General features: G+C 45.9%; 1 protein-coding gene and 1 non-coding gene across 4 annotated transcripts; one reads left to right on the top strand and one right to left on the bottom strand.

Moving 5' to 3' along the window:
* Positions 1-109,215: 109,215 nt before the first annotated feature.
* On the bottom strand, positions 109,216-109,288 carry TRNAK-CUU (transfer RNA lysine (anticodon CUU)). The gene has a single exon. It is a non-coding gene; the product is annotated as a tRNA-Lys (tRNA).
* Positions 109,289-124,798: 15,510 nt separating this feature from the next.
* Positions 124,799-275,238, top strand: ZFAT (zinc finger and AT-hook domain containing). Of its 3 annotated transcripts, XM_065895071.1 has the most exons (15): positions 124,799-124,970; positions 134,648-134,899; positions 157,560-157,748; positions 159,493-159,643; positions 164,796-166,222; positions 167,031-167,263; positions 176,690-176,777; positions 178,761-178,910; positions 180,597-180,770; positions 198,397-198,485; positions 228,770-228,908; positions 236,889-237,007; positions 243,783-243,909; positions 246,698-246,828; positions 274,999-275,238. In XM_065895071.1, exons 1-15 carry the CDS (start codon positions 124,811-124,813, stop codon positions 275,236-275,238), a joined length of 3,669 nt encoding a protein of 1,222 aa, XP_065751143.1. In that variant the 5' UTR covers positions 124,799-124,810. The 3 variants fall into 3 exon arrangements, with proteins under 3 accessions (XP_065751143.1, XP_065751146.1, XP_065751144.1); XM_065895072.1 differs by lacking the exon at positions 157,560-157,748 and having other exon boundaries at positions 124,802-124,970; XM_065895074.1 differs by lacking the exons at positions 243,783-243,909; positions 246,698-246,828.
* The last annotated feature ends 13,120 nt before the right edge of the window (positions 275,239-288,358 follow it).

Raw genomic sequence — 288,358 nt, 5'->3', positions numbered from 1 at the left:
AGGGTTTTCTTTCACTGTTACGTATTTATATTTTGCAGACTCCAGTCACACTGGTTTTTAATGTCATATCATCTTATCTACAGCATCAAAGTTCTTTTATAAAACTGTCCTCTTTATTTTCTCCCAGCTGCTCCATCTGGGAGATTGTTTGAATCTCAGTTATTGAGGGTGGTTTAATCAGAAGTTATTCTTAATAGAAAGGTTATTGCAGTTTTCACAAACTAGGGAAAAATATAGATTTATCTTAAGATAATTTATGAACTTCTTTGTATTAAGGCAATGGCAATTTAACATTGTATATAATTTAATATTTCTAACTATTATTAGTATTTGTTCTAAGTTAACTTTACTTGAGGTATTGTTAAAATCAACATAGTGGTTGTACAGTCTATTTAAAAAATACCTATTTGTGGAATATTTTTCAAAAAAACTTGCCCTTAAGTGGAAAAGACATGGAAATTTTACTCTGAAACCTTCTACTTGAATATATATCAGTAGTTAAATGTGTATAGTTAAATGTTTGATATTGGGTATTGTTTTGATGGTTACATATGAGGACTCTTTGTACGTTTTTGTAGGATTACTTTCAAGTATATTTTTATTTATAAAAAGCTTTTGTTTATAAGTCAGTTTGTTCTTAATGATTATTTGAGAATCCTCAGACTTTTATATTTGAAAGAAATATAAATGAGTAACTTATTAAGCTGCTTCCCTAAACTGCATGTGATAAAATTTATTTTACTATAATGAAGAGAGTTATCTTCATCCCAAACAAATTTATAACAGAATAGTTGGCTATTTCTGCAAATTTAGGGAGTGTAGAGTGTGCCCCGAAATGATGCATTGAATACTAAGTTTTGGGCTGAGTTTGCTATATCATACGGAGAAGGTATTTTCCTTATAGTAATATTTACATTGTTTCTGTTTAAGGACCATTTCTTAAACGTGTCTGTAAGTGAATATATTGTACATGTTGGTCGAATGATATATTGAAGAATTTAATTTGTATCCTGTGCCTGTCTCCCCTCTTCCTCCTTTTTATAATTGTCACTGGTTGGCTTTGAACCACATGCTATGAGAGAACTTTTAACGCACGATAAGAGTGGCCCAGGGTGGTTGTTGGTATCTTATGTGGTAGAGAAAAGTGAGATTGTTCTTTAACTTTCTTTTAATATGTGTTAAACATTGTTTTGAACACTTTTTTTTTTTTGAACACTTGTTTTTAATCCGTCTATTTTTAAGCGGATGATACTTTAAAAATTCTTGAGACTGTGTAAGTGGTTATGTTCCGCACAGTGGGAAAGGAGAAGGGTAGAGGGAAGGATTATAGGGATTTGATTAAGTTGTATGAAGTGAATATAATCGTTTTGATATAAAACATGTTAAATTAGTCATTATATACCTTTTCCATAGAATGGTAATCTTGCTTTTTTTACTAGCACATCTCACTGTGAAGAATCAAGACTAGTGAATTGCAGGAGAGTCATATGCATATCTTTAATCAGTTTTACATGTTATTGCTGGGGACATATTAGATGGCTATGAGGAAGATAAGCAGTTTCACACTGAAGGTCATTTTCAGAGATCTTATTTAGAGCTCCAAATTCTGTAAGGTGGCAGAACAGATTCTCAAGGGATAGATGGGGAAGATCTTCAGGTACAAAGTCATTGTTAAGAAAACAAGTATACCAATCTTTAAAAAAATTACTTAATACCAATTACAATCATATATCCTATATTTTCCAGCACTGTACCAGTTTTGAATATTCTGTGGCCATAAATACACTAGTATTTGTCCACCCATAAATGCTAACTTTTAGGTTAGAAAATGTAGTCCCTTAAATTATAGCTTAACTCATAAGTGAAAAAGCTGATTATCTTCCTTTTTCTATATTATAACTTTTGTCATTGATTTTGAAGGCCTAGTACTATTTGCTTAGTTCTATGTATTCCTAGTTCTACGATTGAAGAGAAACTATGAGAATGAATCCTGGCACCTGAGAAGTTAGAATCACATTGGGAGAGGCATAAAGTAAATAAAACGCAACTGTGTGGCTATATTAATTCTTCCTTTGAAAAGCAGTGGTTTTGAAACTATTCTGTGAAGGGTTCATTCCAAGCATATTCATTCCAATTTCTACCAGTGCAGTTTTACGTTGATCAATTTTTTTTTTTTTTTTTTTTTGCGTTAAGCGGGCCTCTCACTGTTGTGGCCTCTCCCGTTGCGGAGCACAGGCTCCGGACACGCAGGCTCAGCGGCTGTGGCTCATGGGCCCAGCCGCTCCGCGGCATGTGGGATCTTCTCGGACCTGGCCACGAACCCGCGTCCCCTGCATCGGCAGGCAGACTCTCAACCACTGCGCCACCAGGGAAGCCCTACGTTGATCAATTTTAAGTGTGGATGTTTGCATAAGATTTCATGAAATCAGGGTACTGTTGTTTAAAATAAATAGTGTGTTAACCACTATTGTTAGCATATTTGATCTTATCAGTGTCCCGCTTAAATCCTTGAGATGCTTGAGTCTTTTTATATTATGACTTACAAGACTTCTTTATCTAGCTCCAGCTTCATCCTTCATCTCTTAACACTTTTCCCTTGCTTTCCTTCTAAACTTTGCATTGTAGTCCTACTTAAACAGCTTGACATTCCCCACGAGGAAAATGTTCTTTTACATTTCCATGCCTTTGCACATGGAACTGCCCTCATCCTTGTCATGCTGGGGGAGCTCTGTTCCCTTGGAACCTTGGTCATCACTCCATAAAAGCACTTGCTTCATTGTTTTGTAACTGTGGCCTCCCTTGAGAGCAGAAACCATCTCATTTATCTTTGTATCCATACTACTTGGTGTTCATTAAGTATTCAAATGTCTGTTGAATAATTGTATTCAGTACTTGAGAAGTAGAAGAATTAATGCACACTCATATGAATAAAACATCACAGATCTAGTCTATGCAAAGTACTTTTAGTGACATATTGTCGGGCACAATGCTAAGTGTATAAGAGGTACCCAGTTGCACTTATCAGGAAGTATAATAAAGCCAAAAGATAGATTATATGGAAAATTAGATTAGGTTAGGTACTGGTGGTTTAAATGAAGTAATGTATTGGATTCGGTCATCTAATCCTAAAAGTTGGTTGTGGAAGCATTTTAATAATAATTCTATGCAGTCTTGAAAAAATTTCTTTATATGTGATTAATGTTAATAGACTCAAAAAGACCTTCAAATGTCAAAGTATACCATAGTGATACCTACCCATAAAGGTTAAAGAATGAGCCCTGGAGCTGTCCTGCCTGAATTCCAGTCCCTTTCCTGCCTGTCAATAGCTGTGTGATTTGTGCAAGTTATCTGACTAGTCTGTGCCTCCTTTTTCTTTTTTTATTTATTTCTTTCTTTTTTTGAATTTTATCTTGTTTATTTTTTATACAGAAAATTCTTACTAGTTATCTGTTTTATACACATCAGTGTATACATGTCAATCCCAATCTCCCAGTTCATCACACCCCCACCCCCACCCCCACCCCTCACTTTCCCCACTTGGTGTCCATACGTTTGTTCTCTACGTCTGTGTCTCTATTTCTGCCCTGCAAACCAGTTCACCTGTACCATTTTTCTAGGTTCCACATATATGCGTTAATATTCTATATTTGTTTTTCTCTTTCTGACTTACTTCACTCAGTATGACAGTCTCTAGGTCCATCCACATCTCTACAAATGACCCAATTTTGTTCCTTTTTATGGCTGAGTAATATTCCATTGTATGTATGTACCACATCTTCTTATGCCTCCTTTTTCCAATCCATAAAATAAGGATACTACCTTATATGGCTGTGATGAAGGGTAAACATAAGTTAATGTATGTTGAGCACTTAGAAGAATGCCCAACACACAGAAAACATTCAATACATATTAGCTATAATTAATTTCCAGTGGCTTCCTATATAAACAGTATTTTAGTTGTACATCATTTCCATCATTTAAAAATAATTGCTTTAATACATAAGTATCTAATTTAAAAGAAAATTAACACTTTTAGTTAGTTACTGTATCTTTTAACTGGTAACTGGTTTATCTCCTTACTCACTCATTCTGCCATCTACCAGTGGAATGTGGACGTTTCTGTCCTTTGGATTGACATGGGAGATGCAAAACTGTGTTCTCCTGATTTCTGCAGCAGAGCATTGTGTCCCCATGACCTGTGCAATTCTCGATAGTGCCACAAAAGAGGAAGGAGAGAAGTAACAAGAACAGGAATCCAGTGACAAGTTCCTAAACAAGCCTTAACCTGTACCAAGTAAGTCCTAAACTTTCATATTTCTTGGTAGAGGATAGGTGTTGAACTTTTCTCCTTTACATTTTCCTTTACGTTTTTGGCTTGGAAGAATAGATTTTTTAAAATCTGAATTTACATACATTCTGGAAAGGCACATACAGATTTACTTTAATAAGTCAATGAACCCGGTTTTTGAACTCAATTTTTACACACGTACCTGTAGGAAGGGAAGTAAGTGGGGCATTAGCATCTTGTGTCAGTACTCTGAAAATCCTGTGTACGGCGAAATCGCGTTCAGTGTGCACTTTTAGGATGCAAAGAGGACTTTAAAGGAGAAAGAAATTTGTATTCCAAGATACTTTGTAAAGAGTGGTTATTCACTTCTTAGTATAACAAGAACATAATATCCAGTTTGTCCTTACAGACTACTATTACTTTCTCTCTCTTGTGTAACAATTAAAATATAATGAAAAGTTCATTAGGTTATTTTTTTAAATATTTCATTAAAGATAGGAATTTAACAAACAATTTTTAGTGTTTACTGTGCTGTGAGTGATGTGAAGCTGAGGGGCCAGGATACAAAGATAAGTCGGACATTTATCTTTACTACTTAGGACCGATTAGAGAGACCAGAGTATGCAGAGAATACTTGGGAATTGAAAGCTGGGAATGAGACTGGAAAAGTGCTGGATGTTGAATAGATTAAGGAAACAAAATAAGATATTAATGAGGGACCATTTTTAAATGACAGTGGTGTTCTGTGTAATAGTCTGCCGTGAGAAGTTTGAATGATTATACAAGGTGATCGATAACGCTAGTACTGTCTTGCAACAAGAGCACTAGTTTAATGTTAGCAAATTTTTGCTTAAGTGCCATTGTAGGAACTTCTAAAAAATCTTTTGCACCTCCGTGAAAATGATAGGAGTTATGTCATGCAAGGAAAACCAACTTCCAGAATAAATACAATTTTGACTAAGCCTATTTCCTCTGTACAGACCTAGACACTGTGTCTATGTTTAATGTTATCTAGGCTTGAAATTTCATTTCCTTTCAACAGCATGCCTTTCTGTGTTTGTCAGGCCAAACAACTTCTTGTGTTACTACTTAACCTCAGTTCTTGTTCTTTGTTGCGGTTATTAGTAGTATTAATAGTATTATTATTTAATCAGAAAAGAGAAATACTGTTTGGACGTTTTCAAATGCCTCAAAAATATTCGGTTCCATAGAGGAGTGAGTAAGGTTTGTACGACTCCCACCCGATTCAGTTTCCTCAGTAGCATCTGTAACCGTGTTATCATCCACCCTTCCTTGTTTTAGGTTTCTAAGTGTCAGAAATAACTTCTCATTGAGCTTGATCTGTTTCCTCTCTTAACTTTCACTTACTGGTCCTTGGCAGTCTAGCGCAATATATTTGAAACTTATTCTTCTTATACCCAGTTAACTCTTAAGGTGTTTGAAAATGACTGTTAAATCCTACTTGAGTCTTCTTTTTGCCACGCTAAGAGAAAAAAAGCCCTAATTCTTGAACCATACACACATGACATGGTTTACAGACCTTTTTCATGCACATTGCTAAACTCATGACGAAGTCTGTTTGTCAGTATACCTCTTAAAATACGGTGGCCAGAACTGACTGGCTGCTTCAGATGTGAGCTGCCCATTGCTGAATACAATGAAGCTATTATCTGGATACACTCCTTCTATTAATGCAGCCTGAAATTTGCATTACATTTTTTGGCAGCAACATTACCCTTTGATCATATTTAGCTTATGGTCAACTAAAACGTTGTCTCTTTTTCATGTGAACTGCTTTAAGTCTAATTTTTCTCATTCTTTACTTGCCAGTTGATGCTTTGAAAATAAATGCAGGATATTATGTAGTGCGTTACTTTACTATAGAAGTTTAAATGAGTTTATTTTTTATCAAATTTCATCCCATTTGACTATCTGGAGAAGTAACATCTGTGTAAAAGAGCACAGTTTTCGTGGTGCTTTTTCTCATGTATTTTTATTTAATCTTTACAACAACCATCCCAGAATCAGAAGAGAAAAATGGCTTTCCGCTAAGTCAGGAATTGGCAGACATAGTACTTGGTCGCAGGTTTTTTTTGATTCCAGATCCCATGCTCATCTTATCCCTGTTCACTTAGTAAGGATTTAGCGTGTCCTCTGCCATGTGGCGGGCACCGTGCGGTGCTGATGCGTCAGTGAGCGAGACAGATTACAGTCTCTGCCCAGTGGTATTTATGGCCTGGCATATAAATAATTACTGCCAGTTACTGAGCACCTTCTATTACGAAGGCACTGTGGTAGATTGTATGATTGTTCACAGTATTTGTTGCCTCTCTACCAGGGTCCTTTCTGTCGGAGTATTGTCTTTCCGACTCTGCTGACATCAGGTTTGGACACTTGGCTTTCCTAGACTGATAAAATGTTGGAGGAAGTGATGTGTCCCATGTTTGAGCAGATGTTTTAAATTCCATCTTGTGGTGCTGCCGGTAGCTCTTTTCCTTCTGTCATGGAACCAGCCTGCCTTAGCTGGGGCTGGTCCCAGAACGATGGAGCCTTCCGATTGGGTTCCAGAATGATGGAGCAGAGCTGAAGCCAATCCACGATTGACATTTAATGTAAGTGAGAAATAAACCCTTGTGTTGTAGGCACCATGACTTTGGAGCTATTTGTTAGCATAGCATAATATAGCCCAAGCAGACCGTGATACTGACATTATTCAAGGTGCTACATGAAGATAAATATATGAAGATAAATAAGACTTAGGCCTTGATCTCAAGGAGTGTGCCGTCTTGGTGGGTGCATTAAATTTCCATCAGTTATTGTATTTGAGGAAGAGGAGAGTATGTGTATGAAAAGGTCTTCGAGTTGAGGATCTTTCCTGACTCCACTTCACCCCTAGGCTGAATTTAGTCGATATGTTTTAAATCATGGGTCTAAGGTCCAGCTACTCACTGTCAGAACTTCTCATCCAAAATTTGATAAGCATGTTTTCTGTGTCCTCATTCAGATCATCTTTTTAAAATCGAATGTTTAAGAGGATGGGCTTCTGCCGAATAGTTGTTAGAAACTTCCTTCATAAATCTTACTAATTAGCATTCACTAGGTAACCAAGAATCTGCCTAGCTGAACTATTTCTCCAACATACCCAGAAAAATATCATGAGATCCTAGGTGCTATTTGAATTTTATTTGTTAGCATTCAGATTTTCCATTGCCACAGCTGTGTGCACCTCGCTTTGCATGGGTTTTTAGAGACGAAGCCCAGGATGGGATTCTGTGAGGAATTTCCTTGCCCTGAGAAGCTAAGGACTGCATGGCCAGGGTCCTGGGAGCTCTTGAAACCTTTGAAATAATTACACACAAAATTTTCTGTAAATATACATTGTTCTGAGCTATAGCTTTCATCAAATTATCAAAGAGAATTATGACTCCCATGGAAGGTTGCAAACCGTGTTGTGGAGTGACCATACAAGTCGAACGAGGATCGGGAGAGCGCTAATGTTTAAGGGACAGGTGGAACCGGAACCCAGAAAGAAGTCCCAGAAGGGTGAATTAGAAAGGGTTGAGGGCCAGGAGCAAATAAATGTTGTAGAAGTTCCTTATTAATCAGGTTTTTAAAACTCTGTTCTAGAATTTTTTTTTTTTTTAAGGAGATGTTGGGGGTAGGAGTTTATTAATTAATTTATTTACTTTTGGCTGTGTTGGGTCTCCTTTTCTGTGCGAGGGCTTTCTCTAGTTGCAGCGAGCGGGGGCCACTCTTCAACGCGGTGCGCGGGCCTCTCACTATCGCGGCCTCTCTTGTTCCGGAGCACAGGCTCCAAACGCGCAAGCTCAGTAGTTGTGGCGCACGGCCCCAATTGCTCCGCGGCATGTGGGATCCTCCCAGACCAGGGCTCGAACCTGTGTCCCCTGCATTAGCAGGCAGATTCTCAACCACTGTGCCACTAGGGAAGCCCCTGTTCTAGAATTTTGCATGGATTCTACATCCATTCTCATGGCACTTCTTTATGATTCCTTGGAAATTACCCAATTTTCAGATATATTTTAGGATGTGATTTTTCTTAATCTGTAAATATGAATTTAAAGCAATTCCTTCTTCTGTTCCTGTCTCCTTCCTGTCTTGGGCTTCAATTTTTTTTTTCTTTCTTTTTTCTTTTTTTCCCTTAATCCTTACTTACCCTTCTAGATTAAAGATCAGTCTTCTTATTTAAAAAGGCTGACTCAAGATAGGAGAGAAATAGTTCTTTAGGTTATCTTTTGACAGTTGATCCCAAGTAAGGAGATGGCCTTTGTTATTCTTTTTGTTGAGAAGGCTTTTTATTTAGTTAGTTAGTTTTTGGCCACCCCTCGGGGCTTGTGGGATCTTAGTTCCCTGACCAGGGACCAAACCCAGGCCCTTGGCAGTGAAAGCACTGAGTCCTAACTACTGGACAGCCAGGGATTTTGCCGAGAAGGCATTTTTAATCCTTAAAATTTTTTCCTTGGGCTTCCCTGGTGGCACAGTGGTTGAGAGTCTGCCTCCTAATGCAGGGGACACAGGTTCGAGCCCTGGTCTGGGAGGATCCCACATACCGCGGAGCAACTAGGCCCGTGCACCACAACTACTGAGCCTGTGTGTCTGGAGCCTGTGCTCCACAACGAGAGGCCACGATAGTGAGAGGCCTGCGCACCGTGATGAAGAGTGGCCCCCGCTTGCCACAACTAGAAGAAAGCCCTCGCACAGAAACGAAGACCCAACACAGCCAAAAATAAATAAATGAAACAAATGAAAATTTTCCTTAACACTTCTGACAGATATCTTTTTTTGAAGCAGCTATATTAAGATACAATTGTTATACAGTAAACTGTGCCTATCAAAAGTGTATAATTTGATAAGCTTTGACATATGTGTATACCCATAAAACCATCACTGTAGTCAAGATACTGAGCATATCTGTCACCCCCCAAATTTTTCTAGTCCCTCTTGGTAACCTCCCCCCTTTATTACCTAGGCAAGTACTATTTACTTTCTTTTACTTTACTTTCGTCAGCATGTCCTGGAATACAGTACGCACTCAGAAGAGTTTAGCTTCTTTCACTCAGCATGATTACTTTGAGATTTACCCATTTTGTAGCATTTGTTAATAGTTTATTCCTTTTTATTGCCAAGTAGTATTCCATTGCATGGATATACTGTAGCTTGTGTATCCATTCACCTCTTGATAGGGGTTGTTTCTAGTTTTTGGCCTTTACAAATAAAGCTGCTGTGAACGTCCATGTACACGTCTTTTATGTGGACATAGCACCCTTGTTTCTCTTGGGTAAATACCCAGGAGTGGAGTGGCTGAATCGTAAGGTAAGGGTGTCAGGGTAGGGGGCGGGGAGAAGGAGGGGCTGAGAGAGAAAGAGAGATTTATTTTAAGAAATTGGCTCACGGGACTACAGGGGCTGGCAAGTCCAAAAATCCGCGGCATGGGCCAGCAGGCTGCGTCCGGCAAGGGAGTTGCTGTTGCAGTCCCGAGTGCAGCATCTGTAGGATAGGCCAGGGGGCTGGGAACCCAGGCAGGATTTCTGTCCTGGTCTTGACCCAGCAGTGCTTCTTCCCCAGCAAACTTCTGTTTTTTGTTCTGAAGGCCTTCAACTGATTGGACGTGGCCTACCCACATTGTGGAAGGTGATCTCCTCTACATAACATCGGCTGATTGTAAATGTTAATCACATCGATGGAATACTTTCACAGCAACCTCTACACTAGTGTTCGTTTTGTTTTGTGTTGTTTTTTGGCCCCGGGCGGCATGTGGGATCTTAGTTCCCTGACCTGGGATCGAACCGCACCCCCTGCAGTGGAAGCATGGAGTCTTAACCACTGGACCGCCAGGGAAGTCCCTAGACTAGTGTTTAACCAAACAGCTGGGCACAAAGCCTAGCCAAGTTGACACACAAAATTTAACCACCATCCCTAAATACTTCATATTTTTAATGCTATTATAAATATGTATTTTTAAAGTTCAACTTCTGATTGTTGCTAGCTCACTAGTTTGTTATTTTTTAACTGTGGCCGCCTTTTCACAGCCCAAACAGATGAATGGCAGTCTTTTCATTCTAGTGTAGGATTACCTTCCATCTTTTTAGACATAGCCTTTAAAAATAGGAATTATTTAGGTGCTTCATAATGTCATACTTCTCACTTCTCTTGTTTATTGGAATCATCTGACAGAAATGGCAATTTCATTTTAAGAATATGGTCTTACCTCATTTGAGTCATCTTTTTTTAATTTATTTTTTATCATAGCATTATAACAGTTCTTAAATATTTTAGAGATTAAAAATGTAGGTGGATTTAGAGTCTAGAACCTAGAAAATTTCAGAGCGGTAGGCATCACCTTTATGCCATTCTCTTTCTGATTAACTTTTTGAGCCTCAGTTCTTCGTCTGTAATGTGGAATAATAACGTCCATTTCATGGAGCCACCGTGAAGTTACGTGAGCTGCTTTGTGTAAAGAGCCTGGAATAGTGCTTTTAAACATAATAGCTCCCATTACTACTTTATTTTATTCAACAAATGTTTAACACTTACATTTGCATTTTTTAAATGAATTTTAGAAGAAGTTTGTCAAATTCTCCACAAAAGCCTGCAGACACTGTTCCATGCTCTAGAATTACAGGAGGAAAACGGGTAAGCAAGGTTCCTGCTCATCAAGCTTCCAACCTGGCAGGTTATGACAGGAGAAGCAGACAGTAAACAAGTAAAGGAATAAGCAAAGTACATAATTTCAAGTCATGATAAGAACTGTGAGGAAGACCTAAGAGGGAGGTACGATAAAGTTGGGAGTGCCTTCACAGTGGGTAGGCAGGGATGGCCTCTCAGAGGAGGCGGTGTTAGAGCAGGATGTGAAGGAACCAGCCATGTGAGTATCTGCGTGAGCTTGTGTGGCAGGGAAGAGAAAGTGCAAAGCCTCTGAAGTGGGAAAGATTCGGCAAATTGGAGGAATTGAGAGGAGCCCCGAGTGCTGGTGGAGAGGAGTAGGGAAGTCCGAGAGGGCCACAGGAAGGAGATTGCATTTTCCTCCAAGCAGAGAGGGAAGCCTTGGGAGGGTTTTAAGAAAGGAAGTGACCTGATCATAGGTGGCATTGTTGCCGTGGGCCTTTGGAAACATGAGCCCAACTCTGAGACATCAGCAAGCTGCACATTTCAGTGTGACTTGGATTTCCAGTTGCCCAAGAAACTTTAAACGACTTATTTTCCCTGATATAAAAATCCCAGCCAGATGCTAAGCCAGCTATGCATTATCTAAAGCAAATACTATTTTATATCTTTTAAATTTTACTAAGACTTGTTATGCACTTGCATGTGTTTTCAAAAATAGTGTTTTGTGGATTTTTTTCCTTTTACAAGTTTATATGGCACTTGACTAGCATAGCAGTAAAGGCACAACTTTGGTTTCAGATATAAGCATAACTATTGACATGGAGGCATTCAGTAAATATTAACAAAACTTTATTACTAGAATATGATTCCATCATAGAATCATGGAACTAGTGAACTTAAGAATTCGTTGGTTTCAGTTCCTTCCTTTTATAGAAGAGGCAACTCAGATACAAAGAGGTTAAATGGTTCACATTACATAAACATAAAAAAGCAAAATAAGCCTGGTTTATATTATCCTCCCCAGGTGTAACATGAGAGATCCTTGAGGCAAAATATGGAACCAGGGAAAAGACGGGGACATCAGTTTTCTTTATATTTGCTGCCTTCTTCTCTGTTGCTCGTTTATTTTACACCTGTGCTATTTTACACTTATCCCTGGACTAAGGATATTGGAATGAATCAGACAGCCTTTCCCCTAGTGCGGAAACGGACAAGTAAACAAACAGTTGCCAGGTTAAATGCCATGATAAAGGCAAGCTTAGCCTGTTGTGGGAGCTTAGCCTGTTGTGATGGTTGTGTCTGTTAAGTGGCTCTGAGTTCAGAATCTGTTTATCTGCAGTCTGGGATGTGCTTAGCCCTGCCTTTTAGTGTAGTATGCATTATATTGCCTTAGCTGTTTGGACTTTCTTGTGCTTTTTTGCCTCCCAGCCATAGCCCTGGGCCAAATGTAAGTGAATTCAAAGGTCAGACTATATCTGACCAGTCCATATCTGACCTGTAAGACTTGTCTTGACAGCCCTGCTCTGCTCCTGCCTCTTGAGAGGCCTGAAGCCTCAGTATGGACCCACAGCTAGTGATACGCCACTGGTGACAGCTTGTCTTATTTTAAATAGAAACCCATTTAGAGACTAATTTAAGAATAATTGAACTTGATATAGTCCTCCTCTCAAATGATGCAGATTTTATTCTTAATTTTTGAAAAGATCTTAAAGGAAACTGAGAAACAATGACTTTTCTTGTTTATTTTGGCTTACTTGCCTTTTTACTGTGTTTTATTTTGGGGTTGGGGGGGTGTCCATTCCTAAGAAAACTAGCATATGAAGTTCATTGTGATCTTACAGCATGTTTTCAATCTTAAAATAAGGCACCAAAAATGCATTCAGAGAACAGGTAGATAAAGTAGCACTACTATAATTATGGAGAAACAGTAGTTTCCTTTTAAGCCTTCCTCTTTCAAGAGCTTATAATTTTCTATAAAAACCAAACATTATCTCTTGGTCAGGTATGTTTTATTCTTGCTCTGATTCTGTGTTAGAAAGTTTGATTTAAAAGGGAAGATATTAACATTTTGTCTCCCATACAAAGAATGTTCATATTTGTATTTTTTTTTTGTAAAACTCAATTTCATACCCCTGAGCCTTCCTTAGTTTGAAGAGTAATATCAATATCTTTTATCTACAAGGAGTATCTCTGCCATTATGTGTGTATTTGTGTGTGTGTGTGTGTGTGTGTGTGTGTGTGTATAAAATCAAAACCTGGAAATATGGCATACATTGTTGAGGGTATTAGATAATCAATTCCTGATGACTATATTTGCACAGAATTATCAGATGACAACCAGTTTTGACCGTCTAATGTAGTAGGGGATATGGCATTCTCTATCGTCTGGGTCGTATGGCGGTAAAATGATCTCCATTTTATGGTCTCCGTTATCCATCTCCTGGGCCTTATAAGAGAAGAGAACTAGAATTTTAGAAGTGTGCACTGAGAAAATTGGACTCAAGTTAGCAGACTAAAAAACATTAAAACCAAGCTGTGTGTGAATAACAGTTTTTCCCCCTTTATTTTGTGCAGATTGAGGAACTGAGCTATAGGGGTATTTTTAATGAAAGGTGAATAAGCTATCCGTAGCTTGTACAGAAAGCATCTCCAGCTATACTAAATATAAAACTGTCAACTCTCTGAAGGTCTCCGCAGTAATTACTCATCCTTCTCGGTTGACAGCGGCGGCATGTAGCACAGGTGAGAGCTGCCTCCGGAGCCAGGCTGTGCAAGGGGTTCAGAGCCCAGTCCACCAGCTCCTGTGTCGCTCTGGGCAGACTGTTTTGTGTCTCACACTCATTTACAAAAAGAGGATAATACTACCTACCTAACAGGGCCGCTAGGAGGATTAAATGAGTTAATATGTGTGAAGCGCTTAGAACACTAGATAAGTGTTAGCTATTCTGATTATTGATGCATATCTATCATACATTTTAAGTGGCCAGTTTTCATAGAGAGTTTGGCATTTGAACTGGGCCTTAAAGGATAAACAGGATTTGTAAAAATGAGATATAAAGAATTTAAAGTGGGGAAAGCTGTGTGAAAAGTTGCAAAGAGCAGGTGAATCTTTTCCCCTCCTTTTCTCCTTCCATTTATTGCTTACTAGCTTTACACCTGCCGCAGAGCTCAGCGTTGATGAGTGTTACATAATCGTGTTCAGCCCTCGCGATAACCCTACCAGATAGGTATTTTAAAATCTCATTTTACAGATGGGAAAGTAGCCATAGAAGAGTAAAGTCACTTTTTCAGAGTCACCAAGTTAAATGCTTGGCCTAGTTCTGACTGTAAAGCTCAGGTTCTTAATTATTATCCAGTACTTCCTTCCTAAGAGTAGACTATCAGAAGATGATTCCAAAAAATATTTTAAAAGAATGCTCTGGTGTTGGCGTTCTAGACACTCGTAGGATTATGATTATTGGGGATTAACAGGGATGCACGTGATCACTTTGTCACAGTGAAAGACTCGATACTGTGTATGCTAGTCATTTCAAAAGATTGAAGAGAAACACGCGTGCCAATGCTTGCTGACTATATCACTGTTCCCCGTCATTCTAACAGTGTGGAGGTGCTTTTTTTTTCTGAACTGAGAATGGCAGCACTGGGTTGTTGAAGTTTTTATTATTTTTCTCGTCAGAAATTATACAAATTTCCCTTGGACTTCAGTGCCTCAACTTTAGTTGCCTCAAACTGACTGCCATTTGAGTACCCTCTTCAGTTCCCTACATCTTAGGTGTGTCTACAATTCTGCTTCCCAGTCTTCAGCATTTTTGGTTTCATGTCCATGGGGTTTGTCTGGAATATAATGAGGATGATCGTAATTCTATTGCTGTTTATTCCTTCTGTCCTCTAACTAGTTTGCCATGCTGTCTTCCTTTTGAACCTATAATGGAGTTGATCATTTCATCCTCACACTTTTCGTCTCAAGGAGCTCACTGGCCTTGACTTGAATTTTAAATCGTTTTGTCCCCATGTACTACTTCCTTCCATTAATTAGCTGATGGCTGTTTTTTTCCCTCTGTAGTTTTAATGCCTTCTATACTATTTAAAACTACTCTTTCCAGAAGATACAGCCAGCAACTCAGGTGCTAGCCTTTATAAAACTAGAATCAGACTAAAATGAACTAGAATCTTGGTAACTAGTATCTTTCTCTAGAATTTATATCTTTCTCTCTGCTTTTAAGAGAAAAAAAAAATCAGAGATTTAGCCAAAAATTTCAAAAGAAAAAGCAGAAGCATGCAGGATTTATCAGTGAACCATTCACGTCAGCTGTGTAGGCTATAAGACCCTTCGAAGGTTTTTACTTTTACTGTACCTTTTACTTACTTATTTTTTTAAATCATCCCCAGCATCATGAAGCAGGCCTTCGTGACCTGTCTGGACCGTTGCAGCGGTCTTACAGCCAGTTATTCTTCCCACCTCCCCTCTTTTAGATCACATATATCAGCAGCAGTCTGATCTTTCTTAAACAGCCATCTAATCTTGTGTCTTAAAAGTCTTCTCTGGCTCCTTGTTGCCTGTAGTACTATCTAAATCCCTAACATGCTGCACTCAACCTTGGAGCCTCCTCTAGAGGTGGTAAGCTCCATGAGAACAGGTACTTTATCCACCACTTCCCACATAGCTAGACCAGTGTCTGAAACAGCTATTCACTCCATAAATATTCTCGGCCAGGGCTTCCCAAAAACAGGTCCTAGGTTTGCCTCTCATAGGTTACAGGTTTGTTGAGAAGCATTGGTGGGTGCCTTCCACCTTTGGGATGGCCAGATGGAGCCTGGCTCATCCAGGACTCCACTGAGAGTAATTGGAATCTAAGGTCTCTGCCTGATGACTGGTGGTGCTGAGCACAGGCAAGAAGATGCTCTGCGACCTGCATGTCTACTTTAGCTGCCCACTTCAGAGCGTCCCACTGCCCACGTAGGTGAGGGGCCATGGGGCTGCTGGAGAGTTTATGATGCAGGTGCCTGAGCAGCACAGCCAAAGGTGCTGCTACTCAGAAGTGAGGGTAGACTCACAGGTCAGCCCGGGGTTCCCAGCTTCTGGTAGAAGCCTCCTCTGTCTTCACTTACGTTGGATACGTTTGTTACTTCTGTGCTGATATTCCCATTTAGTAGCATTCCAGTTAGCCATGGGCTGACCAGTCCATGAACTATGTAATTAAAACCAAGTTTATCTTTTATAATTTTAGATTTTAAAACCTTTCTTCGCTTTAAAGTGAAAACGAAGAGTAGTGTTTATAGTATTGTCTTGGCCAAAAGGTTCGTTCGTTTTTTTCCGTAAGGTGGCTCTAGTAGCACTTAGTTGTCTTTAACTTCATTCAAAACCATTTTGTTAGATTGTATGTGACAGCCATCATATCAGCGTGCATTTCAAAAAAAAAAGGCTTATCAAAATTGGTGAATTTTTGTGTAACCATTTTTATATTGAAGATGGAAGAAAAAACATTTTTGGCACATTATGCTTTATTATTTCAGGAAAGGTAAAAATACAACCAAGACGCAAAAAAAGATTTGTGTAGTGTGTGGAGAAGGTGCTGTGACTGATCGAACGTGTCAAAGGTGGTTTGTGAAGTTTCATGCTGGAGATTTCTCACTGGACGATGCTCCATAGCCGGGTAGACCAGTTGAAGTTGATAGCGATCAAATTGAGACGTTAATTGAGAACAAGCAACGTTATACCAAGCCGGAGGTAGCCGACATACTCAAAATATCCAAATCAAGCGTTGGAAATCATTTGCACCAGCTTGGTTATGTTCCTCACTTTGAAGTTTGGGTTCCACATCAGTTAAGCCAATAAAACCTTCTTGACTGTATTTCCCCATGCGATTCTCTACTTAAAAGTAACAAAAACATTCCGTTTTTAAAACGAACTGCGACGGGGATGAAATGTGGATACTGTACAATAATGTGGAACAGGAAAGATCGTGGGCAAGCGAAATGAACCACCACCAACCACACCAAAGGCTGGTCTTCATCCAAAGAAGGTGATGTTGTGTATAAGGTGGAATTGGAAGGGAGTCCTCTATTTTGAGCTCCTCCTGGAAAACCAAACGATTAATTCCAATAAGTACCGTTCCCAATTAGACCAACTGAAAGCAGCACTCGATGAAAAGTGCTCAGAATTAGTCAACAGAAAATGCATACTTTTCCATCAGGATAACGCAAGACCGCATGTTCTTTGATGACCAGGCAAAAACTGTTACAGCTTGGCTGGGAAGGGAAGTTCTGATTCATCTGCCGTATTCACCAGACATTGCACCTTCAGATTTCCATTGATTTCGGTCTTTACAAAATTCTCTTAACGGAGAAATTTTCAGTTTCCTGGGAGACTGTATAAGGCACCTGGAACAGTTCTTTGCTCAAAAAGATAAAAAGTTTTGGGAACTTGGAATTATGAAATTGCCTGAAAAATGGCAGAAGGTAGTGGAACAAAAGGGTAAATACGTTGTTGAATAAAGTCTTGGTGAAAATGAAAAATGTGTCTTTTAGTTTTACCTAAAAACTGAGGGCACTTTTTGGCCAACCCAATATTACTGCCATTGTATCATTACTGATGGATGGGCCTAGTTAGCCTGTTTAGTGTGAAAGCGGCCAGAGTTGTTGATGTTCCTTTGTTTCTGTTTTTTGCCCAGGTCAGTTAATGCCACGTCAAAGAGAATTCTGTAGAACTCTGTTGTCTTCACACAAACCAGGACCCTCATGGTTGTCAGGTCTTTCAGATGCAGACTCATGCTTTCAGGGGGAAGGTTTTCAAGAAAGTGTAGGTACAAACCTGTAAACGCTATTAACATCTATATAGTGCTTTATTGTTTCAAATATGCTTTTATACTCACATAATTTTATTTAAACTTCACAGTCACTCTGTGAGGGTTATTTTTAATTTCACATTATAAGATTTTCTTATTTTACAGATTGGGACACACTGATTCTGAGTAGTTAAGTTACTTAAGTTACTTAAGTAGTTAAGTAACTTAAAAGTTACACAGCCAGAAACAGGTCCTCAGTGGAAGTGCAAGGATTTGATCGAATAGGTGTGACTTCAGGGAAACAATGTAAACAGACTTCATGGAAGATAAATAACTAGGAGAGTCATTTATACCTCTTGTCCTTAGAAAAGGATTCTTTATCTCATGTAAAGCATTAAGTTGATTTCTTACTAGAAAAGCCTGAAAAATTGAAAACAGTATGTAAAACTAAATAGATATAAATGGATAATTTCTGAAGATTAAAACAGCTTTGAAAAACTAAAATAAAATTCAAGAAAAAAACAGCTTTGAAATTAGGACATACATAGTGAAAAGCAGACATCCATTTAAGGTTTCACATGTAGAGCTATGTCTAATATACAAGTGTGTGGATGTATATTCTCTGTGTCACTAAGGTTCACAGTTAGGGTTTCTTAGATCCTTATTTGTTGAAATCTCCTTTTGCTTGTACATTGAGGCTGAAGTTGGCAGTTTTTCTTCCAGGTGTGGATTTTGAAAATGAAGTACACTTGTTGAAATGTGAATTGCATCATCGTGATGCATTTATATGGTGCTACCCTCCAGGTTTATGGGAAATTTTCAGGGTTGTAGTTTGGCTTATGGTATATATGAATCATGGAGAGCACTCTAGGTCTGTGAGTTATCGGTTTTGTTTTGGGTGCAGTTCATGGTGTTTCAGTCTCTAAAAAAGAGTTTGGAGCCTCTTGCATCCTGTTGGCTGAAGAGACTGTGCCTTGGGACTTCCCTGGTGGTCCAGTGGTTAAGAATCCGCCTTACAGTGCAGAGGACGTGGGTTCAGTCCCTGGTCAGGGAACTAAGATCCCACGTGCCGCGGGGCAGCTAAATCCGTGCGTTGCAACTACTGAGCCTGCGTGCCGCAACAGAGAACCTGCGTGCCGCAACAGAGAGCCTGCGTGCCACAGTGAAGGACCCCACATGCCACAACGAAGATCCCACATGCGGCAACTAAGACCCCGATGTAGGCAAATAAATAAATAATTTTTTTAAAAAAAGAGAATCTGCCTTTCAGTTACCTGAGTGCTGTGGGACCACAGACCTGCTCAGCTTACCTGATGTAAGTGGTCTTAACACTCACAGCCAGCTGTGTGTCACTGGTGACTAATTTTACCCTGTTTATAACCTAGGACTTTCAGTGGGCAGTATTTGAAGAATCTGAAAAGATTCTTAAATATCCAAAAATCTTGAGAATCTAAAAATCTGGCTGCCATTCAACTCACTATCAGTTTTGACTGTGGTCAGAGAATTTTATTTAAAACAATACAGGGAATTCCCTGGTGGTCCACTGATTAGGAGTCCAGGCTTCCAGTGCCGGGGGCACGGGTTCGATCCCTTGTCAGGGAACTAAGATCCCACATGCCATGCGGTGTGGCGAAAAACATTAAAAAACATTTTTTTAATTTAAAAATACAAATTTCTGATTGCCCTATAGTTTAATAAAAAGTGTTTGATCATTTTATCCAGAACACTGCCCTCCCCTACCTCCCTTCAGGTTTGAAGCATTCCTGGGCAAACTTTTTTTCAGTAAGTACATAACAAATCAGTGCTTATATGTAGCTATATGGCACCCCTATCGTGGAAAGCTACACTTTCTTTGTTCCGAGCATTAATGGAGAAAATGCATAATTACACTGAAATGGTAAACTAAATTATCCATTAACACTTCCTGGGGTTTTAATATAACCTTCTCTCTCTCCCCAAAAGGCAACGTGCATTTCGTCCATAATATCAATGCTCCATTTTAAGTGAATAGTTTTTTCATTTTTGATCTGTAATGGCGATTAGGGTGACCAGTTAGTCCTTGTTTGCCCAGGACTGTCCTGGTTTCAAAACTGATAGTCCCTTTCAGTCCCAGACAAACCCTAATGCAGGGCTAGTGGTCACCCTAACAGCTCTTCTGTCAGTGGGTTTTAGGCGTGTTACTGGAACTATGGTAAAAACCTAGATCAGTGGTTAAAGGAATTTATTGTGCATCAGAATTACCTGGAAGCCTTATAAAACAGTGATTTCTGGGTCTCGTTCCCTCTAATTCCTGATCCATTAGGTTTGGGGTAGAAGCCTGAGAACTGCTTTTCTAACAGCTTCATAGGTAGAGCCGAGGCTGCTGGTTTGGGGTCAAGCCACGTCCAGTGTGAGTGTGATGGTGTTTTATTCAGATTTGTGAGGAACAGGAACTGCTTCTCTGCTGACGAGCCTAAGCACTAACCATCCCAAAGGGTGTTTGTGTGTCTGAGCAGTGACCATGCAGCACAAAAAACAGCTGATCCCGTTAGAGATGACAGAAATGGGGGGAAAGTTAAAACAAAAAACAGTCGAATTAAAAACAAGTCATTTATACACATGCATATATATGTATACACACATGCACATACACACTCCATATACACACATATGTTATAGTAAGTTTTTTAGGTAAACTTTCATTTGATTATCAATTTGAATATCACATAAAGTATGTGATATGGGTCGTTACTTCCAGAGAACACATATTCATTATTATAGCAGAACTGATTTAAGCTGGGTGTAGTAGGGATAATAGTACCCACCTTGCCTGCTTCTCAGAATTATCACTATGAAAATCCACATGAAAGGTGTGAACATGCTCTGCGGGCATAAGATGTCATGGCGATGATTATTGTGTACTTTACAACTGAGCACTGCTTTTCAGCGCTTTCATCTTCATCACCTCATTGACTGTTTTCAGGTATTTCAGTTTGCCAGGCTTATTTGTCCTCAGAGGTAGTCACCATGTAGGTGGTTCCTGGATAGTGGTTCATAGTCAATGGCTGAGCTTTTGCTCAAATCACTTCTCCAATTTGTACCTTCTTCCTCATCTGTAGGGTAGAATTAATGCCTGTTCTACTACTAGCCTTAGAACTAGTTATAAAGCTAACTTGAGAAACTGTATGAAAACACGTTCAAGCCTCTGTTACATATGGCAATTGGTAATAATGAGTAAATTATAAATAAGCCTCAAAGAACAGGAAGCATGTTGTTTTCATCTGTCTATCCTAAGCACCTCATCACTTTATAAATTTTTCAAATGGATTGAGTTTATTAATTTAAATATCATTTTCTTTTCTTTTCCTTTTTTTTTAATCTCTGCTTTTTTTTTTTTAACATGAAGCATATAGAGGATGATAAGTATTATTGAATAGGTTGAAAAAGAGAATAGAATATCTTTTGGGGTATCTGGGTTTTTTTTTTTCTTTCAATGTGGGTGTTTTCTGCTCCATAACCTTTATTATTGGTCTGTGAATTCTTGCCTTTTGCCAGCTTTTTTTCCCAGTCCCACCCTGCTTCCCTTAAGACTTGGGGCATATAACCTCTCTGCTACTAGTCCAAGCAGCTTCCCTGCCTTAGATTTCTCTTAGAGGATGCAAAATCTAGGCCAACTGAGAAGTTATTTTTTTTCAGCATGTTTATCAAGTTACAAAATGGTATTTCTTAACTATTTTCTTACGTAGTCTAGTACAAGTTCCTGTACCCAGGAAATCTTCCTTATAATAATACAGTTGCCTCTCGGTATCTGCGGGGCATTTGTGCCAGGACCCACCACAGACTCCAAAATCTGCAGATGCTCAGGTCCCATAGCCAGTCCTCCACACCCATGCTTCCGTATGTGCAGACTCAGCCCACTGCGGATCTTGTAATACTGTATGTATGTATGTATTGGAAGAAATCTGCATATAAGTGCATCTGAGCAGTTCAAACTGTTGTTCAAATGTCGGCTGTACTTTTGAGGGATAATGTCTTCATTATGGGTTGTCACATTGAAGGGAATGTATTAGGTATCTAACTCGTTTTCAGCATTGTACTTGTGGGATCTATGGTATGACAGAATCTGTGGCAAAATGTGGCCTGGCATACATTATATGTGGGTACTCAAAACTATCATTGACAGATTGATTTGGCAAACATTTCCAGTTTCTGCACAGCAGCACTATGCCAGCCAACAGTTCATACCCATTTCTGTCTGAACAGCAGATTGTTTGTATGAATCTAATGTGTGTTTTGCCCGTTCTTATAAAAATTTGTAAAGGGAAAAGTAGAGTGCTAACACTAGTGGTAAGAATGGTAGCTCTCAAGTATGTAATACATTTGTAACAAATACGGAAATCATGAAGCACACCAAAAATTGTTCATCTTTAGCCTCAGCTATACCTTCATTAGATTTGACCTGCTTACTCTGTTTCTGATGATGAATAAAAGAACAAAAAGAACATTTATGAAATATAGATTATATATTATTATTATAGTTTGTGTCTAGAAGATACTTCTTAATTATAGAATGTATTTCATAATGGATTTTCTTATAATACATTAAATTATTCAACTTCTGTACATTTAATTTTCAGCCGTCTTCAAGAATACATCGTAAGTGGACTTCCCTGGTGGTGCAGTGGTTAAGAATCCGCCTGCCAATGCAGGGCACACGGGTTCGAGCCCTGGTCCAGGAAGATCCCACATACCGCAGAGCAACAAAGCCCGTGCACCACAACTACTAAGCCTGCGCTCTAAAGCCCGCGGGCCACAACTGCTGAAGCCCATGTGCCCTAGAGCCCACATGCCACAACTGCTGAGCCCATGCACCACAACTACTGAAGCCCGTGTGCTCTAGGGCCCAGGTGCCTCAACTACTGGGCCCATGTGCTGCAACTACTGAAGCCCGTGCGCCAAGAGCCCGTGCTCTGCAGCAAGAGAAGCCACCGCAGTGAAAAGCCCGCACACCTCAATGAAGAGTAGCCCCCGCTCGCCACAACTAGAGAAAGCCCGCATACAGCAACGAAGCCCCAACACAGCCAAAAATAAATTTAAATAATAAAATAAATAAAACCCAGCATTTTAAAATAATTAATTAATTAATTAATTTATGGCTGTGTTGGGTCTTCGTTTCTGTGCGAGGGCTTTCTCTAGCTGCGGCAAGCGGGGCCCCCTCTTCATCACGGTGTGCGGGCCTCTCACTATCGCAGTCTCTCTTCTTGCGGAGCACAGGCTCCAGACGCGCAGGCTCAGTAGTTGTGGCTCACAGGCCTAGCTGCTCCATGGCATGCGGGATCCTCCCAGACCAGGGCTGGAACCCGTTTCCCCTGCATTGGCAGGCAGATTCTCAACGACTGTGCCACCAGGGAAGCCCAAAACCAGCATTTTTTTAAAAAAAAGTAATATATCATAAGCAAATGTATAACATTTGACAAAATTCCCTAATAACCCTGAAAAAAAGATTCTATGTATTATAGAATTATGTGTGAGTTAAATATAGTAGCTCTGATAAACATTTCTGTCATTTGATCAACCTTTAAAAAATATTAAACTGAGAACAGAAGGGGGAAATTGTTTGAAGGAGAGAGTTGTAATCACTGGTTTATTGCAACATGATGTGCAGCATCCTAATTAGTCAAGTATCACGTGCCACCTAGGCATGAAATAGCTATTGTTTCCTAATTTAAATCTGGAAATTTTCAATTGTAGAACAGCTTGAATAACCTTCGTTGGAAGTAGCCACTGGGGGTTTTTTTTGGTTTTTTGTTTTTAAGGTATTTGTCTTCAGAAACAATGAAGGTCATCTTGTATCCATAGAGACCACATGCACTTTCCTCATTATTTCTGTAATGGGTAGAGTTATTTATGACACTTAAAACAAAAAAATTTTTTTTCAGAAAGCAACTTTAAATATTATCACACAGTAAATATCAGTGACTGAAATTACTTACTCCGTAGTTTCTCAAAGAAATTAATTAATATTAGAAACTTAGTAGCCTCTCAAAATTGTGTATATTGGCGTGTTCAGTAGTTATCCTGCAGGGGGTGTGTGTGTGTGTGTGTGTTCATTTCTTGGAAATCATTGAAAATTGTAGACTCTAATTGTTTTAATTGGTTTTTTTAAGAGACAGTAATTTCACATGCTTTAGATTAAAGCAAATCTTGGTTTCAGTGGAGTGCAGATTTTTTATATTTCATCTAGTCTTCCATCTCTTTCAGGAAAGTGGTGTGGGAAACAAAATGGTTTCAGTGTATTATTGTTCTATAAACAAAGCCAAGGTCATGAATTTGTTTGCTTATTATCTACTTTGCTTTGTTCATTTCCATGGACTGCACATCCCTAACCTAAATCAGCTGGGGACAGGGGAAGAAAATATTAGACATTTAACTTGGTTTAGATCTGCTACCAGTAAAACCCACTGTATTAGCAATCTAAATTAGGACACTTTTGTTAATGAAGAGAGTCGCTTTTAATGATAATATCAGGGCAACAGTCATAAATTGGAACTGTTTCAGGCAGATGTATGGTCAGTCTGATCGTTAGGGTTGTCATTCTAGTGTGTTGTTTATTATTAATTCTGAAACTCTGGGTTTAGGGAGAGAAAACCTCATTTTTGCATGTAGCAAAGGGAAAATGTATCTTGTAGGATAACTGGGTAAAATCTTTAATGTTACATATTTGCCAAGACAACTTTATAATGCATATTGTCTTTTGTAATTTATTTAGGAAAAAATTGCTGTTGATAAACTGCTTCTCTCTTGCCAATGAATAGCATTAACTTTATCATTTTTGTCCCAAGATGTCACAGATAGCGTTCAGGACTAAAAAGCCTATCAATCATCAGCTAAAGATGGTGACTGGCAACATTTGTGTTTATTCCTTCTGTTAATTTGTTGTCCAGAAAGTCTGTTGTTGTAAACATCCCCGACTGGAAGCTGTAAGACATAGCTAAGCTTTCAGTCAGATGTTTGCTGCTACCGGCTCTTCACAGACATCGTTTCAGGATGGTTATATCTAAGAAGTAGAACAGGGGAGGCTATAAAATGTGTGGAAAAACACCAGGAATCTTTAGGTTTCTTCATTTACTGCTCTCTGTGAGAATGCATGTTTTATGCGAGAGTTTAGTGTGGGATGCTGTCCTGAGAACAGGATGTCCTGTAGCAGATGCCATCTGAGCTTCCCAGACAAGATGCTGCTGCTGCTGGGCCTTAGAGAATTTAGTTAAAAAAATTTTTTTTTCCACTATGGGTTCTTATTTCTGTTTTTGCCCTGGCAGTGAACTTTCATTCTTTATTGCCTTTCCAAGTAGGCTAGAGTTTAACTTCCCAACAGTTCAGAAGACTGATTTCCTCCTTTAGAAATTCTGGAGACGTTATTGAGAGTACGTTTATCACCACCACCCCACCCTACCGCTCAGCAGTACACAACCAAGACATTTCAGTTTTCTCTGTAGTGAAGAAGTGTACAGACTTCGTCTCTGGCCTCTCAGCCCCCTGCCCCCCCCACCCCCCAGCTTCCTGTTCTCCACCCGGAATGATGTCACAGCTCCTAGTCAGAACTGTCCTCTAAAAACTTGCAGGACTTCAAACCACTGAGCCTGTTTACAACATTCACCATTGGTTATATTTGCCTTACTTTACTGAGTACATTTTCTTGAGTATTTTCAGGTTATCACTTGCCTTTTCTCTTCCTCATTAGGATGTTGCTGCCTTGTGAGCAGGTGCACTGTATCTTTTTTGTGTTCCCTCACGGTGCTGAGCAATACAGGGCTTTTCTCACAGGGGACATTCAGGGCAGACTATTGATAGCGCATAATTTCACAACAGCTCTTTTTCTGAGTTTTGAAAATTTGTTTTCTTATCTCTGTTTGTCTTTTAGACACTGGGAAACATTTCTGTTTTATTGAAATCTTTCTCTTCAATAAAGCTTTGGTATTTTTGTCATGTATTAATGTTAAACTACTAGACATCTTACTGTGTTAGGTTCGGTGCATAATTAAACCAAAAGGTAAAGTTCTTGCTAATTTTTTACATGCATATCTTCCTTGATTAGATCATAGGCTTTCTGAGGGTGAGGACATTATATCTTTATAATTACCGGTTTTCCTGCCGTCTGTGTCCAGTAGAGCACCTTGCCTGTATGGGGGCCCCACTAACAATTCTGTTTTGTTGCAGCAGTGTCTACTATTTGCTTATATCTTTTATACAGATATATAAAATGTAGCTGCCCAGATGTATTCGTGCTGCAGCACTGATTCTTAAATGCTCCTTTATGCTAGTTTACAAGACTCACGTGGCCAGAGTGGAGGGAGGTGGCGTAGGTAGTTGCTTCAGACACAGGTAGCTTTGCAAGTTGAAGTATAATTTTCAAGCTTGGTGATTAGCATGCAGCAAGTATCCCTTCATACTCAAATCTTAATAAACGTGCTTTATTAAGAGTTGACCCTCTGATTAGCACATTGGAGGCCTTGGGTTCCAGATAGCAGCAAACAGGGCCATTTGCTCTAAGAGCCCAGGGAGTGCTCCCTGGAAAGGCAGAAAGAGTCCTCTGGTAATAGGGTCATTTTGTTAGACAAGGTGACATTGTTTCCTACGAAAAACGTTGTTGCATAGCTTTGAAATTCAGTAAGGTAGATAGAAACTGCCTAGTTTAATAATTTGCCTAGCTGAATTTGAAAGACTTTTTAAAATGATAGCCCAGATCTATGCTAAAAGAAGGGTGGGTGTCCTGCACACAGCTGTGACACTCTGCACAGCCGTCCACTCATCCCTGGATACTCAGGATTAACATACAATCTATGTTACGTAACATTTGTTCCATGTTATTCTGCCCTAATGAGGTGAATCAGAGACCATGTCAGCTTTAATTCTGGATGCCCTTGCTTCAGTACAACCTTTTAGTCATTTGCAGATGACTTCTTGATGTTTTAATTTGGAAGAACCACAAACTTCCCAGTGGCCTGCAAATTTAGCAATCGACTCTACAGAACAAATGCTTTAAAATGTTAGAGAATTAGTATTTGCCAGTGAACCTGTAACAGCTTATTTCCCCATTCTTTAACTTAGTATTGAGGAAGACGTGTGTGGTCTTTATTACAGGTCTTAGAAACCTTAGGAATTCTTTACTAAGAAGATATTTTGATCTAGTTAATACTGAAAGTAAAACATTTTTAGTTACTGAATACTGTTTTCTGAAAATGACAGGTTTTTTCCTTAGCATTTGATTTGTGACTCCTTAGGGGTTACTTTTTTAAGCAGACAACTACAGAATTGTCTTCAAGTTCATTTCCAATTAGATATGCTCGTGTACAAATATTCTTGGTTAAAATTACATTGTTGGACGGATCTTCATTGGTCTTGATGCCTGAGTCCCTTTTACGCAGAGCCAGAGGTGGCGTGGGGTGGGTGACCTGGAAGTGGGCGGTGAGCTTCGGATCCCAGCGTGCAGTCCTCATTGCGTGCAGAGGGCTCCGACTGTGGCCCCTTCGGTTCCTCTGGTTAAAACTTTATTGACTGAGCGAATGTGCCTCTATTTGCTGTGTGTGTTCAGGGAAAGAAAAATTTCAAGTTTGAGTATCAGTCTGAACTTAATTACTTTTCAAAATTATGCTTTTTCAGGCTGTCTCTGCCACAGTTTCCCCAGCCTGGTTCATTATGGGTGGACATGTGATGGGTGTTTTGACGTTGCCTTCCCCTCTCCCCCCCCCCCCCCCCCCGCCCCCAATCTGTAGCATATGACAGACTTTCTAACAGTTTGATGTTCACTGCTATCTTTGCTCTGGCTTTCCAGCATATTTGGTGAAACAATTTAATCTTTAATCCACTGGTTTTCAAATATTAGCATGTATCAGAATTACTTGGAGGGATTATTAATTAAAATACAGATTGCTGGGCCTTGCCAGAGCTTATCATTCAGTAGGTCTGAGGTGATGCTTGAGAATGTGCATTGTTTTTCCTAAATTCCCAAGAGCTGCTGATGCTGCTGTCCTGGGTCCAGGCTTCCAGAAGCACGGAGCTCATCTTACATTCTTTTCCCTGTTCGGTATTATGCCCAGTTAGCGACTGAAGAAAAATACGCATAAAATCCCCAACTTAGAAACATGTAGTAATCCAAAAGTTTGTTTTGAAAAAGGTTTGTTGGAAACCTGAGACCCATTGTTCTCCCAGAGACAGCATCATATTAATTGTCTAGCCCACAAAACCTATTTGATTTGCAAAGAAAAGCAGAAGGAAAAAATAGTATTGCAGTGGAATACTTGAAACAAGAAAACTATACTTGTAGAGGAAAAAAAAAAATGTGTGTGTTTAATCTTGAGAACTGGTGCTTCAGGGGAAGTAGCCCAAAGAGGACAAGGGAGGCCAGGTAGAGACAGGAGGTTCCTGAAGGTCCTGGAATGCCTCTGAAATTCCAGAGATTTTTAGAATTTGCTGGCAATGGTTCTTAATATTTAATTTTACTTATAAATTTGAGGATTTCCTCTTCGTTGGTGCAGGAGCACTGATCGGGCCACATATGCTTCGTAGAGGTATGGGTGGTAATGTTTTCTTAATCAGAGGAGTGCAAAGAGACGAGGGATTTCTGAGAGGCAATTTAGCAACACTTCGGCCAGTAGAAGGTGTACTGAGATCAGAGTATGGGAGAGATGTTACTGAGGCGAACGTCACTGCATTATGAGTTGAGGGAGGAGATGGGGAGAGGCTCGAGGAGGGGGAAAGGAAATGAGGAAAAGGAAGGCTACAGCTAAGCTTTGAGCTCCTCAGAGGTGTATTGTTAACTTTGTCTTTTACCCAAAACAGGAATCTCCTTCCTGAGGAAGAATGGGTGATTGATGCCTCGTCAAGGCCATCAGCCAGGTTCCTCTAAATGCAAGTTCAGTTGTTTTGAAGAGAGGGATATAGGAAGATGAGAGGCTGTAAAATCAGCCACATTTAGATTGGGAACATTTACAAGATGTTTGCTTACATTGCCATAAATTATTTCAGTGAAAAGAATGTCACTTCCGCCTTTTCCCTTGGAGTTTAAACTTTGTCTCAAAATACTTTTTGATTTGACTTTTGCCTCATTTATGTCAATCTTTGTAAGTCCTGCTTTAAACCAAGTTTTCAGTTCATGTAAACATCCTACACTCAGCTGTAATACGTGGATCGGCTGGGAGGTGGATGTTTACTTCAGCTGACTTGGAATATCAGCCATTAACATTGATACAGGATTTGGCAAAAATAGTAGAGGCTTGATTTTTTTTTAATGTAATAACTATAAATTTTAATTACTGTCATATCTTTTCAGTTGTGTCATTGTATCTCTAACATGACATAAGACTCTGGGGTTTGGGGCAAAAGAATGTCTTGGTTGGTCGGTGACATCACATTTGTAGCCCTTTCGGTGTGCTCTGACAAGCAAGGGCTCTGATATTAGACATGTGTAGCCATCTGGGCTCTGCCAGTCAATTTGGTATGTGATTTGGAGGAGGGAATGGCGCTGTTTCACACCTTGGTGTTTTTCTCATCTGCAAAATAGGTATGGTATCCACTTCACAGGATTGTTGTAAGGATCGACCTCTGTGATGAATGCAAAGTGATTCGTTTGTCAGTTCCTGTCACGTTAAGTCCTGATAAATGCTAACATGCTAGCTGTTGTTAATACCAGCTATAATGCCTAATAATAGTACGTAGCATATTTTAGGTGTTGAGTAAATAATTGCTGTTATGTTTAAAGTAGATCTAACTCATTTTTATTTTAGCAATAAAGATGATACCAACTTTCTGATTTAATGGAAATGGTTTGAATCTTTGAAATCACTGTAATTTAGTGGTAGAGTTTTGAAGCCCAGCTTCTTGAACTCATATCCTGGTACTGCCACTTACTAGCTATGGTGTTTGGGGGAAGTTATTACTCTCTCTGTTTCTTCTGTCTGCTAAATTGGGATTATAAGAGTACCTACCTAATAGGATTGTTATGAGATTAAACGGATTAATATTATAAATGAGTTAATACCAGTAAAGTGTTAGAATAATTCCTGGTACATACTAAGCTCCTGAAAAACGGTAGCTATTATTATTGTTATTACTATTATTATTATTTTAAACATGTGTTTGTCATCCTTTTTTTTCAGAATATAGTTCTGCCATACATTTGTAAATAAAGACAAGCTAATACCTGATAACTAGTTCTAGGTATGAATTGTTTGATTTCAATTATACTTTCATATTTCATGCTTTTATTAAAAACACTCTACTTAAAATTAATTTTCTGTAACTTTGTTTTTCAACTCCATGAAATCAGCTCTACTTTTCTTCTTTTGGTGACACATCCACATTCTGTACAGGTAAAACACAAAGCAAACAACAACCACAAAATCAAAATGACTCAAGAAGTACATATTATTCTTTCTAGCAGCTTGGCAAGTATCCATAAACTCTTACCTGTGCCTAAATCCAGAATTAGAATTCATGTTTGCTGCTTCTCCTCTGGAAGATGTCTATGTGTTATGAAAAATTCACAATTAAATAAAAAATGTGAAGTCAGGGCAGGGAGACTTGTTCTTGAATAGGTGAGTGCTGTCTTTCTAATTGTATTCTATTTGTCCAATATACTAAAGTTTAAAATTTTTCTTTTTATTAAGTGGGAGCTGTTCTGTTATGTACTTGGATGTAAAATGTATATTTCGGTGAGTTCCACATGTTCATTTAAAACTTGTCAAGTGCTTAGGTTATTTTCTGATTTATAATACTTCAGGAGAAGTATTGCAGTGCATTATGGAAGCATCATATAATCTAAGGGTAGTTTTATGAAATATATTTTTTCAGATTAAGCATGTGTAAGAGTTCCCCATCAGTTTACCTTTGAACCTCAGTGAACAAAATATAAAATTTTTCTTTCATATTCTCCAATATGAAAAAATATTTACCATATCATGTGGTTTAGGCTCCCAAATGGCCTGTAGGTTAAATTCCTAATTTATAGTGTTTTTTAATGTATTGCTTTTTTCTTTTGTTTAATAGCCCTGTATCTATATCTTTATATTCCATACTTTGCTGATTATATTATGGGGTCTTTGATCATTTGGGCTATCAGCTTTGCCTCACCTGTTATCACTTAGAAAAAGCTCCACATGAAAGTTGAGTTATAGTTAAGTGAAAAAATTTTTTTCACTTTATCTTCTTTTAGTTAATACAGTAAATTATTCTGTTATACTGAGCTGTCTCCCACCCTTTAGAAAATACATGCCTTGATTTCTTTAAAAACCATACATTTATTAGAAATGTAAAAGAAATTTTTTTCTGATGAACATGTGCTTATCAGTTTTAAATGTTACAGAATCTGGTTAAATGTTAAAATATCCCCATTTCCCCCCCTTATTTTCCAATTGTCATTTTTTATTTAATTGATTGATAGAGCACATAATATAAAGTTGGATTTTTCAATAATATTTAAATATGTTCCGAAATTAAACTCCAACTATTTTCTATAAAGTTTGAAGATTTGATATCTCTCCTCATAATTATTTGTTATGCATTTGGCATAAATTATTTAACTTCTTCCTGTTTCATTATATCTTTTTCATTTCATCAGTTCCCAATAGTAGGATTTTATGGTTCCAAACAAATGTGTCCTTTGGCTTCAGTAATCGAAAAATGTCAGTTAAAATGGGGAATCTGATACACATGAGTTTACCTTTTAGTTCTGTTCATTTCAGTTTTTTAAAAAAGCAGTTCTACCATTAACATTAGCCTTAACTTCCTTTAATATTATGGAAAAGAACACATCCCAAGGGTGTTTGTATAATTTAATACACATTATTCCTGTGAGGCTGAGTAAAACTGTTCCGGGAATCAACGTCTTAGCAGTAGAACCTGTTCAGTCACTTAACTGTCTTGTCTTGGGACTAACCAGATACTATTATAACTGGTTTAAAAGTTCTGACCTTTTCCTTGCTTATTTCAACGTGATTCTTTAAAGACTGTTAAGCTCTGTGTTTAGTATTTGTCCTACTGTCTAAAAATATTTAAAAACAGGGTTTGGGCTATTTGTTTTGTTTTTTAAAAGTAGTTTGAGAAAGTTTCTTTGCTACTTGTTCTTCATGCAAGTTTTATAGGAGTTAAAATTCCCTGGGAAAATAAGGGTTTTTGCAGGGTTTCTTTGATTGAAAAAGTATAAAATGTCGCTAAAGGTATACAGTTGTCTTAATTTTGACATAAATTTTCCTTATACTATAGGTTATCTCTGAAAATTTTTGTTTTGGGTATCCTGTTTATATTAATTGTTGTTTAAAATTATGTAGTAATATAGTCAGTAGCACAAAAAGATTCCATGTTGACCAGAATACTGGGTTATTTTCAAGTAAAGGTATGAATATGAATGAGAAATAGAGTTTGGGAACTGGGTACTGGCAAATCCTTAATTTTCAGATAACTTTTTTTTTTTAAGTTAACAATAACTCCTTTATAAAAAATATTTATTTATTAATTCATTATTTATTTATTTTGGCCACACCGGGTCTTAGTTGTGGCGTGCGGACTTCTTAGTTGTGACGTGCAGACTCTTAGTTGCGGCCCGCATGTGGGGTCTAGTTCCCTGACCAGGGATCGAACTCGGGCCCCCTGCATTGGGAACGCAGAGTCTTACCCACTGGACAACCAGGGAAGTCCCTTCAGATAACTTTCTAAATGTGTGGTCATTCATTCTGTAATATTTAGAGTAAACGTGAAGAGTATATAAAAATATTCTCTTCACATTCACATACCACGGCCTGCCTTTTTCTTACACTCTGAATTATTAACAGTGGTGATCCTTCCAAGCTCTTGTTGTGTTTTTACACACATATACCTTTTTAAAATACTTACAGATACTGCAAAATTATTCTCCAAGGAGTCTGTGCCAGTTTATACTTTCGCTAGCCATGTAAGAGAGTGCCTGTTTCCTCACATCCTTGCCCCAAAGCATTACCATTCTTGTTCATTTTTGCTGATCTGATGGTTGCAAAGAAGTATCTGTTTTTATTTTCATTCCCTTGTCTAAGAGTGAAGCTAATATCTTCACATTTTCATTGGTTTTCTTTCTTTCATTTTTATTTTTTTGATTGTATGTTCATGTCCTTTGCCCATATTTCTTTTGGTTTGTTAATTTGTTCTTATTGTTTTTTAGGAACTGTATGTATTTTAGATTTTTTTTCTTTCTAAGTTATTAAATGTGTTGCAGATACTTCCTCCTATCTGTCATGTGTTTTTTAAAACTTTATTTTAAATCATTATGTAATTTTTGGTAACTTCTGGGTTTTGTTGTCTTAGGAAGGCCCATTCCACACTCAGTGTTATAAATACATTATGCTGGGGACTTGCCTGGTGGTGCAGTGGATAAGACTCTGTGCTCCCCATGCAGGGGCCCAGGTTTGATCCCTGGTCAGGGAACTAGATCCCACATGCATGCTGCAGCTAAGAAGCCCGTGTGCCAAACTAGGAAGCTGGCGAGCCACAACTAAGGAACCCTGGAACCGCAATTAAGGAGCCCTCATCATTTCAAATTTTATTTTTAGTTACCCAAAGATTTCTTTTAAGACATTGATTCTGATCAATTTTTTTAAATCATAAAACTCATATAAAAAGGAAAGTCTGTTCTATCAGTTCTTCATCTTCACATTAACAGTCCTTAGACCTTGGGTGTTCCCCTGAGTTTGTCACTCATTTTAATACATCTGTCATTATTACTGTCTGAGTATTCATAAATACCACCGTGTATATGGAACACCTGTTACGGTACAGGTACTTATTACTTTTGTAATGTTCTCATCTAACCCTTGCAGCAGCCCTTTAGGTTTAGGGTAAGTGTTATTAGTATACTTTACAGTTCAGGAAACTGGGGCTCAGGAAAGTTAAGTTGCTTATAATCACAGAGCAGTTAAAGTGATGGAGATCCCTGACCTCAGAGCAAGTGTCCTGAGTACCATAAGTGGTTCATATATGCAGGCTGTGGGTCTCAGGCATTTGTGGAGATTAAAGAAATAAATGCATGGGCGAGATCTACCCTCAAATATACAGTCAATCTAGAAAGGAACATCTATAATTTTTTAAAGGCCTGTGATTAAATGTGTGATTCTAATTTTCATACCTTTCAGAACCAGTGTATGCTGTGCTACCAAATAAATGCTCACTTTTGTCATTTTCTTATTAATAAGTTTGCTGATATTCTTTGACTCCTGTCAATTTTCATATTGTTATTATTGTAGAATCAATAGAATTTATAATTGGGTCTTCACTTTAAGGTGGGAAATAAACGCAGTAGTACCGAGAATGTTGCATATCCATTCTCTCCATCTGTATGTTAAACCTAAACCACAACAGGTTTACTGTGCTCATGGGCGCTAGCCATGAGCAGAGTCATCTACATTAGAATTCCAGTCAGTCTTTGTTTTTTTTCCGAAGTCTTAATAGTCGTCCACCTTGAACCTTTAAAGTATATTTTTAAAACTGCACATATAATAAGAATGATAGAGTTTTATTATGACCCTAAAGAAGTTATTTCAGCTTTTTGTTTCCACACAAGCATTTAAAGTTTTCGTTTCAAACTAAACAATGAAAAGTTTGTACTGTTTACTTATGTTTAAAAAAATGATTGAACAGATCCCAGGCAGCTCAGACAGGGCAGGTAGAAGGCTCCGAGGGCTGACATTAGGAAAACTAATCCAAGTGCTTAGAAAACTTGACGTAGCCATGCCATACAGGAATGTGTTCTGTACAGTTGTAGGTAGAGCTCTGGGTAGACCAGAGTACAAGTCTTTTCTGAAGTTTTCAGGATATCTGGGATTTGAATTCATGCCTTGTATTTATTTTCATATGTAATAGGTTGAGTATGTAAGAAGCAGTGTTCATAAAAGCAGGCAAACCTGTTTTACTTGTTTCTCAATCTTTTCAGATCATTGCTTATAAAACACTGACATTTACAGTAAATATTTTGTTTTAAATACAGGCTAACGCTATCAAACCCTGTGTCCTTGCGCTGCGCTCATTTAATGACCTCGCCCTTTGGTAAGTTGGCATGTGGTTTGAGGTGGCTTTCGGTGATGGAGAGTTTGAAGGAGTTAAAGGGAAAAGCAAGAAGAGAATAACATTTTCAGGGAAACGTGATCATACAATGGACAGGCCCTTGAGAGAATAAGAGATTATCTCTATCTTTATTATGTGACCTTTGGCTAATTCCTGAAGCACACTCACTTCATATGCCTTGTATGTAAATGAGAACATTACAGTTTTATAAGTCCCTTTATCTCTGTGACTCCAGTGATCTGTTTCATTGTGTGTTTGCGTATGTCAGTAGCTCGCAATATTTAGCAGATTGAGTTCTAGGTCAAACCACCTGGATTCATCTGTATTTACCTATCTCCTAAATTGCAGTGATAATTTAATTAGATAATCCAGATAATCACTTAGCACACTATCTGGCACACTATCTGGCACATACTAAGCCCTCAGGAAATAACTCACTCTTCAAAACTCAGTTCAAATGTCTTAATATTACCTGGATCTTGGACCTTCCAGGTAAAAGGGAGGGAGGGTTCTTATCTTTGTGTCATAAATATGTCTTTTACTATCTTCTAGGTTAGCACTATCACTGGTACTAAAATTATCACTAATTTATTTACATGTGTATTTCTCCTCTTAAATTATGAGCCCCTTGAAGACAGAAACAAGTTTATCTTCGTAAATTCAGTGTCTGACATGATAAATTTTGTTGAAAGAAGGAAATTTTATTCTTGTTTTTCTTTTATTTTTATTATTAATTTTTTTTTTTTTTTTAATTGCGGCATGCAGGATCTAGTTCCCGGACCAGGGATCGAACCCAGGCCCCCTCCATTGGGAGCGCAGACTCTTAACCACTGGGCCACCAGGTAAGTCCCTATTTTGTTTTTAAATACGGTCCCCTCCCTCTCTCAATGGAAGATAAGCTTGGAGCAAAGGTGTCCAGTAGAAATGTTCTCAGAAATCCTGGGCATGTTATCAAAACACTGTTTTTTTAACAGCTATTTAATTGCCACTGTACTGCCAAGGATTAAATCAGTTTTTTACTTTGCTTCTTCACAGTGTTTTCCTTATAAAAAATTAAAGTAAGAGAATGACTGCCAGGTGGAGAAAACTGTCCACTGAGGAATTGTATAAAGGCATCATAATGGCAGTATAAAGAGTTGATCTTGGAATCAAGGCCTTGGGTTCATGTTATAGCATCTGCTACTTTCTAGCCATATGACAGTGATCAATGATTTTTATCTCTCTGGCTCTACAAAGTGGGAGTACTTCATGTTACTTGTAATAGTAAGAAAAACAGACCATAGGGTGTGAAGGGTTACAGTTAGTCCTCTGGTAGTGCTCTGGTTTCACAAGTCTTTTCTAAAGTTCTTAGAATGATTAATAGGAGGTAATATTCATTCAGTACCAGCACTATGCCTGCTTAATAGAAGACACTCAATTATTTCTTGAGTGGAGTTAGTTTCAGTTGATACTATATATACCCTTTAAGTTTGAAAAAAGCCAACTTATTTTACCATGTACACAATTGTTTACTGTTAAAAGTGTTTAAATTAATTGTACCCTTGGTTACATGTTGAAAAACAGAACTGAAATGTTAAGTGGTGACCAAGTAATTATACTTCCATCATGCTAATGTTGTAGGGAGGAATAAACAAAAACAGCAAAGGCATACCCAAGAATTAAGTTGCACAATTAAAGGTTAATATTTTCTCAACACAAAAATGCAGGTCTCTACTTCATCCTACTCTCCTACAGTTAATTTTTGATAACTCGAGACACACACTGAAAACATTAAAGCCAACTAGGTCTTCACTGATTACATTTTCCTTAGAAAAGGTGGAAGTGTAGAGAGAATTATTCTTATTACTACTGATACAGATAAAATTGGCTGGTTATTAGATGCCTTTCAGTGTAGTGGTTATGGTATATGAAGCTCTGTTGCCTGTGAAAGTTTTGTCCAAATCACTTCCCAGTTGACTCAAAATCCCCCACTTGTAAGTTCTCCTTTCCCTGTTCTTACTGGTTTTCTACCTTCATACCTTTGTATGAAATAAACATTTTCTTCCAACTCTCAGTTTGTGTTTTCTTCATTTGTTCTGCTTTTCAAAGTGCATCAATTAGTGATTGAATTTTACTGCTGTGTAATAGAAAACTGCAAATCAGTGGCTTAAAATGGTGGTTTATTGTTTTACCTTCTCACATAGTTTGTTTCCAGGAATCTTGGTGGCATGACAGACTGAATTAACATAAACCTTGCTACCACCACCATCCCATAGCTCCAAACTCAGAAAGATGCCAAATAAAACATAACATATACACGCAGCTGACTGCAAAAGAAAAGAAAGGAAATACCAACTGCCAGAAGTGAAGAGAAAACAAAGCCAAAGTAGTAAACGGAGGCACTGAAAGCCGCTCTGACCTGCAGGGTTATCATCTTGGCTAAGAGCCTCACCAGTGAACTCTGGGACTTTTAACAGTGAGACATGACCTGACAATTCAGGGAAGGTGGGACTGAGACCTCTGCCGGAAGCCAAGACCCTAGAAGGCACTGCAGCCTCAGGAAGGGGGGCGCAGAGCTCTGCACAGCAGCCTGGGGGCTGCAAAGCAGCTTCTGAACCTAAGACTAGGTGGAGGGAAAGGAAGATTTCCGTGACAAAGAGCTGAAATGTCAGTTACCGTCTTGCTCTCACAGTATCCAGGCTTAGCTTAAAAATTATTGTGACCACCTCCTTAATGTGCAGGGCACAGTAAGGTTCTGGTGGTAAAGCAATGAATGAAACAAATTTCTGCCCTCTTGGGGCCTCTCTTCTAGTGTCACTGGGAAGAAATTTACTATTTCAGACACTTGATAATTTTTGAAACGACAGGAATAAGCTAGAATACAGCATAAAAGAGATGGAAAAAAATGAAAGATTCACACAAGTAAGATCCAGTGTACATATATATTTTAGGAGTTTTAAGCAGGAGGATATAATAGAACTGGGGGTGAGCAGTTGTGAACTGACCTAAGGCAATGTATTCGTGTACAACCCTTGCTAGATAATAGTACCCACTGAATGCCCACCCACCCCAAACACACTCCTGCCCCCAGATCGCCCTCTAACAGCCAGGTTATAATGAAGGCAGTTTCTCACCAACTTCTGTCACCAATACAGATATTAAGTAAGGCAAAAAAAAAAATCTTACTGCCTGTTCTGCAGGCTTAAGGAAGTCCTCTGCCCTTTGAGATGCTCTAACCACCTTGCCTGAAAGTTCCCTTCAAGAAGCAGAATTCTGTTACCCTTAACAAAACCTGTGTTCATGGCCGGACACTGAGGACCTTTCAGGGGATTATATTAGGACATCTTCCCAAATGGTAAGGGCTACAGACCAAGCTGGATTCTTTGTCCTTTTCTTGCAGGGTGGGCGTGCAACTCTACTTTTAGCCAATCCGCATAATCTTGAAAACCTTTAACCATCAGGAGCCAATTTTTGCAGTTCATCATTCTAGTTAACAGGCCACTAATTTCACCAATAAAAATTTCTGACCTTTACTATGTAAATTAGCAAAGCATTATATGTTGGTCAAGAGACAGACAACAGTACCTAGGGAAGTTGCCTCTGGATTATGGTTTCTCTAATTAGAGTGTGAGCTGATCATCCTGGACTGTACTTTCTTGGTCAGAATACTAGCAGGACCTACGTGACAACTTTACATGAGTAACTCGTGCCACAAATGCTGGATTATTTAAATTACAGATATCTTAACAGCTACATTGGAAGAGATAAGTGGCTAAGAAGCTTCCAGAATTGATCAAAGACATTGTATCAGGAATGATATTTGTCTTGTAACAGAACCAAAGTAAGAATGGTGCTTAAACTGTTAGGGTTTACTTTTCTTTCACATGTTGGCTGTCCAGGTGTCCAATACAGTAGCTCCACAAGATCAGTGGGGCTCCAGGCTTTTTCTGTTCTTTCCTTATGACCCACCATCTTTAGTGCGTGGCTTCCGTCCTCGTGAAGAGATGGCAGCTGCAGTGCTCACATTCCAGATAAGAAAGAAGAGGCAAGGGCAAGATACACTGCAAATATGGCAAAATAAAGACTTTCCAGGAAAAATAAGAATTTGTCACCAGTAGGCATACACTGGAAGAAATGTTAAAGGATATTCTTCAGGCGGATGCAAAATGACCCCAGATGAAATCTAGAAGTGAGGGAATAAATGAAAAGCAATGGAAATGGTAGATGTGTAAATGTAAATATAACTAAAACTGTGGGATTTAAAATATCTGTAGAATTAAAATACATCATATAATAACAAAAGACACAGGGAGAGTAAATGGAGTTAGTTCTCTCAGGTTCTAGCAATTGGTAAGTGATAAAATTAATACTGTTATTAGACTGTAAAGTCAAGGAGGCATGTTATAATCTTGAGCACTAAAAGTACAATAGAATGTGTATCTAACACTTTAATAGAGGATAAAATATAAGAAGGCAAGAATGGAAAAGGGAACATAAAACAGGTAGGTCAGATTTTTAAGTTGCAGAATATAAACCCAAATGCGTAAAGTGATTCATTACTTGAATTAAAGTTGAAAAATTATCAGCTGAATCAATATCCCACTACACACTTCTTACAAGAGACAAAACTCTAAGATCACATAAAACAACCAAATGGAAACAGTGTAACTATAGTTTTATCCCACACAGAGATTTAAGGCAAGAAGCATCTCTAGAGATAAAAAGGACATTTTAAAGTGGTAAAGGAATTAATGCACCCAAACCACACAATCCTAAATGTGTTTGTTCCTAGGACAAATGTAAAATATATAGAGCAAAAGTGATAGGAGAGGGGAAATAAGTAAATCCTGAATTATAGTTAGTAACTTTTACGCAGCTTCTGCGATAGCTGATAGAATAATCAGACCAAAAGAAAAAAGAAAAAAAATCGGGACACAGAAGATCTGAACAATACCATTACTAAACTTCAACTAATTTATGTATGCTGAACGCTTGATCAAAAAGGCATAATTCAGTTTCTTCAAGTAAACGTTGAACCATCTACCAAAGTTGACCCTTTGCTGAGTCTTAACACAAACCTCTACAAATTGTGAAAGATCAAAAGCCTTCATTCTGTATTCCCTAACATGGGAATTAAGCTAGAAACCAGTAACAAAAAGATGGCTAAAGAAACCCCAACTTGGGGTTGGAAATTAAGTAATACATTTGAAAACAGTATCTGGGTCAAAAAAATTTTTTTTAATATGTTGAAGTGAACAGTAACAAAGCTACCAAAACTTGTTTCAGCTAAAGCAGTGTTTGTAGGGAAATTTATAGCCTTAAGTGTGTATATTAGAAAAGAAAAAAGGTTGAAAATCAATGACCTAAACTATTTTCAGGAAGCTAGAAAAAGAAGAAGAATGAAAAGTAAAAGGTGTAAGGTCAATGAAATAAATAGCATACAACAGAGAAAGTCAACAAAGCCAAAAGTTTGGTTCATTGAAGTCTAATAGCAATAATAACCACTATTGTTTAACATTATATTTGAGATCCTAGCCAGTGAAATGAGACCTGAAATAACAGCATAGGTTTTGAAAGGAGGAAATAACACTATTTATAGACAACTGCTATTGTGCATAGAAAATTCAAAGGAATTTATGAACAGAATAGTTTAGCAAGGTCGCTGCGTACAGTCAGTATACAGAGACCAACTGTATTTATGTCAGAAACAAAGAAATAGAAGTTGTTAAAATGATGCAATTTACCCTAGCGTAAAATATCAAATACCGAAAAATAAAGTTTTGAAAGAAAATCATAATATTGAGAGAAATTTGAAAAGATATAAATGTTTGGCTTGTTATCTAACTTCACAGTTATCAAAATCCCACCCAGCAGGATGTTGAGAAATCAACCAACAGACAGAAATGCAAAGGACAAGACTATCCAAGGTAAACGAACAACAACAAAACTGAAAATATTTCACCAACAGATATTAAGACCTGTTATAAAGCTATAGTTATGGCTGTAAAGTTGGTTGGCATAAATAGGATAGATAAATAGACCAATGGAACGGAAAGCCTAGGCACAAATCCACAAATATAGATGATCTGATTTATGACCAGGGGACATCATTGTAATGGGTGAAAAGATGGTGTTTTCAATAAATAGTGCAGAGTCAGATATCCATATGAGAGAAAAAAAAATTTACCTAGACCCCTTCCAGACACAAGGCAGAAAAATCAGTTCCATATGGAATATAGTCTAAATGTGAAAGGAGAAATAAAGAAAACATAGGAGAATACCTTAATGATTTGGGGCAGGCAACAATTAAAGTACATAGAAGCATAAAGGGAAAAAGGTTTTAAACTAATCTATGGTGAGTTACCACTACCCTGGCAAAAAAAATTTTTTTTCAATAAAAAAGACAATATAGGCTTCCCTGGTGGCGCAGTGGTTGAGAGTCCGCCTGCCGATGCAGGGGACACGGGTTCGTGCCCCGGTCCGGGAAGATCCCACATGCCGCAGAGCGGCTGGGCCCGTGAGCCATCGCCGCTGAGCCTGTGCGTCCGGAGCCTGTGCTCCGCAACAGGAGAGGCCATAGCAGTGAGAGGCCCACGTACCGCAAAAAAAAAAAAAAAAAAAAAAAAAACAATATAAAAGAAATAAGATATGAATAAGGATATAGTTAAGATTTTTTTAATGACAAAACTTGTGAACTTATGTGGATAAATTTGAAATTTTAGTTATTTTTTAAATGAGGATCGTTGTGTGTATATAAAATAACACTAAATCTGAATCTTTTTAAAAATCTACTCCCAAGTAATCCACCAGATCTAAATGGCTTATGATGTGGTCTGTTAAACCTTCAAGAAACAATCTTTTTAAATATAGCAGTAGACAATGTTTTTAGAAAGGGGGAAGGATGGGGGAAGCTCAACTATGATACTAAAGTCAAATGGGATATGTGAGGGAAAAAATACTATACTTCAGTCTCTTATGAACATGGATGAACTAGCCTGAATATTAGCATTTCAAATTCACCAATTAAAATTCACTCATTGTGACAAAGTAAAATTTATTGCCAAAGTGGGAGAATGGTATGCATTGGAAAAGCTTTTCATATAATATGCACATTAATAGATTAAAAGAGAAGAATCATATTATCATCTCAATGAATGCAGGAGGAAACAACAAAGTGCAACACTCATTTTAAAAATCAACCAAATGGGGCTTCCCTGGTGGCGCAGTGGTTGAGAATCTGCCTGCCAGTGCAGGAGACACGGGTTCGAGCCCTGGTCTGGGAAGATCCCACATGCCGCGGAGCAACTAGAGTCCATGAGCCACAACTACTGAGCCTGCGCGTCTGGAACCTGTGCTTCTCAACAAGAGAGGCTGCGATAGTGAGAGGCCCGCGCGCCGCGATGAAGAGTGGCCCCCGCTCGCCGCAACTGGAGAAAGCCCTCGCACAGAAACGAAGACCCAACACAGCCAAAAATAAATAAATAAATTCATTAATTAAAAAAAAAAATCAACCAAATGAAACATCCTCTTGGTAGATTATGAATAGACAGAAGCTTCCTTAGTATGATAAACGATAACTAAAAACCCATGTTTAACATGATGAGTTAATGGTATAACTTCAGAGATGTTCCTTTAAAGTCAGCAATAGGACAGGGATGGCTGTTGTGCATCTGTTTCACATTGCCCTGAGATCCTGTCCAGTGCAGTAAGATTAAAAGAAGAAATAGGCATATGGATTGGAAAGTAAGAAACACTTACTGTTAGTGGGCAAGAAAATTATTTGAAAGTTCAAGGGAAATTACAAAGTATTATAACTAATATGAAAGTTGAGGGTTTGGGGATATAAGACCAACATGCAAGAATAAGTAGTGCTCGTTTCCACTCGAAACAGTCTATTTAGGGTCTTCCCTGGTGGCGCGGTGGTTAAGAATCCGCCTACCAATGCAGGGGACGGGTTCGAGCCAGGGTCTGGGAAGATCCCATATACCGCGGAGCAACTAAGCCCGCGCGCCATAACTACTGAGCCTGCGCTCTAGAGCCCGCGAGCCACAACTTTTTTTTCATTAGCAAAATTGAAATTACACATTGTTTATAACAACAGTTCCACATGTAAGTCTTTTTAGAACACTAAAGTTCTGCATCATACTTAGGTTTAGAAATTATTGAACATTTGAAGCTTGTTATAGACATTTGTAGCAGGGAAGTAGAAGATTGAAGTGCTTTTTCCAAAATCTGGGAAATCACACTGATGTTTTCATTGATTAAAAAAAAAATAGCTCTTGATAGAAAAAAAGTCTAATATTTTTTTGTTTTAAATCCAGCTACCTTTGAAGATATTAACAATAAATACAGTTTGTGAACTACCAGTGTCTCCTACATTGGTCATGCTTTGACTTTCCACAATTATGTAAGACATTGCATAACTTTGACATTCATTCAGACGAAGGTTACAGTTCAGATTAAGAGAAAATATTTGTACAAATTAATTTGACAAAAGAAGTTCCTTCACATGTAATAGCAGAATAACACAACAGAGCAACATGTTGCTTGTGATAAAGTATGTATACTCAAATTTAATATCTCTTTGAGACCTTTGCTTTAATCTGTTAGTATCTAACACAGATTTTATATTTAGTTCACTAGTTGTAAATTCACTTTCCTTATTAAGAAAGGCTGAGATTTTATAGTCCTACATCTAAATACATTATTTTATTTATTTATTTTTTATAAATTTATTTATTTCTATTTATTTTTTTTTGGCTGCACTGGGTCTCTGTTGCTGTGCACGGGCTTTCTCCAGTTGCGGCGAGCAGGGGCTGCTCTTCGTTGCTGTGCGCGGGCTTCTCATTGTGGTGTCTTCTCTTGTTGCGGAGCATGGGCTCTAGGCACGTGGGCTTCAGTAGTTGAGGCACGCAGGCTCAGTAGTTGTGGCTCACGGGCTCCAGAGTGCAGGCTCAGTAGTTGTGGCACATGGGCTTAGTTGCTCCACGGCATGTGGGATCTTCCCAGACCAGGGCTCGAACCTGTGTCCCCTGCATTGGCAGGCAGATTCTTAACCACTGTGCCACCAGGGAAGCCCTAAATACATAATTTGTAAGTCCAAGTGATAAGCATTATAGATTGATTTCCTTTTTAAAGAGTCACATATTTCTAATTTCATATTTTTATTTCTGAAAGAAGTTACCTATGTCATTATTCCCACAATATGTAGTGTATTTATACACTAAGACATCCTTAGGGATGTTTCTTACAGCAATGTTTGAAGTAACAAGGGAAAAAAAAAAGTAACTTACATGACCCTAGCACTAGAGTCTCCAGTCAAATCAAGTCTATGGCCCGTAAGCTAAGAATGGTTTTACAGGTGTGCAGTGAAGGACTTAGCAAGTCTGGCTTACTCAAACCCTGCACATTCCAAAGATAAGTCTGTCCGTTGACCAAGTCCCTGGGGGATAACCTTTAAGCTCTTGGAATATCCTGCCTTCTTTGAGTGCCTGTGTTTACCTGGGGCCTTGAGCCACATCAGATAGATTATGCTAACAGTGATTTCTGGTGGGCGCATTGCAGTACGCAGGATCAGTTTGATCTCTGGAGGAGCTGGAAACTGAATAACTAAGGTCAGCCACGTGGATGCTCCATGCCTGTGAGACCTGACCCTCAATGAAAGCCCCGGGCATGAAGTCTCAGGTGAGTTTCCCCAGTTGACAAGAGTCTATATGTGTTGTCCCACGTCATTTCTGGGAGAATTAACTGCTGTCTGTCCACGCACCGGCTCCAGAGAGGACACCTGGAAGCTTGTGCCTGGTCTCCTGGACTCTTCCCTATGTGCCTTTTACATTCACTGATTTTAACCTGTACCGTTTTGCTATAAATTGTATCTGTCAGCATAACCACTTTTCTGACTTCTGTGAGTCATTGAACTAGAGGGTGGTCTTGGAGACCTTGACACAACATTAATTAAAGGATTCCTTTTTACAAAACTAATATGTGGGGGCTTCCCTGGTGGTGCAGTGGTTAAGAATCCGCCTGCCAGTGCAGGGGACACAGGTTCGAGCCCTGGTCCGGGAAGATCTTAGGATCTTAAGTAATCATCAAATAAGAAAATGGTTTTTTAAATGCTTTGTAAACTGTAAATTAGGGTAAAGTGGTACTAATGTGAACCACACTGAATTCAGGTTTCTAGTATATAAAATTTAATGATACCTTCCCTACCAGCATTGAGGGAGTTACTGGGAGAATCAAATGAGATAATAAATGTTAAGAAACCTTTTATAAATGTCAAAATACTATGTAAATGAGTCTTATAAAAAGTATTACCATCACCCTGGCTGTGATGACACTCATGTGGGCTAATTATAATTGTGAAGGGAAAAAAAACCAAAACATGTTTTCTTGGTTTCCTGAGACCAGAGGTGAGCTGTCAGCTATGAATAAGGAAAAGTGATTAACATTCATCTAGCTCTGTCTTTGTAGTCCATACGAGGTTACATGAGAGATGTAAGAAGACTAAAACACAGCTCATGCCCTTCTTTTCAATTCAACATTTATTGAGCACCTACTATGTGTAGATGGGGGGGTTGCCAAGAACTTGGTATATTACTTGTCCTCATATTTGCCTGACGAGGTATTATCCTTGTTTCTCACTGAGGCCCAGAGAAATTAACTCAAAATCGAATAGATCCAGAGCTAGCATTTGAACCCATTGTTTCTGGCTTCAAAACACGTTTTGAAAAACAACCTACAAGGACTTCCCTGGTGGCGCAGTGGTTAAGAATCCACCTGCCAATGCAGGGGACACGGGTTCGAGCCCTGGTCCAGGAAGATCCCACATGCCGCTGAGCAACTAAGCCCATGCGCCGCAACTACTGAGCCTGTGCTCTAGAGCCCGCGAGCCACAACTACTGAGCCCACGTGCCGCAACTACTGAAGCCCGCGTGCATAGAGCCCATGCTCCATAACAAGAGAAGCCACCGCAATGAGAAGCCCATGCACTGCAACAAAGAGTAGCCCCTGCTTGCTACAACTAGAGAAATCCCGTGCATAGCAATGAAGACCCAATGCAGCTAAAAAATAAATTAATTAATTTAAAAAAGAGAAAAGAAAAAAAACAACCTACAAGAAAGCTAGGATCCAAAAGTTAAATGGTTTGGGGAAGGGAGACAATAGTAGAGGAGATAAGTGAAAGAAGACACTAGTGTGGGCAGGGGAGCAGTTAGGAGAGGCTTCTCGAAACAGGTAGGACTTTTAGGTAGCCCTGGAGGATAGCTGGAAACAGGAAGGTGAAGAAGAATGAACATTGTCAGCAAGGGAAAGTGGTAACTATGGTGACCACTTACTGGGTTCCCTACCTAGTTGTGCCCAACAGTGTGCGTCTTTGGGATGAGAACACGCACAAGGTGTGCTGACTCTGTGGTCAGTTGGTTCCAGGACAAGAAATAGGTGTGGGTAAATGGGGGAGTTACTGAGGCAGCAGGGAGGAATGACGGAAGATTCTTCTCATTTCCAGAAGTCAAGAACAAGGCCCAACCTCAAGGTCAGGACAAAGCCTATGCTGTAACTCTCATAATTTTGTAAACACACATCAGAGAACCATGTAAACATTTTGTGGATGGCAACCGACTTGAGTGTTTGCTTAAGTCTGTCATTTTATTTTTTAATTTATTTTTTCTTCCAGTTTTATTGAGGTATAATTGACGTCCAGCACTGTATGAGTTTAAGATGTACAGCATAATGACTTGACTTACATATGCTGTGAAATGATAACGACAATAAGTTTAGTTAACATCCCTCATATCCTATAAATACAAAAACAAAAAAAACAAGCTTCTTCCTTGAGAACTTTTAGGATCTACAGTCTTAGCAACTTTCAGTATACCATACAGCAGTGTTAGCTATACACTGTACATTGCATCCCCAGTACTTATTTATCTCATAAGGGAAAGTTTGTACCTTTTAAAAAATCCTATATAAAGTGGTTATTGATGTGGGGTGGACAGGGGTTGGGGTTTGGAAACACTGGGGTAGAATTCAGTAGACCTGGATACTATACCTTTTCCCTTAGCATGAGTCACTGATTATATGCATTTATTACATGAGTGTACTGAGCCTCAGTCACGTGTTCTACCTTTTGGGTCAAGAATATAAAATAACCAATATATGAATACTTGGAAATATATGAAGTTTGACGTAGATGTTGAGTTCCATGTTCCAGCAGCACTGACATCATTCCTATTGCAAAGATGATAAGAGGGCATTTATCATAATGTGCTCTAATATGGTTTTGAAGGCTTTCCCCCCTAACTTTAAAAGGCTTATGGGGGGCTTCCCTGGTGGCGCAGTGGTTAAGAACCCACCTGCCAATGCAGGGGACACGGGTTCGAGCCCTGGTCTGGGAAGATCTCACATGCCGCCGCAGAGCAACTAAACCCGTGCACCACAACTACTGAGCCTGCGCTCTAGAGCCCGCGAGCCACAACTGCTGAGCCCACGTGCCACAACTACTGAAGCCTGTGTGCCTAGAGCCTGTGCTCTGCAACAAGAGAAGCCACCGCAGTGAGAAGCCCACGCACCGCAACAAAGACCCAGCGCAGCCTAAAATAAATAAATTTATTTTTTAAAAAGGCTTATAAAATAGGTATCTATATTTTTCATTTTGTTTGGCAACGACTTTTAAAGAGAACTAAATCATGTTCTGGCAGCCCGACTTTCCAAGTAAAAGTGGTACCTGGAGCCAAGGAAAACCTCACTTTGGACATAAGGCACTGTGAGTGTTGTAACTGCTGAATTTTTAGATTGTTAATGACCATATTAATGAAAGTATAGACGGTGAATTCCCCTTCCCTGTGTGTTCTCTGCTGGTTACCAGAGTCAGGAGGTATGTGAGTTACCAAACGAGTAGATTCCTTCACCTACAGTGTATACTGCACTGTGTTTACCTGTCTAGCAGTGCTTTGTTACATTTTAACCCATATTCTACCAGCCAGCTTTCTTTATTTTTGTTGTTTTTGTTTGTTTGATTTTTCCACCAGCCAGTTTTGTCAGATTTCACTTCTTGTAGTTTGTATTGTTAAAAACAGCCCATAGGGTTTTCATGATCTAAACTTGTGTTGAGACTCATTCCTGCTGAGATTCACTGTCCTGTGGGGAATGAGAAGAAACGAGACCGTCTCTGTCACTCAAGCTTCTGCACATTGGAGGCGAAGGACCATACTTCTTGACTTAGCACAGACGCTTCATTATCTAGACCAGTGGTTTTCAAATATTTCTTATAACGGAACATATTCTTTAAAAAGAAATCTTTCACCAAAGCCCAGCGTACGGCACATGCCTGTGAGCCCACCTGCTAGGCTGCTTCCCCAGTCGTCCCTCGCAGCATGGGAAGGGCACGGCTTGACCGCCATTAGTGTAAGGCCACCTTCCTCACTCTCTGCTTTGGCCACTGGCCTCAACGAACTCTCCAATGCAGCCATTCTTAACCACGTCCACTTCTCCAGAGAGTCCTTCTGTTTTGCAGTCCTGTGCCTTTGCATATGCTGTTCTTCTACTGAGAGTGCTCCCACACCCTCCTGAATCTTTATTTTAATGGCATTTACTCATTCTTGATACGATCTTTTCCTAGAAGTCTTCCCTGATATCCTTGTCTGGGCATCCAGACCATTCACTTCATTCCTCTATCATAGAGGTTACTACACTGTAACAGTTCATTTATTTGTCCAACTCTCCCACATTTCAGGTGTGGTGTTTTTGATTTTTTGTTTTTTAATTTTTGGCCACATCCCATGGCATATGGGATCTTAGTTCCCCAACCGGGATCGAATCCGCACCCCAGTGGCCTCAGTGGAAGGCAGAGTCTTAACCACTGGACCACCTGGGAAGGCCCCCTGCAGGTGTGTTCTTTTTGAGGGCAGGAACACATTCTTATTTGATCTTCGGCCTCTTGTGTTAGCACGTGGTTGGTAAGGTAATGAATAATGTTTACTGGATGGATGGATGGATGGGTGGGTGGGTGGACGGACAGCCAGGAGTATGGACAGGTAGAAGAAGGAATTTACCAACAGACTAAGTGAATGAAGTGTCCCAATACCTTGAACCAAGCAGGGGGAGTAGAAGGAACTGACAAGAGAATTCTCTTCATATGGCCAGCTGCTTTGGAATTTGTGTGTAGATTAAGAGTGGACCTGACACCACTTCCCAGAATACAGTCATCACCGGGTTAGCCCTAGGGAACAGTCCAGCATGAGTCATATGCCTTCTTTCCATATCTGGTGCCGTGTATTTATAGCTAATGATGGTGGTTTGTCACTTGCTAAACAGCACAAGAAAAATGACTGCATGAAGGCCAAGCAAAAGACTAATGGAAATGGTTTTAATAATTAATTTTTAAGAGGCATGCAAATGACAGTTCAGCTGGGAAGCTATAGAAACATGTAAGCTGAAATTTCAGCTGAAGGATGCTGCTCTTTGGATAGTTCTGAGGTTAAATGGGGATAATTTGAAAGCTGGCAGGAAGAAGGCCAGTGATACATCGTTTTGCCTGCTTTTTATTTTTTTTCCTTTTACACAGCAAATCATATCCTTGAAAGGAAGAGTGTTCTACATTTGAGTTCTAGACGATGATGAGAGTCAATGAAACATGGAACGGCATGAATTGGAAGCTGTGTTACCTAATGTATATTATTATTTTATTGTATAACACAGTTTTCAAAATCACTCACATAATATTTAAGCTTCCCTCTTGTTTTAGTCTAATTGGCACATTACTTCCCCCAGATAATTATCACAGAGCAGAAAGTTCTATGGAGGTTTTCTACTGGTTTTGCCCTTCCGTATGTAATTCCATTGATGGGCCTCAGTGAACACTCAATAAAAGGTTAACACAATTAAATTTGTAAATGCAGCAATTCCCCTCTAGAAAAGAGAGAATGGAACTTGAATTTATTGAGCATCTACAATGTCCAAAACACTGTTAGGTACTTTTTCATAAGGTGTCTCAGGAAATCTTCACAATTACCCTAAAAGGCTATCCCCATTTTATAGATACAGAGACAGTCTCGGAGAAGTTAGGCAGCTTGGGCACTCACCCAACATGTGGCACAGATAGGGGTTGGACCAGGTCCATCTGGCTTAAATCTCCATTTTTTCCCCAATATTTTACAGCGTTCCAATGACCAGGCAGTCGGAAACCTGGTTATCAAATGTAAATATACTATAGGAAGCAAAAGAAGTGCCCTAAGATGTTCATTTCTTCTCTCTACCTCTTTCCTTTCCTTCCTTTGGAGAAGATGAGCAAACCTGCGTCCCTGGCTACCCCTCCCACCCCTCACCCCCATCACTAATCTATTCAGTGTCTAGATGGATGTTATAAAACGATGAGAATTTACATTTGAAGAGTAATTCAAGAGTTTACTAAGAATCTGCGACATCTCATTTCATCCGCATTTTTCAATGGAGAAAATTAAAATCCAAATAAGTCTGTGACTTAAAGTCACAAAGCTAATTAATAGCAGAGGACTAAATCCAGAATTCCTGATTCCAGATACTCCTTTCACTACATCCTCAAGTGAGAGCATGCGTGATTTTTCTTTAAGGATGAGGATTTCACTCTGCAGAGCTTCATTTGTTTCTTCTCTTAAGAAAAGCTTATCCTTCTAAGACATGAAACTTATTAGCCTCATCATATGCCTCACTCACAAGCCTCTCCATATGCTGCCGTAATTATCTGGATGTGTAGATACTATTCTCCGTCAAAAAATGTCAAAACATTCCACACATGGGCGTAGTGGAACACATGCAAATGGTTTAAACCATCATTATTCCAAAAGATATGAGGGTGGTCCTCCGCAGAGCAGAGAGAGGAGGTTTAGATTCGAATTCCAACCACCAAAAGCGAGTGTCCAGCCCACTTTTCTCCCTGAACTTCTTATGTAACTGCTACAAAAGTCCACCAGCTAAACAAGCCCAAGTCTTTTCCAGAAGGTATCAGAATAGGAGGGGGGACTGTAGTGGTTGCATTGTCTCCCCTTCACATTTTACTCTAAGAAAATGAGGAGGAGGGCTGGCCTTGAAATGCCTTGCCCAAAATGAACAGGTGAAATGACAGGGTGTGGAGAACACTGGATTTGGATCCAGGGGCTCGTGTTAGAGCAGTCTGCTTCTTTAAGCCTCATTTTCCATGTCTATCAAATGAGTACTCTAATGCCACACAACGGTGTCGAGCATGTTAAGTCAGATGATATATGGACAGAGGAGCTTGTGTTTGTACCCAAGAAGACTTAGGGGTAACAATTTGAAAAAGAGCTGGAAATAGCATTTATAGCAATAAGGTCAAGAAGTGTGACCTATCCATAGCAAAGAAGGGGGGTAGTGTTAATAAAGTCCAGGAGTTGGTTTAAAGATTACCATTTTTATTGGACAATATTTGTTAACCATAATGCTTTATTCAAGTCACAGCTTTTGCTATTTTATTATGATGATAAAGAAGGCAAAACAAGGTGAGTCTAAAAATCTCCTTTTGGACTTTCCCAGTGGTCCAGTGGTCCGGACTACGTGCTTCCACTGTAGGGAGCACCGGTTCGATCCCTGGTCGGGGAACTAAGATCCCGCATGCTGGGCAGCCAAAATAAATAAATGAAATAAAATCTCCTTTCATTTCTCTTTGTTACTCTCAACATCAAAGATGCATGTTTTGATGTATTATTAGAATAGAGAACAGTTCTTTATCCTTTCAAAGAATTTTAACCATTATGGGCTCTGGGAGGAGATAATAACAATAGAAGGATTTTCTCCTTCTGGTAAATGGAAAACTCAATGACTTATACCAATCTTCCCACAGAAGACAACCAAAAAACCTGGACCAAAATAATCCTTTAAGTCAAAAAAGAACTAATAATACAGTGAAGAATTTCCAGCTGAGATGAGAGCTAGGAAAAGGTACAAGCTTAGAATGGTAAACCCAGCATCCACAGCTGCGTTTTTTTTTGTTTTTTTTTTTTGTCGTGCTGGGCGGCATGTGGGATCTTAGTTCCCCCAACCAGGGATGGAACCGGCACCCGCTGCAGTGGAAGCACGGTTTCCTAACCACTGGACCACCAGGGAATTCCCCACAATCGCTTTTGTCTCCAATTTGCCAAACGAGGGAGGAAGCCAAGAGTCACAGCTGCATATTCATGGCACTTTGGGGCTATGGGTACAAAGTCCATGTTTAGGACTTGCCCAGGTGGGAACCTTCCTATAAATCCCCATTTTGGTCTGGAACTCAAAAGGTTAATATCCTAGGAACTAGAGGGAACCAGAATTAAGCCACTCATCAATCTATTTAACCAGGCTTCATGTCACATGGGTCGCTGAGAACACAAAAAATCTTGAAAGTTGTAAGTACCCCAGATGTCTACAAGAAGCAAACAAAAATCCTCTTATGCATCAAATTATTTCTACAAATGAATTTGCAATTACAATGTATTGCATACAATCAGAAACACAAAACAGACCCACAGAGACTTCATTATTAGCATTATCAGACTCCAAAAAACAAGTGAACTAGGTTCTAAATAGAATTCTAGAATTCATTGGAGGGGTTTAGCAGCAGATTAGATGTAGTTTAAGAGAGTTAGTGAATGAGAAGATAGATTAGAAGGAATCATACAGAATGAGGATCGGAAAGACAACCAGCTGGGAGGTGGGGAATAAACAGAAGAGAGTGAGTGTCTTAAGGAATACAGTGAGAAGACCTGCGGTGTGTTTAATTGGAGTCCCAGAGGAGAGGAGACAATAGGGAGGAGTCTAATTTGTATGATGTAATGCCTGAGAATTTTCCAGAAACGGAGAGAATCATTAGTCCACAGATTCAAGCAGACCATACACGTCAAGCAAGATAAATAAATGGAAGTCCACAATGTACTGAGATTGTAGAAAACTAAAGACAATGAGAAAAATCTTAAAAGCTGACCAAAAGAAAAAAGGGGGTGGGTGGCAGCACTTACCTTTAAAGAAGTGAGAAATAAACTTCTCAGTAGCAATAGGAGAAGCCAAAAGACAGTGATGAAATGGGCTAAAAGAATGCCAAAGTTGGAATTCCCTGGCGGTCCAGTGGTTAGGACTCTGGGCTGTCACTTCTGGGGCCTGGGTTCAATCCCTCGTAGGGGAACTGAAATCCTGCAAGCCGTGCGGGGCAGCCAAAAAAAAAAAAAGAATTCTACACTTAACAAAAATATTTATGAAGAAGGAATAAAGACATTTTCAGATGACAAAATCACAGTTTATCACCAATAAACCTGCACAAAAGAAATTCTAGTGATGATCTTCAAGTTGATCGAAGTTTAGTGATGCAGGACTGATTGAAGACCAAAGAAAGTGGTAAACGTCTTGTGGAGTTAAAAATATGTAGAACTAAAATCCACTGCAATGCTAGCATACAAACCACAAAGCAGGTAAATGAAGTTCAAGTGTACTAAAGTCCTCACATCATCTGAGAAGAGAGTAAAGGTATTACTTCACGCTAGACTCTGATATGTCAGCAATGCATGTTTTGCCTTATGGGACCACTAAAAAGATAAAAATGTATTACTTTCAACTAATAGTCCAAAATAGAATGATTGAAAAAGACAAAAATCCAGGGGGTGGTGGGACATAGGCAAGACAGACAGGAAACACATTTCATAAGAGTGGATTTAAATCAAAATATATCTTTAAGATCAAATGTAAATGGAATAAATGCTCCAATTAAAAGATAAGAATTGTGAAACTAAATTTTTAAAAGTCCAACATATGAATACCAATAGATTGAAATAATGGAATTAAGTTATTCCATGGTGGGTATTATCACACAAACTAGAATTTAAGGCAAAAAGCATTACTAAGAAGGTCACTTTATAATGATAAAAACACCAAATTACCAGCGAAATATTCTAATTCTAGATTCTACTTATAATATGACTTCAAAACACATGAAGCAAACATTGATACATCTACAAAGAGAAATACATAAATCCACAATCATAGTGAGAAATTTTAACACATAAACTCCCAGGGGCAACACTTACCTACTAGGGGATGAGAACCAGTAGAAAAATATTCACCACATCACCCTCAAATGGCTGATTCTACATGAATCCTCAGATGGTCCCCAGAAATATAAAGCTGATCAGCAGTGATCAGCTCAATAAAACACCCTTGAATTGGATTGTCCTCCTTCCTTGTTTTACTCTTCCCAGACCCCATTCTTTTTTCTTGGAATCATATTCCAAAATAAACTCATGCATGCAAGTGCTTCTCTGAACCTTGCTACTTTGGGAACCCAGGCTAAGACACTTGGTACCGCAAGCAGCTCTACAAACAGACATTCCAGATGGAGTCTAGTATCGGACCAATTGGATAGTGATAAGTATCCCATTAATGTTGGTAAGTGGGGTGATCTTAACCCCCGGCATGCAGCAGTATCACAGTTACTGAGATTTTCACCAGCAGTGAATTGGAATGATGAAGGAAGATGAAGCAGTGATTTATGTAGTCGCAGTTCATAAAAAAAAATATGGTCAATGTTAATTATAAGGAATGTAGAACTGGCTGACTTTGGTTGCTGGTCTTTAGAAGTCTTGTTAAGGGAAAAGAAAATGTCAGACTTGGTTAGCCAACCATCAACCTCAAGGAGTGCTGTAAAACTGGGAATGCTGGGAGTACAGCACGGTTACCAAGGAGAACAAACACAGCCTTAACAGTCTCTGATATCAGTGTCAGGGCCCAGAAAAGGAAACGGTAGACCTTAAGACATGGGATAGGGATATTTGAATGGACAAACCTGAGGACCTTGAGCCCCAGAAGCAGTGCCCTCCCTCTTCCTAAAGGACAGTGGGGTTTTCTGGGGGGCAGGGGGTTGTTTGTTTTCTGTTTTTTAATTTTTTGGCCTTGCCAAGTGGCATGCAGGATCTTAGTTCCACAACCAGGGATCGAACCCACACCCCCTGCAGTGGAAGTGTAGCGTCTTAACCGCTGGACGGCCAGGGAGGTCCTGACAGTGGTCTCTCTTGCCTGCAGACACTGCAGAGGCGCCACCAGCAACAGGAACCTCACAAGATGATGTTTGTCCTCAGATTTGTCTCTACCTCCCTTATTTCCTCCAGATCAGCCGTCAGGTCAAGCACAGCCCAAGCGGGGCAATCCAACTCCTTCTCTAGGAAGAAATACTGTATACACCCAGAGAATTGCAAGCTTTGAGTAATATGCACTAGTGTGAACCAGGAGACCTCATGAATCAAGAGACCTCATGTTGGAGGGGATCTTAACGAACTGCTGAGCAGTAGGACCTCTTTGTGGTTCAGTTTCTTCATCTGTCAAATCTGATTAATAGAGCCTGCCCAACCTACTTTATATGGTTATCAGAGTAAATGAAGAAATTAATATTTATAGTGAACTCCGCTAGCCACTGTATTAGGCACTTCACATAAATTATTTAATTAGGATAAGATTGGATAAGTGTAAACACTTTTAAAATTAGTAATCTTGTTTAGAACACTTGTAAATGTGTTATTTTAATAGCGTGCCCTAAGAGAAACTCAGTTCTAAGACTTGTGAAACCGTGATGGGTAATAGTTAAGAAGAAAAGGAAGCTAACATTTCAAAATTACAAATATATTAGAATATGGCTTTGAGTAAGTTGTTATTTTGTTTGGGGGAAGGTGGACCACCCAAAGAGTGTTTTAAGGACAGTTGTATTCATTGATCTTGGGAAAAGCAGGGCAGGAAGAATTTTAATGCAGAAGCTCTGGATAAACAGTTCAGGGTCCAGTGGAGCAATGTAAATTCCTGTGTGATACACTGTGGTGTCATGGCTAAAGGCACAGCCACCGAAACCAGACTGCCTGGGTTTGAATCTCAGCGCTGGTGCTTAACCCACTGGGGGATGTGCCTTAGTTCTTTCATCTGCAGAATGGTGGTATCTATTGAGTAGCATTATTGGAAGATTAAATGCCTTAACTTACAAAAGGAATGATGGCAATTACTATAGAAGCACCAGAAAGCCTGCTTGCTCTGGTGGAATCATATATGTAGTACACAGTGTCTAGAATAGAGGATACGCTTAAGATATAGATAAATGGGATAAATGAATGCCCAGGTATGGGGGTATACGTGAAACACAACTGGCTGTGCGTTGGAAACAGTTGAGGCTTAGTAGTAGGTACACAGAGATTTCTTATACTATATTCTGTATTTTGGTGTACCCTTGAAATTTTTCTTACTAAAAATAATTAAAAAAAAATATATCAGCCTAGGAAATCCAGTCGTTTCATATCTGTATGCCCTCACTTCAGTTCATCTTTGTACTTAACCATTTAGCGGTCTGGGAGGTTGAGAACTGATGAAATGATAAAAAAAAAGTGATGTTCACCTCATACTCATATTTCAGAGAATTTGATGCTTAAAAGTGTTGAGCTGAGTCATGTTAGAAATAGTTGCTCAACTTTCTGCTCTCAAGCTGTGGTTGACAGCTTGTTCTCCTCTCAAAGTCCTTTCTTTCCTTTTTCTTGGGCCTAGAGCACCCCAGGTCTCCCCTGTAGCCAGGTACGGCATATAATCAATGGAATGGAAGCAGAAAGGGTGTGTGCACATCCCTATGGCCTGAACACAGGCATGCCTGCAGCCCTTCTTCAACAAATAAGGCAACTCTCAGGAATGCCAGAACAGCAAGATGGAAGGAACCTATATCTCAGAATGACCTCACAGAGCAGTTATCCTGCCAACGGGGTTGGCCAGACTATTACTGGAGAGAGAAATTTCCATTTTCTCGAAGCTACTGTATCTTTTTTTATAACAATCTAGCCTTCACTCTGATCAATACACAAGATGAAGAGTTTGAGTCCCAGATAGGGGAAATTTCTTCTTGTTCAAGGTCACACAGTAAGGAAGCAGCAGAGTCAGAAATTTAACCAGTGCCTACGAATATTCATTGCGTTGTACGTCTTCCCTTGCTTAATTGATAAATACGTAGTCTAATCTCTGCCAGAGTAAACCTCACTCAAGCTAGATGTTTCTATACTCGTTTCTTTGGTACAGGGCCCAAGTTACCATTTCCTTGGCCAAAGAGACCCAATACTGTCCTGAGGTTCAGTTTATACTATGAAATTAGTTATTCTATGCTATGGTCTGAATATTTGTGCTCTCCTCCCCAAATTCTTATGTTGCAATTCTAACCCCCAAGGTAATGGTGGCAGGAAGTGGGGCTTTTGGGAGGTGATTAGGTTACGAGAGCAGAGCCCTCATAAATGGGATTGGTACCCTTATAAAAGAGACCAGGGAGCTTGCTTGTCCCTTCCACCACGTGAAGACACAGAGAGAAGTCGGCAATCTGCCACCAGGAAGAGGGCCTTCACCAGAACCCAACTATGCCGGTACTTTGATCTTGGATTTCGCAGCCTCCAGGACTGTGAGGAATAAATGTCTGTTACCTACAAGCAGTCTGTGGTATTTTGTTACGGCAGCCCGAAGGGACTAAGACATTCCCATAGCCTTTGTATTTGCCTTTATTGTGGGCCTTTAATTAGAGTTCCATGTTTAAAATGTATGTTTTTCTTGCTGGACTGTTAGCTTCTGAAGGTCAGGGACATATTTTATTGATCCTTGTTTCCCCTGTGTTTTGTACGTGACAGGGGCTTTACAAAGGTTCTTTGAGGGCTAACTGAATGACTAAATGAGGGAGGGAATAGATATTTGACAATGAGAACAAAATGTGGCTAAACTTCAAGTTGCTCTCCAAGGAAAATTTAGGAAGTAACTTTCACGTATGTAAACACACACCAACAGGCAGGGACAGGGTCAAGGCCTCCAGTGTGCAGATAGTATTACTTAACAAATACTCTAAGGTTAAACAGTAGCTAAAATAGCTTAGCTGTGGTGTCCGAATGATTAGTTTATGCAGCCTCACAACACAGACATGAAGAGCAGCTCGTTTACGTTTCATCCGTACTGTCAGCAACAGCACCTGTGTTTTGGGACAGAGCTGTCACGTGAGCAGTTAATGACACTCACTTGGTAAAAGCACATGTTTCTAGAAACTCTGCTTTTCTTGATTTCACGCTGTACCCAGATACTGGCAGCCAATAGTTTTTTTGTTTTGTTTTTAAACTAAAAATATAACTGCCCTGGTGGTGATAATGTAAGAATTGTATAGTCTAGGGCTTCCCTGGTGGCGCAGTGGTTGAGAGTCCACCTGCCGATGCAGGGGACACAGGTTCGTGCCCCGGTCCGGGAAGATCCCACATGCCACGGAGCAGCTGGGCCCGTGAGCCATGACCGCTGAGCCTGCGCATCCGGAGCCTGTGCTCCGCAACGGGAGAGGCCACAACAGTGAGAGGCCCGTGTACCGCAAAAAAAAAAAAGAAAAAAGAAAAGGTATAGTCTAAATGGTATAACTCACTTCTAATTTTCATCATAGTACAAAGTCTGAGACAGACCTGGGTCTGAATCCAGTCTCTCCTACTCAAAAGTTGTATGATTTGGGGCAAGTTTCATAACCTGTCTGAGCCTCATTTTCCTCATTTGGAAAGGAGAGATAATACCAGTCTGCAGTGAACTGGTAAATGTTTAACAAATGGCTCTCAGGGGGAAAAAAAAAAAAACCCTGGTTTTAGCGTTTGCTAATTTTCACGGTGTAATTATTACGACAGTGGCCTGTTTCATGCTGCCAATGGGATGTCCCTGAACACAGGGGAAGAGATGGACAGTTGAGTACAATATGATAAAGTATTTCCACCATACAGTAGATGTCATCACCGCTAGGGCCTAGATGACAGTCAAACAGTGACTGATAATAAAAAATTAGGAAGTGATGAATTTTAAGTACTTATTACCTTTGGTTTTAATATATATTTAGACATAACATATATAATATTTATATAATTTGATTTTTAATAATGGCTGAATATAGACACCAGCTCATCAAATTCCTAAAAATTTAACAATTGTCCCTTGTGAGCTGCATACCGGTTTCCAGCACACAACTGCCCAGCTCCAGCTCTTGGATTTCATAAACAACACTGCAACAAACAGATTTCTCTATGGTACCTACCCACATCACAGGATGTATGACTGGCATGTGACCCAGTACTCTGCCAGATTGTTCTCCAGAATGGCCATAGCAGCTTACCTTCCTTCCCCTCAGCAGTGCCCGAGGGCTTCCCCCTCCCAAGGTGCATCATTGCAGGATGAGTAAAATGAGAATGGACACTGCTGCAACTCCATGCAGCATTCCAAGAAACAGCCAAGCATCTGTCCTGGAACATGGACCCATCTTATAAGCATAGTGCTTAGTGATAAAAAGTAAAAGCAGAAGGAGATCTATAACACAATACTATTCATTTCAGTACATACAAGACAACAGACTTTCTTTTCAAGAACAGACAAATAAAAAATGCACATCAGATATGTTTGAACTGTTGCCGGTGGAGGGCAGGGATTCACTATGTCAGCAGTATTTATTGGGCATTATATGGGATTGTGTATCTACAAGCATCCAACATGGTACTTGCCACTTGGTCTCTTCCCTCACCCTGGCCAGCAAAAGCTATGCTGATTTTATGAGCCACGTCCTTTAATGAGCTGTGCAAGGTTGCACATTTAAAAAATTTTTCCAGAAAAATACGTGGATCCTGTGTTTACTATATTTCCACAGTTAAGCAATATTTTCAACATAGGACACATAGCAATCATCAAAGCGTAAGAGCATCATGGCCCATTTGTCTCTATGTGGCTGGCATTCATTTTAACAATTTCCGAGCAACAAGCAATTTCAACTCTGTCTTATGTATATTATCCCACTTAATCTTCCCAGAAAAGATTTGAAGCTCAGAGAAGCCACATTTTGCCCAAGATGAAAGAACTAGCAAGAATAAGGGCCACAGCTGTCTAGCTAATACAGGAGTGACCAGGTCCCCTGCCAGGGAGAACAAGAAGGCCCATGTGGACTTTGCTGGTAAGTGTGGGACCACTGGGCTACGCCCTACATATCGATTACACTCTCTATTCCAAGGCAGGAAGCAAATATAACAACAATGATTAACTTACAAGTGTGAATTATTTGATATTGAAGTAAAGGTAAAGCTGGTAAGGACCTTGGAGGTTAAAAAAAAACACCCCCACACAACAACCTTGCCTTTATTCACATGATTGGAATAACAAGGCTTAGAAAATTCAACTTTTCTAATTTGCCCAAGGTCATACAGAAAATTGTCCACATAGCCAGGAGAGGAAACCCAGTTTCCTAACTCTTAGACTAAGTGTGATTTAATAGAATCAGATAGATGGGAAACCCTAGAAATCTACAGGGTGATTGATTAGCTAGCTATAAAGCCTAGACAAGCTGCTGGATGTTCCCAAGCGACTGTTCCTCAGTCATAAAAGGGGTGACACCTCATATGCTCACGTGACTCATACAGCTGTTGGCAAAAATCATGCATCCATCCATTTATGTATTCCATCAACAAGAGGCACCTTCTCTGTGCCATGCACTGTTGTAGGCACAAGGATGCACTAGTGAGTATATCAAAATCCCTGCACTTGTCGAGCTTACATTCTAGTAAACGTATTAAAAAAAAGACTAAGAGTAAGGAGAGTGATGGAGAAGGTTAAGGAGGCCAGATATAAGATGAACAGAGACCTAAGTGAAATGAGGGAGCAAGCTGTTCCAAAGTCTGGAGGTAGGACATTCTAAGGAGACCAGCAAGAAAAAAGCTCCAAGAGAGTGATAAACTTGGCTTGTTCCCAGCCTCCCATGCAACTGAGGGTGACCATGCAACCTGATCCTGACCAATGAGACTGGAGAACACATTTGCTGAAGAATATCGAGAAAAGCTGCCTCCAAATTAAAGAAGGGCCCTCTTTCCCACTCAATCTCTTTCTTTTCTTCCTGTCTTGAACACAGTTATGTGAAGACACGATGGCCAGAGCCGCGAAAAGCCATTTTGCAAACATAAGGCAACAAGCAACTTCTCTACTCTCCTCCAAACAGAACCAAAGATTGGAGCCAGGAGTGTGAGACGCTTAAAGCTCTCTCCTAAACTGAGCACAGAGAGGTCAAGTAACTTGCCCAACATCACACAGCTAGTATGATGTAGAGCCAGGACTTGAACCCAAGTATTTTATCCCCAAATGGCTGCTTTTATTTTTTCCACTGCATCCTTTTCCTTGCCTACAGTCCTCCTCTCAGCCCTTTTCTCTGCCTACACTCTTCCTAGGCAATCATACCCAGGACCAAGCTGTCAACCATCACTTCTAGGAGAGAATTCAAAATCTACATTTTTAGTCCCGGGCTCTCTAATAAGAGCCAATCCCTCACCCTCAAATTTCTGCTAGATTGTCCCATCAGCTGTCTTATTTCAAGTTCCTTGTGCCTACAACTGAGCACATTTCCCCCTGTAGTGCCCTCCAACTACGTGTCCTCTCCTTGACTTAGTTCATTTTAGGTAATGAAAGCTCAGTCCTCCCAGTCACCACGAGGTGTTGAGGACAGAACATGGGTTTTGAAATCCAACAGGCTTGGGTTGGAATTGACCAGCCTTCAGTTGCAGAATCCTTGGGAGGGCTAAAGAAATAGATATGGCATGAGCTTCCAGGAGCAAAAACCAAAGCCACACTGTCAACCTGAGCTGCCAAGGGAGCTGGCAGCTCCAGAGCCTCAGTTGCCACTGTCCTGGTCGAGGGGAAAACCAGCATAATCAGGAAGCAGCCACTGCAGCTCCAGCCCCACAACTTGTCTGCCACAATTCACTCTGCAGAATAGGAGCCCTTCTCCTTATCTCATCCTGAAACTGTATCCTCTTTCCATCAAATCAGTGGTACTCTGTAGCAGCCAATTCCACTGTCTTTCTAGTTACCATTTTCCTCATGCCTCTGTAGTGCCAGAAATATTATACCAGGAGTATGTCCCCTGTCACCGGTATCCCATCCCAATTCACGGCCAGCGTCAGTTTTCCCAACTTCTCCCTCCACCCGTTCCTGCCGTCGTTCCTTCCTTCCTTACAAACTTTCAACAGGCAGCTCCCCATCTCAGAGTCTGTCTGCAGGGGTCTCAGTCTGAGGCAGTTGGTACTGGAAGTGGTCCTGGAAAGCCGACTCTGAAATGGGATTTCCCTTAGCCATAAAAAAAAAGAATGAAATAATGCCATTTGCAGAAACATAGATGGACCTAGAGATTATCATATTAAATGAAGTAAACCAGACAGAGAAAGACAAATATAGGATATCACCTATATGTGGAATCAAAAAAATGATACGAAGGAACTTATTTACAGAACAGAAACAGACTCACAGACATAGAAAACAAACTTATGGTTACCAAAGGGGAAAGGGGGGTGGGGTGGAGGGGAGGGATAAACTAGGAGTTTGGGATTAGCAGATACAAACTACTATATGTGAAATGAACAACAAGGACCTATTGTATAGCAGAGGGAACTATATTCAATATCTTGTAATAAACTATAATGGAAAAGAATCTGAAAAAATACATACATAACTGAATCACTTTGCTGTGCACCAGAAACTCACACAACATTTTAAATCAACTGGACATCAATTTAAAATAAAATAAAATGGGATTTTAGAGATGGACCACTTGCTGTCCAGCTGGCAGTGAGGACCCCTTCACTGGTGGTAGGGGGAGGATGACAGCCCTTGACATGTTGTGGTGGAGTTGTGGTTTGAGGGAGTGCATAATTGAAATAGCGAGAAAGCAGTGGTTCTGGAGTTTGAAACTCGGTCCCTGTGACTCTGAAGCCTGTGTTTCTTTTTTTATGACAAATTGTATTCCAAAGTGGCTCTAGTAGTACCAGAGACATTGATGTAGAGTGTAAATATTGTTTCAGGTAAAGTGAAAATGGATAAAAGCGATATGTCTAGTTAATATATTTTTAGATAATGTGATTTTAAATATGAGTTAAAATGTAATAAATATTAATGAACTTATTTACAAAACAAACAGACTCACAGACATAGAAAACAAACCTACGGTTACCAAAGGGGAAAGGAGAGGGGAATAAATTAGATAAACAACAAGGTCCTACTGTATAGCACAGAGCACTATATACTCAGTATCTTGTAGTAACTATAATGGAAAAGAAAAAATGTAATAAATATTAAAAATAGGTATCTTACTATTTTATCTATTTTGAAAGGTTTATATATTCGGAATTACAGGGGAGTTTTTTTGTTTTGTTTTTTAAGGAGAACTACTTTGAGTAGTAAACAAAACTCCATTTATAACATAATAAAAAAATCTTCCATCAATTTCTTCAGTTAGTCCAAAGAATAAAACCTCTGACTTAGAGTTTACATTTAACCTTAAATATTCTGAAATCCATCCATGTCAACTTTGGAATTTTAGTCTTGCCTGATACTATGAAATAGGGCAAACCTTGATCAATGGGCAAATTCCTAATTTTTGCCGTTCAGCCACTTTTCTGGATATTGCTCTCTGATTCCGTACATTCCAGAGTGTTCAATGGATTTGTAATGAACTTCCAAGATGAAGGGGAATTTCTTGTTCATTGTTTGCCTGAAACCTTGGCTTGTGTTCATCTTTTTAAAGAAAAAATATTCTCCAAAAATGCCCACAAGTTCAGCTAGTAAAACTCCTTTAAAGATCTTCTTCTTTTTTTTTTCTTACTTCTATGAAGTATTTTTTTAACATATTTATTGGAGTATAATTGCTCTACAGTGGTGCATTGGCTTCTGCTGTATAACAAAGTGAATCAGCTATATGTACACACATATCCCCATATCCCCTCCCTCTTGTGTCTCTCTCCCACCCTCCCTATCCCACCCCTCTAGGTGGTCACAAAGCACCGAGCTGATCTCCTGTGCTATGCGGCTGCTTCCCACTAGCTATCTATTTTACATTTGGTAGTGTATATATGTCCACACCACTCTCTCACTTCGTCCCAGCTTACCCTTCCCCCTCCCCGTGTCCTCAAGTCCATTCTCTATGTCTACGTCTTTATTCCTGTCCTGCCACTAGGTTCTTCAGAACCTTTTTTTTTTTTTAGATTCCATATATATGTGTTAGCGTAGGATATTTGTTTCTCTCTTTCTGACTTACTTCACTCAGTATGACAGACTCTAGGTCTGTCCACCTCACTACAAATAACTCAATTTTGTTCCTTTTTATGGCTGAGTAATATTCCATTGTATACATGTGCCACATCTTCTTTATCCAGTCCTCTGTCGATGGACACTTAGGTTGCTTCCATGTCCTGGCTATTGTAAATAGTGTCTTGGTGCTCTGGCCGGGTGTCAGGCCTGAGCCTCTGAGGTGGGAGAGCCGAGTTCAGGACATTGGTGCACCAGAGACCTCCCAGCCCCACATAATATCAATTGGCGAGAGCTCTCCCAGAGATCTCCATCTCAACGCTATGACCCAGTTCCACTCAACGAGACCAGCAAGCTCCAGTGCTGGACACCTTATGCCAAACAACTAGCAAGACATGAACACAACCCCACCCATTAGCAGAGAGGCTGTGTTTCTATTTCAGTGTTAAACATCAACGTGTGACCTTGGCTGAATCACCTAACCCCTTTTCTAGCTCTGAAATTCTACAACTCTACCTTGAGGGAACGTATTACCCGATGAGCTATAATGGCACAATCCAGTAATGTCTTAACTAGTGCCAAGTATCTGGTTCTCTTTCTTTCCAGTGTTTGTTTCCAGGGAGGATAAGCACAGTTCTGCTCAGCCATCATACTGTTTAGGTTCCCTGTTTCTCATCCTGCTAATGGGAGATAGTGGATGATTTGTCCTGAAGCATGTAGTTCATTTAACAGCTCAAATCCTCTTCCTCCTTTACCCTGCTTCCCCCAGTTACCACGTTGTTCTGTGCTACATTATAAAACACATCCTTATTTCCACTATATTGACCCCAAGTATTTCATCAATTCACTTGTGTCACTGAAAGCCAAGTGTTTATTCAGGCTGGCTACAAACAAAGGCTACTCTGTGAGGTTGTGACTGTAGTCAAGCTGACCAGATTACCTTTCACAAGATGGGTTGCTTTTTATTTGTAAAATGGCAGTATCTTTTGTAGACATGATACGTCGGTGGCACATAATTGCACCAACCTAACAAATAGTCTGTGGTCATCTTGATCTGTATTTACTCCTAGTTTTGTCCATCTTTTGTCACTGTATTTACAGAGTTGTACTATTGTGTAGTTATAATTTTATATTTTGTTTATTTGACCTACTTCAAAGGTTTTTCCATTCTGTTAACCTGGACTTCAGTGTTTTAATTGTCACTTTATATTAGCAAGAATTTATTGGTTCATTCAACAAACATTTACTTAATAACTACTTAAGTATTCTTTTGTGGATTTCTCCCAGTTTTTATTATTGTAAATAATGTGATAAATGTCTTTGTGTACATACCTCTCTTGATCTTCTGGTTTATTTTCTTAGGATAAATTCCCCAACGTGGGGTCATTAGAATGAACATTTTTGTAGCTCTTAAAGCTAACAGCCAACCACGTGTGACTACATCACTGACTATTTTTTCATGCTCCCAGTCATTCAGGAGATAAAATCCCCACTTTTTTGTAAATGCATGACGCCCAGCCCACCTCCAAACTGGCTTTTGCCTGTCTCTCTCCCTCATTTCTCAACACTCCTCAATTTCGCATTTCCCTCGCTTCCACCCATACACAATGTACATAGATTTTTATGTGCAGGATACCTTGTTTTGAACATATTCCTGCTACCATAGGTGCTTTACCGGAGCAGAAGGCTGGACAAATGGCCAAACAGTCATTATAAAACTTTATCCTCTTTGCTCAGAGCTATGGACTCAATTGTGTCTCCCAAAATTCATAGCCTGAAACCTTAACCCCCAGTGTGATTGTATTTGGAGATGGGGCCCTTGAGAGGTGATTACTTTAAAAAAAAAATTTTTTTATTGGAGTGTAATTGCTTTACAATGTTGTGTTAGTTTCTGCTGTACAGTGAAGTGAATCAGCTCTATGTATACATATATCCCCTCCCTCTTGCATCCCCCCCATTCCCACCCAGCTAAGTCATCGCAGAGCACTGAGCTGAGCTCCCTGTGCTATACAGCAAGTTCCCACTAACTATCTGTTTTACACATAGTAGTGTATTTATGTCAAACCTAATCTCCCAGTTCATCCCACCCTCCCCTTCCCCCTGTGTCCACATGTCCATTCTCTACGTCTGCGTTTCTATTCCTGCCCTGCGAATAGGTTCATCTGTACCATTTTTCTAGATTCCACATATATGCGTTAATATACGATACTTGTTTTTCTCTTTCTGACTTAGTTCACTCCTTATGAGCTCATGGAGCTCAATATCAAAAAAGCAAACAACCCCATTAAAAAATGGGCAGAAGACCTAAATAGACATTTCACCAAAGAAGACATACAGATGGCCAAGAGGCACATGAAAAGCTGCTCAACATCACTAATCGTTAGAGAAATGCAAATCAAAACTACAATGAGGTATCACCTCACACCAGTCAGAATGGCCATCATCAAAAAATCTACAAACAACAAATGCTGGAGAGGGTGTGGAGAAAAGGGAACCCTCTAGCACTGTTGGTGGGAATGTAAATTGATACAGCCTCTGTGGAGAACAGTATAGAAAAGCCTTAAAAAACTAAAAATAGAACTACCATATGATGGGGCCTTTGGGAGGTGATTACTTTTAGATGAGGTCATGAGGATGGGGTCCTCATAATGGGACAGTGTCCTTATAAGGAGAGAACAAAGATCTCTCCCTGTCTCTCTCTCTCTCTCTCTCTCTCTCTCTCTCTCTCTGTCGTGTGAGGACACAGCAAGAACACGGTCATCGGTAGAATGTAGAGGGCACTCCAGGGGTACAGAAGGGTCTGTTTCTTGGCCCAGGGGTGATTGCATGGGTGTTCACTTTACAATAATTTATTCAACTCTATATGTACATTTTATGCTTTGTGTACATAATGTATTTTAAACTTCAAAATGCTTTTAAAAAACTACCTCAAATCCCAGATATTTTTAAGATGCAATGAAATATGATATTATAGTAAAATGGACAAATTTAACTATCCAAACACACCAGGCATATCCATTATCAGAAATAAGCTTTGATCATTGTCATCCACCTTTCATTAATTCTGGACTTCATCCAGACTGAAGCCCAAGCGGCTTTCAACCAGCACCAGAGACCAGAAATGCTTCAGACTAATTTACATTTCCTTTGGTTTACTCAGAGCTTAATATAATGATGATGCCTCATTACGATAAAAAAGGAATTAAAAACACAAAATTCCAGGGCCCCAGAAAGAGTGCAGAAAAGATTATCTCAAAATAAGAAGTAAAACGAGTGGCCTAGATTCCATCTCTGCTGACCTGGAGGCTGTGATTTACCTGATTTGTTTCTTCACAGTTCTAAGTTCCATAACTGTATTTCACAAGCTTGGTATACTTAGCTTTCTTTTGGAGGTATGTGTGTTATAAATAATAGTAGTCGGAAACCTTGTTAGGACCTTGCCGATTTGGTGTTTTGGAGAAGTGTTGAATTTTTTAGAAAATCTATTAGGAAAAATATTCATATAAGCCAATTATTTACATGAATGAAATTTCAGAAAGAATGCTTAAACAAGGTTTCCAAACAGTCTAATTATCTTTAGAAAAGTGAAGAAGGTATACTCCAGGAACAAATTATAATAGCATCAATCCTCTAAAAGCAGTAGGCTATGAATGTTAGCAGATGGTTTGTGATCATTAGTAATGATTAAAAATCAGCATGGTTTTTCATGGAAATTTTTTCTCATTAGTCTTATTTCCATTTTTAAGAGAGTTACTAGGTTCATGGATAAAGAGAATGTCACAGACATACCACACCTCAGAGTTCACAAGGCATGGGTGCTGGTTCCATTAAGCAGTTAATGTTTTTTAAAAGCTGTCAGGTTACTAAAATTGTCTTGCCAACCTCAAAGAACTCAATGCTTCAGCCTGCCCATATAATACTTGATAAATATCTGGATTAAGAGGAAGAAAACATACTTATCAACTGTACATGTGACCCAAAACTGGACCAAGAGTTTATACCTTGCACTGCAGACTCACACGTAGAAGGATTTAAACATGTTCCAAAAGAGGACTGAAACTATTGAAAAACAGTAGGTTAGAAAAAGTTCAGCAACACAAGGTCAGCATTGAGACAATCTGACTTGACATCAGTGTAGTTGGAAAAGACCCAAAGTTTTAGCCAAGTGCAGTCTTCATTTGAGCCAACAATATGATGTGGCCACATGCAAAGCTAACGTGATTATAGGCTGTATTAATACAAGCATAGTGTCCACATCAAGTGGGTGATGTTCTCACAGTGTTCTAGACTCATTAGAGCAGAAATACTCTTCAATCTGGAGTGTCTCATTTTGATAGGGAAATGATAAACCAAGAAATGAGCAGAGGACAAGTGGGATTATGGATGATCTGGAAATCAAGCCATGTGAGAAGACTGAGAATATTTCACCTTAGAGGGAACCTGGGAGCCGTCTTTAAATATTTGGATGGCTATCAGAAGGAGGAAGTTCTTTTCATTGGTTGGTTGGTTGCTTTTCCCACGTGCTGCAAAGGGTAGAATTCAGAGAAATTTCATAGAATGGTAGATTTCAAATTAAGAAAGAATTTCTACAGTTTGGGCCAATGCAACATGGAAGGGGCATCCCTATGAAGTATTGGACACAAGGGATCCAGAAGAACACATGCACAGGGACTGAGGTAAGAACGAGGGATAATACCTCACGAATGGTAACTGGCAAGGGCTTTGGAACCATACAGACCTGCCATCAATCCTATCTTTCTATACTTAATAGCTCTGTGACTTTGAGCAAGTTACTTAACCTCTCTGAGCTTTGGTTTCCTTATTTATAAAATGGGAATAGTAACATACTCATCTCACAGGACTTTTTTTTTTTTTTGCGGTACGCGGGCCTCTCACTGTTGCGGCCTCTCCCGTTGCGGAGCACAGGCTCCGGACGCACAGGCTCAGTGGCCACGGCTCATGGGCCCAGCCGCTCCGAGGCATGTGGGATCTTCCCGGACTGGGGCACGAACCCGCATCCCCTGCATCGGCAGGCGGACTCTCAACCAATGTGCCACCAGGGAAGCTCCGGGACTTTTTTTTTAATTGAAATGTAGTTGATTTACAATGTTGTGTTAGTTTCTGTTGCACAGCAAAGTGATATATATATGTGTATATATATAAAATATATACATATATTATTTTTTAATATTCTTTTCCATTATGTTTCATCACCGAATATTGAATATAGGTCCCTGTGCTATACAGTAGGACCTTGTTGTATATCCATTTTCTATATAAATCAGAACTTTTTTGATGATTAAGTAAGACAATGCTCTTATTGATAGCCCTTGTGGAAATTACTTCAGTGGAATTACTTCAGATCCTCAAACCTGCAAGGCAGAAAGATTTTTATCCCCTGATAAAATCTCCTTTGCCTAGAAATCACGTTTGCCTATGGTGAATTTTTCTATAAAAATTGGGAGTACTTAGCACTTTTACTATCCAAATTAGGCAAAAAAAGTTGTGATTTCATGTTATCATCAGCCCCAATTTTTGCCATTTCTGTCCTGAGACAGTAATAGGTTCAAAGCCATCTTTCACACTTACCTCGACCCTCTCCATGCTGGAATATTTGCTCAGCTGTAGACTCAGGGCAGAATCTTTCTTCATCCATCTCCATAGCCAGGCAAGCTTGGCACATTGCACAACCCCTCGCAGCACAGTACAAGAGCAATGCAGGTGACACCGGACATGACTTGGTATTGCATGTCATGGAAGAATTAAAATAGGGAGATGTGCTAGGCAGAATCCCAAAGTGGCTCAAGACTCTTGACCCCTGGGGTATATCCTTGCAGAGTCCCCTTCCCTGGAGTGTGAATAGGATGGGTTTCATTTTGGTTATTAGGTAAAATGAGAAAGAGGTTTGGTGGATACAGTGAAGGTCCCAAACCAGCTGTCTTTGAGTTACTCCAAAGGAAGTTTATCCTGAGCGAGTCTGACCAAATCAGGTGAGCCCTTTAAAGGGACCTGGCACTTCATAAGGAAGAGATTTAAAGTACAAAAGATTCTCCTGCTGGCTTTGAAGAATTAGTCTGCCACATGAGCCGGCCTAGAGAGGGAGCAACATGACAAGGAGCTGAGAGTGGGCCCCAGCCAACAGCCAGCAAGAAAATGGGGGTCTCAACCACACAATCACAAGGGGATGAGTCCTGTCAACAACCAGTGAGCTTAGTGTAAGAACCCGAACCTCAGGTGGGACCCCAGCCCAGATGACACCTTGATTCTAGTCTGGTGAGACCCTGACCAGAGAACCCAGTTAACCCGTGTCCAGACTTCTGACCCACAGAAAGTATGAGATAATAGATGTGTACAGCTTTAAGTCTCTAAATATGCGGTAATATGTTTTGCAATAACTACATGCAATGCAAAGTGTGTGCAGGAGTGAGAAACCCATTTGGCCATCCCTGTCATTTTCTCTTGAGAGCCTGCATTTTCTGTCGCTTTGCAGTAAAAAAATCAGTGTCCTCCTTTGCTCAGAAGAGAAGGGAAGTGTAAATTTTGGCAGGGCCTCGTGGAGATATAGCTCCCCAGGTGCTTGGTAAGTAGAAAGAAGTAGATAAGTGGGTTCTGTTATCTTCACTACCCTGCAGAGGCCAAGGAGGAGAAGCAGGCGCTGAGGTCCAGACCCACGCACCTCCCTACCAGTCTAGATCTGGAAGCTTCTGGGTCCAGAGCTAAGAAGAGAGGTCCAGACTGAAGATGGCTTTAGGAGGCACCTGCATATGGATGGTAATGAATCTGCAGTGGATGTCTCCATTGCCAGAAAGATTGTGAATGGTGAGAACGGAAGATGTGGGAAAGAATCCTGGAAAACACCTACGCTTACATTTAAGAAACAGCCAGAAAAGAGCAGGCTGGCAAAGCCAACTGAAGTGGAGCCGTGCAGGGGCAGGAAGGCAGTGGGGAGGGCGTGATGTCACGAGAGCCAAGGAAGAGAGGAGAGAAAAAGGGAGGATCAGAAGAACTAAACACGGCGGAGAGGCAGGTACGGTGCAGACCTGAGAAGGGCTTTACTCAACCTAAGGTTGACGAGGTTGTCAGAGATCTTGGCCAGAGCACTTTCAGAGGAGTATTGGGGCAGGAGCCAGAGCGAGGTGATGTGACAGGTAAATACAGTACGGAGTAAGGATGGAGCATCATTCTTTCAAGAACTTTGGGGCTTCCCTGGTGGCGCAGTGGATAAGAATCTGCCTGCCAATGCAGGGGACATGGGTTCGAGCCCCGGTCCAGGAAGATCCCACATGCAGCAGAGCAACTAAGCCCGTGCTCCACAACAAGAGAAGCCACCGCAACGAGAAGCCCGTGCACCGCAACACAAAGAGTAGCCACTGCTCGCCGCAACTAGAGAAAGCCCGTGTGCGGCAACGAAGACCCAATGCAGCCAAAAATAAATAAAATTAAATCTTTTTTAAAAATTAAAAAAAAAAGAACTTTGTGCAGGGTGGGGAGAGACAGGAGGAGGAGGACAGTGAGGGACTGTGGGGGGAGCAAGAATTGGTTTGAATTCTGACGGGAAGGAGTCAATATAGATGGAGAAGCCTCCCACCAAGAAGGACTTTTGTTCCCTAAGCCCAGGTCTTTTACAATATCTGCAAGCCTTTTGAGACGATGGGGGAGAATTTGGGATTGGTAAAGGGATAGGTGGGCTCTAAATTGTTTCTAGAGCCACATTTCTGTTCTTGTGAAGACTTGATTTGTAAGACAGTACAGTTGTTTTTAATTCCTCAAAAAAAAAAACAACTGGGCTGCAACTTGAATGAAATAAGGTACTGACCCACTCATCCAACTACATATCTGAAATTTGCTTCTTTGTATCGGAGAGAAGGTCTTCAACTAAGATGGAAATCAAAAGAAAAAAAATAGAAGCATAACATATTTTTCTCTTATGTATTTATAAACTTTCCAGAGCACCTACTGTGTGTAAGGCCCCGGCTGCGTTGGATACTGTAGTTGGAGAGGGGTGGAGAAAGGTTGCAATTCGAGGTTAATAATTTTCCACCCTGTCCTTAGAGACATCTTCAAAGCCATGCTAACAGGTTGGCTCTGGTAGATAAGGTGCCATCAACCCTTGCCTCTGATGTTATTTGGTACTCAGTCTTCTAGACATTGTTCCACTAATTGGCTTCCCAGAGCTGCTTGCTTGGCTCTGCCAAGGGGTGATTAACAGGCTGTGCTGATTCGGCTCCCAGCCCTCCCGAGGGGTAGCACGTGAGCTGGAGCCCTTGGAAAGCTGGGGGCCAGAGAGGGTCCTTCCTAAGGCCAGAGCATCCCATGGTTCCGGAGGCCTGAGGCTAAATTCCATGCAAGGGGCCCTTGTGCTTTATTTTTTCTCTGCATTGACCTATCCTGGGAAAGACTTGGGACAAAGTACCGTTGTTTAGCTTGTGGACACAAGAAACAAACAAAGAGACATGGCTAAGAAGGGAACGGGGCATTCTAAGCTTGGGCTTCTCAAACTATCTGTATAAAGGTTTGTTTTGTTTAATTTCTTGGTGTAGACTCACTTCCTGTCATTGGACCCAAAACACGTTATTCATGGACGTGCCTTGGTTCAACGACCTGGCTTTGGTCAATTTCTTCTTTTAATAGTGATGCTAATTTGGATGCCTTACCCGTGCCCGGGGGTTAGGGATGGTCAACCGTGTTTACCTTCAGAGCCCAGCGAGCTCAGGTCAGAGCCTTCATTCCAGAGACTCTGTCTCACCCCCCTTCCAGTGGGTTTCCAGGGAAACAGGCCCCCAGACAAGGATTTGAGTGTAGGAGATTACTAGGTAATGACCCCAGAAAGAATTGTTAAAAGATTGGGAAAATGAAATGAGGAGGGAAGGAGTCACTAAGAGGGGGCACGAAAAGCAAGTCATCATGGGGGCAACTGGCCTTGGTCCTGCTCGGGGAAGTTCTGAGAAATCGGGGGACACTCACCTCGAAGTCAGTCCACTCAGGGCACAGGGTTTGGTGTTAATGCAGAGCTGCCATGCACAGGTTGAGAGCTGCTGGTGGTAATCCTTCCTCACTTCCTGCCCACAGGCTCTAGTGTGCAGAGAGCTTCCAGGCGAGAACAGGCAGGGAGCTCAGGCTGGAACAGCTGGACAAGGACGGAGTCAGCAGCCTGTGCTACGCGTGGAGCCTCCAGGTTCAGTGCCATCATGCCTGCGTTTTCCTTTTGCTCCGTGCCCATTGCATTGTTTGGAATTATCTATTTCCTTGTTTCTTTCATAGAGTCTAGGACCTAGACTGTGAGCTCCTCTAAGGCAGAGGCTGTTCCCTCGATCTCTGAACCTCATTGTAGGGTGTGGTCTTTAGTACCCAGAAGATGAGGAATGCATAACTCTGACCCCCACAACACCCCAGGGTGGGATTGCTCTTATCCTCATTTTATGGATGAAGAGGCCGAGGCTCTGACAGTGCTGTGACCTGCACAAGGTTATGTAGCTACCCAGTGGCAGACTCAGATCTCCCAATTCCAAATCCTGGTCCTTCTTTGTCTGATTACAGCTACCTAGGATTTTCATCTCCATTCCTTACCCCCATGCTACCCTAACATGCACACACCTACACACACTTTTGACTCCCAATCTGTACATACTTGATACCTTTTTTTTTTTTTTTTTGGAAGTAGGCATGGCTTTCTTGACAGAAGAGAAGCCATTTTTCACCTAAGCCATTTTGTGATCTAAGCCTGGCCACAGTGCTTGCCCTGGAACAGGTCTCAGTAATTCATGATCTTAAGGGAACAAAAGAATGCAGGAACAAACTGTTACCAGGCAAGAGAAGTAACAACAGCAAAGATAATGTATGGGGTCGGGGGGGAAGGGGCTTCCCTGGTGGCGCAGTGGTTGAGAGTCTGCCTGCCGATGCAGGGGACGCGGGTTCGTGCCCCAGTCCGGGAATATCCCACATGCCGCGGAGCGACTGGGCCTGTGAGCCATGGCCGCTGAGCCTGCGTGCGTCCGGAGTCTGTGCTCTCACAGCAGTGAGAGGCCTGCGTAATGCAAAAAAAAAAAAAAAAAGATAATGTATCAGTTGTGAAGACTCCCAATCTGTTTCAATGGTATGGTAAAGATTAGCCTAAAGCACCCAACCCCAGATCAACTGGAACCTAAGAGGTGATGATGTTGACCTTTTCTGACCCTCCTGAGTTTAGTAAACTAAAGCTCTGACTGTTGACAGCCCAAGCTCCTTCATGAACATGCATGAACATGCATGAAGCTTAAAGCTTCCCCAATACAGCTGTTTGGAGAGACAGTGCTTTGGGAAAGTTCCCCCGATATTGTCCTCACTTGCTGCAAGTAATAAATCCTTCCTTCTCCTACTCTTTGGCTTGGTTGTGTCTTTTGGCTCGACACCCACCAAGAGGCGAACCCAGTTTTCAGGTAACAAGAATATTCTTGATAGATATTTACAGGTTGCAAACCCGGCCAGGGTCTGTGGAGTTGTCCATCTTGAGGCTGTTCAGGATGGCCCCCAATGGACTTCACAATATAAAAGGAAGGGAAGGAGAGTGGCTTCAGCTCTATCTCCCTCAGGCTCACCGGGAACTGTCCCCTGGAGTCATACCCACCCCGTATCTCCTGAAGGTGTTTTTGATTTCGGTGACTCTTAGCAGGCTCAGCTGTGCCTGTTGACTTTTTTCCTGCAAGGACTTCTTTGTTTTGGTTTGGTTTTTTTTTGAATTTTATTTTGTTTATTTTTTTATACAGCAGGTTCTTATTAGTTATCTATTTTATACATATCAGTGCATACACGTCAATCCCAATCTCCCAATTCATCGCACCACCACCCCCCTGCTGCCACTTTCCCCCTTTGGTGTCCCTACATTTGTTCTCCACATCTGTGTCTCTATTTCTGCCCTGCAAACTGGTTCATCTGTACCATTTTTCTAGGTTCGACATCTATGCATTAATATACGATATTTGGTTTTCTCTTTCTGACCCTGGAAGGACTTGTGAAGCTTGCTTTTGAGTGCAGGCCCTGTGCCTGGCCCTACCACTCTCTCCATCGCTCTGCTCTCCTGCCACATTGGCTTCTGGGAATTCCTCAACCAATGTCTTGCTGTCCCCATCCTGGGGACTTTGCACATGCTGTTCCCTCTGCCTGGAAAGCAGTTCCCTTGCTTCTGCCTAATTACCTGTAACCCTTCCCATTGATCAGCTCTGGTGTCTTCCTGAGGGAAGACTTCTTTTTTTTTTTTTTTTTTGCGGTACGCGGGCCTCTCACAGTCGTGGCCTCTCCCGTTGAGGAGCACAGGCTCCGGACGCGCAGGCTCAGCGGCCATGGCTCACGGGCCCAGCCGCTCCGCGGCATGTAGGATCTTCCCAGACCGGGACACGAACCCGTGTCCCTTGCATCGGCAGGCGGACTCTCAACCACTGCGCCACCAGGGAAGCCCCCTGAGGGGAGACTTGTTGCTCTGCACCCTTGCCACCTTCACCCTCCACACCTGAGTGAGCCCTCTTACACTCCCTCACCTGGAAACTGTGCTACTTTCCTCTTGGCAATTATTCCAGCTTGAAAGTGGACACTATTTATTGGCATCATCTGTGGGCAGGACAGCTTCCCCTTTTAGAGTCTAAATTCCCTGAGAAGAAGGGACAATGTCTAGTTTTGCTCAGCACTTCATCTCCAGCTCAGAGCTGGTGTTCAAATATTTGGATTGCATGAATGGATTAATGATCAAATTAAAAGCTAATCCTCACCAGCTCCTCCCAAGATAACCATTATTAATCTCATTTTGTAGATAAGGAGACAGAAACTCAGAAGGTTTGGGCTTGCCTAAGGCCAAACGGCTTTTGAGGATGACAGCTCAGCATTTGGATTTAGAGCTGCCTGATTTCAACAGCGTGGGGACCTTGGGGGAGGAAGGCTGGATGGAGTCATTTAGGGAAATTTGAGTCCTACCTGTTTGTTTTCTTTGTTAATGCTCATGAAATTATTTAGTTCTCTGTGTGTTGATAGGAAACTGAGATGCAAGCAACACTAGACTGGAGGAATGAAGATCATGACAAGGTGAGGCTCGGCCTCGGTCTGTCATGGGAATCAATGAAGTGGGGCGCCAGGTGTTTACCATAACAGTTCTACCAAGAGACCTGAACAGCAACACAATGCAGAGCGATTTCCTTGCCCAAAAATGGTTGTGTGTGTGTGTTTTGTTTTGTTTTGTTTTGCTCTTTTATCTTGAGGGAACTGCATTCTTTGCTTGACTAATTGGTGGGCTACCAAGTAAGCAGGCTGAGGACTTCCCTGGCGGTCCGGTCCAGTGGTTAAGACTCGGCACTTCCAATGCAGCGGGTGCGGGTTCGATCCCTGGTTGGGGAACTAAGATTCCACATGCCACGTGGCATGACCAAAAAAATAATAATAATAAAATAAATACATACAAAGTAAGCAGGCAGGAAACTCACTGCTCTTGTAGGCAATTACTAGCCTAGGAGTTGAGAGATGGGGGCTCTGGGTGCAGCAGTGTCAGACCCCTCCTGTATCCACCACCCATCACCCTCGGTACGCGTGTCCGACCCCAGACCCATTCTGACTGGAAACTAAAATGAATTAATCAGCCTCAGCCCCTCACTATCCTGCTCAGATTTACCCCACCTCCACCCCTGCCGCAGCTGGGCAACCCCAACTTGCATGTGCATAAAGAACCTAGATGATGAGCACTAAAAACCACGTGTCAGAAAGAGAGCTATTCCTTAAGGACTCATTACTTTGTAGACACAGTCTTTGACACCTCCCGCGCCCCAGCATTTTGTATCTGTTTAACTTTGTTGATTCCCGAAGACTGAACACACAGAGCCCTGGCTTAAGTCTGAAGAGTTGTCCCTATTGGGCTTAACAAGCCGCTGCTTTTGACCGGCTTACTATGAGTGTCATTGATTTCAGTGCCCCATTCCACTGATCTTCACAGAATATTATGGAAAGATCAACAGAACTGTGTTTTTATTTTATTTACTTATTTATATATTTTTAAAAGGTGGTTTTTTTTTAAATTAATTAATCTATTTTTGGCTGCATTGGGTCTTCGTTGCTGAGCCTGGGTTTTCTCTAGTTGCGGCGAGCAGGGGCTACTCTTCGTCGCGGTGCACCGGCTTCTTCTCATTGCAGTGGCTTCTCCTGTTGCGGAGCACGGGCTCTAGGCGCGCAGGCTTCAGTAGTTGTGGCTCGTGGGCTCTAGAGTGCAGGCTCAGTAGTTGTGGCGCATGGGCTTAGTTGCTCCACGGCATGTGGGATCCTCCTGGACCAGGGCTCAAACCCATGTCCCCTGCATTGGCAGGCGGATTCTTAACCACTGTGCCACCAGGGAAGCCCTAGAACTATGTTTTCAAATTAAAAGAAAAAGTTGTTCTAACAGCAAAACCTTTTTTTTTTTTTTTTTTTTCCAAGTGATATCTTACAGGGAGCCTCAGTATAGAGGTCAATTTGGGCAGAACTGCTGGTGTTGGAGGGTTTCAGGGGACCTGGAGGCCAGCCCAGGCCAATCCAGCTCTATGGAGCAGTGGAAAAGCCATCACTCTCAAATAATCACTCGAGTCCACTTGCAGCAAAGTTTGTAAAACAAAGGTATCGACTGTTGAAACTGAACTCTCATACAGCCGGCAGGGCCCCCATGTCCTGCCCTGAAATGTTTGTTTGTGATCCCCAAACCTTCTGATGTGTGAATGTGTCTGCCTTTGCACATGGATAGTGGTCATGAGCGTCAGTGTATTATTCATGAAAATGGACCCAGTGCTGGAAAGAACATACCAGCAAGGCCACCTGCAGTAGGTGGCCGGGGTGTGATCATTTTAAATTCTCAACCCGCATCCGTTCTTCTCTCCCTAACTACCATGTTCCCATTCTCATAACTGGGGTTCTGTGGCCATGGTCTTCACTCTCACCCTCATGACGCTGTTAATGAATGTCAGTTCTAACATCTGGGGTCAGCTGAGCCCTGGTCCCTGCTTCTCAGTCTGCTTCTCAGCTGCCTGAGTCCCTCGGTTTCTGACTAAAACTGGAGGCTGGGCCTTATCTGTCTCTGCCCACCTCCTTGGATCCGATGCCTTGCCTCCTGAGATGGTTATAAAGTGCATAAATCAGGGATGGACTTACAGTCGGCATTCAATATCATTTGACATTTTTGTTGTTGTCGTTATTTTTACTTTTTAAAAATTCTGACTCCTATTTCGTGCAACCCTGGAACCAGTGAAAATCATGTCTCACCCTCTTGGGATCATGAGGTCAGCTTTACTTTACCAGTAATGGCATGACATGCACTTAATCTCTATCACAGCCCTCATGAGGGATTTATTGATCTTATTTTATAGCAAACGAACAAACAAAACCCCACGCCCTCAGGTTGCTCTGCTCCCTCAGTGTTTCATTTGCAGATTAGGTATGAGAGGAAATCCCTTAATAAGTAAAAAGGTAATAAAATATGAAAACACACACAAATACATACGAAAAGGCCAATTAGAACTGCTATTATAATGGTTACACTAGATAGTCCAGCATTGTCAAAGATCACGTTTTATTTTGAATTTTAGTAAGCAAAGTGGTTTTTGAAGTACGTATTTATTTGACTGGACTTAGGATCAGCTACGCCCACTGTCCAACTTCAGTGCTGATCTCAGCGCTGCTCCTGTACTTATGTTCTTGGGAAAAAGCATCCACGGCTCTTGGGAGGTTTTGTTTGCCTTTTCCTCCAATGAAAAGGGCCTCAGAAAAAAGGGTCTCGTTTAACGCTCTGATAAAAGCTTGGGAACCTTTCCCTGGGAAAAATGCCCATGCTAATACAATCTTGTACATAATTTCAGGATGTTGATACATTCCCCCAAAGCCATGGACCCAGATAAAAACTCCTGTTTTCCAGTCCGGACATTGGAAGATGACGATGAAGTTGATATATGAAGAAGCACAAATTGGACAGCTGACCCTAATAAATCATAGAGGAGGAACAGGTGACAAGCACACACTCGTACCCACGTGACTTTACTTCTACCAGCTCGCTCCAGCACAGGACAAGCGGCAGGTGTGGCTCACCGCCCCTGTGGCAAGCCGCTGACACGGTGAGAAGGACAGAGCAGAGGCAGGACCGGGCTGTGCTGATCTGATAAGGGGATTAAGTTTCGGCTTCCCTCCCACCATCCCTAATGCCCTCGGACTAAGCAGCTGCCCCAGCTCAGCTCTTCCTCGGATGCAAAACGTCTCTCTGCCCAGGCAGTCGCTGCATGCTGGCCCCCAGAGGCACCAGCCTTTCCTGAAACACATGGTGATGTTCTTTACACCTTTGCCCAGGCATGCCCTCTGTGGGCGATGCCCCGCCCCTCCGGTCAAGTACCCACTTGCTCTTTGAGACTGGCTCAGGTTTCACCTCTGAGCTGTTGCCCTAGTTCTGGGGGTGGGTTTAGCTGCTCCCTCCTGCGCTCTGCTCGCCCCACACCCACCCCTCTCTTTCCTGTGCTTACTACGCGGTAAGTGTGGGACTCCTACAGCAGTTATTTTTTCACATGATTGTCGTCTCCATCAAGAGGATGAGCTTCCTGAGGACAAAGACCAGCTTCTTCCAAGCGTCTGGCGCATAACAGTTACTTTATAAACATTTCTGGTCGGACTTCCCTGGCGGTCCAGCGGTTAGGACTCTGAGTTTCCACTGCTGGGGCCCAGGTTCGATCCCTGGTCGGGGAGATAAGATCCTGCAAACCCGGCAGCGTGGCCAAAAAAGAAAAAAGTTTTGGGGATGCTATGACTGAGTGATATATATATGGTCAACCTATGAAAAGAAAGTGAGCAGTATGATACAGGACACGTGTAGGAGACAGACGCACTGGAGAGGCGGCAAGTTCATGAAAACTTCTTTCCTAAAAGTAAAGACCAGTCACGAGGGTATATAAGAGCAGCCTGAAGTGGAGGGAGCAGTGTGATACGTGAGCAGCTCAAAGGGGCCACAGACGCTGCACCTGGCAGGCCAGAGGCTCTGAACCTGGAGCCTGGACCCCAAGAGCAGCTTACAGCAGAGCCCCCGAAGGGCCTCCTGGAGCAGGAAGGTGCTGTGGGACTCCATCTGCCTTCCCCACGCTCTGTAACAAGAGCAAGCGCTTGGTTTTGTTTTGTTTTATTTGGCTGCACTGTGGCTTGTGGGATCTTAGTTCCCTGACCAGGGAATCGAACCCGGACCCCCTGCAGTAAAAGTACCATGCGTAACCACTGGACCGCCAGGGACTTCCCAAGAGCGAGCACATTGAAAGTTCGTTTTCGTGCAGAGGTCTCATTTTCCTAGTGCATCTCACAGATCTAATGTTTATCAGGCCTACATGCTTTCGTTTACTTTTAATAAAATCTCTGGGCCTTAACCCTGAATTGAGAGGGTCTGGGAGGAGCGGTGTGGCAGGAGGACGAAGCTGGTGCAGGAAACGAGGCAGTCCTGCACAGACGGGAAGGGATGTTCCATCAGCAGGAAACAGCCCTCAAAACCAGTCACATCAGAAATGGGTGACACCACGATGAACTGTTAGTGACGAGACATAAATGGAAATTGAGGGGTCTGATAGAGGGAACTTAAGAGAGACAAGAGACGTAACACCACCTCCCCCCTGAGCAATCACCTTCAGCCGGACACTGCCATTTGGAGCCTCAAAACCCTAGGCATTGTATATTTAGCCACAGACCACTTTTTTGGAGTACATCCTATACAGTAAGTCCAACAGGTCCAGCAGATAAAGGAGAAGCAGCAGTGAGGGGGCCAGAGCCCGCACACTTCCCCCTCTCCTCCCCGAACCCAATACCCCCGGAGGCAGGAAGGTCTCTGAGGAAGCCAGTTTGAAACCTATCGCACTAAATTACTGGTCTCAGCCTTGGCATCCCAAACTCCAATGACCCCAAAGTCCAGATGGACAGCATAAAAGCGTGACACTGGCTTGTTTTGGCTTTGACAAAATTGGGGTGTCCTAATAGAGGGAACCCCAGAGGAAAAGCTGTGCTTCTTCCACGGGATTGATTGTTGCTAGACTCTGGCAGACTAAGGAATGCAGCCGGCTCTGTGTTCACAGACCACATTTTTCCATTGAAGCCAGAAATCCAGATTTTCCCATGAACTCACCTGACTTAAAAAAAAAAATTAATAGACTATTTTTTAGAGAAGTTTTAGGTTACAGAAAAAAATGCATGGAAAGTACAGGGAGTTCCCATATACTCCCTCCCCCAGCCCCATTCCAGTTTCTCCTATTATTAGCTTCTTGCCTTAGCGTGGTACATCGGTTACAATTGATGAACCAATATTGATACATCATTACTAACTAAAGGCCATAGTTTACATTCATTCTTTGCGTTGTACATTCTATGGATTTAGACAAATGTATAATGACATGTATCTGCCAACACAGTATCAACCAGAGTCATTTCGTTGCCCTAAAACTTTTCTGTGCTCCACCTATTCATCCCTCTTCACTTACCCTCCCAGCAACCCCTGGCCACCACTGATCTTTTCACTGTCTCTATTCTTTTCCAAAATGTTCATATCTTTGGAACTGTACAGTATGTAGCCTGTTCAGACAGGCCTCTTTTACTTTGGAAATATGCATTTAAGTTTCCTCCACGTAACTCCCGATTTTTAACTACTGAAAATAAATTGAAATAGTCACAAAATACTGAAAGGTAGACCTTCATCCTACACCTCTCTTGGTTGGATGAGGAGGTACGTTTCTCTCGCTTTTTACAACCGGTATTGGAGGTGGGGGATGGGTGAGAGGGAGAGGGTCATCTCAGAAATGGAGGCAAATGTGAGGGAGAAATGGTTCCTGAAGGAAGCATGGCTTCCAGCTTCCAGTTTTGCTTCTGCTTTCTGGTTCAAGCTCGCTCAGCTTGGGATGAGCCCCTCCACCTTCAGTGTGCCTGCCTCACCCAGAATCCCACCTGGTTCTCACTCCATCCTCTTTCTCCCCCACTCCCACCCACCCCACTTGATTCAGAGAGAGAAAGCACAGTGAAAATGCCCGTGGAGGCCCTATGTTCTCCCTCCCGGCTGTGCCCGTGGCCAGGGTTTGCCCAGAAGCATCCGGCAGAGCCATCCCCCAATAAGATTTAGCAGCTCTGGCTGCCGGCAGCCAAAGCCAGTGATACCTGGATAATATTTCTTAACATGAGGTTCACAGCTTGTTTTTATGCTCATGCAACATTCATATAAGAAGAACCATGTTTGCATTTAAAACTTGTGGAGCAGCTTAAGAACATGGGGCTGGAATCAGACAGTCCTGGGTTCAGATGACATTTCTGCTGCCGCTAACTAGCTAAATCCATACCCACTCTGGGCCCCAGTTTTCTCATCTGCAAAAATGAGCACATAATGCCTTCTCTGAGAGCTATTAAGAAGATTGAATGCTGCATGTGGCTTACACACAGAAATGTTCACTGAGCATCAGTTCCTTGTCTGCTCCTTACTGGGAGCTAGAGACCTGGGTTTTAGTTCCAGCTTTGTTATCATCCAACTTTGTGTCTAGGAATTAGTCACAAATCGGAGACCACAAGCCAACAGCTGTCCTGCTCCTATTTATTTTTTAACTTTTTAAAAATTGAAAACGCTTTTTAAAAATTGAAGTATAGTTGCTGTACAATATTATATGTTATAGGTGTACAATATAGTGATTCACAATTTTTAAAGGTTATCCTCCATTTATAATTATTGTAAAATATTGGCTATATCCCCCATGTTGTACAATATATCCTTGTAGCTTATTTTATGCCTAACATCAATAGTTTGTACCTCTTACTCCCCTACCCCTATATTGCCCCTGCCCCCTTCCCTCTCCCCATTGGTAACCACTAGTTCTCTATATCTGTGAGTCAGCTTCTTTTTTGTTATATTCACTAGTTTGTTGTATTTTTTAGATTCCACATGTAAGTGATATCATACAGTACTTGTCTTTCTCTGACTTATTTCACTTAGCATAATACCCAAGTCCATCTATGTTGCTGCAAATGGCAAAATTTCATTCTTTTTTATGGCTGAGTAGTATTCTGTTGTGTGTATGTATGTATATATATATATCTCACATCTTTTTTAACTTTTTATTTTCTATTGGAGTATAGTTGGTTAACAATGTTGTGATAGTTTCAGGTGTACAGCAAAGTGATTCAGTTATACATATACATGTATCTATCCTTTTTCAAATTCTTTTCCCATTTAGGTTGTTACATAATACTGAGCAGAGTTCCCTGTGCTCTACAGTAGGTCCTGGTTGGTTATCCATTTCAAATACAGCAGTGTGCACATGTCAATCCCACACTCCCAATCTATCCCTCCCCCCCACCCTTCCCCCCACCCCTGTAACTATAAGTTCATTCTTTAAGTCTATGAGTCTGTTTCCGTTTTGTAAATATGTTCATTTGTATCAATTTTATTTTTAGATTCTGCATATAAGTGATATTTGTCTTTCTCTGTCTGACTGACTTAACTCCGTATGACGATCTCTAGCTCTACCCATGTTGCTGAAACTGGCATTATTTCATTCTTTTTAATGGCTGAGTAATTCCATTGTATATATACACCACATCTTCTTTATTCATTCCTCTGTTTTTCTTTTTTTAGCTACATGCATCCATTTATTTTTTTTATTTTTATTTTTTTAATTTATTTTTGGCTGCGTTGGGTCTTCGTTGCTGCTTGCAGGCTTTCTCTAGTTGTGGCGAGCGGGGGCTACCCTTCGTTGTGGTGTGCGGGCTTCTCATTGCGGTGGCTTCTCTTGTTGCAGAGCACGGGCTCTAGGCACTTGGGCTTCAGTAGTTGTGGCGCGCAGGCTTAGTTGCTCCGCGGCATGTGGGATCTTCCCAGACCAGGCATTGAACCCATGTCCCCTGCATTGGCAGGTGGATTCTTATCCACTGTGCCACCAGGGAAGTACCCATTCATCTGTTGATGGACACTTAGGTTGCTTCCATATCTTGGCAATTGTAAATAATGCTTCTATGAACATTAGGGTGCATGTGTTTTTGTTTTTTTTTAACACGTATCTTTTCTAATTCGTGGAAAACCTTTTTTTAATGGAACATCTTTTTATATACACTCAGAAAGTACACATATCAGGGAGTTCTCTGGTGGTCTAGTGGTTGAGATTTGATGCCTTCACTGCCATGGCCCAGGTTCAATCCCTGGTCAGGGAACTGAGATCCCACAAGCTGTGCGGCGTCACAAAAAGAAAAAGAGAAAAGAAAGAAAGAAGGAAAATATACATATCATAACTCTGCACCTTGATGAATTTTCAAAAACTGAACACACTATATACTGAGGGCCCAGATGGGAAATAGCATCCCCAGAACCTTCTCGCTCCCCCTTCTAGTTGCTCACCCTGCAAGAGCATGACTACCATCCTGACCTCCGACAGCCTCAATTGTAGCTCTGCCTGTGTTTGTACCTTATATAGATGGAATCGTGCAGTACGTGCTCTTGGGTCTGCTTTCTTTTGCTCAACGCTGTGTTTGTGAGATTCATCCATATTGTTGGGTGTGGCTATAGATTGTCCATTTTTATTACTGTATTGTAGGGTTGGCATTCTACGGCTGGCAGGCCAAATTCAACCTTCCATCTGTTTTCATAAATAAAGTTGTGGAGTTTTTTGTTTTTGTGTTTTTAAACATAGCCATGCCAATTAAGTTCTGTACATGTCTATGGCTGCATTCTGCACTGCACTACAGAGACAAAAGCTGAGAAGACCATAAGGTCCACAAAGCTGGAGATACTATCTGGCCCTTTATAGAGAAAGCTCTGGGACTTCTATATAGTATTCCATTGTGTGAATATACTAACATTTATTTATTCATTTCACTGTTAATGAGCAGTTGTGTAGTTTCCGAGTTGGGGCTATGAAGAGTAACGTGCTAAGAACATCTCTTAAATGTCTTTTGGTGAAACATGCGTGCGCACTTGTGTTGCATCTGTTCCTGGGAGTGAATTTGTTAGATCATAGGGGAGAGGTGAGTTTAACCTTATCAGAAACCGTCCATCAGTTTTCCAAAGTGGTTGTGCCGTTACCTCTCCCGTGAGCAGTGTCCGGAGCTCCACTTGCCCCATACGCGCTCTGCACTGGTATTTCCTGCCCTTATCATTTTAGCCATTTTCCCTGCTCCCACTTTGATGCTTCTCCTCTTTCTATACGTTATTTCTCAGTTTGTGGTTGGGCACCTCCAGGGTTAGGGCACTCACTGCATCTAGGGGGCAACTGTTTCATCTTTGGACATTTTGTTTTCTTAAGAAGCTCTTCTTCATTGGATCACCTTTTGGGTATTTAAAGATCAACACGTGTGTCCCCACTGGATGCTGTCTTCTCCCAGGGAAAGAACACTAAACATTTCCAGCTTCTTTAAAGTCACTTGGAAAATATGGTTTGCGTGCCCTCACCATCCTGGACCTCAGTTTACCCATCTGTAAAATAAGGAGGTTTGATTCAAAGATCTTTAAAGTCATTTTAACTCCAACATTCTGTGCTAAACCTTAGCTTGGGAACCTTTGCAGAGATGCCCCTACGCATTTCTAAACAGGGGCCACCCTCCCCTAAATGTTCCTGTTAATGTTTGTCTGCTGACAGTAGCAAATGGAGACATTTATTCATTCCATTTCTCTTCCTTCTGACGTAGTTTCTGAGAGCCCAGGATGTTCCAGTTGTGGCAGAAGGAGCTCATGGCGGTAAGACTGATCTGGGTTTCTCCTGTCACACACACGGCTCCAGCAGGAAGCAGGAGGGGAAAGTGGATTGTGTGCCGGGGGGACCCCGTATCGTCCGTGGGAGGCTGTAAGTGTGCCAAGTGCACTTTAAGAAGGCGAGATCAGGGGAGATGTCGGCACTGATGAACTTCACCAGAGGCTGGAGGGTGACTGGGGGAGGGAGGAGTTGGTGCTTGCCTGAGCCTGGTCACTGGAGGACGGTAGACTGAGGCATCGGGGGAATGCAGGTTTCACCCTCAACCTTCTCAGGATTTATTCGTTTGCAGCAAATGACTCCCAGGCCAGACTGCTCTCTGCTTTCTTTTTGACATAAGTGTCAGTGGTGTGTAAGGATGGAAGAAGAGGTCAGCAAGTCTGGATGTCAGCCCCCTCTGAGATTTGAATTTTGCAGAGACCAGCCTAATTTTTAAAAAATCCATTTATTTATTTTTGGCTATGTTGGGTCTTCGTTGCTGCATGCAGGCTTTCTCTCGTTGTGGCGAGAGGAGGCTGCTCTTCGTTGCGGTGCGTGGGCTTCTCATTGCGGTGGCTTCTCTTGTTGCAGAGCATGGGCTCTAGGTGCATGGGCTTTATAGTTGTGGCCCTTGGGCTCAGTAGTTGTGGCGCATAGGCTTAGTTGCTCCACATCACGTGGGATCTTCCCGGACCAGGGCTCAAACCTGTGTCCCCTGCATTGGCAGGCGGATTCTTAAACACGGCGCCACCAGGGAAGTCCAAGACCAGCCTAATTTAACTGACCCAAACACTGTCAAAATGTGAAGGCAGGACAGAGAAAATGAAAATACTAATTAGGTTTGCAAGATATTAAATTCCACAGTATAATAGGAACACAGCTTTGAATTTTTAAAAAGAAAACCTAGCTGTCATGTGTTAATTCATTTAAGCCTCACAGTTTAAGCCCATGCAGTGAATAAGATCACCCTTGTTTTATGAATGGGGAAACTGAGACACTGAAAGCTTTAGAACTTGCCCAGTTTGTAAGGATGAAACCAGGATTACAAACTCGGGCTGTCTAGTCTTACAGGCATTGCTCATAATCACGATCTTTTTAAATACAAGTACAATCATAGCACTTCATGTTTGCAAGGAAACCTTCACTTGCAGGTCAGAATTGGAGGCCTGGCAGCTTGGCTAACTGGTGTTGGAATGGTGAGCTGATGAGATCCCAGCGCGGGGAGCTACCTAATCTGACTCTCCCCCAGTTTTACTGATGGGCTCAGGAATGGATGTCTCAGGGTCACAGAGCTCACTATTGTCAACTATACTGTCAATAATAATGACATAAAAAAAATTACTCCATGAGGGCAAGGAAGTTCCCAGAGGAAAGCTGGATGCTGTCACTGGGAGAAGGCAGGCCAGAAGAATGGACGTTCGCCATGGAGTGAGCATAACTTGTCCAAGGTCACACAGCCAACAAATGGCAGACTCAAACTTGAACTCAAATCCATCTTACATCGAGGCTTAAGGTAAAAATGATATCCCCCTTTTATACCAAACCTTGAATGACAGAATCTTCTCTTTTCTTTTCGGCCAAGCATGTGGTCAGCTGGTTGTTTAGAAAGTAAATTCTTGGGTACACTTTATGAGTATTTTCTTGTGGGCTCATTATGGAACGAATGGTAGATTTTATTAACGGTCCCAATTCTTCACTCTACCCTGTGGTAACACCCTTTGTCCTGGGAATTTATCTTCTCTTACCAAAAAGCTGAGTATATTTCCTTTATTGTTGATTCTGAATTTGGCCATGTAACTTGCTTTGGTCAATGGGATGGTAGAAGAGACTTGAAAAAGCACTTGACATTTCCACTTGCCCTTTTTGGCTTCTGCCATCACCATGAAAAGGACATACGTAGGCTAACTCGCTGTCCCAGGAGGAAGATGGAAGCCACATGGAGCAGAGCTGCCCCAGCTAAGGGGTCCCAGCCAAGCTCAGCAGAGTCCCAGTCCCCACTCAACCGGAACACACAGATTCACCCCAACGTTCATCCCTTGATCCATCCTCCATCCTTCCACACTCTCCCTTCCTTTAATAACTGTTTATTGGGTCTCCAGATGGGCCTGGCACCCTGCTAGGCTCTGGTAGTCCTCCTGGTTTTGTTTTTCTTTAAAATAAATTTATTTATTTTTGGCTGTGTTGGGTCTTTGCATGGGCTTTCTCTAGTTGTGATGAGTGGGGGCTACTCTTTGTTGTGGTACGTGGGCTTCTTACTGCGGTGGCTTCTCCTGTTGCAGAGCACGGGCTCTAGGCACGCAGGCTTCAATAGTTGCAGCACACGGCCTCAGTAGTTGTGGCTCGTGGGCTCTAGAGCGCAGGCTTAGTAGTTGTAGCGCACGGGGCTTAGTTGCTCTGCAGCATGTGGGATCTTCCAGGACCAGGGATCGAACTCATGTCCCCTGCACTGGCAGGCGGATTCTCAACCACTGCGCCACCAGGGAAGCCCAGTCCTCCTGTTTTATCCTCCTTGTTGCTGGGATCCAAGGCCACCCCTCCCCACCACTTTTTGTTTACATTGCCCAGTTACTATTGCTTGCGGTTGGTTTACAGAATATTTATTGTACTTATAAATCTATTCACTTTTTTTTGCAAACTATTTAAATGCAACTGATAAACTTAAAACCTTATGAATCAAATGTCCTTAAACATTTACACACTTAGTCAGATTATCCTGTTTCACTACAACTTTCAGTGTAATATAACTTCTCTTGAATGCTTCAAACACCTTAACACAAAAGTTTTTACTGTACCCATACTTAAGCTTATTTGTAAAAATCAGAACTATGGACTTGACCAATTTCTTTGTTAGCTATATAAAACATATTTTTGTACTTTTCCAGGATTGTAATATCAGACCCAAAAGAGAAAGATTATCTCCTTCCCAGGTGCATGGAAATCACAGCCTCTGGATCAATGATTGATGGATTCTTAGTGGGAACACTGAATCCTTCAAGGTGAATCAGATGGCAGCAGGCATTTGCTGGTTGGGATGCCCTCTCTCAGATCAGGTTCAACTGCTAAGGCAACAGGACTTAGCAAGTTCTTGCAATCTTCACTTCTATGTCTGTTGAATTTTGGGTACATGATGTTTGGCCTCAGTTTACAATTAACTTCATTATGCCTCATTAGCATTCATTATAATTAGCAGGGCCATAGAGCAGTTTAATCTATCAGCCATTCTCCTAGGACATCTGGCCAATCCATTAACTTGCAACACCAATTATGAACGCTCTTTCTGCTTGGTTATTTAGGAGACCACTGGTCTTGACTTGCCCTTCCTGGTTTGGGTACAGTTCCTACTCTTTCTGGAAATATTTGACTCACAGTAAACTTATCTGCTCTTCTCAACTTATATAGATATACCATTTCATAAACAGATATACCGAACTTCAAGTAAGGAACAGATTCCCATATTATGCCGAACTTACCTACTTACTAAAACACACTGCTTTTAGCCTTTCTGTGAGTTATAACTAGCTTTGTCATTACACATATTAACTTTTCCTTTTTTAAAAAAAAAAATCAATTTATTTATTTATTTTTGGCTGCGTTGGGTCTTTGTTGCTGCGCTCAGGCTTTCTCTGGTTGCAGTGCGGGGGGCTACTCTTCTTTGTGGTGTGCAGGCTTCTCATTGCGGTGGCTTCTCTTGTTATGGAGCACCGGCTCTAGGCTCATGGGCTTCAGTAGTTGTGGCACACGGGCTCAGTAGTTGTGGCCCGCAGGCTCTAGAGCACAGGCTCAGTAGTTGTGGTGCATGGGCTTAGTTACTCCGCAGCACGTGGGATCTTCCCGGACCAGGGCTCCAATCCATGTCCCCTGCACTGGCAGGCGGATTCTTAACCACTGCGCCACCAGGGAAGTCCCTAACTTTTCCTTTTTGATCGTTAAGGACTCATGGCTTTTCACAGATTCAACTTGTTCTGGTAAATAGACAACTGTAGACCCAGCTATTCTTTGTTATATCCAAGTTGTCACAACCTGACCAGAGGGACCCCGTTTCCTTTTCAGTCAACTCCTTTGTCCTTTCAGCAATAGCCCAGCACTTCTGACAGCAGCCTGCTTTTCTGGCGAGAGCAAGTTGTCTCAGGCCATTCTGACTTTCCCCTGCTTCCAGACGTGGACTCAGGTTCTTTGAAGGAGCCCTGGGTACCGCTAACGAAAAATGCTATTGAGATCAATGTGTGTGTGCTGAGGGTACAATATGTGCGTGCTGGTGATGAGATGGCACGCCATGGCCACTGAAAAGGAAGAAATAGAGAGGATGTTGCTTCCTAAGGTCATAATTATGTTCTCAAATTGCTCAAATCATTCTACTATTACCACCTCTTCTTTTATACAGTTTTAAACAGATTTTTCTCTATAACGTGCCTATTCAGATTTTAACACTTCACTCAGACTGTGATTATCCCAACCTCTGATTTTATCAACTTCTATGTGCCTCAAGGTCCATTATTTTGAGGTCACTCGTATGTATACTTTATCAGAACCTGCTTTCAAGAAAACATCTTATAAAATTTTATATCTAAATTTTTCTCTTTTCCTGTAAATGCTCATTTGTCATATACCTATTAGACATAACTATAAAATTATTGACACAAATATATTCAATTATGTTAATTTATTATTATATAACCAAATGCCATTTCATGGTGATACATTTCTCGCACAAATTCACTCCCGTGCTAGCCTTGAGAGGCTGATGGACACCAGAGGGCCAGCTGGGAAGCTCATCTCCTCTAGGAACTGTCGTTGAAGCAGGATGCCATTAATAATACAATTTTGAGGAATTTATATTTAATTCCACTAATGCGCCTTCATTAATTGAAGGCATTTGGGGATAGTATGCAAATGGAAAGAATAAAGGTTTTTGCTGACTGAAAATGTGCAAATCACTCAGCAAAGCCACGGGTGGACTCTTCTCTCCATTTGTAGATCTAGTCCCATAGAAAGGGACTGGCTCTTCGTCATTTCTGTATGCCCGTGGCCAGGCCAGTTTTCAGTTATGATAGGTGCTCAGTGATTCTTCTTTGAATAGAGAAGGAAGAAAATGCCATGAGAAATACAGAGAAAATCATAACTGGCCAAATCATTAACCCGGGACTGTCATTCATAATCCACAATTTCTTTTTTTTTTTAATTTGACTTTATTAATATTCTGAGGCAATTGGGTTTTGAGACAAACTTTAAATTGCTTCATTTCCAAAATTCATTTTGGTCACAACATCCGGGAGCAATCCGTCTGCTAATCAATAACTAACATTTAAATGGCTGTTGCCAGAAAGGCAACCCAGCACAAAACCAGTACTGTCAGCAACTCAGAACAGCTCTAATTCCCTGACAGAAATCGATTCACAGCAACATAGTGGTTATTGCAAATATTTATCGTTCTGAAGAGGAAAGTTCATCAGTGCAGCTTCTTGAGCAGTTCATTCGCAAATGAAGGACTGTGATGAGCTCCACCTCGACATCTGTCTTGAGATGTAGGATGTGGTGGGTGGCAATAACCCTATGATTGCCTTGAAATTGGCCCTTTTGGGGGTGTAGTGGGTACTGTGGGCCCATCCCAGATGGCCATGTGGGGAGAATATTGGGCATGGAAAGTCCAGTTCCACAGCTGGGATTTCACTGGCTTGCTGTGTGATCTCAGAAAGCCACCTAACCTCTCTGAACATTCCTTTTCTCTTCAAGGAAAGCACGATAATCAGATCTGTCCAATTTAGCCCTCCAGTTGTTGTGAGGATGAAACAAAGGGGTTGGGGGAGGAGATATCCCTGAACATATATTTAATGGACTGGGTAAATTTGGGGTCTTATAATGACTTTATTTCCCAAGAACAGGATTAAGGAGCAAGGCAGAATATTCATGAGAAATCAGAGCGTCATCCTAAAGCTCAGTGTTCATGGGAGTTTTACTAACTGGAAAACAAGTGACAATGGGAACAAATGTGCTCACCGAGTGACACTTACTTCTGTGCAGTAGGAGCTGGGAAACAAGGATAAAAAAATCTGTGCTCATGAAGTTCATGGTCTAGCTTATGGGGAGGGGGCTGAGCAAACAGATAAACGCAACGGGTGTGGGGAGGGTAAAGAGAGGTGTGAGTGGGAGTGTGGAACACACAGGCATGAACTGAAGGACAATTTCTCAAGTCGAGCAGCAATAGAGGGAAGGCTATTCTAGGAAAAGACAACAGGTGCAGATTAGCACTTCAAGAGAACCATAAAAATAAATCAGTATTTCCCAAATTTCTCACTTGAAGTTCACTTTTACATTTTGGGGGGCCTTGTCTCTGTACCACATGCACCATTTTTTTCTTTTTTTAATTTATTGGCCATGCTACGCAACATGTGGGATCTTAGCTCCCTGACCAGGGAGCGAACCCACACCCCCTGCATTGGAAGCATGAAGTCTTTTTTTTTTTTTTTAATACTTTTTTAAATAGTATTTTTTAATTTTTAAATTTATTTATTTTTGGTTGCACTGGGGCTTCGTTACTGCGTGTGGGCTTTCTCTAGTTGCATCAAGTGGAGGCTACTCTTTGTTGCAGTGTGTGGGCTTCTCATTGCGGTAGCTTCTCGTTGTGGAGCACGGGCTCTAGGCACAAGGGCTTCAGTAGTTGCGGCACGCGGGCTCAGTAGTTGTGGCTCACGGGCTTGGTTGCTCCGCGGCATGTGGGATCTTCCCGCTCCAGGGCTTGAACCCGTGTCCCCTGCATTGGCAGGCGGATTCTTAACCACTGCGCACCAAGGAAGTTCTGGGAGCACTGAGTCTTAACCACTGGAACACCAGGAAGGTCCTGCACCACTTTAAGTTGACCAATTTTTAAAAATATAAGTTGGGTTTAAAAAGAAAACTTTATACATTACTACCATAAATAAAAAACATTGTTAAAACAGAAGCTAACCTTAAAAATACAGGCAACAGGAACTCAATTTATTCAATAAATTACTGTCAGGCTGTTCTAGATTCTGGGACCAAAGGGGCAACAAAGACGAGATGGAGATAAATTAATGTCAGGCAGTAATTGATACTAGGGAGAAAACAGAAAGTGACTTAGGAGGGTTACTTTGGATGGGGTTGTCTGGGAGGGCCCACCAGGAGATATCATTTGAGCAGAGATCTGAAGGAAGTGGTAGACCAAAAGGAAGACGAGGTCATTACATCTCAACCAGATACTGTTGCCTGCAGAAAGAAGACTGTGAACCAGATTCAGGGAGACGAGCAAGGGTTAGGGAGGCGTGCTCACACCCAACTGAGACTTTCTGCAAGACCGGAGGACAGAGAGAAGGCAGTCATTCTGTCGAGGCGGTTCCAGTTGTTTAATTCAGTCTGGAAGACTAAATCAAGTCGGGTACTCCTAGCGGAAAGCATCCCACTTCAGGAAACACTGCAACCTTTGAGAGGGAGGCAGGCTGTTACCGCCCCGATTGACAAATTAGTAAACTAAAGCCAAGAAAAGTTAAATCGCTGGGAACTGAGACCGCAGCGCTGCCTTAACCTCGTACAGCCCGGTGGAGTGCAGGGGTGGGTCCAAGGATGGGCCGGCAGGTAGATGCTGGCTCTGGCAGCACTGTGAAGACTCCCAATCCTCCAATCTGCGTTCCACGCCTCTCGTTAGCCCCTTCCCAGGAGAGGGTCAAAACCCGGAGCTACGGAATCTGCGGAGCGGGACACAAAGCGCGACCGCCGGAGCCGAGCATGCGCAGTAGCCCGGCCCAGCCCGGCCGCTCTCGCCGCTGGGGGAGGGTCATCCAAGCCTGACGTCCGCGACGCCGTCGTCAGCGCCCCGGGAAGAGGAGGGCGAAGACTCCATCCGCCATGTTGGATGCCGCAGATTCGCCATAACCGCGCCGGCTCTTTTCTTAAAAAAATAAAAATAAAAAGCGAAGCATCAGCGGAGCGCCCCGCCTTCTCGGTCGGCGCGGGAGGGGGCCCAGAAGAGCCCGAGGCTTTTTTTTCCTCCGCGGTCGGGGCGTTGCCATGGAGACGCGGGCGGCAGGTGAGCCGGGCTGGGGGTTGGGGTGGGGATGAGGTGGGGGTGGGGCGCGGCGCGGCGCACGGGAAGCCGTTTCGAGCTTGGAGTCGGGTAGAAGCGCGCAGGCCGCTGGGCGGCGGAGGGATCCGCGGCCCAGGGCGGAGAGCGGACGTAGCGGCGTCCTTCGACGGCACGTTAAATCGCTGGCAGTATCCCGCCGCCTTGGGTTTTTATTAAAAAAAAAAAGTAACGAGGGTGCTAGCGGAAGAACGAGCAAGCGAAAGCAGTGCGCTCGCGCGTGCAGGGCCGTTTCCGGGGCAACGGGAGGGGTCGGGGCGCGCGCTAGCGACCCAGCGCAGGCGTCCTGGCGGGCGGGAGGTTCGAATCCGATGCTGCCGACTCGGTGGCCGCGTGGGCCTTGGCTCGGCCTCCTTGTTGCCTGGCCTCAGTTTCCTCCTCTGTGAAATGGATAGTTCCTTTAGACCCGTGTACTTGGCCAGGATGTTTTGAAGGGAAAGGGTTCCACCGAGCTGCTGAAGGAAAGTTTCTTTGTGTCCTGTAGAGGGAGCCATAAACACCAGGGATTAGCTGGTTACTGCCGGTAACCCAGTAATACCCTGTGATAAATTGTGATTTATTTATTTATAAATTTATTTATTTTGGCTGCGTTGGGTCTTCATTGCTGTGCGCGGGCTTTCTCTAGTTGCGGTGAGCGGGCTCCTCATTGCGGTGGCTTCTCTTGTTGCGGAGCACAGGCTCTAGGTGCACGGGCTTCAGTAGTTGTGGCTCGCAGGCTCCAGAGCGCAGGTCTAGTAGTTGTGGCATACGGGCTTAGTTGCTCCAGGGCATGTGAGATCTTCCCGGACCAGGGCTCGAACCCTTGTTCCCTGCATTGGCAGGCGGATTTTTAACCACTGCGCCACCAGGGAAGCCCGATAAATTGTAATTTAGCCTCTACCTGCCGCCTAGCTCTGTGGGCCCTTGTTCCTCACCCTTTAAAGTTAAGATGACATGGCACCTCCTCCAGGCAGCCGTCCCTGGCTTCTTGGGCGACGCGGCCTTTCTGCTGGCTGGATGCAGGACCGCGATGGATCTTCCACTGAACACCTGGTCAAAGCCCTTAAACGTTGACCTTGGGGCTCCTTCCTGTGTAATTAACAGTAAGCATCCACACTGGGGCACTGACCTCATGCTTTTTGCTACTCAGTTTTCCCGACACCTCTAATTTGTGTGTCATTTACTGACGAGGAACAAAAGTTCAGAGAGGTCAACTTCATACAGTTTAGAAATGGCAGAGCTGAGGCTTTAAAAATCAACTTCCTCTGACTTGGAATGAAATCCAAACTTCTGGGTGCCTGCCTGGCTTGTACTTCTAACCCCTGGATCAGTGCCTGGCCCCGAGTGGGTGCCCAGGGTGCCTTTATTGAATGGAAGAATGAATGAACTATCTGACCGCCTCCTGCCCCCTTCCAGCCTGGTTCCCTGGCAGAGCCCAGTGACTTCGGGAATATAAGCTTAGTGTCGCAGGGCTTACCCTCCACAACTGCCCCTCCATCTTCATCTTCTGAGCCTACGGGTTCATACCAAAGCAGCTATACTGAGTGTCCTGCATGCTGAGGGCTGCAGAAGACACCTAGAGCTTATGTTTGCTGGGTGTTCGGTGCCCAAACCCTGGGGGATGGTAAAGAGTCCTTTGACCCTTGGTCCTGCCCTCATCCCATTGTTGTGTCAGATTCCTGCAAGTGAGTGTGTGTGTGTGTGTGTATGTGTGTGTGTGTGTAGTGATGGAGAAGACCCAGAACCGGAGTGGTGGGTCAGAAGCCCTGAACTATGCCAGGCATTCTTTCTGACAGTGATGATGTTACGAGTCCAAGCTCATACTGTTTGCCGCACGACAGGTCAATAAATCGAGAGATGAGTTTTTTGGGCAAGGAATGGTGACTTTATTTGGAAAGCCAGCAGACTGAGAAGATGGTGGACTAGTGTCCCAAAGAACCATCTTACCTGAGTTAGAATTTAGCCTTCTTTTATACCAAAAGTGGAGGGCGTTTGGTTGGTTGCTGCGAAGTTCTTGGTGCCGGAATCTGCTGTTCTCGCAGCTGTGCACCTAGGTCTGGTCACAGTGTTCCTATAAACCTCCAAGACAAATGGTATCCTGTGTGTCGCGACTTTTTATCTTTGTGTGAATGGAGAAGTGTTGTACCTTTAAAAGTCAGAGCCTTGAGAATGGGCTGACCTGTATATTTTAGGCAACATTCTTGACTTGTAGCAAAAGCAATAGAATACAAAGTTTAAAGGAAAAAAAAACCAGATCCAGTATGGAGTCAGATTTGTTCTTCACTATTACACTCTCTGCTCTGTTTGGTGCCTTCCCTCTCCCAAGACATTGGACTACTGCTGATGATACACGACATGCACTGCCCACCTCTCCTCTTCTGGAGTTTACTTAACAGTTTTTTTTTTTCTTAAACCTGGCACTTGTTGTAGTTTCCTTCAATTTTCAGCTGTGTAATCAGTGACCAAAAATCATGTTTTAAAATACGTTGCTGTTAACTTGCGGTCAGCTAATTCCTGAAAAGAGTCTCCTGTTTTGCTTGGTTGTTGGGTTAACGTAGGAGAGCCGGTAAAATAAATGATAAGATGGAGTCGCATTTGGTCTCTAAGGTCCAGCTTTTTGATGGTAAGCCAGCCACGATGGTCATTGCTGTGAACTGGAGATCTGTTACCGCACTGCTCCCTTCTCAGCCAGTTTCCCATTTACCTTGTAAAATGGTTCCTGTGTCTTTTCTCCCCTTACTTTACAATTTACATAACAACTTTTCAATGACAGCTATCTTTCAGTAGAATTAAGTTTCTGCCTAGGGCAAGGGCAGTCAAGAATTGGGTATATTAAAAAGACTCTCCTTAATTGCATTTCCTTTGTAGATAGTTTCGTACATGCTGCTTCTGAAAACCTCCCCAGCAAGAGGGGCTGATTTAATTATGTAGAAGGGATTTAGCCTAGAGTTGTTTTCTCTTTGTTAGCAGCTGTTTATTCTGTTAAACTTTCACTGTCTTTGCCATTTCTCAAGGGCAGGCGTCAACTTTAAGGGCTGGAACCGTCTGGAGGGTGGAATGAACACGTGCTCTGGGGCCAGAGATCTGCTACTCGCCAGATTCCTGCCCTGAGGGAGTCACATAACTCGTGGAACCCACCGCTTCATCTGCAGGAGACATGGTCCTGCCCACTACCTGGGTTATGGGGCACTGCAGATGCTGTGGGCACTGCTGTTTACCCCTTTCACCGAGACCCCAGTCTCTCTGCAGTACAGCTTAGTGCATTGAGATCTACTTGCTCCTTGAAAACAGTCGTGGTTGGAAAATGTGATAGACTTTGATTGGTTAAAATCTTTTATTATTATTTATTTGTTTATTGCTGCACCATGCAGCTTGCAGGATCTTGGTTCCCTGACAAGGGACTGAACCTGGGCCCCCGCAGTGAAAGCACTGAGTCCTGACCACTGGACTGCCAGGGAATTCCCACGGATTGATTTCTTTTTAAAAGAAAGAAAAGTAATCTGGGGGTGAAACAAATTGTCATATTAAACAGCTATTGTAGGTTTGAAGTTACGTCTTTTTTTTCAAGGAACATAAAATATATCATTATATGCTTATAAACAGATTATGCTTGGCATGTTAATAGAAAAAGGATTTTAACTTGGGTAACAGATTTTTCTTCTTTTAAATCATGTAACAAATGGAGCCGCAAATTTTTGAACTCTGGAATCTGGCACGTTTGTGCCCCAGTTGGGTCTGGGCCGAGGCAGGATGGGAAGGGTGGGGACCGGACTTAAGAGGCAGCTGCTGGCCTTGCTGGTGTAGGGGGAGGAGGGGACCAAATCAGCCCCTGCGTCTGGAGCCAAGGAGCAGGGGGGCTTTGGGAGCCGCATTCTGGAAAAGGAGGGTCTTGGAGGTCCTGGCAACCTGGAGGACCTTGTAAGTCAGCCCCAAGCCTCCTTGTAGGGCCCTAGCTGGCTTTCTTCTTTCTGTTAGATATTTTTTTCCCATCTCTGCCAGCAGGCCTCTTCTTCTGGGGCCACCACCACTTCTCTGCCCCTTAGGATTCTCCCTTCCTCCCTCCCTTCCCCCTTCCCATCCTTCCTTCCTTTCTTCTTTCTTCCTTTTTTTTTTCTTCCAAGCAGATTCCTTGGTTCACCCAAATGTTTGTGCCAAAGTTTGTGCCGGGAAGTGAGAATGCAGTCAGTTATGATTCGCTGTTTCCTCCTGAGGATCTCACACAGTCCTAGCAGTGGAACTGATCCTTTAGGAGATGGTGCCAGAGACTATGATGGAAGTAAGCCCTGAGAGTCGAAGGCTTGAGGGGGTGCGGTGCACCTAGCCCAGCCACTTAGTTACTGTGATCCTTTGTTGAAAATTACATGGGGGTCCATTTCTGAGCTCTCTGGTCTATTCCATTGGTCTATTTGTTTATCCTTCATCAGCACTGCACTGTGAATTACTGTAGCTTTCTCATAATTTCTGAAGTTATGAAGAATAAATAGGAGGACATATTTTAGAGGGGCAGAGATGCAGGCAGGAGCAAGACCCAGCATCAGGTGCTATTACGGTGCATCCCAGGGATGATGACACTCACCCCACAGCAGTGCGTGTGGGAGTGGAGGTTTGGGGCAGATTTAGAGAAATGGACCAGAGTAAAAACCCATAGGACTGGTGATCGAGTGGATTTTAGCTTAGAGACCAGCCAGCATTCATCTGTGTTTGGTTTCAGGGAAAGAGCAGTGATGAACCAAACAGGCACAGGGATATGAAACTTTCCAGGCTCCATACACACAGCTGTGGTCCATTATTCTCTATTCCCTCCTGCAGTGGTAGAGAGAAGAGCTTTTGAATTCTGCTCCCTGTTTTTATTTCTGAGTTGGTGCAGGGCTTGCGGGGTTACTGGAAGCACCTCAGAGAGACCCTTCCTGGGGAGTGAGGCCCTTCCCTCCACTCTGAAGAGGCCCCTGGAGCCGAAGTTCTGTGCAGCCCTGCCCCAGGACGGCCATGGGGCAGCCCTAACCCGTCGCTGGGCAGGAGTCAGAGGACCGGAGAAGTTTTGGTTTTACCGGGATGTGGGTTGGCCGGTGGCTGACCCACTCTGAGCCACTCTTTCTTCCCCAGCCCTTAGTTTTGTCTGTTTCTCTGGGAAGTGTGAGTTGACTGCCTTGGTTAACCTTAGCCTCGGGGGTTCTTATGTGAACGTTCTGGAAATGCTTTAGTCCTCACGACAAAGGAAATGCAGCATTTGTTAACCTTAAACATTGATCTCTTTAAGCTTTTAACTGTATTTTGAATTAAATGATATTGATATTTTTGGAGTTTACAGTCTTTTAGGAGGAACATGTTAGACAAATAAATACATCGTTAAATACATGATTACAGATTGCGGTAATTGCTTCAAAGCGGAGGATGGGGGGGGATTGGGCAAGAGAAAATAATGGGGACCTAATTTATATTGAAGGGGATTTAAGAAAAGCCTCTCTGACAACCTGAGGTTGGAGCTGAAACTTGAAGCATGAGGTTCTGGATTTAAAAAAAAAAAAAAGTTTGATAAGCAGAAAGCACTCGCCAGCCCTCTCCACTTTGCAGAATTTCAGGCAGCTCTGGACTAGCTTCCCGAGGCCGGAGTTCTCCTTTGCGCTTTATCGCCCCCTAGGGGACATGCATGGGAAAGGCCCTGCGGAAGTGGAGATAGCCTAGGAGACAGCTGTGCCTGCAGAGGGGGCGGCTGCACGTGGGGACTGGCCCGGCCACCGTGTAGGCGCTGTCCCAGCAGCGGGACCCGTCAGGTATGGCAAGGCATGGCTGAGACCGGGATGCTGGACCTGCAGGGGAGGAGGTCCAGGGGCCGCCGCTGGCTTGGTCAGATGCAGTGGGAGGAGCTGGCCTCGCCAGGGTCACCTTAAGGCTGCACGAGCCGAGTCAGGGAGGAGGACAGGCTGCCTGACCTTCTAAAGGTCCCTGCCCTGTAAAAAGAGTGGTAGCTGTCCAAACCGGTGAGGGGCAGGTCGGGCACTGGCTGCAAGTCTGGACTCTCTGTCCTTTCCAAGGCAGCAGTCTATGAATTTGGGCCACGAATAAAACCACGGTCACTTTAAATTGTTTTCACGAGCAACATGGCATTATTTGTTTATGTTTCTGGAGTTTGTGTCTTACTCATTTCTAAATGTGCTTCGCATACATAGTATGTGGTATATATTAGGCATTCATTAAATGTTGAATTGTGAGACTAAGTAAAAAACCACTTTTTTCCCTAGTGAAAAACCGAATAGCCCAGGTATGTGGAGAACACACCTAATGTTTACTTCATATATTGGTTACCAGGAAGAATGGACCAGATCATTCTGGTAGGCTGGAGCTGGGTGGCTGGTGGGGTTTGGAAAATTCTTCTTTTCCCTGTGGCTCTTGCTTAAATTTAAAGCTCTGTTCTGGAATTTGAACAGACCTTAGACACGTCTGAATATTAGACGGCAGTTCTTTCTTCTTGAATTAATTTGCAAGTTCAAAATACTTTGTAACTGAGACAACTGGCAGGCTTTCATGATAAGTAAAGCAGGTATTTAAAATTTGATTGAAGTTGGGCTTCCCTGGTGGCGCAGTGGTTAACAATCCGCCTGCCAATGCAGGGGACACAGGTTCGAGCCCTGGTCGGGGAAGATCCCACATGCCGCGGAGCAACTAAGCCCGTGCACCACAACTACTGAGCCTGCGCTCTAGAGCCCGTGAGCCACAACTGCTGAGCCCGGGCGCCACAGCTACTGAAGCCCGCGCGCCTAGAGCCCGTGCTCTGCAACGAGAGAAGCCACTGCAGTGAGAAGCCCGCGCACTGCAACGAAGACCCAATGCAGCCAAAAATAAATAATAAATAAATAAACTTATTAAAAAAATAATAAAATTTGAAGTTGTGTTTGCATGTTTCCCACATTTTCCTTCAGTTCCTGCCCAGGCTGTTATTTTATCTCCTTTGATTATGACCTCAGGAGCCTGGAGCAGACAGCCAGCGTCTAAAGCCTGTGGTGGTAATAAATGTCCTCATCTTCTGCCTCTTTTTCAACAGTGTGGACAGTAACTCTGGTCGGCAAGGTCTAAGCTTCCTAATTCCTTGTCTCCATTTTCCTAACTCTGTGGGTCCCAAAGATTTCGGGGTGCTGGAGGCCCTCTCCTGTCTCGCTGGCTGTCAGGGAGTGGCACCTGCAAACCACATTTCTCTGATCCGCAGTGAAAAAGTTGCCAGGTGTCCTGGAAATAATGTGAATACTGGATCTGTGTCCTACTCCAGACTGCAGTGTGCTGGAAGTGGGAAATACACACCAGATTTTGAATACTTAGTACGACGGCAACATCAAAAGAATGTGAAATTTCTCATCTCTCTTTTAAAAATGGATTACAAGTGAAGTGATAATGTTTTGGACACACTGGGGTAACGCAACATTATTAAACTTAGTCTTACTTGTGTCTCTTTTCATTTTAACGTGGCTGCTTGAAAACTTGAAATTACACCAGTGGTTCTATTTCTTTAAAAAAATGTTTTTTAATTTAAATGTATTTATTTATTGTTATTTTTGGCTGCATTGGGTGTTTGTTGCTGCGCGCGGGCTTTCTCTAGTTGCGGCGAGTGGGGGCTGCTCTCCGTTGCGGTGCGCGGGCTTCTCATTGCGGTGGCTTCTCTTGTTGCGGAGCAGGGGCTCTAGGCACGTGGGCTTCAGTAGTTGTGGCACGCGGGCTCAGTAGTTGTGGCACGCAGGCTTAGTAGTTGTGGCTCGCAGGCTCTAGAGCACAGCCTCAGTAGTTGTGGCGCATGGGCTTAGTTGCTCCGTGGCGTGTGGGATCTTCCCATACCGGGGCTCGAACCTGTGTCCCCTGCATTGACAGGGGGATTCTTAGCCACCGCGCCACCAGGGAAGTCCCGGTGGTTCTATTTCTGTGGGACAGCACTGGCCTGGATGGGGCGCTGGGCCTCTTGAGCCATGGTGGCTGCCCTCCCAGAGCTTCTGCAGAGAGCCACACGTGTGTGCGTCTCCCCATGCGAGGCAGTGACCCGTGCACAGGGACCCGCCTGCCATCTGCAGGAACTTGCCCAGTATGTACAGCAATGGTGTGCGTGCTGAGCCGCGTCCACCTGCCTGGTGGGTTGTGTTCACAAGCCCCTTTCACCCATTCTTCCCAGTTCTGCTCTGCACCTGCGTCATGTGGAGCAGACTCCACAAAGCCCTTTTCCCAGGATCCCTCCACATGGTGACCCCTGTCTCCACCGTCCTCATGAGGTCAGCAGGGCGGCTGCAGTTGCCACTGCGGGTTTCCAGCCAAGGACCTACGGGCTTGGGAAGGGAGAGGTCCCTCCAGCCAGGCAGATGTGGCCACATGGGTGGGGTTTGACCCCGGAGCCTCTGTCCTGAGGCCCAGTGCTGAAGCCGGTTCAAGGCAGCCCTTTACCTTCTGAAGTTAGGACTAATGGTGCCTCCACCACAGAAAGGAACCAAAATAAACTAGAACAGCAAAAACCCCAAACCGGAAACTCAGAGGCCTGGTGATGTGGCAGCCCTGGGCATCGCAGTCCCCCTAAAATACATCGCAAAACGGGAGAGGATTTTGCACATTTTGTTTTTCCCATGGAAACGATCCCGGAGACTCGGTCGCTTTGGAGGCATGGCGTCAAGAGTTCTGGGGCCGCCTCGGTGATTTGCACAAGGGGAGCTGCGGTGTCAGAAGCGTTCACGGGGGCCCCCACATCCTCAGAGCTTCCCACACATCTGCTGGGGCGGGACGGTGCTGCCACTTAGACAACTGGGTGATGAGGGTGCAGTTTCTGTTTACATAAAATTATTTGTTGTGCTTTCCGAAGGAAAGGGCCCTGGGGCTGCTCTTCAGCTATGATTATGTTAAATGTGAGTAGTAGACTCTACTGCCTGGGGCTCTCACTTTGAGAGTGCTTAAAAATAACTTAGAAAAATTATGTCAAGTTTCAACATGGAAGAAATGCGTATGCATAAAATTATAATGCAACTGTTGGCCCAGCCTTAATTATAGCTGTTGCTGAGCCTTTCTCATTTTATTTTGCTAATCCTGTTTCAACAAAGGAACACCCATGGGCTTTCTCCTTTGCATTTAATAGGAACGTTAACTTTGCGAGCTGTAGAAGGCATGCTCATCAGCCATGAGCTGCATGGTAATAACACCACAAATTAGGCTGTGCATTTATTGGAACTTCAGCTCACTGAACCTCAGAGCTGGGAGGGCACCTTGGAGGTGATCCATGAGTGGGGTAGCAGGCGGGAGGGCAGGTGCATAACGGGCCCCTCCAGGCCATGGGGGGGAGGCTGGAGCCGTCTGCACACCCTGGCTTCTGTCCAGGCGGCTCTGTCTGTCTCCCTGTAAATTAGCCTCTGGGTGAGGCTCAGAGACCAGGTTCCGCTTTAAACCATGCGAAGGCCACTTCCCACTGGGGCCTGGAGAGGTTCAGAGACTTACGCAGACTCCAGCTCACTGGAGGTGGGGAGCTGGGGCTGGTTAGGGGCTGGGGACCCAGGTCCTGACCCAGACAGGTGCCCTTCTGTGGCTTTACGTGAGACGGTGCCTCAGAGGTGTCCGTCACCGGGCTGGGAGTGTCCTGCAGTCCTCCTGCAGCCCCAGCAGATGTAGAAGCGGAAGCTCAGGAGGGAGGCCAAGAACACATGGCCAAGGTGCGTTCACGGCCAGGTCTGGGCTTCTCACCTCACTTTGTCATTTTAAAGAAGAGATTCACTTGTGAATCAGAATCCCCTTTCCCCCCTATATCTTTCCCTTAAAAATTTGCTGTTTAAGTTTTTAAAAATTGATGTATAACCTACACATAGAAAGGTGTGTATCGAAGAGACGAACAGCTCCGTGAATGTTCACAGACTGAATTCACTGTGAGACCAAACGGCACTGGGGCAGAAGCCCCCGGCCCCAGCCCCGCCAGGGGAAACCCGGCCTGACTCAGTGCAGAGAAGTCGACCCCTTTTGTGCATCAAGAGGTGACTTGTCATTTAGGACAGGCATCAGGCAGGCTTGGGCTGTGCTTCTGCTGTGTGCTCACCTGCTCTGTGACCTTGCAGTCCCCTCCCTGGGCTCAGTTTACTCATTTGCAAATGGGGATAGCAGCTCCTCCCTCACTGGATTAATGTGAAGATTAAGTGGGTGGCGGGCAAAGCACCGCATCGCAGCGTTAGGCCTCGGGGAACCATAGCCGGATTTCGTTAGGGTCTGTCTGCTCAGTCTTGGGAATGGCTTCATCCTGGGAATGGAGGGTGTAGTGCTCAGACTGGCCACCAGGGGGTGCTGCTGGCACACGTATGGCGCCCACTCTTGCCCGAAGGCCCTGGGTTTACTGTGTGTGTTGGTACCCTTTTTTTTCTTTTTTTTGGCCGAGAAAAGCTGATGCCCTGTATGTGGCGGTTCTCTGTCCCTAGTTCTGGATCTCTTGCCAGGCCGTGCAGGGGCACGCATACTAACTATGTGTTCCGGGTGGGCTGGTGGCCCTGCACCTGGCACTCTCATTTTCCAGCTTACGGCTCCCTGAAGTGAGGGCCCGTTGTAAATTATAATACACACACAGAGGGTAGAGTCCCCTTTTTGGTGTAGCCACGCTTAGTTGTAACGAATCGTTCGGAATGTCTCTCTAGCCACGAGGCAGGGTGCAGAGTGGGGCCCAAGGCTCGTTGTGTCCCTCCCAGGGCCCCACTTCAGTACTCCCTCCTGGAGCAGCGCTGGACCCACGTGGGTAGGCAGATACGGAGGTCAACTTGGAAGGTCTTGGTCAGGTTTTGACTTTGTGTGTTGTCTGCCCGGGGGTCCTTGGCATCTCGCTAACTTCTCTGAGCCCTATAGCTCTCTCCATTGTAAATGGGGACGACGATGATAGCAATGCTAATGGTCATGGTGGTGGTGGTGGCGCTGGTGGTGGTGGTGCTGGTGGTGGTGATGATAGTGGTAGTGATGATGTTGGTGGTGGTGGTGCTGGTGGTGGTGATGATAGTGGTAGTGATGATGTTGGTGGTGGTGGTGCTGGTGGTGGTGATGACAGTGGTAGTGATGATGTTGGTGGTGGTGCTGGTGGTGCTGGTGGTCGTGGCACCATCTACTTGGTTACTCCACAGGATAGCGGGGAGGATCAAGTGCGGTCACTGACATGCAGATCTTTGTGAACAGAGCAGGCAGTCTAATGGTATTCTGCAGCTGGGGTGGGCAGGGAGGCCGGGGGTGCCGCTTCGGGCCATGCTGTCTTCATGCCCCCCCTCCCATGGCCGACACGTGGGAACTCTCTGAGGACACCCAGCTCTGGGAGCTCCCATACCTTTCCATGCCTGGCCTCCCCTAATCCTAGGCCTTCTGTGTACCTGGGCCCTCTGTGCACCTGGGCGCCGGCTCACCTGGCCCACGCGTTCAAGCTCTGGACTTGGGCACTTCGAGGCTTGGCCGTCCTCACCTACCAGGTATATTCTTATAGCAAGTATAACTCTTGTGTCAAGAATGCCTTTTCCGGGGCTTCCCTGGTGGCGCAGTGGTTGAGAGTCCGCCTGCCGATGTAGGGGACACGGGTTCGTGCCCCGGTCCGGGAAGATCCCACATGCCGCGGAGCGGCTGGGCCCGTGAGCCATGGCCGCTGAGTCTGCGCGTCCGGAGCCTGTGCTCCGCAATGGAAGAGGCCAGAACAGTGAGAGGCCCGCGTACCGCAAAAAAAAAAAAAAAAGAATGCCTTTTCCTCATCGATTCTAAATCTGTCAGCTTTTCTTTTTTCCTTCTTTTTTGTCACCTAAACACTATGCACTTTTGGTGTCACCCTAATATATCCTTACGAGAGAACGACAGGGACAGGCGTAAGGTTTGATGTCCCCCCCAGCTCACCCACACACACAAATGTCTAATCAGCCTCAGGGAGGAATATCAGAACACCATCAGCTGGGAGACACGTTTTGTCTGTGACCAGAGTTTGCATCTCTGCCGAGTGTCGGCAGCTGTGGCCCTGCTGTCTTTCCTCAGCTGGTGTTTGGCCCGGAGCCTGTCAGACTGTCTGGGGCCCAGGGTGTCTGGGGATCAGTGTCTTTCTCCCCCAAGAGGGAGACCTTATTTTGTCACTTACTGTGCCTCTATTTCTAATGTCAGTGCACATTTTTTTAATCTTAATTTTTTCTTGGATTACATGTCAGCATCATTGTGGAAGATCTGAAAAACTCAGAGACTATGAAATAGGAAATAAGTAGCATTCAGAATCCGCCGACCCAGAGCCCGGTGCTTTGCTGGGTGCTGGGGAGCCAGAGGGGTGGGGAAAGGGTCTGGGTCCTCAGCTCTCTCTGTGTCTGTCCATCTGTCTGTCTCTCTGTTTCTTCAGACCAGGTTCCTCCTGCCACTTAACAGTGGTCCTAGTCACCCAGGTGGAAAACCTTTTCTCAGAAGTTGCAAATTGGCAGCTCTCAGGATAGGTGTAACCTGAAGACTTGATTTGTTTGGCCTGCACAGGTTGTTTTTTTTTTTTTTTTCCAGGAAAATCTCATTTAGTTGCCAGCATTTAAAAATCCACAGATTTCAAATACAGATTCAGCTTCTCAGCCTGCATCCGCGGGACTGGGGACTTCCCGATGGGGCCAGCTTCCTGTGTGCCGTGCCCCGTCCCTGGCCCTCTCGATGGGCCTCCTGCTCTGGAGGCTGGGTGCCCTTGCCTTTCTCGGGCAGGCTCCCGTGGTGGGTGTTCCGAGGACCAGGCCTTGCTGCCCCCCGACCTTGACATTGTCCCCACCTCTACACACTCGAGGCTCCCCGGGGTTGAGGCTCTCCCCTGTTCTGCTTGTCGCTCTCCTCGCCTCCTGGATCCGTTCAGCTTCCCTCCCCTGAGAATCCTACCCCAGGTGCCTCAGCCACGGGGTTTCTGCGTCCTCCCCATGCCCTCTGGTGGCATGTGTTTAGTATGTTCCTGTATAGACATCCCCACCGCTGCACACATGCATGAATACAACCTGTGTTTCTACCTGATTTTTAAGTCCCCTGAGAGTTGACCAGGTGGCTTTGAAACCATATAGGCCTGAACTCGATCCTCTTAGGCAAGTTATAGCTTCTTCATCTGTAACATGGGATAATAGTATCTTCGTGGCTGACTCATTAGGGCCACTGTGTACAGCTGTGCAGGTCGCACACTGCACAAGGGTACCGCCTCTAAGGGGACCATTTCACATCATAGATTTGTATATTCAGTTGTATATGACAGTTTTCTGCAAATGGTAGTATCTTGTTCTGACAAAATCAGTGTATTTGACCACTTTCTGACAGGGGGAGCTAGTGTCTTAAGGAAAGGGTGCCTTTTTCCTTTTCTCACAGAGGTGCCTTGCTAGCAGCCACCCTGCCTCTCAGGGTTACACGTGATAAGGCGTGTGAAAGTGCCTGGTACTCAGGACACGTTTGTCTCCTTGTCTCTTGAAAGCAGGAGGTCATGGAGGTGAGCCCAGAGGCAGGGCCCCCCGGTGTGTCTGTTGTGGGTGCCGAGGGGGGAAATGGGGCCTTACGAGGAAAGAACGGGGGATAGGAGTCCAGTCTCCCGGGCACTTTGGCCATGCCGCATCTCCATCGGAATCTGGAAATATTCCTGAGTTTCACTGATTCAAAGACTGATTTTAACATCCCTAAAACCAGGTGGTGTCGTACAATTGGTGTGATAAGAACCCAGCGAGGTTTCGTTTATTTGGTAGCATTTTAGTCTTTTTTAGTGTATGTGAAGTATCAGTGCCTCTTAAAATAGATGTTGTCTTAGACTTGAGGAGATGCAATAAAGAAACCTATCTCATAGGATTGCTGTGAAGATTGAATGCTCTCGGCATGAGGCTTGCGTGGTGCCAGCTCATGGTGAGGGTTTAATTGATTTCAGCTTCCTTTTCTTCTCCCTCTTCCTCTTTGAATGCCCTTATTTTGGTTACAGCAAGTTCTCAGTAAGTGTGATGGTGATGATGACGTTATACGGCATACCCACAGCTCATGAAAAGTTCTGCAAAATAAGCTAAATGGAAGGAAGGTGTTTTGTCCAGGCCCAGGCTTCTTCTCCTGAAGATAAAGGAAAAGGAAAAGCGTATTTTCGACTGCAGTAACCTGCACAATGCGGAGAGCTTCTCCATCACCGCGGAGTGGCCGCGATCTGGCTGCGTGTTGCTGAAGTATTTCCACTCCTCTTGGGACGCTGCCAGCTCTTTTGAATTTAATAACTTAAGGGTGAGTGAACAACAAGAAAACAAAAACAGAACTCTGAAAGAAATTGCCATCCTGTTCTTCTCATAAGGTAGGCCGTTTAACAGGGCCTTAATTTTGGCTCCTGAACTCTCTTTCAAGTTAATCAATCCAAGTAAAAGATGGTTGAAAAGCAGCTGTCACTTTTAAATAGAGGAATTTAATCGTCTAGTAATGAGCATTTTGTCTTCTTACGGTTATCGATAAACGTTTAAGGCTATTTGTGATCGTCAGTTCCTCTAACACTGAGCGCCTACTGTGTCCCTAGCAGCAGCATCACTAAGAGGATGGATGACATTGGGCTGGGCGGGGCTGTGGCCGTAGGTAGTGAGTGCAGGTGGTATGGAAGGTGCTGGGGTGCAGAGCCCTGCTTCTCACGGAGGTGAGCACAGAGACCTGGACTGGGTCCTGGCTGCCCGCTGTGAGCTACCTCGCTCCACCCCTGTGGGACGTTTGGACCTCATAGGGTGGTTGGGATTCGACGGGGTCATGGGTATGTCAAACAGTATCCCCGCTTCTCAGATTTAGTGCCTTTTCCAGAGACTCCAGGCTGGCAGCAGCCATTGGTATGTTTTGTTGGCTGGAGTATTTTTTTTTTTAACTTTGTATTTTGAAATAATAGTAGATTCACAGGAAGTTTCAAAGATCGTGCAGAGAGGTCTTACATACCCTTTTCCAGGCTTACTCCAATGGTTATGTTTTTGGGAGGGGAGTATAAAAACATATATAACATAAAATTTGCCATTTTAACCATTTTTAGGTGTATCGTTTAGTGGCATAAGGACATTCACATTGTCGTGCAATCATCACCACCATGCATCTCCAGAACTCTTTTTTTTAAAAAAAATTAATTAATTAATTCATTTTTGGCCGCGTTGGGTCTTCCTTGCTGCGCGCAGGCTTTCTCTAGTTGCAGCGAGCGGGAGCTACTCTTCATTGCGGTGCGCGGGCTTCTCAGTGTGGTGGCTTCTCTTGTTGTGGAGCACAGGCTCTAGCACGCAGGCTACAGTAGTTGTGGCAGGTAGGCTCAGTAGTTGTGGCTCATGGGCTCTAGAGCACAGGCTCAGTAGTTGTGGCGTGTGGGCTTCGTTGCTCTGCAGCATGTGGGATCTTCCCAGACCAGGGCTTGAACCCTTGTCCCCTGCATTGGCAGGCGGATTCTTAACCACTGCACCACCAGGGAAGCCCTTTCCAGAATTCTTTCATCATCCCAACCCAGTGGTTACATCTTGTGAAACTGACGTGCAATATCAAAACCAAGAAATGAATGTAGGTGCAATGGGCATGTACGGTTCTAACCCATTTTTACCACATGTGTAGATCTGTGTAACCACCCCTGCAATCAAGATGCCGAGCTGTTTGTTGACATTTTATCAGTTTGAGTGAAGTGGAGAAACCTTGTGTCCCTTTATTTATTGATTTTTTGGCCTTGGGGTACAGCTTGCAGGATCTTAGTTCCCCGAGCAGGGGTCGACCCTGGGCCCTCAGCAGCAAGAGCGCTGAGTCCTAACCACTGGACCACCGGGGAAGTCCCAGCCTTGTGTCCCTTTCCCTCCCCTGTTTATAATTGTCATAAAAGTTTCTTCTGCAGACGTTGAGAACCACATCAGACAGAGTTATACTTTTTGTTTAACGGTCAAACGTAATTTAGGAAATCAACAGGAAAAAGGAAATCTGATGTATTTGCCCATATTTTTACACTTTGCTTTGTTCATTTTACTTTTCTTGATGTCGCAGGAGTCATTGTTTTAGCATTTTCCTTCTGTTTAGAGAACTTCCTTTGGTCATTCTTGTAGGTTCGGTCTGCTGGTGACAACTTCTCTTTCTTTTCCTTCATCTGGGAATGTCTTGGTTTCCCCTTCATTCCTGGAGGATGGTTTTGCTGGGTGTAGGATTATGGGTGGACAGTTCTCTCCTTTTTGCACTTGAAAAATGTGCCCCTTCCTTCTGGCCTCCACGTGTCTAAGGAGAAGTCTGCTGTCAATCATATGGTTTTTCCACACAGGAAACTGGGTTTTTTGCTAATTTCAGGTTTCCTCTCTGTTTTTAGTTTTCAGAAGCTTGATTATAATGTGTCTTGTCACAGATTTCTCTGGGTTTACCCTGTTTGGACTTTGCTCACCTTCTTGACTGTGTGGCTTTGTGTCTTTTGCCAACTTTGGGGAATTTTCAGCCATTATTTCTCTGAATACTTTCCCACCCCACCGTCCTTCTCCTTTCCTGGGACTCTACTGACACAAATGTTAGACCTTTCTTTGGTTCAAGTCCCACAGGTCCCTGAGGCTGTCTTTATTCTCTTTCAGTCTATTTTCTCTGTTATTCAGATTGTATGTTTTTTATTGTTCTATTTTCAAGGTCACTGATTCTTCTAGCAGGGGTGGGGATGGGCTGCAGTGTTGTCTGTGGGGTTTGAGTGTTGCAGGATGGCTATTGCCTAAAAGTTTTCTGTCCTGTGAGGCTGTCCCTTTCCTGGCCTGTTGGCCAGTGAGAGCAGGCTCTTGTTGGAGCTGTTTTTTCCTGTGCCTGTTGGTGCTTCTGCTTCTGAGTTCGAGCAGGTGAAAGGAAAGCCCTGGGCACTTACTGTCTCAGGTTGCAAGGTGGTTTGTTAGCTGCTCTGCCACCTTCTCTCCGACTTTCACAGTCTTACGTGTATTTTATCTGTGACATCCAGGGTTTTGGTTGCACTTAGTGGGAAGAATAGGGAAAAGTCCATCTGCTCCATCTTTGTGGAACTTTTTGCCACAATATATATTTTTAAAGACTTTATTTTTTTTAGGGAAGTTTTAAGTTTTCAACAAAACTGAGAGGAAGGTACAGATCTCCCATATCCCCCCTGCCTACACGTATGCACAGCCTCCCCCGTCATCCCTACCAGGGTGGTGCATTTGTTACAGTTGGAGAACCTACACTGCCACATCGTCATCACCCAAAGCCCATAGTTTACATTAGGGTTCACTCTTGCTGTTGTACATTCTATGGGTTTGGGCAGATATGTAGTGACGTGTATCCATTATTATGGTATCATGCAGAATATTTTCACTACCCTAAAAATCCTGTGTGCTCTGCCTGTTCATCCCCTCCACCCCAAGTGTGGCCACCTTTTTACTGTCCTTTTACTGGAGATCTTTTTACTGTCTCCATAGTTTTGCCTTTCCCAGAATGTCATATAGTTGGAATCATACAGTATGAAGCGTTTTCAGATTGGCTTCTTCTGCTTAGTAATATGCATTTCAGGCTCTTCCATGTCTTTTCATAGTTTGATAGCTCATTTTTTTCTTTTTTTATTGAAGTATAGTTGCTGTACAGTATTATATAAGTTTCAAGTGTACAATGTAGTGATTCACAACTTTTAAAGGTTATACTCCATTTATAGTTATTATAAAATATTGTCCATATTCCTGGTGTTGTACAATATATCCTTGGAGCTTATTTTATACTTAATAGTTTGTACCTCTTACTCCCGTACCCCTATATTGCCCCTTCCCCCTTCCCAATAGCTCATTTCTTTTTAGTGCTGAATATTCCATTGTCTGGGTGCACCAAATGGTTTATCCGTTTGCCTACCGAAGGACATCTTGGTTGCTTCCAAGCTTTGGCAGTTACGACAAAGCTGCTATAAATATTTGTTTGTAGTTTTTGGTGTGGACACACATTTTCAACTCCTTTGGGTAAATACCCAGGAGCACGACTGCAGGATTATATTGTGAAGTACGTTTAGTTTTATAAAAAACTATCAAACTGTCTTCCAAAGTGGCCGTGCCGTTTTGCATCCCCATGAGCAACGTAGGAGAGATGTGTAACCACATCCGTGTACGTTGGGAGCCTTTAGGCCACGCAGGCCGCCACATCCCTCCATGCCCCGTCATCTAACCCCTGACGGCTTCTGCCATTTCTGCCAGTTGCCTTCCCACGTGGAGGGCCTTGCCGTGTATGACCTGTCCCTGGGGCTAACTTCCCGCCACTTCCTTTTCTTACCCCCATAATGCCCTGTTGGGTTTTTGTCAGCTTTCATTTGGATGAAGCATGTTTCAGGGTGTGGCTGGGAGTCCGTGTCTCTGAGTGGGTCCCCGCAGCTCTCCTCCCTCCTCCTGGTCTCCGATGGTCTGGCCTGGCCTCGGGTAGATGCGTGGGCCCTCACGTGGGCCCTCGCTGTCTTGGTGCTTTGAAGGAGGAAGTTGGGATGTCGGGACCAGCTTACCTGTGCCATCTCCCTTCCGCAGAGCCCTCTGATGCCTGTGTGTTTCCAGTGAATCTGGCTGCTGTGTTTGTGTCACGCCTGTGTCATTAAACCCAGACTGAAAAGCACCACAGGGCGGACTTCTGTCCTGGGCTACCCCTCCAGCCCTTTATACTGTGAGTGAAGGAGTCAGTGCTGGGCCCATGGGTACGAAGCCAGTCAGGGGCTGGGGTCCCGGACCCTGCCCGCCCAATCCCGCTGTCCCCACGAGACCTCGCACGCTTTGAGGCCACTTCTAACGTTGCTTCTGTCAGAAAACGTATTTTGAGTTTCTGCTCGGGGTCCCTGAGACTCCCAGGTCAGCGACACCAGACACCCCGTCCCTTCCTTCTGTGTGGAGCTCAGCACTGGGGGGCGGAGGGAGGGAGGAGGGCCCGGGGCGTGGGGGGAGATGGGGCAGCGGGCAGCAGGGGCCTGTGCGTGGGGTGTCTCTGTCTCTTTCTGTCCCTGGACACGCAGCAGAAGCTCTGTGCTCAGTGGCGCTGTTCTTCTCAGGGGAGTGGGCAGATGGCTGTCTCTGCTCCGTGTGCTTCTGTGCTGCCTGTCACACAATGAGCGCGGATTTGCCCTGTGACTTCTGTAATAATTAATAATAATAACTTACAAGGTGGCTTAAGGGCCGAGAGGCCTGGAATGCCTGGATCGCATCCTGCTCTGGTCGTCCCACCCTTGAGTCCCCGCAGGAGATGCACTTACAAAGGACACCAGCAAGAAGGAAAGGACGCCCTTGATTGTGTGCTGGGCCGGATGTCCTGTGAGCGGCCGGAGCACACGACTTCAGCTCAAGGCTGGACTGAACTTCTCGCCTGTTTACTCGAGGGCCTGAGAATGGGGAGGGGCCCCTCAGGAGCAGGCCAGCTCCAGCCGACGTGTGGGCTGCCCGTTGCCAAAGGAGGAGGGGGGAGGGAGGCCTGGCCACGCCATGCCGTGACCTGTCAGCTCCCGGTGGCCGTTCCTAGGGTCAGAGGGGCCCAACCGCACTCCCGGGACCCACAGGCCCTCCAGTTCATGACCTTCTTCTGGGAGGAGTGGTCAGAGGCCCTCGTTCGTCTCTGGTTCCTAGGCAGGGGTAAGCAGGTAGGGGGTCAGAGGTTGCAGACAGGACCTGGCTGTTCCTGGCTGGGAGTGTTTGCAAATCAGAGTTCAGAAACGAGGACTTTATGCAGTTATTTTAAGATTTTTCCTTTTTAACAGTACAGAGTAGCTGATTAAAAACTGGCAAAAGTTCATGGAAATTGGATGCTCAGACCCCAAACCTCTGTGATTTTCCTTGTGCTGAACACGTCATCTTCCCTTTGAATCCTTTCGTTAAGGACGGGTACACAGTAATTGAACCTAAAGATGCATCCAAATTGTGGCAACTCCATCAGAATTTGCTGACAACATAATTATGATTATATTTCAGGGTATAAGATCCATTTTTTTCATATTAGTCTACTATAAAAAAATGAAAAGAGCTGCTTTGTTGTTATTTTGGTAGGTTAACAATTCTTAGTATCTGCGGGATGCGGCCTGACCTGACACTTTCCTCTCATGTTTTGGCATCTTGCGGTTACACCGCTGTATGAACATATCTAAAGAGTGCACAGTTTCCCTCCTTGTCAGAGGCCTGGGGGCGGTTCGCAGTGTTCCAGAGGGAACACTGCCGGGGCTCCTGAACAGGCTGCTCCTAGTACAAGACTGCACAGCTAGGAGCACAACTGGCCCCCACTGGCCCGGCGCGGGAGGCTCCTGTAGTCCCGCTGGCTGTTGTGGGGCCGTGTTCCCTCCCAGCGCTGACCCCGGAAGGACCGAGTGGCCCATCGGAGACGCTGAGCCTGGCTCAGGTAAAGCTGGGCTCTGCCTCGAGGTCAGCCTCTCTGAACCCAGTCCTGCCCCTGTCACGTGGGGACGAGAGTCCTGGCGGGCCGGGAGGTGGGGGAGTGCGTGAGGTCACGTTGTGGGGTGTGGCCTGGAGCCCGAGTCAGGGCCGCTTTCACAGTCCATTCAGTGCCTCCTCCTGGAAGCCTTCCAGGCACTTTAGCCGAGGATCCCTGCCTTCCCTCTTCCCACTGTGTCTGTTGTTTGCAGCTCCCGTCTCCGCTGGCTTGCACATTCCTTGAACGCCTTTCCTGGCCGGGCTGGGGGACGTGGCCTTGAACAAGAGGCCGCCCTGCCTGAGCTGCTCAGCGCTCCTCACTCGGAGCCATGTCCTGACCCCTCTGTTTACCTGTTACCTCACTTCTCAGGAGGTCTAGCAACCTTCCTGAGTTTTAAAGCTCATATAGGCTCATTGTGGAAAATCCATAAGTGCCTATAAAGAAGAGTCCGGCAGGCAGGATCTTGCTGTATTTCCTTTCAGCCTGGCCGTCTGTTCTGCCATCCATCTGCCCGTAAACCACGTCTCCCCATTGGGAACAAAGTCGTGTACTTACCGAGTTGTGGTGTGTCCCACTCTAGAGTTGAACGTTTATTCTGAGCATCTTCCGCGTCACTCAGGTTCTTCGAAAATATGATTTTCAGTGGCTGCGTGGAGTTTCTCTGGGGGATGTGCCCTGACGTGCCCGCTGCAGAGCACGTGCTGGCTTCTGGAGCTTGACGGGGACCTCCATGCTGAGCATCTCTGTGCACAATCCTTGTCCGCGTTGTGGATGCTCCTGAAGACTGGATCTCGAGAAGTGGAACCGCTGCTCAGAAGACACGAGCGGGCGTCTTCGAGGGCTCCCGGCCCCTTCGCCGGTGGCAGGGCGTGTTCCTGTCAGCCATTCCGGGTGCGGGCCCCGAGGCGGGGCTGCTGAGCCGGGCTCCCCGGGACCCGCTGGCTTCTGTGGTCTCAGTGCAGATGCCGGTCCCCCACGCTATCTCCCTCGCATGCTCCTCTGTGACAGTTGTCCTTGCTCATGTGTGCTTGTCTCTGCACCTCGGGGACCCCAGGCCCAGCGCTGGACGCACGGTGGGCATTCGGGAGACGTACTGATTGATGGCGATGGCCAAGGCCAGGCGGCACTCCGGGCTGCTCAGGCCTCCGGGCTCTGTGGGACACGGGGCAGTAGGTTAGTTACAGCTGATGCCAACACTTGGTCACATGCAGATGCAAAAGTAGTTGTATTTGTTTGGTCTCCAGACAATGCCTGGTGTGCCTGGGAACTAAGGGACCCCTCACAGTAACCCTGTGGTCCCCGGCAGCGCTGCTCTGTTACGTGTCGCAGAATTCCCTTTCTCCTGAAAGCATAACGGGAATCAAGAATACGTCCTGGTCTGTAGGGAAATTGTTTCAGTAAAAACCCTAAGATGCCATTGTTCTGGGCGTGTCTGTTTCCCCCGTGGGCTGGTGGCCTCCTCTGTGCAGGACTTCATGCCCGATTCATCTCTGCGTCCCTGGTGCCTGCACTGGGGCCCACCCTGTGGCCGCTGCTCTGTGGATGCCGAAATCACCAAGAAAGAACTTGATACGTGATTTGGGGATTATGCTCTGCTCTGTAATGATTTTCATTTCAGACTCAGTTGGCTACAGGGATAAGCGTTTTAGCTGTAACTTTGGAGGCACTCAGCTCATGGTCTGTAGCCAAACAGAGTTCATGTCCACAGCAGGTGGCAGAGAGTCTGGGTTTGACCTGGGCAGGTTGTGTCTCCTCCCCGTCTCAGTTTCCTCCGCTGTGGAACGGGGGTGACAGACCCCCTTTTGCCTAAATCATAGGGTCGTCATAGGATCAGCAGGGTGCACGTTGAAAACCACATGGCCTCTTATGAAGAAAAAAGCTATCACTTAATCTATTCCTGTTTTGGAAGCATTTTGGGTTCCTTAGGAATCAAACATTTCTTGGAAAAAAATAAAATACCGATTGACGGTATTCATGAGAGATTTTCATTGACGAAGCAATGTTCTGCTTTGTTAAATTTCTGTTTCATGTGCCATTTGGTGGGAAAGAACTCTCGTAGGTCATTATCTCGCCTGCTTGTTCATGGAGAAAACCCTTTCTCTGAAGGCAGAGAGGGCCTCATTTCTGTGACGGGGCCTCGCGGGCTCCATCCTCACTGTGGCGGCACCGTGTAGGTCCACTGCTTTGCCTCCTCATCTCCTTTCTGGTCTTGCTGTAAAGAGGAGGAAAATGGGGTCGGGGAGATTGGGGAGTGGCGATCAAGAGAGATTTTTGTTTGGTTTTGTGGTAAGATGAGAGCAGTCATGGCGTGCACAGGCCAGCAGAGTATAATTGCTTTACAATGGTGTGTTAGTTTCTGCTTTTTAACAAAGTGAATCAGTTATACATATACATATGTTCCCATATCTCTTCCCTCTTATGTCTCCCTCGCTCCCACCCTCCCTATCCCACCCCTCCAGGCGGTCACAAAGCACGAGCTGTTCTCCCTGTGCTATGTGGCTGCTTCCCACTAGCTATCTACCTTACGTTTGGTAGTGTATATATGTCCATGCCACTCTCTTGCTTTGTCACAGCTCACCCTTCCCCCTCCCCATATCCTCAAGTCCATTCTCTAGTAGGTCTGTGTCTTTATTCCGGTCTTACCCCTGGTTCTTCATGACATTTTTTTCCCTAAAATTCCATATATATGTGTTAGCATACGGTATTTGTCTTTCTCTTTCTGACTTCCTTCACTCTGTATGACAGACTCTAGGTCTATCCACCTCATTACAAATAGCTCAATTACGTTTCTTTTTATGGCTGAGTAATATTCTATTGTATATATGTGCCACATCTTCTTTATCCATTCATCCAATGATGGACACTTAGGTTGTTTCCGTCTCTGGGCTATTGTAAATAGAGCTGCAATGAACATTTTGGTACATGACTCTTTTTGAATTATGGTTTTCTCAGGGTATATGCCCAGTAGTGGGATTGCTGGGTCATATGGTAGTTCTATTTGTAGTTTTTTTAAGGAACCTCCATACTGTTCTCCACAGTGGCTGTATCAAGTTACATTCCCACCAACAGTGCAAAAGGGTTCCCTTTTCTCCACACCCTCTCCAGCATTTATTGTTTGTAGATTTTTTGATAATGGCCATTCTGACTGGTGTGAGATGATATCTCATTGTAGTTTTGATTTGTATTTCTCTAATGATTAATGAAGTTGAGCATTCTTTCATGTGTTTGTTGTCAGTCTGTATATCTTCTTTGGAGAAATGTCTATTTAGGTCTTCTGTCCATTTTTGGATTGGGTTGTTTGTTTTTTGTTATTGAGCTGCATGAGCTGCTTATAAATTTTGGAGATTAATCCTTTGTCAGTTGCTTCATTTGCAAATATTTTCTCCCATTCTGAGGGTTGTCTTTTGGTCTTGTTTATGGTTTCCTTTGCTATGCAAAAGCTTTGAAGTTTCATTAGGTCCCATTTGTTTATTTTTGTTTTTATTTCCATTTCTCTAGGAGGTGGGTCAAAGGATCTTGCTGTGATTTATGTCATAGAGTGTTCTTCCTATGTTTTCCTCTCAGAGTTTGATAGTGTCTGGCCTTACATTTAGGTCTTGAATCCATTTTGAGCTTATTTTTGTGTGTGGTGTTAGGGAGTGATCTAATCTCATACTTTTACATGTACCTGTCCAGTTTTCCCAGCACCACTTATTGAAGAGGCTGTCCTTTCTCCACTGTACATTCCTGTCTCCTTTATCAAAGATAAGGTGACCATATGTGCGTGGGTTTATCTCTGGGCTTTCTGTCCTGTTCCATGGATCTTTCTGTTTTTGTGCCAGTACCATACTGTCTTGATTACTGTAGCTTTGTAGTATAGTCTGAAGTCAGGGAGCCTGATTCCTCCAGCTCCGTTTTTCGTTCTCAAGATTGCTTTGGCTATTCGGGGTCTTTTGTGTTTCCATACAAATTGTGAAGTTTTTTGTTCTAGTTCTGTGAAAAATACCAGTGGTAGTTTGATAGGGATTGCATTGAATCTGTAGATTGCTTTGGGTAGTAGAGTCATTTTCACAATGTTGATTATTCCAATCCAAGAACATGGTATATCTCTCGATCTATTTGTATCATCTTTAATTTCTTTCATCAGTGTCCTGTAATTTTCTGCATACAGGTCTTTTGTCTCCTTAGGTAGGTTTATTCCTAGATATTTTATTCTTTTTGTTGCAATGGTAAATGGGAGTGTTTTCTTGATTTCATTTTCAGATTTTCATCATTAGTGTATAGGAATGCCAGAGATTTCTGTGCATTAATTTTGTATCCTGCTACTTTACCAAATTCATTGATTAGCTCTAGTAGTTTTCTGGTAGCATCTTTAGGATTCTCTATGTATAGTATCATGTCATCTGCAAACAGTGACAGCTTTACTTCTTCTTTTCGTATTTGGATTCCTTTTATTTCCTTTTCTTCTCTGATTGCTGTGGCTAAAACTTCCAAAACTATGTTGAATAAGAGTGGTGAGAGTGGGCAACCTTGTCTTGCTCCTGATCTTAGTGGAAGTGCTTTCAGTTTTTCACCATTGAGGATGATGTTGGCTGTGGGTTTGTCATATATGGCCTTTATTATGTTGAGGAAAGTTCCCTCTATGCCTACTTTCTGCAGGGTTTTTATCATAAATGGGTGTTGAATTTTGTCGAAAGCTTTCTCTGCATCTATTGAGATGATCATATGGTTTTTCTCCTTCAATTTGTTAATATGGTTTATCACATTGATAGTTTTGCGTATATTGAAGAATCCTTGCATTCCTGGAATAAACCCCACTTGATCATGATGTATGATCCTTTTAATGTGCTGCTGGATTCTGTTTGCTAGTATTTTGTTGAGGATCTTTGCATCTATGTTCATCAGTTATATTGACCTGTAGTTTTCTTTCTTTGTGACATCCTTGTCGGGTTTTGGTATCAAGGTGATGGTGACCTCATAGAATGAGTTTGGGAGTGTTCCTCCCTCTGCTATATTTTGGAAGAGTTTGAGAAGGATAGGTGCTAGCTCTTCTCTAAATGTTTGATAGAATTCGCCTGTGAAGCCATCTGGTCCTGGGCTTTTGTTTGTTGGAAGATTTTTAATCACAGTTTCAATTTCAGTGCTTGTGATTGGTCTGCTTATATGTTCTATTTCTTCCTGATTCAGTCTTGGCAGGTTGTGCATTTCTAAGAATTTGTCCGTTTCTTCCAGGTTGTCCATTTTATTGGCATAGAGTTGCTTGTAGTAATCTCTCATGATCTTTTGTATTTCTGCAGTGTCAGTTGTTACTTCTCCTTTTTCATTTCTAATTCCATTGATTTGAGTCTTCTCCCTTTTTTTCTTGATGAGTCTGGCTAATGGTTTATCAATTTTATCTTCTCAAAGAACCACTTTTAGTTTTATTGATCTTTGCTATCGTTTCCTTCATTTCTTTTTTATTTACTTCGGATCTGATTTTTATGATTTCTTTCCTTCTGCTAACTTTGGGGTTTTTTTGTTCTTCTTCCTCTAATTGCTTTAGGTGCAAGGTTAGGCTGTTTATTCGAGATGTTTCCTGTTTCTTAAGGTAGGATTGTATTGCTATAAACTTCCCTCTTAGAACTGCTTTTGCTGCATCCCATAGATTTTGGATCGTCGTGTCTCCATTGTCATTTGTTTCTAGGTATTTTTTTACTTCCTCTTTGATTTCTTCAGTGATCACTTCGTTATTAAGTAGTGTATTGTTTAGCCTCCATGTGTTTGTATTTTTTACAGATCTTTTCCTGTAATTGATATCTAGTCTCATAGCGTTGTGGTCAGAAAAGATACTTGAAACGATTTCAATTTTCTTAAATTTACCAAGGCTTGACTTGTGACCCAAGATATGATCTATCCTGGAGAATGTTCCATGAGTACTTGAGAAAAATGTGTATTCTGTTTCTTTTGGATGGAATGTCCTATAAATATCAATTAAGTCCATCTTTTTTAACGTATCATTTAAAGCTTGTGTTTCCTTATTTATTTTCATTTTGGATGATCTGTCCATTGGTCAAAGTGGGTGTTAAAGCCCCCTACTATGAATGTGTTACTGTCGATTTCCCCTTTTGTGGCTGTTAGTATTTGCCTTATGTATTGAGGTGCTCCTATGTTGGGTGCATAAATATTTACAATTGTTATATCTTCTTCTAGGATCGATCCCTTGATCATTATGTAGTGTCCTTCTTTGTCTCTTCTAAAGGTCTTTATTTTAAAGTCTATTTTGTCTGATATGAGAATTGCTACTCCAGCTTTCTTTTGGTTTCCATTTGCATGAAATATCTTTTTCCATCCCATTACTTTCAGTCTGTATGTGTCTCTAGGTCTAAAGTGGGTCTCTTGTAGACAGCAAATATATGGGTCTTGTTTTTGTATCCATTCAGCCAATCTGTGTCTTTTGGTGGGAGCATTTAGTCCATTTATATTTAAGGTAATTATTGATATGTATGTTTCTATTTCCATTTTCTTAATTGTTTTGGGTTCGTTATTGTAGGTCTTTTCCTTCTCTTGTGTTTCTTGCCTAGAGAAGTTCCTTTAGGATTTGTGGTAAAGCTGGTTTGGTGGTGCTGAACTCTCTCAGCTTTTGCTTGTCTGTAAAGGTTTTAATTTCTCCATCAAATCTGAATGAGATCCTTGCTGGGTAGAGTAATCTTGGTTGCAGGTTTTTCTCCTTCATCACTTTCAATATGTCCTGCCAGTCCCTTCTGGCTTGCAGAGTTTCTGCTGAAAGATCAGCTGTTAACCTTATGGGGATTCCCTTGTGTGTTATTTGTTGTTTTTCCCTTGCTGCTTTTAATATGTTTTCTTTGTATTTAATTTTTGACAGTTTGATTAATCTGTGTCTTGGAGTATTTCTCCTTGGATTTATCCTGTATGGGACTCTGTGCTTCCTGGACTTGATTAACTATTTCCTTTCCCATATTAGGGAAGTTTTCAACTATAATCTCTTCAAATATTTTCTCAGTCCTTTTCTTTTTCTCTTCTTCTTCTGGAACCCCTATAATTCGAATGTCGGTGCATTTAATGTTGTCCCAGAGGTCTCTGAGACTGTCCCCGGTTCTTTTCATTCTTTTTTCTTTATTCTGCTCTGCAGTAGTTATTTCCACTATTTTATCTTCCAGGTCGCTTATCCGTTCTTCTGCCTCAGTTATTCTGCTATTGACCCCATCTGGAGTATTTTTCATTTCATTTATTGCGTTGTTCATTGTTTTTTTTTCATCTTTAGTTCTTCTAGGTCCTTGTTAAAGTTTCTTGTATTTTCTCCATTCTATTTCCAAAATTTTGGATCATCTTTACTATCATTATTCTGAATTGTTTTTCAGGTAGACTGCCTATTTCCTCTTCATTTGTTAGGTCTGGTGGGTTTTTCTCTTGCTCCTTCATCTGCTGTTTTTGTGTCTTCTCATTTTGCTTATCTTACTGTATTTGTGGTCTCCTTTTTGCAGGCTGCAGGTTCGTAGTTCCCGTTGTTTTGGTGTCTGTCCCCAGTGGCTAAGGTTGGTTCAGTGGGTTGTGTAGGCTTCCTGGTGGAGGGGACTAGTGCCTGTGTTCTGGTGGATAAGGCTGGATCTTGTCTTTCTGGTGGGCAGGTCCACATCTGGTGCTGTGTTTTGGGGTGTCTGTGGACTTATTATGATTTTAGGCAGCCTCTCTGCTAATGGGTGGGGTTGTGTTCCTGTTTTGCTAGTTGTTTGGCATAGGATGTCCAGCGATGTAGCTTGCTGGTCATTGAGTGAAGCTGGGTGCTGGTGTTGAGATGGAGCTCTCTGGGAGATTTTGGCCGTTTGATATTATGTGGAGCTGGGAGGTCTCTTGTGGACAAGTGTCCTGAAGTTGGCTCTCCCACCTCAGAGGCACAGCACTGACTCCTGACTGTAGCACCACGCACCTTTCATCCACACAGCTCCTCAATTTGGAATGATTTGTTGCCTATTCAGGTATTCCACAGATGCAGGGTACATCAAGTTGATTGTGGTGCTTTAATCCGCTGCTTCTGAGGCTGCTGGGAGAGATTTCCCTTTCTTTCCTTTGTTCTCACAGATCCCGGGGCTCAGCTTTGGATTTGGCCCCACCTCTGCGTGTAGGTCACCAGAGGGCGTCTGTTCTTTGCTCAGACAGGATGGGGTTAAAGGAGCAGCTGACTTGGGGGCTCTGGGTCACTCAGGCCGGGGGGTGGGGGGAGGGACGGGCACGGAGTGCGGGTCGGGGTTGTGGCGGCAGAGGCCGGCGTGACGTTGTACCCGCCTGAGGGGCGCCGTGCCTTCTCCCAGGGAAGTTGTTCCTGGATCCCGGGACCCTGGCAGTGGCGGGCTGCACAGGCTCCCCAGAAGCGGGGTGTGGAGAGTGACCTGTGCTCGCACACAGGCTTCCTGATGGCGGCAGCAGCGGCCTCAGCGTCTTATACCTGTCTCAGGGGTCCGCGCTGTTAGCCGCGGCTCGCGCCCGTCTCTGGAGCTCCTTTAAGCAGCGCTCTGAATCCCCTCTCCTCGCGCACCAGGAAACGAAGAGGGAAGAAAAAGTCTCTTGCCTCTTCGGCAGGTCCAGACTTTTCCCTGGACTCCCGCCCGGCTAACCGTGGCGCACTCACCCCCTGCAGGCTGTGTTCACGCCGCCAACCCCAGTCCTCTCCCTTTGCTCCGACCGAAGCCCGAGCCTCAGCTCGCAGCCCCGCCCGCCCCGGCGGGGGAGCAGACAAGCCTCTCGGGCTGGTGAGTGCCGGTCGGCCCTGAGCCTCTTTGCGGGAATCTCTCCGCTTTGCCCTCCGCACCCTGTTGCTGTGCTCTTCTCCGCGGCTCCGAAGCTACACCCCCTCCGCCACCCCCAGTCTGCCCGCGAAGGGGCTCCTAGTGTGTGGAAACCTTCCCTCCTTCACAGCTCCCTCCCACTGGTGCAGGTCCCATCCCTCTCCTTTTGTCTCTGTTTTTTCTTTTTTCTTTTGCCCTCCCCAGGTACGTGGGGAGTTTCTTGCCTTTTGGGAGATCTGAGGTCTTCTGCCAGCGTTCAGTAGGTGTTCTGTAGGAGTTGTTCCACGTGTAGATGTATTTCTGGTGTATCTGTGGGGAGGAAGGTGATCTCCGCCTCTTACTCTTCCGCCATCTTCCTGGAAGCCCCCCTCTTCTGAATAACTAGGCTTTAAAATGCTTAGGCCCTGAATTGTACCTCTGCCACTTTCTGACTAAAACTGAAGAGAAGCAGAGTTTCGAGAACATGTCATTGAGGTGGTGGGAGAGGCTGGGGTTTGGAGCACATGGGACACAGTGTAGACCTTTTTTTTTTTTTTTTTTTTTTTTTTTTGCGGTACGCGGGCCTCTCACTGCTGTGGCCTCTCCCGTTGCGGGGCACAGGCTCCGGATGCGCAGGCTCAGCGGCCATGGCTCACGGGCCCAGCCGCTCCGCGGTATGTGGGATCCTCCCGGACCGGGGCACGAACCCGCGTCCCCTGCATTGGCAGGCGGACTCTCAACCACTTTGCCACCAGGGAAGCCCCGGCGTTGCCCTTTGTCCTGTGCCTTCCCGGGTGAGGGCCAGCCGAGCAGTCTTCCAGGTGTAGGCGCTCGGGGTGCGTTGTCTTTAGAAAGTGTGAAAGCATCAGCAGCGTTTCTGTGCTGGTCTGCTTTCTCTCACCTCCACGAGCTGCTGGAACGTGTTCGACATTCTGCCTGCCCCGGGGTGAACCACGCCGCATTCAGCCCCCTTCTGTGCCGCTGCTGGGCCCTCTCTCCTCCCGGCAGGAGCGGCAGGTGGGCGGCTGCTCCAGGAGGCTCTGGCACCGTCTTCTGGCCGCTTCAGTGAAATGGGAAGCCAGTCGGCAGCTGGCTGTGAGCACAGGGCCGAGGAGGGAGGAAGAGGCGCGATAGACTTGTTCGCCATTGGCAGAGTCGGTGGCCTCGACGCCTTGCACGAGGCCGTGTTAACAGTCCCCGTGAGACTGGCGGTGGTTTGTGTCGGGAGCCCGGCAGCGTGGGGTGGATTTTCAGCGGTTACTGCGGCCGGGCGAGAGCACTGAGTAGGTGGAGGCTTGCACTGAATCAGGGCGTGGCTTACTGAGCCTCCTGGGTTCCCGCTGCAGAGGAGACTTGTTACCTGCATGTCCTGTTCAGTGTTGCAACCAAGAGATCATTACTACCTCTCCGAGTTCATCCAGCTTTACAGCATTTAGGGTCTGGAGTTAGAAATTGAACCTTCAAAGCCATCATACCAATTCTTCCTTTCAGTGTAAATGTGGGAAAACAATCTAGCTTTTGTTATTGGATCCTAAATTTAATATTCCTATATGTGCCTGTAATTATTTTATTGGACTCAAAAATGAGTTGCTTTCCCCATATGTCTTCCTGCCTAGTATAATGGGATGAACCATAATGGACTGTTAATAAATATTTGTGAACGGTGGTAATGCTTCAGATAGGAATTAAAGGGCTTAAGCAAGCAACAGCTTCCCATTCTCCTTGTTCTTAGTTCCTGTGCCCGCCAGTGAAAGGTGCTTGGCTCTTAAGAAGTGTTTTGATCATTTTTTCCTTGCACCTAATTTGAGTGAGTCTCACTAGAATACTTCATTGTTGTCAGTGTGGTGCATTCATTTGAAGGTTGCATTAATTTTCAAGTTCCATATTCATTTCTTACTTTGCTATGTGAATCCCGAATCTAGGCTCTTGAGTGGATTAGGGCAACAGGGAGGTCCATATTAGACCCGGTCCAGAAGGACTGAGGTTTTGGAATACTGAAGAAAGAATTTTCTGGCAACCGGGGCCACCTGAAGTTAGACGTGAGCTGCCTGGCCGTGCGGCGTCCACCAGAGGGACACACCTGTTGGTGCCTGGCGATTGCTCAGAAGAGCAACCTTCAGTATTTTTCTTTGGCATTTGGATGTAGTCACTGTTTTGGTGAAGATGAAATAACATATTTTGCTTTTTTTTTCCTTACAGAAAACCCAGCCATCTTCATGTGTAAATGTTGTAACCTCTTCTCACCAAGTCAGTCGGAACTCCTCTCCCACGTTTCTGAGAAGCACGCAGAAGAGGGGGTTAATGTGGATGAGATCGTCATTCCCCTGAGGCCTCTGAGTACCCCTGAACCCACCAACCCAGGCAAAACCGGAGATGGTAAGGGGGCTGGGGTGCTGGGCGAGGGTGGCACGCCCACGGTGTGCCTGAGGGCGATGACGATGCTTATTTGCTGTCAAATACTTTGATTCTCAGTTTCTGTCTGGTGGGCATAGGGTCTCATAAAAATCCAAATCTCCAACCGGAAGTCACAATAATTTCCATTTGTAGATCTGCTCAAGTAAGATTGTGTGTTTGAATTCCCTGTACCCAGGCTCTGTAGGTGCTTCTCCAATGCCTGGTTGGTAGATGGAGGGATGAATGAGTGAACGAATGAATGAGTAAATGAAAGGAGTTGACACCATCAGCCAGGTAAAAAGCACGAGCTTATTGTCAGACAAGCGTGTTTAACCCAGCGCCAGCACCTGCTACTGCATTACCTGAAGCAAATGATGTTACTCCTCTGAGCCTCACTTTGCTCATCTGAAAAGTGAAGACCAATCTGCCTGTCGCAAGGGGGTCTGTGAGGCTGAAGTCAAAGATATGGTGACAGCACCAAGGGTGATGCCTGGAACAAAGAAGTGAAAGGGAAGCTGTCACGATAACATACGTCATGAATGAATAAGGATATATAATCTTCAGAACAGCATGGCTCATGTGTACCTGCGACAGGGATTCCCATCGCAGAGCTTTGATTCGCAGAATCCTTCAGGTTCACAGTCAGTGTCAGAAGTGAGACACATCTTGTTTGCAGTGTCCAGACACTTCCTACTGAATGGCATCAGATGCAGCAGGTGGATGGATTAGAGAAACCATCCAGGCACTGTAATTAGGTCCCTGCAGATGAAGAAAATATATAGTATAGGAGGAGCAGCAGACAACCAGAGTCAGAAAAAGTCCCCACAAAACGATTTTCATACGATGAGAGGTGATGGCCAGTCTCCTGTGCAGAAGCTCGGTCTGCGGCAGTAAACGTCCGGCCGCAGGATTCGTTAGTCACACTGATAGTCCAATTGCTCTTTCTTGGGGATATTTAGACTGGCATTTCTGAAGAGGCTGGCTTACTGATCACCTGCCTAACACCGTTAACAAGGAGAGACTCCAGACACAAAATGTTCTGTTTGAGTCCCTCTGGCCGTTCCCAGGGTACTCAGAGAAACATGCCTGCCAGAAGGTTGAGTTGTTGAGAAGTTAGGAGAAATTCTACTTGTTACTGTTAGTGGCATAAGGTGAAAACTCTCCGTTCCCGACATCTCGGCGCTCACGGGAGTTTCCTCCATCTCCTGGCTGCTCCTCCAGTTGTTGGGCTGTACCCTGCAGGCCTACAAGGCCTGTGCTTGGCCAGCTTCAAGGCCGAGGAAGAGCCCGGAGTCAGCAACAGAGGCATCAGGGGTTTAACGGGTGGGGGAGCTTACAGGTCTGAAGCAAAGTCCGGGAGGGACACCCCACCGTGTGCGGGGCGTGGAGGGCAGGACATGTTGGTAGCCCTCTTCCCCGGGGGGAAGGGGAGATTACCAGTTACAGGGAAATTGATGTCAGCTGGGCTCATTAGTTACCAGGGAAACCAGTCGAGAGGCATGCCCCTCACTGCCCCTTCGGTAAGCTGTCACTAGCTGGGGCCTGGGTCAAGTACACAGGAAGGTCAGTCGAGTGAGTAGGGTGGAGGTGAAGCAGCCCTGGTCAGGCAGGGGATGGACAGAGAGCAAGAGTACAGCCATCTTGAGTGGCCTGACCATGCGGTGCTCTTGTGGTGCTCTTGGTATGATCAGGTTCTTACCTTTGAACTTCTTTTAAAAGTTATTTTCCTTTATTAACTAATTTACTTTTCACTTAAATTCTTCCTGAATACATTTTCTTTGGGTGTGTGTGTGCGTGTATATACTGGAAGATTAGTTGCCTGTGTAATTTAATTTTAAACAGTATTTCTTAAGACTTTAATTAGACTTAGACTGTTAATATGAGAAAATTTCTTCGAAAGTCTTCCATTAAGAACCCCAAGTCCTTCCTTTCCTCTTTGTCCAAGTCTATAAAGTTTGAGACTTACAGAATCTTAGTTTCTCTCTAATGATTTCCATTCAGGTTTAACCTTCACAGTTCATTTCAAGTTGAGAGATGCTTGAAATGGTTTAATTAAACCTTTAACTGAGTAGTAATTGATTTATTATTTTGGCCTCCCTTTATAACATGAAGGTCCCTAAATCCTCTGGTTTATTTTATAGCCTTTTAATCTGTTTTGCTCGTGTTGGCAAAGGTCTGCAGAAGAGCCTTTTATTTTTCTCCCTTCTTGCTAATCAAATCTCTGGCTCTGGTCCAAGAAAAAAATTCCCTAATGGACCAAGTTCATTCTCCCTCTTGTATGTATGTATGAGTGTGTAAAAGAGAATGTGTGCATGTGTGTCTGTGAGTGTGTGATGGGTGAGTGTGTGCACACACTTGTTCATCCTGATGGAGGCGGGGACACTGGGCTTACCTGAGTAGGAATTTACGTGGGTCTGCTGAGAGCCGGGTTTTGGTTCTTCCGTCATATTCCCCTTTCATACCTTTAATAGGAACTCTTCGTTTCTCCTTTTTCTCTCTCCCTTCTCTCCCCTTCCCCTTCCCTCCTTCTTAATTTATTCCTTAAGTGCACCTGCTGTATGCCTGGGTGCTGTGCTAGGTGCTGGGAGTACAGAGCAGGCCCAGGCACTGTCCTGCTGGTGCTGCCTCCTGGCTGGTGGGTGGCATTTGGACAAAGAGGCGGTTTCAGTGCAGTGGGGAAGGTGCTCCTCTGGGATTAGGTTTGGGCTGCTAAAGAGGGGGGACACGTGGTCTAGTTGGAGGGTGAAAAGAGGCTTCCCAGGGGAGGTTGGCGTCTAAGTTTAAACCTCTGTGTTGTCTCTTCTGGGCACTTACCACGAATAAAGTCACTCTGAGTGTGGAGGCATCTTGGACTCGCTGTCCCAGGAGCCTGTGAGCCCTGAGCCCTCTCATCTGCTCTGGCAGGCAGCCTGGGGGCAGCGGGCTCCGATGGACTCAGGTTTCAGTGCTGGGGCTTTCATGGGATGCTGCGGCTGCGCTGGCGCACCTGCTGCTTTTGTGGGGATTACAAAAAGGTGCCTCCATCCTGGGCTGATGAGTTAGCAATGGGTGTTCTTTCTGGGTGAACGAGGATAGAGTGTGCTCAGGGCTGACGCAGGCAGTGCAGGGCGCTCCGCCTGCTGGTGGAGCCTGACCTGGGACAGGGACAGGGACGGGGACAGGCCCCCCCCGCCCTCTGTGGCCCTCACGCAGGGGTCAGCCTGCACCACAGCCATGGAGGGGCTGCTGGTGGCTTAGGCAAGTGGCTTTTGTTATCTGTTAAAGGGGGATAAGATATTAGCCTTTTTAAAAACGGATTCTGAGACAAATGCATGTTAGTACCTAACATCTTAGAACCTGGTGTGTGCACGGTGCCCTTCTAGCCCTCCCACCCCCTGTGTATCCATCGGCTGTTCAGGTCGGGAGTTGGGTCACACTGAAGCTTGTGACTGGGTGAACTATCATCGTTTTCCCGCAGAACTCAGAGTAGAGGTCAACATGTGCTATTTCTGTGCTCTGATATTAACCTAACTGGCGTGGATGTGAGGTTCACGGACTGAGGCAAACAGATCTGGGTTCAAATCCTAGCTTGGCTACTTCTGGGTCTTGGGGCAGACTGATTCATTTTCTTTTTTTTTTTTTTCTCTGTTTTTTTAGAATAATTAATTTATTTTTGGCTGCATTAGGTCTTCGTTGCTGCGCGCGGGCTTTCTCTAGTTGCGGCGAGCGGGGCTACTCTTTGTGGCGGTGCACGGGCTTCTCATTGCGGTGGCTTCTCTTGTTGCAGAGCATGGGCTCTAGGTGCGCGGGCTCAGTCGTTGTGGCACGTGGCTCAGTAGTCGTGGCTCACGGGCTCTAGAGCACAGGCTCAGTAGTTGTGGCACACGGGCTTAGTTGCTCCGCGGCATGTGGGATCTTCCTGGACCAGGGCTGGAACCCACGTCCCCTGCCTTGGCAGGCGGATTCTTAACCACTGCACCACCAGGGAAGCCCTGATTAATTTTCTTAAGCCTCAGTGTCCTCTGTAGAATGGGAAATCCTCAGGGATTTGCTGGGCAATGCACGTGAAGGGCTTAGCATGTGCCTGAGATGTATGTGCCTAGTGATTATTAATTGTTGCTGTTATTTATGTGGCATTTCCACACGATCACTGCTAAAACCACAGGGAGCAGTCTTGGGGTGCCCTCTGCCTCCCTGGAGCCTTGCATTGTAGGGCAGGCTGCAGCCTGTCCTGTAGAGGGGTGCTGTGTCCCTGAAAACCTAAATGCCCCTAAAAGCCCCACGGTCCCTTGTTTCTGACATCATTCACTGTCCCTCTGTTGCTGCCTGGGCTCCTGGGAGCTAAATGTCGGGGAAGCTGACTGTCGGGGCCTGGCAGCGTTAGTGGTTCAGGATATTCCTAACTTCTCGAGTTGGTGTGGCTGGAGGCTGAGCTGCAAAGCGGGAGTTGGAAGGCTGGCTTTATCCTTGGTCTTAGGCAGAGTGGAATTTATACACCTTTAATTCTATATTGGCTTTCTCGGTGTGTGAGATGTTTTAAAACGAAGAAATCGAGGAAAAAGTGCCTTAATGAACAAGCATGGGTGTACGTCGAGGAATCACACGATCTAACAGTGGACGGACTGGGAAGGTAATAGTGTCTTCAGAGAGACAGTCCAAGTCAGAATACTCACGCCTGTAGCCATAATAATAAGCAGTCGCCATGTATCGATCGTCTTCTAAGTGCCGTGGTCAGCATTTTAATGGACTGCTTTTTATTAACAGTGACTGTATAGAATAAAGGCAGTTTTGTGTTTATTTTTCATGTTAGAAACTGAGGCTGGCGGGGATTTGCACTTAGGCCCACCTGACTCCCAGCTGCTGTTCTCTGCAGTGTACCTCTTGGCTCCACTACCATGTCCAGAACTGACCCAAGGGCCACAAGACTCAGCAGAAAGATCTGGGCGGTGAAGAAGGAACCCAGATCCTGGGTCTGCCAGCTCAGTGGAAGGTCCTGGAAAATGTGCCAAGTCCCTTCAACCTTTGGGTCGGTCCTTCATTTCTTTTCCTATTGAGGAGTTAGATTTGCTGCATCCATCTCTGAAGGTTTTTATGAGGATAAAATGTGGTAATAGCTGCGAAAGTGCCTCACAAACTTGAGTGATGTACAAATAAAGGGCTTTTACGTTATTAGATTTTTGATAATGTTGAGGTTTCTTTCATAATGCTCATGTCATCTTTTGGGCTGATTCTTTCCGTCCCTTGCTAGGTCAGGTCTTGGATCTACAAGGATAATTTTCTGCCTGTGAGGAAGTTGTCCCCAGTAATGGATTTGGGACGGGGTCGAGATGCACTGTGGCTTGCCCCTTTCTTCCTGTTGGAAACTTGGGGCCTAGGAAATGCCTTGTTTTCGAAATGCATCTTTTCCTATTAAGCGGCTGATCAATGTGTATTTCTGTGTTAAGTATCTGCTACGTCTCCAGCTCTGCCCGAGATCCTGTGGGACCTCAGGGTGTATGATGGAAGGTGCGGGGAGAGCAACACAGTCAGGAAATGGTGTGGGTGAGCTTGCACACGTGTGTGCCTTACACGCAACTGCGGGGCCAGCCAGGGTCGGCCGAGCTGCCTCACAGAGGAGGTACTGAGATGTGAACTGGGCCTGGAGTTAGGGTTCTGATTGGGGTGCAGGAGGGCGCACAGCACAGGGAAGCAAAAAAGAGGCAGGTGTTCCCTCTGCATATTTAGGGAGGCCTAGAACACTGCCCTGAGTGGTTGAGAGCGAGCGGGCACGCATGCGCGCGTGTGTTTCTGTGTGTGCACGCGTGCGCACATGTGTAGGGTGAACTGTGCGATAAAGGGCCTGGAAAGCCAGGTCTCAGAGTCGTGGGGCAAAGTCCTCAAGAACGATGGGAAGTTCTAGAGCAAGAGAGTGGCAGTGAGACAGGGGGTGGAGGCTGAGAGAGAGCAGAGCAGAAAGCTGGACTCTGAGATGCCGTGCAGGGGTCTAGGTGAGCGGAGACGGGGTGTACGGGCAGGTGTCTTCAGGACAAAATCCACAGAGTTCAGTGATGCCTGAGTAGAGGAATTCAGGGAGCAGGAACAGGAAGTGAAATTTCCTCCATTCAGACGCCATTAAAATGTGTCGAGTTAGAGGCGACAGGATTTTCCTCGCCCAGTTTTGCCTTCTCCGCTCTTCTGTACCATGGGGGTAGTTGACAGCAGCGACTCGTTTTCGGTGCTTAAATGATTCCAAGTGCATTTATGAATGTTTCATTTTTAGCTAACTAATTGGTCTTGAGGATCTGGATTATGGATGCAGTAAGATGTAAGATTAGTTTTGTCACCGTCGTTCGTGTTAGAGGTTTTCCAGAGCTTTCAGGGCTGATTTTACGTTTCTTCCTTGACGGCAGATTGCACCCTGCTTGTTGGGGTGCAGTCACCACGATTTACGGGGTGCCCACTGGGTGGGACACCGGGTCACATGCTGGGGCATAAAAAGCCATCGGGACGGGACTCAGTCTTCAGGGGGGTCCTGCCTGTGGGGAGACACACGCATGACTCTTGGGTCCGGCTGGCCGTACTGCACTCCCGCTGTGCGGGAAGAGGGGTCGCACCCGTGGGCACCGTGGCTGCCGCCTGCTCTGGGCGTCCCCGGGGAGAGGGCGCTGGGTACCCTGCTGCCATGAGTGCCGAATCTGAACCTGAGGGGAAGGGCACGGTTTCTGCAAGACTTTGACGTCTGCCCAGGATTGCTGACGCCAGCCACAAATTTGAGGGTTCCCAGGGCCACCCACGCTTCTGCAGCTAGGTACGAGCTTGAGGCACCCAAAGGACTCCCTCAGGTTGGATAATTTTCTAGAACGACTCACAGAACTCAGGAAAGCACTGTACTTGTGATGACAGTTCTAAACAAAAAGGGTACAGGTCAGAACGAGCCAAAGGGGGAGATGCCTGGGTGAGGTTGGGACCGGGGTGGGTTCCAGACAAGGGGCTTTCGGTCCCCCTCCTCCACCCGTGGTGTCCTGGACGCCACTGCCTTCTTCTGGCTACATTACATGACAGGACTCGAGTATTTCCAACCAGGGACGCTCGCCCGAGCCTTTGGTGTCCAGAGATGTTTGGGGCTCGATGACACACTGCTCACGTGGCTGTCCCCCAGTCTCCAGCTTCTCCTGGGGGTCAGACTAAGACCTCTCTTCTCCAGTTCATCCAGAGGTCGGAACTGACCTGACCTGTTGCAGAGCCCCTGAAACAAGTCACAGCGTTAGTCCTGTGGCTGAAGCCCCTGTGCACATGGGCACTGCTGTCAGGCAGGGCCTTCCAGGGGCCTAGAGCTCACCCCAAGTGGCTGAGGGCAGAGGCCAGACCTCTCTACGGGTAAAGCCCCTTCTTCACTACACAGCTGCATCCTCAGGACATTTCAGAGGAGGACCTTAGTCTGCATGGCGGGGTGCGGAGTCTGGCATCAGGGTTGGGACCACGGTCTCCTACAAACTGTTAAGTGACCCGTTTCTGCAGCTCAGCGGATGGGACACAAGGTGGGCGTTTTGTAGCCTCTTCGCGAACTCTGCCCCTCTATTAACTGCTGCTTCAGTAAGTTGCTGTCGTCAAGAATAATAAGGAGGAGGGTTGTAATGACTTCGAGGTGAAGAGTTTGTCCTCACTGCACCTCCCTTTCCTCACCTCCCCCTCCAGCCTCCCTTCCGCATCGGCTGGGCCTCCTGTCCACACAGCTGACATTCTCCTTGGTAAAATCTCAGTGTGGCCAGAGGGATCCAAGGGGCTTGTGCCCTTGCTCATTTGTTCTGGTCTCTTCGTTTGCTTTCTTGTTGTTTAGTACTTTTATCTCCCCTGTTCCTGACCACCCCCATCCTCGTCTCCGACATGCCCGGTGAGATAGAGGGAAGGCAGTGACTGTGTGTTGGGCTGGGCTGCCCTGGCCACGGAAGGCCCCGGTTCGGAGCTCTAGGTCAAGGGGGAGCCACGCTTGGCACTGCAGCTCAGTGGAAACTCTGCTCTGCAGGGAGCTCCCCGTCTCAGCTCCTCCCCCATGCTGGTGCCTGATCCCTCTGAGCTCTTGGGGACCCCACGTCACAGCAGGCTTCTCTGTCCAGAGCCCTCATTGTCACGCTGCTCTTTCCCTGCAGACTTTGCTCAGGAACCTTCCTGCCCTCCTCGCCCGCCCCATGGCTTTCCTGTCTGATTTGGGAGCACAAGTGACCCACTTAAGGGGTCCTCACGGTGGTAGCAGTGGGCACTGTGGCTGACGTTTCCTGGGCAGAACTGTAGCCTTGGGAAGAGCAGGAGGGACCTTGAACGTGTCATAATTCCGCAGATGACATTCCCTCAAGATGGTGCTAGAAGCTAGGACCCTTCCTCTGCCCTGATGTTCAGATGCAAAGAGGGCTGCTGACATGCCGTGCCTTAGCCAGACAGGTGGCTCTCCAAAGATGGCACGGTGGCCAGGCTGTGCTGGCCCCCTGCTTGGCCTCCTCTGGGTACCCCTCAAGTCACATCACCTAAGACACACCACTCCACCTTCACACAATGGCACGATGCCCCCTGACCCCACTCACCCATCTTAATTCCCACCTTCCCTTGGAGACAAGTGCCTTAACAATGAATGCTAATTAAGAAGAAATACAAGATGAAAAATGATTTGAAACTTACTCTGAAGCAGCTCTGATCATGACATTTAAATCATTTGGTTTCTAGGAAACTTGAAAAATATTGTCTTTAGTCCTATAATTGGTGGCTTTAGATTGTAATTATTTTTTCTCTTTTTCATCAGAACAATTTGCATCTAATAATTACGATGCCTTGAAATAGTCTGAATAGTTGTGTAACTCATTAAGAGCATGCAAAGCCAAGCAGCCTTTGAGAACGCTTTGCGAAGTCCTTAGCAAGTTTCTGAGAACTGGGTTTCAGTGGAAATGGTGGGTCATAAGGAGCCTGGTTTGTGAACTGGGGGCTGATGGTCACAACTTAAAATCCTCCCCGGGACTTCCCTGGCGGTCCAGTGGTTAGGACTCCACACTTCCGCTGCAGGGGGCATAGGTCTGATCCCTGGTCGGGGAGCTAAGATCCCACAGGCTGCTCGGCCAAAACAAAAACAAAAACAGAAACGTCCTCCCTGCCTTACAGAAGAAGCACGTGCAAAGGTTCTGATAACGTGATATTCTTTTTTTTTTTTAAATTAATTTATTTTGGCTGTGTTGGGTCTTCGTTTCTGTGCGAGGGCCTTCTCCAGTTGTGGCGAGCGGAGGCCACTCTTCATCGCGGTGCGCAGGCCTCTCACTGTCGCGGCCTCTCTTGTTGCGGAGCACAGGCTCCAGACGCGCAGGCTCAGTAGTTGTGGCTCACGGGCCCAGTTGCTCCGCAGCATGTGGGATCTTCCCAGACCAGGGCTCGAACCCATGACCCCCGCGTTGGCAGGCAGATTCTCAACCACTGCGCCACCAGGGAAGCCCTAAAGTGATATTCTTAAGTCACGTTATTACAAAATTGATTATACAATAGCATAGAGGTGCAGAGATATTAGCACTAAAGATTGTTTGTAGCTGTTCATTTCTGGAACTGCTTCAGACTTTCCTCTTTTGATAAAACGTGGAACCAAACATATTTCCACACTTGGAAATTGAGTGCATGCCCTGCACTGTCGCCTCCTGTGACTACATGGTGCCCTCTTGCTTCCTTCATAGAGTTTTCGGTCATGAAGAGGAAGAGAGGCAGGCCAAAGGGGTCCACAAAGAAGGCCAGCCCCGAAGAGGAACTGGCGGAAAACAACGTTATTCCCAGCAGGGACGGCCCGCGGGCCCCCGAGGGAGGGGGCAGCCTGACTCCCAGCAGCCTGGAGTGCAGCAAGTGCTGCCGGAAGTTCTCCAACCCACGCCAGCTGCGGAAGCACATCTGCATCATCGTGCTGAACCTGGGCGAGGAGGAGGGAGGGGCCGGTAAGTGTTGCCCGAGGCGACCGCGTCGCTTTCTGACAGCCCACCTGGATGTCACTACTCACACCCATTTTTACGGGTTCACTTGTTACTTGGAAATCGCACATATTTATACATGTCCCACCTCTCTATTTTTGCAATGATTACTGACTGTTACTGTACATCATCTTGGAATCGAGTGTATCATCTGGTAGCTGATGCCCACAGAGCGCAGGTCATGGTGGGTACTTGAGTAGACGCTTGCGGGGGGTGGCAGAGAGGGTCAGACAGTCTCTGTGCTCTTGAGCTTATGTTCGGGGTAAGACAATGGGCTTTTAAAATGCAAAGTGTTACAGGATAATAAATCAGGAGTTGAGAAAGTGTTCTGATGGGAATTCCGGACTGAGCCTGGTGTCGCAGTTTGGGTGGCCTTTGGAGTAAAGGAGGGAGGGTGTCTCAGTGGATGAGTGGGACCATGTGAACAGAAGAGCAGGCACTGGGATGCTCGAGGCCCCTGTGAGTGAGCTTGATGGCCTAGATTGTGGCAGGTATTCTTGAAGAAAGTAAAGAATACCAGGTGCTTCCTCCAGGTAAGTACTTAGCAAGGCTTCAGCTCTGAAGTAACTTCTAAAAGAGGCCAAAGGACATGTGAGTGTGAGTAGGGAACGTCTCCTAGACGGCTTTCTAGGAGGACTGAAACGGCAAGATTGCACCAGAGAGCTGAGGGCCTCTGCTGTCGTGCTGTTGTTGTTCGATTCTTGCACCATTTTTGAAGTTTTCAAACCACGTCTGAGAATTTAGGAAGTTCTTACTGTGTTTTGTACCACGCTAAGCATGCAGTTCTGGTTACGGATTTGGGCTTTGGACTTTGGCTGCCTGGGTTTGAATCCTAGCTCTAGTACTTACTAACTTCATTCTGCTTTATTTTCCTCATCTGTAAAATGGGAATAAAAACAGCACTAGCTAATATGATTACTCTGAGGATTCAATGAGACGGGACTTCGTACAGTGCTTAGAACGGTACTTGCCGTTTCAAAAGCACCTCATAAGCCTGACACGTGCACGCTGCTATACTTAACATGGATAACCAGCAAGGACCTACTGTGTAGCACAGGGAGCGCTGCTCAATGTCACGTGGCAGGCTGGATGGGAGGGGAGTTCAGGGGAGAAAGGATACGTGTATATGTATGGTTGAGTCGCTTTGCTGTGAACATGAAACTGTTACAACATTGTTAATAGGCTGTACTCCAATATAAAATAAAAAGTTAAAAAAAAACACCCCATAAATGTTAGCTGTTACTGTTACTCATGGCCATATGGACACAGTGCTATCGTGGGCCTTCCTGTCTCATAGATAAGAGCATTCAGACACTAAGACATTAAGCAATTCGTCCGGGGTTCTTTAGCCAGAAAGGGATCTTGGCCTTTGAACCCAGACTGTCTGACTCTGAACCCCAGTCTTTAAGTCCTAGAAACACCTCCCAACGGTGGAGCAAGACCCTTGGTGTGTAAAATCCTAGCACAGATTGGGTGAATTATTGAGGTAAGACATCACCTCATATTTATCAAACATCTAGGTAGGTGGCCAAGGCTCATTGCCAACACCTGTTGCAAGTTGTAGACAACACAAAATGTTGTTCTTTCCTTTAAACTGCTCTCAAGGTGACCACGTGAACTGTTACTAGGCTGCAGGGCCTGATGCAAATACTGGACACGGATTCAAACAAGGTAAGGCAGCGGGCTGGCCGCCGTCCCAAGATAGAGCGTGAGTACTGACCGTGTGAGAGACGGGGCAGGAGCACGGTGGTTTCGGAGGAGGCAGCATCTCGCTTCAGAGCTAATGTCCTTTCGGCAAATACACAGAGTTTTAGCAATAAGGTGGCCGGTGGCGGAAGGGTTAGGAGGCCACGGCCCTGCACCTGAGGCGCTCATCTCCAGGAGATTCGTTCCCTCCGGCCCTGCTCACGCAGTTGCTCCCCTCCTCTCTCCACCCACGTCCCCTGCCCTCTGAGTGTGTCGCACGCGTACACACACGCACCCCGCCCCGGCCCCCACTCTCTTTTGCTCGCACAAATGCTCAGTGGTTGTCTCGTTTTAACCAGAGGGGCCAGATCTAGCCATCAGGGCAGCTCTCCGTGTACCGGCCCGAGTCCTTCTGAGAACCCAAGTCTCTCTGCTCACTCAGGGCTGCCTCGTTGAGAGTCTGTTTTGGTTTTGTGCCTTCACACGGCTGGCTTGTCCTGTCAGTCCCCCTCTGAGAGACTCCTGGGCTTTCTGCACAGTTGTGGTTAGAAATCAGGGATATCCCTCTTCGGCAGCACCGAACATTCTGGCTGTTGATTCCTCCGGGCCTTAGGCCTAGATCTAACTTGGAGGGCGTGTGAGAAGTTCAGCCCGGGCCGTGGATGTTCCCCCAGGCTGTGCTGCCCTCGGGGGTTTCTTCCCAAAATTCGCTTCTGCGGTGTCTCCCCTTCACAGGAAGGTGCAGACTCTTCACCTGGGTATTCACGGCCCTCGCTGAAAGGATCTTCCATGGAGCTCTGCGGCGTCACTTTTCCGCGCCATATAGTATTCCGTTGTTCATGCCAACCACGGTACATTTAGTGAAATTTAGGTTATTTCCATATTTTTTGCTGTTATAAATATTGCTCTAATAAACATTCCCTTATGTATATGTATGCGTTTGTGTATGTGTATATATGTGTATGTGTGGATTATTATTGTTATTTTTGTAGGATAAATTCCTAAAAGTAGAACTACTGGGCCAGAAAGTGTATTACATATAGCCAAATTGCCCCCTAGAAAGCTCACACCAATTGAGATTCCAAAAGTATCCAAGAGTACCAATTGGATATTATCATTATTATTTGTTTTCTTTTTCAATACCTGGAATGATATAAAAAATACTAAGAAGAAAGTAAAAATAATCCAAAATTTCACTGCCTAGGTATAAGGTCTATTACACTGTGTAAAAAAAGTGAAGAAAGATCTTTCTCACTTCTATGTATGTTCATATACATTTTTTAGAAATGAGGTCATATATAATGTTCTGTGATCTTTTTTCACTCAGTAATGGAGCAGATAAATTTTTCACGTCAGTATTTTTTCTTTAACAAGCTGTTTTGTAGCACAGTCTATGTTGCAGATACTGTTCTCAGTATTTTACAACTATTATCAATAGCTCATTTCATTATCATGGCAACATCATAGGCACTATTATCATTCCCGTTTTATAGACCAGGAAACTGAGGCACAGAGAAGTTCAGGAGTTTGCTAACATCACACAGCCCGTAAGGGATGGAGCTGGACTCTGAATGCACATATTCTGGCTGCAGGGTCTGTGCTTTTGATTGCGATGCTCTGCTTTCTGACTGAAAACAGTCAGTAAATGTAGATTTTTGTCATTTTTAAAGGCCACGCAGCATTTCATTGTGTGCATGGGCCATAAGTTTTCCTTCATTGGTCTCCAGTTGATTGACACTGAATATTGTTTTAAATTTTTCTCCCTGATTAAAAACAAACAAACAAACAAAAAACTACCGGGGTGTACAATTGAGCGTGCATTTTTATTTTATTATTACTATATTTGTACTTGTGTCTTTATTATCTTAGGTAAATACCTAGTAATGTAATTCTCGGGTTAATAGGACATCTTTTAGGTCACATATTTTATGATTCCATGTATATGTAATATTCAGAAGAGATAAATCCATAGAGACAGAAGACTGTTGGTGGTTACCAGGGGCTGGAGGAGAGGGGAGAATGGGGACAAACTGCTTAATGGGTACAGGTTTTATTTTGAATGATAGAAAAGTTCTGGAACTAGATGAAGGTGGGGGTTGCACAGCATTATGAATGTTCTAAATGTCCCTGGATTGTTCACTCTAAAATGGTTAATTTTATGTTATGTGAGTTTTAGCTGAATAAATCGTATGACAACTTTAGTTGATAAAATAACAATAAAACTATTTGAACAAAACAAACAAACAAAAAATAGGGCATCTTGGGCTTCCCTGGTGGCGCAGTGGTTGAGAGTCCGCCTGCCGATGCAGGAGACATGGGTTTGTGCCCCGGTCCGGGAAGATCCCACATGCCGTGGAGCGGCTGGGCCCGTGAGCCATGGCCGCTGAGCCTGCGCGTCCGGAGCCTGTGCTCCGCAACGGTAGAGGCCACAAAAGTGAGAGGCCTGCATACCGCCAAAAAAAAAAAAAAAAAAAAATAGGGCATCTTTTACATTTTGACACATACGCATGTTGTCAAGCTACCCGGTAGACTGTGTCTATCTGTTATTTTTCCGACATTGGCTGTGTCCTCATATCCGCCTTTACCCTCTTTATCCTGGGTTGTGTCAGTCTTATCCTGTTAATCTCTAGTGTGAACAATTTTCTTTAGTTATTTTAATTTGCCTCTATTTGGTCACTCGTGGACTCTCTCATTGCAGTTATTAGGGGTTTTTGTTTTGTGTGTAATTTAGGGCATTCCTCGCTCACGCCCTTTACTTGTTACACTTTTAGATCACCATATATTCTGAAAATATTTTCCAGTTTTATCATTTTTCTTTTAATTTCATTTGTAGAATTGCTTTGTCTTTTGCGTTTTACTGTAGTTTTAAATATCAGCATTGTCACTACTGTCAAATATTTCTTTTAAATTTCTTGCCCTTTTTATCATAGATTAGAACACTTACCTATACCCCAAAATAATAAACAACCTTCTATATATTCCTCTGTTATTTGTATGGTTTCATTTTTTAATCTATATTTTTGATCCTTCTGGAAATTGTATTTCTGTGAAAGTTGTGAAGTAAGACAGTTATATATATTTGATCAATAACTATGGGCAAAGGAATGATCTTCAAAAGTACAATTTGAGAAAGTAATAAGGGTCTGCTTCCAAGTCTAAGAAACGCTTTAAAAAATAAAGCTTCATATTTTGAAACAATTACTGGAATAATAGGAAGTTGCAAAGATGGTACAGAAAGGTCTCAGTACCCTTTACCCTCTTCCCCCCAGTGGTGACGTCTTACATAACTACAGCACAATGTCACGTTCAGGACCTTGACAGTGAGATACCGTGTGCGTCGTTCATCATTCCTCACACGTGTAGGTTTGTGTTGCCACCGCGGCAGTCGGGAGACAGGACTGTTCGTCACCACAGATGTCTCCCTTGTATTCCCACTTTATAGTCACCCCGCAACCACTGATCGCCAACCCTGTGATTTTGTTATTTCGAGAATGTTACACCAACTGAGTCACACAATATGTGACCTTCTAGGATTGGCTCAGAAAACCCCCTTTTCAAACCAATTTCATAATTTTATAGTTGAGGTCCAGAAGTGATGATTATCCAGAGTCACACAGCTCCTCGGACGTAGGGCTGGGTACCATCCCATGTGTCCCCACTCCTACCCTGTGGCTGGCCCAGCTCTACCACGTTTGTGTCTTAAAACCAGTCTCATTTCTACTTCATGGATGTTGATTTTGTTCATTTCAGTATACCTCTCTCAGCTTTTTCTCTAACCTCATGGGAAATGAAAGTTCCATCCTGTATGGTCCTGATGTTTATGTCCTATTCTGTAATTAATTAGGCAGTCTCTTTAGCAGTGGCAGACAGGCACAGTTCTTTCTAATACGATTATCAGCTTCCTCCAGTGCTAAGCTGTATAGAAAATGGCCTCGTAGTCCATTGATTTGAATGACCTAAGTGCACTTTAATTTAACAGATACCAAATGGAAAGGTAGAAGCTCTGGGTGTTCTTCCCTTTCTGGCCACTGCTGAAGCTTCTAAAATACGCAGAAATGACCTTACTCCCAGCTGCCTCGTGGCTGACATCGCTGTGATGATTGCTCCACGTTCCTTAGTTTGCCAAGCACAATATTACAATTTGGAAAATTCTTGCATAATTGTTTTAATTTATGCTCTGTAAAGAGCAGTTTAGTGACATTTTAAAGAATTGACCTTGACTCTTTTGCTTGTTAAAACAATTAGAAGAAAACAAAATAAGCTTTTTCCCTACACTGAACCATGGCAAGTTAAAATAATACTTTTTTTTTTTTTTTTTTTCCCCGCGGTACGCGGGCCGCTCACCGTTGTGGCCTCTCCCGTTGCGGAGCACAGGCTCCGGACGCGCAGTCTCAGCAGCCATGGCTCAGGGGCCCAGCTGCTCCGCGGCATGTGGGATCCTCCCGGACTGGGGCACGAACCCGTGTCCCCTGCATCGGCAGGCGGACTCCCAATCACTGCGCCACCAGGGAAGCCTCCTAAAATAATATTTTGATATATATTCAACATTTATTTATTTTATTCTGAATTTGAATAATAAAAGAAACCAGGAAAAGAGATTTTTTTTTTCCCAATGACATTATGTGGAACAGCTGGTGTTTTTGAAAAACACTTTGCAGCCTCTACAGAAATCAATACATCAAGTTTAGAAAAGTGACTTCTGAACCTTTCTAAGCTTGTTATTTCTGGGTCATTTTATGCTAGGAGAGTTGCAAAAATTTGCTCTTATTCTTGTTAAATCCTCCTTAAAGAAGACAAGGCATTTATTTTTTATTAAATTAAGTTTTAAAATAAATTTATTTATTTATTTTTGGCTGCGTTGGGTTGTTGTTGCTGCACGTGGGCTTTCTCTAGTTGCGGTGAGCGGGGGCTACTCTTTGTCGCGGTGCGCGGGCTTCTCATCGTGGTGGCTTCTCTTGTTGTGGAGCATGGGCTCTAGACGCGTGGGCTTCAGTGGTTGTGGCTTGCGGGCTCTAGAGCGCAGGCTCAGTAGTTGTGGCTCACGGGCTTAGTTGCTCCGCGGCATGTGGGATCTTCCTGGACCAGGGCTCGAACCCGTGTCCCCTGCGTTGGCAGGTGCATTCTTAACCACTGCGCCACCAGCAAAGTCCCCAAGGCATCTATTTTAAGATCTTCTTTAAGATGCATCTATAATCTTCATGAGGATTTTTTACAGCAATATTTCAAGTGTCTTCTACTATATTTGTGTTAGCAAAACAGCTGACTTGATAAGTAGCTTCTGTGATTGAAAACTGATTTGAGTGAGTCGGGTTTGAAAATTTGCAGGTGGAAAGGTGGAGCAGTGTCAGTCTCTGAGTAGAACACTTTTCTCTGTGGAAAGATATAGAATGGTAAATTCTGTTTCCTCTCGCTGCCTTGTGAACCTTTGTTTTATCTCTGTGCTAATGAGGGGAATGCAAAGTGCAGTGGCCTCCAGGCATACATGGTCCTCAGCATGCTTGGAAATGTGGGACTTTGGGACAGTTAGTGTCACCTTTCATGGACCCCCCCTTGTCCCACTTTCCTCCTGCCCCACCTGCCTCGTGAGCTTGGGCCCGTCTATTTAGCCCTTAACTGTCGCGTGTCCTGTCGGTGTGGGCCAGGGTACGCCCTTACAACCAGTCTCCCCCATCGCGGTGGCCACACAGAAACAAGCTTTCCTTCTTGTTCTGCTGCAGATTCTCAGGAGGCTCTGCTCACCCAGGGACCCAGGCAGAGAGAGCAGTCAGTATCCCGAACACAGCTGGTCACCGGGCAGGAGGGGAGGAGAGCCTGAGGGTTTCATGTCAGCGCAGAAGTGACCTCTGTCATTCCTGCCCCTGCAGTTCATTAGCCAGAATTGATCTCCCCCAATGTCAAGGGCCCAGGGTCGGGGAGGACTGGAAAGGTTTGGTGGCTGTCACTAGTGGCAACTGCATGGCTCCTACCATTTCCATGGATTTGCCCACAGCTGTGGTCTGGGGATCTGCAGATGTCCTCCTTGCCCGACCATGTCCTGAGCTCAAGGCCTGTGTCTCAGTCTGGGGTCCCACAGGCTCCTGATCTTCCATCCTGGTGACTGGCCACCCCGTCCACGTGTCTCATCCAGAAACCTCTCCTTCACCTGTCACATCCGGCCACTTGCCATAGTCAGCTGACTTTTCCTGCTAAATACTCCTCTGATTCTTCTCTGCATCTCTGCTGCCATTCTTGTGGGTCAGGCTCCATCATCTCCTACATGGACTCTTGTAACAAGTCTGGTCTGCCCTCCCTCTCTGATCCATGCTAGATGTGCATCAGTGATCTGCAAATATATCCCCAATAAATATTTACTAATAAGTTGCATTTAAAAAATTTAATAATCAGGACTTCCCTGGCGGTCCAGTGGTTGAGACTCCATGCTTCCACTGCAGGGGGTGCGGGTTCAATCCCTGGTCGGGCAGTTAAGATTCCACATGCCATGTGGTGTGGCCAAAACTTTAAAAATAATTTTAAAAAATTTAGTAAGTATCGATGGAGTTCTTAATGTGGGTCTATTCTGAGTGTCTTGCAAGTATTAATTTATTTTCTCTTCACAAAAATCCTACCAGATGGTTACTGTTTTTATCCTCATTTCACAAACTGGGAAACTGAGGCAAGCATGCTGTTCAGTGTGACACGGTAGGAAGCGGTGGACCTGGGATGGGAACTCAGGCGTGGTGGCTCAAATACAAACACTGCCGTGTGCGTGTGTTATAGGCATTATGAAACATACGTAAGATATACATTTCAAAAGGAAGAGGTAAGAAAAGTAAAGAGGAATTCTACTACTCTCTTCCCAGATTTCAGTGGATTGTCCTAGGCATCCCCTGGATATGTGCCTTCTGCTTTGGAAATCATGCCTCTCCTTGCCATTAGAGCCATCTTTCTGAAATGCAAACCGGTCACATCCCTTCCCTGAAGACAGCCCGCCCTGATGCCCACCGCTGCTCAGAGACAGTCCAAGCTCCTCAGGAACCTCCTAGGTTGTTTATGTATGACCTGGCAGCTGCCGCCCTGTACCCTGATTTCTTACCACGTCCCATGGTGCCCACCTACGACTCTGTAATGAACATCCAGAGGCCACAGTGCCCTGTGCTCTCTTGGTTTCTCGTGCATTGTCCATTTTGCTTGGCAGGCCCTGCTTCCCTTTGCCCTCTGAAAAACTACGCTTGTCTGCGGACAGTGCTCGGTAAATATCGTGTGAGTGAAAGCATGGATCTTCAGAGAGCAGAAACTAGGACTGCGCAGTGTCTAATGGGGGGAAACTCAGCATGTTTCATCACTTCCATTTGCGTTTCTGTGCGGAGTGGGCCACGTGACACGGGAGAGGTCCCAGGTTCGTGTTGCTGACTGGCCATTGTACTGGCTTCCACTCAGCTTTTGCCTCTGTAGTTGTTTTCCTTCTTTCCTCCTTCTCCCCTGCTCTTCACATTTCAGGTTTCCGCTGTCATTCTTTTCACCTGTATTTGAGGGTTGCCCTTGAAAGTTACCTCTCCTTTGCTGGTGCTGTGGAGTCATCTGAGCTAGAGTCTGGAGTCATCCTTGTGTCCTCCTCTGGCTCACTTCCAGCCTGCCGACTCCCCACGATTCTGGAGCCCTCGGTCGGTTTCCTCTCCGGGCGTCCTCCCTGCCCTGGGTCTGGCCTTCTCATCTCTCATATGGACTCTTTGCCTAGCAGACCGGCTGCTCCTCTTCTAGACCTGCTCCCCATAAGCTCGCCCTTCACAGAAGGATGTCACGTGCTAAGGTGACACGTCACGTTGTTGTTGAGAGTCCTCCCGTGGCCTCCCCCACTGCGTGGAGGGGCCTCACCTCTGCCTGCTTTCTGCCCCACGTGCCCCATGGGCTCTTCTGCGCAGGCAGCTTTTTCTTCTTGGAAAGCTGCCCCGAACCCTCTAAGCCAGCTCCCTAGCTGTTTCTCATTCTTGAGGCCGGCACGGTGCCCTGGTGCAGGCAGCCCTGCTAAACGTCCGCTGAAGGAAAACACCTGCACGTGGCCTTTCTCTCTCCAGTAGCTCCTGACACTTGGAATAAAATTCAGGTAAATGAGAATGGGATCCATTGCCAGAGTTGTTTATGGAAGGAAGAGAGTGTGAGATCTGCAGCCTTGAGCCCTGACGGGCCCCAGAGACGGGCCCTGGGTGAGCAAACTGGGTGCGGCTCAGGCTGCTAAGTTTGGCAGATGTTTGTTTACATGCTTCCATAATTCCAGAGGCGAGCTGGTCCAGAGCTTCCGGTAGGTCCACAGAAGCCTAGACCCAGGTCAGTGGGAGCGTGATGCTTGTGGGCCCCACTGGGCCCCGCAGCGGTGATGGTGCCTCCTCTTACCGTGTGCTGTCTGTGCCAGCTGCTGTCAGGGTGCTGAGCATCTGTTCTCATCCTCCTGCTGGGTGCCGAGGTAGGGCTGCCGGCTCATCGCTTAGATGAAGATACAGGCTCTGCTAGACAAAGGAGGCTGCCTGACGCCAGCTAGTGATTACGTGAATCCTGGTCCCTTTGACTTCCGAGCTCCAGCTTTTGTCACGTGGATCCAGCCGTCTTCGAGTGCTGGTCCTCTGCTTCTCCACCTTGCCCTGGCCCAGAGTCACCTGAAGTAAACCTCCAGTCCCTTTGGTGACTGCGTGTCCCAATGTGAGACACGTGACATAAGTCAGACGTGGAGCCGGCCCCGTGCTCTCTACTACAGACCTGCTGTGACTCTCAGGTAACCACAGGGCACTCAGTGCCGTTTTTCACGGCGGGGGGCAGGGGCCGGGGGAGAAGAGGAGCTAACTAAATCCCACCCAAGCAGGGCTTTATGTCAGGACTTTGGAAGGAGGACCGTCTAGTCCAGCATCTTGGAGGCCGGCCTCTCGTGCTGCAGCCCCTCTGCGTCGTGCTGTATGCAGCTCAGGGGGTTGCCTGTATCCCGCCTCGAGGGACGTGATGGGAGGGATGCAGCCCGCGACACAGGGGGCCTTTGCTCCAAGTGATGGCTCTTCAGACAAGTAGCAGCTACTTATTCCCCCACCTCCCATTTTGAAAAGGAGTCTCTCTCTCACCCTTAACAGCCCGAGTACTGAGAAATGCTGCAATGAGTGGCCCGTGGCCCAGCGGCCTTTAAAGCCGGACTTCCCGCTGTGCCTGGTGCTTCCCAGCTGCTGAGGAGCTGTCTGAAGCCAAGGGCTGAGTGAGATCCCTGCAGCGGCCATCCTCTTCTCTTTTTTCTCCTCCTTCCTGAGCTTGTCGCCGGGCACTAAGCCAGACTTTGGAGACCAAAGCGAGTAAAATGAGTCTCTTCCCTTGAGCAGCTGAGCCTGGGGAGGAGGACCAAGGGGTGAATGGATACAGTACGATGGAGAGGCCGGCCCAATGCAGAAGGGGCAGGGCAGGACCGCGCCCCCGCGGGTGTATCCTGGAGGGCTCCCTGGAGAGAGGGGCCGTGAACTCCATGTCTAAGGCTGACATAGGGGGCGGGGGAGGGGATGGGCTAGGCATTTCCATCAGGATGGCTGCCGCGAAAGCCTGCGGGTGCAGGGCTGGGGGCGTGTTTGAGGAACGCTGGCTAGTTCACTGTGGTGAGTGTGCAGCGAGGACAGAGTCACAAGGAGGCTGACGGCCTCATGCTCTGCATGTGCTTACGCTCGTGGTTTCCTGTCTGTGGGAATGCTGTGCTCGGAGCAGGTGCTCGCCTGTCCTTCCCTCGGAGCAAGAGAGACAGGGAGACCTGAGAAAGCCTGAGGGGAAGAGGGAAGGTGAGGGTGATACGTAGTCAGCAGGTTCGATAGGATTATCTTGGGTCAATAAGTTTCTTGAACTGCTGCATTAGCAGTGTGGCGTGGATCAGTGGCAGAGCCCCAGAATATGATCCCATATCAGGCCGCTGTTCTGGGCTTTTTATTAATGTGGCTGATAGCACTTGACTCTCTGGGGTGTTCTGAGATTTAATTAGTTCTTGGACTCTTCATCTGCCCTTTCCTAAATCAGCTTGCCTTGCTTGCATGTCATTCCATGTCGGGGACTCTGCGAAGTCCCTTGGGGAGTTAGAGGGTAAACACAGACACAGATCCCACTGCTAAGAGTGGGGAGTTGGAAAATGGAGCAGTATCCCTCCCAAAGGAACTCCTCTAGGACAGGAGGGCATGGTGAGCAAAGAGCAGGGAGACTTTGAGATAAAGGGAACTTAGTTGAGAGCTTTTGTATCAAGTGAGCTTCGTTTTTCTTAGTGAAGTCAGAGAAGCGCGTCAGAGTTAAAGGATTGTGTGCGTGTGCATGTGTGTATATGGTTAGGAGCTGAGAAAAGTGGGAGTATTTTTGAACCCCTGCTGTAGATCTTTCATTAATTCATCGGAAGCATTGATTGAGCACCTACTGTTTGTGTACCAGGCGTGCGGTGGTTGCTGGGCTATGTGATGTCAAATGAACGGAAGTTTGTATAGTAAAGTTGTTCAGAGTTTGGTGGGCGGGGCAAACAGATGACACTGACACTTTGGGGTAAGTGTGATGAGCACCTGCAGAGGCCACATGGGATCTTCAGGGAGCTCAGAGACGGGACTTCAGAGGCAGCCTGGGAGAGCAGGGCAGGTCAGGAAGGGCTTGGGCAGAGCTTTGACGTCCACATGGGCCTGGTGTTCTGAAGGGTGCATGGGGCTGGAGGTGAGAGGAGGCAGAAGACGGGAGAGGCATGTGGAATGCAGCCTGGCAGAGGGAGTAGCATCCCGTAAGGCCCGGAGGAGGCTGCTGGCTGCATGTGCTTGCGGGGGAGGCTGGTGCAGGGCCTGGTAGAGGGTCTGCAGTATCTGGTTTCAGCAGTGGCAGTGGGCGTCAAAGAAGGGGGTGTGTTTTAGAGCTGCTGAGGAAGTGTGATTCCCAGGCCCTGGGCGCAGGTTGATGTGGACAGGAAGCAGGAAGTTGTGGGAGGGAGGGGGCCCAGGTTTTGGCTCAGGTGTTGGGGTGGAGGGTGGCCCCTGCCAATCCGGAGAATCCAAGGGAGAAGCAGGTTTGGGGGAGAAAGGATGAGTTTGTTCTGGTCACACACTGAGTTTGGTGGACTCTGGGTGTCCATGGGGGCGTCATCCACCTGGGTGTGGGACCGGCAGGAGGCCCCTTCGTGGGTGAGGGCACAGGTGGGTGGTCAGCAGGGGTTGGGATGGAACCAAAGCAAACAGCAGCGTGGCTTCCTGAGGACCCTGGTGCCGAGCATCCAGAGGGAGAGAAAAGCAGGAAGCCCGCCTTAAAGGGGGAGAAGGACGGGATCGGCGATGGTCAGTGACGCAGGGAGAGTCAATGAGACGAAGCTGGGATGAGAGTCCTTTGGTCTTGGGAATGTGCCTTGTGCTGGCCTGAGCAGGAGCCGTGTCAGTCGGGGGTGCTTGACACGGCCGGGGTGAAGATGAGATTTGGCGGCTGGAAAGAGGGGTCACGTAGAGATGACTGAAAGCGTCGCCCCGTGGAGCTGGCAGCAAGCACGTGGCGACTTGAGAGTTTACTAAAGGGATTATTTGTAAAGTGTGGGCAGGTGTTGGTCCTGGGGGAGGCTGGGGACAGTGGGGAGTCGTTGTCACCCGAGGTGTAGAGGCAGGAGAGAGCTGCAGGGAGAGCTGCAGCCTTTGCAAGGAGGGGGCCTGGAGAATATCGCCCCCTACTCCCCTCCCCCCCTCCCGTCTTCTGCTGGTGACGGAAGCCAGAGGGCAATGGAGCCCCTCTTTTGTGTGACCCGTACAGGTGAGCCTCTGGGAGCTGGGTGGAGACAGATGAGGGTGGGCCTGGAGGGGCAAGTGGAGACTTTCTAGAACACTGGGGACACTGGATCTTTGCTCATTCCCCTTAGAATGGAGCACATGCTTGGTCTCTGCTCCTTAAGCAGGGCCGCATTCAGTTGAAGTCAGGACGCCTCCCCGCGTGAGGGCCCCGGGCGCTGTCGTAGGAGTCTCAGCATCGAGGGGCGCGTGCACCCACCTGGGAACTCCCGCTTCCATGTTGCAGTGTCGTCATTTCTTAAACGCCGTCTTTTCAAAAGGAAATGAAATGTAAAGAATTCTGTCAGTGTGCTGTGGTTGAAGAGCAGTGAGGCACAGATGTCACGAAGTTGAACAATACCGTTCCCAGGACGTCGGTGACTCCGCAGAACATTCCAGGCTAGGGGGCGGGGTGAGGCGGCCCTTCCGGCGCCTCTCCTGTTAGCAGAAACCAGCCAGAACGACCGCGATGCCATGACACCAGCCCAGCCCTGAGCGGCACATGTGCATCTTCAGGCATGACGTCACTGGCCCCAAACGCGTGCGGCCTGGGGGCGACTGCGTGATTCCCGCCGCCCCCCTGTGAGAGGGCTCTGCGACCTTCCCTCACTTGAACCTCACAATGACTCATTTTGCAGATTCGGACCCTAGGTTCAGAGAGTTCCAGACTGGTCCAGCTCGAAGGCAGAGCTGGAGTGTAGCTCACACACCCTGACTCTGCGCTGGCCACTCAGAAAAGCGACTGTGGTGAAAGTGGTATTGGACAGTCCCTCCTGCATCCTCATGTACTTGTTTTAAAGCTGAGGCACTTGCGGCTGAGATGGAGGGCTGGGAGGGCCGTGGAGGGGGTAGCTAGTGGGGGGCTGGCTTGGACCCTACCCACTTTAACCAGAGCAGTCATGCCCTTTTATTGATTGTTTATGTTGAAATCGCTTAAAGAATTCACTCAAAATGTCCTGCTGCTAAAAAAAAAAATAATGTTTGAAGACCACATCCCGATGCAGTGGCGAGATCACAACTGGATTCAGGTGGTGTGCAGCACCTGGTGACATTTGCTGGACAAGGGCACTTCAGCCAGCGCCTCGTATGCCGGAAAAGCACAGTTGATTAGCGCCTTGGAGGAAAAAGTGAAACGTAAGAAGCTTGATTAAAAAGGCACGGTGTGCACATGCAGTGGAGTTACAGGTGCTGGTTGGTGCTCATGAAGGCGCTCTGCAGACTGTAACTGCCTCTCAGGAGGTAACGCCGTGCTATTACAGTGGTACAGGCTACCTCCCTCTCGTGACCATTGACTAAAGGGAAAACACCAGACAGGCACAGACGCTGTCAGATATTTCAGTCTGAAACCCAGTGTTGCTGATGGGATTAACACTGACCTTCCTTCCTGTGCCCTTGCTGGTCTACCGGGGGCGGGTTGATGGTATCCCATCTCTTCTGCCTTTTAAGCATCTCAGACAGATTTCCGCTCTTGATCTCGCTTAAAATCACATCCTGCTTTCTTTTGGATAGTCTTTTGTAGAGCTCAGTGAAGATATTACAGACGTTTCATACAATTTGAAGATAAAATACTACCTTAACATTCATTGCGTAATGAACACATGCAACGTAGCAGCCTATCTGGAAGGCGGTTCATCTGGAAGCACCACCTAGAAGACGTGGAGTGGGACCCGGGTGCTCCCTCACGCCCAGCCCCCCTCACTGTCTTCATTTTCCATGCTGGGTGTATTTACTGAAAGAGATCCACTTGCTGCCCGTTCCTCACCAGGCACTGTGTCAGCCCAGGGAGTCAGCTGGGCATTCTCTGAACCAAGAGTGAGTAAATTACCCCAAATTACCCATTGGCATCAGCCCGGGAGTCTGGGGGTCAGCTGGGGTTCTCCGACTGCGTCAGAAGAGCCACCTTCAGTTAGCCTTGTTCATTGCCAGAGGGTTTAATCTGTCTCAGTGCAGGGAAGATAGACGTTTACCAGTTTGAACAGAACAGAAACTCTAGTTTTCTTCACTTTCCAAGAATTGCTTCTTTGTAGCAAGGAGCGTGGCTGCAGAGCAGAACTGGGCTGCCATCGCCAAGCATGACAGGACCTTAAATGCCTGGCCCTGGAAGCGGGGGCCGGAGCGGCCATGTGCCGCACCAGGGCTGCCGGCCATGCAGTCCCTGCACGGTGTGCGTTCACGAGGGCAGGCGGGCGCCCAGGTGGGCCATTCATCTGCACAGTGATCAGGAGCAAATGGCCTCTTGCTGCTTCTGGGGACTCAGCTGAGGACGGCCTTTATGTTCTCCCCAGCCTTCAGCACAGATGGACCAGGGCCCTGTCAGAGAGGGGAGGGGGGAGGAGAGGGGCTTCTTAGAAATAAGACCAGGCATCATGGAGCACGAAGAGCCTTTAAGCTGAGCACCATTCCCCACGGAGAGAGCAGAGCGCTGGTCGTGGACCTCACTTCTCGGCTGATCAGCCAGACCCACCTGTCTTCTTGGTCCCCGTAGGACAGTACTAGGCTTTGCCACTTGACCACTGCCTCCCACCACGGGGCCCGCTGTTTGTTGGTTCCTCTCTGGTCCTTTGTCTAAACTTCTCCTCCTGGCCCATCGGAGGCAGGAGAGGGCAGCAGGGAGCCCGCGCTTTGCAGTCAGAGGGACTCAGGCGTGATGCTGGGTGTTTGTAACAGGCTCAGGAACAGTTCAGCTTCTCTAGGGCCCAAGGACTAAAGGAGAAGATGGCGGGAAGGGCTTTCTGATGGGTGGGGCAGCCATCCGTGTTTGCTCATCTCCCCGAGGGCAGGGACAGGCCGGGTTCTTCTCTGGGCCCCCAGAGCCCAGCACAGGGCCAGGCATCTGAGAGGCCTTCACTTGTAATCTGTTTAATGAAGGGCTGACTCTCCCGCTTTGTGAAGGTGAGGTCCCACCCATCTCTTCCCACTTCACGGAGCCCTTCAGGGTAGTGGCCCGGTGGCAGGTATCCAGCAAAATGGGCTCAATCCTGCCCGGCTGCCTTGCACTTACACTGTCTATGGGGACAGACCAGAAGCAAAGTCAACAAGTAAATAAACAAGCCCTGTCATAATGACTTTCCCCATCAGTAGAAACTGGTCATGTGAGATGTGTTTGTTAGAACACTGGACCACACCGCTTAAAAATTCAGACTTGTTTTTTTCCTGTAAAAGGGGCAGATGATTTTATAAGATTCTTTTTATTTTGATTTTATGAGATTCTGATCTAAGATTGCTTTTCCTTTGTAGAATGGAGTAGGGCCCTCTAAAGAATGGTTCTCTTAAAAAAAGAAAAATTCAGACTTGTTCATCTTCCAAATGCCTGTGTTCTTTCACCAGGCTCCGGTAGAATGAGAAATTTTAAAATTACCTTCTGATATATTATGTAATCTACTTAATTATTATGTTTTAACTGTGTTGTCTGTCTTTCCCCACCAGCACGTAAACTCCAGAGGGCAAGGGTCTCTCTCTGTTTTGTACCCTGCAGTATCACAAATGCTTAGAACAGGTCCTGGCACTCCATAAGTATATGGTGAATGAACTGTGGCTGGTAAAGAACAAATACATTCTGTAGTGCTGGGATAATTTACAAGTAAATATTTCTTTCTTTTGTGTAGAAATGATGGTTTGTTTGAAGATGGACCCTGAGAAAATTTGGAAGTGGGAGAACAAGGAAAAAAAAAGCTCACAAAGAGAATGTCTTATTAAGTACGAGGGAATCATTGTTGAACTTGGTATTAGAAATAGAAATTCCGTTTTCAGAAGAACACTACTTGACATGAATCCTTAACCAGATTGAGGAGAGGGTCATAACTAGCAAACAGGCAGAGAAACGGAAGAGGCAGACCTGGAGTCAGACCCGTCGTTGACTTGGCCCTTCTGAGTCACAACCAGGACGAGTCCTACAAATAAAAGTGAGTGTGTCCACAGAGCCTGATGGGTTAATTTGTCTCGGGCTCCAGCAGTGTCAGGTCTGGAGTGAGAGGGTCTTTCCACCGTGAGCCTGGAGAGAGGGCCCATCCTGGGATAGTTTGGGTGGGAGATGTGGGCGGAGAATCAGGACTTGTCAGTGGAGGTTCTTATGAGGTCCTGGGACTTTCTCCTCTCCCGACTCCCAAAGGACTAGTGATGCTGGCAGTGGGACCCTTGCTGATTAAATCCAATTACCTCTAGAGGCTGGAAACCAGAGATACGACCCCCCTACCTAATTCTGCAGCAAATGCTACACATAGCATATCCCAAAACACCAGGGTAGGAGATCAGAGTGGAGGGAGAGACTTGGGAAGAGGACAGCCTGGTGGGTAGGAAGTGGGGAGAGACTCAGACGTGCCTGTTGCTGTGCTTCTCCTCTGTGCCGCCTTGGCACGTGGTGAAGAGTGGCTGGAGTAGGGGACTGTGTAGAAGCTCCGTGTGGGAGACTGTGGTGCAGGTGAGCCGAGGGAGGGATGCGGGCGCCGGCAGGACTCCTGGGCTGCATGCAGGAGCGGTTCAGTGGCAACTTGGAAAAGTACAAAGATGGGTCGAGTGAGGATGCAGGGAAATCTCCAAACAAGCAGGTCAAGTGGAAGTGAGGACTTCTTTGGTGTCCAAAGGGAGTGAGCACAAAGTTACCCGCAAGACGTTTATTCAGATGTCCTTCTCTTTCTCCCTCCACCCTCCTTGTTCTCTGCACACAAGCGTGTAGCACCTTCTACGTGCTTGACCTGGTGCTGGGAACGAGACTAGATAGTCGTGCGGGCTGCAGTGGGCTGGGCCCAGGGCTTGCGTGGAGCACGCGTGCAGGGATGGGGCAGAGAACCCTCATTTCTGTACAGGGGGCACTTGCCTTTGTCGTCCAGGGTCTTCACACCCTGCCCCTGCGTGCCCCTCTTCCACCTCTCGGCTCCCCTTTCTTATATGCGGTGTTTTACCCGGAATTACCTGCTGTTCCCTGCATGCACACGCTTCTGTTCTGTAGCGGCTGTGTTCTTTCCACTGTGCTCCAGTCGTCGAGGAATTGGGTTAAGATAACTCCAAGAATCATTTCCAAGGCTGCTTGTACAGTGTCTGCCACGTGGTGCCTGGATCAGTGGGAAAACTTACTGTGGAAACTTCTGGAAGCTCTCGAGAGTGGAATGTAGCTGAATGGGCTGTGGCTCCATGTCGCATGGGGCCACAGGGAATTGATGGAGGGCGTGGGGGCTTGGAGGTGCGCGTTTGGGACAGTTTTGAATGGGGTTGACTTCGCTTATGCTGCCTGCAAGCTGCCCCGGCTGCAGGCAGTTACTGGGGTGGGGATCCCAGGAAGCAAGAGTGAGGTGTGGGGAGGGTGAGACAGGGAAGGGGGAGAGACAAGGGTTTGCTGCTGGGTTCCAGCTGTGGTCACTGGGCGTTTGACTCTGCCAGGATCTCGAAGCTTCCAGAATGTGTCCCAGAAATGTGCACTCAGGCCGGGAGCCCAGAGTGGTTGTGCATTGCTTCCCATTCCTCCTTGGTTGAGGGTCGTCCCTACCACGTTGACCCGTCTCCACCTCTGGGCTGCAGGGGCCTAGCTTGAATGCTTCAAGACACCTGTGCAAGCTTGAGGTCGGACGCTGGGGTGCAGGGTGAGCCTGAGTGTCCACTGTAGCTGCTGCCAAGGTCGTGTGTGGCCCTCGGGGACATGGTGAGAGCCCCACTGGCATTTGCTATGGGGAGAATCAGAGCCCACACGGGCACGGAGGGTGCTGGTGGCTGCCCAGGAGGTAGAAGGTGCATCTTCTCCAGTTGCCCGCTGTCTTACTCCGCGTTTTCGTTTACTGTCTCGTACTGCCCACCCCTCCACCTCCTTTCTCCTGCCATCCTCCTTACATAGCAGCTCCATCTCCCTGTTGGGAGGGTCTCAGAATTCAGAGATGCAGAGCTTGTCTGATTTGACCCCCCATGTGGTTCAGTCTTTCTCACAGCATCACGATTGCTATGTGAAGCTCCTCGAAAACCCTCCTGAGAAACGCATCTCTAAAGCCACCCCTCCCTCGTTGGATGGCTCTGACTGCTGGAAATTTCTTCCTCTGGTGAAGTCTGTTGCTGACCTCTGCCCGTTGGTCCTAGCTTCACCTTTTTGAGCACAACAGAGCAGGTCTGCATTGTGTTCTAGGTTAGGTCCTCTGCTATCGGTCTGCGTCAGGCTCAATAAAATAACAAGAAGACACAGACCCAATTTCCTGGAGGTCACAGCACAGATGAGGCATCCAAACAGATAATTGCAAAGCAGTGTGGGAAATCCGACCATTGATAATGTTGATTTCTTGGTGTGTGTGGTGTGTTTGTGTGTAAATCTGAACTGCCTTTGTCATCTGGACGAGCAGGGGCCTGTGGATTGGGTGTTAGATGTTACGTGGACCTGCATGCAGTTCCAGGGGCTGTAGTTCAGTATAGTTGGAGCCTGAAGGGGTGAGCAGATGAGTACACGTGGGTGCGTACTTGGGGATCTTGGCCTTGAGGGTGCAGGGGTCGTGGGAGGGATGATTGATGGCGAATCTTGGAGGACTTTATCTAGCACTTTCTGCTCATGGAGATGGGAGGGAAGCCATTGAAGAGTTTTAAGCAGGGGAGTGACAGGGTCAGATTTGGGTTTTAAAAACGATTCACTCTCTGGTCAAGATGGAAAATGGTTTGGAGAGTGTGTTAGTCGAGATACTTTCAGTAGAGGCATCAATTAGAAATGAATTGGAAAGTGGGAATGTCCATTCTCCCATGTCACAGATGCATGGGGATCGGCGGTTCCAGGGTCGGGTCAGGTCGGGTCGGGGGTGTGTAGATGTACCATTGCCATCCCAGGGTCCATCCTTCATTCCGGACCCTCAAGGTGTCGACCTGGGCTTTCCCTTGATCTCTTGTAGGTTCTGGGTGGTTGCCTCAGTTTCAGGCAGTGGACATAGTGATGCCCAGTGAAGGAGAGGTTTTCTTAGGGAAGGAAACCGTTCCCAGAAGCCCTTGGCAGCCTTCACCCCAGACCCTGTTGGCCACGCTGGGGTCCTGGAGTTCCCACTGCCAGAATGGCTGGAGAGGCTTCCTCGTTGTCCTGGGGACCAGGCAGTGTGGCTGAAGCAAGGACACAAATAGGAGCTGTGGTAATAGTTGGGCTGAGAGACCAGAGTCCCATCCAGTCTCCTCATCTCCACCTGGGTCAACTCCCGTGTCTTTAGCGGGTTTCAGTCCTCCAGACTTTCTTCCACTCCTGTCCACCATCCTCGTGCACCCAGTTCTGCAGTGTATTCTTAACGTACGATGCATAAAGCTGAGTCCAGACATGGTCAATCCAGTGCAGAGTGTGGGGAGTGTAACCACGATCGCTTCAGCTACCTGGTGGTCATGCCGGCTGACATCATGTGTATGCTCTCGGCTTTTGTAGTTGATTCATGATGTAAACCCAGATTCAGCTTATGGCAAGCTCTAATTCTTGCTTTTTTTTTTTTTTAATGTAAACGTTATCTATTCCTGCTGTGTCATCCACGTGTTGAATTGTAATCTGTGGTGAATTCTTTTATAAAGTAAAGCGTCATTTTTAAAAGCAAGAAGTCCTATAGTATGTTTCTACCTCTTTATAGCATCCAGTATATTCTATAATTATTTATGCACACCTATCTCTTAAAACTGCCCGATGCAGATCAAAAAACAGAGAACATCAGGTAAGCATCGGCAGTGACTTTGGGGATACCGTATTTTGCCCCATTCTTCAGCTTTTTAGGAGTCATTGTGTTCTTCAAGGGGTGGATGTATGTAACCGTCTTGACTTTTCCCTTTGGCCTTGCAGAGTACACTCTGAATCATGGTCTCATTTACTAATATTTCTTTTCAGTTTGCTGTTACCATGTTTGGTGCTGACACTAATTATATGACTAAAGACCTTTTTCCAGCAGTTAAAAAAAACCCGTGACTGTTTCTACCAGATCTAAAAATGTTCAAGCACCTGGATGATTGGGACAAGCGCGAAAAGACCCTCATTTATAGAACACAGAAAATTGTTTGTTTCAATCCACCTGCCCCATTAGCCAGGTTTTTTCCTGGCCTCGTCTTGCGAGAGATTTCCTTCAGCCAGCATGCCGTCCTAGGAGCTTGCACTTCTCCATTTTCTGTCTTCCTTCAGGCGTCCATCGGTGGGTTTCTGTGTGGGTCTGGCTGTGGGCAACTTAAATCACGGGAAGCACAAGCTTCCTGAGTTGCCTCAGGCTGTCTCCCTCTGGTTTCTCCCTTTTCTCCGGCTTCTGCTTTATTACTTCCTGGTTCTGACTTCACCTCCCTGACAGCCCCTATTCCAGCGCTTTCCAAGCCTGCACCATGTGCCTGTCCCGTGACCATCCACCCACCCCGTGTTCATCTCTAACGCAGGGCCGTGCCGAGTGGGTCCTGTCTCTTTGTTAGAATGTTCTGAAGAAGTAGTTCTTGGGCAGGCTACTGCAGGTTTGTGGCTGTGATTCTTGGAAAGAGACAACTCCTGTCCTTTCCTTCCCCGTATTTCCTTCTCACTTAGGAATTGGGAATAGCACGCACTCCTTTATGCTTCACTTTGATATGAAGTGTTTCTTACCCCTCAGGCTGCAGGGCTTTCTAGAGCAGGGTCTGGGTCTGTGCCCTGTCAGTCTTCTTTAGGTTACTTTTAAAAATTTATTTATTTTGTAGCTAAGCTTGTTTTCTTTTTTTCTTTAAACATCTTTATTGGAGTATAATTGCTTTACAATGGTGTGTTAGTTTCTGCTGTATAACAAAACCCTGTCAGCCTTTATATCCACCATGCCTGGCACATGGAAGGCACCTACTAACTGGAAGATGAGTAACTGAACGACTTCTTCTTAGGCTGTAAATCTAAAGAAGACCATGTCTTCTCCGCAGTGTTGATTGATGATAGATGACTCTGTGGGCTGGTTGGCTTCATGACAACAAGATGAGTGGCTCTGCCTGCCCTGTCAGCTGTATCCTCCATGCCCATGTGGTGGCCTGTGGCAGGGCCTGTGGCAATAAATATCAATGATATTTATTGAATCACGTGAAAGACTGAAGAAGCAAAGATGCTGCCCGAAGTGGTAAAGGGGCCTGCATGGCACCGTGGACCAGTGTCTGTATCACATATGTATGTTTCCTTTACTGTCGTCCCGTAAAAGGGTTGGGGTTGTGTGCACTCCCTGACTCCATCACTGACATAGGAGGATATTCTATGCATCTTGCTATTTGCCCCTTAGGTAACGAATCTGACCTTGAACTGGAGAGGAAGTATAAGGAAGATGATCGAGAAAAGGCCCCGAAGAGACTGCGGACTCAGAGAGTGGAGAAAGTCCAGAAGGTCTGCTCGGGAAAAGAGGCCGCGCAGATCTCCGGAGCCAAGAAGCCCATCATAAGTGTGGTTTTAACGGCTCACGAAGTGATTCCAGGTGAGCAAAACAAGCGGGAGGGGACAGAATGCGACTCTCTGGGCGGGGCCGTGCCGCAGGCAGCCAGACAGCTGGGGCTGTGATCCTGAGCGGCTTCATCACTGTCGGGCTCTCCACTGAATTACCCAGTGCCTCGGGATGATGGCTGACCTGTCACTGCCCAGGGCTGTGGTGGACGAGCGTGTCCAGAGGAAAGGGAGTGAGGGCTGCCCCTGCTGCTGCCCCCGCCACCTCTGCAGCCACGACCTGTCCTTGTCGTTTGAGTGGCCGCTCACAGGAGCAGTGGCCAAGGAGAGTGTCTTTTTCTTTGCCCCCTCACCAGCCCCTCTCCTGGATGTCCTCCCCACCCTTACCGCCCCATCCTACGTGTAAGACCACTGGCACCACACGGAGGTTGGCAGCTTCTCCAAAACCCTCCACCTCACTTTTTTTTCCTTTTTTTGCATTTTTTAGTGGGTTCATCATATATTGTATGATACTAGAAATTCCTGTCTCCTCTTCCTTAAACATAAAGTAGCCAGTGGATTTCTTATGCTACCCTTTTTAAAAAAGGTCTCTTCTAGGAAAGGATACTTTAGACAAAAAGCAGTATGATAGTAGATTCCAAAGTATAATAATGGGTTTTTTCCTATCCATTTGAGGTGATAGCTGTTAAATAAAATTTTGAAAAATCAAGTTTAGGATTTTGAGGACAGCTAGAGCCTTTTTAAACATCTTTTTTTCAGTGCTAATAGTATTGATAACTGATTATTTAAAATGAAAACGCTGAATAAATGCCTCTTGATACTTCAGTGCAGGGTAAGGTAATCAGCAGAGAAAAAGCCGTATAAGATTATGTGACTAGAAGTTGTTTCTGGAAAGTCACTTTGTCTGCCCCACCCTACTTCAGAGAAGTGTTATTCTGGGAAATGGAAATGCCAGGAGAGAGCTTCCTGTGTTTAGCTGTCTCTAGAGAAAGTTTCTATAATGATTTCTTAAGAATTGATGGTAGTATTCTGAGATTTCTGTAAGGTGGGGGGTGAAAAGTGGTTAATTTCCTTTGCTGTTCCAGAAACGAGAGGTAGATTTTGGAGCCTTTCTTTAGTGCACTTGATATATAACATGCGTGTGCATGTACCCTCGTGCACACATGCTGCTGTAAACGGTCTTTGATCGTTTCACATCCTGAACTTGCACGAATAAAGGTAACCTTTGAGTTTTCCACTCCAGACCTTTCATTTCACAGGGTGGACACAGAGGTCTGGAGGCGGGAGGGTGATGTCATATTTGGGACCAGATCCCAGGCAGCTTAGATTCCTGTTCACAGTTGATTCCACTGCTCCATTCTGTCTTGACGCTGTTTTACATTTGCGTAAAGTTTAACACATGTGGATCTATGTGAAATCTTGCAGGAAGCATATATGTGTATATGGATCTATTTTTTTGTTTTTTAATAAGGAGATCAAGTGAAAATGTATCTCAGAAGGTTTTGATTATTGGAAAACTTGCCCTTTCCCCCCAAACATACACATGTACACACACACACACACACACACACACACACACACACACACACACACGTGCGTACACATATACAAACACACAAGTTAAAGGTGTGAACTGAAGGAAAACTAGTCCCTTGCATGGGTGCCACACAGTAAAGAAATACGCTTCCCAGGCTCCGTCCCCTGCTCTGGGGGCAGGGGGGTGGTCAGGGCCCTCACGGCGCCTCTTTAATACGTGGTGCGTTGTGCCTCCATCTCAGGTGCTACCAAGATTGTTCCGGTGGAGGCTGGGCCCCCGGAAGCAGGAGCCGCAGACCCCGAGGCCGCGGTGGCCGACCTGGCGCCCCGGAGAGGGTACCAGGAGTACGCCATCCAGCAGACACCCTATGAGCAGCCCATGAAGTCGAGCAGGTAAAGCGTTCTGTTCTGTGCGACTCCAGCCACCGCTGCAGAGGGCGAGAGATGGGCGTGTTAGCTTATCAGGACGCTGTGTGCAAACCCATCTGTGAAGGGTTTCCGTTTCTTGACTGAACCTGAGAACTAGCCCCTCCACTATGGCCCTAGAGTGCTGGCTGAGCCCAAGCAGCCTCTGTGTGATGCGTGGCAGATCAGCAAGCATGCTCGGGAAACGCAGCGCCTCGGCTTAAGGAAGGTGGAGCGTTCTGCTTAAGGCAGATGTATGCTTCATCTGAATAAAAAGAGGCGTGAACAAGGCCTTACTTAGTAAGTTAGTTGATTTTCATAGCTCCGCAATTTATAATGAAAAAGAAAATCTCTCTTTCCCCCCTACTTTCAAAAGTAGCATAAGCATCCTGTAGACGGTTCCAACATCCGTGTGATGTGCAGTTACAGTAACCCACAGCGCCTCTTCTGGTCGTGGTCACTACTACAGACATCGTGGTTCACAGGCCACCATAAGTTTTTCATGATATACTAAAATATAGCACTCTAATTTTGTTATTTTTTTTCCTAGCATAAAATACCAAAGGCACTGTTATCAACCTATTTTTTTAAACTTACCACCCACACCTTGACTTTTTCCTTTTCAGTACATATTTTTTTTAAGTGTGTTTGCTGTCACGTAGATGCACTAGTTTATATATAGCCAGTTTTTGCTTGACGGACAAGGTTTTGGTTCCTCCCTCTTTCAATACTTCTTCAAGATTTCCTGTGAGATAAATTGCTAGAATTGAAATTGCCCTATTAAAGGATACGAGTGCTTAAAACTTGAATCGACACTGAAAACTGTCCTCCAAATACATTGGGTGAGTCGATGTCCCAGAGGGGACTAGCCTGCATGTCCCCCCACCCTCCCCATGGTCACCAGCTCAGCTGTGATACGTACCTGCTGATGTAGATCAGCAAACTCTCATCACCTGAGTTCTGTACACATTTTCCCAGCTGAGGGGAAAGACAAAACGCCAGTGCAAGTGGGCTCCCTCTGTTTCTGGAAGAGGGGAAATGAGGTGTTCTTGATGAGGGCGTAAGCTCTAGCACCAGGCAGACCTGGGTTGGCTCTAGGCCCTTCTACTGGACTTCAGCCCAACAGATTAAACACCTTCTATGTGCCAGGCACTGGGGATGTGAGAGAGATTAGGACAGACACGGCCACTGCCTGGATGAGGCTCTGCTGTGAATGGACACAAATGCTTTTGCCTCTGAGCCTCTCTTACACCGGCCACAAGACTGTCCAGTAGAATCTGACTTAGTTTAGTGGTGGGAATAAATGATACCATATATGGAAAGTGCTCTTGTTGAATTATAACATCATGTCATCTGGGTGTTTCATTAATCTGTAGCCTCACTCCTCTCTTCTTGCAAATGGGGGCAACTGAATTAATCGATAAAGCTGTAAAAATATGCACTCCTTTGGCAACACTGAAATGGAATTAATTTTGAGGATCTTTCTTGTCTCAACGCAGGTTGATCTGTAGACCTTTGTTAATTATCTTCATAATATTTCAGGGTCTGTTGGGGAGCGTTTCAGTTCAATGCTAATCTAGTTACAGGTAAATATACTCTGTATTTAATCAGTAGATTGAGGCTGTATTCCTGTTGTCAAGCATTCTATTAATATTTTATAGTCTAAATTGTAAAACAGTTACAAAAGAGGCTTTTCGTGTGACGAAAGTCCAGAAATCTATAAGGAAAAAAATTATTTGTAATCTCACTACCCTAGGATAAGCACTGTTAATATTTTTAATGTTCCCTAAGATGAGCAGTTAATATTTTTAATGTTATTTCCTTCCAGCCTTTTTTCAGCCCATATATTTTATAAAATCGGGTTTATATATTTTTTTTTTTTTTGCGGTACACAGGCCTCTCACTATTGTGGCTTCTCCCGTTGTGGAGCACAGGCTCCAGACACGCAGGCTCAGGGGCCATGGCTCACGGGCCCAGCCACTCCGCGGCATGTGGGATCTTCCCAGACCGGGGCACAAACCCGTGTCCCCTGCATCGGCAGGTGGACTCTCAACCACTGCGCCACCAGGGAAGCCCTCGGGTTTATATTTTATGTGCAGTTTTGTATCCTGCTTTTAATACTTAATCCCATTATACTTACTTTCCTTTGTTACTCAAATTATTCACAAACACTGTTTTGTAGTGACATGTTGTAGCATCGTGATCCACGACTCAGCTTTCCACATTGCAGCCAGTGAGCTCTTTGTAAAATGCCCATTTGATTGTACCCTTTAAGGCTTCACATTGCTGTTAGGAGAACTTGGCCTACAGGGTCTTCCACGGCTGCCACCTCTCCAGCCTGGTCCCCCTCTTGTCCTCCCTCTGGTTCTCTGGGCTGCAGCATCTGCTCCAGCCATCCGGTTCCTTTTTATTTCCTTGATCTCTCCTGCACGTGCCTCTTCCTCATACTGGGTACCTCTCCTCCCCCTCACTTGGTTAACTCCTGTTCATATTTCAGCTGTCTGCTCAAATGTCCAGTCTTCAGGGCGGCCTTCCCTGTCCCCCAGACAGATCAGTCCGCCTTGACCTGGGGTCCTAGAGCATCCTGCCTTTTTCCATCACAGGGAGCTGGTGGTCCTTATCTGCTCATTTATATGGTTACCCGGCTGGCCCACCACTTACTATAGAAGGTGCACTACAAGGGAGCATGAGTTGTGTTTGTTTTTGTGCCCATTGTGTCCCCAGTGCCTGGAATACTTTTTTGAAAGAATGAATGAATGAATGAGTGAGTTAAAAAAAAAGAAATGTCCAAACTAGTTCCCTACGTTGGAACCTTCAAGCAGCTTCTACTCTTAAACTATTGTGAAAACTCATGCAATGAGCACCTTTGCTTGAATTTCGTATTCTTTCTTTCGCTAGATTCCCAGCAGTGGAATAACCGGATCAAGGGGTCTGATCTTTTAAAGCTCTGGCTGAATGCTTTCTAAGATGCAGTGGGAGAGAGTGCCTCTCTCAATGAATAGGGGACATTCGGAGTGAAATAATGTGGTAGGAATCACCCGACATCGCAGCTCTGTGCCTCAGCCCATGGGTGCAGGCTTGTGCTTGAGAGTCTGGTGCCGGCGGCTTGGCCACTTCTTCTGATTCATCACCCTTGGTGGGAGGCAGCACTGAGGGCTTGACCAGGTATTCGGGTAATAATATGAAAAAATCAGAGTCAGAGATGCTCCTAAGACCATTTAGACCTTGCATTAGAGAAGGAAATACTGTGACTTGTTTAATTAATGCTGTGAATCCAGAGTTTCTTCCTCCAGTAAAATGATCGCCTTCTGGGTATGTTTGTCATTTAAGAAAGGTCCAAATTAGTTTTCTTAAATTAGCCTTGGGTTTAGCGTGCAGGCATAGTACTGACTTTCAGATTTGAACGTTTTAATTACAGCATGGGACTTCTACCCTCTGGTGTTTATGGACCGCAGTCTGCTTAAATATTTTTCATTTAAAACATAAGGTAACCTGTGTTGGTCAAACACAGTTGTATGGATAGTTCCATAAATATAGACTTTACAGTTACAGTGGGTACAGCTTAATGGTGTCTGATTAATGGCACCAAATGATTGTCAGTGTTTCTGAGGACCTACCTGGATAACCTAGGCAGAATCCCGAGGGAGCAGTTATGGAGAGAGGAAGCCTCACCCGCCTCACAGGAGGTCTTCTCCGCGTGTATGGTCCCACCGGCGAGGGGGGTTGGTGTTCACAGTGTTTCCAGGCAGTAGGAGGATGTGGAAGAATGTGCAGGTTCTAGTCTGCTTGGGTTCAAATCCTGGCTTCACCACTTACTAACTGTATGACCTTGGGTTATACTCAGTTTTCTCACCTGTAAAATGGGCATAATGATAGGGTTGAAATTAAATACTTAGCAAAGAGTTTTGAGTATTGTAAGTACTCAGTAATTGTTAGCCGTGATTACTATTACCGTCTCATTCAGCATCCACGTCGCCTTATTGAGAGAGAAAGGACCCGTGAGGCAGACCAGGCTTTCATTCTCTATCGCATACACAAAATCTAACACAGTGCTCGAAACGCACAGGCGAGTGGTAATAAAATGGCAATCACTTATTAATTAATGATATCTGAGTTTAACAAATGGCAGTTGAACAACCTTATTTTCCCTGTCTGAGTTCTGAACCAGACATGCTGGAGGAGGAAGAAGACGGGGGCTCATACATCAGGCCCATGACTGGTGGAGCCATGGGAGAAGGGAGCCTGGGGCAGGTCACATTGAGCTCCCGCTGGCTGTCCTGCACGTCTGCCTCCCCCCACCTCGGTCCTTGACTGCCGCCGCCAGACTCTCCTGGCTAAGCGCCTACCGTGTCACGTGCTGTCCACAGGCAGACGCCTTCTCACCAGAAAGGCAGGAGTGAGCACGGCTGTGGAGGCTTGGTCCTGTTCTAAAGTCCCCGCTCAGATACGCCAGTTCCCTTTTCCTGGGGAGAAGTGAGGATGTGGAAAAAGGCCAGGGCTCTTTCACAAAAGAGTGGCCCTCACATGGAAACTTGCAGCAGAGAGAAAGAGTGTTACCCTGACAGTTGATGGAATGAATAGGCGAATCTGGATGATCAAAACTATTGAACAAACCCAAGCAGGTCGTATCTAGTTTCATGGAGCAGACTGAGTTCATTCCATTAAGACTGGTCCTGTTAGAATACCTCGGAATTCGTCCGGGTCAGCTTTGGAGCACCGCTGGCTGCTGTGTGCCTAGCAAATGACACATCCCTCTGCCTTTCTTGCCTCCCTCTTCCTTATTCTGCATCCCTCAACTCAGGCATCTCCTCTGCCCAACTACCTTCATCTGTGTTGGAGGGCGCCTTCTCTTTTGCCCGCACGTGCACCTGTCGCCACTCGCACACTGTCCTGCAGCCGTGTGCAGACCTGCCTCCTGTCTCCCAGCGCCAGGGCAGCAGGGGCCCGGTCTTCCTCTCCGTGTGCGCCTGGTCCGCTCTACGTCTTCCCGTCCTGTTTGTTGATGAATGAATGCATGCGTCCGTCCTCAGCCCCTTTTAGCTCACTTTTAAGCCTTCGGTGTTCGGCAGCCGGAAGGAAGTAGGGGTCATCAGGAAGGTGCCGGATCTCCACCCGTAATGGTGCTGTCTTCTGTTTCTAGGCTCGGGCCCACCCAGCTCAAGATCTTCACCTGTGAGTACTGCAACAAGGTCTTCAAGTTCAAGCACTCGCTGCAGGCCCACCTGCGGATCCACACCAACGAGAAGCCGTACAAGTGCCCCCAGTGCAGCTACGCCAGCGCCATCAAGGCCAACCTCAACGTGCACCTGCGCAAGCACACGGGCGAGAAGTTCGCCTGCGACTGCTGTTCCTTCACCTGCCTGAGCAAGGGCCACCTCAAGGTGCACGTGGAGCGCGTGCACAAGAAGATCAAGCAGCACTGCCGCTTCTGCAAGAAGAAGTACTCGGATGTCAAGAACCTCATCAAGCACATCCGCGACGCACACGACCCGCAGGACAAGAAGGTCCAGGAGGCCCTGGACGAGCTCTGCCTGATGACGAGGGAGGGCAAGCGGCAGCTGCTCTACGACTGCCACATCTGCGAGCGCAAGTTCAAGAACGAGCTGGACCGCGACCGTCACATGCTGGTGCACGGCGACAAGTGGCCCTTCGCCTGCGAGCTCTGCGGCCATGGGGCCACCAAGTACCAGGCGCTGGAGCTGCACGTCAGGAAGCACCCGTTCGTGTACGTCTGCGCCCTCTGCCTCAAGAAGTTCGTCAGCTCCATCCGCCTGCGCGCCCACATCAAGGAGGCGCACGGGGCCGCCCAGGAGACCCTGGTCTTCACCAGCTCCATCAACCAGAGCTTCTGCCTCCTGGGGCCTGGCGGGGACATCCAGCAGGAGGCCCTGGGCGGGCAGCTGCAGCTGGCGGAAGAGGAGTTTGTGTTCCAGGGGGTGAACGCACCCAAGGAGGCGGCCGGCGCTGGGGACGCTCGTCCCGAGGAGGGGTCCGAGGCCCCAACAGAGGTGCCCGCCGCGCCTGTGTGCTCGGCCGCCGCCCAGGCAGACAGCGCCGCCCCAGCACCCTGCGAGCTGGCGGCCTCCGCGGTGTCCTCCGACCTTCGTCGGTACGCGGTGGTTTCCGATGAGTTCCTGTTGAAGAGTGATCCCTCCTCTGCCGAGGCTCTGGCTGTTCCGGAGAAGACCTTGCACACCCAGCAGGGAGGCTCCAGTCCAGCTCAGGGCCAGGACGTCGCACCACTGCTGTCCAAGGCCAAAGGCGCCGCAGCAAACCCGGAAGCCCAGGGCGCCGAGAGCCCCCCGGCTGAAGGGCAGCAAGCGGCTGCCCCCGCATCCGATGGCCCAGATCCCGGCAGGGGTCTCAGGGCAAACCCAGCCGAGGCCTCAGACCCTCCTCCGGGAGCTGCTGGGAGGGACGCGGCCCAGTGCCGGCCCCTCCCCGAGCACCGGGCGGGCATCACTGCGTTCATGAAGATCCTGGACAGTTTACAGAAGAGGCGCATGAATACCGGCCTGTGCGAGAGGATCCGGAAGGTGTATGGCGACCTGGAGTGCGAATACTGTGGTAAGGGGGGCGCCGGGGCGCGAGGCTGGGGCCTGTCTTCCCAGCAGCCCCTCCCGTCCCCGCCTGGCTATGGGTCACCTGGTGTTTGAGTTGAGCTCGTGTCTCTTTGCACAGAACGCCTTCTAAGTGAGCTAGCCGTCATTCGTAGATAGTGATGTGCACAGTGGTGCGTGCAGTTTGGCTCGTGAAGCCTGTGAAGGCAGCCAGGACGGCGGGACAGCTAACCGTGCTGGCTCCGTCAGGCGTGCAGGCGGACGCTTAGCCCACGGCCTCTGCCAGAACTTTAGCCAAGAAGCACCTTTCTTCTGGCACGTGACAAGTTTAAAGTCGAGCTTTAAGCTGCGGCCATGTCCTAGATGAGCAGAGAGAGATCACAGAAGTGGCTGCAGCTCTTTGTAGGGAGACCCCGAATGCAACCTCCCAGCTTGCCGTGAAAGCGTGGCCTCTGGTCTCCTGGAGAGCTGGCAGGACAGGATGTAGATGGCCCAGGTGTCAGCAGAGTTTAGAGCCTCGTTGATTTCACGCGTGTGCATAAAGGTAGTTGGCACCGTAATTGGTCCTCGATAAACATCCGTTTCCTCCTCTCCCAGCTGTGACACCATGCAGAAGTAGTAGCACCCTTAATATTTGCCACCTGCCACCTTTGAAAAGTCATGTCCAGCCAGAGATGTGGTGCAAAGTGTGAAGGGTGACCCGGACAAGCATGAGAGGGAGAGAAATATAGTAGTTAAAAAATAATACTAATTAAAAGAAATCAACTTCAGGATAAAAGAAACTTCCTTGTTCTCATGTGAAAATATTTTTTTAGGCAAACTTTTTTGGTACCAAGTGCATTTTGACATGCATGTCCGCACCCACACCCGGGAACATCTGTATTATTGCTCCCAGTGTCATTATTCTTCCATCACCAAAAACTGCCTTAAACGCCATGTAATTCAGAAACACAGTAACATCTTGCTGAAGTGTCCCACTGACGGCTGTGACTACTCGACTCCAGATAAATATAAGCTGCAGGCACATCTTAAAGTTCACACAGAGCTGGTAAGTAGCGCGCCCGAGCGGCAGCCCCGTCTCCCCTGGGTGCTCCCTGCTTCCTCACAGTGATGCATACGGAGGCGCCCGTGCTCCCCGTGAGCCCAGTGTGTGGGCGTCTTCCCCGGAAAATGGGGAGGTCCTTCTCACGAAGCAGGCCCTCCACTTTACAAAGGCCTCCATCCCAGGGCTCCTGTCACAGGGACAGCCTCACATATGTTGGAAAAAAGGTTACATTGAATAAATTTGCTTTTCTGTGCAGATTTTTAAGCATCGGAGAAAGTCTGCAGAATAGGAGTAAAGCAGGGGTTTCTTAAATGATGTTTTAAATAACCCTTAATAACAGGGATGATAATAAGAATAGCCGCCACTAAAAGCTGTTGAGAGAGTGAGTTAGAGGATGCCTGTCAAGCGCTAAGTACGGTGTTCGGGTCACAGTGAGAGCGCAGTAAACGCTGATGATCACTGTTGTCGTATTACTGTGCTGTTTCTTGGAAAGTCTATGGAAGAATGTCTGTAAAGCACTTTAAAAAAAAGTGATATGTTAATTCAAGGTGCTGTTAATATTCACGGTGGCAAAATGTGTTTAATTCTCTGGTGGGTGTTGAACATGTGACACGAGTGAATGTTTATTTTAGCAAATGCTACTCTAACTTGAGAGGCTGACACCTGAGAGTGATTTGAGACTCTCCAAGTTATAAAGGAGGCGCACCTGGCCCCAGGTGTGGTTCTGCTTTAACTGCATTCCTTTCTAGGCCACAGACTGCGCACCGTGAGGCTTCAGAAACTTGATGCGCCGCCTCCGTTTTCTGGCCTAAAAATCACTAACGCTCCAGCAGTTTGTTACCAAGGGTGAAGTCAGGGTGTTTTGGGTTTCGTGGGTAGGTAAGAGCCTGCGCTTTGGGGTTGGATACCTGGATTCAGGTGTTGTCTCCAGTATCTGCACAGGCTGTGTGGTGCTGGACAAGTCACTTGTCCTTTCTGAGGCTTGGTAGCCTTCTATATAAAATGTATATTAAACAGTATATCAGCTTTGTACACACACACACGTATATATACACACATATGCACACACATCCACCCATGCAGTCTACACATGTGTACACACGTACCGCACACACCTCTGAACACATAACGCACATGTATGCACGTGTATGTCTTTGTGTATGTGTATGGGTCTCCTGGGTTATTGGGAGGTTAAAACGGAGTGCTCTAGGTAAAGAACCTGGCTCAGAGCTTGTATAGGTGACTGCGTGACAGCTGCTGTACGTCACTTGGTACCTCTTAGTTCCCGTTCTCCTCTCTCTCTCTCTCTCTCTCTCTCTCTCTCTGTGCGTGTGGGGCATGAGAGGTGTGCTATTCCTGTTTACTCACAGGCAGCACACGCATTTACCTGGGGCGTCGAATGACACGCGCTCTCCCTGAGGCAGGTGAACTGTGTTGCCGATGTGGGAAGAGAGCATTCTTTATGAAAACAGGTTCCAGTGTTTTGAGCTTAGACCGTATTTGTCTTTAGAGCCTGTCAGTTATGTCTGTGATGAAGCCACAGGCACCAAGGGGATGGTGACACGGTGGAAAGACCTCCCATTGTCTGTCATCACTTATTTCTCCTCCCTGAGTTCCTAGGCAACGACCCGTCTACTTTCTGTCTCCACGGATCTGCCCATTCTGGACGCTTCGTGTAAAAGGAGTCATAAAAAAAAATATATATATATATATATATATATGCAATAACGGTGTGCATACCGCACCCCATTTTCTCAGGGTGGTGGTGAGGCTCCAAGGAGAGAGCGCAAACGAACTTTGTTATGTGAAGGTGCCTAAGGACGCTGGCCAAGTGTGGGGAGGCGTCTCTCCGGCAGGGAGCCCGGTGCCGTTCTGACCTGGGTCCAGTCCCCACGTCCGTGGGGGCCTTGGTTTCCTTGCCTGTGACCCAGAGAGAGGGGGCCAGGTGTGCTGAAAGTCTGGTTGGGCTCTCACATTCCATCCAACACTTACCTCTTTGCAACACAGATTCCCATGTGGTGAAAAAACTAAGGAAATTTAAAGTAGAACGCATCCCCCTCTGTCCCTCTCCAAATGAGCCTATAGTCATGTCCATTCTGGTTGCACTAGGACGCCAGGATAATTTGGCTGCGTGCCCGTTTCTGTGACTCTCAACAACCGTTTCTTAGCTAAAGATACACCTAATGACTGGAAGGTGTGTGTACATTTAATGTAGCTTCTTCCCATCACCTCCGCCCTCCCATTAGTAGCCAGATGGCGTGACTTGGAGTCAAGGATGTGTTGGCATCAAGGAAACGTGGGGACCTGGTCAAAGGAGTTAGTCAATGACTGGAGCAAACCCATTTTATTTACAGCACTGTGCGAACTTTGTGAAAGGGAGACTTGAGAAAACATGGTTTCTGTACAATAAAAGGCAGGCTTTGGGTTCTAGCATGTTAGAGTTAAGACCCCATATCCACCTCTGTGATCCTGGGCAAATTGCTCAGCTTCCCTAAGCCTCAGTTTTGTCATCTGTAAAATGGAGATATGGTACTCTCTCCGACCTCTCAGGATTGTGAGGATTAAACTAGAAATTAAGTATAGAACAGCCAGGTCAGTGTTTTTTCAGCCCTCAGGTCATGATCCATTATAGGGTTGTGAAATTAGTGGATTACAACCAGTTTATCTTAAAAATGAAATGGAATAGAATGAAATAGAAATGATCAGCACTATTTACCCATGACAAGGTAATAGGTATTGTTTTCTGAGACCTTTTGTCCTGTGTTTCAGTGTGTTTATATGCCACTGTGTGTGTGAGTATGTTCTGGGTGGTGATGTCTAATGGGTGACCTCCTGTGTAGGTCCCATTAAATAACTTTGTAAGTCACTGACCCCGATGATGTAAGTTATGACATCCTGAATCAGAATTACCTGGGGGTACACGTTTTGAATGAGATTCCTGGCTCAGACCTCCACCATAATTTGGGGGGGCGGACCTGGGAACCTGTTGTTTAAATAAGTTCGCCCTGATACAGACATTTGACATAGCAGGAAGTCGAGCTTATGGTGTATGTTCAGGATATGGCAGTCTGTCCCCTTTGTCTCTGGCTCGTGTCCCTTCTCAGAAGATCTCTCAGGCACCCAGCGCTCAGGGCACTGTAGCAGTTACAAGTCCACACTTGGGAAGAGTGGGCACATTTTGGCATTCAGACTCCACCATCTGCAAGTGGTGTGGCTTCACGACCTAACCTCTCTGACCTCTCGTCTGGAAAGTGGGGTGGCAGTCCCCGCCTCTGGGGTTGCTGTGGGAAGTTAGTGAGATGACGATTGTGAGGGACCCAGCACAGGTCCAGGCGTGACGGGGAGGCCGGTCTACACCAGCTCCTCCTTTTTAGTAGTGGTGGCAGGAGGAGGGAGGAGGAATAGTAACAGCGGTGGTGGTGCTTCCATCCAGGGTGAGGTGGCCTTTCAACAAACGTTTAAAATTAATGCCTGTCTTCGAGAAGTGTGTAGACTGTATTTGGCTATGAAGGTAAATGTATTTATGAAATCTTACGTATCCTTGCTGGAAGTAAACTAAAATAATATATTGCCAACACAGAGAAGCAGATGGAGCGACCTCCAATATCTTTCTGGAAATAAATGGGTCTGTCTATAGTTTTTTTTTTAGAGTAGAGTAAAGTGGTATTCAGCTAAAGCAATCGGACAAAAGGTTTTTCCTTTGTAAGAGCTGCAGGAGTACGGTCTTTTCTTACGTGGTCGCAGACTGCCTGTTTCTGTGCTGCCCTGTTTGAGCATCTATCCGCAGTGCTGGGGACCTCTGGCAAGCGGAGTTTCCTGGGTCTGAAACAGCTGCCTGTTAGGAAGCCCGAGGCCGGAAGTGAGGGGCACGGCCTGCAAAGCAGAGCAGCGCTCAACTGCGCTCAGTGGACAGGAAGAGCCTGGAGTTGAAATCCCATGTGGAGCACGTTTCTGGCTCTTTTCTAACTTGTTAAATTAGCCACGATGGAAGTGTCAGTTTTCCTGTCTGTCACACTTGCTCTGTGTCCCACGATGATCAGTGGCCTCTGCGTGCTGGCGGTTCTCAGCACTTTATGAGCCCCTTGAGGGCAGGGCCAGAGTCTCCCACCTTTGTCCCCAGTGCTATGTCCGGCACAGCACAGGGGCCCCGGAAGTTTTGAGGAATAAATGAGTGAGTCCGTGGCCTTTTTATTCCTGAGAAATTGTTCAGAGTGGAATCTCCCACCTTATTTTTTTAACCTGATGTCAGATACTTTATAGGTGTACTTATGTGATCGTTAATACACTTGGTGGCAGGGTGGAGGTAGATTTGATATTTTCCACCCACCGCTGGTTTCAGGCTTGAGAATTGCCCTGTGGCTTCGGGGGCCGAGGAACCTGCCACAGAGGCGTAGGCCAAGGCGGGGTTCGTCCAGAGCTGCGAGCCGCGCTCGGAGCTTCAGCCCCGGAGCTGCTCCCGCCTCGCCTCCGCCCCACACCCCATGGCCACTGCCGTCTGCTGCCACCTGCCTTCTTTCAAAGAGTCCTGTGTGGCTTTGAAGGCCATTTCCATCAGAGCAAACAAACTGCGAGGGCTGGGCTCTTTTACCGCCATTACAGCGCGGGGCGCTCTCTCCTCCTCTGCCGAGAACTCTTTTCACCACTGTGCTTTTTAAGTTTGCTGTGTCAGTTTGGGTTTTCATCTCTGGTCGGGGACTGAGGTTTCTGCAAAAGAAATAAATGAGTCCTTAGAGTGCACCCTTCTCCAACACCCTGTCTCACTGCCTGCATCCTTCCGATGGTCTTCAAAGGCATCAAGAAGTGAGGGACCCTGATAAGCTCTAAGATAAATTGCTTTCAGACTATCAGAGATTAAAAGAAAAAAAATCAAATAGCAAGGGCTCAGGAGAGATCAGTGTAAACTCCTTCAAAGCCCTTCTGAATGCCTCCATCAGCTCTGATGATGAGGACACTGGGGCAGCCAGGGGTGGCGACAGGCCTCCTCCAGGGTGTGTGCTGCCCGGGACGTCTTTCAAAAGGGCGTGAGAGCACCAGTTCCTGCGTGCAGGTGCCAGGAGTGATGGGGTGACCTGGAAGGTCAAGGGCATAGGAGGTCACTGATGGGAGTACATTGACAAGCCTGGACCCTGTGATGTAGCCTGGGTGGAAGTCGGTGGCATCGGCCACTGCAAAACTGGGCAGAAAGCACGGAGATTTCCCTGTGTACCCACTATCGCCACACGTGCACAGCCTCCTGCACTCTTGACATCCCATACCTTAGCGCTACCTTTGTTACAGTCGATAAACCTACGTTGACACGTGAGTAACACCCAGAGTCCATAGTTTACATTGGGGTCCACTCTTGGTGCTGCACATATTTGGGATCTGGACAAATGTTTACTGATGCATACCCCTCATTATAGTACCCCACAGCGTAGTTTCACTGCCCTGAAAATCCTCCTTGCTCTTCCTGTCCACCCCTCTCTCCCCACTACTCCCTGGCTACCACGGATCCCTTTACTGTCGCCATCATTTTGCTGTTTTCAGAATGTCTTATAGTTGGAATCATATAATATGTAGCCTTTTCAGATTGGCTTTTTTTCTCCTAGTAATATGCATTTAAGTTTCTTTCACATCTTTTCATGGCTTGATAGCTCATTTCTTCTTAGCACCGAATAACAGTCCGTTGTTTGGTTGTACCACAATTTGTCCATTCATATACTGAAGGACATCTTGGTTGCTTTTAAGTTTTGGCAGTTATGAATAAAGCTGCTTCATCCGTGTGTAGGTTTTTGTGTGGACATAAGTTTTCAGTTCATTAGGATAGATACCAAGGAGTGCAATTGTTGGGTCATATGGTAAGAGTATTTCAGTTTTGAGAGAAACTGCCTTCCAAAGTGGCTGCACCATTTTGCATCCCCACCAGCAATGAATGAGAGTTTCCATTGCCCCACATCCTCACCGGCACTTGGTGTTGTCAGTGTTCTAGATTTGGATCATTCTGTAGGTATGTAATGGTACCTTGTCGTTTTGAGTTGCATTTCTCTGATGACATATGATGTGGAACATCTTTTCATATGCTTACTTGCCATTTGTATATCCACTTTGGTAGGGTGTCTGTTCAGGTCTTTGGCCTATTTCATCAGATGTAACTTTTGAAAATATTTTCTCTCAGTCTGTGGCTTGTTTTTTCATTCTCTTGACAGTGTCTTTCACGGAGCAGAAATTTTTAATTTTAATGGAGTCTAGTTTATCAATTCTTTTCTTTTTCAAGGGTAATGCCTTCGGGGTTATATCTAAAAAATCATTACCATACTCCAGGTCATCCAGGTTTTCTCCTGTGTGTTCTAGGAATTTTATAGTTTTGTATTTTGCATTTAGATCTGTGATCCATTATTAGTTAATATTTGTGGAAGGGTGTAAGGTTTTTGTCTAGGTTCGTTTTTTTTTTCTTTTGCATGTGCCTGTCCAGTTTCAGCATCATTTGTTGAGATAACTATCTTTTTTTTTTTTTAAATTAATTATTTATTTATTTTTGGCTGCGTTGGGTCTTCATTGTTCTGCGTGGGCTTTCTCTAGTTGCGGCGAGCGGGGGCTACTCTTCGTTGTGGTGTGCGGGTTTCTCATTGCAGTGTCTTCTGTTGTTGCGGAGCGTGGGCTCTAGGCATGCAGGCTCAGTAGTTGTGGTGCACGGGCTTAGTTGCTCTGTGGCATGTGGGATCTTCCCAGACCAGGACTCAAACCCGTGTCCCCTGCGTGGGCAGGTGGATTCTTAACCACTGTTCTGCCAGGGAAGCCTGAGAAAACTATCTTTGATCCATTGTGTAGCATTTGCTCGTGTGTCAAAGATCCATTGACTGTATTTAAGAGAGTCTGTTTCTGGACTCTGTTCTGTTCCATTTGATCTATTTGTCTGTTATTTTACCAGTATCACATACTCTTCATCACTGTAGCTTTATAGTAAGTCTAGAAGTTGAGTAATGTCAGTCCTCCAACTTTGTTCTTCTCCTCCAGTATTTTTTGTTGGTTTCTGGGTTTTTGCCTCTCCATATAAACTTTATAATCGGTTTGTCAGTACCCACAAAATAACTTGCTGAGGTTTTGATTGAGATTGCATTGAATCTGTAGATCAAATTGGGAAGAACTGACGTCTGACAACGATGAGTCTTCCTATCCTTGAACCTGGAATAGCTCTCCATTTATTTAGTTCTTTGATTCCCTTTATCAGTTTTGAAGTTTTCCTCATATAGATCTTGTACATATTTTGTTAGATTTATACCTAAGCACTGAATTTTTTGTGTGCTAATGTAAATAGTATTGTGTTTTTAATTTCAAATTCCACTTGTTCATTTCTAGTATATAGGAAAGCAATTGACTTTTGTATATTAACCTTGTGTCCTGTAACTTGCCATAATCGCTTGTTAGTTCCAGGAATGTTTTTGTCTGTTCTTTTAGAATTTCTACATAGGTGATTATGTCATCTGCAAACAAAGACAATTTTAATTTCTTCTTTCTCAATCTCTATATATTTTATTTCCTTTTCTTGTCTTATTGCATTAGCTAAGACTTCAGCTATGATGTTAAAACAGAGTGCTGGGAGGGGACATCCTTGCTTTGTTTCTAATCTTAGTGGGAAAGTCTCTGGTTTCTCACCATTAAGTATAATGTTAGCTATAGGTTGTTTGTAGATACTCTTTATCAAGTTGAGGAACTTCCCCTCTATTCCTGCTTTACTGAGATTGCTTATCATGAATAGGTATTGGATTTTGCCAAATTATTTTTCTGTCTCTATTGATATTATCATGTGGTTTTTATTTCTTCGCCTGTTGATGTGATGGATTACATTAATTGATTTTAGAATGTTGAATCAACCTTGTACCTGGGATAAATCCCACTTGGTTGTGGTGTATAGTTCTTTTTAAACATTTTGGGTTTTATGTGCTAATATTTTGTCGAGAATATTTGCATCTATGTTCTTGAGAGATACTGGCTTGTAATTTTCTTCTCTTGGGGTGGGTTTGGGTATTTTCTCTCTCCCATGAAGACATGGTGTTCTCCCTCTTGCAGGTCTCTGTCTACATTTCCTCTTTTTAAAAAATTTTTTATTTTTCAACATCTTTATTGTAGTATAATTGCTTCACAATGGTGTGTTAGTTTCTGCTTTATAACAAAGTGAATCAGCTGTACATATACATGTATCCCCATATCCCCTCCTTCTTGCGTCTCCCTCCCACCCTCCCTACCTCACCCTTCTAGGTGGTCACAAAGCACTGAGCTGATCTCCCTGTGCTATGCGGCTGCTTCCCACTAGCTATCTGTTTTACATTTGGTAGTATATATAAGTCCGTGCCACTCAAGGACACTAGTCATATTGAATTAGGGCCTGCAAACTCATCTTAACTAATTACATCTGTAACGACCATATTTCCAAATAAGGTCATATTCTGAGGTACTGGGGGTTAGGACTTCAACACATGAATCTGTGGGGGCAGAATTTAACCCATAACACCCACCCTCTGAAGAACTGTCTTGTGAAACGGCATTACTCTGAGAGGAAAGGCGGAACTGGGGGTTAGGACTTCAACACATGAATCTGTGGGGGCAGAATTTAACCCATAACACCCACCCTCTGAAGAACTGTCTTGTGAAACGGCATTACTCTGAGGGGAAAGGCGGAACTGGGGGTTAGGACTTCAACACATGAATCTGTGGGGGCAGAATTTAACCCATAACACCCACCCTCTGAAGAACTGTCTTGTGAAACGGCATTACTCTGAGGGGAAAGGTGGATGAGCAATGGCGTGACCCTTCACAAGAGCTTCTTCCTAGTTGAGAACGTGGCGCTGCAGGCAGGTGGGTTGATGAGCCAGCAGATGCACAGAGCGAGCCCCTTACCTGCAGCCTGGGTGGGACGTGGCCTTGGAGTGGTCGGAGCCTGGGGTGGGCGTCCGTACCCTCGGGTTCCGACGCTGCCTCCTTCTCGCAGACCTGGGGCTCTTTGCCCTTGGTCTTGGTTTCTTAATCTGTAAAAGCGTAATAATGCCTGTCCTTCAAGAGTGGTCACGAGTCTCAATAAGATAACTTATATGAACCCCTCACACACACCATGCCTTGAGCACTGGAGGGCAGAATACGCATCGGGCCGTGGAGCAGCCCTGGTCTGCATGGTAGACCTCGAGGCCGAGCCCCGCCCTCCCCTGGCCTGGCCACCTCCACAGGTCCGTTGTCTCTAAGGCCCGTCCCTCCCTCCTGAAATGCAGGTGAGGCCATTGCCCCACTGGCCTTGAGCTCCCCGGGCTGTGCGGGGCCAGCTGCGGGCTGCGTGCCAGGCGCTGGGAAAGGCGCGCTGTGCATCTAGCTGTGACGGTGATGGTGGTGGTGGTGGTATTTTTCCACAGAGCCTGAGTTTTAAACGAGACGGTCCATTGATTATGCTCTCTTTCTGTTAAGGACAAAAGGAGTTATTCTTGTCCTGTGTGTGAAAAGTCTTTTTCAGAAGACCGACTGATAAAGTCACATATCAAGACCAACCATCCCGGTAAGCTTATGCATCTTAGAGTGGGAGATTGATTTTAAGATGCTTATGTTTATTTTAAGACACAGCATTATATATCAACTGTATTAAATGGAAATATAAGAGGGAATAAAGATATGAGTAAATTCAAGGGCAAGAATTAACTTTTTTTTAAAGCTCAGGAGTTTATATAATTACGTGCTTCATTTTATCCTTTTATCTGGTCTTCAGATATGTCTGCCCCAGTCTCATGATTCCCCCCACCTTTTGTAAAAAATTTTTCTTAGAGTATAGTTGATTTACAATGTTCTGTTAGTTTCAGGTGTACAGCAAAGTGAGTCATTTATACATATACATATGTCCATCCTTTTTTTTTTTTTTAGATTCTTTTCCCATATAGGCCATTACAGAGTATTGAGTAGAGTTCCCTGTGCTCCCTTCCCCTTTTAATAGTAACTGTGACTGCCTTTAGACGGCTCACTTACCCAGTGCAGACCCGACACATATTCTACTTCCTTGGCCCCATTGGTAGGTTCCTGAACCAAGTGATGGTTTACAAGGGGTGTAGGCTCCCTCCCAGGCTGAGGAACCCAGTGAGTTGGAGTGACCATCACCTTTGGTGTCCTCAAGCCCCAAACTCCCTGGGCATCACATGCCTTGTCACTTTTGTTCTCACTGCCTGGGACCCTGCTCCTTGGTTCTGCCCAGTCAATTCCTGGGTATTCTCGACATCCTCCCTCAGAGCCACCTTGGGGAGCCTTTGGTGGCCCCCCCTCCATGCGGACCGTCACGGTGCACTCACCCCTGTACTCTAGGCACTGGTATTCTCCCGCTGCCCAAGAGCCTTGAGGCAGGGCCGCCATCCTTAGCGGCTTGTCCCCAGACCCCCGGTGCCACATCGCTCGGGGCCCATGAGTGCAGATGTATGCTGTGTGTGCATAAATGGGGAACAGAGAAGCTAGGTCCATGTCCCTTTTCTCTTTCTCTTACTTTGTGTCTGCTCCTCCTATTGGGGAACTGACCCACTGATTAAAGATGATACTGGAGAAAAATGAAGAAATAACGGAAGTGCGCTAACCCTCATGTTTCTTCTGGGATCGGGGAGCCTTGTGGCCTTCCTCCACGTGGGGACATGTGGGTTATGCGATTCTCTGACCGCCCAGTTCTGTCCTCCCCGTGTTAACCCACGTCCTGTGTAACCTGTGTCCAGTGTGGGCCAGGGATACCCATTTAACCCCTTCAACTTTTGCTTATTATTTTAAATTTTTTATTATGTAAAATTTCAAATGGGTACAAAATACACAGAATAACATAAAGAACAGGCAGGTACCCATAACTCGGCTTCCATAGTTGTCTACGTTTGGTCAAGCTGCTGGCAGAAACTGACCCCCACTTTTTTCCCTCAAATATTCTACAGTATATCCCAACATGATGTGATTTCCCCATAAAAAAGCTTCAGCCTGCATCTCCAACTAACAAGGACTTTTAAAATACAGAGCTAACACATCACCATTAAAACAGTATTAAAAGTAGTTTCTTATTATCAGTTAGTATTAGTCCATTTAAAGTTTCCTCAGTTGACAAAGACTTCCTTTTTACAGTTGGTTTGTTTGAATCGAGTTGTTATGTCACCTAAGTGTCTTGTGTTCTGCAGGACACCCCCAGCCCTGCTTTTTTCCCCATGACGTTAATTTGTTGGGGAAACTGAGTCTCTTTTCCTGAGTGGTTTCACATTCTGCCTTTGTCCTACTGTGGCCTCCTGATACTGCTTCTCCATCCCACACATTTTGTGTTAACAGAAATTTAGCTCTGAGACTCGCTTAGATTCTGGTTTGACTTTTTAGGCAGAAGTCCTATCACGTGACGCCACGAGGCACATGGTTAACTTGCCGCCTCAGAGCTGCTGGGGTTGCGCGGAGGTGCGGGTTCCGTCAGGAGGCTCACTGACGTCTGACTTGAACCACGGTTCTTTGGCTGCTTCTAGTTCTCATCCTGCTTTTCTTCTAGAGGTTTCCATGAGCACCATTTCCGAGGTTCTCGGGAGGAGGGTGCAGTTGAAGGGGCTCATTGGAAAGAGAGCCATGAAATGCCCGTACTGTGATTTCTATTTCATGAAGAATGGCTCAGACCTTCAGCGTCATATTTGGGCTCATGAAGGTGAGTATTCCTCCATCAAAATGGAGCCCCTTTGGGAATTCTTTAGGAGGAAGCTATATCTCCACATCCCCTGTGGTTAGAATTTCTTTAGTGTGCTGAGAAATGTGTCCGTCAGCCAGATTTAAAGCATTACTCAGCTGCAGTTGCGGTATGCAGCGGTGTGCATTCTTCACGGCTCCGGTTGGAGCTGTAGTTAAGCCAATCACCACAACTCCTGGGCGGAAAGCAAGCTTCAGGAGAGCAGCAACCGCGCTGGCCTGGTCACGGTGGTAACTCTGGTGGCCGCCCCCGGGGCGCTGGTGGTGGTAGGCGGGGGGGGGGGTGGGGGTGGGGCAGTTGCTGGTGTCTCGGGTGAAGGAAGGCCAGGAAGACGGCGGAGTCCTCTGATTCCGGCTGGGGAAGACTGGGTGGAGACGAAGCCGGGCGAGGAGGAAGATAGGCCATGCCTTGGGGTGCTTGCCTGTGAAGGGAGATGTGGGCCGCGCTCTAGGACACTGGGCAGTTGGAGGTCAGGGTGCTGTTAGGGACGGCGGGGCTGTGCCTCTGCCCCTGGAAGAGGACGCTACTCTCCTGGTGACGAGGCTGGGAGGCTTGGGGCCAGGGAGGGCCCTTCCTGTGAGTTAGGAACCTGTGGTGCTGGTGGCAGGCAAGCAGGACGGCTCCACAGGGAGAAGGAATAAGTATTTTCTACCATCTGGGATCAAGCGAACGGTTCAGTAAAGAGAACAGTATCTGTTGGAGTAGGAACCTGGACACGGCAGGAGGAGCTGGGCCGAAGCTGAGGCTGGGAGCTGCTTTTTCGTTGACCAGCACGCACACGCCTCCGCTCTGTGCCGCCGGGCACACCCCGCAGCCTCGTTAAAGCCTGGGCCTCCTCGACCACAAGGTCGCAGGTAGTACAGACGAGGGGTGGCCGTGCTGGGCTCACTGAAACGTGCCTGTCATACCCCGTGTTCAGGTGCAGGCACAGCTCCCCTCCCCCATCAGCGCGTCGCACCAGGTGGTAAGGGCTCTTTGCCGGTCCATTCCCTCTGGACAGGGAAGGCCGGGCCAGGGCTTCGCACCTTGAAATCAGCCCTCGGTGTTTACTACAGAGTAGGTGCATGTCCGTGGAACAAAGGAGGAGTAGCCAAAGGGTAAGACGCCCCTGCAGTCGAGCCGTTAGCCCAACAGCGGCGACTAGCGTGGTAAAGCTCTGCTTATTTTGTGAACTGAGATGCGCTCTCACGTGTGATCCTGCGCGCCTGGATCCTGGTGGCTTTTGCCAAGGCCCTTGGTTAATTTCTGTCACTTTAACTCAACTCAGGTGAGTAAACGTCTGCTGCTCCAAATGCTCGAGTCTGTGCCCTCAGAGGTTCCAGCCTGTGGGGCGAGGAGGTGTAAGCTACCCACTGTAAAGTGCTGTGAGCAGTGCAGCAGTAGTGACAGGTGGGATTTGGGTGCGCTGACGGGGAGGCAAGGAATTCTACTGCAGGCCCAGGAGGAAAGGGCACCCTAGTTGGAAGGCGTAGCACGGGTAGGAGTGTGGCCTGGGGAAGTGTGCGGCGTGTTTAGGGACCAGCATGCACTGCTTTATTCAAAATGGACGAGGAGACGTGTGTGTAGATATGTATACATATATGTTCCTTCTGATACACACACGTATACATGAATACACGTGTATATCTATTTTTTCTCCTCCGGTAGGTGTGAAGCCCTTCAAATGTTCTTTGTGTGAGTATGCAACTCGTAGCAAGAGTAACCTCAAGGCTCATATGAATCGTCATAGCACTGAGAAGACCCACCTATGTGACATGTGTGGCAAGAAATTCAAGTCAAAAGGGACATTGAAAAGTCACAAGCTCCTTCACACTGCTGACGGTGAGTGAGTGACCCCACAGGGAGCTTTTCCCCCTAAAAGTGTGGTTGGAATCTTACATCCCGAGTCCAGCGGAAACCGTGGCTGCACCTCGAGCAGGAAGGAGCCTCTGTCTTTGGAACTTCCGTTGCGAAGGAGAGCAGAGTGAGCTCGCCTGCTTCCGTGCTCAGTGCTGGAGCCGTGCTGACCCCACCAGTGCTTGCTAAACACTCGCTGTGTGTGTGTGTGTGTGTGTGTGTGTGTGTGTGCGCACTTGTTGGGGGTGGATGTGGAGGGGACGCTCCTTCAGGGAATAAGGCATCCTCAGGAGGCCTTGATCTGGAAGTTTCAGTCCTGTTCAGCCCTCCATCCCCACCCGAGCCTGACGGTCCTGAGGGGTGGCCGTGACCACACCTGACTTGGTGCTTCAAGGGCATGCTCTTTATCATCCAAGCTACCTCAGGGTTCCCGTATTCAGTCCAAAATGAGACTCAGTCTAAAATACAAACAGCATTTGGGCAGGTTTGACCTTGATAAAGTACACCTAAGTGGATTTCAGGTTTCATTCATTCACCAAGAACCGCTGACCCAGTTCTTCCTGTGTGCTGCCCTCCGCCTGGGGTACAGGGTCAATAAGGAACAGTTCCTGCCTTCAAGAAGTTTCTAGGCTATAGCAGGAGGAAGAGAAGCTTGTGGGCCATGGGGAAGGCGGGCGCTGTGACGCGAGGGGCCGGGAGCTCTGGGGAGGAGGGTGTGCGTCTCAGTGACCGGGAAGGTCGCCTTGAGAGGGGCCCGACAGAGAAAGAAAGGCTGAATCACAAAATTGTTTTAGGAAGACAGGCAGCCAAACCATAAAAGACCTAATATAACATTTAAAATGTTCCTTTAGACCCCAGTTCTGGGAGGGTCTTGGCAATATCACATGTGATGAGATTAATAAACTATACCAATGAGTTGTTATTTTAGCACAATGATATACAAAAATTGGAGTCCACTATGAAAACTGAAGTGATTTCAACAGAGAGTTTTGATTTCAGAGCGTAGAGGATGATCCAGCCATTAGGTTCTACCTTTATTTTAAGATTGTTCCCGGGGATCTCGTCCTGTGCGCCGTCAGGGAGCTCGAGGGGCTCAGCCGAATGCTCAGCCTGGGATTCATCAGAATTGAGGACCAGGGCTTGCCTCAGGCTGAACCAAAGCCAGACCCCTGCTGTTCAGACTTTAGCAGTGTGCTGAAAATTTTAAAATCCATAATCAAAGTAATTAAAGATACAATGACAGCAAAGCCGTCGTATCCTGAGTAATGAAAGCATTAAGTCCTGTAATCATTTGTGAATTCTTACACCTCTTCCAGCAATAAGCCTCACTGGTATCTCTTGACACGGTCGCACAATATTCGCTGAAATCCCTGATGATACAGCGCTAGTTATGAGAAGCGGCCGTCCCCAGAGCCAGGGAGGTACGGCGTGTCCACTGGGCTGTGAGGGCAGGTCTGGAGGGCTGGGAAGGGCACTGTGGCCTCGTGCCCGGCTCCGAGGTCTGGGCTCGGTGCCGAAAGGCTCTGAGAAGATGGGGCACGTGTCTGATCAGGGATCGTGGACAGGCTGTCCTGGGTCGTGCAGGGATGGGGTTGGTGTAAGTAGTGGTATCACAGCAGGCATCCCAGGGACACTCAGCCTGTCCCGCCTGTCACTTCACTTGCTTCTCTGAGCTCTTCAGCAGGAAGGGGAGTTCAGATGGACAAACGTGTGTGGAGTCAAAGCAGTAACACGACCTTCCCAAAAGGTTTTATGAAATATTTTCTTAACAAAGCAGGAAGTTTGCACTGTTACTCTTCATTTTCTTTCCTGACATTCTTGGGAGGATGAGGTATTTTGTAAAGTCATGTCTTATTTTCAAACGCTCGCCAGTCTGTGAAGAAGGGCATCAGTTCTTGGGTGTGACCACCAGGAGGACAGTGGGACAGGGGCATCCTCGTGGGCCAGCTTCTTCCCTACTTGGGCCTCGGTCTTGTTTTGCTGCAAAATAAGGACGTGAGACCTTAACATTTCTTGGGTCTCTTTAGCCTTGATGCTCTGTGATTCTAGGAGGCAAGTGTAATGGAGTGCTTCAGATGTGGAAATGTGCGGTACAGTGTCATTTTCTCCGGTCTCACTTTGGGGTGACCACTTCTTCCCCAGGCCTGCTGGGACTCCTTTGTGTGTCTGTTTTGACACTTGCTGTGGTGTCATGCCTTCTCAGAGGCCAGCCTGGTGAGTGGAGTCCTGGGTTGTAGACCAGCTGTTCATCTCCATTGGTGATCTGTTCTGTAACTATAGGCTCTTCTTTTCCTTTTCAGTTTTAAAAAAGCTTTAAACAACGTTAGTTACATCTCTCGCCCATGTTTTGCTGACTTCTGAAAGCTTTTTGTATCTCAGTGGTTTGTCACAGTGTGCAAATATTTCCCTCCAACTTACCGTGTGCTTCTGTGTTTTTAGTGTATCTTTTTATAGATGCAAAATAACTTAGCATATTTAAATTGGTCAGTCTCTTCCTTTATGTTTTTTCCTATTTCCATTTATTTCTCTATGTTAAAAGAAACCTTCCCCATCTTAGGGGAAAATTCTTTTGTATTTTCTTCAAGTTTTATTTTGTGGGTTTATAACATGTATGAAATTTAATATTCTTGACATTTATTCTGGTGCAAGGTCTGTCATAGGATTCTTTGTTTCTCAACAGTTATCAGTTGACTCATCATATTTATTGAGAAATCAGTCCTTTCCATTTTGTTTTGAAATGCCAGAATTTCTCAAGATGTTGGGTGTATTCTGGGATTTTGGTTTGTTTTGATGAACTTTGCTCTAGTACATTGTTCTGCAAGATACTCTTTTAAAAATTACAGTATTATGCATACACATATTATTCCTTTTTCTTCTTTTTTTTTGTGGACATCTAGTTTTTCTCATTTAATTATTATTTCTTTGGGTAAACTGGACGGCTTCATGAGCTGTTTGACAACAGCTGAAACATGCTTTGTATTCCTCGGGGAAATGTGCTCATACTAGGGGCCTGCCTACCTTGATGAGGCTCCCAGCCTGTAACCATAGAGTTAGCTCTTTATTTAGAAGCAGGCGTGGCTTTAAAGCCTGCCTGGAATTATTTGGTTTTCCGTGCAGTTGTATCAGTAATAGTTCAGCAGGTTGCTCCTCAGAGAAGCTACGTGAAGTAGGCAGAGCTGGGGAGGCTTGAGTCTCGCCTGCCACTGCCTGGTAGGGTGGCCTCAGCTCAGTGACTTCTCTGAGCCTCAGTCTCCTCCTCAGTGAAGTGGGGATAATTATACCCCCCTCGCCTAGTGGCTGCAAGGTTGGAAGGGCAGGCGCCGCGCCCCCCTCGTCTGGGCTTCTTCCCATGCTTCTGGCCGCCCCTCAGTCTCCTTTCCTGGTGCCCCCTCAGCTCTGACCTCTACATCTTGCCAGGCCGCAGGGCTCCATGCGAGGACCCTTCCCTCTGCACCCTCACCCTAGATGATCCTCTCTGCCTCATGGCTTTACACACCATTTACGTGAAGGCTTCCAAACTTCCATTTCCAGCCCCGTCCTCGCCCCCAGCCTTCAGCTCTGCATCTGCCGCTGCCCACTCAGCATCTGTGCCTGTGTCTGGAAGGCCCCTCAGACTTAGCACGTGCATCTCCTGTGGTCCAGGGGCCACCAAACTCTCTAAAGACACAGTACATTTTTTAGGTTTTGAGAGCCACCTAGGGCTTCCGCTGCATATTCTTTGTTTTAGTTAGTTTGTTTGTTTTCACAAACCTTGACACATGTCAAAGCCATTCTTAACCCCCAGCTGTTACGAAACAGGAAGCAGGCTGGATTCGGCCCGTGGGCCACAGTTTGCCGACCCCTGCTCTACGCCATCTCAGTAAATGCAGCTCCTTTTCAGGCGCTTGGGTCAGAAACTTCGAGTCACTCACTCCTGTCTTGCTCACACCCTGCAGATGGTCCTCTAGCAAATCCTGTGTGTTCTCGCCTCGACGTGATCCAGAATTCTGCCACTTCTGGGCGTCCTCACGGCTTGGCCGCCGTCCCCTCTTGCCTCTGTTCTTGCAGTAGCATCCCAGCTGCTTTTCCTGCTTCGGCCCTGTCCCCACAGTCAGTCCTGTTGCACGCGCCTCAGAGTAACTGCCAAAATCTTAACCGTGATCTCTCTGACCCCCTCACCCCGCCCCCATCTCTGGCCTCATCTGCGCTGCTCTCTCCAGACGGAGCCGTCTCCTCTCTGCTCTGCAGGTCTGCCAGGTTCATGCCCACCTCAGGGTACTTGCCCTCCCCCTGCCTGGTGTGTTCTCCCCGCCAGATGCCTGAATGGATACTTCGGTCATGGCCTTCAGGTCCCACTCGAGAGTCCTTCTCTCAGGAAGGCCTTCCCTTGGCTACACTGTGTGTTTATTTATTTTTTATTATTTTTTATTTTTTTACATCTTTATTGGAGTATAATTGCTTTACCATGGTGTGTTAGTTTCTGCTTTATAACAAAGTGAATCAGTTATACATATACATATGTTCTCATATCTCTTCCCTCTACACTGTGTGTTTAAAATCTCAACATTCCACCAGATCATCCCAAATCCCCTCGTGTTTATGTTTTTCTTTTGGCTTATCTTTCTCTAGTGTACTGTATAGTTTTCTTGTTTGTCTTTTTTTTGTCTCTACCACTGGAACTCTCCCACTAACTTCATACTTTCTTCCATGTTTCTTACTGTTTCTTCTTAGAGCTATCTTTCTCTAATGTGCTATATATATATATATATATACATATATTTTCATGATTTTCTGTGTCTTCCACTAGACTGTAAGCTCCTCAAGCAGGGAGTTTTGACTTATGCTATTGGTTTTGTTTTGTATCCCCAGCACCTAACAGTGCCTGACTTGTAGTAGGTGCTCCATGAAGTTTTGCTGATTGATGAGTGAAGGAAAATGTAAAGTGCCTTACGTAAAGTGGGTGGGATGTAGGAGCGCTCAGAAAGTGCCGGCTCTTTTCTGCGTCTCATCCCCCAGAGAGTTCTAGCAAATCAAATGCTTGTGAGTTAGAAATCTTAAAATACGGTAGAGGAACTCACTGTTAAATGAATCTTCCTGGATATCTTTTAATGAAGTAGAAAGGAATTGAGTAATTAGCCTCTCCTTTACCTGCTTGCGAATCTGATTTTTCACTTGTATTGGCTTCTTTAATGTGATCTATTCCTGTGTATTCATTCCTGTTTCCCAGAGGAGCTCATTACTGTGCCTTAGAAGAGATAGGCCAGAACGGGTGAAGGTTTCTGCTAGAAAGGTTTGCCAGTTGATAATGTACGAAGAGAGATACTGATCTATAAAGGGCCCGATTAAACCCTTTGCATGTATGCCAGTGGGTGTAAGAATGTAACGCAGAAATCATGCTGGTAACACATCTCCCCGCTTTTGACTTGAGAGGGTCTAGACACGTGGTGTGTGGTCTACAGTTTTATACATGATTCTGCCCACCCAGAGCAGATGAGGGAGGTTAAATGGTGCAGTGCCTTTAGGTTACCTAATCAAACAAGAATTCTCTAATCATGAAATAAAAAGCTCTTTGAAGTTCAGTGCTAATTCCTTTGGGTCCCCTCCTTCTCCCAATCCAACCTGCCCTCATACACTGGAAATAAGAAGTTTTCTGGTAAAATTTACAAAGAGGAATTATCCAAGCTTCAAGCACTCTTGTGTGTGTAATAACTGGACAAGTGGAGAGCTGGATGTGGAAATTAGGTCTGAGTGGAGGAAGTACCACTTTTTCCCTTGCTTCTTCGATTTATAATAAGAGATCCCATGGCTACACACTGAAATATTCTAGGAGATGTAAGTATGGAGTTTCCTCTGAAAAACACAGTCACTCTAGCATAGAGTAGCTGCACTCATCCATAGTCTTTTTACTTCTATAAACATACACTCTAGAACCAAGAAGTTAAAAGAAAATGGTACCTGAGCAGCCAGATGGTTGATCTTACCAGGTTCATTTACTAGGCTTCAGTGAGACTGGTCTCGTCCCTCTTAGCCTTCCTCCAACTTACTCCTGGAGAAAAGGTCGAGGGTCAGGGGTGGGAGAGGGGCAACAGTAGTGAACACAGTAGGTTTCTGTGGCTTATCTTCATGGGCTGGTGTCTGGCTGATGGGCAGGAGAGGGGAGGGCTGACTTTAGGACCCAGGAGTCCCAGTTTCTGTGTGCACCCTGTCTGGGGCCACCTGAAGCTCTTTTTCTGAGGTTTTTATAAGCCATAAGAATATATTAACGCATATATGTGGAATCTAGAAAAATGGTACAGATGAACCTATTTGCAGGGCAGGAATAAAGAGGCAGAAAACGGACATGTGGACACAGTGGGGGAAGAGGAGGGTGGGGCGAATTGGGAGATCAGGATTGACATAAATACACCACCATGTGTAAAACAGATAGCTAGTGGGAACCTGCTGTATAGCACAGGGAGCTCAGCTCGGTGCTCTGTGATGACCTAGGTGGGTGGGATGGGGGAGGGGTGGGAGGGAGGTCCAAGAGGGAGGGGATATATATATATATACACATAGAGCTGATTCACTTCGTTGTACAGCAGAAACTAACACAACATTGTAAAGCAAAAATACTCCAATTAAAAAAAAGAATAACTGAGCTCATACTAGAAAACGAAGTGTACAGCTTACTGAACAGTTAGCTGAGACTAATACACAGATTAACCGTTGAATAAGGCTTGGTTACCTACAACCTCACCTGGGTAGAGGGGTCTCGGCTGCATACTCCTGGCACAGAGACTCTAATTTAATCCTTTCTGGTGCCTTGCTCTTTCCTGGTCTTTTATCGAGCTCTGCCTTCTGGTTCTTTCTCTGTCTAATGCTGATCCATTCCTCCTTGTATCAAAACTGATGTACCAATTACAGAGAATCATCCGTCCCTAAGCTGCTTCAAGTTCAGCCGTTAAAGTACAGAGACTTCTTAAACTGCCTGTTTACTGCTGCAGCTATTTCTGTTCTGAGTTGCTGTCGCACAAATGACTGCAGGTGACAGAACTGCGAAGATGTACGTGTGCTTTGCTGCAAAACACCTGCTGCCAAATGCCTGTTATGCTTCCTGCAGGGTGCTCCGCTCACTTCAGGCGGCAGACCCGTGTGTACCAGGCTATGTAGAGGCAGTACGGCAGAGTGAGTAAAACCTTGTGCTCACGGGGGCAGTCCCAGGTCGGAACCACTTCCTGTCCGAATGACCTTGAACAGGTGCTCTATCATCCCTATTTGTAACAGGGGGGTGATGAAGTTTCCTGTGTATGGGGATGTATTAGTTTCCTGTGGCTGCTGTAACAAACTACCACAAGTTTAGTGGCTTAAAACAACACAGATGTATTATGTGACAGCTCTGGAGGTCAGAAGTCTAAAGTCAAGCTGTCAGCAGGGCTGCATTTCTTCTGGAGGCCCCAGGGGAGAATCTGTTTCTTTAACTTCTCTGGCTTCTAGAGGCTGCCTGTATCCTTTGGCTTATGAGCACCCCCTTCATCTCAAAGCCAGCACCATAGTTCTCACCCGCCCTCTCTCTCCCTCTGTTTTTTTCATCACATCTCTCGGAGTCTGAACCCCCTGCCTCTCTCTTATAAGGACCCTTGCGATTTCATTGGGCCCACCTGGATAATCCAGGCTCATCTCCTATCTCAAGATCTTTAACTTGAGCACATCTGCAAAATCCCTTTTACATATAACGTAATGTTTATAGGTCCTGGGGTTTAGGACCTGGGTATTTTGGGGGGAGGGCATTATCAGCTTACCGCAGTGGGGTTCTGGGGAGGTTTATTGGGTTCACATTGAGTGTGGGTTCATTCTAAGAGGTGTACGTATACCTGCTCCGTTAGGGATCGGTTTTCTCATGTTCCCAGCCACTCTCGACACAGTGTACAAATGAATATTTGTGGTGATTAATCTACATCATCTGTGTCATTTAGGAAAGATCAAATTACTCTTCTCTCAAATATTCCTTCTTTAGGAAGGCACAGTGCAAGAGTTAATATTTAAGGAGTATCAGTGTTGAAAAGGGTAAAGGCAGTTTTCTGAAAAATTTGCTTATGCAAAATACCACCTTTTTCAGTAAGACTGGATAAACAGTCGTAAGAAGGCATTTTCACTTTTATGCCTCCAGATATTACGAGTAATAGTTCATATTTATGCAGATTTCTTTCTTTAAATATTTTAGCGTTCCTTCAAGTTTGAGGTACACATGAAGTTTGATTTGGCAGGAGTTATTTAATTTAGCAGATATTCCAAACATGTTGCCTTAAAACAGAAGTTTTCCATCACTGTCTTTCTTTGGTTTCTGATGGAATCCAAATGCCAGAAGACAAGGGGACAGTTTTATTTTCTTCTGACGGTTTAAGATTTTTCTGCCATTCCATTGGGCCCTGGTTTTATATAGAGCTCTATTTAAAGAAACTAAGCAGCTGGAACCATCCTCGGGGAAACTCATCAAGCAGACGAGGGTGCAGTAGGAAACAAAGGAAGCCAGCAGGTGGTGTATGTTACCCTTTTTTTAAAGTTTTTTTCCAGTTTTATTGAAATACAGCTCATATATAACGTATTAGCTTAAGGTGTACAACATAATGATTTGATATATGTATATATTGTGAAGTGACTCTACCACAATAAGTTTAGTTAACATCCATCACCTAGTTAAAATTTCTTTCTTGTGATGATTAAGTATTTTTTAATTTTATTGAATATATTTGACATACAACATTAGGCAAATGTAAGGTGTATAACATGTTGCTTTGATGCATTTATATACTGTATCAATAACATGATTGCCAATGCAGTGATATTTATCTCATTACATAGCTGTAGTATAGTATTGTTGGCTCTATTCATTGTACTGTGTGTTAGATCACTATGGTGGTACTTCCCTGGTGGTCCAGCAGTTAAGACTCTGTGCTTCCACTGCAGGGGGCGTGGGTTCGATCCCTGGCCAGGGAACTAAGATCCCACATGCTGTGTAGTGCAGTCAAAAAGTAAAAAAAAAAAAAAAAAAAAGCATCACTATGGCATATGTACTACTTGTTGCAAGTTTGTACCCTTAAATAACATCAGTTTTTATCCCTCCCTCCTTCTCTCCCTCATCCCCATTAACCAGTATTTTACTCTTTGCTTTCGATGTTTTAGGTTCCACGTATAAGTGATGTCATACAGTACTTGTTTTTCTCTGTCTGACTTATCTCACTTAGCGTCATGTGCTCAAGGTCCGTCCATATTGTTGGAAATGGAGGATATTGTCCTCTCTCACGGCCAAATAATATTCCAGTGTGTGTGTGTGTGTGTGTGTGTGTGTGTGTGTGTGCGCGCACACCACATGTTTTTTATCCATTCATCTGTTGATGGGCATTTAAGTTGTTTCCATATCTTGCCTATTGTGAATAATGCTTCAGTAAATGTGGGAATGCATATATCTCATTGAAATCCCATTTTCATTTCCTTTGGGTATATACTAGTAGTGGAATTGCTGGATCACACGGTAGGTCAGTTTCTAATTTCCTGAGAAACCCCGTATTATTTTCCATTGTGGTTGGACCAGTTTAGATTCCCGACAACAGTGTATGTGTTCCCTTTTCACCACATCCTCGCCAAGGTGCTGTGCATTTTCTAAGCGCTGGTCACGAGGCTGGGGGCTTTGTACATCCTAGAGTGAGCACCCCACGCGGCTGCCGGCAGGTGAGGATATCTAGTTTTAGGAGCGGAGCGCATCTCCTCTACTCAGGAGGATCTCCTGCTTGAGCACAGGGGCCTCAGCCGGGCAGGGGCTCCACTGCGCCCTCCCCAGCCCCGTGCTCTTGCACAGTCACCTTTCCTTCCAGAGCAGAAGGAAATTTAGTAGGAAGGGCAGTCCTAACCCTCCCAGGGTTGGGGGCACCTCTCGATGTCTAACCCAAGGCAGTATAACAGGGACTTCTGTTCCTTTTCTCCCCCATCCCACCTCCAAATCCTGTCCCCTCTACCTGGCGGGACAAGCTGAGTAGATTTCTGCCTAAGACCTGAGTCAAGGGCTGAGCTCAGGATTGCCTGCCTCCAGACCCTGGGCTTTTTCTGGTGGTACCTGATTTAGCCAGCATCCCACTGCCAGGCGCAGCCAGTGTCCACAGGTCAGAGATCAGCTTTGTTCCGTCAGCCAGTTGGCCATGAAGCACTGGCTGAAGAGCTCAAGTTAGAGAAACAGAATCCTCCCAGAGGAAACTTGAAAACGGAGATTCTGCAAAGATGGTACCTCACCTATTGAGGGATGAACAGAAGTAGTGGAGGTGACATTTCTACCCCCCAATCTCCCATCTTTGAACGGGAGTTGCACCATCACACATTTTGAGGAAAATAGGAGCTGCTGGTGAAACATCGTGTTTCCAGAACGGGCAGCAATATCCACAGTGGAAATCTCCAGCAAGCCCAGCACTCAGCAAGATGCCTGACGGGAAAGCACAGGGGCAGAGATCGCCGATTGTGTCTTTTTTCTTACCACCTGCAACAGCAGCCAGGGTCATTCACACACTGCCATGCAGTCCTCAAACTTTATCCTTGAACTACCCGTCACATCTTTTCTTTCCTGAACTAATTTGGTGCCAGTTCCTGAGCCCCTTCTGGGGAAGGTAGCCTGACTGTTTCGTTCTTGTACTGTTGTTGTTTTCACGTTTTTAAAGTTAAAGTATCACACACATACAAAAAATGCATAATTGGTAAGTGTTCCACTCAGTGGATTATCACAAAGGAAGCACAGCGTGTAAGCACATCCTAGGATGAGACACGAACATTGCCAGACCCTCAGGAGCCCTCCTCACCCATCCCCCCAGCTGTTCCCCTTCACTACTCCTTAAGGTAGCTACCACCCGGACTCCTAACACCGGAAGGTGATCTGTCCTGTCTTTGAACTTCATATAAACTGATTCATATAAACGTGCTCTTCTGTGTCTGGCTTTTTCCTTTGCACGTTAAATTTGTAAGGTTCATCTGGGTTGTTGTGATTTTGACGTTTAACCTCTGGGCCTCTGGATCAAATAAGAATTTTATAAGTAACTGAGATTCTAAATTCTGTAGTTTGTAACGAGGAAGACTTTGTACCTTCAATTAGCTTTTCTCATTGTGCCAGTGTTTTTGCAGTAAGCTTGGAGTGCTTCCCTCAAAAGAGTGTTTCTCCAGAGAGTGGTGTGGCTCTGCTTTCTTTTTTTCTCCTTACTGACAAGGATTGGCTCAGAATGACTTCTGACTGTTTAGAAAGGTTCAATCCTGACTCAGAAGACAAGAAATGACCACCCTGAGATGATTCACAAAATTAGGCCGCTGTCTTTTCTGTGCAAAGAGGAGGGGGCAGAGATGCCTCAGTCAGTGTACAGCTAGTCAAGCTTGGCTGGTGTTTTAAAAGACAGTGAACTCTTTTGAGCTTCAAGTTTGGGAACCACTGATATCACTTTATTGTTCCATGTTGAAAGACCCGTCTTCTGGACTATGGGCAGTAGCAAATGGGATCCAACATCCCAGCCTTTCAGAGATGGGTGCTAATTTACCAGAAATGCTTTTCTGTTACACAGAAAACATTAAAACCACAGTCACAAAAATCTAACCCCTTCCTACAAGTATGCCCACAATTCTATCACACAACAAATAAATTATTCTTTAAAAATTTTTTTTCAACCTTTATTCCTGTTCAGATGGAATGATTACGTAGTTGTGATTAAAGGATAAGTATCATTCTTTTAGCTTTAAAGTTGCTATTAGTTTTTGTTGCTGTAGAGTCCATGAATAATACACTTAAGAGGTGTATAATGTTCCATTAAGATGGTGATCCATGAGTTACATAACCATTCTCTTATTTGGGGGCAATGTATTGTTTTCTTTTTTCCTCCCGTTATTACAGCTTATGTTGCAGGGAATGCTTTCTTGCATTAATTAATTAATGCAAGAATTAATTCCTTAGGACATATTTCCAGGAGCAGGGTGGCTCTTTCGTTTTGGTGGTTTGAATCACGCATTGCACGGCCAGCTTACTTTTCAAAAAAATTGTACCAGAAACATGACAGTGTTCTCACTGAACTCTTTCATTTTTGCATGATATTAAACATGTTCAGTTTCTTAGTTTAATGGGTATCAGACCTTACCATTTTATGATACTTTTTAGGGATTTGATAATCACGAAATCGATCAGGTGAATTAGAGGATAAGCTGGATTACATGAGTAACGTGCATGAGGAATTTGTAACAGTGACGGGTTCATGGCGCTGTGTGCAAGTGTTTGCTGTCATTGGACTTCTTTTGATTAATTAAGTCGGATTTAATCCTCTCTGAGTGCATTGTTTGTTCATGTCCTTTTCTGTGTCTTTGCCTTGAGGGGTCTTGGCGTTTTATATTCACGCACCCACGGATTCATTCAACAGCTGTATTTGCTGGGACTCTTGCTTGCCATTGTCAGAAACTCATTTGAGGCCACTGAAACAGAAAAGGGACGTTTATTATATCCTACAGAGACCGCGATCCTTGCGTTTTCCTTTGCTTCTTCACAGGACTGTCCTCACCTCCTGTAACTTTGGCTGGACCCCGTCGACCTCCCACCTTTGCTTGACCATCGATTGCTCACAGAGGCCTCCCCTGCTGCCTCAGCCCCATGGCCGCACCCTGTCCTGGCCTCCTCACCCTCCACGGCCCCGTCCGTTTCCCCCATAGCCCATTGTGATTTGTAGTGATTTATTTGCTTCTTGTCCTTATAGGCCGTGAGCTCCATGAGGGCAAGGGCTCCGCTGTCTGCCCGCTGCTGTGCTCAGGGGTCCGGCCTGGTCCCCACACACAGTGGCCCCTCAGGGAGTGCTTGCTGAGTGGGTGTCTTCGTCACTCACCTTTGCTCATCTCTGCCTCCTTGTTCTGACGTTCTGTCTCCGTCTCCCTTTGCAGACTGGTTTGTGTTCTTATTTCATCCACAGATTGAAAATATAATGACCAATAGCTTCTGAGTTACATGCTTCAGATCCCGACAGTTCAGATTCCTGGCTCAGCTTGGGTCACTGGTCCACAGAGGTCCCATCACCTGTGGCTGGGAGGGCAGGGATGGTGGGCAGGGCCGTATACAAGGCTCTGGTGGTGCCCTGTGTGATGGTGGTGGCTGTGGGAAGGGAGAGGGCGCGTGGCTGAGCAGACATCCTGCTGGGACGGCCCTGTGACGTGCTGCTAGCCTCATCGCCTGCATACTCTCGCTGCCGGGCACAAGGATGTGGAATGAGAAGTCTACTGTCCCTGACCCCGAAGTACCTGCAGCCCACCGAGGGTGCCAGGTGGACCAACCAGAGATGAATCGGTGAGCCACTTGGAATTAGGCACTTCGGATACAGCAGCGAGTGGTACGAACAACAACCAAAGCAGAAACGCAACACCCCACTGTCATGAAGCTGAACGAGAAACAAGATAAATCGATAAGATAGGGGGTACATTACAGTTGAGATATAAAGAAATATCTTAAATTTTGAGAAAATTGAGACATGAAAATATGAATGTGAAACGGTTCAATTTCAATATGAACATGTTACAAGATGAGGGATGTCACAAATGAATCAGTAAAGGAAGATGGGGATGGTTATGGAAGGGAAACCAGCCAGCAGAGCATGGAAGGAAGGGCACCCCAGGCCCCAGAGCAGCAAGTGCAAAGGCCCGGAGGCGGCGTGAGTGTGCTATGTCCCTGGGGTGGAGAGAGGGGGGCAAGGGTCATGGCTGAGCACAGGGGGTAACGGGGAGGGTCCCACCAGCCATTGCCAGGGGGTCACGGCTTGCTGTGGGTGGAGACAAGGCCAGAGCAGTTGCTGGGGGCAGGATGCGGAAAGCCTTCTGTGAACTCTTTGATATTATGTTACTTACACATTATCATTTTCCTTTCTCTGTTTGTATTCTTTCTATTTTAAGGAATATTATCTCAGGCTGGCTTAACTGGACCTATCCTTGGATTGTCCCCGAGAGTGTCCGGGAGGTCAAAACATTAGGATTTGAGGGGTGCTGCCCCAGTGGCCGTGGCAGAGCAGGGTCTGCTGCTGGGTCACCTGCACATACCCTCAGCCTCTTCTCTCAGGGGACCACTTTTCGGGTGCTTGCCGCCCAGAGTCTGAGCCCATCCTGGCAGTAGGCAGAGGTTGCCTCCCCATTTTTCTAGTGGGGACACACTGAGCAGCAGGGAGGAATGAACCCCGGGCCTCACAGGTGAGCTGGCCGGGGCTGCAGGAGAGCGCCCCTCCGCTGCCACACTGGTGCTTCCCGGGGCCGCCACCCTGCGGGACCAGGCTTTATGCGTGTGGTTCATATGTGCCCCTTTTGCTGTTGGAAATTCTTTGTTCCCTTTGGAGAAATCATGCCATGTCCTTATTAGCCAAGAGGATTCTTACGTGGCCGAGTCAGAGCTTTGGGGTCCAAATCCAGGCTCTGCCACCGACTGCTTCACAACCTGGCAAGTTGCTCAGCTTCGTGTTCCTAGTCCCTCATCCATAAGAGGGGTGCCCTGCCTTGCCTCCCCAGGTTCTGGGCAGCGCGAGGAGATCAGACACGCCATGTCCTGGCACAGCTGCTGACGGCCAGCAGCTCGCTATGGAGAGCTAGCCGGGCACGTTGTGTGCAAAATGAATTAAGTTTTTTAAAACGTCCACCTCATTTTTTCTTTGTCACCATTCCCTTCTTTTCCTGGGCTGCTCTATGACTCACCTCCGATACAGCCATTTGCTGTGCACCTACCAGCCCTTTGAGGTCACTCTAACCTCGAGTAAATACTGCATTTTCTAGACAATTCTCCCTGTGATTCTCAGGAGTATCTTGATAGAAAGCAATCTGATAGTCTCAAATCATTACATTTTTATGATTAGTCATGCATCTCTATTGCACTGTTTTAATTAGGCAGCAAAAGATTATGTCAAGCGCTCTCCCAGCCTGTTCGGTGGGGGGGCGTCACTGGTCGCTGAAAACATTTGTAATATTTATTGCCTGCGCTCTGACGCCTCATAAGGGATGGCTTTTAAGAGCTGCCTTCTTTCCTTGTCTCTGGCGAGCCTGGGAGTATATTCATAAAAGGTTGACTGTGGACCTCAAACGAGGTGATGCCATTTATTCATTTCAGGCACTAATCATTTTTAGCTTAATCCCCTACTGTTTGATCCAAGTGCATTGGTAGTGAGTGAAAATATTTATCACCGTGGATATCAGCTTTCCTCCCCGCATGGTGCCAGTGGGGAACCTAGACACCGTTCTGCTCAGGCCGCCTGGCACAGTCATGATGTATTTAGCCGAGTTACACACCAGTGGAGAAGTATGGGTGTCCGAGTTTATACAGGAGATGTGTAGCCATGCATAGCCCTTCTGTTTGAAAAAGATGGTACTGTGTTCAAGGTAAGGTGTTAACTGCGCTCTAATTATGACTTTTCTGCCTTACACATGAAAAGGTTTTCCTCATACTTTGGACTTGCAGAATTAGTAGAATCTAGAGTTTGGGGGTCCTTCGCCTGGAATGATAGGTACAATTGCAGTATTAACATGTTTATGTTATTGTTTCCCTTTTGCTGCCGCTATTGAGAGCATTAGGCAAGTAAGATGTACAAAGTTTCCTTTTTGCCTCTTGCCCAGCTCAGTTTAGTAGAATGCACAGAATATGTCAGTGTGTGCCAGGCGCTCAGGCACTAGGAGTGCCAAGATGACTAAGACATGGTTCCTGCCGATGGGAGGCCAATGGCAGGTCATGACCATGCTGCAGGACCAGGGCATGGACAGAGTGTGTGAGAGTGTGTGTGGGAGCTTCAGGGGGCTGGTTCTTAGCCCGCTTGTACCAGAGATGTTGTTCAACTGGAGTTTTGAGTTAAAGTGAAGAATGCCCACATGCCAAGAGACAGTGCATCTCAGGCATGGAAGATGTTAGCAGAGGCTCAGGGTTCTTGGACTGCAAAGGCAAAACAGGAAGTCAGAGAGAGGGATCAGGGGGGAGAGTTACTTTGATTTTGGGTGCCTCCCATGCCATGCTTTGGAACTTCAACTTTGATCTGTATTTGGAGCCATTGGTGGGCTGTGCAGCAAGGGCTGTGGACGAGTTTGTGTGTTAGATCAAGGATGGAGGATGGGGCATCAGGATGGATGGATGATGGATGGAGCAGGGGGCAGTGGGTGGGTGATAGATGGATGGGAGGGTTGCCTGAAAGAAAGGAAACCAATTCATTTGAGCAATGGCTTTTGCCATTGTCCAGGAAAGAAATGAGGAGGGCCTAAACCAGTGTGGAGGTTTTAGAAACAGAGAGAAATAGAAAAATACTGGGAGTTGAAATCAGGTGCTTAAAAAATAAGGTGAGTGAAGTTGGGGTCATGAAGATGTTGAGGAAGGCTACTGGGTCTCTGACTTGGGCGATCAGGTGGGTGATAAACTAGGCAGGCCGGAGGTGGACCCCATATGATGGGTGAGGCAGAGTCCAAATCAGGACATCTGGGACAGCTAAACAGTAGTCCAGTTGAATACTCAATCGCAAGTTTAGGGAAGGGTAGAAGGTGTAAAAGTATGCGTAGGAGGTGTAGATTTTGACCTCAAAGGTTTACATGCAAGGATGCCTGTAGAAGGAGAAGAGTGGGGGTGTGGGCTGGAGCAGTCTGGGACCTCAGTGTGTAAAAGCTGTAGATGGGAGAGAGTGTTTCCGGGATACACTGAACGAATAGAGAGGCACGGAGAGGCAGTAGTGGCGTGGCGTCAGAGGAGCAGAGGGTTTCCCAAGCGCGGCGTTAGCAGAGCCACGTGCGGTAGAGTCCTGTCAAATAAGGACTGAAGTCTGCCATTGGCTTGGCGTCATGGAGGTCCCTGGTTACCTTGGCGAGACAGGTTTTGGGGCGAGCTGGTGTCACCTGCCAGTTTTGGGGTGGGCTCAGGAGTGGATAGAAAAGGAGCATGGAGGCTGCAGAGGTGGACAGCTGTTTCACCCAGCTCGGCTGGGAAGGAAAGGTGTGAGAGGTTCCCAGAGGGAGCCAGTGTTTCTGTGGCACCATGTGCAGTGACTGTGGTCATTGCTGCCTCCGGAGGCTTAGAGCCATTAGAAGCTGCGTGGTAAGCATCGCTGCTGTGAGAAGAAGGCCGTATTTTTATTTGGTTGCACGTTTGTATTATTGCAAGTTGAGGTTTTTATTTTTGCTCCGCAGGGGTAAAAAATGTAGCCTGCCCCATATATCCATTGATTTAACATGTGGGTTTGTTTATCACATTACTGAATGTTTATAAATTGCTGAAACATGAATCCTCTCAAAAGACCCACGTTTCACACTTCTCTGTCATTTTCTCTCTAGCATCTCCTGAAATCTGCCTTTTACTCTCCTACGGGTTCCAAAACACAGATCTCTTCTCTTGCTGAAGGGCATTCTGCAGGTGCTGTTGGCTCTCGGGATGGCGTCCACACTCCGAGGGAGACACTGAGGCCCCTGGCGTCCGGCCCCCCGGCCTCCCCTGGGCTAGACGGAGCATGCTGCCTTGCGGCTGTGTACTTCCTTGCCAGTTCCCCCTGACGTTCTGGACACCCCCGACGGCACGGGGCCTCTTCGTGCCTTCGTACACGCTCCACTCCCACGCAGGGGCTGCGAGCCTGACGGCGCTCACCTTCTTCTCCCTTCTTTTCAGGGAAGCAGTTCAAGTGCACGGTGTGCGAGTACACAGCAGCGCAGAAGCCACAGCTGCTGCGGCACATGGAGCAGCACGCCTCCTTCAAGGTAAGTGGGCTCGGCGCCGGAGCGGGTGTTCAAGTCGGAAGCGCACCGCTCTTCAAAATAAAGACGGAGGGAGCCTCCCTTCGTTGTTTTGGAGCGTCCCCTTCCCTTCTGGGCCTGCTCAGCCAGTGCACGTGGAGTCTGGGGCGTGGCTCGGCTGACTGCATGCCCTCTCCTTCTGCAAGTGTAGCGCTTCTCTGTACTTTGGAGACCAAGTCCAGGAACAGAGTGTAAGAGGACGCAGACTGGAGAAAGGCACCCTCTCACCGTAAAAAAATGGAGTCATGTAGAGCAAAGAGTACGAGCTTTACGGACAAGTGTGTGCTGTCAGACCATGGATTGTCTCAGGTGAACCCCTGATACGGCAGCTGTGATGATGCCCGGTTGGCAGGCGCTTGTAAGAGCTGGAATGGCACTCATGTGCCCGCCACGGTGCCAGCGTGTAACAGGGGCTCGGGAGACCGTGGCTTTCCTTATTCTTTTAATACCTCCAGTTGATGTTTCTCTCATGTAGATGGTAATATCCCCTTGGCCACTGCTTATGGCACAGTTATGGACAGTAAGAACTCTGGTCCAGTGAATTTGTTTAATAAAAAATTCTGCTCCGCCCTCAGCAACTTGACCCTTAAAATCGGTGCTCTTGCCGCTGGCACGTGCATGTGAAGGTGGGGACACGATGCTCTGAGATGTTTGTTGAAATCATGTCCACTGCTAAGTCCCAGAGGGCGGTAGGCAGAACGTGGAAGGACCCTGGGCCACCACACTCAGAGGTGCATTTATATTTATTGAGCATCTACTGTGTCCCTGCACTGTGCCAGGAGCTTCACCCCCCTCAACTCTGATCTCCACACAGTAGATAGCGTTGCCCAGATTGGACAGCGGAACAACCTGCATCTCACATAAGTCAAGTGACCCCCACGAATCTCTCCTCGATGCCCATATCCACGGGCTTCAGTCGCCGTTATAATAGTGGCCAGCCTCTGCTGTCTGTCACCCCTTCTGAGGTACGAGGACCCTCCCTGATGACAAGCTTATCTGATGCTCAGAACAGCCTTGGGATGAAGTGACTTGAAGCCTCATGATCTCTCCTCTTGTAGTTAAGAAACCAGGTGGCTCGGGGGGGATGAGGGCTCATGTGCTCTGACTCTCCAGGAGGTGAGGGAGTGAGAACTGGGGCTTTGCCTCCGAGCCCTAGGCCTGAGCGTCTCTCACCAGATCTTCTCAGTCCCTTGTTGACGGCAGAAAGGGGGCAGTTGGGGAACCTGAGGCTGCCGTGCCTGTCGCTTCTGTAGCTGCTTTCAGGTCTGCACTGAACACGAGTTTCTCAGGTGAGACCCACGTGTCACCCAGCAGGAGTGCAAAGTGTCTGAACTGGGATGTTCCATGTTTGCATACTTTGCACGTAATTAAAATTAAGAGCTTAATGTAGCATCCCACCTCTCATAGATGTGTTTCTCTGGGGGACTCTGGATTTTCTTAGACTAGTGCAATTGTAGGACTAGAGGATGCAGAGTTAGGGCAACTCTCACTTTATAGATGAGAAATGTGGACCCAGGGAGCTTGATTTCTGTCCTCGCTGTTTCAGAATCGGAGCTAGACTTCTCATTCATTCCTCAGTTTCCGTGTGGAGCATCTTCCGTTCCTAACCAGACACAGCAGACAGTCTCTCTGCCCTGAAGTCCTCATTGACTTGTTCCTCAGATGTGTGGAATCTTTGGTTTGTGTGCAGAAGTGCATTTCGGGGTGATTTGATTGAAGGTGTCCCTCTCACGTGTGGTTCTCAGCTTTTTCCTGCCATCCCATGGCTGTACTCTGGGGCCTCGGGAGCCCGACTAAGCTGGGCCCTGGGTCATGGCCAGTTTCCCACGGCCTCTCCGTGGATGAAGGGGTCCCCCTGCTGAGCGGTGCCCCAGGTGCAGATGAGATTCAGCCTGAATGGGAACCACTAATTCAGCCCTGGGCTTCTCCCTTCCTCCAGGTCGGGATGCTCTTCTTGTACACATGCGTGTAAGTCGTGCTTCTTGGTTAACTGGGGCTGGTGAGGCAAAATGAAATTGATTCCTGCCAGCCACCCTCATCCTAACTGTAATTGCCCTTTCCCTTTCCTCTCTGTCCACCCCTGTAGTAGTTTTCCATTACTGTTGTGATAAATTACTCCAGGTTTGTAACTTGAAACAACACAAGTTTATTGTCTTATAGTTCTGTGGCTCAGAATTCCAGCACAGGTCGCACTGAGCTAACAGGCAGGTGACGTGTTCTTTCTGGAGAGGCTCTAAGAGAAAATCCATTTCCTTGCTCTTCTCTGGCTCCTACAGGCCGTCCGCACTCCTCGGCTCGTGGCCCCTTCGTCTTGTCTTCAAAGCCAGGTGAGCATCCCTCATCTCTCTCCTCCTCTGACTCTCCTCTTCTGCTTTCCTCTTCCAGTTTGAACGGACCCTGTGATTACAGCGCACCCACTTGGATAACCCAGGACGATGTCCTTATCTTAAAGTCAGAGGATCAATAACCTTAATTCTAGCCGTAGTCTGAATTCCTTTTTGCCACATAAGGTTCCAGGGATTAGGACATGGTCATCTTTGGGGAGGGCATTTTTCTGCCCACTGCATTCCCCCACTCTTTTTTCTTCCTTTCACATCTATCTGTGTGGTAGAAATTTTCATCCATATCAGAAAATATGCAGTATGCATCTCCTACATTCCCTTTTCCTACCCACAGCAAACATTATGAAGAAATCAAGCGTCACTATTTTACTGATCCGAGATGAGACTTCAACATCTTGGGCAAATACTGCTAATCCGTTGCAGTTGGCTTGCTAGAGGAAACCAGTTTGCCTTTCCAGATCTGGATGTGTAATTTTCAATATATAATTTGTGTCAGGAAACACTGTAATAAAGGCAAACTCCTGTATTACCTTTAAAAATTACATGGTGTCATTCATGTGTTTATTTTAAGAATGAAATTAAAATGTATTCACGAAATAAGATTTGGAAATGCTTTTTGGTTCTTTTCCTTGGGGGAATTTTTGCATATATTTTTAGACATGGTTGAGGTCGCACTGTAAATGAGCATTTTTTTGGATGGAGATTAAAATGTCGGCTTTATCAGTGATGAAGCTCTACTGGAGAATGTGGCTTAGATGAGTGGCCGGATGGTTCGCTGAGAATACTTCACTTCTGAGTTAGAATAACCTCCCAGTCAGAGGCCAGACGGGGGCACCTACCTACTTGAGGCATTATAAATATAGAATACTTCACTTCTGAGTTAGAATAACCTCCCAGTCAGAGGCCAGACGGGGGCACCTACCTACTTTAGGCATTATAAATATTGCCTTTTTTCTTTATCCTCATTTCATAGGCCTTTTTTCATTTTATGAAAATACATTTATTAACTACTTTTAATGGCTGCATAAGGATGAGTATCATAGTTTAACACTCCCCTCATAATTGGGCAGTTTGGTCGTTTCCAGTTTTTGCTGTTATAAAGAACCCTACAGTGGACATCATACCAAAAGCATTTCTATGTCACCCTAAAATCCAAAGACTATGAAACACTGGGCAAAGCCCACCAAACCACTGAGGGTTCACAAACAGTGAAGGTGTTATATGTGCTTCTTAAATAACATGCATTCCCTAGGGTGGGGTTGACGCAATCGACCTTAAAGATGTGCCAGAGAAGATGCTCAGACGAGAGGAACCAGTGCTGAGCCAGGAGTCTCTAAACAGGAGCAGTCTTGTTCCCTTGGCCCAGCTGTTCAGCTCTCTGCTTCTTGCACATAAGCAAGCCGCATGCCATTCTGTAAGCAATGTGATCACCAGGCAGACTCACATGTGGAGTTTTCTCCATTAGGCTCATATGAGCCCATAACTCTGCTGATAGAAATGTTCTCAGTCATAGGGCTGGTGGATTCTGTGCCAGTCTCCTTGTACATCAATAATAAAAAGTGGCTTTATTTAATTTAAAAACATTTTGAAATAATTTTAGACTCACAAAAAGTCTCGGAGTTCCTGTGTACCTAGCACCCACCTTCCCTTGGTGATAACATCTTTAGCTATAGTATATTGTCAAAAGTAGGAAGTGGACTTTGTTACACTACTATTAACTAAACTGTAGACCTTATTTGGATTTTACCAGTCTTATCTATTTTTTTAAATTTAGAAACTATTTTTAAAAGTAGTTTTAGGGGAATTCCATGGTGTCCAGTGGTTAGGACTTGGCGCTTTCACTGTCAGAGGTCCGGGTTCAATCACTGGTTGGGGAGCTAAGATCCCACAAGCCATGCGGCACAGCCAAAAAAAAAAAACCAACAAAAAAAACCCCCCAAACTAGTTTTAGGTTCATAGCAAAATCGGGAGGAAAATATAGAGACTTCCTATGTACCACCTGGCTCCACTCCCCCTCCACATACAGCCTCCCCCATTTTCAACATCCCCACCAGTGTGGTACATTTGTTATAACTGATGAACCTATATTGATATATCATAATCACCTGAAGCCCGTAGTTAATATTTGGGTTCACTCTTGGTGTTGTACATTCTATGGGTTTGGACAAATGTATAATGACATATATCCACAATTACAGTATCATACAGAATAGTTATACTGCCCCCAAGATCCTCTTTGCTCTGCCTATTAATCCCTCTCTTCCCTCTGCCTCCTGGCAACTTCTGATCTTTCTGCTGTCTCCATAGTTTTGCCTTTCCCAGAATGTCGTACAGTAGGAATTGTACAGTATGTAGCCCTTTTAGATTGGCTTCTTTCACTTAGTAATTGCGTTTAAGGTTCCTCCTTGTCTTTTCATGGCTTGATAGCTCATTTCTTTTTAACACTGAATAATATTCCATTGTCTGGATGGACCACAGTTTATGCATTTATGTACTAAAGGACATCTTAGTTGCTTCTAAGTTTTGGCAATTATGAATAAGGCTGCTGTAAACATCCATTTGCAGGTTTCTGTGTGGTCATACGTTCTCAGCTCCTTTGGGTAAATACCAAGGAGTGAGATGGCGAGATTGTATGGTAAGAGTATGTTTAGTTTTGTAAGAAACCCCCAAACTCTCTTCCAAAGTGACCATGCCTTTTGTACCACGGTAGCTGTGCCATTTGGAAGTTCATTGAGTTTCTGTTTGGCACTTGAAAATTTCTGAGAGCAATGAGATCTTGTAGAAAAACACAGGCTTTTAGAACAAGACAGACTCAGGTTTAGAACTAGACAGACTGTGCCACTTACAGGCTGTGTTATTTAACTTCTTTATACAATTTTATTGTTTGTAAAATGTTGATGGCAATATCTGTCTCCTGGTATGAAGATATTAAAGGCAATATCACTTTTATGAGAAGTGGATCTGGTACATGGTAGATGATCAAAAAATGTTGGCTCTTTTTTCCCTCCCCTGTCTCTTAAAAATGACTCCAATTCCTAAAAGAACCAAAGCAAGGATTACAAACCAGTCTAATCATGCTTTCAATTTATGTTTGTACATCACTCATTCTAAATATTTCCCAGGTGTTGTGTTTTCCTTATATATATTTTTAGATGTTGTTTTACTTTTGTTGTTGCTTATGGCTTTGGAGTGAGGCAGATGAGGATCAAAATCTTAATGCCACTACTTACTAACTAGCTGATCTTTGGGGATTTTGATCCTTCGCCTTTTTGGGCCACTGTCTCCTTATTTGAAAATTGGGAGCAATGATACCATTATTTCAAGGGCTACATTAAGAAGGAGAGGTTGATTTGAGGGAACAGATTAGAAGGAATGTGCCCCCATTGCTTTGGACAGATCTGGACCATCAGCCCTGTGCAGGCCGGCTCCAGGGAGGAGGTGCTGTGAGGGCCTCAGGCTTGCTCTCTTGGTAACAAGAGCTGGGGGGCTTTCTTTTTAATGGGAGCAGCTCTGGCCTCCTGACACCCTTCCCATCAGATTAATTCTTCTCTTTCCATAAACCTGGAGGCCAGACCAGCATCCTTGACTATACCACATTCCCATGTGGTTCTGAGGCAGAGGCTCCACAAATCATAATCTGCCAGCCACTGCACTGGGTTTTGAACTGTGTGAAGGAAAGGTGCTATCTGAGTTTTTATATAAAGTGTGTTCTTGTAAATAGCATATAGCTGGATCTTGTTGTTGCCTGTATGTGTGTGTGTGTGTGTGTGTGTGTCCACGTCCACGTGCCCGCACACAACCAGTCTGACAATCACTGCTCTTTAATTGGAGTGCTTAGTCCATTTACATTTAATGTAATTTTTGACATGTCTCACTTGAAAAGTATGGTCTTGGTGTTTATTTTCTCTGTCATGTCAGTTCTTTGATCCTGTCTCCTCCTCTTCTGGCTTCTTTTGGGTAAATCAGGTAGTTTTTAGTACTCCATTTGGCTTTTTCCCCTGAGAGTAGAGCTTTTCTTTTTCAGGTAAATTTTAAATTTTAGAACAGTTGTAGAATTACAGAAAAATTGTTATGGTAATATGGAGAGTTTCCATATTCCACATACCCAGTTTCTCCTGTTAGCATCTAACATTTACCATAGTACCTTTGCTACAACTCATGAACCAATATTAATACATCATTAACTAAAGTCCATATTTTATTAAGATTTCCTTAGATTTTACCTAATGTCCTTTTTCTGTTCTAGGATCCCATTAGGGTGCCATATTACATTTAGTCATGATGTCTTTTTAGGCTGCTTTTGGATCTGACAGTTTCTCAGACTTTCTCTGTTTTTGATGACCTTGGCAGTTTTGAAGAGTACTGATGAGGTATTTTATAGTATAGCCCTCAGTTAGGATTTGTTTGCTTTTTTATTTTTAAATAAATTTATTTATTTTATTTATTTATTTTTGGCTGCATTGGGTCTTCGTTGCTGCACACGGGTTTTCTCTAGTTGCAGCGAGTGGGGGCTACTCTTCGTTGTGGTGCATGGGCTTCTCATTGCAGTGGATGCTCTTATCGTCTCTTGTTGCGGAGCATGGGCTCTAGGTGTGTGGGCTTCAGTAGTTGTGGCACACGGGCTCAGTAGTTGTGGTGCATGGGCTTAGTTGCTCCATGGCATGTGGGATCTTCCCGGACCAGAGCTCAAACCCGTGTCCCTTGCATTGGCAGGTGGATTCTTTACCACTGTGCCACCAGGGAAGTCCCTGTTTGCTTTTTTTTTTTTTTTTCTCTTTGCTTTTAAACTATACTTTCTTTGTTTGTTGTTTTTCTTTTTTCTTTTTAGTTATTGCTGTGGACATCACACTATGCATCTGTATTTTAACACATTCTAGCCAGCTGCAAGTATACTGTTTTATGAACAATGGAAGAACCGTGAATCGTTATAGTTCACGTTACACCCCTCCTACCCTTTGGGTTCTTGTTGTCATGCATATCACTTCTCTTTGTGTTCTAAACTCCTCAATGTAGTGTTATTTTTTGGTTTAGTCAGTATTTAAAATATATGTAAGAAAATATAATCTTAAAAATGTCTTTTATGTTTACTTACATATTTAGTCTTTCTGGTGTTCTTTATTTTTTTCCTGCAGGCCTAGCTTCCATCTGATAAATTTTCCTTTAGTTTGGAGAACTTCTATTGGCATTTGTTATATATATCTGTTTTGCTGGAGTTGAATTATCTCAGCTTTTGTCTATTTGGAAATTCTTTGTCTTCATTTTTGAAGAACATTTTGATGACTATAGATTTCTAGGAGGACACCACTCTAAAGATGTTGTCCCATTATGTTTTGTCTTTCATTATTTCTAACCCTTATCATTTCCCCCTATATGTAATGGTTCTTTTTCCCCTCTGGTTTAGATTTTTCTTTTTCTTTGTTTTTTCATCATATTAACATCATTATGTTTAGGTGTGGTTTCCTAGTGTTTACCTTGCTGAGATTTTGGATCTGTGGGTTGGTATCTTTCAGGAGGTTTGGACCATTCTCAGCCATTATGTCTTTACGTATTACTTATGCTTCATTTGCTTCCATTTTTTCCTCTAGGACTATAATACCTCATATATTAAACTTTTTGATATCTCACAACATTCAGATGATCTGTCTCTTTTTCTGTCTCTAATTCTTTCTCTTTGTGTTTTGGTTTATATGATTTGTATTGATCTTCAAGCTTACTTATCCTTTCTCTCATATGTCAGTTCTGCTATTTAGATACTCAAATGAATTATTCATTTCTGAGTTTTTTTGATTTATAGCATTGACATTTAGTTATTTTTTATAATTTTTTTCTCTGCCAAAAATTATCAGTTGTTCACACATGTTTTCCATTAGAGCCTTTAACTTATTTATCATCATTATTTAAATGTTTCTGTCTAATAATTTCAATATCTGAGTGATCTGTGCATCAGTTTCTATTGACTTTTTTTCTTGAATTGGGTCACGTTTTCTTCTTTGCATATATCATAATGTTTACCTGGATGCTAGATAGTACGTGTGAAAGAACAGTAGAGGCTGTTGTCCATGGGAAAGTAAATGCCTCTTTGTATCAGGCCATTAGAGTGGGGACTGTACAGAGAATAGCAGGCCTGACTGCTGTCCTTTCAAAGCTGTAATTGCGAACTTGGCCCTTGGTTGGTATGTGGTTGTTGAGGCAGTCCTGTTTCTCTCTGGCTTTCTGCTCCTTGCAGAGCTTTCTCCCCTCTCTGCCCAGCCCAACCTCAGGAGAGCCTACAGTGTACTTGGTGAAGGCTTTGTACCTTTGATGAGGATGGTGGTGGACTTTCTCTTCCCCGACCTGCTCCAGCCCTGGAGTCCTTGCTGTGTTTTCTGTGCACCCACTGTGTGCCAGGGCAGAGGATGTTGGGATGAAGCCAGGCCTCTGTCTGCCTGGCTCACGGATCTGGGGAGAGCCACCTGTGCATAAAAAGCAACAGCAAGTATGTTAACTGCTGCAAGAAAGTTAGGTACTAAGCTCTGTAGGAACCCAGAAGACCAGCTAACTAATTATTACACTATCGTTTTATTTTTTTAATTTTTTTTATTGGAGTATAACTGCTTTACAGTGGTGTGTTAGTTTCTGCTTTATAACAAAGTGAATCAGTTATACATATACATATGTTCCCATATCTCTTCCCTCTTACGTCTCCCTCCCTCCCACCCTCCCTATCCCACCCCTCCAGGCAGTCACAAAGCACCGAGCTGATCTCCCTGTGCTATGCGGCTGCTTCCCACTAGCTATCTACCTTACGTTTGGTAGTGTATATATGTCCATGCCACTCTCTCGCTTTGTCACAGCTTACCCTTCCCCCTCCCCATATCCTCAAGTCCATTCTCTAGTAGGTCTGTGTCTTTATTCCTGTCTTACCCCTAGGTTCTTCATGACATGTTTTTTTTCTTAAATTCCATATATATGTGTTAGCATACGGTATTTGTCTTTCTCTTTCTGACTTACTTCACTCTGTATGACAGACTCTAGGTCTATCCACCTCACTACAAATAGCTCAATTTCATTTCCTTTTATGGCTGAGTAATATTCCATTGTATATATGTGCCACAACTTCTTTATCCATTCATCCGATGATGGACACTTAGGCTGTTTCCATCTCTGGGCTATTGTAAATAGAGCTGCAATGAACATTTTGGTACATGACTCTTTTTGAATAATGGTTTTCTCAGGGTATATGCCCAGTAGTGGGATTGCTGGGTCATACGGTAGTTCTATTTGTTGTTTTTTTAAGGAACTTCCATACTGTTCTCCACAGTGGCTGTATCAATTTACATTCCCACCAACAGTGCAAGAGGGTTCCCTTTTCTCCACACCCTCTCCAGCATTTATTGTTTCTAGATTTTTTGATGATGGCCATTCTGACTGGTGTGAGATGATATCTCATTGTAGTTTTGATTTGCATTTCTCTAATGATTAATGAAGTTGAGCATTCTTTCATGTGTTTGTTGGCAGTCTGTATATCTTCTTTGGGGAAATGTCTATTTAGGTCTTCTGCCCATTTTTGGATTGGGTTGTTTGTTTTTTTGTTATTGAGCTGCATGAGCTGCTTATAAATTTTGGAGATTAATCCTTTGTCAGTTGCTTCATTTGCAAATATTTTCTCCCATTCTGAGGGTTGTCTTTTGGTCTTGTTTATGGTTTCCTATGCTGTGCAAAAGCTTTGAAGTTTCATGAGGTCCCATTTTTTAATTTTTGTTTTTATTTCCATTTCTCTAGGAGGTGGGTCAGAAAGGATCTTGCTGTGATTTATGTCATAGAGTGTTCTGCCTATGTCTTCCTCTAAGAGTTTGATAGTTTCTGGCCTTACATTTATTTAGGTCTTTAATCCATTTTGAGCTTATTTTTGTGTATGGTGTTAGGGAGTGATCTAATCTCATACTTCTACATGTACCTGTCCAGTTTTCCCAGCACCACTTATTGAAGAGGCTGTCCTTTCTCCACTGTACATTCCTGCCTCCTTTATCAAAGATAAGGTGACCATATGTGTGTGGGTTTATCTCTGGGCTTTCTATCGTGTTCCACTGATCTTTCTGTTTTTGTGCCAGTACCATACTGTCTTGATTACTGTAGCTTTGTAGTATAGTCTGAAGTCAGGGAGCCTGATTCCTCCAGCTCCGTTTGTCATTCTCAAGATTGCTTTGGCTATTTGGGGTCTTTTGTGTTTTCATACAAATTGTGAAATTTTTTGTTCTATTTCTGTGAAAAATACCAGTGGTAGTTTGATAGGGATTGCATTGAATCTGTAGATTGCTTTGGTTAGTAGAGTCATTTTCCAATCCAAGAACATGGTATATCTCTCCATCTATTTGTATCATCTTTTATTTCTTTCATCAGTGTCATAATTTTCTGCATACAGGACTTTTGTCTCCTTAGGTAGGTTTATTCCTAGATATTCTATTCTTTTTGTTGCAGTGGTAAATGGGAGTGTTTTCTTGATTTCACTTTCGGATTTTTCATCATTAGTGTATAGGAATGCCAGAGATTTCTGTGCATTAATTTTGTATCCTGCTACTTTACCAAATTCATTGATTAGCTCTAGTAGTTTTCTGGTAGCATCTTTAGGATTCTCTATGTATAGTATCATGTCATCTGCAAACAGTGACAGCTTTACTTCTTCTTTTCCTATTTGTATTCCTTTTATTTCCTTTTCTTCTCTGATTGCTGTGGCTAAAACTTCCAAAACTATGTTGAATAAAAGTGGTGAGAGTGGGCAACCTTGTCTTGTTCCGGATCTTAGTGGAAATGCTTTCAGTTTTTCACCATTGAGGACGATGTTGGCTGTGGGTTTGTCATATATGGCCTTTATTATGTTGAGGAAAGTTCCCTCTGTGCCTACTTTCTGCAGGGTTTTTATCATAAATGGGTGTTGAATTTTGTCGAAAGCTTTCTCTGCATCTATTGAGATGATCATATGGTTTTTCTCCTTCAGTTTGTTAATATGGTTTATCACATTGATTGTTTTGCATATATGGAAGAACCCTTGCATTCCTAGAATAAACCCCACTTGAACATGGTGTATGATCCTATTAATGTGCTGTTTTATTCTGTTTGCTAGTATTTTGTTGAGGATCTTTGCATCTATGTTCATCAGTGATATTGGCCTGTCGTTTTCTTTCTTTGTGACATCCTTGTCTGGTTTTGGTATCAAGGTGATGGTGACCTCATAGAATGAGTTTGGGAGTGTTCCTCCCTCTGCTATATTTTGGAAGAGTTTGAGAAGGATAGGTGTTAGCTCTTCTCTAAATGTTTGAGAGAATTCGCCTGTGAAGTCATCTGGTCCTGGGCTTTTGTTTGTTGGAAGATTTTTAATCACAGTTTCTATTTCAGTGCTTGTGATTGGTCTGTTCATATTTTCTATTTCTTCCTGATTCAGTCTTGGCAGGTTGTGCATTTCTAAGAATTTGTCCATTTCTTCCAGGTTGTCCATTTTATTGGCATAGAGTTGCTTGTAGTAATCTCTCATGATCTTTTGTATTTCCGCAGTGTCAGTTTTTACTTCTCCTTTTTCATTTCTAATTCTATTGATTTGAGTCTTCTTCCTTTTTTTTCTTGATGAGTCTGGCTAATGGTTTATGAATTTTGTTTATCTTCTCAAAGAACCAGCTTTTAGTTTTATTGATCTTTGCTATTGTTTCCTTCATTTCTTTTTCATTTATTTCTGATCTGATTTTTATGATTTCTTTCTTTCTGTTGACTTTGGATTTTGTTCTTCTTTCTGTAATTGCTTTAGGTGCAAGGTTAGGTTGTTTATTCGAGATGTTTCCTGTTTCTTAAGGTAGGATTGTATTGCTATCAACTTCCCTCTTAGAACTGCTTTTGCTGCATCCCATGGATTTTGGGTCATCGTGTCTCCATTGTCATTTTTTCTAGGTATTTTTTTATTTCCTCTTTGATTTCTTCAGTGATCACTTCGTTATTAAGTAGTGTATTGTTTAGCCTCCATGTGTTTGTGTTTTTTACAGATCTTTTCCTGTAATTGATATCTAGTCTCATAGCGTTGTGGTCAGAACAGATACTTGAAACAATTTCAATTTTCTTAAATTTACCAAGGCTTGACTTGTGACCCAAGATATGATCTCTCCTGGAGAATGTTCCATGAGCACTTGAGAAAAATGTGTATTCTGTTGCTTTTGGATGGAATGTCCTATAAATATCAATTAAGTCCATCTTGTTTAACGTATCATTTAAAGCTTGTGTTTCCTTATTTATTTTCATTTTGGATGATCTGTCCATTGGTCAAAGTGGGGTGTTAAAGCCCCCTACTATCAATGTGTTACTGTCAATTTCCCCTTTTATGGCTGTTAATATTTGCCTTATGTATTGAGGTGCTCCTATGTTGGGTGCATATATATTTACAATTGTTATATCTTCTTCTAGGATCGATCCCTTGATCATTATGTAGTGTCCTTCTTTGTCTCTTCTAATAGTCTTTATTTTAAAGTCTATTTTGTCTGATATGAGAATTGCTACTCCAGCTTCCTTTTGGTTTCCATTTGCATGAAATATCTTTTTCCATCCCCTTACTTTCAGTCTGTATGTGTCTCTAGGTCTGAAGTTGGTCTCTTGTACATAGCAAATATATGGGTCTTGTTTTTGTATCCATTCAGCCAATCTGTGTCTTTTGGTGGGAGCATTTAGTCCATTTACATTTAAGGTAATTATCGATATGTATGTTCCTATTCCCATTTTTTTAATTGTTTTGGGTTCGTTATTGTAGGTCTTTTCCTTCTCTTGTGTTTCTTGCCTAGAGAACTTCCTTTAGCAGTTGTTGTAAAGCTGGTTTGGTGGTGCTGAACTCTCTCAGGTTTTGCTTGTCTGTAAAGGTTTTGACTTCTCCATCAAATCTGAATGAGATCCTTGCTGGGTAGAGTAATCTTGGTTGCAGGTTTTTCTCCTTCATCACTTTCAATATGTCCTGCCAGTCCCTTCTGGCTTGCAGCGTTTCTGCTGAAAGATCAGCTGTTAACCTTATGGGGATTCCCTTGTGTGTTATTTGTTGTTTTTCCTTTGCTGCTTTTAATATGTTTTCTTTGTATTTAATTTTTGACAGTCTGATTAATCTGTGTCTTGGTGTATTTCTCCTTGGATTTATCCTGTATGGGACTCTCTGTGCTTCCTGGACTTGATTAACTATTTCCTTTCCCATATTAGGGAAGTTTTCAACTATAATCTCTTCAAATATTTTCTCAGTCCCTTTCTTATTCTCTTCTTCTTCTGGAACCCCTATAATTTGAATGTTGGTGTGTTTGATGTTGTCCCAGAGGTCTCTGAGACTGTCCTCAGTTCTTTTCATTCTTTTTTCTTTATTCTGCTCTGCAGTAGTTATTTCCACTATTTTATCTTCCAGGTCACTTATCCGTTCTTCTGCCTCAGTTATTCTGCTATTGATCCCATCTGGAGTATTTTTCATTTCATTTATTGTGTTGTTCATCATCGTTTGTTTCATCTTTAGTTCTTCTAGGTCCTTGTTAAATGTTTCTTGCATTTTGTCTATTCTATTTCCAAGATTTTGGATCATCTTTACTAACATTATTCTGAATTCTTTTTCAGGTAGACTGCCTATTTCCTCTTCATTTGTTAGGTCTGGTGGGTTTTTATCTTGCTCCTTCATCTGCTGTGTGTTTTTCTGTCTTCTCATTTTGCTTATCTTACTGTATTTGTGGTCTCCTTTTTGCAGGCTGCAGGTTCGTAGTTCCCGTTGTATTTGGTGTCTGTCCCCAGTGGCTAAGGTTGGTTCAGTGGGTTGTGTAGGCTTCCTGGTGGAGGGGACTAGTGCCTGTGTTCTGGTGGATGAGGCTGGTTCTTGTGTTTCTGGTGGGCAGGTCCACATCTGGTGCTGTGTTTTGGGGTGTCTGTGGACTTATTATCATTTTAGGCAGCCTCTCTGCTAATGGGTGGGGTTGTGTTCCTGTCTTGCTAGTTGTTTGTCATAGGATGTCCAGCACTGTAGCTTGCTGGTCGTTGAGTGAAGCTGGGTGCTGGTGTTGAGATGGAGCTCTCTGGGAGATTTTTGCCATTTGATATTATGTGGAGCCTGGGAGGTCTCTTGTGGACTAGTGTCCTGAAGTTGGCTCTCCCACCTCAGAGGCACAGCACTGACTCCTGACTGCAGCACCAAGAGCCTTTCATCCACACGGCTCAGAATAAAAGGGAGAAAATGTAGAAAGAATTAGTAGAAGTAGAAAGAAAGCAAGAAAGAAAGGAGCGAGGGAGGGAGGAAGGAAGAAGGGAAGGAAGGAAAAAAAGAAAGAAGATAAAGTAAAATAAAATAAAATAAAAAATAATTATTAAGAAAAAATATAACGGATGGATAGAACCCTAGGACAAATGGTGGAAGCAAAGCTATACAGACAAAATCTCACACAGAAGCTACACATACACACTCACAAAAAGAGGAAAAGGGGAAAAAATCATAAATCTTGCTCTCGAAGTCCACCTTCTCAATTTGGGATGATTCGCTGTCTATTCAGGTATTCCACAGATGCAGGTACATCAAATTGATTGTGGAGCTTTAATCCGCTCCTTCTGAGGCTCCTGGGAGAGATTTCCCTTTCTCTTCTTTGTTCTCACAGCTCCCAGGGGCTCAGCTTTGGATTTGGCCCCGCCTCTGCGTGTAGGTCGCTGGAGGGCGTCTGTTCTTCGCTCAGACAGGACGGGGTTAAAGGAGCCGCTGATACGGGGGCTCTGGCTCACTCAGGCCGGGGGGGGGGGGAGGGAGGGGCGTGGAGGGCGGGGCGGGCCTGCGGCGGCAGAGGCCGGCGTGACGTTGCACCAGCCTGAGGCGCGCCGGTGCATTCTCCTGGGTAAGTTGTCCCTGGATCCCGGGACCCTGGCAGTGCCGGGCTGTACAGGCTCCCGGGAGGGGAGGTGTGGAGAATGACCTGTGCCCACACACAGCCTTCTTGGTGAAGGCAGCAGCGGCCTTAGCCTCTCATGCCCGTCTCAGGGGTCCGCGCTGTTAACCGCGGCTCGCGCCCGTCTCTGGAGCTCCTTTAAGCAGCGCTCCTAATCCCCTCTCCTCGCGCACCAGGAAACAAAGAGGCAAGAAAACGTCTCTTGCCTCTTCGGCAGGTCCAGACTTTTCCCCGGTCTCCCTCCCGGCCAGCCGTGGCGCACTAGCCCACTGCAGGCTGTGTTCACGCCGCCAACCCCAGGCCTCTCCCTGCGCTCCGACCGAAGCCCGAGCCTCAGCTCCCAGCCCCGCCCGCCCCGGCGGGGGAGCAGACAAGCCTCTCGGGCTGGTGAGTGCCGGTCGGCCCTGAGCCTCTGTGCGGGAATCTCCCCGCTTTGCCCTCCGCACCCTGTGGCTGTGCTCTCCTCCGCGGCTTCGAAGCTTCCCCACTCCGCCACCCGCAGTCTCCGCCCGCGAAGGGGCTTCTGGTGTGTGGAAACTTTTCCTCCCTCACGTCTCCCTCCCGCTGGTGCAGGTACCGTCCCTATCCTTTTGTCTCTGTTTTTTCTTTTGCCCTACCCAGGTACGTGGGGAGTTTCTTGCCTTTTGGGAGGTCTGAGGTCTTCTGCCAGCATTCAGTAGGTGTTCTGTAGGAGTTGTTCCACGTGTAGATGTATTTCTGGTGTATTTGTGGGGAGGAAGGTGAACTCCGCGTCTTACTCTTCCGCCATTTTCCCGGAAGCCCCCTATCATGTTTTAAAAGCTATGTTTTAATTGAGTTAATATAGTATTATCTTATCATGCAAAATCTATAGCTTTTGAAACCTGTAGCAACCAAAAATTTCTGATCGACTGATATCCACAAATTAAAGGGAATTAGTGTAATCCCTTGTTGTATTTCTGACAATGAAATGGGTCCCAAAGGCGTTCATAATGTGTCCATGTGATGCAGAATCAAGTTATATATATAGAAGATGCCAGGCAGCTGAGCTCATAGGCTGTGTAAGGGGCTTAGATACTAAATTGAATAGAGGTGGTGTTTGGATGAGTTCAGCCAGGAAGTGAACTAATTTACTCCTAGTTTCCACTCTAAACTTAATAAACAAGGAAGTGAAAGTACAGAAATATCTCAAAGAAGCAGAATGTTTAGAACCACACATTTATAAACAGTTCAAGTTAATCCTCAGTCTGAGATCCTCAGTATCCCCCAGAACGCTGAGTCACCCGGCATTGCTTATAGCAAGCATTTTGGCTTTATTTCTACTATAACTTCCTCTGTTACGCAGGAGATGGTCCCATCTTTCCATCAGAAACTTCTCCCACAGTGTTGGAATGTTTAAGTATCTTGTGTCAGAGTAAAAAAGACCGGTGGACCAATCCCTTTTATAATAGCCATCTGCTGGGCATTTCAACAGGTGTTTCATGTATGTTACCTTATTTTGCCCTCAAAACTACTATGATGTAGGTATTGATATTCCCATTTTACAGATGAGGAAACAGGCCCAGAGTCCAGTTAAGTAACATACTCGAGAGTAACACAATTTGTAAGTGGAGGAGCTGGGATTTTGAGCCTTGTCTCTTTGTAGACAAACCTACCCTCCATGCGTTACCCTCCACTTTCCTACTCTCAAGCCAAGCAGAGGGATGTTCTGGCTCCCTCGTCCCTTTTTTCCCCTCACTGCTTTGATTATATAAGCCTGCAGTTAGATGTTTAGCTATCAAGACTCAAGCAAAATCTTTAAGCAGAATGCTGAGTGAGTGTAAACTTAGCAGCTATAGCGTTTCCCAAGATGAGTGGAAATTACTGAACCATGGGGCAAAGAGAGTGAGAAGTCCATTGTAGGGTTGCTGTTGATGGTGTTTATTTTGCTTTTCAGCTCTTAATTTCCATGAAAGTGGAGAATCTGAGATTACATGTTTCCCTTTTTTCCTTTAAGCATGTGTATGCCTATGAGGAGGAAGAAGGGCCATGGCGGGGGGTGGGTGGTCAGAGGGGCCATTTATTAAGTTGTTTTGAACTGGGATGTCTCTGCTAAAAACCTGTTACACCATCTTCAGCTTCCTTGTATTTTAGATTTTTTAAGCACTTTGGGGGATAAAAAAAGGAAATTGGATTGTCTTATGTTAAATTAAAATCCTGTCTAATAGTACAGTATATTCTCTGGAAATACTGCATTTTGACAGCATAAGCGATTACAAGATAAATCAATAATTGGAGAACATTTGAAGAGTCATCTAAGCTCTTGCCCGAGAAGCAATTAGTATGGATTGATTTACTGTTATTTATTGTGATGAGATAATTGCCTCAACATAAGGCATTTTGGAACTTGTGGTACTCCATGGTTTTAAAACGTTTATTCTTTTAAATTGTTTAATTTGTCTCGGGCCTTATTTTACAACAGAGGTGACTTTGTGCTTGGTGAAATATATGAAGACCTGGCTTTTTTCTCTCTGGATCCTTGGCCCCAAGCTTGGATTTGTCCCTGTTGTGGCCAACCCAGGAATGAAGTTCCAACCTTGTGCTCTCAGGCTTATAATCCTGAAGAGACAGGGTCAAAAACAAACAAACAAAAACAAATTACAAAACTCTTCTCTTCTGCACAGATGGTGCAGGGCAGCTTTGACTGAAGGCTTGGGTTGTAGACCACAGGGTCACCAGTGGGACAAGGAGATGGAGTGCTCCTCTCATTCACACGGACAGCATTGCTTTGAAAGCTTTGACACAAACCTCTTTAAGGGCTGAGCCCGAGGAATGTGAGTCCGTGGACGTCCACTTGCCCCCGGCCCTCCTTGGGATGCAGGTCCTTTCCTTTCTGGTGTGTGTCTCTTTGCTTCTGCCCCTGTGTCCCTTTTCTCCTTGTCGGTCCCCTGTGACTGTGCATCTTTTGGCTCTTTGTGTGCATGTCAGGTTGGGGCTTAGTTTACCCGTCCCCCCACTTGGTTCTACGTGTGCGTCGTTCACATCTACCTCTGAGCCCAGGCTAGAGGAGGAGGTGAGGGAGCCAGGATTCCAGACGCAGATGCTCTTTAGGAATTTCCCGTATCGGCATCACTGTATGTCTTATAATTTACAATCTCTGTCCTTTTTCCTATGAATATGCATGTTTTTCTTTTTGAGTGGCTCACTTCCCAGCCCAGAGGTACAGATCCAGTCTCTTGGCGGTTGACCTGGCCCAGTGTGTTTTTCTCTTGCTGCAGGGTGAGGGGTCTGCATGTGGCTCTGCTGAAAGGGCTCTCGGAGCAGCTGTGGGGATGCACTCGGTAAATCTGCGAAACATGTCAGTCTCCCAGCCCATGTCATCATCCAGAACATTCTCAAAGGGCCACTAGCTTTGCTGGATGACCCTGTGCGGGTAATGGGACTTGGCAGTTCACAGATCCAATGCGATGACATTTCTCTGGGTGGAAAAGAAGTTTCTCATGGGCGCCTTTACCACTGAGTAGGGAGATTTTGAAGCCAGCGGCCAATCAGTCGGGGTTTTTGTTTTGCATGGTTTGTTCTGCGAGTCTCTGGTACCCACTGCTCTCTGTTGGCTACAGTGGGCGACTCAGCAGAAGTGTAAGGCATGTGGCTCAGGGGGACATGGTCTACCTGGGGGATGGAGGATGGCATAAGGTGGGATTTTCCAGAGTGTGTTCCTTAGACCACTGGTTCTGTGGGATGTTACAGGCATTGTGTGGAGGGGCGCAGTGTGCGGTGATTTGCAAACTTACCTCACCACAGAACCCCTTCCTCCCTTTTCTTCCCCCCAGTGTTCCCTCCCAGCACTTAGGTTTCGTGAAACAACTTGGGAAGTGCTGGTTATCGGAGAATCAAAGAGTAGAAAAAAATAGCATATCGAACCCCACATCTGTCTGCCGTGCAGCGGCCTCTGATCACCCCCCGAGTTAGAGCCCACACCCTGCAGACCACAGGTGGCTGCCTAGCCCGCTGCGCACCACGCGTCCTCGCGTGGCCTCACCCCTGCCCTCCCCTCTTCTTGTTGCCCTTCTCCCAGAAAGCCACGCGAGTCTCCCTCCTCTTTCTGGTCTTGGTTCAAATGCTTTATTTTTTCCGCACTGTCTGAAGACGTCTGGCAGATTGTGTAGTTCCTTGTTTATGATGCTGGAATGTGCATCCTGTGGGAGCACTTGTAGCTTTTGTTCTAGTCTCAGCAGGGAGGCAACACTTAATAAACGCCTGTTGCGTGAACAAATGAGTAAATGAATAGATTCTATAGAACTTTAGTGACTTAGGCTGATCCTGGAAGTCATCTAGGTGGAGGTGGGCCTCTGGGCTCCTTGGAAGGCTTGTAGCCACAAGGGCACAGGGTTCAGCGGCTCTTCATCACTGGGCCCTACTTGCCCTTCACTCTGCTCTCAGTTCACTGTGTTGTCTTGCGCTCTTGGCACTTCGTCCCTTAGTAGGGAGGGGCGGGGAGGTTAAAGTGAGAAAAGGCACATGTAATCAGGCGTGGTCCCAAGGTCATGGGGTTCTGTAGATTCACCCAGTGCTGTTGACCTCCTGCTGGGAGTCGGGCACTGCATGGGGTGGATGCTCGGTGCAGTCCACCAGGAGCTGTTCTCTTAGCACAGAGCAGATTTAATATCTGGAAGCGCGTTGTTTTCTTATGTCAGGCATAGTGAGCCTCGCTTCATTATTGTGTTATGTTCGACATACATCTCAGAGGAGATTCCTGTCAAAGGGAATGTGGGTAATCTTCTTCTGGTGTGTTCCTTAAAAATCTGTGGAAATGTAGACATGACGGACTTCAGTATGGCAGTGCTGTTAACTGTCTAACCTGCAGTTTTAGAGGTAGTGGTGGGTAGCAGGCAACCCCGTGGGCTGTCCAGATGGGGGGCTGTGCAGAGCCAGGTCCCCAAGGGGGGAATAGGGAGACAAGGGGAAGAAAAGTGACTAGTTTGTGTACCAGAACTTTATGTGCTGGAAATACTACTATGAAAACAGTACTATCTTGTTGATCCTGTTAATTGGAAACACAAAGTCATTTGCAAAGCTGAAAATATACCATAATAGGGAGAACTGCAGAAATCATCTGTCTGATCCTTCCATGGGGGAGATTGTTGCTGAAGCGGGGCTTGTTGACGGGGGGCCTTGCAGTCAGTACACCAGCGGCCAAGGGGAGTGGCACGTGGGCTTTGGGGCCCAGACAGACTTTGGCTCACACCCAGCTTTCCCGGTGACTGTACGACCTTCAGCAAGCCGCTTACCCTCCCAGGGCCTCCGCATCCTCACCTGGGAAGTGGGAATTGAGGTTTCTTCCCAAGGTGGTCGTGAGGCCTGCGGTAGGGACTCAGGTTTCACGGTCATTGTCACCAGTGCGCTCTGGCTCCCCTCCTTGATCTGGCCTTCTTCCTGTGCTCCACATGTAAACATGGACATCCTCAAATCCCACATGCAAGTACGCAGGCCAGAAGGAATGCCCCTCCCCTCCCCTCCCCTTTCTCTCTTTCTTTCTTTCTTTTTCTTTTTAATAAGGCAGTTTGCCCTGAGTTTCTGTGTCTAAACCGTCAGCGATAATAATCTGATAGCGTCTCCATACAGGCTGCTCTATTTACGTTACCGCTACTCCTTGTGCTAAAATGAGGAAACGTGCCTGGAGTTGCACAGCTATGAAGCTCTAGATCCCCGCCTGAGCCCAGGTCTCTTTGCCCCCCCAAAACCCCTGCCACTCAAATTTGTGCGAAATATTCTGGACCACAGAGCTCTCCATGCCCAACGGTGGGGAAGCATCTGTTCTGATTGTTTCTTTCCAGAAATAAAATCCAGGTAGGACAGTTTAGAAGAAGCTGTCACACTTCATCCTGTCCTTTCCAGGCTCTGATGAGATGAAACTGCCTCGTAAGTCTCAGACATAACTGAATTAAGTCTCTGAGGGAGGGGAGCCCTGAATTAACAGTGCTCGAGATCCCTGGGTCCTGCCCTGCCCCCAGCCCAGCTGCACGCTTCTCAGGGTGATTTGGTGCTAGCTTGCATTTGAGGGAATTGATGGCCACCTCAGACATTTATGAAAAAAGATTCCATCTTCCTGTCGGGTTTTCTCAGCTGCAGAAGCACGGCTGTAAATCTTATCGGTGTTCTACAGCCCAGGCCTCAGGGAAGCGCTTGCATAATCCAGGACCGTCTTTCTCCACCGTGTAACTTGATTTAAGTTTGGTGATGCCAGTGTCATAGTTAATATTTCCTCCAGGCCTGTGACCAGGTCTCTCTTTAGAGAGACACCCGGACTGCAGTCTTCTTCTTGGACATTTTGGGTTATGAAGGGCGGATATGCTAGAACCCAGTTCTAGTATCAACGTGATTTTTGTCACACCGATGAACGAAAATAAGGGTAAAGATAGCTTTACATGTCAGGGTATAAGTGCCTTTGCTATTGTTGTTATTAACATTACTGATGGCTACCACTTATTGGGTGCTATGTCATTCAAGGCATTTGATCTAAGTTACCTGTAATCCTCAAAACCCTTGTGAGGAGAGGTTTTTTTTTTTGGTCACATATTTACCTATTTAATCAACCATTTCTTTTTTTTACTTCTCTTGTTGTGAAATAGAATGTACCTCCAGAATATTGCATATGCACGAGTGTGTGGTGTGATGAATGATTGTGACATGAACACTCATGTCCCACTGCCCAGAAGTGGACCACTGCCAGTCCTCAGAGCCCTTTCATGGGGTCTTCCTGAGCCCACCCCCTTCCTCTATCCAGAGGTGACCTTTATCCTGGCTTCGCTGAGAATTACTCTTTGGTTTCCTTTGTAGGTCTACCATCCATGTATACATCCCTACACAAACTAATTTAGCATTGCGTGTTTTTGAACTCTATTATCTGTGTATCTATATATGGGCATATATCTATATATATGGAACTTATTATATTCTTTTTTCTCAACTTGGCTTCGTTCCTGAGCGTTACGTTGGTGAGACTGCATGCCTCCATCCTTCATCCATCCTCTGTGGCATCGTACTCCCCAGTGGGACACAGCACATGTTGTGCAACCCTGTGGGAGTGTTCATGCACTCAGCTCATCCGTTCAGTCGTAGGTGGACAGTGGGGCTGTTTCTGTTGTGTTGCCGTTACGAGCTCTGCTGCCGTGCACTGTCTGTGTGCATGTCCTGGTGTGCTCGTCTATGAGATGCTCTGGGGTGAACACAGCTGCAGAGGACTTGCAGGCCGTGGGCACCTCTTCAGCTTTACGAGGCGATACCCAGCCATTTGCCACAGTGGTTGCACCAGGTTATACCAGCAGTAGAGGTGCATGGCCTGGAGCCTCTGTTGCTCCATGTCCCAGGGTGAATGTTCAGGGTGGCCAACCTGCTGGGCCTGCACTGGCCTCTCTGTGTGGCTTTATTTTCATTCTCACGGTGGTTAACGGAATTGAGCCCCTTTTCATATGTTTTTTGGCCATTTGTATTTATTTCTTGTTCCTTTTTAAAAAAATATTGTTCAAATATTTTCTCATTTTTTCTGTTGAGTGGTTTTGCTTTTTTATTTGTTTTCAGGAATTCTTTATATATCGGGGGTGTGGGTCATTTTTTTGGTTACATGTTGTGAATGCAGTCTCCCGTGCTGTGGCTTTTCTTTCCCCACACCCTATGTAACGTCTTTTAGGGTTGTTAAATTTAATGTCGTTTGAAGAAACGTCCTATCCAGAGTTTTAGTTTTAGTTGTTGTTGGGAGGCTTACAGGAGTCAGTAACAGAAAGAGGAAGGTGGTTTGTCCTTTCTCCTTTAGCCACATGGGTGTAGTAGGGAGCCCACCTGTGCGGGGCTGGCCTGGCTGCCGAGGGAGCACAGGTGAGCCTCGCTGGGACAGACTCTGCTCTCCGGGTGCTGTAGCCTGGCGCGGGTCGGGGAGGGGGTGCTGGGCCTCCAGGGAACAGTTACACTGCAGCGGGATTCATGCCGCCGGGTTTTCCTAGGTGCTGGGGGGCACGTGGGAAGGAAAAGTCACATCTTCCCAGGAGTTAGGGAAGGTTTCAGAGGCACAGGTGCAGGGAGTAGCCTGTGAGCTAAGACTTCTGCAGAATGAATGGTAGCTTGTCTGGTGAACGTTTCCAGACAAAGCACAGACGTGTTTAGTGACTTGGGGATAAAGGAAAAGTTGAACTCATCCAGTTGGGCTGAAATCTGTGAAGCACAGTAGTGTTGTTTCCCTCCAAAGCCAAGAGGCGCATTGCTTTAAGTGGGGGGAGGGTGGGCATATCCGCTGGAATAATCCGGTGATTCATGCTTTGGGGATCCAGGACTGGAGGCTTTGCTTCAAATGAATGGATCAGTGCTGAGTCTAACTGGACCAGCCTGCTCCTTCGGATGACGGACTGGTACCCCCTGTCATGACTTGTTTCGCTGAGACAGCCGCATCCCCTTCTTGTCTTGGCTCGTGCAGTATTAGAATCAATCGGTTCTTTCTCGAGGTTACTGAGAAAAAGAGAGATGGAGCCTGATGCAAGGAACTCAAGTAGAAGGGGGCGCCACGTCAGAGGGCAGGAATGAATGCCTCATACAGCAGTCTGGGGGCCCGCCGAGGGACAGGGGCAGCTCGCCTGGGCCCCAAAAGTTGTCCTGGAGGTTTTAGCCAGGTAGAGGAGGGCAGGTGGGGGTGTTGCTGAGAAAAAGGAGCAGCCTGACAGCGTGAGGAGAAGCAGAGGAGAGACATGGAGGAGCCCCTGGGCGGTACCTGGCCCGGAGCCTGGCTCACCTTGTGAGAGAGGCGTGGCAGGTGAGGCCATCTGGGGCTGTGTACACACGTCAACACCAAGGTCTCCCTCTGGTGCAGAGCTGCCACGTTCTAATAGCCTGGCTTCTACCAAGCAGCGTCTAAATTGTCTCGTACCAACCAGCCCACTTAATTTAGGTTGTAACGATTATATAATCTTTTCCAGCATTTTGGATCCAAATTCACCTGAATACCAGTTAGACTTGTGGTTTATCTCCTTCTTTATCTCTGTCTCTCCATTGACCGGGTTGTTAAACTAAGGCTACGGAATCATGACTCGTGGCCGTAAGTTTTACCCACAGGTCATCTGGAACCTTCTCCCTTGCCATTATGCTTCCCCATCCCCTTCAGAGAGCATCAGGCCCATCACAGAGGGAGAGGCTCACATTCTGGTCTCTGAGCCCGTGGATGTAGTTATAGGACCGTGATGCTGCATGTGGTTCCACACAGTGGCCCGCAGGGTCCTGCCAGGCGAGAGCCTTCCTGCTTGCTGTGGACGGAAGCCAGCAGGGCGCCCTCTCCTTCTACCAGAAGGCCATCCTGTGCTCTGTGATTGGTTACCGATGTCACGACCTTGGACATCACCTCCTCACCAGCTTCTCATCTGTTTTTTTTTTTTTTTTTTTTTTCTCTCATCTGTTTTAAACATTCCTCTGAGTCCGTCTCTTGACGCCCATGGGAGATTGCATTAGCCTGTCTCGTGTAGTTCGATGTCTTCTCATCAGGTTTGTCAGAGCCCGATTTCACAGGTGAGATAGGACTTCCTGTCCTCTGCTGTTTTCTTTCTTTCTGTCTGAAGAACCAGAACAGCAAATCCTCAAATTGGGACAAAGTGTATTTTACTTGCTTTCTTGACGTAAGTCTGAGAACTTAGAGTTCCAGCCTCCACAAGTTCAATTGTACTTTTTCTTTCAACTCAAATGGTTGGTTGTCAGTGTACGTTTTGAGGAGGATCCTTTGATGCGCCTTTTGAAAAAGGCATATCGTTTGCATTGTTGAAATGTCACTGACACCTGACCTCAAATCCAGCTTCTGCCCCTGCCTTCTCCCCGTGACATGGCCTTTGTTCTTAGCATGTTCCTGAAACCAGCTCTTTTCAGTCAGGCCACAAGCCCACCTCCCCGATGGCCAGTCCCAGTGGTCACTTGTTAGGCCTTATTGGATTTCTTAGTGCACTTGACTCTGTCACCCCCTCTCTCCATGAAGGACATTCGTCTCCAGACACCCCTGATTCTTCTGCCTGCTGCCGTTCTTTCTTGTCCTTCCTCACGAGCTCCTCTCTTGCTGTTCCTGTGTTCCCGGGTGCTGTTCTAAGGCCACTTGTCTTATCACTTTACACACTCACTGACAATGGGTGTGTTCTGTCCTAGGGCACTTTCTGGTTGCCCATGCTGAGATCTGTACCTCTAGCCCAGAACTGTCCTCTGAGCTTTAGACTCCGAACACCTTATATCTTCAGATGCTTTCTGGACCTGCCCTCCTGGATGTCCAGGACTCTGCGTCCTCCCTCTTTCTCTCCGTATCTGTAGAACTTCCTCCACGGCTGCGTGGATACCTTCCTCCTGTGTCATCCATGCTGGAAACTTGGGAGTCATCCTGAGGCTTTCTGTCTCTGTCTTCTCACCCTGCATCTCCATCTTCAGGTCGGCTGATCTTTCCTCCTCCATCTCTCTTAAACTCCCTCTTCCTTTCCCATTTTTTTGGTTCCACTCTCTCATTTTAGGCCTCTAGATTCTTGTCTACACCCCTGTAGCAACTGGACAGTTGATTCCCTGCCTTCGGTCTTGTTCCTTTCAAATCCACCCTCTGTTAATTTCCAGAGTGAACACTGTGAAGTTGGCATGTCACCCCCTGCTCGATACCCACTGGAAACCCCATCTCCTAAAAACCTCATTTCCTGATTCAGCGCACGTCCCACTGTGACCTGGCTGTGTCTGCCCTCTTCTTGGCTTCCACCCATCCCTGCCTCGTCCCTGCCCCCCAGGAACGGCCAGCATTCCTCCCAGCTCACCGTGGCGGTCCTCATGTGTAGAAGAAGTTGATGGTGAGATGTGGGCTGCCTTATGTCTAGAAAATCCAAGCAAACCAAACCATGCCCCTCCCAGGGAAGATAGATGTTCAGGAAATGACAAACGGGGAGTCACATCATCTCTTCATTGCTGGCTGGTCTTGGGCCGCAAATCCAGTGCAGACCAAGTGGTCAGGCTGGGAGACTGTGAAACTTTGGGCAAATTCCTTAACCCTTTTACATGTCAGTTTCTTATATGTAAAATGGAGATAACGATTGTACCTACCACATGCGGAGGTTGTGAGATTTCCAGGAACTAGTCCATGCCGAACTTAGAACTCTCTGGCATATGATAGCTATCAGTGAAGGTGAGCTAAAATAGTTATTACGTTAGGTCACATTACTTAACAAATCTAGCGCAACACTGCATTGTAGGCATGACAGCGGGTTTCTGCCTTGTTTTCGATCCACTTTCTTTTTGGATGTTTTGTCTCACATGCACTACAGGACTATAGCCTGCATATATTTTCCTCATAACTCTTGGCTGGATTCTGGCCTGAGAGCTCTCGATAAATAACTTCGCTTTGAGATGTAGCATCCTATGCTATCTGCAAATAGTTAGACTTAGGAAACAAGTTTTGTGATCTAGTTTGCCTAGATGACATTTAATCTTTGCAGCTGATATGTTAAGTCCCCACACTCTTGCGTATTCAGGGGATCACGAATCTCTCTCATTCGTTTACTATGTCCCCAGGGTGAGAGAACAATGTCTGACTCATAGCAGGAGGTCAGTAAATACATGCTCCATAAGCGAAATCCCAAGATGTGCACTGTTAATAATGCAGTCAGACACAATGCCTGGCACTGGGTGGGTGCAGGGGCGTCATCCACGCTTTTCTTTGCCTATGTCTCCTGCGCCACAGCGGCGGCCGCAGCAGAACTCGCTGCTGGAACGTGGCAACGCCCCACAAGTTCAAACTTGTTCGGCGTGAAAGGCCCAGATGCGGTTCAGCTGTGCCATTTAAAGAGAGGGGGTCCTAAGAGGAAGCTAGGTGGCGATTGATTTCGTGTGGAAGGTGATGGCGGCTTCAAGCGAGTAGAAGAGAACGGGAAGGTTTATCCTCCTAAACCCCTGGAGCCATTCAGCAGTGCAAGGGGCCAGGGGTCTGACCTCCCTGCCTCTAACAAAGGCTGAGATCACAGACTGTCAGAGGCTGCAGGAGGCTGTTTTGTCACGGAGGGAGGCTGGGTCAATGTCAGTCTTTGAAAGTGTCCCTTTTAACTTTAAGAATTGAAGATTTTCATAGAAATCAGTAGGTCAGAAACTGATTTCTCATTTGGGCTCACCTCTATATTTTTTGGCCTGTCTGCTGACGTTTTGGCCATTCTTCTTTTCATTAGCAGTTCTACCAAGGAGCAGGCATGGGGCATTAAAGGAGTCGAAACTCTCATGAGGCAGTTTATCTGCTTTGCTAGAAGAAGAATGGAATTGGCTCTCAAGCCTGAAGTTAGGTTTGTAGGACCATTTCTCATTTTAATTGCCTCTTCCTGCCTCCGTGCTCACTGACTACCCAGCACCGGCAGGGGAGCGTTTTTGGTGGTTCTTTTTGATTTCTATGCAAATGCTAATATTTGCAAAATAATTTCATAGAACTTGCTTTTATGGAGCTGAAAGCACTTAAGAAGGTTTTAGCTTTTATTTTAACTTTGCAGATAATCATATATTGGCATTTTAGGTCTCTTATTCTCTGCTCAGTAGACAGGTGAGAAGCCTGGCTCATTTTTGCCTTTGCTCTGGGTCCTTTTGTTTAATAAGCCCTCATAGGCCAAACCGCGGGTTTCTTCTCCATGAAGGACGGAAAGTGGCACGTGCAGTGTAGCACAAAGCATCCGGTGACCACGGTGTGGCCTTGACGGAGGGTGGGGTCCCTGGGGAAGGGTTCGGAGCAGGTTGGCTCACCAGAGAACACCCCCCCTCCCCCGCCCCCCACCCCCCGAGTCTTGCTGTCTGAGAACTGCTCTCCTGGGAGTCACAGCATTTCCCTTACAGGCCAGGTCAGCACTTTCTCTGTGCTGGAGTGATAGATGAGAGGGGCGAGGGGAGGGCTCTGGACACGTGTCTGAGGAAGCCTGGGCAGACTCGGTAGTTGGTTGGGTGGTAAGAGAGAAGGAGAAGTCTAGGGTGACGACCAGGATTCTGTCTTTGCATGAATAGCTGATTCTGCAGAAAGATCGTAAGTCTGAAATTGTGTGTGTTTATTTTGAGGTGCTTCCAGAGCATCCCTGTAGAGATACCTGGAAGACAGTTTAAAATTCCTATCTGTGGTTTGGGAGCCATCACAACTGGATATATATGGATATATCAGCATGTAAAAGCGACCATTGGGACCACAGTGGAAGAACAAAACAGACCCCAGGGCAGAACCTTGGAGAAAGTCAGCATTTCACCTCAGGTCTGGGAAGCAGATCTAGTAAAATAACCCGAGAAAGTTCAGAGTGAGAAAGAGAACCTGGTGATACAGTGCTGTCACCACGTAATGCGTCACGGTGGGAGGTGGCAGCCAATGGAAGGAGGTGGGGAAGGAGGGGGGCGAGGTCTGCAGAGGGAGCCCGGGCTGTACCCACAGGAGCGGTTTGCCTGGGAGATCTGGGGGGCCTGAGATAGGAAGGGGATGGTATGGAGGCGGCAGGCAGGACTGCGCTTCGAGAGCGCGGGGTGGGAGGTGGCCTGCAGGCAGGGAGTAGAGCGATTTAAACAGGGCCCAGGTAGATGGCTTTTCTTGTCGTTTTCCTCCCTTCCTCCATCTCTTTCTTTCTCTCAATGGGGAGACTTCAGCACATCTGTAGGCTTGAAGAACCATGGAAAGAGGGGCTGATTGGAGTGTCAAAGAGAGGACTTTTCCCGTAGTCGGTGCATCCCGCTTCCGAGATGCACGGTTCTGCTTTAGCTCTTCCAGGTGGCAGTGGAGGAATATTGATGACTTGGACAGTTGAGAAGGCGAGGTGGGTTTGAGGTCTCACCAGACACAGTCGTGCATCAGCTCCCACAGACATAGTAAGGGTCGTGTAAAATTGCTAAAACCGTAAATGTAAAATTGTGAAAACAGTAGATGCTTTCTGTGGCACCTTAGATACCAGTTTATGTTGGATCATTTAACTCTCACGGCAGCCTTACCAGGTAGTGGTATCATCCCCTTTGAATTGATAAGAGGCTCAAAGCTTAGAGGAGTTTCACTACTTGTCTGAAGTTCCACGGCCAGGCCGTGCTGGGGGTCGTTGAACGTGCCGCGTCTGAGTCCCCTGCTGTCCTGTGGGCCGCTCTGTGCTCTTCCGTTCCCGCTGGGCCAGGAAGCTGCTTGTGTCACCAGACAGGCCCTGAATGTAAAACTGGGATTTCCATAGCCCTGTGCTGTATAGCTGTGTAGCACATGGCTCACAGGGACACTTGATTTTGTCCTGACCAGGAGTACAGGACTGGGAAGGACAAGGATCCGGTTGTCCATCCATCGCCTGGCCAGTGGATGGGTCTCAGTGGGCCTCCCAATAGACCTGAGCAGGCGCCTCTTCCCCTCACCACTCTCTGCATCCCCCGAAGCAGTTGCAAGTTGGCAGAGGAGACTGCACGAACGACCTGTTGGTGCCCTGATCCTAAAAGAGCCTTGTCTTGCCCGGGGTGGGGGGGGGGGGTGTTGGAAACAGATTTTATCAGGCAGATTTCCCTAAGGGGGGACAGTGATGTATATACGTGGTGCTTGCAGGTACATGCTGTGGAGGAGTCCATTTAGTTAAAGAAGCAGGTGCATCAGGGAAGTAATGGTAAGGGGAGATGCTTGAATGGCATTCACTTTAAAAAAAAAAAAGAAAAGAAAAGTGATAGATTCCTGGGTTGCTTTTTGTTATTTTCTTCTTAAACAAGAACTATAAATCTGGGGTGGACAGCAAAGAAAAGAAATCAGAGCAGCCTCATTTAGCAGAGATCCCTCTTACCCTGGGGACCCCTGCCAGGTGACTTGGACGGTCCCTGCAGAGGCAGGACTCAGCCGCCCCAGGTTGGCGTCTTTTCCTGGAGCATTTCCCAGCAGGCGGCTTGCCCCTCCCAGGCCTTCCAGGAAGCGGATGCTCCCAGGTGGGAGAGTCGTGGAGGAGGACTGCAGGGGTGGGTTGGGGGGTTGGGGGGGGTGGGGGAGCTGAAGCTCGATCGCACAGGGCTGGCCTGGCCCTAACCCTCCTCCTTGTCGCTGCAGCCTTTCCGCTGCGCCCATTGCCACTACTCATGCAACATCTCGGGCTCCCTGAAGCGGCACTACAACAGGAAACACCCCAACGAGGAGTACACCAACGTGGGCACCGGGGAGCTGGCGGCCGACGCGCTCATCCAGCAAGGTAGGCGAGCGGGCCGCTCCTGTCCTGCCCGGCCGAGCCCCACGGGGCGGCGCTGCGAGCTCCTGCAGCGCCGCCCCGATCCCTGAACGGTCCTCAGCGTAACTGCTGTCCTCCGCCTCCTCCTTGCTGTTTATATCATGTTACTTATGCCAGGATTGGATTACAGCGACCTTAATGGAACTCTTAAATGGACAAAGCGATAATTAACCCACAGATTTTACCACCCTTCCCATAATGTTCATTTGTCAGTACGGTCGTCCCTCAGCATCTGCGGGGGATCAGCTCCGGGACCCTCACGGATACCGCAGTCCGTGGATGTGCGATCCCTTGTGTGAAATGGCAGAGAACAGTCAGCATTTGTATCTGCAGCCCCACGTTGGATGCGGAACCCGGGGGATTCGAAGGGCTGACTGTATTGCCTTCTGCCCTTGGTCCATGCACACATTTCGCACAGATGGAAGTTCGTGGTTTACTTAACAATGATTAACATGCACATTTTGTTTCCCTTTGGTGCACTGTCTTCCTACTTTAACCTCTGAGGGCTTTTCGCGATACCGCATCAAGTATTATTTAACTATGCTCCTGTTGTTATAGGGTTTCCAGATTTTTCTTTTATTGCAGTTGTAAATAATGCTGTACTGATCGCATTTATAGGTGGGATTCTTTAGATTATCCAAAGATGTTTATTGAGTGCTCAGATTACTTATGCATCTTGAAAAGGAAAAACTATTTAGAACATTTAAACTAAAGAGAATGGATGAAAGCCTCTAATATCATTGAAAAGTTTGGCGGGGTTTTGCTTCTTTTTTTAATAAATAATCGCATTCCCACTTGAGAGGGTTTAGCTCACTTGCTGTTGCCACACAGAGAAATGCTGTTGTATTTATATCTGCGCTTCGGTAATTCAGCTGAAAAATGATTGCAGCGTGCCATGCGTCAGTTGCTACTCTTTCCTGAATCCTGTGACTCTTCGAAGCTGAAGACCATTTTAGAAACCTGCCCCCGTAAACAGAGCTGCGGGATTGTAAACTCGGCTGCAGCCGGGGCCGCTCCTAGTTTTCCGATGCAGCGTGAAGCTCCACTTGCTGTAATCGCCATGAAAGGCGTCTTAATGTAAAACAAATGAATTGACAGTATCCTTCAGCACTTTCGGTGACAGGGCTGATGTACAGAAATGGATGAGCGGCAGAAAAAACTCGGGATAATTTTAAGCCATCCATCTGGGGTAACGGGACCGTGGGCCTGGCATTGGCTTGAATGGCAGTTTCACGGAGCTGGAGGGCAGGAAGGTGCGGTGCCATTTGGGCAAGTCACCCTCCTCTCTACCTGAGGCCCTGCACCTCAGGTGGAGTTCACAGCAGCCATCCCTTGTGATCGCGGGGAGAGTGAAACGAGAGCACTTGAGTGTCTGGCACTCAATACATTTTCATTCTTTTGTTTTTATGTTTTGTTTTGTTTTTCTGAAAATATGCCAGTCCTTCTAGAGCTGGTGCATCATTTTTTTTTTTTTTGATACGCGGACCTCTCACTGTTGTGGCCTCTCCCGTTGCGGAGCACAGTCTCCGGACGCGCAGGCTCTGCGGCCATGGCTTACGGGCCCAGCCGCTCCGCAGCACGTGGGATCTTCCCGGACCGGGGCACGAACCCGTGTCCCCTGCATCGGCAGGCGGACCCTCAACCACTGCACCACCAGGGGAAGCCCTGGTGCATCATTTTTGATGACTCCCCTGTCTAGGAATCACAGAGGAGAGGATAGATCGCCTTAGAGTCACAGTAAATAATTGGAGTAGTGGGCTAGCGATTCGTTTTAGCATCCTTCACACTCTTGGGTTGGATTGGCAGGAAATAGACGTTTACTGTGGCAGTTGGGACAGGTGTGGGGATCTGACTGATGACACTGTCATAGCTCCGTGCTTCCAAACTTTCATCATTGCCTTGCAGAAAATGTGCTGAGGTCAAGTTGCTTCATGCCCTAAGTTTTCACTTAACTTTCCAAGACTCTCTATAATCAATTGGCATTCCCTGACAGGGTCTGGGTTTTATTTCTGATCTTTGCAGGGCTATTTCTGGCCTGTGTGTGTGTGTGTGTGTGTGTGTGTGTGTGTTTATTTATTTTTCCTATGCCCCCCCTTTAAGAGACATATTGTGGAAGGAAACAACTAAATGTCTCTTGGCTCGTAGGAGACATTGTGCCATTGTGTGTTGGCGGGAAAACTGTCTCTGAAAGCAGCGAGCCGGTTGACTGTGACTGCAGCTCAGGGATCTCAAGAGCACACCGCTCTCGCTGCGGACAGTGAAGGAGACAGGCAGGAAGTGGAGCTGGATAAAATGACTGTCTTTGGAAATGATGAGGTGTTTGGTACCACTGGAAGTTTTCATTTCCTTTTGATTAATTCCATGTAATTCTCCCTATCCCCACTTGGTTTTATTTTCATCTTCACATCACTCCTCAAAAGATATCTTTGTGGGACTTTATAATTTCTTGTTTTGAGATAGAGGAATATGTGTTAAAATGATGATGTAATAAAAAACCCACAAATAAAATGCAGTTTTATCAAAACGATGCTAGTCTCCTGAAACCAATGCAGGGACTCCTTGTCCATCAGCTGTGTTTAAACGGTGTCGCACTGTGACACAGGCAGAGCCATCAATTGCTGGGAAAGAGTCTCCTACCCCCAGGCTCAGGGGTTTGGGGAGGGTGTCGGTGCACAGCACTGCAGGAGAGGCAGGAAGAAGGCCGAATAGGCTGAGGTTTCTGCTCCGTGTAGGTTTCTGATGGAAGGCACATGGTGTTTTCCACAGAGTTTGGGTCATTTTCAGCGAGCTCTGGAATGGGGGCTGCTAGGGCATCTACTCGTGTTCTGTGAGTGTTTACCAGCTGGCTCTCCCGGGGCAGGGAGAAGGGAACCTGATTCATAGCATTTGCCAATTTCTGTGCTGTGCATATTTCCGCCAGGGCCAATTTTAAGCTTCCAGCGTGAGGTCGCTGAGCTGGGAAGAGATGGTTCCAGTGGCCCCAGCACACCTCTGGTCCTGGGGGCACAGGTGCCGCTTCCAGCCGCATGCCAGCTGGGCCCCATCAGGAGGCAGCAGTTCCCTCGGGCGCCAGTGCTTTTTGGCAGTTAGACTTGTACTCAATGCTACTTAAGTGTTTTATTCCCTGCTTATGTTTTATGTACTTCTCATATTTTGAAAGCAGATCAGACAATCTCTTGTTTATTCTTCTCAGCCCATCACTTGTTCATTAATATGGATTTGAGGTGTTTTTCCACAAAATACGCATTTTTCACATTGTATCGCTTCAGTGGGTCTGCCCCCTTTCCTCCTTTTAAAATGCCCCTGATGAAGCTAGCTCAGGAGCTGGTTCACTAAATCACAGGTTGTGAAAGGCATCCGATGCTTTGATGCTAAGTGTCACAAACTCTCAGCTCATTCCTGGAGCTCACGGTGGGCTAACGATGGGGCTTAGCGGGCTGGTCCTTTTCCGGTGACCTCAAGGCCCTCCTTCAAGTCGCCCCAGGCAGTTGGCACGAGCGGAGGGTTAGGAGCACAGACCCTGGAGGCGGGTCTGTGATCACTCTGGCCCCTGGACCAGTTACTTACCTCCTCGGAGCATCAGGTTGCAAAGACGAGATCTTATTCTTGATTCCAGACCACGCCTGACATGTAACAAGTACCTGATAAATGGTTCACATTCCCTATCGTGTTTATTCCCAAAGTCCTTCTTCATGGTGCATCTTGAGCCCCTCATGTGTCCCACACTGCGCAAGGCACTGGGCTGTGGTAGCGTTTTTGCCCTTCCTGCCTGGGTTGGAGCCAAAGGCTGGGCAGCGTCTCCGTGTTCTTATCCTCTAACAGAAAGTACACGTTCCTTTAAACAGGCCCCATGCTGCTCATGGGAGGAAAATCACCTGCTTCTCCTGGGTGGTGTGCCTTAACTCAGGCTCCCTGTTTTAGGGGATCATTGAGGAGGGGTAGGTAATTAAGATAAGAAAAGATGTGAGGAAGCGGACCAGGAGAAGGCTTAGTTTTGTCACATCTGCTAAGAGCTTTGCGTTATTTTGAACAATTGTATTAGAAAAGTGTAAATACGTGTACCATCCGTACCTTAGATGTACATTCACACCAGATTCAGGGAGAACGGTATAGAAGAAAATCCAGAAACTATCAGTTAACCCAAAGTCCTTTGACTTTTGGACATTTTTATTTTAAAATTGTTTTTATTAGGGCCTAGATCCCATACATTATTGGCAGGTGCTTCCAGTGCTGTGATGCTACACCGTGTTGTTGGTTGTTATTTTATATGTTATCTTCTCTCTCACGAAGCCCTGTGGGGTTGCCGTCATCATTTCCATTTTAAAATGAGGAGGCGTAGGGAGGGAAAAGGACCGGCCCCGGCCACAAAGTGAGCCGGTGGTCAAGCCAGACCGGGGTCCTGATTCAGAGTCTGGCTTTCACCACGGGTGTGCTGGATCTCACATGCCAAGATTTTGAGGAGTGTGTGAGGGGACCAGGAGGGATGGGGGAGACGTTGCTTAAGCTCCGTTTACCAGTTCCTCACTGGGGTTTGGAACGTCAGCCTGGCTTATAGTCAAATGCGCTTGGTTTTTCCTCTGCAGTATTTCCCAAGTCCGATTTCGTATTTCACTTGTTAATAAAATGAAATTACTCTGTATCCACTTTCCTTTGATAATTAAGCTGCTTTTGGTCCAGTTACCCTTGAGTGCCTGTATTAGTTTCTTATTGCTGCTGTAATAAATGACCACAAACTTGGCGGTAGTTTAAAGCAACACGGATTTATGATCTTACCATTCTGAAGGTCAGGAGTCCAAGATGGGTCTCACAGGCTGAAGTCAAGTTTGCTAACAAGTCTGTATTCCTTCTGGAGTCTCTAGGGGAGGATCTGTTTTCTTGCCTTTTCCAGCTTCTAGACACTGCCCACATTCCTTGGCTCGTGCCCCGTCCTCCAAAGCCAGCAGTCTTTCTCGGGTTACGTCACTGGGATCTGCTCTCCTACTCCCCTCTTAGAAGGACCCTTGTGATTACATTAGGCCCATCCAGAGAGTCCAGAATAATTCCCCATCTCAAGATCCTTACGTGAATCCTGCCTTTGAGATCTCTTTTGCCATGGGAGGTCGCACAGTCACATGTTCCAGGGATTAGGATGTGAATATCTTTGGGGGGCCCATTGTTCTGCTGACCTCGCTGCCTTTTATAAGGATACAGGCGTTAGCATTTTTACGTTGGTAGTAGAGAAAACCAAGACCCAGAGAATTTAAGGAAGTGGTTCTGAGTCACGTGAGCAAGTACCAAATTCAGGTCTTCTGACCGTCCAGCCCAGTGTCCCATGCCATTCTGGGAGTTATATTACTGAAAACGAAATGGAATTTTCCATAATGTCAGCCACTGCAAAGGAGTGCAAGTAGTTTAATGTTCAAAATTCCTCCAGAGTATACTGCATCCCCAAAAGAACAAAGGGTTCCACGATGGAATTTTAAAATTGCTCCTGAAATTCTATCCTTTGGCCTGGTTTGTCTTTGCTCAGGAGGAATTTGCGACGTGGGCGGTGGGGGGATGTTTAGGGTCTTATGGTGCACACTTAATATCAGTGCTGCAAGCAAATTCACCAGGCCTGCCCGTGACCTTTACTGAGTGTGGCCCTAAGCATCTAATGAATTGAAATGGAAATTAATATTTCTCAGCTTTAATGTCAATTAACTGGCATAGTTACACCTTCGGTCTAGATTACATATTTCCGTTCGTTGTTCTTTAATTAAAGCCACCATGGCAAAGGTGGACGTTTTAATTAATGTGGAGGCATTCTCATATTAATTTTCATTGAAACATAATATAAGGATGTTTTCCTCCCTAAATTAGTTTCTGTTAAAGAATAGCCCAGAAGGAACCTTCAATTTCGTTTTAAAGCCTAAATTTTACCTTAGGTAGTTTGCTTGTGTTCATTGCCTCGTATTAAGTCTTTATAGAAGCAATGTCAGCTTAACCAAAAGAAAAGGTAGTGGTTCTCATACCTTGGAGGGTTTTAAAAGATGATTGTAGGAAAAGATTTCATTTTAGATGATTAATAAGCAGTAACAAAGAAGGTTAAAAAGTAAGTTTAATTATCCTCTGGGCAAGAAAGAGCAAGCCCACTTGATTTTGCCTAAAAAAAGAGTGCAGTGTGTTTGAGTTTCAGAAAGCAAGCATCTGTTTGAGCTGCCTCTTCTGTAGAGTGTTCTGGTAGTTCAGAATTGGTGTCTGTTGCTGGCCTTTGCGCTGACTCTGGTCCCTGTCTCTGTTGGACCTGCTGTGCTCTCCTGTGCCCTCCCGGCATGGGAGGCCGAAAGTTGAAGGGGCTGTGCTGTCGGCCACCTGGGTTGGCTTCCGTTCCTTCTCATGACTTTCTGGGGAATTGCCCACCACCTCAGGTGATAGACAGGAAACCCCGGTTACAGAACGGTGCTCTCTGAGAGTCACTGACATGGAATTGATTCAGGAGAGCTAGCACATCCCAGCTACATCTAGGAGATGCTTAAATTAGGTGATGTGTACCATGAGATGTGTCTAGTTCTTATATAATTTGTTGACACCTTGTCACGAGGACAGAATTCCTCTCCCTCCCTCCTTAGTGCCCCAGTGAGCAAGAAATAAATACTGACGCTGGGAGGGCACAGGGAAGCACAGCAGGTCCAGCAGAGACAGGGGACCGGGTCAGCAGACAGACTGACAACAACAGCAGGTGTCCTGAGAAGAGAAGGAGCTTGGGGAATGCAAAAGACAGAGAAAGGCGAGGATGGGGGTGAAGGGGAGGGGACAAGCCTGGAGAGGGAGGCAGGGACCAGGCTACTGGGGCCACAGGCCACAGCAAGGAGCTGGGGTTTTATTCTGGGTGTGATGGGAAGGCAGTAGAGGGTCTTACACCTATGTGAGATGTAATTTTGTTCGAGTTTTTATTTGTGTGCTGGGTGTAGAGCAGACAAAACAGTGGCTGCGGGGAGACCAGTAGGTGCCTGGTGGTCCCATCTCACTGCCCCGGCCAGCTGAGGGTGCACACCTGAGGGTGCCAGCACTTAGCCTGACTCTGGCCTGCTAAATGTCTGGTAGATTTGGAGGCCTGATGCCGGGACTACAGTTAGCCTCCTGAGGGGCTAGAGTTTGCTTCTGGAAGCACAGCCTGTTAAATCACTTTGCTGTACGCCTGAAACTGACACAACATTGTAAATCAACTCTACTTCATATAAACAGACAAATAAATAAGTGATTTTTGTCCAGCTCCTAATTTAGTTGCTGCTTCTGATATAATTTTAGAAAGATAGTCTGTGTGTGAGTTTGTGTGTCGGTTTTTTTGGTTTTTCTTTTTTTATCCTACAGTTTTATATTGTCTTAACGAAAGCATCCAGATACTTCCTGGAACATGTGTAAGATTTAATCAATTAAATAAATAGTGACATTTCAGGATGTGACCAGCTTTTTCATGTGTCCTTTAGCGGGATATTCACATGGGAATTTATATCACTGTCTCCCCTTCTGATGTGAAGGAGACTGAGAATCTGGCCCTTGGTCTTAGTGTTTTAGGATGAAGGAGATTGAGAAAAGCACCCATTGTCCTTCAGTTATTTTTTGCTTTCCAAATGATTTGTTATTTTCGAATAAAAACATGGAAAAATCATTTAAGCTGTTCAGCCACTTGGCCAGGGGAATTATGTTACTCATCTTAATTCTCTCTGGCACCTAAAATATTACGTGTGTATTAGGCTCACTGCAAATTCTCATTTAATAAGCGAAAAGAAATGCATTAAGTTTTAAACCTTTGCCCTGAAAAACACATATACTGTTTGCTATTCTGTTTAATATTAAGGTAAGCTTGGATTGAAAGTGAGTACTGGAGACAAAAAAATACATCCCTTAGATTTGAAGCATTTGAATGCAAGGCAGAATTCATGTGTTGTGAATGCATCTTTTTACCTGTGTCTGTGCTTTCAGGTTGTTTGAAGTGTCCTGTGTGCAGCTTCGTTTATGGCACCAAATGGGAGTTCAACAGGCACTTGAAGAACAAGCATGGCCTGAAGTTGGTGGAGAACGAAGGAGATCCCAAGTGGGAGGTACTTTTTAAAGCATGGTATCGATTGTGACTTTCCTAAACGCGGATGACAAACCAGGCAAGCCCAGTGCAGTTCCTCAGAGCAGTGGGTTTTCTGGTTGGGAAACTTGGAAATCTTTTCAAACCCTGTCTCATATCTGAGGGGTACCACTGGGTGAGAGCCAGGCCACGCATGTGACTTCTTACTCTGCGTTGCGTTTAGGCTGGTTTGTGAACGTCTGTGTTGGACTCGTGGATATTTTCACTTCTGTTATCACGAATTCAGAGTTTCAGAAGTTGCATCTGAAAGCAGAATGCACACAGGGCATATATTGGCAGTCCTCACCCAGAGGGCAGGGCAGGGCCCATTTGCTGCTTCTAGGCCCTCCTCTCCTTCCACCTACCCGTCACCTTTGTTTTCCCCTCAGGTGTTGGAACCAGTTTCCTGACTGAATTATATAAAAGCCAGTAGCTGTATTTTAAAAGCCAATAGTTGTTTCTCTTTTCAGGTACCAGGGGTCACACCAGATTGCAGTTTACCTTAGGCAGAGTTTCTCAAACTGAGTCCTGCTAAAGTTATGACCCGGATAATTCTTCGTGGTAGAGGGCTGTGCTATGCATTTTAGAATGTTTCGTAGTATCACTGACCTCTGCCCTCTAGGATCCATTCACATACCCGGCTGTGAAAACCAGACTATCACAGACATTGCCAGTGTGCCCCAGGAGTCAAAATCACCCCCAATTGAGAACCACTTCCTGAGAACTTTCTAGGGCATTAGAGTATCCAGTGGGCTTACTCCAGTTAAGAATAAGGGCTTTGAAACAAATCCAACACCCCATGAAAAACAATAATACATCATGACAATGTGAGGAGTATTCCAGAATTCAGGGGAAGGGTTGTCCAGTAGGAGGGAATGTGTTAATGTGTCCATGTAGCCCGTCATAATGAGAGGACTAGGGAGAAAAGTGAAATGATCATCTTCATAGATGCAGAAAAGGCATCTATGAAAATTTGACAAAATTCAGCATCCATTGATTAAAAACAGTCAATAAAGTAGAATTTGATGAATACATCTTTAAGATGAAAAGCAAAATGTATGTGTTTCAGCCCAAAAGCTGGCATCCTAGACCAGGGGGTTTCTTGCTAGAGTTGGGAACAGGATGAGGGTGCCCCAGGGGCTCTGGTTTTTAGCATCACGTGGGAGGCCTCAGCTGGTGTGCTGGACAAAGGCAGAGTAAATAGAGACATAAGAATCGGAAGAGAAGAAATAAAGTATCTCTGTAGACACAGGATTATGTTTTTGAAAGTCTGAAAGAATAAGTGAAAATCTACCACACACAATAAGCAGCAGATTAAAACATTAAAAATATACAATAGTCAATGAGTTATCTATAGAGAGAGCCTAGAGCAAAGGAACAGAGATTAAAAAAAGAGATATTTTACAGATACGAGAAGAAAACATAAGTGAATTCATTTATAAACTGGGAGTGTGGAGAACTTTCCTAACTGTAACTCAAAATCCAGATTCAGTTAGGGAAAAGACTGAAAAAAAATTGACCGCGTACAAAAATTTTAAAACTACTATGTAAAAGAACTGAAGAAGTAGAGGGGCAAATGCCAAAAAAATATTTTCAGTCATATCATAGAAAAAAGGGTGAATATCTTTACATTATAAAAGGCTTCTAGAAATACTGATGAAAAAGATTGACAGCCCAATGGGCGAAAGATAAGAAAGGTTCATAGAAAAAGAAATGCAAATGACCTTGAATATCTGAAAGCACGATCAACCTGCCACATAATAAATGTAAGTAAAACTTGACAGAGATAGAATTTCTTACCTAGTAGACTGGCAAGAATCCAAAAGTTTTGACAGCATCTCTGCTGGAGAGGCTGAAGGGAAATATGCACTCTCATGCATTGCTGGTGGGAATGCAAAACGATGTGACCTTTATGAAGGGGAATTTAGCAATATCTCTAAAATTACATATGTGTTTCTTTTTCCATTAACTAGATGATCCCACCGTTAGAAAATTATCCCAAAGTTATACTAACAAAAATGAGGAAAGGTGGGGCTTCCCTGGTGGCGCAGTGGTTGAGAGTCCGCCTGCCGATGCAGGGGACATGGGGTGGTGCCCCGGTCCGGGAGGATCTCACATGCCGCAGAGCGGCTGGGCCCGTGAGCCATGGCCGCTGAGCCTGCGCGTCCAGAGCCTGTGCTCCGCAACGGGAGAGGCCACAACAGTGAGAGGCCCGCATACCGAAAAAAAAAAAAAATGAGGAAAGGCGATTGCACAAGGCTATTTATTGCAGCACTGTTATATATGACATGTAGATAGATTGTGTGTGTGTGTGTGTGTGTGTGTGCGCACCAAGATTGATGTAGAAATAATTCCAGATATATGTGTATACACGGTTAGTATACATACATGTATTTCTTAGCTTTTTGTGCTTAGAGGGCCTAGAAGCAGTGACACGCCGCTGGCAATGAGCACACCTAGAATCCAGATCTTGGATTCTCAGGATAATCCAACAAAAGGAACCAGGGTCCCTTTGAAAAGTGGTTGATCCCAGGGCTGAGGCAGAAATTATGTAAGTTGACCCTGGAGCATTTTGCAGTACTAGAAAGTAACAACGTGCTCCACAAAAATAAGATGGAGGCGTGTCAAAAGGACACACGAGACAGCCCAAAGAGTTCCTAATGGGCCAGAGCTGGAACAATTTGAGTAACAAAGTAACTCATGATGGTATTGGACTAAAACTGAAAGAATAGAATAAATATCTCTGCATTCATACTGACATAAATAAATGATTGAATAAATGGTGGAGAAGGAACAGTTCTTCCCTGCAGAAGAATGCTGATTAATAAATGTAGAAAGAATGAGGGAAATAGAAAATCACCATTGGAACACCACAGTAATGATTGCAGCAGGCAAGATCCATTGATGAATGCTAGAACTAGTAGACAGAAGTTTAAGGAGAAATACAGTATTTATGTAGCCTCAAAGTATCTCCCCCTAAATAATTAATTATAGAGGGAAAAGTAGTAACTTTACAGTGGAGACGCCTGGCAGACACCACCTTAACCACGTGATCAAGGTCAGCATCCTCAGTAGTAAGACGTAGTGACTTCATGTACCCCCTGATATGATGTGATCAGAAGGGCAGTCACCTCGTGGTGCTCTTCAAAAAATCCTCAGCCTCCACCTGATCATGGGAGACCATCCGATGTATCCAACTGATGTGATGATGTGGATGGCCAGATGCCGGACCAGTTCTCTTCAGGAGTGTCTGAAGGACTGTCAGAGGTTGGAGGAGACTTTGGAGTTGTGGATGCTCAATGCACTGTGGGGTCCTGGATTGGATCCTGGAACAGAAGAAGGATGCCAGTGGAAAAGCCAGTGGAATCTGGTATTGTACCAATGTTGATATCTTGGTTCGATCATTGTACCATGGTTACAGCAGATGTCAGTATTAGGGGAAGTGGGATGAAGGGTATGTGGGAAGTCTCTGTATTTTTTTTGGAACTCTTTTGTAAATCTAAAATTATTTCAAAATAAAAGTTATAAAAAGGGAGGAAAGCACAGGTAGAAAAGGCAGGGAGATAAGATGGAGAGGGTAGGAAAGAAGCTAAACTTGTCTTAGCAGAGACCGACTGTGCAGATTTGACTCTGGAACTCTGATATAAATATAAGAAATACATTTCTTATGTAATAATAAAAACAAAATTACACTTTAAAAAGCTAACCCTAAAAATTGAGAATAGAATGAAATAAAGTATCTGAACTATATATCAAAACGATGGCAGAACTACATAGAGAAAGACTATTTCAAGAGACTTTAAGATAGAAATTTGATTGTTCCTCCCTAGTGGGATATAACCTAAGGGCAAAAAGAACTGCAAAAAAAGTACTGTTTTCAGTTATTCCACCATCAGTGGTAGGGTTGGTATTGTTACTCCAAGGCTGTTGTTAGTGTTTACAGACTGGCGTGAAGCACATCAAGTGTGTTTAAATCCATGACTTTATAATGATACTGGGAGAAAAATCCTTAGTCACCTTTGTAGGATATTAGGGAATCAACTCTATTTTGATAAATAAAACTCTGTTTTGGTAAATAAAGGCTCAGAATCAAACAGTTTTTCTACCTCATCTAAATAAACTATATCTCAGGGTAACCGAGTGTTTGTGGAGAGACGTTTTTTATAGAAGTACTCCAGCTAACAAATGAAGATTTACAGTATTGCCATTTTGCAACCCTCCACTGATGTCATGCCAACATGGCAAAAACAGAGACACTCAGACATAGTGTCTCCTGATGGAAGCACACTGTGTTACCCATGGAGCCTTCTTGCCAGAAAGGGAACTGATACCTAATTAAGCTTCTGCGTCTGACTTCCAGTTTACAGGAAATACAGTGGACAAGGAAACATATTCAATGATTCCATGTTGGTGCAGTCAGCAAAAGCCAGACTGTTGGAAACTCTGAAGGCAAACGACCACTTTTCCCAACACAACTATAAGCAGGGGAGAAAGAGTGGAGGGAGAGCCTATAAATACAAGTCTTATGAGACTTTTATCAGTCAGTTCTAATATATGGATTTCAATAACTTACTTAAATATGATTTGTAGAACAAGTTGTGAAAAAATGAGGTAATTGGGGAAATTAGAACACCATTTAGATACGCGAAGATTTTAAGGAACTACTGTTAAGTGCTTTTTTTTTTTTTTTTTTTTTTTTTTTGTGGTATGTGGGCCTCTCACTGCTGTGGCCTCTCCTGCTGCGGAGCACAGGCTCTGGACGTGCAGGCTCAGCGGCCATGGCTCACGGGCCCAGCCGCTCCGCGGCATGTGGGATCTTCCCGGACCGGGGCACAAATCAGTGTCCCCTGCATTGGCAGGCGGACTCTCAACCACTGCCCCACCAGGGAAGCCCTGTTAAGTGTTTTGAGTGTGACGGTGGTGTTGTAGTTATGGTTTGAAAGAGTTTTACCTTTTACAGATACATTCTAAAATATTTACAGATAAATTGATATGACATCCACATTAGCTTCAAAATCAGAGGACAGCTGTGTGGAGTGCACGGGGAGAGAGGCAAAGCAGGACTGGCCACGAGCTGATGATTGTTGAGATTGGGTGATGTGTGCACGGAGGTTCACCTCTCTGTCTTGTGTATGTTTGACATTTTCTATAAGAAAATTTAAGGAGTATGTTAAAGCACTGTCTATAAAACGCTGGGGTTACTGTCTAGTCCCCAGTAGGCCTACAGTAAATGGCAGCTGCCATGGTTATTGGAGGTGATGGTGTCACCAGCATCAGCGTCACGTCCTCATCTGTGGGAAGCAGTCAGGCCTCTGGTGTTCCAAGTTCATACTTGCAAGGATTTGCTCTCTGTTACACATAGACATTGGAATGCCAGTTCCTGACGTAGAGCACCATCTCTCCTGGCCAGTTGGTGCTTTCGTTAGTGCAGTCATGGCGCTCTCCTCTGGAGGTCTCGCTCCTTACAGATCCTGACACCTTCAGCAGAATTGTAACTCAATAAAAATAGTTGACACCAAGCCACGCACTAGACTCCAGAAGTGAGACAGTAGAGCAGCTAAGGAGCTGGGCAGGGGGTGGTCCCCGTGTGACGACAAGCTGCCTGTTAACAGCAGCTGGGCTGTTGCCAGCCTCCCAGGAATGCCCTGTAAAGCACTGTCCTTCCCACAGATGGTTATTACAAAGAGTACCCCAAAGAGGGGAAGCCAGTCCATGCCCATCCTGTTCATCACAGGCTAAGCCATTCCTCGGATCCAATCAGTGTTGGCCACTATGTTGCTTAATGGTACTTAAAAGGAAATATGCTTGTTTGTTCATTTATGCATTCATCAGACGTTTATTGGGTGTCTACTAAATGTCAGGCTGGAAATGCCTAAATGAACGTGACCACTTGGCTGTAAAAGAATAATCACATTGTATTCTGAACCTGTGTGAGTAACTGGTAAGTGCTTATAGAGAGTGATCGCTTTGGCTCCTAAAAATTGTATGTAAAATCCCCTTTTTGTTCTTCTTTATTGGTGACATCCATGTTTCCTGCCTTGCAGTTCCAGAAGGAGGTGATTATCAATATCTAGTTCTTGTGAAAATTCCGTCCCACCTCTTCTCTCCTTAGGTATAAGATACCTGTGAATGTCTCTTTAGCTTCTCGTACTCTCGTGAGTCCTGATTTTGCACAGCTGTATTTTCTCTGGTCAGTTGTATTTCTCATATCCTTCCTATAATCGGAGCAGCATGGTAGCTAAGATTTGCTGAGATCTCGCTCTGTGCCAGGACCCGTGCTCGAAGCTTGCCGAGTGTTATGTGATTACCCATCCTCTCCTCCCTTCCACCGTCACCACTGCTGTGCCTTCCTCTCGGCCTTCCTCACGGCAGGAGGCCCGGGCACAGGGGAGATAAGGGCGGTGTTGGTGGCCATGGGAAGAGCAGAGGAGACAGCAGAAGGGCACACACGAGAACCTCTGAGCGTGTGTCATCTCTAGTTATGAACAGCATACTCTGTTCCCTACGGCAAGAACGTGTTGCAGGAAGCTTTCCACCGACGCTGGTTTTAAAAAGTCTCGGCACTTGCAAAGAGAAGTTTTGTCTTTGGGAAGTAGGTTTTTACTGGAGCACTGATTTCTCAGGGGTGCCTGCTTAATGAGCTGCTGCAAAAGCGTTGCTTATGTGCATTTGTTTTGTCTTAATCCATTATCCTGGGACTTCTGGGTAATAGGTGATCTTCTAGAAGGTCACATGGATGATGCTGTGTTTTTATTTAGCCAGCAACAGAAACTCCGGAGGAGCCCTCCACCCAGTACCTGCATATCACCCAAGCCGAAGAGGACGTCCAGGGCACACAGGCAGCGGTGGCTGCCCTCCAGGACCTGAGATACACCTCAGACAGTGGTGAGAGCGTGCCCCCTGCCTCCCTCTGACACCTCAGAACGGGTCTTTGATAGACACGCTGCGTGAATGACTTTACGGATGAATTACGTCTGCCAGTTGGTCTCCTTCCACTGCATTCTGACCACTGGCGCGGTCCCATTGTCAGGCTTGGCGGTAGAGCTCTCCTGCAGTGTTCTAGAACAGGGCCCCAGCCAAGGTGGTGCCGCCTAACAGGGTTGCCGGGTGTTCACACGTAGGATCACCTCTCAGAGCAGGGAGAAGCAGGTCCTACTGTCCTCACTTCACAGATGTGGAAGATTGCCTCCTTGTAAACGGCTGGCTGAGGATCGTCCACGTGTTGGGTGTTGGAGCTGGTCTTGGAATCGAGGTCTCCTGACTTCTTGTTGGGACTGCCCACTTCCCAGTTCTTCTGAAAAGCCCCAAGTCAGGATTTTTATGTCAAATGTCATCAGTTTCAAATGTTCGATCAATTTGAGAAAACAAACCACTGTGCCAGCCTAGTGGCAACTGGGGCATTGTGCTTAGAAAACATTTTCTTGATGCTCTTTTCCAAACAGGAAAGGAGTACGAGTTTATATAATGTACCACAGCCCTCTGGGTATTTGGGGGACAGAGGTCAAGCAAGTGGGATTAGAGGAAGCATTAAGTGAAGTCAGCTGGTGATGGGAGACAGGAAATTGCCATTTCATCCAGCTCTTACATCCCTGACCCCCAGGTTGTAAGAAGGGTGCGCAGAAAACCCCTTGGGGCCGGTCACTTTGGGGAAGATTCATTGCCGGTGCTGTGCTCACCGGGGGATTCGGGAGACAGCTCTGCAGCCTGTGAGAGAAGCAGGCTCTGCAGGTGGGGCGTCAAGGTGCCGGCTCTTGGTGCGGTTCCCAGAGCTGACGCCATGTCTCAGTGCGTGTTTCCTTCCTCACGTCCAGTGACTTCAGCGATTGCTCAAGCCCTGCCAGGACAGCCTGTCCATCTTCATCCCCACCAGCGCTCACTCACTCACTCCTTCAGCCCTCGGCATCTCCTCCTGGCTCTTGGGAAACACGGCAGACTCTGCAGCTCGGCATTCGGGCCACCTGCTCTAGGCCCTGGCCTCCCTGCGCTGCATCTCTGGCCACCTTGGAGCCGTGCCCTCCTGGGCCAGACTGCCGTTCTCGGCGTGAGCTGTGTTTCTCACCCACACGCTCCTGTGACCTCTGGGGCCTGGTCTGTTCCCCTCCCCGCACAGCACTTTTTCTGGCGAACACGTCTTCGTCTTCAGTATTCAGATGGCGTGTCATCTCCCGGGAGCCCGCCTGACTTTCCCACAGAGCCCCCTAGTCGCCCCCCTGATATGGAGCCGACCAGGGGCTGTATGATTTGCTTACGGTCTGTCTCAGTCACCTGTGAGCCTGGAAGGGATGGGGGGAGGCAGCGTTAGATCTTGTCTGGATCCCAGCTGTCCCCAGCCTTTCTGGCACCAGGGCCCATTTCTGTGGAAGACAGTTTTTCCAAGGATGGGGGGAGGGGATGCTTCCGGGATGATTCAAGCGCATTGCATTTACCGTGCACTTTATTTCGATTCCTGTTACATCAGCTCCACCTCAGATCAGCAGGCGTTAGATCCCGGGGCTTGGGGACCCCTGCTGGATCCCACTGGGAACCATGTTCCTGGCTGACAGTTCGGGCTTGATAAATGGTCATTGAGGGAGTAAACGGATGAGGAATTAAAATCTTATTTCAGTACATTTTTTAAGGTCAGTGTTTTGTTTAGTGTTTAGATGTTTAGAGTGGTTGGCTGCCAGGCAGAGTTGAAACCCGCCTCCCTGCTGAAGGAGAGTGTGTGTGTGGGTGTGAATAGGTGTGTGTAGGGGATGCTAGGCTGGTGCATGGTGAACAGGTGCTAATGTCATTGCCTCAGTCGTATGCCACGTCCTACCCTCTGTGTAGAACACATCGAATTCCCTTCCCTCATCACTTACTGATTCGCGTTGGAACGAGGCCTGCAGAAAGTCGTCCAGGAGTATGTAGACCTTGGTGGAGACTTCATGATATTATGCTAGCCTGGAGATCAGGTAGTAATTTCCCTCTTAGTGAAGTAATGATGAGGGTCAGAGTGCTGTGTTCCGGAGAGTCACAGATGGCCAAGCAGATGGTGAGAGCTGAGTGAAAGGGTACACTCAGTGGCTGCCCTGATGATATGGATTACAGTCTTTTGAGATGATTAAAAGAGAATCCTCAGCTTACATTAATTTAGAATTCTGAAGCCCACTGGTTGATGACTGAGCACCCTTTGGTGCTCTGCCGCATCCTGTGTAATGTATCTGGCACACGCGCTCTGACCACCTCCCATGCCTGTGCTCAAGGAGGACCAGCTCTGTGGTTTGACGTCATAGCTGGTGCTTCTCAGGAGTTTCTGTTTTGAGAGGCAGTCCTGTATCAACAAGTTTGGATTCAGAACATCTGGGCTTGAGCCCTGGCTTTGTGACGTAACTGACCCAAGGGCCTAAGACAATCCTCTTCCATTTTTTTGCAGTGAGGTGACTGATCTATGAAGTGGGGATAATAGTGTCACAATGTCGTCTCCTCGCAGGTTGTTTGGAGTTTTGAGATGTTCTTATAGAGACTGCATTGTCGGCTGTGAAGTACCATGCACATTATTTCTGTGGTCAAAATGAGCACTTACTGAGAACCCGTGCGTCCCTGGAGAAGGCACTGCGCGAGAATGGCCTCTGCTAAGGGCTGCTTTTGCGCTCAGTGACCTTCACCACCCACGGCCTTACCGGTCTCCTGTTTGCTTCTTCCTGGCAAGGTGACCGACTTGACCCCACGGCTGTAAACATCCTCCAGCAGATCATCGAGCTGGGCACCGAGACGCACGACGCCACTGCCGTTGCCTCGGTGGTTGCCATGGCACCCGGGACGGTGACTGTCGTGAAGCAGGTAGGACCTTGCCCTCCCCGTTAAATACTGTCTCCTTGCGCTGACACACACCCTCTCTCTCCCCTGCCCCCTCAGGTTTTCAGGGCTTTAACCTGTCTAAGGTGGAATTTGGAATGAAAGCGGTCTAGTCTCATGCGGTTTCTTCTTACCATCATGGGATTGTATCTGCGGTAGCGCCATATGTGAGGCTGTGTTGTAGGGGAAAGGTGTAGTATATTTCAAAAAGTTCTGGAAACTTGATTCATTTCCTTTCAATGAAAGGCATCCCAGAGTGAAACGAGCGTGATATGGGTGCATTTGGACGCATCAATGGTCAAAAGCAGCCTCGGTCCCTAAGGCCGGAGTCTGTGGAGCAGGGCCACTGGGGGAACAGCCAGGGAGGCCAGGAGGGACTGGCCTCTTAAGTGTTAAACATCACCAGACGGAATCGGCGCAGGATGACTGAACTAAACTGATAGGAAGAAGATGGCCAGTGTTTGAATAAAGGTTACTCTAGTTAATTGTCATACTGTTTGGTTCATTTCCTCTCCTTCTAATCTCAGGGGAGACTTTGCCATCTGTCAGGATGCGGCGTGTGTAATAATCAGATCATCCTTTGTATCTGTCTGTACCTCTCTCTCTACTCTCTCCTGCTTCACTGTACACAAGATTTGAGCTGGCTTAACACAACTACTTAAAAAAGCAAGAACAACAGAAAGCACATCAGAACCAGGGCAGACCCCGGGTGTGTGGTTTAGAATCAAAGCTCACGTTCATGGAGGAGGTTGAATTGCAGAGCACAGAGTTTTACACGGTTATCCGTCTTCCAGTGATTCACTCAGGAAGCGTGTAGTTAAGTGCCCGCAGTGTTCTCATTGCTGGGGTTCCAGGAGAGAACCGATGTTTGCCATCAAAGTGGTTGCTCTCCTGGGAAAAAGATAAGTAAGACAGAAAGGCTGTCAAATGGTGAACGGGAGCAGTGGAAAAAAGTAAAACGAGAAAGGGGGAGGGGCGTGGGCCGAGGAGCCGGGGTGTCGGGGGCTGTTTTATGAAGGGCTGCTGGGGCAGCTGTCTGACATCTGCTCACAGACCTGGGAGAGGTGGGCGTTACTAGAATGATCCAAGTTCTGCTGTACGCTTGGTTCCGAATCTGAAAACAAAAAACAAGAAGCGTGAAGCACTTAACAGCGGAAGAGGTAAGTTTTTCTTGGCAAGTAACTAATAATCTCTTAATTCGGCTCTCGCATCCCTGAGTGACATGTCCCCCGCGACCTGCCTTTGATGACTTGGTGGACTTCCCAGGGTTGTCCCCATGACCGTCCCCCCAGGTGTGCCCGGGCCACAGCACAAAGCATGAAATTCAGGCTGAGCAGTTCGCGGGGGAATTAGTACATATGCTGGTTCACCTCTGGGTTTCTGGATCCACAGACAAGACTTGGCGCCTCTAGATGAACGTTTGGACCGCGTGGTCTGGAAACCCTCCTCCATTAGTATGCTTTCTGTCAACGAGACCCTGGACAGAAGTCAGACAGGACAGTAGGAGTTTGATGTTTCAGGCTGCAGGGGCCTGGTGTTCTGCACTGTTTGGGAACAGACTCTTACACCTCTAGGCCAGACACTCTTGCAGCTCTTCTTTGTATTTATTAGACTGCAATCTTCAGATTGTCTTGTAAATCTCTTCTGAAACTCCCGGCACTTCAGGAAGGGTATAGGAGAACTTTGGGTGTTTCGTACACGCCAAATCCTTTAGAGAATTGCAGGGAGGCGCCACTGATTGTGACTTGTATCTTCCTTCTAGGAAGTGGATTGATTTGCTGTTACTTAGAGACGTGATTTATTGTGTGTCGCAGGCGATGCGGTGATACATGAGGGTGCGGGTGAAGGGTACAGCTTAGATGTGCTCTGAGACGCTAGAGTGACAGCATGACAAGGGATAAGGCAGGTGAGCCTCTGGCGCAGCCAGTGTAAACAGGTGTAAAGTGCTTGCAGTGGCAGAAAACAGTGGCACCCTTCAGTCTCGTGGTTTATTGGGAAACACAGGGCTGAGAGGAGTGTCACTGTTTAACACAGTCTTGAGTAACTGCGTTTGGAAATGTTCCCGAGGACGTGTGTCCTAGTCATTCTCCTGTCCACCTGGTTGGCACCTGGCGCACCGAGGCTGTTGATAAATGATGGATGGGAGATTGGATGAATGGACCGACGGGTGGGAGACGTCAGACGCCCACTCCAATGGCAAAGGGATTGCATTGTGTCAGGCTCTCCTAGGTGAAGGGATGCCCTCTGGATTCAGTTGTCTTATTTCAGTTTAAAGGTAGCTGTTTTTATTAGAGAAATGAATCCATTTCACCTTTTTTTGTTTTCGTTAAACTGTGGTTTAGGATTTTTCAGTAGAGAAATTATATCTGTTTATTGAGTGTCCTTAAGCCACTCAAATGTGGACCCTGGTGCACCTTTTGGGAAGCAGTCATGTTGTCCCTTCACCCTGTGGGGAGCCCTTGATGTTGGGGACTTCGTCCTTCTCCGGCTCAAGGTCTCACACATCGTAGTAGCTCAGTAAATGTTTATTAAGTAGGATGGAGTATGCTGTGGGCTTTATGTTGTGATTCTCCAATTATATCCTGTAGAAGAAATAGCAAGAACACATTGTCATAAAGTATGTACTATATATTGTAGAAAAAAATGATTTTAAATTACTATTGGATAGCATGTTTTGAGATCTTTTAAAAGTTTCCTATCTTATATGTACCTATCTATCTATCTATATCTCTTCCAAAAGGCCAAAAATAAATTCTGGGTTGTATGTGAATCCATTCTGGATGTTTAAAACTTTCAAGATTTCTTTCCCATATAAAAAATTAGTTATATGCTCTGTTTATAATTTTTTCATGCTATATTAATGTAAATTGAAAACAATCTCACATATCAAAGTTTATCAGTGGTAACTGAAAGTTATTTATTAATCTCCAGTCTTTAGGGGTTCTCATTTTCTGGGATGAAAATACTAACAGGCCTGGTAGGTAGGCTGAGGGGATTGGAAAGCTAAGAGCTGAGGGTGTTTCTTAGGTTGTTTTCTTCTTAGTTTTTAATGAGACATGGGAAGGATTTGGCCCATAAGTCAGACCGTTTAAGTTTTCAGTTGGACACAGAAATGAGTCCTCAATGATTTCCCATCACTTCTCTCTTTCCCCAAGTGTCGCATTAAAAATAGATTCATGGGGATGGAGCATTTGGAAATGTTCAGAAAGAAGAAACCTTGAATGTGCCTCACCAGCCTGGCCTGAGAAGTCACATGACAACTTTGAATGCAGCTACTTGCGTGTTTGTTAAGACCAGTTTTCATTAAATAAATTGGTTTCTTTTTTTCTTTTTCTTTAAAAAAATTTTTGCTTTAGGGTTTTATGAGGAGGAGACTTATATTTGATTAATAAAGCTGCCTAAGTAGGTTGAATGTAAGACGTACCAGCAGAGGGGAAATATTATCACAAGCATCTCTGAGTCAAAATTACTTATCAAAAGGAAAAGAAAGACCAGTGAAAATAACAACCACCATCACCGTTGGCTCATGGCTTAAATCACTCTGCTGTCCTCGTGGGTTGAAATTTATTTTAGAGACTGAAAGTGACATTTTACTGGAAATTCCCGACGTCCGTTTAGCAGACATTCACTGTGCAGCCGCAGTGTCAGTCCCTGGGGCGTCCGTTTCCTATCGCGGCTGCAACAAATCACCACAAACTCAGTGGCTTAAAACAACACAAATTGATGATCTTCCAGTTCTGGAGGTCAGAAGTCTGAAATGGGCTTCACTGGGATGACATCAAGGCGTCGACAGCTGCCTTCCTTCTGGGAAGAACCCCTGTCTTGCTTTTTCCGGCCCAGGGGCCACCCAGCATTCCTTCACTGCGGTTCCCTTCTTCCATCTCCAAAGCCAGCAAGGGCAGGCCCGGATCATCCCGCATCCATCGCTCTGACCTCTGCCTCTGTCGTCACATAGCCCTCTCCAAGTCTGACCAACCTCCTCCCTCCTTTAAGGACGCTTGTGCCTACCTTGGACCCACCTGGATAATCCAGGATCTTCTCCCATCTCCAGGTCATCGACTCAATCACATGGGCTAATGTCCACGTAAAGGAACCGTTCTCAGATTCCGGAGGTTAGGACATGCACTCTTTGGGGTGGGGGCATTATTCTGCCTGCCACTCTGGGTTACAGGGTTAAGACGGTCCCCGATCTCAAAAGGCAAATAGTCTAGTGAGGGAAATGCTTTATTTTTTTTTATCCAGCACACAGCCCCCGAGCTGCTTCCACCCGCCAGGTTGCTGCTCTCGGTGCTTGGGATATCGCAGTGAACAGAGCAGATGAACGGTACGGTTGAGGAGCTGACATGCTAATTTAGGGAGCTAGCTAAGCCCCAGACGTGTAATAACTAAGTAAGTAAGATAGTGTGTTAGAGGTGAGATGGAGAAAAATGAGCAGAACTGGTCCAGAGGTCTGGAGAATGTAGACCTTAAGCAGGAAGTTCCACCTGAGAGTAATGAATGCTTCCGGGAGGTTGGCCAAGAGCACTCCGGGGTGCTGGGGGGTGGCCCAGCCCGACCCTGGGTCTGGGGTGGCGGCAGGTGCTGGGCGGGGCGGCCTCTGTGGGTGTGCTGATGCGCGCCCAAAGAGAGTCTTGCAAGGTAGCCGGGAGTTGGGTGGGGCAGGGCTCCAGCAGAGGTGGGAGCAGGAGCTGGTCGTGGATGCCGCTGGAAGCGGGGGAGGGGGCGATGAGTCACCACTTAGGTTAAATGACACGCCCAGTCCTCACCTGGGGGGGGGGGGCGCAAAGGGCTGGGAGGAGTCCTGGTCCAGGAAGCGCCTCAGCCTGGTCTCTCTCCCTCCGGCTCAAAGGCCAGTGGAGAAAGGGTGAGTCCAAGCAGCCCACGTCTTCCTGTTGCTTCTCCAAGCCCGACGTCCTTCCCCTGTGGGCTTCCTGACCTGTGCGACCCTCCTGAAAGCCTTGTTGGCATTTTTAACAAATCACGGTCTCCAGGTTCTTCCAAGCAGTGAGTCTGCACTGAGCAGTCCTGCCAGTTGGCATTCAGCAGAACAGCTTGTAGCTCTCCGAGACCACGGCTGACGCTGGCCATGGTGTCTGGGGTCTGGACCCAGCAGGCCAGCAGCTGCACTCAGGGTGTTTGTCTGTGAATAATAAGGAGACCTTATAATCACACAGCATCTTCCTTTTAAGAAGGTCAGGCTGATTCAACAGATAACCGTTATGATGATCCAGGGTCTTTTTGAGTTAAACTTGAGTGCTATTTATTATTGCTGAGGGTACCCCTATACGGTAGATGGCGGAGCTGGGTGCACCGTGGGGTGTCACCCCCTGGGGGTGCGGAGCGGCCTATCTGGGAGAAGATCCCTGAGCAAGTGAAGAGAGTGAAGTGGTTCGGGTCATTCGTTCATCTGCGTTGCTTTTAAAAAACGCGATAGCCTTTCAGTCCGTGTGCCATGTGTGAACAGGCTAGGGTGTCCCCTGCGTAGAAGGGCCCACCTGTTGTAGGGTTAGTCCAGAGGAGGCTGTTGAGGAGCTCACGGCGTGTCAAGCCTGCTTCTCTGTGGCTCAGTTACGCTTCCCACCCTGCTGAGACCCCGTGAGAAAACACACTGTTAGTGTTGTGCAGAGAAACAGAACCAGTGGTGTGCGTGTGCATGTGTGTGTGTGTGTGTAGAAAATAAGGAACCGGCTCACTGATTCTGGAGGTTGACAGCCGACAAGTCCCGAGATCTGCAGTCAGCAAGTTAGAGACCCAAGAGCCGATGGTGCAGGTTCTACCTTGAGTCTGAAGCCCGAGAACTAGGAGAACTGATGGTGTGAATCGCAGTCTGAAAGCCAGCAGGCTTGAGATGCAGGAAGAGCTGATGTTTCCCTTAGAATCGAACAGCAGGAAAAAAAGAAAAAAACCAACGCCCAGCTCAAAAGCAATCGGGCAGGAGGAGTTCCCTCTTATTCAAGGGAGAGTCAGCCCTTTTGCTCTATTCTGGCCTTCGACTGATCGGATAAGGCCCACACACATCAGGAAGGACAGTCTCCTTTACTCAGTCTGTTCATTTAAATGTTAATCTCATCCAGAAACACCCTCACAGAAACACCCAGAGTAATGTTTGACCAAATATGTGGGCACCCCTTGGCCCATTAAAATTAGCCATCACACATGTTCATGTAGTACATGTCAGAGTATGTACTCTTTGCCAATGGAGGGTTATTGGTAATCCAGGTTGTTGTTTACTGAGATACTCAGTTGTCATAGAGACGATTTTGAGTCACAGATTTCGGGGCGATGCGGTAGTTTCTGGGGAGCACGTACACCTTGGTATATCCTTATTTCTGATTGCAGTTGACATTTCCGTTCACGGTTCAGGAATGAGCGCCACCTTGCAGGTCCTTGAAAGAGTCATGGCTGAGGAGAGGCAACCCCCAGGGCGCCTCCACTGAGCACCAATGCTCCACTTTCATCCCCAGTTCAAGAGCAACCAGATCATTCTTAGTGGTCCTCCTCCCGTGGAGTAAGGTGTTCAGTAGCGACTGTGATCAGTGCGACTCTCCGTCGGCAGGCGTCTCTGTTCCCAGTCCTGCTTCTCTGTGGCGTCTCCTGGGATTGCCACTCTCCTGCTTTTGTTTTCCCCTGAGGTGCCGGGTGCTTCCAAGCTGCCAGCCAGTGCGCCAGTGGCGTGGGAAGGAGCATTTAAGGCCGCCCAGAGCTGCAGGCACCCCGCCCACTCCCCCAGCGCAGACCCTCAGCCTGGCAGGCCCAGAATTACGCTGCCATCGACTTGTTCAACATCCCAACCTTTCTTCCCACTTGCTTTAACTTCTGGTTAAAAAAATAAACAAAAAACAAACCCCAAAGCAGAAGTTCTGGCTTTGTCAAAAGCAACCCACCTCTCCTGGCTGCTTCCCCACGCCCTTTGTCACCTTCGGGCAGGTCCCCTGTGTTGGCTGGCACTGGAGGGTGAGGTCAGGACACGCCAGCCTGGAGGAGAGAACTCGCCAGCCTCCCTGACAGGCTGAGCACACAGTGCCAGTCTGAGAGGCACTTTCGGTAGCAGGTCTCACTGGAAGACGTATGTCGGTTGGCAGCCAACACTGGAATTGCTGTTTGTTATTTGCAGTTCATTATTTTTGCGAGGAAACGCAATCCACTCCTGTGGCTGACCACGTACCTCAGTTGCCTGTTTGCAAGGAAACTCGGGTCCAGCCTGTCCTGTTCTTCATTGAAGGCCCTGAGTAATGTGGTCCCTGGAAACTCTTTCACACTGTCCGTCTGTACAGGGGCATCTGGTTGGGAGAAGCCGCTCTGCAGAGGGGACCTCTCACGTGCAGCCTCTGGCTTGGGGGGAGCCTCGCTCCTGTGATCCACCCGGAAGGGGAGCCCGGGATGGGCCTCCTGCCCCTCTGGGGGTGGATGTTGAACATCTCATAAGATTTGTGGCAAAAGAATGGGGAGGGGGATCTGGAACGTGATTCGTGGGAGGGTGCAAAATCTATTTTCATTACTATTTAAAAACAATCTCTCCATTCCATGAATTTGATCATTTAACTACACAGCAGAAGACCTGACAAGAATCACGTCCAAGCGGGATACTCTTGTAGTCCTTTGAAGATCATAGGAGATGTTGGCCGCCCGCATTGCTGTAAAGTGGGACTGAGCTGAGATCTCCCCCCTTGTCCTGCCACAGACAGGATCGGGTGAAGCCTCCCTGTTCTGTCATCCCTTTAAGCTCCAGTAGTCGGTGAGTTAACGGGATGTCTTTTTCTCGTTCCTGCAGAGGCTCTGTTGGACTCCTACAGTTAAACAGTCCTCTCGCTGACTCTACCGAAGGCATGGAGGTTACAGGAGAGCCACCCGTTCTTTTCCCTCTGCTCACCTCTCTCGCTCAGAACCTCATTTGTCCTCAGATCGCTTGCCTGTGAGTGTGGCAGTGACACATAATTGTGACGTTATAATCGCTGATTTTTATTCTTTTCCTCATGACGAAACCCCAGCATCTTCATTGTCTCGTTTATTTATTCCACTTTCCCATGATGGTGGCTCTGCCATCGTTGTGGTTCATCTAAGGATTCTTTCCCGGAAGATTAAGGATACATATATAATGTTAAAAGAACTGATAGTAACTGCAGCTTCTGTCCTCTGGACGTAACTGCTAGTGTTTTCTATCCGTCCTCAGCATGTGATGGGAATGGCACGCCCACTTCACCCTCACTGGCTCCGTGGTGTAATTACAGTCATGAGGGATTCATGCCTTTGGAAGGCCCATGCGGGGGAGCCCCATGTCTTTTGTAGGTGATCAAATCCGATGCATATTGCAGGGCTGAGGGTATAGGCGTCCCCCGTGCTTCCTGACCCTCAGATGATCTAATTCTGGATTCTCTCTTAGTGGTAGAGATGCCTGCAATCCAGACAGACATCTTTTATCTTTTAATTCCCAGTCCTTTTGATTGCTATATAAATATGGAAGTCTCACTGACTCCTCTCTCTGTTTTTCCCTCTTATCCCACCCCTTCCTGTGAGACCCCGTTTTCAACTGCATATTTTGGTTAGTGAGGTTTGACTCCTGCCTAAAGAACTTCGCGGTACAATTTATTTGATCCTGGGGCCCTGCCAGCCTTAATTATATCAAACTTCTAATGACACACACAGGTGGCCTCTTCAAATATTTGCATACTTCACATTCCTTACAGAGCGTTTGTCCCGAAGTTGCTGAGCGGTGACCTTCAGCATATAGGTCGAGACAGTTCCCGCAGGGTCTGGGCGATGGGTTCCTCTCCCCTGTCACTTAACGCCAGCTCTTGTCCTTTGTGAGCCTTCTTTAATTCTCCCATAGCCATTTGAATCTTTTCTTTTTCTGTCTTAAATAAAACTTCCTTCAGAGAGTTCTGTTCCTGATATGATTTCTGATGGCTGATACTCAAAACTACTGCCTTTCATAGCAATTTTATGACTTGCTGAGCCCCTTTACTCCATAGCAGTGACTGAAAATTCCATTTCTTTGTGAAATTTTAAAAGTGAAAGTACATTCCATGATATATCTGTGGCCATATGGGAAATTGTCTGAAAAAATAGAGAATAAAGGCTTTTCCCCTATCCCATTCTGACACTCTTTTTCATATAGAACATCTTTAGCTGACCTGAAGATCTCAGTTATTGAACTTTGCTTCTCTTTCCCTTTTTCTATGACCCAATTTTCCCATTACGCCCCAAGAAGCTGCAGCTCGGTTGGTGCAACTTGCAGAATCCCACTTTACTTGAGTTTTAATACTGCCGTGCTTGTTACTGTTTGCTCGGGAGCCCATTTCCTGGTCCACGTCCTTGGCCAGGGCAGGTGGGTTTTATTTGCTTCCTCCCCTCTCTGCAGCTTCCCCTTGCTGGCTGACATCGCTCAGTCTGCTTGAGACTGGGGGCAAAGGCAGGGCTGTGATGGCCCTGGTCAGAGAAGCCAGAACTGTAGTCACCATCCGAAGGGCTCTGGTCCAGCCTTCCTTGGGTTCGGCCCAGGGCAGTGCTGCCGCAGGCTGGCTCTTGCGCTTCTCTCCCCCTGGGGCGGTAGCCTCCATGCTAGCCACAGGCGTTCCCCTAAGCAGGACTCTTAGTGTCCTGCGGTGTGGACTCCACACCTCTTCCCCGCCCCCCCTCCATCCAGTTTCCCCATCTAGTAAATACACGCACTCCACTCCAGCTGCCGGGGGTCTGTCTTCCCTCCTCTGCCTCTCTCAGCCCCACATCTGATCCATCAGCAAGTTTTCTCCCTGCTGTGGGCGCTCCCTTCACCATGCACCTTAAATCACCCCTCTGGCCCCAGGCTTCCGCCTCCAGCAAGCCCTGACTATGGAAAACGCAGTCCCCAGGTGGGCAGCCTCAGCACAGGGGGCTGGTTAGAAATGCAGAACGTCTGGCTCCCCCTCAGACTTGCTGGATCGAACTCTGCATCGCAACGTCATCCCTGGTCACAGGCCTCGCTCTTCACCTGGCTCCTACCATCTCTCCTGCTGCTCTAAGATGCAGTTTTCAGACAGAGCGATCTTTTCAAAATGTAAATCAGATCCCGGCATCCCTCCCTGAAAACCCTCCAGTAACTTGAAAGTCTCCGGTAAACTGGGACAGGACCTCGCCCTGGCCTCCCAGTCCCGCAGCAGCCGGCCTCCCGCGGCATCTCCTCGCTCTGGCTGCACTGGCCCACCGGGCTGCTCTGTGCCCACCTCCAGGCCTCCGCGCCGGCTGCGCCTCGTGGCCCAGGCGCTCCTTCCTCCCCTCAGTGGGGCTGACTCCTGGTCCAGGGCTCGGCCCTCTCAGGTCCTGTCGGGCCCGTCCTCCAGAACCGCCCTGTGTTGGGAGATGTTACAGTGGAGTTGAGCCGGGGGATGGGCCAGGGGGGCCTGATCCAGTGCCCTGAGCCCTTGAAGGCAGGGCACTGCCTCACCTGGGGGCAGGCATCAGTGCGATTAGAAGCTGGAGGATTTGTGTTTAGAGCCACTGCCTTTATGGTAGTTTTACAGGTGGTGATAGAAAGCGAACATGGTGACGGACCGCGTGGACAGAGAAGCGCCCCGTTGTTAACAGCTACGTGCCTGCGTCACCCGCCCTAGCCGCTCTGGTGCACCTGCAGCCCGGAGGCCTCAGGGGGCTTCCTGCTTCTCCAGGAGCCCCAAGTCCACCCCCCTGAGTGACCAGAGAAGTGGGTGGAGGCGTGGCCGTCCAGCGCAAGAAGACTGCTCTGCCCCTTCCACGGAAAAGCAGAGGCTCAGAGAGGAAGCCCCACTGTGGGCCTGTCATGGACAGTGGCCTGGATCTGAGACTCTAGGCCGGACCACCCGGTCCGGTTGTGGCCCTGCCTCCCCAGTCGGGAAGTAGGAAGAGGATGTTTACAGAGGGGCTGGCCCTGGGCAGGGAGCCGAAGCTCGCCTCCCGTCTGTCTAGGTCGTGGGGAGAATGGGGGGTGGTGGGCAGGAGTCAGTTCTCAGAGACTCTACCACCAGCCATATCTTAGTTAGCTGGTTTACCCACCGACCTTTTCTCCCCAGCAAGTTGGAGGAGGTCTGTAGCACTTAGCTCAGGGCCTGGCACATTATAAAGGCCTCACGAGCGTTCAGAAGCACCGCTGGGGCATCAGACTCGGGAAGCCGAGCCGGGTGGGCTGGGGCTGCCCTCGTTGGGACCCAGCTGAGCAGCCTGGTGGTTTCCAGCTGCTGTGGGTGCCCCGCCTGGGGAGCCTCAGGCCTCTGAGACAGGGGCCCTCCCTGGATGAACAGCGCACGGGGGTCTCCCGAGAAGCCCATGTCGGGGGTCGCCCCGGGCCAGGTCACAGTGCGTGGAGGAGGACACAGCTCGGGACCAGACGGCCTGGGTGTGACCCCACGTCTGTCACTTCACAGTGTATGACTAGGGACAAAGCACTTCTCCTCTTTGAACTTCTGTTTTCTCATCTGTAAAGTGGGAAAATAATAGAACCTACCCCATGGGGCTAAGGTACGGGTTATGCATAATTATGCAAATGAAGCAGTTGGCAGGGAGCCTGCCGCTGCTTAGGTCTAATCTTAGCTCCTGTCATAGGAGTGACATAGCTCCTTAACCCCTGTCTGAGCTCACTGAGTTGCTCATAGAATTCAGCCATGACTGTTTTGCTTCTGGAAGCTTCTGCTCAGCAAGCAGGTACTGATGCAGCCGTCCAGGCCCTGTGCTCAGCGGTAGGAGTCCCAGGGTGGATGCAACACTGCCTCCTTCATAGGAGAGTCTGTTGCTTGGTCCAGGCAGGTGGTTGCATTATGTAAACTGCCGTGTTTGTGGCTGGAGACAGTTTGACCCCTTACCACGTGCAGCTGTCATGACATTCTGGGTCATTCCCTGGAGAAGGCCCTCGAGGAGGCTGATTTGGAAGAGCTGGAGCTGAGTGGCATCATGCAACCGCTTGGCCACGGTAACGGGCAGTTGGGTGAGGAGCTCTGAGCCAGAAGGGGCACCAGACGTGAGAGCAAGCAAAGGGAGAAGCGCCAGAGAGGGTTGAGGTGGGCAGGTCTCCCTACTCGGAGAGAGAAGTACAAGTAGGAGGGAAACGGGCGAGTGGCTTTGATGAGCAGGAGGCAGCATCCATACGGAGCCTCAGGGCGGGTCTTAGGCTGCTCACGTCAGCGCACAGGGCGGGTGTCAACACTGCGTTGGCCCCAGAGTAAGACCATCGCAGCCCCTTGTTCTGTTCTTAGACCTACTTTGCCACTGATGAACTTACCTGGGTGGGTTTGAGGGGCGATTGAAGTGGTGTATGTTTTGTTATGATAAACATTCTTTAAACAGAATGTGGATGTGCTCCATTACTGGGAATTTAGCCTGCCTTTCTCCCTTGGGTGAGGGCAGCGGCTTGGAGGTCCAGGGAGGAACAGGGTGCGTCCTGCCAGCTCCATGTCCTTGCCCATGGGGTCTTGTGGAGGCTGCCCGTCACCTGTGTAAAAGGACAGGGAGAGGAACTGCTAGAGGAAACAGTTTGTTAAATCGGGGGGAGAAGAGTCTGCACCAGCTGAGGAGAGAAGCCCGTACCTCCCCAGCACAGAGCGGGTGGCAGAGGGAGGGGGTCCACTGCCGCATGTCTCCATGGAGCACCTGCCCGTCAGGTTGGGGGGGGCGGGGTCTGGTGAGCGTCAAGAGGGTGGAGGCCTTTTGTCCTGAGCGCGTGCAGAGAGAGATGGTCGCCAACTGCCGTGCAGGGGAGTTCAGTGAAGCCCTGCCTCACCCCGGGAGTGGCCCATCTGTGCACGGGCTACCGGGCAGAGGTGAGGCTTTTGGAGAAACATGGCCCCCTGGGCCGGGTGCTTGACAGGGGCGCAGAGCCCACGCAGTGCGTGGTACTAAGTGGAATTCAATGTAGTGTGCTGAAAGGTCAGCAGTGTGTAGCATTATGCACGATAGACCTGTCTAAATAGCAAGATATTCAGAGGCGGTCAGAAGCTACCTCCTGCCTCCTTCCCTGCCGCTGTGAATATGCTCTGTTTGAGCTCGGTTTGAAAAGATCTCCTGGGGCAGACATCAGAAGAATTCAAGTCAGGCATGTGTGGAGTGCCTGCTATAAACCACGTGCGGTGTGGACATCGTCTGGGAGTGGGTGTGCTAATCGTGCACGCCGAGGGGCAGTGGGGAGGTGGGACTGGTGGGGACAGCGCCCCTGGAGGGGATGACACCGCTAGCAGTTGTGAGCACCACACACTGCTTACCACTCATCTTGCGCCAGGCCCCGGGCGGCCCACCATCTCTTATTCTCACATGTGCTGAGACAGACCACGCTGCACTTCCCATCGTACCACCACTTACAAGAGAAGGAGGGATTGTTCTTTCCTCAGTCACGTGGTTATCGAGATCACACTCACCTGTGCTTGGACTCCTGAGAAACACAGGGTGTCCTGGCTGTGCACACCCTCTTTTCGCTGCTAAACTCAGCTGCCTACCGAGTTGGTTTGGCCAATGGGCAAGCCTTTCCATCCTCATCCTATGGTGGGCTTGGGGCCAGTAGGAGGCACCTCTCTTCCCGTTTCCAGGCCCCACTGTCACAGCAAAGAGAGTGGGATCTGTCTGCCCCCTGCAGGCCAGGACCCCATGGACAAGGCCGCCCTGTGCAGGGGGCTCCCGGGTGCTCTGGGGCCTCAGCATGGGGTGGCCGAGTGTCGGCCAGCTGGACCCTGCAGCGTCTCTGAGAGCCAGGGCACACACGTGGGGACTGGCAGGGACTGTTTTTAGTGAGCTGTCTTTACAACTCGGGCTTTGGACTGTTTATGGGATCTACAGAAAAGAAAATGTCTGCTGTCTCCTTACAATCAAGAGAGAAATAGGGTGGAGGGGAGGCATTATGACGTCTCCTCACGAAAGATGCCTTGCCTGACGCGGGCATGCATCACAGCCCCCTCCTCACTTCCTGTACATTCTTTCTTTTTTTTTTTATAACACTTTAAATCTTCATTGATGTATGGAATGGTTTCTTCCTGCCTATGAATATCTTTTGGTATTTCCAAAAGTTTCTCGCACATAATATTTACCCCTTTTCTCGGGTACCATATCTATGTGTACTGTTTTAGAGTTGGGAATTTATGATGCTTTTTTATAAACCACATTCGTTTAAAATAGTATTTACCATTTCCCTTTGTTTCCGACATATGCAATGCCACACCTGACCTAGGGTCGTGACAGTAAATGTGCTTGCTTATTAACCTTGTGAAATGGGTCTGCAGTCCCCGTTTGAGAATGCTAGAGGAACCTCTTGTTTGGTTGCAATTAGAGCAGTGAGTGAAACCCTAACTGCTGTAAAAAGTAAGGTTCCTTCCCCAGAGCTTCAACACACATAGCGGAGTATTTCACATGAAGGGACTGACTGCAGTGTTCTTTTTTTTTAATTTAATTTAATTTAATTTTTTTATACAGCAGGTTCTTATTAGTCGTCCATTTTACACACATCAGTGTATACATGTCAATCCCAACCTCCCAGTTCATCACACCCCCACCCCCTTACTGCTTTCCCCCCTTGGTGTCCATGTGTTTGTTGTCTACATCTGTGTCTCAATTTCTGCCCTGCAAACTAGTTCATCTGTACCATTTTTCTAGATTTCACATATATGCGTTAATATAGATACTTGTTTTTCCCTTTCTGACTTAACTTCACTCTGTATGACAGTCTCTAGGTCCATCCACGTCTCTACAAATGACCCAATTTCGTTCCTTTTTATGGCTGAGTAATATTCCATTGTATATATGTACCACGCCTTCTTTATCCATTCGTCTGTTGATAGGCATTTAGGTTGCTTCCATGACCTGGCTATTGTAAATAGAGCTGCAGTGAACATTGGGGTGCATGTGTCTTTTTGAATTATGGTTTTCTCTTGATAGATGCCCAGTAGTGGGATTGCTGGATCATATGGTAATTCTATTTTTAGTTTTTTAAGGAACCTCCATACTGTTGTCCATAGTGGCTGTATCAGTTTACATTCCCACCAGCAGAGCAAGATGGTTCCCTTTTCTCCACACCCCCTCCAGCATTTGTTGTTTGTAGATTTTCTGATGATGCCCATTCTAACTGGTGTGAGGTGATACCTCATTGTAGTTTTCATTTCCGTTTCTCTCATAATTAGTGATGCTGAGCATCTTTTTATGTGCCTCTTGGCCATCTGTATGTCTTCTTTGGAGAAATATCTATTTAGGTCTTCTGCCCATTTTTGGATTGGGTTGTTTGTTTTTTTAATATTGAGCTGCATGAGCTGTTTATGTATTTTTGGAGATTAATCCTTTGTCTGTTGATTCATTTGCAAATATTTTCTCCCATTCTGAGGGTTGTCTTTTTGTCTTGTTTATAGTTTCCTTTGCTGTGCGAAAGCTTTTAAGTTTCATTAGGTCCCATTTGTTTATTTTTGTTTTTATTTCCATTACTCTAGGAGGTGGGTCCAAAAAGATCTTGCTGTGATTTATGTCAAGGAGCGTTCTTCCTATGTTTTCCTCTAAGAGTGTTATAGTGTCCGGTCTTACATTTAGGTCTTTAATCGATTTTGAGTTTATTTTTGTGTATGGTGTTAGGGAGTATTCTAATATCATTCTTTTACATGTAGCTGTCCAATTTTCCCAGCACTGCTTATTGAAGAGACTGTCTTTTCTCCATTGTATATCCTTGCCTCCTTTGTCATAGATTAGTTGACCATAGGTGCGTGGGTTTATCTCTGGGCTTTTTATCCTGTTCCATTGATCTATATTTCTGTTTTTGTGCCGGTACCATACTGTCTTGATTACCGTAGCTTTGTAGTATAGTCTGAAGTCAGGGAGTCTGATTCCTCCAGCTCCGTTTTTTTCCCTCAAGATTGCTTTGGCTAGTCAGGGTCTTTTGTGTCTCCATACAAATTTTAAGACTTTTTGTTCTAGTTCTGTAAAAAATGCCATTTGATAGGGATTGATAATTTGTAATTTGATAGGGATAATTTGTAATTTGATAGGGATTGCATTGAATCTGTAGATTGCTTTGGGTAGTATAGTCATTTTCACAATGTTGATTCTTCCAATCCAAGAGCATGGTATATCTCTCCATCTGTTTGTGTCATCTTTGATTTCTTTCATCAGTGTCTTATCGTTTCCTGCATACAGTTCTTTTACCTCTTTAGGTAGGTTTATTCCTAGGTATTTTATTCTTTTTGTTGCAGTGCTGAATGGGATTGTTTCCTTAATTTCTCTTTCTGATCTTTCACTGTTAGTGTATAGGAACGCCAGAGATTTCTGTGCATTAATTTTGTATCCTGCAACTTTACCAAATTCATTGATTAGCTCTAGTAGTTTCCTGGTGACATCTTTAGGATTCTCTATGTATAGTGTCATGTCATCTGCAAACAGTGACAGTTTTACTTCTTTTCCAATTTGTATTCCTTTTATTTCTTTTTCTTCTCTGATTGCCATGGCTAGGACTTCCAAAACTATGTTGAATAATAGTGGCCAGAGTGGACATCCTTGTCTTATTCCTGATCTCAGAGGAAATGCTTTCAGTTTTTCACCACTGAGAGAGATGTTTGCTGTGGGTTTGTCATATATGGCCTTTATTATGTTGAGGTAGGTTCCCTGTATGCCCACTTCTGGGAGAGTTTTTAATTCATAAATGGGTGTTGAATTTTATCAAAAGCTTTTTCTGCATCTGTTGAGATGATCATATCGTTTTCATTCTTCAATTAGTTAATATGGTGTATCACATTGATTGATTTGCATATACTGAAGAATCCTTGCATCCGTGAGATAAACCCCAGTTGATCATGGTGTATGATCCTTTTTTTTTCTCTCTTATATCTGTTGAGGCAAGAACTGTTAGTCGACTCTACTTTTATTTTACTCTCATTAAATTTTCCTATTATGGTAGTATTTTTTATAAAGGAATTTATAAATTGAATTCAAAGAAACTTCCATTGAAGAGACTCAACAAGTAAAAATAATTACTGAAATAATTGTTTAAAGAAAGTATTTCCCCAGAGAAGTCTTCACCAAGTTTATGATCCTTTTAATGTGTTGGTGGATTGTGTTTGCTAGTATTTTGTTGGGGATTTTTGTATCTATGTTCATCCGTGATATTGGTTTGTAATTTTCTTTTTTTGTAGTGTCTTTGTCTGGTTTTGGTATCAGGGTGATGGTAGCCTCATAGAATGTGTTTGGGAGTGTTCCTTCCTCTGCAGTTTTTTGGAAGAGTTTGAGAAGGTTGGGTGTTAGCTCTTCTCTAAATGTTTGATAGAATTCACCTGTGAAGGAATAAAGACACAGACTAAGACAATGGACTTGAGGACATGGGGAGCGGGGAGGGTAAGCTGGGACGAAGTAAGGGAGTGGCATGGACATACATACGCTACCAAATGTAAAATAGATAGCTAGTGGGAAGCAGCCACATAGCACAGGGAGATCAGCTCAGTGCTTTGTGACCACCTAGAGGGGTGGGATAGGGAGGGTGGGAGGGAAACGCAAGAGGGAGGAGATATGGGGATATATGTATATGTATAGCTGATTCACTTTGTTATACAGCAGAAACTAACACACCACTGTAAAGCAATTATACTCCAATAAAGATTTTTTTTTAAAAAATTGCATGGGAGCAATTACCAACAAGTTACTGCGTAGTTGGGGCTTTGATAAATGAACAATTTAATTGAACTGAACTCAAAGGCTGCATTTACAGTGATTCTAAGTTTTGGAATTCAGTGCTTGATTTGCATTCCATAGTAAAACTTTTACTCTGAAAAATGTTTTAAGAGGATAAATATTGCTACTGAAATTCCACTAGGAAAGGTAAATGCAGTGCTCTCAGTGGTTTTCTGTAGGTGTGAAGTAAAACCTTTAAGACATACTGTATCGTGACTTTTGTTAACAAGATACTGTGATGTGTTTAGGCGGCCTTGAATCCAGAGATAGTAGATCAAAACTCCACACATCAGTGACTCATAGGTTTAAGAAACGTTAGACGTCTGGCATGTCATTATTTTTCAGAAAAATTATTATTTGTACTATTTTGGAGGGGGACCCTGAGGCACTGATTTTACCTTCTTGGGTTATGTAATATTTTAACTCTCTTAATGAGCTTTTTGTTGACAGCAGCCCCCAAATATGACAGTACTGTCTCTTAAAACTCAAGAACTAAAAAGTTTCCAAATACATTCATTTAAAAAATATTCTCTGTGCTATGAGAACCAAATAAAATGTAACACATTAAATATAGTTCTTCCTATTCAAAAAAAAAAAAAGAATTTACCTGTGAAGCCATCTGGTCCTGGCTTCATTTGTTGGATGATTTTTGATCAGTTTCAATTTCGTTACTTATGATTGTTCTGTTCATATTTTCTATTTCTTCCTGGTTCTTCCTGGTTCAGTCTTGGAAGGTTATACCTTTCTAAGAATTTGTCCATTTCTTCCAGGTTGTCCATTTTATTGGCATAAAGTTACTTGTAGTAGTCCCTTTGGATGCTCTGTATTTCTGCAGTGTCTGTTGTAACTTTTCCTTTTTTCATTTCTAATTTTATTGATTTGAATCCTCTCCCTCTTTTTCTTGATGAGTCTCGCTAAAGATTTATCAATTTTGTTTATCTTCTCAGAAAACCAGCTTTTAGTTTTATTGATGTTTGCTATTGTTTTCTTTGTTTCTATTTCATTTATTTCTGCTCTGATCTTTATGATTTCTTTCCTGCTACTAACTTTGGGTTTTGTTTGTTCTTCTTTCTCTAGTTCCTTTAGGTGTGAGGTTAGATTGTTTATTTGAGACTTTTCTTGTTTCTTGAGGTAGGCTTGTATTGCCATAAGCTTCCCTCTTAGACCTGCTTTTGCTGCATCCCATAGGTTTTGGATTGTCATGTTTTCATTGTCACTTGTCTCTAGGTATTCTTTGATTTCCTCTTTGATTTCTTCTGTGATCTCTTGGTTATTGAGTAATGGATTGTTTAACCTCCACGGGTTTGTGTTTTTTACATTTTTTTCTCTGTAATTGATTTCTAATCTCATGGTGTAGTGGTCAGAAAAGATGCTTGATATGATTTCAGTTTTCCGAAATTTACCAAGGCTTGATTTGTGACCCAGGATGTGATCTGTCCTGGAGAATGTTCTGTGCGCACTTGAGAAGAAAGTGTAATCTGCTGTTTTCAGGTGGAATGTCCTATAAACATCAATTAAGTCTGTCTGGTCTAATGTGTCATTTAAAGCTTGTGTTTCGTTATTAATTTTCTGTCTGGATGATCTGGCCATTGGTGTAAGTGAGGTGTTAAAGTCCCCCACTATTTTTGTGTTACTGACGATTCCCTCTTTTATAGCTGTTAGCATTTGCCTTATGTATTGACGTGCTCCTATGTTGGTGCATATATATTTATAAGTGTTATATCTTCTTCTTGGATTGATCCATTGATCATTATGTAGTGTCCTTCCCTGTCTCTTGTAACGTTCTTTATTTTAAAGTCTATTTTATCTGATATGAGTATTGCTACTCCAGCTTTCTTTTGATTTCCATTTGCATGGAATATCTTTTTCCATCCCCTCACTTTCAGTCTGTATGTGTCCCTAGGTCTGAAGTGGGTCTCTTGTAGACAGCATATATATGGGTCTTGTTTTTGTATCCATTCAGTGAGCCTGTGTCTTTTGGATGGAACATTTAATCCATTCATATTTAAGGTAATTATAGATATGTATGTTCCTATTACCAGTTTCTTAATTGTTTTGGGTTTGTTTTTGTAGGTCCTTTTCTTCCCTTGTGTTTCTCACTTAGAGAAGTTCCTTTAGCATTTGTTGTAGAGCTGGTTTGGTGGTGCTGAATTCTCTTAGCTTTTGCTTGTCTGTAAAGCTTTTGATTTCTCCGTCGAGTCTGAATGAGATCCTTGCTGGGTAGAGTAATCTTGGTTTTAGGTTCTTCCCATTCATCACTTTAAATATATCATGCCACTTCCTTCTGGCTTGTAGAGTTTCTGCTGAGAAATCAGCTGTTAACCTTATGGGAGTTCCCTTGTATGTTATTTGTCGTTTTTCCCTTGCTGCTTTCAATAATTTTTCTTTGTCTTTAATTTTTGTCAGTTTGATTACTGTGTGTCTCGGTGTGTTTCTTCTTGGGTTTATCCTGCCTGGGACTCTCTGCACTTCCTGGAATTGGGTAGCTATTTCCTTTCCCATGTGTTCCACTATAATCTCTTCAGATATTTTCTCTGGTCCTTTCTCTCTCTCTTCTCCTTCTGGGACCCCTATATTGCAAATGTTGGTGCATTTAATGTTGTCCCAGAGGTCTCTTAGGCTGTCTGCAGTTCTTTTCATTCCTTTTTCTTTATTCTGTTCTGCAGCAGTGATTTCCACTATTCTGTCTTCCAGGTCACTTATCCGTTCTTCTGCCTCAGTTGTTCTGCTATTGATTCCTTCTAGTGTATTTTTCATTTCAGTTATTGTATTGTTCATCTCTGTTTATTCTTTAATTCTTCTAGGGCTTTGTTAAACATTTCTTGCATCTTCTCCATCTTTGCCTGCATTCTTTTCCCGAGGTCCTGGATCATCTTGACTATCATTATTCTGAATTCTTTTCTGGAAGGTTGCCTATCTCCACTTCATATAGTTGTTTTTCTGGGGTTTTATCTTGTTCCTTCATCTGGTACGTAGCCCTCTGCCTTTTCATCTTGTCTATCTTTCTGTGAATGTGGTTTTTGTTCTACAGGCTGCAGGATTGTAGTTCTTCTTGCTTCTGCTGTCTGCCCTCTGGTGGATGAGGCTATCTAAGAGGCTTGTGCAAGTTTCCTGATGGGAGGGACTGGTGGTGGGTAGAGCTGGCTGTTGCTCTGGTGGGCAGAGCTCAGTAATACTTTAATCTGCTTGTCTGCTGATGGGTGGGGCTGGGTTCCCTCCTTGTTGGTTGTTTGGCCTGAGGCGACCCAACACTGGAGCCTACCCGGCTCTTTGGTGGGGCTAATGGTGGACTCCGGGTGGGCTCAAGCCAAGGAGTACCTCCCAGAACTTCTGCTGCCAGTGTCCTTGTCCCCACGGTGAGCCACAGCCACCCCCTGCCTCTGCAGGAGACCCTCCACCACTAGCAGGTAGGTCTGGTTCAGTCTCCCGTGGGGTCACTGCTCCTTCCCCTGGGTCCCGATGCGCACACTACCCTGTGTGTGCCCTCCAAGAGTGGAGTCTCTGTTTCTCCCAGTCCTGTCAAAGTCCTGCAATCAAATCCCAATGGCCTTCAAAGTCTGATTCTCTAGGAATTCCTCCTCCCGTTGCTGGACCTCCAGGTTAGGAAGCCTGACATGGGGCTCAGAACCTTCACTCCAGTGGGTGGGCTTCTGTGGTATAAGCGTTCTCCAGTTTGTGAGTCACCCACCCAGCGGTTACGGGATTTGACTTTATTGTGATTGCGCCCCTCCTACCGTCTCACTGCAGCTTCTCCGTTGTCTTTGGACGTGGGGCGTCTTTTTTGGTGAGTTCCAGTGTCTTCCTGTGGATGACTGTTCAGCAGTTAGCTGTGATTCCGGCGCTCTCACAAGAGGGAGTGAGCGCACGTCCTTCTACTCCGCCATCTTCTTTGCAATGCTCTTTTTTTCTCTTTTTGTTTGTGCATGGGCTGGTGTCACTTGCTCGTAGGGTGCAGCATGCAGAGGCCTCGTGCAGACCTTTAGACCACTGTTGCTCCTGAGAAATGGCGGCAGGGCCACCTCAGCTCGGCGGGCCATGCAAGACACTGCCAGGTGTTCTTTTTCATTCTTGTCTGTTTGTAGTGTTTGGATTTTTGTCTGCAGCCCTCTAATTCTTACCGTATCATAGAGGCCGAGAATTTCCACAGTGGAAGGGACCTTAGAAAATGTTCACATTCTTCTGATTATTGGAAATGCTACCGTGTTCAAGACCGGGGCATCTCCTTCAGGAAACCACCCCTGACCACTGCCCACTCTGCCCACCCTGGGGGTCCAGGAGAAGTGTCCTGTCTGCCCCCTCCACTAGTCTGCAAGCCCTTTCAGGATGGGGGCATGGGGGGCGCACAGTTCTGTTTCCAGCTTCCAGCAGAGTGTCTGACACATTAAATTCTCCTTGGAACAGGAGGCTGAGAGGGCATCTGAAGTACATGGGGACTCAGCATATGACAGATGAGAGCCAGAGGCTTGTCAGGTGGCTTATTCAGTAAATGGCTGACCATTCAGAGTTGTCCATACAGAGGCCACGGTCTGTCTGTCTTGCAGCACAGGTGCTAATGTAACCGCACATCCCTGCTGCAGCCACGGTAGCACCTTTCCTGGCCAGCAGACCATTGCAAGCACTGGTCCTTCAGATCTGCTTCCGATTTTAAAGCTTGTCTTCTGTCCCTCTTCTGGTGTATCACTCGCTCTGGGCCTGGTAACTTTTGCCTGCCTGCCTGCTGGACGTTATCATCCGGTGATGCTCCGTAGGGCCTGATCACACGTGAGGACCCCGGCAAGGAGCGCTTACGCTGCAAGCTCTCTTCAAAATCAGACCTTGTCCCTTAGAAAACCGGCCTCGCTCCAGTGTCTGCATCCACCTTCCGCAGGGTTTGCTGCGTTCACTCTGCATAGTAACTTTCATTCCTGCCGGTACAGGAGGAAACGCTGACTTGGGACCTCTTGCCTCGTCTTCTCTCGTGGTGCAGGCTGCGTGCCCACCCTCCTCTCACCTCCCCCTGATGCGCTACTCTTGAGAGTTTAGTTTCTCCACAGCTTTTCAAAGTGCCTGCTCTGTGCCCAGCACGGCGCTGAGAACCATCCTGTGCTTTTGAAGGAAAATGTTTTCTCGGCCAAAACACCTTGCGGCTTTTGGAAGAAGCAATTCTGCGCCTTCCTTCTTTTTCTTTTTTCCTTTCTTGCTTTTTGCCTCATTTTCCCCAATTATTAAAGGACTGTATTATTTTAAAAATTTAGGTGACAGAAAAAAGAGAAGAGGGGCTCATGGTTGTACAGCACATAGACGCCCACGAGGAGTGCCGACCCCCCTCTGGTGCGGGTGTGGAGCCCGATGCCATCTGTTCAGGAGGTACAGGCTAGGCCCTTCCTCGTGCCAGGCCACATCACAGGTGCTGGAATAAAGTGGCCAAAACACAGCCCAGGTTCCTGCTTTCGTGAAGCTCGCGATGATGAGCAGGTAGATGAACAGGTGATGTGACTCCCAGGGGCGACAGTGCAGTGAAGGAACGAGGGCAGGAGAGGCGGGAGTGTGCCCGAGGCTGCTGCTGCTGCTAGCGGGGTGGCTCTGGGAAGTCCTGTTGGACGCGGTGACAATGGAGCGGGAGCCCAAAGGGAGTGAGGGAGGGGCTCCGAGCAGGGCAGCCACGCTGAGGGAGGACCCTGGAGGCCAGGAGGGCACTGGGCATGGGGCGGCAGCTCCAGCCAGGCAGGGTCTGGCCGGGCACGGATGCCCAAGGGGCTGTGCTCAGTGAGGGGACACACAGTGTGGCACGTAGGGTTGTGTGCTGCCCTCTTCACTCATTCACACATAAGCCTTTTCTCACTTATCGCAGAGCCTGTAGGGCACGAGGGAGGTGCTGAGCATCTACGTCTTAGATGACACGGCCCTGTCTGTGTATTTGGGAGGCGGCACAGCGGAGCAGAGGTGTGCAGACTGGGGCACAAGCGACCCCACCCACATCCCAACTGTCCCTTAGCCGCCGTCATCTCCGTGGAGGAGATGGGGTCTCGGTGGGAAGCTGCTCTCCCACGAGTACAGAGCCCAGCAGAGTACCCTGGTCTGTTAGAGATCTGGTCTAGATTCTGGAACACTTGAGGTAGGCAGAGCTGCAGCACTCAGAGGCTGACTTAGTGAATAATTTGCACAGTCCTGTAGGTTAAGGTTTTCCATTAAGCTGTCTGTGCTGCCGTTAATTCAGCTGGAAGATGTGTTAGGTACAGCACCTGGGGAAGATGGAGCACCCACCTCGGGGATAATGACACTGTGAAGCCAGATTATTTCTACCGTGGAGAACAATTGTAAGCCTGTGCTAGTAGATTAAACTGCTAGAGTGATGGTTTTGAACAAAGAAAATGGTCGAGAGCTATACAGCCAGCCATAGACTGATTGGGGTGGGTAAAGAGTAATAATTCAACCCTGTTGATCTATGGCATGTAATCCCTTTAGTCGCTGCCACACTACAGCAGCTGAGGAAGGTCCCTGGACCTGAGGTCACCCAGACTAACGTCCACATTTTGCTACTTTCCAGCTGTTTGACCTTAGATGAGTCACCAGACATTAGAGGTTTCATTCAGAGATGCACAAGCCACGAGATGCTGTGTGCAGATGATTGGGATGAGGCCGGGAGAGTGTCCACTGGGTTTCACGGGGACAGGGAAGGAATGCCATGGTTTGCAGAAACACAAAGCCAAACAACAAACAGAGTGGGAATCATGTAACAGGTAGAGTGCGGGAAGTGGGAGGAGGGGCTTGCTCTGCAGGGGGCCTCCGTGCCTCCCTCTGTAACGCAGCCCTCCACCGCCCCTGGCTCCTGTTTCTTCAGCCGTACGTGAAGCGGGGCCTCTCCGGGGCCGGCGGAGCTGCTCACGCTAGCTCGTGAGAATGTAAACTTGTGGTGAGTTAGGCTTTGGACGCCCCGCCTGTTACAGCTGTGTCATCTGGAGGGCCACTCTTCGCAGGACTTCTGTGAACTGGACATTTATCTTTGTCTTCGTCACTCTGTCTGCTGAATTAAGCCCAACGGACCGTGTTTGGAAAGTTTATTTTACTCTTATAATTAGCAGTGAGTGAATTTAACTGGTGATTCCGGTGGACAAATCCCTAGAGCTGAAAATTGGAAAAAAAAATGGAGAAAGGATTATGTTAAATAGACTTAATACGTAGAAAAGGTAATATGGGCAAATAAATGTAGCTGTTTAGAGGGAGAGACAGATGATGCTGTCTTCTCTTCCCATGTTAGGCGAGTTGCGGTTCAGGGGCTGCCGCGGATTGGGTGAGGCAGGGCCCTTCCTGGGAAGCCGCCAGTGTCTTCCTTTGTAAAAGCAAGTCTCAGTCTCTCAGCTGGTGAGCGAGGTTCTTCAGGATGCGGTTGTGAACTTCATTTCAGGCCTCACCCGCCCCCGCTCCCCAGCACCGCCTCTCCTGTGACTCATGCACTTTGGACAGACACACAGCCCCTGGGAGCCTCCCCTGTGCAGACACACTCGAGGTCTGGGGTCCCTTGCTCAGCTAGGAGCAAAGCCTCAGTGCAGACGAGGGGCCCGTAGGATACGCAGGATGGGGATGTAGGAGTCCTCCGGGCTTTGAGGGAGGGCACGAGAAGCGTGATGGGGAAGCCTGGAATCGGAGGGTTGTGGAAGCAGCGAAGAGGGCGTCTCAGTGAGTAAAGCTGAGGTTGGCTCAGCAGTGTCAGACAGCAAAGGACTGTGTGGAGAGGTGAGGATGGAACTCTGCCAAGTGGGTTTGGTGGCTGGGAGGTGGCAGTGGCCCTGGTGGGACTGTGGGCACATGCCTGCCCTTTGCCGCCTTCCCTCAGCCTGCCATGCCTTTTCCCACCATCTGCAGACAGCGCCTTCCACGGAGTGGCCCCGGGCCCTGATGTGACAGAGTTAGCATGTAATTGCCCTTATTTCGAGCACGGTGGCCTCATGTTGGTTTCTGCCCTTCTTCCACATCTGTGGGCAGTGGCCACGCCTCAGTCGTCCTGGGACCTCCTGGGACGGCTCCTGGGTGTGTGTCCACCCCGCTGCCATGGGAACAGGAGCTGCAGCCTTTGCTCATCAAAGCCCTGGGCCTGGCAGGGATCTCTTTGTCCGGGGCAGTAGTGTCAGCCCTTGTCAGTACTCAGCCATCGAGGCGCTAGAGTTGTCCAAGAGGAGAGTGAAATCTTAGGCTGGACGTCTTCCTCATTTTAGGCTTCATTTCTGTTGATGGCAATCACTGTGTGTGAACGACAGTGCCAGGAGGGTATCTCAAAGCTCGTGTATTGGTTGATCTCACCCTTTTTCTTTGTCACCATTGTGTCATCTGTTTACCTGAAGTGCATCAGCTTGTTTTGCGCACCTGAGGCTGGGACCCCAGCATAAATCACCCATGCCGCCTGACTTCTTTCTTCATGTAGAATTTACTGACAGTTAAGAGGAAAGCATTTGTTGAGTATTCCTTCCCCCTTTCCCACCCTTCTGTCAGGTACCTTCTTTCAAAGTGAAATAAATCAATATTTACTTCTAAAGTCTCGGTTCACAGTACATTTTCCCATTTAAATGAAATTGAAACAAACAGTAAAAGAAGAAGAAGAAGAAAAAGGCCTCCATCTACTGCAGAAAAACAGCTCAGGCTAAATGGATTAATACTTTCCACCCAGGGTATCTCTCTAGCTTCTGGTAAATTCCGTCAGTCCAAGTTAAAGGTTCCTTGCAATCAGTAACTTTGTGTGGAGCCCACCCCAGAGGTGCCTCGTCCATTTTCTTCTCTGCATTAAACATGACCCCGTCTGACACAGCCCTTCCTGCTGTCAGGGAATGACACAGGCACAGGGCCGAGGGAGACCCCTGGAAGCCCCATAGGGCGTTCCCAGAGACGGCGTGGGGTCGTGGCTTGTTACAGAGGGCCAGGCAGGGAGGAGACCGTCCCACGCCAGGTTCCAGCTGGGAAGGGAGTCAGAAGCGTCATGAATGGGAGCTCACGGAGGCCACCTGAGCAAACCCACTGCTTCCAGTCTCTCCTGGGGGTCCTGGGAGTCATTGCTCCTTCTGCCCTCTCTGCCTGGAGTCCCATCCCATGCCTCCTCCGGAGGCTGCCCTGGCACTCTGTCAGAGCATCGCTCGGTTCCTGTGTCTGCCCCGCTAGACTGGTCTTCCGCCATGTGCTGCCTGAGCGCCCATCAGGGCACCTGCACCCAGTGGAGCGTCGCTGCACAAATACTGGGTTCTTGCTCCGTGCCAGGCATCCGCCCTGCCCACCTGGCTCTGGGAGAAGAGCTGTGCCGGGGCAGTGCCGTCTTAGCCCTCATGGAGCTCAGTCCACTGGGACCTGATAAAATGACAAAGGTTTTGTTGAATGAATGAATAATTGACATGCCACAGTACCTTAAGAAAACGTTGTTCAGTACACGAATGAAGACACCAAAAGCGCGGTGATGTTATTAAGCACCCGCTTTGCATACGGAATCTTCTTCAGTTCTCCTAGCCATTCTCTGAAGTGGGCTTTTTCGTCCCTGTTTTACAGATGAGACACCTGAGAGTCATAGGGGAGAGTGGGCAAGGCTCACAGCTAAGCCCCGCGAAGTGCAGGTCAAAGTTCTTTCCACCTCGCCTTTCGGACCCCCTGGGGAAGGCCGGTCTCTGTGACATCCCTCCCTACATCTGAGGGCTCTCGTTCCCCAGCTCAGCAAGTCCAGGCCCCTTCACCGTCCTCCTGGGCTGGTTTTCTAATCCTTCAGTCATTTTTGCAGCTCTTAGGGTCTCAACACTTTCTAAATCTTTCCCATATTGTTTGTATCATTGCTCTTCTCAAAATCAAAGACAGTTGTAAAACAGACCAGAATGCACAGTCAGGGAGCTGGGGCCTTAGCACCAGCTGGAATTTGGCCTTGTCTGGAATCTGCCTGCTTGGAGCTACAGAGAAAGGCCCGCCCGTAGGAGTGAGCAGGCCCCTCCACTGACAGAGCCCCGGGGCAGCGAGTGCCCATCAGCAGACCCCTCCCGTGGGCTCTGAGGCACTAGTGTTGGTGGACGACACCTGGGCAAAACCAGGCGTGCAAGGGCGTGTACTCCTGCCTGGTGTGCTGTTGATCTTCTTCATACACAGAGCTGAGCTCCCAGAGTGTGTGGAGAGACAGATAAGCCAGGATAAACTAGTCCCCTTTTCACCACCAAATGGACCAGCTATGAATTTCCAGGAGACCCCACACCCAGCCCTCTACACGGTTGCAGGAAGTAACTCCTAGAGTGCCTCGGCAACTCCCACGCCTCTGGGAGGCATCACGAGAAGAGCTTGGACTGGGTGTTTGAACTTGGGTTCCACCATTAGCCCCAGCTGGGGCCCCTGACCACGTTCCTTTGCACCGGTGAGCGCCGCTCTCCTCATCTGTAAACCGGGGGTGAGAGCAAGCGTAGAGCATTGCTGAGATGATTCTGTGCAGGAAGGACCAGCTCCTGGAATGTGCCAGATGCTCCATAGGCAGTCGCTGTGATTCTCTTGTCCTGCTGGACCTGGAAGTGGGGCCCGTGTGACCTTTCTCTTGCCCTCCCACAGGTCACGGACGAGGAGCCCAGTTCCAACCACACGGTCATGATCCAGGAGACCCTCCAGCAGGCCTCCGTGGAGCTGGCTGAGCAGCATCACTTGGTGGTGTCCTCTGACGACGTGGAGGGCATTGAGACGGTGACCGTCTACACACAGGGCGGGGAGGCCTCGGAGTTCATCGTCTACGTGCAGGAGGCCGTGCAGCCCGTGCAGGAGCAGGCTGCGGGGCAGCCGGCCCCGGAGCTCTAGAGGACACGCAGTGTGGGACAGCGCCGCGGGGCAGGGCTGCCGGCCTCCGTGCAGGCCCCGGGACAGCCAGGGCGGGGAGGCCCCAGTGTAGTGCTCTCCCAGGCTCTCCTCTGCACTGTCCGCCCTGGCGGCCGCGTGGGGCTCTCCTGGCCCGGCTTCGGGTGGGCGAGGGATCGGCATCACCAGCGACACAGGAGCGCTGCCCCCAGCACAGGCACACACACCTTCCCCCCGCGTCGTCTGCTTCCAGAAAGACCTGTGCCTCAACTCCCCAAACATGGCCCGTACCGCATAGCCCCTTTGCTTCAGGTGTCGAACAGAGACCCCCACTTCTCCTCAGCGTCTTCCCTGAATCACAGCCTAACTCCTTGACCCCTGTCTGGGTGCTGAATCTTTACCTGGGACTGCTCTGCAGCCTGGTAACCAGGAGACAGCTGTCAGAGAAAGTGACCTTACGGTGTTTGAATCACCTGTGAGAGAAAAGAGGGGAGGGGTTATCTACACAGTTCTACCCTCCTCAGGCATCAAGGGCGCTTATTATCATGTGAAGTAAGGATGGTTTGACGGCCCTCCGGCTCCCATCACAGGTGGCGGTCTCAGCTTACTATCTTGGAATTCTTTTGCTTTTAAAATAAATGCACTTTCTCCTATTCACCTCCTACTCTACGGAGGTGAGTTGGATAGAATAAAAGCATTCTCTGCCTGAGTACTTCTGCTGCTCTGTTAGGTTGGTGGGTTTACCTCTCCCCTTCCCAAGTCAGAATCTGGGATTTGGACCCCACCCAGGACAGCCCCCTCTGGGACCCAGGCCCTCAAAATGTGACAGTGATGCTCGTCCTCCCTCTGAAGCATTAGCCTTGCTTTGGGGCCACTGTTTGAGGTTAACGGTCTTACGCCCCACATCCTGGCACCTCGCATTGGGTTCGCTGCAGCCCCTTCCCACCTTGGGTGGAGAAGTAAACCGACAGTCAGGAGCCTCCGTGATGCTCTCTAGTCCGACTGCCTTTTAGTCCAGGTGCTCGTGATAAATCCCGTACCTTTTGGCGCCTCTGCCGTGTGACAGCTTTGTGGAGGCACCGAGGCGAATCCTACTGCCCCCTGTCCAGCCCCGGGGTCTCCTGACATCGTCACCCAACATCTAGCTCACTGAGGTCAAGATCTTTTTTCTATCAAATGAAATTTTATTTAATTTATAGTGATTCTAACCAATTGTTTGAATAAACCATCCTTTTAAGTTGTGAAATACCAAGCTATTGCCTCATGGTTTTAGATTTTCACATTTCTAGACTAGACAGTGAAATCCTCTATATTACATAGGACGGTTCACAAAACTATTCACCTGAAACGACGTTTTTGATGCTCTTCGGGCGCTAAGAACAGCCAAAACTTTTGATTCAGTAACAAATGAAGAAAAAGCTTCAGAATTATTTTTAATCCTACAATGGTTTGCTGTCCTTTGTTTCCAAGGAAGATATTACTGACCCATTTTCAGTAAAGAATGAACTTTGAGTTATTTCTCTAATAAGGGTGGTGGAGTTTTACCAGTCTTGGTAAAGATAAATGGTACAACGAAACGATGGATTTTTTTTCTCTTAATGTTTAGAAGCCTGTGTGTCGTGTTTGTTTGCTTGTTTCTTGACATATAATTGACCTACGACACTACGTTAGTTCCAGGTACACAACATAGTGATGGGATATTTTTATACATTACAAAATGATCACCATAGTAAGTCTAGTTATTGTCCGTCATCATACAAAGTTATTACACAGTTATTGACTGTATTTCTCCATCCTGTACATTTCATCCCTATGACTCATTTGTTTTGTAACTGGAAGTTTGTACCTCTTAATCTCCCTCACATATTTCACTGACCCCTCCAACCCCTCTCCCCTCTGCAACCACCTGTTTCTTTTCTGTATCTGTTTCTGAGTCTGTTTCTGTTTTGTTACGTTTGTTCATTTGTTTTGTTTTTTGGATTCCACATATAAGTGAAATCATATGGTATTTGTCTTTATCTAACTTATTGCACTTAGCATAATACCCTCTAAGTCCATCCGTGGTGTCACAAATGGCTGGATTCCATTCTTTTTTTATGGCTGAGTAATGTTCTATTGTGTAGATATACCACATATTCTTTACCTATTCATCTGTTGATGGGCACTTAGGTTGCTTTCATATATTGGCTATTGAAAATAATGCTGCAGTGAACATAGGGGTACATATATCTTTCTGAATTAGTATTTTTGTTTTTGTTCTGAAAAAATACCCAGTTGTGGAATTGCTGATTGTATGGTAGTTCTATTTTTAACTTTTTGAGGAACCGGCATACTGTTCTCCATAGTGGCTGCACCAATTTGCATTCTCACCAGCAGTGCACAAGGGATCCCTTTTCTCCACATCCTCACCAACACTTGTTATTTGCTGCTTTTTTGATAACAGCCATTCTGACAGGAGTGAGACGATATTTCGTTGTGGTTTTCCTTTGCATTGCCCTGATGATTAGTGACAGTGAGCATCTTTTCATGTGTCTGTTGGCCATCTGTATGTCTTATTTGGAAAAATTTCTATTCAGGTCTTCAGCCCATTTTTTTAATCGGGTTGTTTATTTATTTTTGATGTTGAGTTGTATGAGTTCTCTGGATATTTTGGATATTAACCCCTTATCTGATATATTGTTTGCAGATATTTTCTCCCATTCAGTAGTAGGTGGCCCTTTCATTTTGTTGATGACTTCCTTTATGGTGCAAAAGCTTTTTAGTTTGATGTATTCTCATGTGTTTATTTTTACATTTGTTTCCCTTGTCTGAGAAGACATATTAAAAAATATATATATTGCTCTGACTGGTGTCAGAGAGCGTACTGCTTATGTTTTCTTCTAGGGGGTTTATGTTTTCAGGTCTTAGATTTAAGTCTTTAATCCACTTTGAGTTTATTTTTGTACACGGTGTGAGAAAATGTTCTAATTCTATTCTTCTACATGCAGCTGTCCAGTTTTCTCAGCTGGAGGTTTTGTTTATTTATTGGAGAAATTTCTTTCCCCCATTGTATATTCTTGCCTCCTTTGTTGTAGATTAATTCACCATCCATGTAAGTTGGGTTTATTTCTGGGTTCTCTATTCTGTGTCATTGATCTACGTGTCTGTTTTTGTGCCAGTACCTTACTGTTTTGATCGCTGTGGCTTTGTAGTGTAGTTTGAAACCAGGGAGTGTGATACCTCCAGCTTTATTGTTCTTTCTCAAGAGTGCATTGGCTCCTTGGGGTCTTCTGTGTTTCCATAAAAATTTTAGGATTATTTATTCTAGTTCTGTGAAAATGCCATTGGTATTTTGGTGGGGATTGTATTGAATATGTAGATTGCCTTGGGTAGTATGGTCATTTTAACAATATTCTTCCAGTCTTTGAACATGGTATATCTTTCCATCTGTTTGTGCTGTCTTCAGAGTCTTAGAGTTTTCCAAATACAGGTCTTTTACCTCCTGGTTTAGATTTATTCCTAGGTGTTCTATTCTTTTTAATGTAATTATAAGTGGGATTGTTTTCTTAATTTCTCTTTCTGATAGTTCACTGTTAGTGTATAGAAATGCAACAGGTTTCTGTATATTAATTTTGTATCCTGCAACTTTACTCATTTCATTTATTAGTTCTAACAGATTTTTGGTGGCACCTCTAAGGTTTTCTATATATAGTATCATGTCATCTTCAAACAGTGACAGTTTTACTTCTTTCTTTCCAATTTGGATTCCTTTTATTTCTTTTTCTTGTCTGATTGCTATTGCTGGGGACTTATAATACTATGTTGAATAAAAGTGGCAAGAGTGGGCGTTCTTGTCTTGTTCCTGATCGTAGAGGAAATGCTTTCACTATTGAATATGACGTTAGCTGTGGGATTTTCACATGTGGCTTTTATTATGTTGAGGTGTGCTCCCTCTATACCGACTTTGTTGAGAGTCTTCATCATAAATATATACTGAATTCTGCCAAAAGCCTTTTCTGCGTCTATTGAGATGATCATATAATTTTCTTTTTTCAATTTGTTAATATGGTGTATCACACTGATTGATTTGGAGATATTGGACTATCCTTGCATCCCTGGAATAAATCCCACTTGATCATGGTGTATGATCCTTTTAACGTATTGTTGAATTTGCTTTGATAATATTAGGTTGAGGATTTTTGCATCTAAGTTCATCAGTGATATCGTCCTGTAATTTCCTTTTTTTGTGGTGTCTTTGTCTGGTTTTGGTATTGATGATGCTGGCCTTGTAGACCGAGTTCAGAAATGTTCCTTTCTGTTGAAGTTTTTGGAATCATTTGAGAAAGATAGGTGTTAACTCCTCTCTAAATGTTTGGTAGAATTCACCTGTGAAACTATCTGGTCCTGGACTTCTGTTTGTTGGGAGTTTTTATTACAGATTCAATTTTATGACTGGTAATTTGTTCATATTTTTTATTTCTTCCTGATTCAGTCTCAGGAGATTGTACGTTTCTAGGAATTTATCCATTCCTTCTAGGTTGTACATTTTTGGGGTGTATAGTCATTTTGTGGTTCATAGTCATTTCTTGTGATCCTTTGTATTTGTGCAGTGTCAGTTGTAACTTCTCACTGAGGTCAAGGTTTGTTTCCTCTGAGAACCCTTTCTTCAGATGAAATCTCATGCAGGTGTATAAGCAGATGTACAGACAAGTGAAGTGGTAGTTGTTCTGGATGAAGAGGGCAGAGTCCATAGCCCCATGCACTTGGCTTTCATTGTCACCACCCTCTCACCCCAGCCAGATCTGAGGGGACCTCCTGGGGGAAGCTTAAAAGCTGCTGCTCTAATACAAGGAGGGGAGTGGCTGCTTTCCCTAAGCCAGGAAGGCGAGAAGTGCCACTGGAACTCAGAGGAAGCAAGAACACTTCCCACTCAGGATAAGTTAGGGAAAGCTTCGTGGTGGAGGTGGCCTGTGATTGGGGCTTTGTAAACTAGATAGACTTTGCACTTGCAGGGAGTGGAGTCGAAGGAGAGGGAGGGGATTCCAAAGAAGAGTAACAGTGGCGCTAACCCCTGAGGGTGGGACAGCATGGAGGATGAATGGTGAGCCATGAGCGTTTCTGTTAGGCTGGTGGGTCCTCTAAGGGGGAAGACAGAAGGGTCAACCAGAAGCCAGAACCTAGAGGAATAGGTTGGATATTGGAGATGATGGATATTGATTTTATTCAATAAAAGTAACTCAATAAAATTAAATGGGGACACAGTGGCCATTTAATAGACCCAGGGTGCAAAGGTCAGAGTGGTATTCCAGAGAGATTAATCCTGCCCCAGTATCCGTGTAAGTTCTGTTGAGATGATTGAGCATCCAGGTCAGAGACAGAGAGTCTGGGCTCAGATCCAGTTCTGTCACTTTTCTGAGTGACCATGGCATGTTCTATGCCTGTCTGAGTTTTAGTTTACTGATCTCTGAAAGGGGTCTGATGATAATTGCTAACTGCTAAGATTACTGAGTATTAACTGAACAGAGCCCAAGAAGCCATTAGCAGAGCACCTGGCCCACACGCTGTAATTATCCATTATTATTTGTGCTCCTAGTCACGGGGCCCACAAATATGAACATCCCTCAAACGATGCACTCAAAATGGTCATGATCTCGTGGGAAAGATGCACCATGAATGCACAAAAGGAAAAGTCTAACTGCATGTGCTCGGTGTAAGCCGTGGGGTGAGGCTGGAGGGAGGAGCCTGCCCTTCCCAGGTCCCCTGACACCAGGCCTTGGACCAGAACTGGTGGGATCATGTGACGTGGAGGGGCAGGTGCCCAGGCCACTCAGCAGGAGCTCTCGGCTGTCTGCAAGAAAGACCACAGAGCTCAGAGTCTGGGTGCCTTCAGGGCTGGGTCAGTCCTACATGCTGCTACCCTCGAAAGCTGGTTATTTCTGAGGGTCCCATCCAACATGCGCTTTCTTTGCCTCCTCAGTGACCCTGAAATCATTAAAAGACCTTATTCTTCTAATTTATAAAACCCCCCGAAGAATGGTAACTGTGCTGGGCTGCTGTTCAGTGGGCGTGTGCCGGACATCTGCTGGGTCATGTGCAGTCCTGGGTACTTACCAACACAAGTGACTTTAAATGGTCATGGGGGCCTTGTGCTTCGGAGGCAAGGCGGGCTTCGGTTTGAATCCTGCTTCCCCATTTATGATTCACTGTGATGTTGGTTAACCTTTATGAATATCAGTTTCATCATCTACACAATGGGGTAGATTTCGCCCCATTTGCCTAGTTCGTTTTAAGGGTTAACCCTGACTGTGGCACATTGTGTTACACATAGTAGGAACACAATACATATTTGTTCTGCTTCCTGTCGTTCATGGTGGTTTCCTGGTAAAGTCCCGGGCAAGTGGCAGAGGGCAGCGTGAACAGGGATGTGTCATTTGCTCGCCTGTGCGCAGGGTGAGGCTCCCACGTCTGGCCGTTGTGTACTAACCCGGTAACATCCTCGTTCATCTGCCTCTCCTGGGCCTGTCACAGCCTCGTGGGCACCCACTCGCCCCTGATTCAGCGAAGACGAATGGACTGCCTGCGGCGGCCTGGCGCTGGCTGTGAAGCTGTGGGAGCACAGCTTCGCAGTGACACGTGGTCCCGGGCTCAAGGAAGTCACCACCAGGTCCGCGGGCAGAGGCGCGAACAAGGGATGGGACGCTGCAGGGACCCAGCAGGGACGCTGGTGTGGCTCCAAGGGGTACATGGAGGGCCTTGCTGCAGCGTCAGCTGAGCCCCGGATCCAGGCAGAGAAGGGGCATCAAGACACCAGGCTTGACCAAACACGACCTATTGAGAAATGGCGAGTCACAGAGGCCCAAGGGCCAGTGCAGACGCGCCGGACACCGATTCCCACACCGAGCCTCAGGGGGCAGCTTCCCAATCACCCTTATCTGACCAAGAGGGAATGTGTCTGGAGGCCGAGAAGCTTGCCCACAGGCCATGGCTTGTAAGAGGGGAAGCCAGAAATGGGGAGGGGGCTGCCTACTTCAGATCCCACCCCCAGACAGCCAGATCCCCGAGTGGGGGCATCTGGCCTGGAGAGAAGGCCCTGGGCGGGCAGGGCGCCTGCTGGCGAGACCTAAGGCGGCACAGAAGGAGGTGGGGGAGGAGGCGGGAGGAAAGATGAAGGGAGAGACTTTCGCCATTTGATGCCATTCACTGCTTCTCTCCATCTGTGTCATTACATCGTCTGGTCCCTGTCCCCCCGGCAGGGTTGTCCCTGGAGAGCGATTGCTCTCAGAGAACCACCTATCTTGACACAGCAGACCATTTATTTTAGCACGGCTACCCGCCCCCTGCCCCGGAAACACAGAAAGGTGGACCCTTGTCTGTATTACAGGATCCCCATGGAGTCGGGCGGGGCAGGGAAGGGGGCGTGGTTCTGTCGCATCCTTTCCTGACTCTGTTCCTTAGGTACCCCTTCAGCCAGAGTTACGTGCTGGCAGCCCTAATACCAGCCTGGCTTCCGGATGGCCTTTCCTTCCTCCTGGGCTGTCATCTGTTAACGCAGGGGGTGAAGGCCGGGCTCTGAATAAGGAGCCCAGCCCAGACAAGAAAGACCTGACTCCACCTCTTGGCATTTGTGTCACTTTGGGAAGTTAGGTTACGTCACCTCACCATTGCACTAATGCGGATGATAAAATAATCGGTACGAGGGGTTAACAACTTGCTGTGTCGGGGCCTTTGCATCTGTCCTTAGGACAGCGCTGGGGGATGTGGGTGTTCTTGCCCCAATGTACAGATGAAGATCAACTAGCCTCAGAGGTAGTGAGCTTCACCACGATAATGTCTGTGAGGTGCTTGACAGTGTCGGGCAGAGAAGGACGGCTCTGGCCCCTCAAGACAGTGCCTAGTAAGGAGGCCGTGACCTTCCAACATGGCCGTGGCTCTGCAGCCCCAAGTCTGTGCTGCGTTAGTTGCTCTGAGTTTCGCGTGTTTTGAGGAGACAGTGACTTACTTTATAACCTGTATCTACAGGGCCAATTTAGCAAATTAATTTTTCTTGTAATAAGTATTTAAAATTCATTAGCTGTTGTCACTGATGATTTTCTCCCTATTCTTCGGTTCCATCTTTCAAGGCTGGAGAGAAAGGACTGTTTGATTCCAGATCCATCACACCACCAACCCCTTTTACAATTTCAAAATGAACTGTCCATCCTTCTCTTGGATGAAATCCAGGTCCGCATACCTCTCCTCCCAGTGGTAATAGTTGTAAGTCATAGCAGGAAGTCTTTGGGAATCAATTAAGTGGACTAATACTTTGGAAGAGGAAAGAAAAAACAAAACGTATCCTGAAGGGAGGACTTAATTTACCATGCATCACAAAATTTTCTAAGTAAATTATTTTCAAGTCAACTTGGCCCTTCTCTTAGCCATGACAGGCACACGTTTGGGTTTGATTTTTAAAATTCTTATCTATCACTGTCACCACTCCTGCTGCAATTTGGGGGTTTGTGGTGGATAACAGTTGTTACACTTCCTGCAGGCTAAGAAGGCAGTGATGGTTTGGTATATTAACTATCACAAAACAGACAAAAGGGAAGGGCAGGTAGGTGTAGACAGAAGGCGGCGTGTCAGGCCAGAGTCGCCTGTGGTATTTGCTGCCCCCCACTGGTGCTCAGCATTGGTCCTTCCATTCTGCACCTCTTTTTGGACCGTCCCAGAAGCAGACCTATGGGTGATGGGGAGATGCAAACTGGGGAGTCACCCGTAGCCTCGGGTGATGGAGAGATGCCCCAGCCAGTAGCCCCGCCCTCGGGGAGCTTGTGATGGACCAGGAGAAACTAATAAGGGAACCACAAGTGGCCACCTACCTGTGGTGGGTACTTAGGTCACATGCATCCTGCCCGGGTACCTGGATGGAAATTAACCTTGAAAGACAGCTTCTGCCAGGTCTGGAGAGAGGCATGCTCACCTGGTTTCTGTGCCTTGTAGGTCACAATGCATTGACCGTGACAATCAGTAGAGTTGGCCCCATCCAGGGGTCTCTGTAAACCTATCAATTGGCGTTCTGTGAAGTGTGGGTACGCTGTGAACAGCTGAACCTTTGTTACGTCTGAGGTCAGACTCCCAGGTTGGAGCCAGGGGTTCGCCGCTTACTAGCTGGTACATTACACATTCTCTCTGAGCCTCAGTTTTTCCATCTCTAAAATGAAGATCACAATAGCACCTTGCTCATCGAGTCATTGTGAGGCTTAGAGAAGACGATACCTGTGCTTTTCCTGGCACGGCACAAGCATCCAACCTGGGTTAATTATTACCATCTCCTCAATTATTGTCATCATTTTCTTCTATCATAACTGTGTTGAATGCATGAATGGCAGAGTGGCTGGAGGATGGATTGCCACTAAAGGAGCCCCAGAGGCTGGGCGAAGCTACAGGTGACTCCCCAGTTGGCAGTAATCAAAAAGGACAGCAGAGTCTATGAACCAGGCACAGGGTGCCAGAGCTGAAGGAACTTGAGGGAGATAGTCAGCAGCCCCACTTTGCAGGTGAGCAAACTGAGGCCCAGAGAGGGAAAGGGACTCCTCGCATTGCACGGAACAAGTGGGCATGGGAAGTGCTGCTAGGCTCCATTGGTGACGCCAGCATCCTAATGGTGCTGAGATGCCCTCCCCGCTGCTGGGGAGGCTGTCCCTGTGGCTCTGCCCCCTGGGGGCAGCCTTCATCCTTTGATGCTGTTGACCTCGCCACGCGGACCTTCTGTCAGGAGGGGGCAGGGGGGTCATGGCCAGTTCCCCCCACTGCAAGGACAAGCCCCTGCCCGTGCGGGGAGTGCTCAGTCACTCTGCATACATCACCTCCCAATCCCCGCAGGTGACCTGGGCTGCCCATTTTCACAGAGGTGGAACCGTGGGTCCCAGAGGTCACGGGGCACTGAGAGGAGCACATGCCTTTGCCGGAGATCAGAGCCTGTGGGTGACCTGCAGGGATTTGAACGCAGGCATGCCCAGCTACAGAGCCCTTTGCTTCCAGCTCTCCTCCACGCCCGCATGGTCTGTGTGCATTTTGGTTGCACCAAAGCCTGTGGAATCTCTTTGTAACCTGCAAGTACAGGGCAGTGTGGGACTGAACCCTAGTCCAGAGCAGGTTTTTGGCTAGAACAACAGAGCGATGGAGCTGTGGGAATCACACACCAGCAGGGGGAGCTAGGAGCCTCCAGGACGACCGAGCCACTGACCCGGCCTTGGTGCTGGCGGATAGTGGGTTCCACGGATCAGGACTGCCCTGGAGAACAGAGGTGGGCGGCCCTTCTCTGTTTCTCTGGCAGCTCCATTTCACCCGGAAGCCTGGAACCGGGGCTCCAGTTCACCTGGAAGAAACAGACTTGGGACTCAGGGGAACCCGTGTTCGTGCCTGGGCTCTGCTAGCTGGACGCCCTGGGATACTTCCCTTTCTATTTCTGAGCCTCAGTATCTTCATCTGAAAAATGGGATGGTGACACTTGTATTCGTCACTCCTGTGTGGCTGGAGATCAGGCCTGGTGCCTGCCTAGCGCCTCACCGGACTCAGAGCAGGGGCTGCAGCATTCCCGCCTTTGTGTCACCTCAGCTCAGCCTGACAGGACGGATGTAGCACTGTGTTGGGAGCCGGGAGCCTTCAGCCCTTTCCCCATCTCTGAGTGACCTTGGAGGGCTCTTCCGCTGTCTGGGCCTCAGTTCCCTACCATACAGTGGGGGGTTGGGGCTGGAGGACCCCTGAGGGCCCACCCCGGGGTAGGAAGGCATCACTCGGTGCGGAGGGGCTAGCATCAGGTAGCAGTGTGGAGCAAGGCTCTGTCCTCGGCTCACGGCTCCGTGGCCTCTGCGGCCCCTCTGCCTCCCTGAGCTTCGGTGAGCTCCTCCATGAGTGGGGACGTCTCACCCATCTGTAGGGTCAGCGCCAGGATTACCCGTGGCAGTGTTCTAAATGCCGTCATCTGATTTCCTTGGCATGTAGCCCGCCCTCTTCTGCCCGGGCTTGGCAAGCATTTCTTGTAAAGAGCCAGATAGATATTTTAGGCCTTGTGGGCCATCCAGTCTCTGTTGCAACTATGCAACTCTGCCAACTGTCACCTGAGAGCAGCCATAGATAGCACAGAAACGATAAGTGTGTCTCTGTGTTCCAATAAAACTTTATTTACAAAAGTACGTGGCGGGTCAGATTGGGCCCACGGACCATTGTTTACTGACTCCTGTCCTAGGTGCCTGGGTCTACAGGTCCAGCTTCTTAGGAACTGCAAAGGCATTTGTGTTAATGTTGATTTCCAGCAACCAAGTACTTTTACACTCATACCCAAATTTAACTTTCATGAATATCATGTCATTTTAAAGAGGCATAAACTGGAGTCACTAGTTGAAGATTACAGCCCTTTATGGAGTGGGTGGAGGGGAGATGGAAGGGGATGGGTTTGTCACGATCCGAGTCTGCCACTAGTTCCGCGTGTGACCCCGAGGATACCCCTTCTCCCTGGGCCTCGATTTCCTGCTTGGGGTAAGGGGCTGGGGGCAGTGGGCATCTGAGTCACCCTGTTGTCCCCTTTCTGTTCTGACAGGGAAACAACCGCAGTCAGATCAGCTTTAGTGACTCCTAATTCTTTTAACGCTGCTTGGTGGAAAATGAGACATTCTTGTAAGGGAAAGATCCTTTAATTAAATCGCTGGGAAATTAGAAGGATTGAGCGATTGAGAACAGAGGGTGATGCAGAGGCCAGGGCGCTCTCTGCGGATTAATCAAGATGCTGCTGCGCTCCCTGTTGTCCAAGATCACGGACACCCGAGTCCTGACCCCCAGGAACATTTAGCGAACCCTTCGGTGGGGATCACTCCCCCTCTGAGTCCCTTTCCTCTCCCCCCACTCCCAGTTGCCCTCCTGCTACTGCCACACCAACAGCTGATGGACGGTTCCAGGATGGGCCAATCTGAATTAAGATGGATGATCTTTCTTGAGTTTAGAAAAGCAATTTAATGCTTTCTGCCTCAGCCAGCGCTAGGGGTTCAGTGTGGTCTGGGTGCGCCTCCCAGAGAGGCTGGGGAAGCGTCCTCCCCAAATACAGGCTCTCTGTTGCTAATCCTGAGCTCTGTCGTCTGACCCCTCCCCCAGACTCTAATGCATCCACCCTACCCCCAGCCCCCATCAGAGTGGGATGTGCATTTTGACCCGGGCTTTGGGGTCCCATTAAACCGGGAGTGTGTTCTTCCTGGCCCTGAATCTTCCCCACCCTCCAAGGCCTTTTTCCTCCTGGAAGCCTTTCCTGCCTCTGGTCCCCTGACGGCACCTTGACCACATCTGTGCCAGCACCACGTCAGGTCAGCATGGAGCCCCTTGGTGTTTTCCTCTCCTCACCTGCCGTGATTGCCTCCTGCGGGTGAGAAGTCAGCTTCCCCCGGATGTGGATGAAATAGTCTAATTAGCGTTTTCCCCATGGACTCTCGCACAGTCAATCCAACTTTGTTTTCTTTTTAAAATGTATTTACCGAGAACTCATCCTGCCCTGAGATGCGGCCGTGCAGAGGTGAACGTGAGTCCATCCAAGCCCCACCCAGTCTCCCCATCTGGTAAAGCAGGTCACTGGGCAATGTCAATGTCAAGTGATGGAGGTGTTTCCAAGGGCTGTGGAGACGTCGCAGAGGGAGCCCCAACCCGCCTTGGAGGGCCAGGCTTCCTCGGGGTGCTGGACATTCTGCAGCCGAATCCTTGAAGTTGTCCAGACTTTGGCCAGATGGAGGGCCAGTGAGAACATGGCCGGGGGTGGACACAGGGAGGGGAGGAATCAACAGATACCTGTGGATGAAAGAAAGAAGTCAGACAAGGGAAGGCAGGTAGAGAAAGAAGAAGAGGAAGATGGCGGGTGTGGAGCATGTGAGCATCTGCAGGCACCTGGGGCTTAGTGTCTCCCCCATGGATCAAGAAGCAGCTGGTGTGGCCCTAGTCTCTGCCCCTTCCCTCCCCTCAACCCCCAAACCTCCAGCCCCCCAGGCACTCCCCCTCCTCAGCCAAGGCTCGAGAGGACCTGCATGGAGAACTACGGGGCCGGGTCTGAGGACGAGTTCCCAGTTACCAACCCCTTGTTACCATCCAGGCCAGACCTGGCTCCAGGCCAGAATGTAAGTTGACTTGGTCA

This window comes from Phocoena phocoena, chromosome 17 (genome assembly GCF_963924675.1).
Source record: "Phocoena phocoena chromosome 17, mPhoPho1.1, whole genome shotgun sequence".
NCBI classification, from domain to species: domain Eukaryota; kingdom Metazoa; phylum Chordata; class Mammalia; order Artiodactyla; family Phocoenidae; genus Phocoena; species Phocoena phocoena.
Note: the sequence above shows the minus strand (reverse complement) of the source record. Positions and strands in the feature narration are given on the sequence as shown.

Bases quoted from the DNA above. Each gene is read 5' to 3' on its own strand.
- ZFAT (XM_065895071.1), top strand. From the start codon at position 124,811: ATGTGTAAATGTTGTAACCTCTTCTCACCAAGTCAGTCGGAACTCCTC. The intron at 134,900-157,559 runs GTAAGTGTTGCC...TTTGCCCCTTAG, and splicing joins CGAGGAGGAGGGAGGGGCCG to GTAACGAATCTGACCTTGAA. The intron at 157,749-159,492 runs GTGAGCAAAACA...CCTCCATCTCAG, and splicing joins GGCTCACGAAGTGATTCCAG to GTGCTACCAAGATTGTTCCG.